The sequence below is a fragment of the Zeugodacus cucurbitae genome, chromosome 2 (genome assembly GCF_028554725.1).
Source record: "Zeugodacus cucurbitae isolate PBARC_wt_2022May chromosome 2, idZeuCucr1.2, whole genome shotgun sequence".
Classification (NCBI taxonomy): Eukaryota; Metazoa; Arthropoda; class Insecta; order Diptera; family Tephritidae; genus Zeugodacus; species Zeugodacus cucurbitae.
The window spans coordinates 78,148,353-78,436,710 of NC_071667.1; the positions used below are offsets into that span (position 1 = coordinate 78,148,353).

General features: G+C 36.8%; 7 protein-coding genes across 12 annotated transcripts; 2 read left to right on the top strand and 5 right to left on the bottom strand.

Annotated features, from left to right (window-relative positions):
- The first annotated feature begins 6,183 nt into the window (after nucleotides 1-6,183).
- LOC128922477 (uncharacterized) lies at nucleotides 6,184-13,644 on the top strand. Its single transcript, XM_054233053.1, has 5 exons — nucleotides 6,184-6,728; nucleotides 9,977-10,051; nucleotides 10,229-10,459; nucleotides 12,776-12,867; nucleotides 13,513-13,644. The coding sequence occupies exons 1-5, from the start codon at nucleotides 6,449-6,451 to the stop codon at nucleotides 13,642-13,644; spliced, it is 810 nt and encodes a 269-aa protein (XP_054089028.1). The 5' UTR covers nucleotides 6,184-6,448.
- Nucleotides 12,738-97,231, top strand: LOC105213298 (dynein axonemal heavy chain 10). The gene is made up of 68 exons (XM_011186010.3): nucleotides 12,738-12,867; nucleotides 13,513-13,636; nucleotides 14,559-14,665; nucleotides 15,828-16,012; nucleotides 17,906-18,066; nucleotides 18,452-18,840; nucleotides 18,897-19,008; nucleotides 19,066-19,193; nucleotides 19,256-19,446; nucleotides 20,138-20,732; nucleotides 22,048-22,161; nucleotides 23,425-23,617; nucleotides 23,912-23,958; nucleotides 24,225-24,453; nucleotides 25,984-26,091; nucleotides 26,355-26,527; nucleotides 27,215-27,834; nucleotides 27,897-28,058; nucleotides 28,119-28,227; nucleotides 28,283-28,365; nucleotides 28,522-28,813; nucleotides 29,969-30,127; nucleotides 32,962-33,114; nucleotides 36,506-36,638; nucleotides 36,934-37,019; nucleotides 37,348-37,482; nucleotides 41,302-41,508; nucleotides 41,583-41,797; nucleotides 42,324-42,519; nucleotides 44,595-44,828; nucleotides 46,955-47,063; nucleotides 49,470-49,590; nucleotides 50,149-50,893; nucleotides 51,682-51,870; nucleotides 52,539-52,772; nucleotides 54,940-55,044; nucleotides 55,943-56,101; nucleotides 58,698-58,808; nucleotides 60,965-61,108; nucleotides 62,307-62,447; nucleotides 62,512-62,751; nucleotides 62,861-63,169; nucleotides 63,524-63,616; nucleotides 64,052-64,212; nucleotides 65,683-66,010; nucleotides 69,660-69,848; nucleotides 71,612-71,717; nucleotides 72,253-72,431; nucleotides 72,516-72,693; nucleotides 72,757-72,887; nucleotides 72,959-73,101; nucleotides 73,163-73,367; nucleotides 73,435-73,594; nucleotides 73,647-74,491; nucleotides 74,567-76,027; nucleotides 76,549-76,620; nucleotides 77,573-77,839; nucleotides 79,004-79,205; nucleotides 79,272-79,414; nucleotides 79,473-79,631; nucleotides 79,777-79,954; nucleotides 80,046-80,177; nucleotides 88,724-88,935; nucleotides 94,224-94,364; nucleotides 94,864-94,968; nucleotides 96,030-96,131; nucleotides 96,616-96,762; nucleotides 96,939-97,231. The coding sequence occupies exons 3-68, from the start codon at nucleotides 14,594-14,596 to the stop codon at nucleotides 97,083-97,085; spliced, it is 14,274 nt and encodes a 4,757-aa protein (XP_011184312.3). The 5' UTR covers nucleotides 12,738-12,867; nucleotides 13,513-13,636; nucleotides 14,559-14,593; the 3' UTR covers nucleotides 97,086-97,231.
- A 1,592-nt stretch (nucleotides 97,232-98,823) lies between these two features.
- On the bottom strand, nucleotides 98,824-100,172 carry LOC105213299 (uncharacterized). The gene is made up of 4 exons (XM_011186011.3): nucleotides 99,814-100,172; nucleotides 99,404-99,748; nucleotides 99,231-99,331; nucleotides 98,824-99,170 (listed from the first exon to the last, which is right to left on the bottom strand). Exons 1-4 carry the CDS (start codon nucleotides 99,883-99,885, stop codon nucleotides 98,942-98,944), a joined length of 747 nt encoding a protein of 248 aa, XP_011184313.1. The 5' UTR covers nucleotides 99,886-100,172; the 3' UTR covers nucleotides 98,824-98,941.
- A 2,070-nt stretch (nucleotides 100,173-102,242) lies between these two features.
- LOC105213300 (papilin) lies at nucleotides 102,243-147,403 on the bottom strand. Of its 6 annotated transcripts, XM_054225382.1 has the most exons (21): nucleotides 147,067-147,402; nucleotides 146,893-146,969; nucleotides 114,523-114,583; nucleotides 114,263-114,441; nucleotides 113,774-114,192; nucleotides 113,097-113,706; nucleotides 112,905-113,028; nucleotides 112,656-112,835; nucleotides 108,374-112,526; nucleotides 108,122-108,301; nucleotides 107,534-107,704; nucleotides 106,204-107,318; nucleotides 105,950-106,136; nucleotides 105,680-105,874; nucleotides 105,411-105,581; nucleotides 104,398-104,984; nucleotides 104,140-104,290; nucleotides 103,501-103,956; nucleotides 103,169-103,327; nucleotides 102,986-103,102; nucleotides 102,243-102,916 (listed from the first exon to the last, which is right to left on the bottom strand). In XM_054225382.1, the coding sequence occupies exons 2-21, from the start codon at nucleotides 146,913-146,915 to the stop codon at nucleotides 102,753-102,755; spliced, it is 9,402 nt and encodes a 3,133-aa protein (XP_054081357.1). In that variant the 5' UTR covers nucleotides 146,916-146,969; nucleotides 147,067-147,402; the 3' UTR covers nucleotides 102,243-102,752. The 6 variants fall into 6 exon arrangements, with proteins under 6 accessions (XP_054081357.1, XP_011184317.1, XP_054081358.1 ...); XM_011186015.3 differs by lacking the exon at nucleotides 103,501-103,956 and having other exon boundaries at nucleotides 146,893-147,403; XM_054225383.1 differs by lacking the exon at nucleotides 107,534-107,704 and having other exon boundaries at nucleotides 146,893-147,402.
- An 8,772-nt stretch (nucleotides 147,404-156,175) lies between these two features.
- Nucleotides 156,176-159,357, bottom strand: LOC105213302 (translation initiation factor IF-2, mitochondrial). Its single transcript, XM_011186017.3, has 9 exons — nucleotides 159,279-159,357; nucleotides 158,976-159,153; nucleotides 158,789-158,915; nucleotides 158,201-158,728; nucleotides 158,089-158,138; nucleotides 157,806-158,020; nucleotides 157,543-157,747; nucleotides 156,830-157,487; nucleotides 156,176-156,583 (listed from the first exon to the last, which is right to left on the bottom strand). Exons 1-9 carry the CDS (start codon nucleotides 159,299-159,301, stop codon nucleotides 156,411-156,413), a joined length of 2,157 nt encoding a protein of 718 aa, XP_011184319.1. The 5' UTR covers nucleotides 159,302-159,357; the 3' UTR covers nucleotides 156,176-156,410.
- Nucleotides 159,358-271,461: 112,104 nt separating this feature from the next.
- LOC114804136 (sex-determining region Y protein-like) lies at nucleotides 271,462-275,257 on the bottom strand. Its single transcript, XM_029041033.2, has one exon. The coding sequence runs from the start codon at nucleotides 275,255-275,257 to the stop codon at nucleotides 274,613-274,615; it is 645 nt and encodes a 214-aa protein (XP_028896866.1). The 3' UTR covers nucleotides 271,462-274,612.
- A 39-nt stretch (nucleotides 275,258-275,296) lies between these two features.
- Nucleotides 275,297-278,955, bottom strand: LOC105213303 (protein fork head-like). Its single transcript, XM_011186018.3, has one exon. The coding sequence runs from the start codon at nucleotides 276,800-276,802 to the stop codon at nucleotides 275,297-275,299; it is 1,506 nt and encodes a 501-aa protein (XP_011184320.1). The 5' UTR covers nucleotides 276,803-278,955.
- Nucleotides 278,956-288,358: the final 9,403 nt, after the last annotated feature.

Below are 288,358 nucleotides of genomic sequence, written 5' to 3' on the forward strand. Positions count from 1 at the left end.
TTTAGATCGATTTAATACACGAGGTCAGTTAAAAAAAAAACGGTCGAACATGCCTCTTACGTCCGTTAAGTTTTGTATAAACGGTGTGAAGTTGAATTGGGAGTCGGATATACATATTTGGTATTTGAGACCCGAGAAAGTCCTGACCAGGTTCGAGCAAATTTTTAAACATCAAATATGTCTTCTATCAGTCAGTTACATAATCTAAGAGGAATCAGAATAACGCTACATGGGTTGGAGAATAAATTTTGGTTCAAAACTTCCATTTTCAAAATCTATACTTTGTTTCTGAGATTTGGATTTTTATCTAAAAGTGTTTAGTGTTCACTCCATAAAACACGTTTAAAAAAAAATCGTAAGAAACACTGGAAGCTGGAATTCTGGAAGCGTTATTGAAAGACTCTATAAGGCGAAGTCACACTCATGACAAAGAATCAGTGTCTCTCCTTTAGAAAATATATTTTAGAAACTAATTCATGTAAGACCGAATAATTTTTGTAGTTTCTTTAAAGTCACTATTTTTTCATCAACCTGTATTACCTGCTAGAAATGTTGACCCCTACTTCCCAGCAAAGTGCAACAGCTCTCACGATTCAGACAGTCCACGCAACTCCGCAACGGCGTGCAATTTATACATAGACACGCCCCTTACAATTACCCACGTGCAGCCGCCCACTTTCTTGTGTATTACAACACGGTTACGCCCACACATTTGCACACCGACACAATAGTTGCCGATTTTTATTTGTAGCATGCTACAACATACACATGTGTGTGCCACACGAAAAGCTTCCTTCGCCGATGCCACACGGCAACATCGCAGAAGAGAGGCTACAATTTCACCTTGGAATGTTAACTGCCGCCCAGTTGCATGTAAATACAAAACAATAGCATTACTGCTGCTGCTGCTACACCTTGGGGCTGCCACATTGGCGATTGTTTGTGTTTGAATGCATGACACCCCGGTACTTGACGACGACGGCGGTGGCACAATTGTAGTTGCAGATGTTCCTCAGGTTTTTGCTGCTGATGGCGTGCTCCATGTTGTGGCATTCAAGGCAAGCAAGCAAGCAGTCAGCAGCCATCCAAAGAGCTACTAATGTGCCAGGCCATTAGTTTATGCTACATGTTGCAGCTGGCAGAACTCGACTGCCTGCAACTTACACGCGCACTTAGTTACTCACTTATGAACATATATGTTTGTATGTGGTATATAAATATCTGTGCAATTATATTTCGTATATGTAATTGTACTTGTTGCACGCTATGCGCAACACTCGAGTTGCCACAATGCAACAACTTACATAGAATTACGACAATACCTTCTTGACTGTCGCTGTGCGAACGTGTCGAGCGAAGTGGTAAGGAAAGCTGGCACTACAAGCGCATATAATGAGGCAAGATGTTTCCACTGTATCGAGCAAGTGTTTCTTAGATTTATTACAGTTGAGAGCATATTAGTATGTCGTAAAGAACCATTTACACTTACAACAACACTATTTTGTGCCACATATTATGTAACTACTATAAAGTGTATCGAATTCGACAACATTTGCGGTATAAATAGTCTTACAGGAAAGTACTTCTTCATTTCTTAAATCGGTGCAGGATATAACTTCATCGAAAGTCCGATCAAAATCGCAGCACAAACTGAGTAAATAACGGTAATAGAGAGTATATGAGCTATTCCCACGGCAGTTGAGTCCCTGTCCTCTTTTTTCAATGCAGTGTCGGATTTATTGTAAATACGTGAAATCCGTTTCCATCTAGACGGCAACTTCATAATACCCCCCTCGTTGAAGCCCCTCCTTATTTGCGAAGAATTCGGACAGAAACACACAAGCCTCCTTTGAGTACAACTTTACATGGACAGGAACAGGTGGTAATCACTTGGCGCTTTGTCCGGGTTATATGGTGGATGAGATAAAACCTCCCATCCGAACTCCCGTGGCTTCTGACGAGTCATCAACGAAGTGTGTGGTCTGGCGTTGTCCTGGTGGAACACTACACCCTTCCCGTTGGCCAATTCTGGACGCCGCTTTGTTTCTGGTCGATCGTCCGCTTGAAGCGGTCCAGTTGTTCGCAGTAGATGGTAGAATTGAGCGTCTGGCCATATGGGAGCAGCTCATAGTGGATGATTCTCTTCCAATCCCACCAAACACACAGCAAAACCTTCCTGGCCGTCAATCCCGGCTTGACCACTGTTTGGGACGGTTCACCCCGTTTTCGCTTGATCCATTTTTCGTCGCCAGTCACCATTTGCTTCAAAAATGGGTAGAGTTCGTTCCGTTCCAGCAGCATATCGCAGACGTTGATTCGGTCCAGAAGGTTTTTTTGCGTCAAATCAGCGTATCCAGCTTTCTGCAGATGGTTTAAAATAGTTTGGTGACTAATTCCCATCTCCTGGGCCATGTCACGAATTGCCACATGCCGGTCTAACTCGATGTTTTCACAACCTCCTTTTTTGGAAATACTGAATGATTTATACGGTTATCCACAAATCTTACTAAAAATCTTTTCCTCGAATATTCCATGAAATATTCTTCGAAAGGCAAGATGAGAAAATTATGGAGTGGTAGTCACTCATCATCGAAGGAGAACTTAATTTCCTAATGTGCCACATGTGATGGAAGAAGCAAAGCCATCCAGTAACTAAATGAGGACTAAGGTAGCTGATGCTAACTTTCTCAGAAATCAACAAGTGAGAGTCTCGTTGTTATGTTCAAACGGTATAAAGAGTACTTCTTGCTCTGAATACACATCATTTCATAAATATATTATAAATTCAGGAACAAGCACCTCTCTCACATGTTACCGTAATTTAATTAACTAAAAATATGTACAAAGTCACATTACCATCTTGAATTCACTAATCCTTAATTCAGCGAGCATTTCAAGTACTCAAACCTTGATGGAATTGTTTTAAGTTTTTAAATTTTCCTCACCAACCGAATTACCTAAAAAATATGTCACATGCCTGCAAATACAAATTCATATATACAAACAAACAGTAATCGTCAAACGATAACAATGCACACCGAAGAGAGAAGGCTCCCAAAGCCAAACAAAATGTTGTAGACAAATTCAACGTTGGTTACTCGGGTGATTGGAAATCGCTTTGGTAACGTGTTAAACAAATTCATTATTTGCCTTCCATTTACTTACACCATTGTTTCTGCCACAATGGCAACATTCTCACATGCCGCCTGCCTCAATCAAGCGTGCGAGTCAAAGCGGCTCAGCAGATTGGGGCGCACCAAAAAAAAAAAAACTGTTTTATTTCATTTCGTTGCCTAGTTGCAGGCGCTTATAACAACAACTCCCTATAATAATAACAACAAGTAAAAGCTAACAGTATGCCGGCAATAATAACGCAAGCAAATTCACTAATACCGAAAAAATACATAGACAAAATATTCCACAATTTGGCACACACTGTGGCGCATAGGCAAACGGAAAAATTCAAATTCATAAACACAAACAAATCGAAAAAGCATTGAAGTGGAATGTAAAATCAACAAAAATCAAGAAGAGCAAATAAAAATAAAATTTGGAAAATAAAAACAATACAAGCAGACAATACCACAAGTAAACAAAATGAATTGAGTGAAATAAAAAAAAAAACTAAAAAAATATAAAATAAAATGTTAGATAAACAAGCATAAGTGCAATAAAAAAGTCGCATGCGAGAAAAAAGTGCCGAAGATGTGTTGTGTGATAAAAAGTCACCTAGTATTTTTGAGTTGATCAATTTTGTCTCTAGCATTACATTCGTTGTGAATGAAATAGTAGAAATATTTTGAAAAAAAAAATCTACGGAAGCTAAAATATCGCATGGTATCTGAGAGATATTATTATATTGGTGGTAACGGCGGATGTGTTTTCTAATAAATAAGTAGACGAAGTGTGTTCTTTGCATTTTTTTTCTTTTTCTGGGAGTTACTTGGCAATTTTTTCATGGTATTAAAAAATCCACCAATAACAAAACGAATCTCAAGTACCATAGGTGTGTTCCTGTTAATGAATATAAGCAATGTGAAACTACTTTCTCACATTTTTACGGGTCGAAAAAATATACTGCAATCATTAAAAAAAAACATAAATGATTTGGTGTAAGAACTTCATATTCTTTTCATAATCTCTTGATTCACCGAACTATTTACTTTTAAGAGAGTTTAATGTCACAGCAGTCTCTTAAAAATGTGTTAAGTGTGCTAAATTTCAACAGCTGTCTTATTGCAACACATTGTTGCAAAGTGTTATATTGACTTGTCTTGTTGACTTTCCTAACATCTTTCATCAATTGTTGATGCATTTAAATTTCCTCATCTCTCTCTCATGAATCTCTTAGATTTACTTCTCACTATTCACGCATATGCTTAGATACTTTTTATCCACAAGATGTGGTAAACGGCACGTTTCTACTTCTATGTGAATGCAATGCATGTGAAAATACTTTATATGAGGGGAATCGACAGGACAGAAAAAAAATATAATCAACTAATTCGTTTTGAATTTTCCTAGTTTTATACCTTCATTTTTACTTCATTTTGAGGAAAACCAATAACAAGTTCAAAATATTCATGCGACACCAAATTGAAGAATAGATTTTAAATAAGGTACACGATCATAACGAAGGTTACAAGACAATTTAAGTGTTGCTATTGACCGGTAGTTTACCATAGTTCTACGACATAAAGAATAATCTATATCTATACTACTATTATAAAGAGGAAAGATTTGTATGTATGTTTGTAATGAACAAACTCAAAAACTACTGTGTCGATTACAAACATTTTTTCACCATTGGAAAGCTACATTCACCCCGAGTACAATAGGCTACATTTTTTACAAGAATCTTAACTTTCTGGAAATAGTTCCCAAGTGAGGGTATCAAAAAACTCCGTGATGGAGTAATCTGAAACTAAAAATCGTCTTGCAAGTCATTCTCTTTGCATCGCAATCACGTGCCAAAGAGTCGAGTAAAGAGCGCTCGCAGCTGCTTGCTGAACAAAATTTCAAAACCTCCCAAGTACACGCTTGAGAGTCGAGTTCGGAGCGTGTGCAGCGGCTTGAAGAACAAAATATTAGAAATATATAGAAGCTCGCACTAGAGCGTCGAACTCTGAGCGTTCCCAACGCCTTCTTAATCAGAGATAAAGACATCGGACACCAAAGACTAGAGGTCGTAATCACGTTTTAGCTCATTGCAAATAAAATATTATTTTATGTTCGAATTTTCCTCATTTTACTTTTTTCAAATGAACTCACGCAAGAAAAGGCAAAGTACATACATATGTACGGGAGAGAGTGTGTATAACTATGTAAAAACGTAGCGGTCTGCTAGTATTGAAGAGCGCTAGAAATTCTTAATTGTTATATAGTACATCAACTAAATGGGGGTCTATAGCCTATTTTATTTACCAGCCGTTGATTAATGCCATTCAGGTAACTGTGACCTATACCAATATACCATCAATGAGATATGAGGGAGGGAGGAGCGTTCCCAAAAATATTTTTTCCCTCCACTCTTCTGTACGAGATAAGCTAATATAGATATACGTATATATACGGAGCAAAATCTGAGTATCCCGACATGAAGGTATTTGATTTTCCGTTGCCCGATGCTTCCTAATATTTACTTATTAAAATCCATGAAAAGGCGTAATGTAAGTCCTAGCTGTATATTTATATTATATACTTTTATCAAGATATTTGTCATGATTGATTCACCACTTCTTCACTCTCTATACTTGAGCTCTGCTCTCGTAGTTAACGAAATAGTTGAATTCAATAAAAGAAAGCATAATAGCTTCATTTGCATAGCCGATTGGTATTCTTTCCATATTTAATCATTATAATTTATACTAAATGCATGTTCGATATGCCACTCTCTAAGGTTATAAAAAATAGGTTACATAAAATAGTGATTTGAATACAGAAATAAATCTGAAATAATACCAATAAGAAGAAGGATCTCAATCTAAATTAATTAAGGTATTTTACAAATTTTGTAGCTCAAAGAACCAATGATAAAAAAAATATTATACTTCGAATGTATATAATATCGATTAATTATGGAAATATTGAACATTTAATAAAGAAGTATACTTTTTTCTTCAGCCCCACTTTTCTTCGAATCAGTTCGAATTGGCTTAGCTGTCAATGTGGCAAGCGACAATCGATAGATTTTCAGTTTGATTTAAACTTTTCATTTGCATGTGCTACGATTGTTACTTACACAAAAATAAAAAATAAAAAATAGGAAAAAAAACGACGACAACGTATACTAGCGAGTGCATTGGATTGATTTTATCCTGCTTTCCATTTTCCAGCTGCAACAACTTGCAACACATTTGCACAACTGCAGTCAGAGCTGATCTGAGGATTCCAATTCGATTTGTGCTAAAGCAGACCACAACAACAATAACAACAGACAAGACAACACATGCAATTTAACAACGATAATCCATCACCAGCTATGGAGTCACACTTTGCTCTGGAACTAGATAACCGACTGCTGTGGCTGCGCTACATCATCAGCAATCTGATAGGCGTCTACGATCCCGATAGTGTAACTGCATTGATAGATAATCACTTTGAAGAGTTCACACACTTTCTGAATGACAAATGTCTGCGCAATTCCGATATCAGATTGGTGTTGCTGACTGTGTGGCGCACTTACTATGACAAGATGGTCGAAAAGGAGATCACAGTGCTGGAGGAAGGTGAGTGTGGAGTGTGGTGTGTGGGTATAATACAAATGAAATCATGTGGTGGGTAGATTAACTGTAACTAGAAACGACTGTGAAACACACCGCCGCAAACGAAATGAAATTGGTTGTCTATTGTGAGCTTGTGCGCGCTTAGTCCATTTGTGCCACATGAGCCACGTATGCAAAGTTGGTTGTGGGAACGGTAGCCACCCTGAGTCTTAAGTTCTTGTGGTGGTTGAAAGTTTTGTACGCCATCGTCTTAGTCGACCCATTCCATTTCCTGCTTGCAACAAACAATGCAAGTGCTGCACAAACAGATAGCGCACTATGACCACAATAGAGGTGTTGAGCCGCAGCTCCAGCACGTCGAGCTTCCTTAGTTCACATATATGTATGTGTGTGTTGCACGAATGCTGGTCAGCAGCAGCGGTCGTGTGCATCGCTAAATTTAACACTTGCTGAAATAGACATTTCCCCTTAGGCCTCCACCAGAAGGTGTCTAATGTGGACGTCTGTTGAGGGATTTACGCTGATGAAGCTCAACACTGACCAAACATACAATTTGCATTTGCACACACTCGCTCGTCCGCGCTGCGTTGCAATTGTATGTGCCACATAATGCGACATGGACAGCATGCCGTTGCAAGGCAATATTTGTTGTGTTAGCTGTGTTGTGTAACTCAAATAGAGCAGTAAAGCAGGATGGACACATATTCACCCCGAAGGAGTAGAGCGAACTCTGAGCTAAGTATGATAGACAGCAATGTTGCGGCAGTTAAGCAGTTTGCAGACAGCAGACTCCATGCTTCGGCGTCAAAGTTGACGATAGACTGCAGCTGACGTACAACAACAGGCAACAACAAACGTTGGATAGCTGCCAGCAGCTGGTAGTGGCAAGCGGGCATGCCACAATAATACCTACACTACAGGTGCCACCGCTGACAGTTGTGTCTTGGCCCAGTTTCACTGGCGTACATTTGTTGCAACATGCCACAGGAAGGTAAACTTATCAGACAGAGAGTGCGAGTTTCGCACAGGAACCTTTGTTAAAACACAGCAACTCCAATTATTTACAAGTGTTATTTGCACGTGCAACAATGCGCCAAAGCAACAACGGTGCATAAACTTGCAACTGCAGCGAAATATTCTGCAACTAAATAAGCGGGTACTTGTTGTTGCTGGGAATTGAAAGCGCTTGTCAGGAGCGGTGCTAGGTAGCACGTTTCGTGGCAGTTAAGGAAGGCATTACAACAGCTTAGCAACACATCGTCACTAGTTCAAAGTTATTTGAGTACATCTGGTGTTGTAAGTGTATGTTGCAAGGCGCAGTTCCCCCAAGTGTAGTAGCTACAGCTCAGCAACCATGTGTTCTAGTCGACCGTTCAGTGCTGATTCCACACACACTTTGTTGTGGTATTGTGGTGAACTATAAGTGTTCATCAAAGGTGCTCTATATAAATATAAATACATATATCAACTTATGTGCGCATGCAGCGAGTTCCCAAATAATTGTTAGGTTAGTTTGCAAATTAGTATTCCCGACAAACAATAACAATTAAATTGTATACTAATTATATTGTCCAATTACGTTCAATATAGTGTGACAAAGAGTATATAGTTTGAGGGAAGAACTCGGTTGAGCGTCGTGTTCAATCACAATGCAGTCCATTTTTTTTAACTTTTACTATTATTAATGGTAAACAGTGCGTAGATAGTACATAAAAATGTTATAACCAGTTGCTATTCCATCTCATATATTTATATCAGTTGTTTGTTCGATTCACTATGCTCCAAAGTTTGGTTAAAGAGCTTCAAACAATATTGTTTTTTGGAAATTTTGGAAGAAACCAAACTATTAAAAACAAGTAAGGAAAGGAGAAGTTCGGGTGCAACCGAACATTTTATACTGTCGCAATTTATTGATGTAATTTTATAAAGATAACACATTTCGACCCATATATTCGGCATAAAGTTCAATAGAATAACGAATCATCATACATAGTATATGGGGACTGAAGTAATTCCTGAACCGATTTCACTCGTTTTCATCACCAAGATACAATACATCAAAGACTATACGCTCACTTAAGTTTATATTACCTATAATTAGGTATATGGGATCTAGGGGATGTTATGACCCGATTTTAACCATTTTTGGTTCAGAGACAAACTGTTCAAAATTCCCTCTGAATTACAATAAAATATCTGAGAGAATTACCTATATTTTCGATGAAAAATTAACCTTACTCAGATCATATACAGTATTTGTGCAATGTTTTATTTCGCTATCTTCATTGGTTCCTTATGTATATAAAGTGGAATTCAAAATTGAGTTACATTGGAAGTAGGCGTGCTTGTGAAACGGTCTCGCCCATTTTTTCATCCTTATTGTCAGGGTGTCAGGAAAATATTACTAACCGAATTTCATTGAAATCGGTCGAGTAGTTCCTGAGAAATGGTTTTTGACCCATAAGTGAGCGACGCCACGCCCATTTTACATTTTGTAAAAAAATCTGAGTGCGGCTTCCTTCTGTCATTTCTTCTGTAAAATTTTGTGTTTTTGACCTTTTCCGTTAGTAAGTTAACTCATTTTTAGTAATTTCAGTATAACCTTTGTATGGGAGGTGGCCGTGGTTATAATCAGATTTTTTTTTTAATTTTTGGACTGTATAAGGAAATAGCTAAAAGAAACGTCTACAGTTTGGTATATATAGCTTAATTAGTTTGCAAGATATGTACAAAAATCCCTACTTTTCAAAAAAAAATTGCATCCAAATATGCCCATCCTTAATGCGATCCTTTGTACCAAATTTTACTTTTATATCTTTATTTATGGCTTAGTTATGACATTGTATAGGTTTTGGTTTTCGCCATTTTGTGTGCGTGGCAGTGGTCCGATATCGCCCATTTTCAATACCATTCACCTCAGGGAGCCAAGGAATATGTGTTCCAAGTTTCATTAACATATCTAAATTTTTACTCAAGTTAGCGCTTACACGGACAGACGGACAGACAGACAGACAGACGGACGGACAGACATCAGAATTTCAACTTAACTCGTCATCCTGATCATTATATATATATACCCCATATCTAACTCTTTTATTTCTGGGTGATACAAACAACCGTTATGTGAACAAAACTATAATACTCTGTACAACATGTTGCGAGAGTATAATAATAAATTGAAAATATTTTTGCATATATAATAATTAATCATTTATTAATCTATAATATATATACTATTTTGATTTTTTTAGTAATTGAGCCACCACCACCAAGAATTTCAAAGTTCGAAAAGGCTGGTAAAAAGAAAGGCAAACCGCCACCCAAAGGTGAGTTATTCGAAATGATTTAATACCATTTTTCTCATTTTTCTTAGTTTCTCTGTGTGCCGCCGCCATTATACTCATAAACAAAAATGTGTTATTAATCATATTAATTATAAGGAATTTATACCATTTTATCAGCATAAAAAAAATATATATATTTTTTTTTATATTTTTATGAAGCTGGCAAAGGTAAAGCTGCCAAACATGCGGCAGCGCCGTCAGCGCCGTCAGCACCATCAGCACAACCCACGACGGACGAAGAATCACCCGGCGAGACAGGTGGCATCACCGATACCGATGGTGGCACAAGTGTAGCGCCAACTACAACAACAGAGGGTGGTCAGACTACAGAATTTGAAGGCGAAAGTCCCGATGAAGGCGTACAAAGCGCTGTCAGCTCGGTTAGAACCGGTAAGCTATTTTTAATATAACCAACGTGGTTATGTTACTGAGGAACTATAGATCATGAAATTTTTAAATATTTCCTTAAATAATAAAAATACATATAATTACAACACTAAAAACAAGCTTAAATTTACATAACAAACATATAACATTTTTCCCTATCCTCTTTGCCATGACAAACAGCCAGCGATGATGAAGATGACGATGGTAATTATGAGAAAACTTTTACAGCGCTGATTCTTAACTATTCATCTTTGCATAATGCTGCTTCTTCTTCTACTTTATTTTTTTTTCGTTGTAATTTTCACTATTTTCGCACTTTTGTTTTACTGTTAGTTTTGCATTTCTAAATCTTATCTTTTTCTCTCCCTCGCTTTTGCACTTTTGCTTTTCTTCCTGCTTTGATTCGTTGAATTATTGCCGACTTTGTCCTTGTTGCACATTGCGCCGTGGTTGCATCCAATTTGTGGTTGGCGAAAATGAAATGGACATTGCCGTTAGTTAATCTTGATGTTGCCACTATGTGGCAGCGCATTCTTGCCACAACTAATTGCCGCTAAGTGCGCCTTGGCGGGTGTTTCGGTTGCAACGTTGCAGCATCATCATCTAAAAGCGTTGCATTTTACTTGGCGAAACACCTCGCACAATGCAGTGGTGATGCTGCCAAAAATTACGCAGCCTTTCGATTTGTGCGGCTTGGCCTTGACGAGACGAGGTGAGGTGAGGCGAAGGTGTGCTTTGAAGTCGCGTGAAGGCGAATGCCGTAGCTCAGCTCAGCAGTCAAAAGTAGTTTATGCAGCACATTCAAACTTGCAACGTTGTAAATTACTAACATTGCTTGCCAAAGTTGTGGCATACCGCCACAGCCGCCGCCGCCACCGACGGTGAAGGATGCAACTTTTTGGTATGCCTGCTGTGTGTGCGTACGTATGTCTATGGCTGTGTGTGTGTGTGCGTGTGTTCGAGAACTTTGCTCGCTAAAGTGATGATTATTTCGCCTTACAGCGTCAGTGCGCGTGAACGTCACAATTGTCAGAATCTTTAGCAATTTACGAAGCTCTCACTTCACACACACTTGCATACATACATATATACACGCTGCATGCAACGCCATGTGCTGCATAAATTCAAGTGACGTCTATCTAAATGGTAATCACACATCCGCTTTCAGCTCTGCACCGTCGTCTAGCAAGCGTTGCCGATTATGCAACATGATTGAGTTGATTTTCATATATGTTAATATTGAATGCTTCTTCTTCCCGAACTATCTGCCGACGTCGCTGTCATGACAATGTTTTCATATTGCATTCAATCTGCTTTCATCAAGTTTTAGTTACAAGCTTCACTCATACTTTTATACCCAGGTGTAGTATAAAATCAAGGGTATTATGGGTTGATTCACTTAACGGTAAATGGTATTAGAACGATTGTTATTGAATGAGATTCATTTATATTTGAGTTTAAAATCGTTTTATTCAGGCGTGCCTTGGTCTCAGGATCTCTAGATCACTATAATTTAGCAATCGCTAGATCTTTAATTTTAACTTGGACCAATACAAAATTTCGCTCCTGAATCCCCTTAAACATAATAAGACTCTTCATTTCTTGGATAACATCAAGAAATAATCCGAGAAGAAGCGAAAAAATTAAGCTAAAAATGTATTATAACGGAAATGATGATTTAGCGGTACAATAATACACACATTGAGTATAACGGTAACATAATTTTCCTCAAGTATATCTCTTCTAAGAAACCTAATTTGAATTACAATTAATTTTCGATCACCAAAACTTAATATTAACTATTACCATTTAGAAAACATTCCGTCCCACCCGAAGTGAGTCCTACCCTACTTCTTTTTATTTAGCTTGCGATTTGGCAAATTTTTCCATTTCAACTTTTTCCATCTCGGAAGCCCTTTTGATTTTCATATTCCTGTTCATTTTCATTTAAAGTGGCTAGCTTGGCTTCACAGCGCCGGCCAACTGCTGCAAGTTGCCACACAAAACTTGCAACAAAGCCATTTGCACAGTGTTCACTTAATTCGAAACTACAATAGCAATGACCAAAGTACACACAGCGCACACTCGAGCCGCCTAAAGCTACAGCTGTCACAAAGCTTTTCTCTTTTCTCTGCATTCAGCTTTTATTACTTTCTATCTCCGATTACTGTGGCTTCGGTGTCGGCTCGATTCTCTTTGCTGTGGCATGTAAGTGCATAAATTAATAATTTTATGCTTTTCTAATTTTTCCATACCAATCTCTGCACTACGTCCATCAAACCAACGAATTTGATGAAAACCCAACAACAACAATCACAGAAACCGCCAGCAAAAAAGGTGGCAAGAAGAAGCGACGCAGCACACGCCGAAGAACGACACAGAAGCCAACAATCAGATATGTGGAAGTGAAGGTGAGTCAATTTGTGTATAACATAATATATATTCCTGTATTTTTGAGTGTATGTTTTGCTACCAGTTTGCTATTTGTGCATTACCTTCAAACTGCTAATATGCTCTTCTGCGTTGATTTCCAATTCTTTTGCATGCAAATTCGATACCTCAGTGTTTAACTTTGGCAACCCATTGCTAGTTCAGTGTTTCTTCTGGCACTTTTTTGTTGGAATTTCCCCATAAAGTTATGCAAATATGCACAAATCATTTGCAACTATAAGTTCGATCTCGAATGTTGGTGCGTTAATATTTGTGAATATGCCTAGAAGTGTTAAAGAAGTTCATTTGGATTTACTTACTCAAAGTATTTTCAAGGCTAATGTGAGAGTTGTTGATGTAAGATTAATGGTCAAGTTTGTTTTTAATAATGAGTTAATGTGAAGTATCGGGAGAAACTATTTTAATTTCAATGTAAGTGATATATACATTATCATCGGTTACATGGTTCATAAATCTACAAATACCTGCAAATACCTCCCATATCAGTACATAAAGCAGGCAGGAAGAACATTTATTGAGGTGCTCAAAAAAGCTCTTACTTTGTAAAAGCTCATTAAGCTTAAGCTCGTAACATATTTTACCACTTATCTATTTTCTTTTTACAGAAAACAGTACAGGAGTACGTAAAGACTCCACGTGTCCACTGCCACTTTGGTGATATTGACTCTAGCAATCTTGATCCGAACATTAAATACGTATATGTACTGCGTAAAGATCCATATGGCATACGTAAGTAAAACTTTATGAAATAAATAATACTCCACATACTCATTTTCTGGTAATATAATGGCCTTTATAAGGTTTTGTGCTATAAGAGATCAAATTAGGGGTCCTAGTCAAAATCTGAAAGAGTCTCTCCGAACTATTCGATACCAGACTTGGTTTTAGATAGGGTGGTTCTGATGCTGGAAAAAGTGATATTATGTGAAGGGCTTTGTCTAGTTCGAAATCAGCATAAATGCCACCAACAATCGAAGTTTGGAGATGAAGGGCAGAACATTTGCCAAAACATGCTCTTGATGAATAAACCATTTGCTCTCTAAGTTCTTCGTAATTCTTTTATACGGCGCAGAAACATGGATGAAGACGAACCGCGGTGAGAGAACTGTTTTCCCCCAAGAACTTTATACTGAAGATGGAACCATGAACTGTATGAGCTCTACGGCGACGTGAATACAGTTATGCACATACAAATACCAAAGAAGCTTATTTTATCTATCTTTGATACCAACCTCCTCAGAGTGCTAAGAAATATTTGTACTAAGGTTTGTTGAAACTTATCTTACACGATCGGACGGACAGACAGTCGGTATTCAATTCTTCTCGATACTCAGAAGAGTACTTTTAAGTCATTGTAGGCATCACTAATATATGTAGGTCAGAAGTCAAAAGACAGGGATGAGAAATATAGAATCTAACCCACGTATTCCTTCAAAAACAGAGATATACATATGTACGAAAATAAGTTTCACCTGATTTAATATGCTTTATGGACACGTGTTTATAATCGTTTAATATTAATGCAATTATTAACTCTATGCATCGCACACTTATTGCTTTCGGTTCATCACGAATGCGAACGCTCATATCATTCATATTTGATTACCACTCAACTGCTGTTGACCTTCAACAAATGTTCACTCATTCACAGGTAGTTTCTACAATCGCGCTGAATGCTTTGCGGAGATGCCGAAATACTTTATTGTTGGCACCATAAATGGTGCTGTGATTAATTCGTTGCAGAGTGATTTGAATTTGGTAAGTTTCGTTATAATTGATTGGCCAATCGAACACACATACTCGCTAACACACATGTATGCGGGGCACTAACAATGCAATGATGAATTGTACACAAATTGTCGAAAGATAATCGAAAATGCGCACAATGAGAATAAAGTGAGAAGCAATCAGTGAAATATAACGCTGATTTTGAGACGACTGGACTTTGCGGGTAACGGTAGCGCTGTGTGTGCTTCGGAAGAAAGTAAAGTAACGAAACGCTGGGGTAAATAGAATGAAGAATAATGGAAAAAAGGTATTGACGAGCGCTACTAAAATTAATCTATGCAATTTTAATTTCCAGCATTACCGTTCTCCCTTCCTCACCGCCAAAAGGTGCTGAGCTGCCAGTCAGGGTTTGGCGCACACCGACACAACCATTTACCGTTAACCATTTTGCATTCGCTCACTGACTCTCACTGGCATTTTCTGCGCGCATATTCAGTTTTCAATTAATCAAAGCTGTGCTTACCACCGCTCAGCTCGATTATTTCGAAACGTAATGAAGTGGCGAATTGTAATTAATTCCATAGTAACACAGCCATCTATCAAATTCTCCACCACTCGACTCCAATCCGGCGCGATTTTCCGCAAGACTGCGTCGGGGGCGCGCGGTCGCTCAGTCTTTCGATGTATTACGGTTTTTTTCGGTCTCTTCGCGTTGCCCCCTCAATGTGACATATTGGCTTTGCATAGGAAAATAGAAATTTTGCGCCGTCATTGCGCCAATTTCGTGCGGTTATTAGACTTTTTGTTGGGTAACGAACCTTTGTTAACCCGTCGCCGGTTGCCGCCCGCAGTCTGCTGCCTTCAAAGCGTCTTACGGCTGACACGCGCTGCGTGAGCTTTTGCGCCGCCATTATTGGCCTTTTGCTGCGCTTCGTTGGAAAATAAATTAAAATTCTCCTCAAATTGCCCGACACAGTCGGCGGCCATAAGTCAACTCGTCGCAAAATTATCGAAGCAAATCAATTAGAAATTAAAATATTGTAAGCTGCGGTCGCGGCGCAGCCAAACCCCAAGTCAACGCCACACACACACACAGTGAACCCTTTCATGAGCTTAGAGCTTATGTGCGCGCACTCTGCTGCTATTTAACACTCACTATTATTATTGTTGTTGCTGTTGTTTTTGTTTGCAGGTTGGCCGCAAAGCTATTCAATTTCAATTTCGCGAACCGAAATTCGATGACAAGCAAACGAATGCCGATGAGAATATATGCGCGGGTCCCGGTGCCGGTTCGGGTGAAGTCAAAGAGACAGGACCCGGTTTGCTGGAGTTGTCAAAGCCCTCGGAATTCCGTTTGCGCGCACTTAAACAGAAAAAGTATGTATTAGTAGCGAAAACACGAGAACAGTAGCAGCGTTGGCAGTCGACAACTTTAGTGTTCGTCGCGTTGATTGCCACCCGCTTACGACGCACCGCTTGTCGCTTTTATTGGCTACATTCTTTTCATTTAAACATTGTTTTTGTTATCATGCTTGCTTTCTTCCTTTTTTATGTATTCTTTGTGAGTCTTTTTTTTAATCACAGTCGGGCATTGTGTATTTCTTACACCCCCTCAAACGGCAGCTTCACATCGTTCAGCGCTCAGACGGCGTTCGCCTGCCATTTTTTCCGGTTTGTTTATTTCCTTTCTGAAATCCATTGGTATTTTACATTTACCCTTTTCGCACATAAATTACGGTGCATCCGATAAGGATTTCCCTTTGTTCTGTATTTTTAATCGTATTTTTTCCGCTAACCCACACCTTTAGCCACTAACTGGTTACAGTTGTAACGGTGTTTATTTTTGCTGTTTGTACTTTTGTTGGGGTAGATTAATAATTTGTTGACTTTAAGTGTTTAAATACATAAGAAGTCAAAATGTCCGTTCAAGCTTTAAATTTGACAGAGACCTTAAAGCAAATAATGCATGACGAGAGTTAATAAGTGTGTTCTTTAATTGTTTGTTGAATCTTGAAGATGGGTTTTTCTCACTTTTCTTCAATACGTTCTTATATGGGGACAACTTAATGAAACATGACGACAATAAATCAGATTTCAGACAACTATAAGAACTCTCTAGGATCACTATTTGGCTCATGAATTTCATTCTTGTGAGAACTTGTGATCCATTATATCACGATTACAATAACTCAGGACCCGAGTTACTTCAGGGTTCCAACCGAACCGCTGTGAAATTGTTGTCAAAAAGGTTCATATAAACATCCGTAACAGTCAAAGAGCAGAACAAGGTAGAACAAGGCCAATTATGTATAAAATTTAACTCAGTTACTTAAACTTCAATACTTATTTGCCTTTAACAACAAGCATTTTTCAAACTTTCGGGTCAAATAATGTCCCATTTAAAAGCAAGCCAGGCAATTTAAATTAGATTACAGGTTCTGAAAAGGGGTTCTTTGAGCGTTTTACCTTTATATATTTTTACGCAAGGACCTTAACTCAACACTTTACTAAGTATTCCAACTTAACAAGTCTACCTAGAGACTAAAATTATAATCTTTATTTGAAAATATCGCTTTATGAACCTGTCTGGGATATGTTTTATATAACCTATGATTCAAAACACATTTCTCTGATTTATTCATTTTTAGAAAATATGCTCTAATGTTCTGAATCTAATAAGTTGCAAAACTAAATTTCATTTACCAAGGGTTTTTCGAAACCTATACTCTGAGAGCTTGATATCTACGAACCAAAAAAAACACATAATAACCCTTTCAGCCACACCCACTAAAAACAAACCGAGCGCTTTTCGCCTTTTATCATACATTGGGCAAAAATGTTGATTGCATTTTTCCTCCAACTTCCGCTCACCACACCGCACACCGCTTGGTCAAACGGTTGATTGTTGTTGCGTGTTGTTGCCTTTCGCTTATCTGTAGATTTTCATTACATCCAACTTAATTTTCATTCATTTCTTTTTGTTTCATTAAACAAATTCTTCATTTGCCATTTTGCTTTTCAACCCTTTCCGCTCGAACAACGTTTTTTTTACTCACGCTGGTTAATTTCGCTTATTTATTTTGCTGCTGTATTCGCTTTGTAAGCCAATGTAGCAAATCCGCTTTTCTGCGGTGACTTTAAACCTTTTCGGCCGCTTGACGGTTTCAACAATAATTATTATTATTGAATTGTTTCATGAAATCTCAATGCGGAAATCTAACAAAACAACAATAAAAATCAAAATGAAAATCACAAAAACCCGCCTCACAGAAAACTGGAGAAGCTCAAAAAGGTGTCTTTAATAAAAGGAAAAGGCAAAAAGAGCGTGGACGGCCAAGGCGACGCACCTGATGATGAAGATGAGGATGAGGAGGAAGAGGTGGCCGCGAAGCCCGACGATGTTGGCTCTACTTCATCCTCCGAACAAATGGGTAGGTGTTGAATAAAACAAAAACTATTGAGTAGGTGGTGACTGCCGAGTTGCGGTAACTAATTAAAGCGGTAATACTACGAAATACCGTAAACTGCTATTTGCGCGCGGCTGCTAACACTAAGGGACACCAATGTGTAGCATTTTCGCTGCGCTTAGTCCCCAGGGTTACAATGTCAACAAGTCAAGCTGTCATCAGCGTTGTCAGCACACCCTGATTTGGGTTGTTTAATATGCGTTTGATGTGCTGCTGCTGATGGTGGTTTGCAGCCAGCCTTCAGTAGTCCATCGCTATCTGCCCACCAATCTGGCAACCGCCTTCAACTCATTCGCATGCCTAACCTGCGGGATTTTACTCATTTCAATTATACACTTTTAATTATCAGAGGAACCCGAGAAACCCAAACTGACGATTGCCGAACGCTGGGAACAATTATTGCGCGAGACGAACGAGGCAATCGAACGGCAACGCCTCGAGGAGGAAAGCGCTGTGGAGAAGCTACCGCCGTACCAGGAAAATCTACTCAAAGAGCTGAATGAGTTCGAGGGCGAAGTGGAATGGACCACGAAGCACTGTATGCGCGCATTTGATTTGCCCACCAGCTATGCAGCGCCGGGGCAAGAGGATGTCGAATTTGAGGAGTCGAAAGTAAAGATACCAGTGGATGCAAAGAAACTTGATTTGATACCAACATACTCGCTGGAAATATTGGAGGATATCGTGCACGGTTGGATCTATTTTCTGCAGGGTCGTATCAAAGCATTGAAGGATATGGTAAGCAGAGTTTTATATAGGTATGAATTTTATAGTAAAATATGAACTGCTACCAGCAACTGGATGAGTTCACACCAATGGCCGCATACCGCATCTGGCATCATGGTGAAATCGAGCTGTACACCGCTTTAGAACAATTGAAGTCGGAGTTTGTGTTAACAGTTTTGGGTGCGTCTAATGTCAAATTTAAAGAATTATATTCAAATATATATTTATTGAACTCAGATATACTGCGAAATGCCGATTCGCCCATGATCAAACGTTGGGATGATTTCATGAATGTCTTGCAGGAGCACTACCACCTCTCCAAAGAGAATTCAGATTATATTTCCACCATCACCGATTACTTAGAGGTAAAGAATCTTTAGTCGGTATATACACATTTATTACTCGATCATTCTCTTTTCTTACACAGAAAATTCGGGACTACGAAAGCTTCAAGATGACAACGCTACTCATACCCAACGTAATGGTGGGCCTACGCCACATCTGGACCATGTCCAGCTACTACTGCCGCGACGACAAAATGCAAGTTCTGCTCTGCCAAATCTCCAATGTCTTCATACAGAAAGTCAAGCGCATCATCTGCTTTGAACACATTTTCAGGTAAGTTCTGATGGCAACGTGGAGCGCTTATGCCAAGCGTAAAAATTAAATTTAACTTCAAGCAGCTGAGCATATTGCCAAACCATCGGAATGTCGTAGAGAGCTAAATGCTTGTGCTCCTCGTTATAGCTGTAGTAGAGTAGAGTATATAGCTGGCACTGCACATGACAACTGTCAGAGGCGATTTTCCTGTCGATTTACTTTCGAAAATACTTGACTTGTATGTTGTGGTACTTGCACGACGAGTGCTTCGTGTAGTAGGGATGAGTCCACAAGGCGGATATTGCAAGTGTTGTGTCGACTGCTTCCTCCTGAGCACACAGACAGCTACCTGCCACTTGCCGGCAGCTGACGGTTGCAACGCGCGCGTTTCCTGTTGAAAAAATTTAACCAAACACTTGGCGAAATGCAATTTCGGCGCTGCTGCTGTCGTGTCGCATGCAAATACCACTTCGGTTGAGATTCCTGTAAAAATACGATTGTATTTGGTCTTCTGCTTTTCCTATTCTGCTTCACCATTCTTATTTCCGTTTGAGTGGTAGCAACATTTGAATAGCTTCTTCACTTTTGTGACAGTATTCTTTTACAAGCCTTAAGTACTACAAAATCTCAGTGTACCAAATCTATTCTAACTGTATATTTTTCAATTTCTCCCACATCGCTCATAACCCTTACACCTTTCTCATTTCAGCCGCTCTGCGAAATACACCTACGAGACCGCCACAAATTGCGCCAATTTGTTGCGCTGCTGGAAGAGCGCCTATCTCGCCAGCCGTTCGTACATCGAAAGCTCTGGTGTCGGCTCACGTTGGGAGTTCGACCGTCAGACGCTATTCTCCGAGGTCGATCATATATGTCACATAAGTCAAGATATCGCTTATATTGGACGCGTTTTTATACAGTATGAGAATCTCTTCGGCCATCGTCTCAAGGCGCTCATTACCGATCCATCCATTGTGGATGATTTGATGAAGAAAGTCTATCGTCTGCTGGATGATATGCTTTCTAGTGTTGACTATGATATTTTCCGGCCAGGCAACTATGAGAATTGGGAACATACACTGGAAACATTCAATCGTCGGCTGGAAGGTGTGGAGTCCGACGCAAAAGCCGTTATTGAGCGTAGCATCAATACCTTGCGTTCTTCAGATATGGGTCTGGAGCTAATTAAGACAATCAAGGAAATAGACACACGTGATGAGCTCGCCGAATTTATTTCGACAAAACATGAAAATATTTTGCGTTTCTTTCAAACTGAAATCAACTCGGTGGAGTTTACATATGCGGTAAATATGCGTGTGTTTTATTTACGTACGTGACATATGCATACTTATTTTAGTTGAGCTTCAGATTACGACAACTCGGAACCCATGTTAGATCGGTGTTTTAACCAATCTCAAATGAAATTATGTGGTCAAAAAGTTTCAAACATATAAATAATCGTATTTTTATAAATCGTGAGGATGACTCATGGCCATGCCATAATTTAGCGTTAGCCCTCTCACAAGGCTATAGATCATTATTCTACATTATTGAGCACAATTTTATATTTAACTAGCCGACCGCTCCGGCTTCGCACAACAAACATTTCAAATGTTATAAATTTTTATACACGCTCCCATACATATGTATGTTCTTCCCGTTTCTTGCAAGGGTTCATTTAAAAAAGTAAAATTAAGAAAATTCAAACATGAAATTATATTTTATTTGTAATGAGCTAAATCTTGATTACAACCTTTAGTCTTTGGTGTCTGATAAATATAGCGGAATAAAACTTTACACCAATATCAATAACGATTACAGGAAACGGAGGTCTCATAAATTAATCGTATATGATACAAACCGAAGTCTTCTATGAATAGGAAACATTTATGTTAAGCCCTGAAGCTGACGCTGCTTCCGAAGGTTTCCTGTTCAATTTCCACATCCGTCATTTTGACGTCCGCTCTATATCGAACATCCGTTTCCGGTAAAATATTTCCGGTTGCTACATTTACGGTTCCGGCACATCATTCCCGCATCTGGTTCCATCGGTTATCCCATATCTTGTTTCAGTTGGCTCATTCCGTTTGCGGATGCCCCATTTCCAGTTTCAGTAACCAATATTCAGCCACCCCATTTCCGGTTCCGGCAATATCGTTATCCATATGCGTTTCCGGATGCCCAATTTCCGGTTCCGGCAATATCATATCCGGTTACTCCATGAGGTCAATAATCCCACCCTGATCACGTGATGACATTTCAAGATCACGTGATATTTTTTTACAGGTCAATGACTCCGCACAGATCACGTGATGTCAATTGAAGGTCACGTGACATTTTTATTTACATTTTTGAGTCAGGTCAATGACCCCACACTGTTCACGTGAGGTCATTTCAAGGTTCCGTGATATTTTTGTTTACAGGTCATTGACAACACCCAGATCACGTGATGTCACATCAAGGTTTCACTAGCAGTCATCTCAACCCGATTCTTAAAAAAAAATATAGAAACCCATTTTTTTTTTAATTTGCTTAAATTTAAATGCAGAGCCATATATTTGTATTTGTATATATATTCATATTTTTATCACTTAATATACTGTGTGTTATGCTTTGCAGAAAAATCGCAAAAATCCACCCATCGGTAAGCATCAACCATTCCGGATCGGCTGCATTCAGTGGGCGCGTCTGTTGACCAATAAACTAAAAGTCTCCGTGTTGGCATTCAAAAGGGTAAACGTTCAATTATTGCTCGTGGGCATTTACATGCAGTGTGAACAATACTAGTTGTTGCTATTTGTGTTGTTATTGCTTTTGTTTTTTGCTTCTTTTTTATGTTGCATGTTTTGTATTGTATTTTGTTTTTGTGGCAGTCGCCTTTGGTGTTTCTGCTAACATAGTCTGTATGTGTTTGGCATTGGAGAGTGTACTATATATGAATGCGCCTTATATGTGTGAGTGTGATATGTAAGTTTGTATGGGTGTGTGCTTGTTATACGAGTTTGTGTGCATGTGCGCATTCAATGCTGCAGCGCACACAGTTTATTGTTGTATTTGATGCTTTTATCACTGTTTTTTAGCTTTTCATTTATTTTTTTTTTTTCATTCTACTAGCGCTTTGTTGTTGTTCTTATTTTTTGTTTAATTGAAATTTCAATTTCAGTTTGCTTACACCCGTTTTTTTTGTTGCCGCCGCTGCTGCTGCTGGTCGCTTGTTGTTATGTAGCGCAAACGTTTCTTGTTTACCGCTAGAGTACGCGTAGCACTAGTATGTTGTTGTAGTAGCACTAGCTGGCATTCGATAGTGTTTTTGTTGCTATTGCATTGCTGTTGATTCCACTTAAAATTCCTGCCATTGCTGGCCCCGCATCCACATCCACACAGCCTTCCTTTATTGTTTTCCTTAGCTGCATTTAATCTTGTTTTGTTCGCCATTTCTTTTTCATTTTTTTTATTTATTTATTTAGTATGTGTGTGTGTGTGTTTTTGTTTTGTTGTTTATTTGTGCTGTGCTCACATCAGCGCCAACATTGCCACGATTTGTTGTTGCATTTATTTTATACACTTTAATGCTTCGGTTATTTATTGCCGACAATTTGTATTTGCTGTACTTTTGTACTTTGCAAATTGCTTCGGCGCGCTCCTTTGATGTTTTATGTTTTTCGAAATCGCATTATTATTTTATTTTACCGTTATTTTTTTGTTATTTTTGTATTTTTGGTGCATGCTTACAACAGCTGCCGCTGTATTTTTTGGCTGTTGTTCGCGGCATTGCCAAGCGTGTGCACTTTTTAATATCCGTTTTCGTTGCCAAGTGCAAAGAAATTAAAATTGTTGCCGTTATTGTTGTTATTATTGTTGTTGCAGTTTTGTTTAACACACCGTTATTTATTTGTAGGCCTCTCTGCTCAGCATTTCTTCATGTGTTACTACGTATTGTTGTTGTGTTTCTTCATTTCTTATATCTTCTTCTTCTTGCGCTTATTCGTTCTCTAGATGGCCGATGAGCCCAATTTGAAAAACAGTTATGTCAAACGCAGCGCTTTTAAGCAATATTTTGAGCTGGTCAATAAAATGTATTTGTTCGAGAAGGAAATGTTTGACAGGTATTCCGCGAAAGGCACTTATATGGTCAATGCGGTCTTTCGCCAGAATATTTTATGCATTCGAATTTGCAATCCCAAGATTTGTAAGTAAAAACAATATATGCTATACTTGCGGATCTAATACTGGATCAGCTTGTTTAGTTATGTAAAGCATTATATGATTAAGATACTGCTTTTATCAATAAAAACATAGAACACCGATCGTACAGCAATGCTTATATTTGTTATTTGAGGTTAGGTTTGTCTACGTTTTTTAGCATTATAACATTTTTGTATATATTCAATGTTGAAATATCACGACTTAAGTCATTATCAATTGCTTAATGATTCTTCTCTATTTCAAAATAAAATATGATATTTTGTCTACTTTCTTTCAGTGGAGTATCTCTCGGAGTCTCAGGAAACGCTACGTTCAGTGCGCAGAGTAAGTATAAAGAGAAGTGTATATCAACACTACACTCCCATTTTAAACTATGCCAATGTATGTACATATAAAAAGAACTTAACGTTAAGATTTTAAGACAATATATTAAAACTGTTAGAAACTGCTAAAAGCTTTCGCAAGCCAATCAGCTATTTTGCAGTTAGACTACAGAATGATAGCATAAATTGTAGAACAGCCAAAACTATGAGGGTCATCATACATATATAAACATTGTATGTTTCTTCTTATATATTTTCTTATTTCAGAAAACTGAAGATAACGAAGGCCAGCAATTGCAGCAATCAGAGAATACTGACCCGGGTTTCGTACGCAAAATTACCAAATTTACCATATTCGCAACGCTCGTACAATGGTTGATGTGTCGCCCGCGTAAGGAGGATATACACATACAAAAAGCGAGAGCTTTTATAAAAGCAGTTAAACCAAAGAAAAATCCTAGTGAAAAGGATAAAAACTGTTTGAAAATGTGTGAATGTGAGTATTTTGGCTGCTGATTAAACTAGAAATTAACTTTTCAAAAAGCTGGGACGCTTCTAAGTTCCTCCTTATTGTCGTTTCTTCCGGTCTATAGGAATAAGCATATGTAGTTAAATACATCTGACAGATATTTAACTTCCTTCGGGACTTGAGCAAGTCATATTCACCTCTTGAGGTCTTGTCTACCTTCAGTAAGCATAATGTTCAGCTCTTTTTATATTAAATGTCACCAACTCATCTTATGAAAAATATATGCAATACCCGAGCTCTAAAATCTGATATAAATAAGAAATTATTATTGCTAATAGTGCCAAAAAAGAATATATAAATATTAAATCACACTTTTATATATATCACTGTGACTATAAGAGCTAAAACAACTCTATTATTATTTTTATTATCTCGCATTGCTACACAAATTTGCAATCGAGTGCTCCCATGAAGCATAAATCCGTGAAGCACCTGAAGTACCACATAAATCACTTCACCACAAATATAACTAAAAATTGCCAAGTTGATGATGGACGAATAGCAGAATTTTTCAATAAACTCACTATTAACCACCATAGTGAGTGTGACACGGCGTATGAGTTATCTGTGAATACTAAATTCTCACTCAAAACAAAAAAAAATCGCATTTATTTTATTTGCACTTCTTCAGCGCCTTAATGTAGGCAATCATTTTTGGTACTTATCGCGATTGCACAACGTTTCGTTGCAGTGCGGGAAGGGTGACAGCGTTAAAGCGTCAAGCAAAGTCCAAGCGGCGATAAAGCGACGTAATGAAAATTGTGCTTCAATTACACTATGGACACTGAAAGCAGTACTTGAATGAGCCACTCGTTTCAGCTGCTCAAGCTTTAGCGTTTACATATTTTAAAAAGTGCGGGCGAAAAAAACAGCAAGCAAGTCATTTAATACTCGACAAAAGATGTGTCCTTCAACGTGAATTCAATTTGATTATAAAGCGCTACTGTAGTTGTTGCTGTTGTTGTTAGTGAGGCTTTTAAAATCTGAATTTGTGAGATTATTTGATTTTTATAAAGGAAAACTTAAGAAAGCCCGACTATAAAAGAATTGATGCTAATCGCAAATCGTGTGTTCTGCTGCTTCAGCCGCACAGCCACACCCAGCAGCCACACCCTCACTCTTCAATTAATAACCTCAGCCAGCCAGTCAAGCATATTGAATATCCGCAAATAGCTGCGTTGCGTACCATTACCCCAACAATTTTTTAAAAGTAAATTTGACACTGGCGCCGAGTTCAAAGCGTTATGCTTAGCTCTAGCTAAAGATGTAGACACGCAGCGTCTCATGGCATAAATGCTTCACTGCTTTTATTAGCCGCATCAAATGTTGCGCGTGGGGTAATTTCGTTAGCGCATATTAGCGTAGATTACTTTTCGTTTTGACTAAGTGAAAAATATATATTCTAATATAGCTATATAGCTATATATACATATGCAGATTAGGGCCTACTCTTATTATGGCTGAATAATATCACTAACTCTCTACTACCCTCCTCAGTGCTTATACGCGCCGAAATGCAGGATGGTTTGCCCACATGGCGTGAGTTGGTTGGCGATCGCATACTAATTGAATTCGATTTGCAATTTCGTGTGAATCTAACACGTGGTAAGTTCTTAAGCGTAATTTAAATTGAATGAAGTATTATTTGTTGAAATGGTAAGAGGCATGCAAGTTATATAAGTAGATATTTATATTGAATATATTACAATTAATTAAAAGGAATTCTAAAACACGAAGCTTACTTATCAAGGAAATCCGTAATATAAAATTCAGCGTTGCCAGCTGTTTTCCAAAATATTTAAGTTGTTTACATATTGAATTCTTAAATAATCAATATTAAAAATAAAATAAATTCTGCTCCATAACAGAAATTTTCGAGATCATGTTCGAAGGTCAGCAATTTGAACATTTCGGCTATTTGTTACCTAATGCACTACGCACTGCCATTATGAAGAAGGAGATGCTTTTTAATGACTACGAGGCCGTGGCCAGTTTCACGGATAGATACAATGCTCTCATTGATAGTTTGGTGTTGTCGGAGGTAAGGTAGAAGTAACTGATCAATACGACAAAGTCACACAGAAATATATACATATATGATTAAAATCTGAGAGTGATTCACTTAACGAAGTTCCAAACACGTGTAACACGAATTAGGTTAATCATTTGAAAAGACTCTTAAACTTCCCAGGAATTTTGCTAAAGTTTAGACCAAGCTTCATCTTGCATTATCCTCATACAATTAACTAATATAATTATATGAAGATCTTAACTGAGGGTTAAAAACTACAGACCAAATTTACTTTTACGCAATGAACTTTGGAGGAACATAAAATTTAGAAATCGAAACCCAAGAAATCGGGCTTCGCTAATCCCTTTCAATCTACAATTTAATACGTCACGAACTTCATCCAATCGCGTCTCTACAATTTTGGATGTAGATGAATAGATCGATGGTCGGATAATATTGCACTCATTGACTGTTGCAGTGAGCATGGCGATATGGATTAATCCGATCACTTTCTTATCAGTTTTCTTACATTATTCGCCTGTTATCGACTGTTTTCAGCACAAGAAGTTCGCTCGTATTTCACTTTTCCCTGCCTCCTGCTTCTGCTTCTTATCTTTTAGCACATTAATACCAAATTGGGGAACCACTCATTGATCCATCTGACTTAACAATAAGTTCGTTGTAATAACGACAACTCTTTTTTCATTACCTAAATAGGTTAATTTCTTACGCGATCATCTCTACGAAACCGAGATAGTCATACAAACCGGCATCGGTCGCTACACATGGCAGTCATTCAATATTCTGAAATTCTGCGACTCAGTCAACACGCTCATACGCAAACTCATCTCGATTGTGTCGCAAATCAATTTCATACGTTTGGATATTAAAAGTCGCATCGATCGCATCAAACAATTCAATCTCTTCGATATACACGATCGTACCGGTTTGGATCGTGTGGCGAAAGCACCCGATGTACAATTCACACACGAATCCAGTTCAGTCGAAGCACAACAAACCTCTAGTGATGGTACCGATACGGAGAAAGCGCCTAAAATTCCATCAGTGAAAATTATACAATTGAAAGAAGAGGAAGCCGAGCTGACACAACAGGAAAAAGAATGCGGCAAGGATATGTATCATTTCCAAGGTTATTTCGAGAAGCTGGAACAATCGCGCAACGAAAAATGTTCGCACATGAAACGGCTGTACAACTCCATCGGACCGGTGCTGGTGAAGCTCGAGAGTCTTGTATTGGGTACGTTTACGGGGCGCTCGGAGAAGATGCGTGGTTATTACACCTATTGGGAGCAAATGACGTATCAGTGTATTTTGGAGTGAGTATACTCAACTATTAATGTAGTCTTCGCTTTATAATTTATTGCTTTTTTGATTGTAGCAACGCTTACCAAAATCTTAAATGCTACATCGAGCGTTTGCTCAGTAACGTGCCGATGTTTGAAGTGAATGCCGTCATGCTGATGTCCGAGATCGTACTGGAGCCGACGGCTTCGGAAATGCAGAATATAATGCTGCAAGCGGCCAAGGATTATCTCGATCGGTGAGCATAAAATAATTATATAAATAAAGAGTGATGTTAAGAGTCTTCAACATTATAAAGCATTCACATCTACACACGCTGGATGGATGGCACATGCTTGCCTTGTCCGCCGATTAACGATGAATACGGCGACAAGTACATATTTACATTCTATGAGGACGTGATTAAGGTGAGTTAAACTTTCTTCGTTTTGGTTGCAACAATAAATAAATTTCTCATCAAAGGTTCGTGACATCAGCCATTTGGTAGTGCGGGTACAAGAGGTCTCCACGGCTTTGGTATACGAATGCAAGACTATTATAGCCAAGTAAATATGGTTGACTTATATGATATTTAAATTGCAAATCCCTCATAATCCTCTATCTCTCTTTTTCTCTTTATCCCTCTCTCGCTCATTATCTTCCATTCTCTCTTCCTCTCTTCCTCCCTTTTTCTCTCTCTCTCTCTTCCTCTCATTTTACAGATTCAAACAGTACTTTTATTTGTGGGCCTTCGATAAGCATGCCATTGCTGAGAAATTTATTAATCGTGGCATGCCGCTGGTCATACTCGATGAGAAATTTACATTCTTCGCCAATATCATAGAGGAGATCCAGCTGATGCCACCCTATTGGAATACCAAAAGCATACGCATAAATCTGAAGAAGCTAATGGACAGCATCTCTCAGCATGCCCAGCAATGGCGCACAATACTGGGAGAGTTGTTGGCCAAGCGGACAGCGCAGAATATTCTTAAGTTGCGTAATGAAATCAAAGTAAGTTCGAGAGAATTTTCCTATTGGGTCTTGTAGTGTACTGCAAGTAATGACCAACTGGCAATGCTTGGCGTAGACTTTTTACTTTATGGTTGTGGTAAATGAGTCATAAAAGTCAGTTGTGTTACTTATGTATGGAAAAATTTCTTAAGTTTGTAGCCTAATACATAGCTGTTGGCTATACGTAGATACCAAAAAACTAATATCGAAGTGATGTGTCGAGAGTATTGAAGTACTTTTTAGAGGGACTTTAGAGTATGCAAAATGTTTGCGACTGCATTTTAGCACCTAATTTTGTTTGAATATTAGCTGTTAGTGAATCTTTCATTGCTTTATAGATTTTAGATTGTCTAATGAGAGAAGAAACATTGAGCTTTATAATATAGAATATTTTGCATATTTATAAGTTTAGATCAACGTTCTTCGTGTTTATTCAATAAAAATTTGGCTCGTTGCCATTGTTGTTGTTGTTGTAGGGACATTCTTCGAATAATTTTAAGTCATGCCGCCGAGTTGAGACTAGTATTGTGCCATAAAATATTTTCAGAGTTAACCGCTCTTGGATAAAAATCTAAACTTAAGTTTTTCTGGCCCTTATAGTAATAGAGTAGCATCTTATTACCAATTATATTTATTTTAGGACTTAAATATGTTATATAGTCGACTACCGAGCTCAATCTACTTTTTCTAAATTTTTTTTTAAATTCATTATAAAATAATTTTTTCTCAAAGAAGAGTAAAAATTACCATAAATATCAACCCAAGCTAATTGATTTCATGTTGACTTATGTAGATTTAGTAATTGACTAGACTAAAGCTACATATCATCGATATATGTTACGAATATTATCATCGATTTTGAAAGAATTTTTGATGAAACCATGTAACCAGCAGGTTAGAAGGCAATATTTTTACCCTTAAAGTCCTGGCACTAACCCTTACACTCCAATTCACCTTTAAAATTTTATTTGCAATTTAATTATAGATCTTAAAATCAGTTGTGAAAACTATGCTCTCAACTATTTGTATACCAAAATTATCAAATAACTCAAGTTTTATTCCTCACTAACGATTTCATTACCGTCCATATGGTTATAATTTATTTAGCATTATTTAAAGAACTAAATTAAAATTTCGAAATCTCTCAACTTACAGGAGCTACGCTTTAACTTGGATATGACCACAAAAGAATTGGCGGACTTCAAGCTGGTTATGCAGACCATCTCCACCATACAAACTAAAACGCTAACCTACGAGCAGCGCATACACGAGTTGCAGGAAACATATACGGTGCTGGCCGAGCATAATATCAAGGTAAGAAACCTAATTTTAATGATTTTTTTAATTTTTGACTATTAATTATATTTCATTAGTATCTTAGAAATAATTCAAAATTGCTCGCTACCATGTGACCCACTTCTGTTTCGGCGACCATAACCCGCTAGCACTAAAGCTACCGCTGACCGCTTTGACCAAAATATTCGGCGACAATTTAAAAGCATACTCAAAAGACTCTCTCTATAAACTGTGGAAATATTATTTAAGTGACCTCACAAACCAAGCGCATTTGCGTTGAGATTTCATATTTCGTCACATGCGAGTTAGAGCTCTAACACGCACACACACAAATACACTTCCGTGTGCTGTGAGTCTCTGGCTTTTTTAGGCAAAAGCTCAGTTACACGACGCTGTTGACCGAAAGCATTTGAATTTAAGTAAAATGAAAATTTATGCAAGTCCACATGTGTGCCAACAAACGCGCCCACATGCCGGCAAACACATACGCACGCACGCACACACCCTCATACAGGCGTTTATAGTTGGCGTTTGTAGTTGGCGCTGCAACATACATGTATGTGTACGCCCACCACTAACTGTTCACTGCAGGCTGGCTGGAGTTTGACTCAACTAAACTACAAAAGCTTCGCTTTATTTATACATGCAAATGCTTAGAGAGATCTGTGTGTGTCTGTGTGTGTGTGCTTGTGATTCCACTTTGGCAGTGGCTGGCAAAATGATGTGGTAGTCACCCGCCTGGACGAACGACAACAATAACTGGCTGCCGTAATACAATTCCTTATGTTTTTTTTGCTGTATTTTTGGTATATTCAAATAAGGATTTTTCGAAAATCCTTTCGAAAGTCGCTCCAGTATTTGCACTGCAGACAGCGCCAGTATGTTGAAGCAGCAGCAGCAACTAGAAATTTCCCAAACGACTGACCACTGAGCAGTGGCTACCTTAAATATACAAACACATACATACACATGTCTATATATATATACATATATATATATATACATATATACATCAGTGTATGTGAACACATGCAAATTCTTACAAATACTAAATTTGGCTTGCTTCGCATGCACTTCAACCCTTTCCACCCCCAAAAATCAATGTTGTATTCACCACCACCCGCGCTGCATGAACAAATTTCTATGTAAATTTCAATACCTTTGCAAAAGCTTTTCCACACCCATTCATTCATTTACTATTGGTCTTTGGCCAAACTAAAGCTTTGCATGCACTGGCTCCTAATGGCAGGTGGCACACATATATCCTCAGCTCCAGCTTCAGTTTAGCGTTCAGCAGACGGAATTAACTAGCATTTTATAGAAATTAATGTACAAAGCAGCGCATAAACTCACCGAAAGTACTGTTGGCCAATGCACAAACGGGCCAAAATGTTTGCATTTTTTCGATGAAAATCCCAAAAATTTATTAGAATTTACAACACGATATGTTAGTGCTTGTATTTAGAATGCTTGCGAATGTTTTTGTTATTGAAAATAGCTGAGTTTAGTATTTACTTTGAGTTTATTAGTTAGTGCAAGTATTTGATGCTTGCAATTATTAAGTAACATTGAGATTGGAGGTTTTCGTAGATTCGTGAAAAAATCAAAATTTTGTTGATTGTTTTTCGAATTGATCCAAATGTGTTATATTATTTCGTAAATTTATTTAATTTAGTTCATTATAGTTTTAAAGGTTCAACGGTTAGCTCATTATTGCTTCTTGCTATCGGTCTTTTTGGATTCATTTAGAACCATAAAGTAGTGCGGGTAAAATTGTAAAAACTTAATAATAAAAAAAATAATGTCCAATAGAACACAAGCAGCAATGCTATAAATGCAATCCTTGATAAAATCTAGGATCAATTTCACCCGTTTTAATCCAAAAGTTGTCCTCAGCAAGCCTCAGAAGCCTCATATTTCTGTAAAGGTAGGAATCCTTACTGAAAACTGTTCATAGGGCTCACATGACGTGAGACTAAAAATCCTGAAGGATGCAAGTTGCCAATGTTGTATAGAGGAAGACAAGATTGAAACATCAAACCATTTTCTCCTTCGCTGTCCAGCTTTCGCGAGATTAAGGCTCTATTTATAATAGGAGGTGCCAGCATAATAAAATATGGAGATTTTAGCTGTTTAACATAACCTAACCCAAAAATAGCCAATTTTGTTCTCATTAGGCAAAGGTCTCTTCTTTCCACACTTACTCGACAAAACGGACTAATTCAAAAGTTTCAAAAAAGGCCTTCTCCCCTGGCTTAGTCAAAATAAATTATTTTCTCCAATAGGTATTAAAAGAACTACAACTACTGACGTTATTGATCATATTGACAAACTGTAAAATATTAATTTGAAAAAAAAAACTATAAAACATCCCTCAACTATTATAATTTAGATATTCTCCCAAAAGTAAGATAAGCTATTTTCGTGATGAGAAACCAAAATATACATACGAATGTATCTACTATTAAGTCAAATATGAATATTGACTCCCAGCTTTGCATCAGCTTTCACTTATTTTCTGCAACAAAAGTTAAATACTTGAATTTCTTTTAAATATATATATATATATATATATATATATATACAACTTCAATTTATTTTCTTTCCATACCCTCAAACTACCTGCAACAACTCGGCTCCCTTCGCACTTACCACAATTATGGAATATTTACGCCAATGTTACCCACATGGTGCTCAAACGAAATACCTAAAATTCAACGTTCGCCAACCAACAACCACCACGAACCACCGTTATAAATATTTTATTACAACATGCTGCTTATTATTATTGCTGGTGTGGTTGTTGCTGTTGTTATTGCTGCTACCGTTATTGTGGTTTAAAATATACATAGTTCAACTTTGACGACTTGCTGATGGCCCATCACCTGGAGAAACGTTGGAATCGTCTCTTCCGCTCATCGCTCTTCCGTTTGGATAAGGTGCAACCAATTAAGCAGAAATTCGCCGATATGACGGCCGTGGAAATCTCATCATTCTGGGAAGAGGTAAGATTACCAGTGTGTGCGCTGTGTGCAATTATTTTTATGATTTTATGATTACCTAAAGATATCAGTGTATCGTATTTGGGATTATACATACTGCATTTAAATATTTTCATGACCATATTTTTTTTTCTCCCAGAAACGTAAAATTGGAGAAATCACATATAATAATTACTTCAGGTACCATTCACGCCTTATAGCTAAATTCCGATCGAAATTGAAAATTTAAAATATATATTATAATATCTTAATACTCAGATCAATCTCTATATTATATTTCAGTAGAAGTTGGGGAGTCTCCATCTGAGTCTCCATAATATCAAAACTCTCAGCTTATTAAAACTTGGAAAATATCGAATCGATCGAGCAACTCCTTTAAATAAAATACTTTCTGCAAGTAGAGAGAGAAGAAGAGAGAGAAAGAGATATCACTTTAGTCTAAACAATAAGAGACAAGCGGACAGAGCATAAACAAGAGAGTAGAGTGAGAGAAACGACAAAAGTTAAAAACCTAAAATAGAAGGTGATATATTTAGACAACTATCTTATAAAAAGTACACCTGGCTTGCGCAATCCATCCTTTTTGTGGACTGAAGTAGCAAATATATATTATACACCAGCCTTCACTTCCAAATGTCAATCGTTTAACAGTTCTTCTTATATGATTATATGGAACAATCATCAGTATATCGGCGTTGCATTATCTTCTCCCCATCTACTTATCATGCACTTCTTCTTGTGCTCACTCGTTGGCTTTCACATTTCCATTCATTTCATTCTTCTTAAGTTTTTTTTTTTTCATTCTTGAATTTTTGTTATTCCATTATTGCTTCCGCTTTCAATGCGAATTTAATTGGATTTTCTCTAGCGCTGCCATTTTAACGAATATCTACGAATATCCAATGAGCGTCTCTGCGTGCCATATGACATAACTACAAGCATACCGTAGGTATTTATTTGGATATATACGCACACAAAATGTGGCGTCATGCCACCCACAGTCGGCTGTCAGACGTGCTGCCCAACCAAGTCAGGCGCGCTCAACTCTTGCGGCTGCCTGCTGCTGTCACTATTATTGTCTATTATATAACAGTAAGCACTTCATGGCGCGCAACTACAATAGTACGGATTACACCCCTCTCTTTCTTCTCTCCAACTCATGCCATATGCACCAGGCACGTCTCCGGCACTGCAAGCGCGCCTTCGCCTCAGCAGCCGAACACATTTGCTCATCGCTTGCCGCTTGCATCCTGTCGCTCTCATTTGCTCAGCATCCGTCTATCGACAACGCTGTCTTGTGTCGTTGCTGTCAGCTCTACAAATGTTTATGTGTGTGTGTGTGGGTGTTTGTGTGCGTTCCCGTTCATTGGTATTATGCGTTTTACGTTTTCACTTCGCCACTTTTGTCTGCCGGCATGCATTTTATGTGCTTCATTCGTTTCATTTGCGCATCCGGCCGTCGCTTCACTCTGCTTCTCGCTCCGCTTCCTATCTTCTCTCCCTTCTTCTCCTTCATCGGCTGCGTAGCGTAGAAACCATGAGGCTTGCGCTAACAAACCAAGAAAACGAATTAAATTGAAGTGTTTATTATGCGAATTAAAAGCGACAATAAGCCGTTGGCTGTTGCCAGTTGCCTGTTGTTGTTACTGTTTCTATTGCCATTACCGTTGTTATGGCTTCTTTTATTGTTGCTGTTGCTGGTCGTGTGTTGGTGGCATTGGCGGAAATGGCCAACTTCGCTTTTTGTCATCGGCATAAAATTTAGATTTTACTGTTGCAAAGACAGACTCATAAGTAAATGTTTGATCAGCAATGAATGTGTGCGGTGCTCACAAATTGTAGGTGACAATGGTGCTTTTAAAAAATTTGTAATGTTACACAAATTATTTATAGGAATTAAATACGATTTTCTAACATTTCACAGGTTTCAAGTATCGGGGTCCAAAGTTCGAGAACTTAGCAGTTGTCCCATTCTCAAAATGTTGTAGCAGCTATTCCAAATTATAGGAGTATTCAACAAATAGGCAAGGTCGTAGTCCGTATTTATTTTCAAGGTCTTCCCAGTTACATAGACGTGCCTATTGAAACAAGGATTTCATTTGTTAGCGTATTCCATAAAACCATGCAAAGTCCGGGGAAAGCTGGAATTATGCCAAAAATCATTTCTGCGCGCCTCATAACAACTCTTCAAGTGGGATTCCGTGATAATTAAAAGTCGTTCTGAGAACGACTTATGGAACTTCTTAAAAAATATGTCTAAAAGAAATAAGCCCTGAGGATTCTGGAATTTTGAAAATTCCAGCTGTCAAGATTAGAAACAATAACCTACAAATATAATATAAGAATAGAATTGAAGAATATCGTTCAAAAGTGTTTTCGACGATTTCATTCTTGCAGACATCCTCTTGAAGTGGAACTACCTTTCAGGAATATCATGAGGTTATTTTTACAACAATACGAACAAGACCATAGTAAGAAAACTTCAGACGCGGATAGTTTTAGAGAACACAATTCGCAGCGACATCAATAAGACCTTTTTAGAGTCTCTCTCTTGGAAACAAACAAGTACTTATTGTACAAAAAGAACTCAAGTTTCCTTACGAAAGAAGACTCTCCATGTTATACTAAATGCCCATTTGTATGACCAATTTAACCTACTCATCTAACACCCTTCTTCCTACGTTCGACTCGTTTCGTAGGCCTCCCATCAGATTACCTCGATAACAATTAATTTTTCATTTTCCAAACATGGTCTAGATAACGGATACAACTATAAAAACTAACTTTTTATATGATAATTTAAGACTTTAACTCAATATAGATCTACCCGAAACCTTAGTGTCGTATCTTAAAGGAGGACATTGTCCACTGGACAAATTGAAATAGTTTTTTACTCTCCTACTCATGATTATTTTTGGTTTTTAATATCAGAACTCGTGTAATTCGGTGGAATTTGTTTTATTTACTTTTTTAATTTACATTCTTCTAACTACTGATTATGATAATTCAAGTAAACGTTAATTTGTATTCCAAACACACATCTTTTGTTTTAACCACTCTTAGTTCCGTTTCCCTTCCCAAACAAAACCATAAAACCTTTGTAATACCACTTCAAACTCTGCTGATTACACAGCTACCTGCGCAAATTAGTCCAACTTACAACAAAAACGCAGAGCAAAGCAAATAATAGTCTCACACAATTTGACCTACTACAATTATTTGCTTTGCCGCAGCTCATTTTAGACTCTGGACTCTTTCACTAAACCGCTCATTTACCAAATCCAACACTACCCAACTCCACTCCACACTCCCCTGCACTCAATTGAGAGCTGCATTAATTTGCATTTACGCGCATATTTGACCGTTCATTCATTTCGTATCCCCTCACCACTAGCTGGAGGAGTTCATCAGAGACTTTGAGGAGAATGGGCCCGGCTCGGTCGGACCCGACTTGGACAAAGGCAGCAAGTTGATGGACTTTTACGGTGCCAAATTGAATAAATACGAAGAGCGGCGCATTGAATTGTGTAAGTACCAGAGAAAAACTCGCGGATTTTGTAATTTTGGTACAGTTTGTTTGTGTTCACTGTTAATTTCGCACAACTAACTGTTTACTTTTGCAAATTCAGCAAACTCGCGGAGGCGCGATATTCTTCGTGTACCATGCGCCTCAGCGGTCTTTGCTTTGCATTAGTTATTATTGTATTAACAAAGTTTTTCTTTTCTCTCTTTAACCAATCAACCAACGCCGATGATTATATTGGACAATTGACCCGCACTCTCAACTACTTCCACCGCTTTTCATCGCATGCGCTCATACAGCCAATGCGGAGAAACTTTTCGACATGCCGATGGCCGATTACAATGACTTCTCAAGAATCAAGACCGACTACGACGGCATGATATTGGTAAGTCCACAGCGCATCATTCAAATATCATCAATCTCTATTAACGCACACAGCTCATCAGTCCGCAACGACAAGCAGCGTCGCTTAGCGCCCAAACCAATAACCTTCGTGTGCCTTCAAATCCAATCGTCAGGCAAACAATTTAATTTTTTAATTAATTTGCATTGTGCCACTTTGCTGGCCCCGAAGGTGCCCGCGTGATTGGTTGCTGTGAATAGTTTTACACAATAGTTTGCTTAATTTTTTATTAACTTTATAGTTTTACGAACTTTTATTAACTCGCCGCCGCTCTCTCGGTGCATTTTACTATTCTTACGCCTATACACAGGTCTACAAACTGTACAAAGCCTACAAGACCGGCCGAGAAGTTTGGTCGAAGACACTATGGGCCGATTTAGATCCACAAATACTCACGGATGGCATCGAAAGTTACATGAAAGAGTTTCGCAAACTACCAAAACAGGTATGTATGTATGTGTTTACAGTATGCGGAGAGCAAGTCAATTTCTGCTTGAGTGTTGAAAGTTTCCTAATTAGTTTGCTTGAATGGTTTCCACTGGCGGAATTAGTTAGAGTTTAATTGTATGGGTGTATACAGGGTTTAACATTTTGTTGAATTAGAATTAAGTTAAAGGAGTTTGGAATGATTTTAAAATAACTTCGGTAAAATTTAAAGTCAATAATATCAACACTCTCGCTCAGTAATACCGAATAATATATAGTTTGGCTTTATATGTCTCACTACAAGAAGGTTTGGATCGCTATTTTAGATACTCTTATCGAATTTCGACAGAACTGTGGTTAAAATAATAATGAAATGGTTACATTTTTCTCCAACATTACTCCTTTCTAAAAAAATATATAGTTCCTGTAAAGATCCCCCATCTTTAAATACACTTTAAAGACAATTCTGGTTTCTGTATAACCCAGAAGCAAGAAAAGCGGAGGTTCTCGAGTATTTTCGTCCGATGCCGCAAAGTGTCTACAGTTTGATGCTATTCACCCGAATGATGGCACGCTTCATTGTGATCATAGTTCCCAAGCATCTAGCTTATATGATCAGATCGGAGGCTTGTTCTAAACTTTGAAAGTTTCCTGAAAAGATTCCAACCTGTACTGAAAATGTTTTCATAGAGTAGAAATCGGCATTTATCCCCTTCCTACAATAAAATACTTAAGTTTCTGATTAAAGGAAAATCTGTCTCTAGCTGTCTTCTCTGCAGATATTATTTCTCAACATCACAAAATGCCTCACCCTCTATAAGTTGTTTCAATGGCCCATTCCGCCGCTTGATTGTTTCATTCTTGTGTCTTCATCTACAATGTGGACGCGTAATTTTGTTTTCAACAAGCGCCACACTGCTCTGTCTCTTGATTTTGCTTTTGCAGGTGTTGTGTGCCGTTGTTGTTGCAATTTTGCCAAAAATAAAGAAACTCTCGCTCCCCAGCTCAAGCTGCAGCAGCAGCGCTGGCGATGGCAGCTCTACGCAGTGACACAATTTCCACTTTCTTTCTGCTGATTATGACAAATTGATTTATTTACTTTCCTAACAAGTTTTATGGCACTTTACTAGCAGTTTCCGCTTGAACTTTCCGCACTTTGTTGTACGACGGAAATATTTTTTAATTGCACAAGCCAAACAAATTCCGAAGTCATAAAATTTCTATTATGCATAAATTTCAGCAAGTCGAAAGTTTTTTTTTTATTTTGCGTTTTTCTATTTTTTGTTGCTGCTTTCTTGCCGTTTTTCTTCTGCGTGTGATATGAGTAGTTTAGACTTTGGATTTTGCCACATGACTGACTTTCGAGGCGAGTGAGATAGTAGAGATATACTCGTACTTCAGATAATGTTTGTTCATTTTGGTGTGACATTATTCATTTTAAGGTGGAGTGTATGTTCTTTTGAAGTGAACTTTTATATATGTAAACTAGTTCCGATGTTAAGTGTTCCTTAGTGAAAACAATAGTCGGACTGTTTGTCTAGAGACGTTTAGATCGATTTTTCTGGAGCCTACAACTATTATAAGATTCCATTCTTCGATTTTCGAACTACCATCGGTTTTCGAAATGGAAAAATTAAACCATCGGGATCGACTGGTCGGTTTCAACGGGCTTGACGTTGGAAGGTGGTTCCATACCAGTTTCTGGGTGTCCGTTTTGTCCATACGAGGTTTATACCAACTTATAATTGTCCATTTTATTCCACAGTACACAGGTCAGGGCCACAGTCGATAGAAAAATACTTCAGTTTGTCTCAACCCTCAACAATTAATCAGATTTAAACGCGGCAGAAGTCCCCAGTATAGTTGTCAACTAATAGCCTTTGCCACGAAAATCTAATATAATATTTTCCTTTTTAATTGGAAGGCACTATCCATATCCATATCTGCAGATCTCTTAGCTAATTGTTATGCATTGAATTTCACGCCGATATGTCACTTGTAAATAAACAAGCATACTCATGTGCACTAACATGCCTATTCTATATGCTGGTAAATGTAATTAAAGCACTTCGGCAATACCATACACTAAACATATCCTAGTTGTTGCACACAATCAATGCCATCCGCAAACCGTTGGAATTGCATGTTGTTTGCACAGCCGCTAAGGTCGAGCCCATACAGCTGTTGCCAGTCGCAATGCAATACTTACCGGAACCCTTACCCTGCTCATCGCACGCCTAACGGCCGGCAATGTATGCTTGTGGTTGGTGAGCTTAGCATTGTCAGCGTGAATTATGACAACTCTGACCAAGCACCAGCATGAACGCATCCACACATGTGCCATGGATATATGTATATGCAGTCCTAGGCGCGAGGCGTAATCGAACTCCCCACAGCGAGTTGTTTTCAAAATTTCATAGAACTCGTGGGCGCAATAAATCGCATTTCGAGCGCTGCAGCGACGCTTCCAAAAATACCAACATCAATGTTGGGGTCAACGCACCACTACGAGGGGTAAGCGGCAGGACCGCGACGCCAAAAATGTTAATTTAGGCATACAATTGCCTAATACCGGCCACTGAGCGGTGGGTATGGTTGGCGCTCATTGCATATGTTGGTAATCATATGAAAGTCCCACGGCGGCCGGCACTCATAATGGCACTGCCGATAGTTGTTGTTGTTGGTCCACATAGAACAGCAACAACAAAGACCTTAGAGCCAATAACAAATAGCAATGGCAAACCGCAACATGTCAAACATTGCAAATGTGGCGGTCAGCAGTTCGCGCCTGAGCAGCCGCTCGTCCGAGCCGGGTCCAACTGCTGTTGTCGCAGCTGCCCTTTTGTTATTGCCGATATTTTGATTATTTTAATTTCGTTCAAATTGATTTGCATTTTAGTTGCGGTTGATTTGTGTGGATGCAAGTGAAATTGAGTTGGGGCTGTCCAACTAGCTGACTTCGATGCATAAAGTCCGCATCATTGCATTAGCTACAACGCTCCAGCGTTGATCGTTGGTGGATAAGCGTAGTTGGTGTGTGTGTGTGTGCGCGGTGAAGTGTAAGGCGTGAGCCGCTTGTCAGCTGCCAGCGATAAGCACTGCGTTGTTGATTATTTATTGGCAGGCAGTGGCCTAATTTAGTCAGGCTAATAACGAGTCCATCCGCTCTGCGCTCTGGGCTGATGCGTTGTGTGCGCGCTGAGCAATTTGTGATTGACCATTTCGAGATTGGTTTGGCATAATTGAAATATGCATTTGGACAATTGCGCGTGCTGATAGAAAATTACACCACATAAATTTCGGAAAGGGTTCAACAAATTCATGTATGTGGATTATTGCTGGCATGCAAGTTTCGAAGGGATACAATAAAACTTTGGTTTAGTATTTTAAATTAAAACCAATTTTGTATTTAAAATTGTCGAGAGACAATTTTGTATTTAAAAAAACTACGAGAAAATTAGTTGGTATCATTGGGAATCCAAAATCAGATTTCTGCTCTTTGGAGAGTTCCTTTATTATAAGTAATCTGGGGCAACATATTTGAAATATCAAATATTTTCGAGGTTTGGAATTGGGATCTTCTCTTCCCAATTAATGGATCTTAAGACTACAAGAGAAAACGACAACGATTTGATGTAGCTCTTGACTATATTTGAGCTAAATTCTGAGACTAACTCCAAGGCGAGAAACTATCTGTCTTCTGACTCAGCTACAGGGTTAGCGAAAGAGCTCAGACGACTTTTAAGGATTTGCGAATAGAAGTGAAGAGCTATTTTCAGACAGATTTTAAACTCTATAATCAATAAACAAAACTCACATAACCTTTCAACTCAACCAGGTACGCATGTTACCCTCTGGCATGATGCTCGAATTGAGCATGAAACAATTCAAGAATACTGTACCGTTAATGGTCAGTCTTAAGAACGAGGCCTTACGCGAACGCCATTGGAATCAGTTGATGGAGAAGACGGGTCAGTACTTCGATATGGCACCGGCACGTTTCACGCTCGAAAATATGTTCGCAATGAAGCTGCATGAGTATCAGGTATGTTTAAAACCTGACAGTGAAGATTAAGTAATTTTCAAATTATTATTTTTTTTTGTAAATCTATTTTCTAGGAAATCGCTGAACAAATTCTCAACAACGCCATTAAAGAGTTAGCTATTGAGCGTGGCGTTAAAGCCGTCGAAGATACCTGGGCCACCATGGCATTTAAAGTGCATAGGCATTACAAAGGTACCGAAGATCGCGGCTACACACTGGGCTCAGTGGAGGAAATTATCGTAACACTGGAGGACAACGCCATGAACTTGCAATCGATGGGCGCATCACAGTGAGTGGAAGCGAAGGTTTTTGGGAGAGTAATCCATTTCGATATGTATCTGTTTCTCTCTTGATATATTATTTTGCTAACTCTCTTGCTCTCAAATTCCAACCTTAAAGCACTTATTAGGTTTATGCATAGCTATTTATATGTTAAGCGAGTCTTCATAACTTCCAGCATTATTTAGTTTACTTGTTTGATTTGCTTCATTTTCCTACATTCCCTTGGTTCTCACCTCGTTATTGTTTGCTGTGACGTAAACTAGCTCCTCGTATCAGTTTCATATGAGTTTATAAATATTTATATATGTACATCTAACAATATATCCAGTTAACCGCAAGCGTTGTCATGCCATCCATGTGACAAAGAAGAAGAAAGAAGAAGAATTCATGTGGCATTATTTTCCTGTTTATTAGTTAAGATATCAAATCAATAGCGCTGAGTTGTTGCAACACACTTTGCCTCCATTTCATACTTTCCCACGACCCAAGTAGTCCTGCTCACATTCCACCATTTCATTGTATCACATTGACAGGTTCATCGGTCCATTTCTGGAGACTGTCAATAAGTGGGAGCGCCTGTTGTCCTTGATCGGTGAAATCATCGACGAGTGGCAGGTGGTGCAGCGCAAGTGGCTCTACCTGGAGGGCATTTTTATTGGTGGCGATATACGTGCACAGTTGCCAGATGAAGCGAAGAAATTCGATGACATTGACAAAGCATACCGCAGGGTAAGTACAACAACACAAACACACACACTTATATATATTTGTATAGCGGTATTTGTACTTGAAAGAGTAGAGCTGCTGAGTTTGAAGCTTTTCACTATGGAGATTTGTGGAATTGGCAGTATTTCGCCACAACATGAACTTGTTCGCTTAAGCATATATGTGTGTAGGTGTGTGCGTATGTTGCATGTGTTATTCCTGCGCAATTCGTGTGTCGACAATGTGGCGTCTTGCTACTTAACGGTAAATTTAATACGCACGCAAAACATCATCGTGACACACAATGGCGCATGAAAGTGTAGTCGAGCATGCTTAGGGGCTAATATGGTTAGGCGAGTACACATACATATACATTTATACAATGTATATATGTAGTTTAGTTAGATGTATGTGTGCGTATGTCCATATTATTTTAGGGTGAAGTTACATATTACTACTGTGTTGACATCTGACCGTGATAAGGTTAACCAAGTTACTAACAACGGCGTCTTGGGCAAACACACGCACACGTCTATAATTTCATCTACAGATCGACACATACATTTGTACATCTGTACTTTTGATTACGTATTGTCAGTTTTAAGCAAACTTATTATTAAGCGTGTGGCACTCAAGCAAAAAGGTGATCGGAGGTGGTTCAAAACTTGTAAATTTATCAAAAAACCGATCGAGATGCTAATTAATTCTCAAAAAATGAACATCCGTTATGGTGGAAAACACGAAGTAAACCATTTGTGAGATTCAACGACACCAGCCGAAGTAACTTTTTGACTGAAAAACGCCAGGGAGGTTAACATTTACTCGGATAGCAGAAGGGCAATGCTGACCATGTGCTCGCTGACTTTTCGCACAAAGCTAGTCAAAGGGAGCTTTAACTCACCATCAAGCTACTTTAGTATCAGACTCGTTTGGGTTCGAGACCGTAGCGGTATCGCTGGGAACTGCAGAGAACGATGAGCTTACCCGTAAGAGCACCCTAGGTACAATCTCATCAGATTGGAAACAAGTTGGTGCCCGAATATCGTCCTATCTTGGAGATGGATCAGTGGTTTTCGAATGTACACGGTAGGTGGTGGCTAACGTGCAGTTTAACTGCGAGATCATACTGGCATAGGGTGGATCGCTGGAGAGATATTTGCTCTTAGTAAAGTTCAGCTTGTCGTAATGGTCCAGTAAGGACGGACATTGTCCAATAATTTACATGCCGTGAGTCCAAATATCTTGTCGTATGCAAATTGCTGAATTTATGAAATATGATGAGATTGAAGCATCTAGACACTTTTTTAGGATTGTGGACTGCGGCTGAAATATCTTGGGAGAACGAACATCGGCAAACCAAACCAAACTGTCCCGAATACATATTAGTTGCCACAACAACTTTGTCAGATGAAAGCTCATACATTTATTCTATAATTACACAGCCTCGTTCGAAGCTCAGCTCGGTACAGTTATATTCGGCTTTATATAATCCGTTCAGTCTGAAAATGGAATTTCGGGTGCTTGAAGAAACCAAGTTCACTAAGTATTCCGGTTTGGCCCAACTATTTCAGTATTATTTATAAGAACTGGCAACCCTAATAGAGCTCCTGATTTTCCCTACTCAACTCTCGCCACATTTAAGATGAAAGGAATTTCGACCGCTTCGCTCGATTGTGAAACTATTGATGACGTGCTTGACGTCAACAAATACAACAAGAACAACAACACACAGAGTCACAACTGTCACAATAACTTCAACTGAAATCTTCATACTCATATATTAACCTGCTGCCAAGTACAGCAGTATCGTATACGAATATTTGGTATTACATTCCGTTTGTTTGTCGACTTTGCTTACTTGCCACTTACTTTTGCCACATTTGCAACATTTGCCACAATCACTGCACATTTATGTGATTTATTTACTTTGATTTCATTTCGTACACTTGTTATGTCGCGCGCACTCGATCCCTCTCTCCTCTTGTCTTCAACATAATACTTCGAAAGCTTCATATACACACACACGCTCCAGTATTCTTATTCATGCTTCTATGCTTTTCAACAGCACATTGCCTGTGTTTCTATATTTCATTTTGCAGATTATGGTCGATTGTGCCAAGAATCCGTTGGTGGTGCCACTTTGTTCGGTGCCTGGCCGTTTGCCCGAAATTCAAGGACTCGGCGTCGGTTTGGAGAACTGTCAGAAGTCATTAAACGAGTATTTGGAATCGAAAAGACGCATATTTCCGCGCTTTTACTTCATTTCCACGGATGAGTTGCTTTCGATTTTGGGCAGCAGCGATCCATCGGCTGTGCAAAATCACATAATCAAGGTATGAAAATGTGTGAATGCTAGCTAACATGTAGTTAAATTTGTGTTGAACGAGTAGAAAAAATTTAAAAAATTTAATGAGAAATAACGGATTTTGGCAGAAAACGGTTAAAAGGTTAAATCGTTGAACAGAAAGTCTCTAATACTTTATCTTTGGGTTCGGGTTTAAAGCTATCTTCTTGGAGCTTACGAAGCTTTATATAAAAAATTAGCCGTTTTAGGGCAGTCCCTCTAAAGTACATATATATATAGTAAGTCCTTAGGGAAATTTTTTGTAATATTTTCAGATTTTTTTCTTTTCTGACCGAAATCAACATTAATACGCTGGAAGCATATGTCACAAACATATTAGTGTCACGATGTCGACATGTTCCCACACTTATTACAATTTCTTATTGTATACACCCAACAGAGAAATGCATCAGTACAGAACTGGTTCCATTCTAGATCACTTGATATTTGTAAAAAATAGTAAAAATCACACAAAAGATGAAGAACACTGAACTAATCAAAATAAGAGACGAGTGATATGTTACTAAGATTTTTGGTTCCTGAAAAGGCTATTACAATAAGCTTTTCTATTGACAATTGCCAATACCTATTGTCACTTCGGCAAAACGAAAGGGAATATTTACACAACTTTCTCTAGCAATAGAGATTCTGAGGGAATACTGTCCGATTGGTAGCTATGTGTTGAAGCTTACCTTCCTATTTCAGGTGGGATTGAATAATTTCAAACTTCTTTCGGATTATCCAGTTGTTGAGTAACTTTAATTGAAGCATCTTGACACTGGCTTCTTCATCAACCGGATCATGGAACTATCAGATAATAATAATTATCTAATATATTATTATGGCGGACACAATGTAAAAATAAATGTATATGGTGACGTCAAATTCGTAATCCGAGACCCCGAAAACCTCTTACTAACAAGCGAATCCATTGAATTTTTCAAAAAGCGTCTGCTATATTGGATGTGCTATTTTAAATTTTGCAAAAACTGACACCGCAATCGAAATCCATGACCCCCAAGTACCAAGTTTCTATGGATATCTGATTCGGATGCAGAGGTTACAAAAACATAAGATAGACATAGTAAGACCCCCAGGCCAGAACAACATTTTTTTGTGTGGAGGACCTACAACTAAGCTAACCGAATTGTGATTTTAAATTAGTTTTTAGACATTTTTCACACGACGTCTACAGCTGTGAGGACTCAAACTATTCAGAAAGGACTACAAATAGACCAAGTAGACCCAAAAGCTTCAGACGAAGTGGGCAAACATTTTATAAAGGGTTATTTTATTCGAACCGAGGGTTTTCTGTCTAAAATAATTTAGCAATTTTTATGGAATCGTGGAACCGATATAGGACCGGTTGTCAGAAAATAAAATACTGTATTGCTTGTATAAAAAACAGTCAGTCAGTTGACTAGTTGCGCTTGTAGTTCAAGTGTGATAATTGTAAGGTACTTCATAACTATTTTATTTTTATGCAAGGTTATATACAATACATATACGAATTTACCCAACGCCTATACGAGTATATGTATGTAGATGGCGTCATAAAAGTTAATGCGTCTGTTTATGAACTTGTATGCGTTGATATGTTGGTCATTTGTGTTTGTGGCATAATGCAGCCACATGTTGACGTTAATGTTGCCTATTTATGCAACGACACAGCTACAAAAATACATTTATATATTTACTGATTTTTATATTTTCATATTACTTGATTTTGCTTATTAATATTTTTTCACTTTTAGTGAATTTTGCGTCGTGACACACGTCGTTGTCCCCGGCTCATTTACTGCCTTGCCTTTTTTGTACGTCATAACGCAAATTTATTTAATATGATATCAACGGACAATAAATTCGAATTTACTTTGGTTATTAAGTTTTTATATTTCTGAAACTGATTTACTGCATACTTCATGTGCGCTACTTAATTCGTTATTTTATTATTACAATTTGGTGTTGTTGTTGCTGTTGTTTTATTCGCTTCTTTCTTTTTCTGCCACTGCTGTCTCACACTCAATTTGTGTTTTATTTCTTTTTTTCATTTCTTTCTTTTTATGCCATTTTCTGCTGCTGCTGCTGTTGCTCATTCACTCGAGCGCCACACAGATGTACGACAACATTAAGTCACTGCGCTTCTCCAAGGACAACTCGGATCAGCCCATCGTCACTGCAATGATATCCAGCGAGGGTGAGGTTATGGAATTTCGCCACAGCGGTAAGTATAGAACGTGCTCAGTGCAATTGTTCGCCAATGCTCGAGCCACACTTAATTACCAGCGACTGCTCAGACTATGTCGTAGATTTCTCAAGCACCACTACATTAAATTATATAATAATGGCAATGGCGGAGAGCATAGAGCGCTAAGCGTGGAGACGGCACATAAAAATCAAAATCAAAATAAAATATAAAAATGAAAAAAGTAACGGTAGTAATAATATAATTTTACGCAAGCGAAGCAATAACCGAAGTAATCACACGCACACATACACAAATATACTTTCGGTTGAACAATTACATTTGCCAGTGGCCAACACCGCCAGCGTCAGTGTTCCATATCCAATTGCCGAATGCTTGATTGTCCACAGCCAGCGCTCGCTCGCTTGCTACGCTTTGTCGTTCTTTATTTCGTTTTTCTTTCAATAAGCTCGCCAATACAAGCGATTTGCTTCGATTGACTCGGTCATTTCCGCGCGCATTCTTCTTACTTACCGTTATACATCGAGCCATACGTATTTATGCGATTTTCCGTCGCTTTTCTTGATTTGCTTGCACAGCAACAGCGAGCGTGCGGTCACATGGACAGACGGACGCAGGAAAAGTAGATTGGCGAAATTAAATTGAAGTTTTTATGTGAATAAACTTCTGAAATTTCTTTTTATATTATTTTATTACTTTTAATTAATTGTGGCAACGATGCGAATGTCCTTTGATGGCAACTTCACTTTGGCCATTGATAATGGGGGGTGTTGAGGACAGTGATTCCGAAGGCCAAATCTGACTATTAAAAATAGAAATATTTTTTTATTATTTTTAAGTAAAATATTTTAAAAACTTATTAAAGAACTTTAATATGACTATAGGTGATCCTGGACAATGCAATATTCCAAATTATTAGCGGTACCTCTCAATACTAAATTTCTTCACTGTCCTAATCGTAGCTGTTTCAAAACTTCTCGATTAAAAAATGCCATAAATATTTAGTAAAATGTAGCCTTGCTAAATTCTTAGGTAGAAATGGTTTTGGCATTTTATTATTCCAAAATCCTCTTCTCCTAATTCCTATCTATATTCACCGAAATTGTTATCTCAAGAACATCAAAAATATACCTCATGAGAACCAGTTTTTTCGTAGAATGATGAAGAATTGACAACGTATCTTCTGCTATTTAAATTTATCTTAATGGAAATATTACTAAAATAGATTCTATCTGGGGCCAGTGATATTCAATCGAAACACTAGGGTTCTGACCTCAGTATGGCTTCAAAAATGTGAAGATGGTAAGACATTATTAGTACATTACGTATTTGTTAAGATAACTTTCATAATAGATATGGGAACTGTCAATTTCAAAATCAAGCATCGTTATTTTGAAAATCGTAAAATATGCATAATCTTGAGAACCATTTGGAACCTTAGGTCCTCCTTTTCAGTCTTATTTATCAGTACATCCGTGGGTGGTTTTGGCCGAGAACATAAAACTTCGCTAGTTGCCTCTATTCTTTACGCCAGTTATACATCCCAAGTGCAACCTACACTTGGTCCTTCCATTGAATGTGTGAACGTGCTTGGTTCCGTTGTGTCGAATCTAAGGAACTCTTTGCTGGAATATCGTCTTCCATACGTACGACATAAATCAGCCAGCGCATTCGTTGGAGTTTTATGTGATCAACAATATCATTGGCGCCGTAGAGCTCATTCAGTTCATGGTTCCAACTTCTTCGGTACACCTCGCTAAGGCAGATGGCTCCAAAGATCTTGTGGAGAACAGTTCACTCGAATGCTCGTCTGCTTAATTCAAATTTTTTAATTAATTTATGACCCATATGTTGAAAGTAACACGGAAAGTTCAAGTCTCCCTCAAATTCAATGAAATGTGATTCCTATAATTGAATGAACTCCTACTTTCATATTTCAAATAAAGAAATTTCGCATTCAAAACACTGTGCGTTCACCCCACTCCGGCACCCTCAATGCAAATTACGCAACGAATACAAAATAATGAAAATTTCACATCTTTTCTTTATAAAATCAGCGTCGCCACTGACCGCTGCTAAATGCCATATATACACTGACAGTCCTCGCGCTCCCCCGCCCCCTCAACCACTTGAGTATTTCAATTTCTTTTTCGATTTCTCGAGATGATTATCGGCACCGCTGCTGCTTATTACACGCTTTCGTTTTAATGTTGCCATTTCTGTGTGTGTGTATATTTTTATGAACCTCGCTCTCACAGCAACTCCCACAAACTGCACGCACAGTTATCCTCATGAAATACGCCGTTGTTATTATTTATGATTTTGTAATATTGTGGTTACTGACATTGTCTCGAATGCTGCTGCTGCGCAAAATTTCACTCCTTCCCCTAACCGCACACTCGATTTTTTTTTCGTATTTTACAGTGCGCGCCAAGGGTCGCGTGGAGAACTGGATGTGCGACGTGCTGGACGAGATGCGACGCTCGAATCGTTTCATCACCAAGCGTGCCATCTATGACTTTGGCACTGATCTGGAAATAACAAGGTAAGTTGTCGGGTCGAACACATTGGGTCACTTAACGCTTGGAGTGCTGAGCGGCGATTGCGGTGGTTAAGGTTTATTGGCTGGCGGGGTTGAAGAGTGCTTAGCAGACACAAAAGTATTTTATTACGCTGTCCAATTGAGCATGACATAACTGCAGGAGTGCGCGTTTGCCGCCGTCTCTTGTCACAGTTGTTGGTCTGTTGTGGAGCTGCGTTGCTGCAAAGACTGTCGTCATTCCCTTTGGGTTGCGCACCGCCTGCAACATTTTATTGCCAACAATGAATAATTTTGTCGTTTTCTGGGATTTACATTTTATTACCAGCGATTATGCTGAGAGTATATAATACCGTACTGTACTATCCCGCGAAATCATGCTTCAGCCAACCGCAGCGATGCTTTCTTTTGTCACAACGCAAATACTTATGTGTATGTGCGTGTGTCACTTGACGCTACTTGTAAGCTCTTTCACATTTTTACGACGCCTTTATTTCAATTGCACCCCATTTACTTATGCATTTGTCATTTTTTCGCCACTTACTTCTCCCACCTCCTGCACAGACCCGATTGGATGATGAACTACCAAGGCATGGTGGGTTTGGCGGCTTCGCTTGTCTGGTGGACCGCCGAGGTCGAGGAGGCTTTCGATCAGGCCACCAATCATCACAACATGCGCGCCATGAAAGATTTCCTCGAAAAGCAGAATCATCAAATCGAAGAGCTGGTGATTAAGGTGCGTTCGAATTTGACGCGCAACGATCGTTTAAAGTTCAAAACCATCACAACAATCGATGTGCATGCACGTGATATCATCGAAGCTTTTGTCCGTGACAATATTTTGGATGCAAGCGAATTCAGTTGGGAGAGCCAATTGCGTTTCTATTGGCTGAAGTTGTACGATAATCTCTATGTCATCCAGTGTTCGGGTAAATTCGAGTATGGTTATGAATATATGGGCTTGAATGGTCGGCTGGTCATCACACCGTTAACGGATCGCATCTATTTGACTATCACACAAGCACTGCTTATGAATTTGGGCGGTGCTCCGGCCGGTCCCGCTGGTACGGGTAAAACGGAGACCACCAAAGATTTGGCCAAAGCCATGGCGCTACTCTGTGTGGTCACCAATTGTGGTGAGGGTATGGATTTTCGCGCGGTCGGCACTATTTTGTCGGGACTAGCTCAATGCGGTGCTTGGGGTTGTTTTGACGAATTCAATCGTATCGACATCTCGGTGTTGAGTGTGATTTCTACACAGCTGCAGACTATAAGAAATGGTTTGATAAGGAAGTTGGATCGCATAATTGTAAGTTATTTTTTAGACTATTAATATTTGTAGCTCTTCTTAATAAATTAGTATTCTTCATAATGATAATAGTGATCATTCTATAAAAAATTAAGTGCAGCTTATATTTAAGGTAGAAAGGGAGTCGTTGCCTACATCTAGGCTAACGCATATAAATAATATAAACGTACACAGATTTCTAAATCTTTTTAATATTTTTCTCACTCAAAGTCTATCAAATTAGACTAAAAGAAGAATGTCAGATATATGAAAATATTGCACAGGGAAACGTTTACTAATAATAATGTGTGGCCTACATTTAGGGTCACAAATAATATGCGCGCTATCGAAGTCAAAGAAAGGGTAATGATATGATGGAGCAAAGCTGATCAATTTTATAGAATGAATTACCTATTTTTTTTGTTAAATACTTCCTTTCCTCTTTCTTAACCTTTTATTGGTGATGGTTTTCTATCGAGTTTACTAGAGACTAGTCCATAGAGTGACTATTTTTCAACTAGAAGATGATAAAAAGACTTTATTGAGAGTGAGTTCATACGAGGAAAACTCTGAAGGAAAGATTGAAATTTTTTTAAAACATTATTTTTTTTACATTTTTAAAGGGCATGAGTTCAAATGTAAAAATATTTTTTATTTTCATTTCGCACTCAGTTAACCTAGAGATAGACTCTCATAACTAAATATTAATCTAATTATTATTTAACTTCAAACTCTATCACATCATGTAACATGTGACAAATGTACCATTCAAGTCAAGTCACACTTTAACACTCTCAATTATTTCACAGTTCGAAGGTGGTGACATAAAACTCGACCGCAAGGTTGGAGTCTTTGTTACTATGAACCCTGGCTATGCCGGTCGTACGGAGTTACCGGAATCGGTTAAAGCACTCTTCCGGCCAGTGACCTGCATTAAACCGGATTTGGAGTTAATCTGTTTAATATCCTTATTCTCGGATGGATTTTTAACGGCTAAGGTAAGTACCTGACTCACTTGAGATTATTGACATTTAAATTTTAAAACTCCAAACAAAGCACAGGCACTTGCGTACTTAAAGTTAACCTATACACAGCTGTAAGTACCGTTATTTGTGTTGTGGTGCCTAACAAAATGTGCGCCTTATTAACCTTTAACCACTTATAGTTGCCAATGTCAGCATTTGTTGTTATAACAGCTTGTTTTTGCTGGTTGCAAGTATATATTCAAAGCAGCAGTATGTTTCGCTTTATGCGCCCACAATGTCTCCATATGCTCAAGTCATAATATCATCATAACAATAATGCGATTATTAAGTTACCAAAATGCTGCGCAAACACTTCTGACAGCGAGAGTGGCGTCAGGAGAGGCGCGGAATGTGAAAGAGGCAACGGCAGTGTGGCAAATTGCAACCAGGAACCACCATTGTTTACGCAATAAAAGCTGATTTTACGCACACGAACACACACAACTCGCAAAATAACAAACTTACCAGCCTCTTCCCATCCCTCCTACACCACATTTCTTCTCCTTAAATCCGCAGTACAACACACTCTCTCACTCGCATCTCATCATCGCAACACTTTCACCACAAAACATTCTAATAACGCACTTTCGCTTCTTTTTGCACGAAGATTTTAATAATAATAACGGTAATTATTTTTAAAGGTACTTGCCAAGAAGATGACAGTACTCTACAAACTGGCTGAGGAGCAACTCTCCAAGCAATGCCATTACGATTGGGGTCTGCGTTCACTGAATTCGGTGCTGCGTATGGCAGGTGTGATGAAGCGCGCATCGGAGGATCTACCCGAGGCTGTTGTGCTGATGCGTGTACTGCGTGACATGAACTTTCCGAAATTCGTCTTTGAGGATGTGCCATTGTTTTTGGGACTTATTAAGGTAAGTAAATGTATTTACATTTACCGTTGTGTATTAAACTGCCGCAAGCGCGTGTTGTCAACACGCAAAGCAAATTCATATTCAGCCTAAATGTATACATCCATATACCTACATATGTGAATGCCCTTAACTCTGTGTGTTGGTATCTTCAAAAACAATTTGAATTCCAGTTAGATATATTGCGAGCGAAGTGGGCACACGTGCAACGCATACAACGGAATTCCGTTACTGTAGCCTTGAACCGTTGAATGACAGCTTTATGCGGCAACAATGTATTTCATAGAAAAGTAGGCTTATCGAATTACTCGCATATACTCTACTTCTTGGAAGTAAGCACAAATATTCAAATATATTACTTAGTATATGTCGCAATAACTGTGCCGCAACAGCTTTAACTATATACATAAACCTCTTTTGATAACATATTTAACGGCGTTCAGGCAAATATCTAAATATGTACATATGTACATTATATTCATATCACGAAAAATCTGATACAGATTTGCTTTGCCGTGAACTTCAAGTGTATCCCATTCCGTACCATACTATTGAGAATTGTGTTGCTATAGTTAAAATTTAAATACATACCTATATTTAGCGGAAAACTAAAAATAATCATATGCACGAATAGCTACCACTAATTTTACTTCCTGCTTTACCCAGCAGGAAATAATTTACTATAGTCTCTAAGAAAACTCTTGTCACATAAATTAGATTTAGAATCAGACTAGGCAGAGTTGTATTAGAATTTCCTTTGAAATTAAGTCAAGAAATTTGGAACACTTTGACTCACGTGACTATAAAAAATTTCATAAAACATTGTGTCACTAAATCTCTAAAATTGTAAACAAACTTGACCACGCGTGTTCTTTCAAAATATATACGAACTCGACTTCAGGTGACTTTTAAACATGTATACCAATATAACCTCACTTAACCTCTAAAACTGTTAAAAAAATTGACCCCACCTTACTCCTCAAAAAGGAAGACGAACTTGCTCTCGCGTGATTCTTCAAAATGTCTACAAACTTGACCTCACGTAACCTCTAAAATTATATACCTACTAGCTTGACACAAATTTCACCTCATCTCTTAAACTCTAAAGCTGTAAACAAACTTTACCTCACGTGACCCCTCAAAATGTATACAAACTTGATTTCATGTTAGTCACCAAAATGTAAACAATCCTGACCTCTCTGAATATGAGAACGAACGTCTTATAAGCAATATATGTGCATGTATCTGCCATCACCTCAACTATTTTCTAATGGTCTACAATAATACCAGAGTTATCAAACTATGAACATTATCCCTATCTGAAACGTGCACTGTTTCCACCGCAGTTGAATGTCATTAAAGACATTGAAGTTTTCTTAGTCAGATATTTGGCGAAACTTCTGGTTTTTGTTTAATATGTAATTGCTAAAATTTTAATGATTTTTGGTATTTGTTTCAAGATGCTATCGTGCACATATGAGGCTTATTATTGTAGATTAAAAGTTGTGGAGCACAAATGCTGCTAATAATAGCGTTAAAGTAAATTTAATATTAAATTTTTAATTACTTTAACTTTAGTTGCTTTTGTGGAAGTAACAAGTGTGAATAGTTACAGTTTTACTTCACATTATCATTAGACTGGGAACGATACGGAGTTCTTTTACCATTTCAAGGTTTAATGCTAGACAGCTTCAACTTCAAAGTTCTTCTGTGCATGAGTGAAACCCAAAAAATCTTATTCCAGAAGCCTTACCTTCTCCCAACAAGGTCCATATTTTCCTATTTGTATATTACCTCACCGGACACGATTCCGGAAACACTTGCTGTGATACAAAAATTTTACCGAGTTAAAATTTTCGGGGTTGTCTGAAAGAAGATCTATGGTTAAGTAAGTAATTGAGTAAGTAATCATTTCGCACTGGTTCTTATGAAAAATTTACTAATCCATTCCCAAAAAGTTGGTATAGTTTTTAGAGTCTTTGATTGGAGACAGACTTTAGGACTCCAATAAAATTTACATCTATAAAAAATCTATATTTGTGTTTTCGAGAAATAAGACTAACTGTATTACGGCAGATCTCCAAAAAATAGTGGATATCGGATCGGTTTATTTTTTTAATAAGTATACAAGTCCTGAAAAGTAATTGTTGTCAATTTAATATCATTCCAGGACTTATTCCCAGGCATTGACTGCCCACGCATTGGTTACCCTGATTTCAATGCGGCCGTTCGACACACGCTCGTCACCGATGGCTACGTACTACTCGCAGACCAGGTAAGTTGAAGCTCAAAACTGTCATTCATAGCTCATCAACGCCCCAACTGAGTAAAAAACTTGAAATCGCTTCAAAATTTTATCACCTCCGTTCATAATTTGCGACAACACTTACCACCCCACTTCACTATCACTTCTGAAGTTCTTTGTTATGTCAACTGCTTGACACTTCAGCAGCTACTCAAAAACACTGCTCTCAAAACCGCTGAAAGCTTTCTTTTGAGTCGCTCCTGGGGCATTCGCTCAAATGCCTGTCCGCCAAGAATTTTAAGTGGAACACCACAACTTAGCGTTATGTCAGCCGGTCTGTGGCGTCGGACAAGTGGTCGCTTTTGATAATTTGTGTGTAGTGCGAAAAGTAACGGGCAGCAAACGTGAAGCGCCGTCGGTATCTAAGTCAAGCGAAGCGGAGACAAAGCGTGCGCCGTAGTTGAGCGCGAAAGAGCGCCGGTCTTATTGTGTCAGTGAAGTGCTTTTGTTTCGACTTTGTATCTGTATCTTCCGGCATTCCAGTTGCTGTCCGCTTTGAGCATAACGCCATTGAAACATAACGGTTAACTGACACATTGACACGTTGCATTAAGCGCGCTGCCACAACGTGGAATGTTGCAAAGCATTTTCGTCATGATTTTTTTTTTTGTGTTTTTGTTGGGAGGAAATCTCTTTTAATGCAAAAATATTTTCTCATCTACATTTTTTGATTTCTCTATTTTTCACAACCACTTTCGAAAATGCCGACGCACAAAACCGACCGACCGCCGCCGCCGCCGCCATCACTTATCGTCAACGTCCATTTGCAACTCAACAACTCGTCAACTCATCAACTGGTCAACTGTTGGCTGAAATGGATGACTCTGAACCCACTGCATTTTAATGGTTTTCACCCCACAACCCGCAGGAGGATAAAGTGGTGCAAATGTACGAGACCATGATGACCCGACACTCGACTATGATTGTTGGACCAACAGGTGGTGGCAAGACTGTCGTCATAAATACACTAATTAAAGCACAATGCCACATGGGTCTGCCCACCAAGTGCACCGTACTTAACCCGAAGGTGAGTTTACCGTTATTTGCTTACTTACTTAGTCGTAGCTACTCGTCGAATGAAGCATTGCTGCAACGTCGAACAATTAAAACAAAGGCAACAGCAACAACAAAAAAGCATTAACAAAATATTCAACTTGATAAAAGTCATCAAAACACAAAAACAACAAGCATAAATGCGCAACAACAACAAAAACGTGTAAGATAGTAAAGATTTACAGTAGCTTGTTGTTACTAGCTGGCAACTGTTTTCTGGCTTCAATGGCTTTTGTGCCTTGTGCTTTTGATCTCACAGCCCAACCGGCCAACTGACCGAGGGTACACCGTACACAAACCCACGAACCAACCTACCAACCAACCAGCCAACGGTCAGCCAACCTTGACTCAACACTACTGTTACGTGGCTTGTTGTTGCGGGCCCCTTGCAAGCAGCATGGCCTTTGTCAGTTGTCCGGTTGGCTTCCGTTTATGCTCGCTCAAATTAACGCCATCCTCCGCTTTGACCCCTACGACACACTCATATTCGGAATGCAGTTGCTGCAGTCTTTTGTTTTTTCTTTTTTGGTGCCGTCGCATGGCGCCGGACGGTGGCTTGTAAAGGTGGTTCCGGTTATTAGCCGAGGATTTTGTAATTTGCGTAATTGCATTTGCAACCTTCACACGCGTTCAACAATTGTGCAGCGTTTTATTTTTCCTTTTTTTTATTATTTCATATCATCCTTAATTACTAAGACCCATTATGGACAATGAATTGAAATCACATTGCTTTCAAGTGCACGACTAAGCGAATACATATGTACCGTTCAATTCGAAATTGCAAAGTGGAATGCGAAAATGCGAATACAATAGAAAATCATAGTGAGGAAAGTAGTATGGAGTCCTTGTGAGTTTCTTTTTAGATAATTGTGAATTAATTGGAACACTATTGAATGACGATTTGAAAAGAATTGGATAATTAACAAATAATAGTAACTGATGGGTATGTGAAGGTTAGGTAATAGAGGTGAGGTAAGATTTATTCTCAAACTGTCGGATTTTTGATGAGGGTGCCTAGATTTCATCTATAATTAGAGCTTTTCGAATCTGGATTCTTAAAATTTTTCGAGATAAATCATCTTCTCCGAACGGTTGTCGGGTTTAATAAGATCTATTTTTATTTCAGAAATATTATGGAAGATATGAGACTTTTTTGATTATTTTTTACTCTGAACGCCGTAATTGAATAACCGATCATCTGTGCGTTTCTGGTATTATAGCATACTAGATGATTTTATAAATATTGTAAGGAAAGGTTCTGCGACCCACCACATTTGTTTCGTCCGGAGATTGTTAAAAAACTGTTCTTAACAATCGAGGAAGCCTCGAAAGAATACATCGGCTCTTCGAAACATTTCGACGAATCTTTCATTAAGGAGCAGGTATTATCTATATATAAATCCATCTAAAAATATATATAAAATCTATATTTAATCTATGTTTAAGTACGTATTCCCACCGTAGATGATATAATAAATATTGTAGGGTGTGGTTCTGGGATCCACTATATTTTTATAAGGATTTAGAATGAACTATGACTACCTTGCTAGAGTTTCTTCCAAAGACTAATTAATTAGATGTTCCTAACTATCGAAAAAGCCATCAGTTGCTCTTCAACTCCCAATTAATCTTGCATTTAGAGTCGCTTAATGTAAGCATATACCCTGCTTTTCACATTAAACAGTCCCAAATAAATTTTTTTGCATTTATATGCATAATAAATTCGATTTCGTTCGGTTTCGATACGGCATATTTCAATTATTCATCTTTTTAATGCAACGCTGCTTTTTCAACGGTATTTTTCGTCAATTCTATGCTATTAAGCGCGCCAGAGTCAGCGTCATCGCCGACTATTCAATAAACATCCTACTTCAATATCGTTATTAATACAACAACGCTTATTGTTGTTGTTGATTTTTGCTGATATTGCTGACGCTTTACTTTTGTTGTTGTTGTCAATTTGTGCATAAAATATTTTGATGCATATGTATGTTCGTAATAAAATTGCATAAATTTCGGGCTTGGAAGTACAGATAACTAGTGAGACCTGTAGGAAATAAACGCTTGAGAAAATAACCCTAGAATAAGTATATTAAGTATATACTAAATATTATTACAAAACTGGTTTGACTAACTCTGATTAGGAGTCTGAGTGCCGTATAAGGATAGTGTATGTAATGTTAAGATCGATATATTGAAATTGAGGTTTATTCTTGGTGATGGAACGACCCGAATAATCGACGTAATTAGGTTTAATTTTTTTTATTTTTTCAATATTCTTATCAGATGTTCATCGATAATTATTTTCAAACATAAATATTTGACTAGTCTGACACCAAAGAATTTTCCTACAGGGCACTTATAAACCACATCACGGTCATATTTATGTAATAATGCAAAAAACCCTGTATATGCGTGGCATTGCAGCAGCATGCTGATTTGTGAACATTTTTCGATAATATCGTTTTGGTTTTTATTGCTGTTGTTGTTGCTTTTATTTTTACCAACGATTTTATCAATATTTCGTTTACCTTAATTTTGATGCGAACAATTTTTATTATTTATTGCAGGCCTGTTCGGTAATCGAATTATATGGTTACCTCGACATGGATACACGCGATTGGATTGATGGATTATTTTCGAATATATTTCGTGAGATGAATAGGCCGACCGAGCGAGAGGTAAAGTGTATTGCTAGACAATATAAATGTTCACGCAGAGTCGGTGCGTGTATGTATTTACATATGTATTCGGTGTATATACATATAAATGTATGTCTGTGCAAATGTGGGTTGAGAACATTTAACGCATTTTTATAACACCATAAAATATATATAGACACTCATATTTGGAATGTAATTGCCATTTTTAAGAGTTGAACAGTGCGAATGATTTGTGGAACAGTGAGCACTTTTGTGGTTTAAACTGTCGCTGGAGATTGCAGAATTCCTAATATCGTGTTTTAGTATGTTATTTATGTTCTCTAAGGAACCTTGAGAGGAAATTTTGATTCAATTAAAATCGACTCAAATCGCTTGTCTGCAGTTTAACACTTTAGAATGATACACTTTCGGGCTTATGTACATAAACCAGAGTTGTTTAGTCCAACACGTCCAAAAAAATTTTACAAATAAATTTATTATTTTTTATACAAATATGCAGGATAACCTAAAATGTAAGTGAGTTCTTTAATGACCTTTACAGAACTAATACAGTAGGCGCAGCCTAATATGCTCTTGCAATGTCTAATTCTAATGTCAAATTCGGTGCACAATAGTGACATGACTCTCTCTCTATCGAAAATGGACCAATCTCATCAGTTTATTTGACTTTACAAAATATAACTCCACCACTGAGAGAGAGAGAGAGAGCATTCAAACAAATGATTAAATGTCAAAATGACCACAATGTCAAACCAGAGACGAATCGGCTGTCATTTCATTTGAATAATATCATTCATCTTGTCTGCCAAAACCATACACTGTACGCCAAAGCAATGCCAATTGTGATTACATTCATAAAAGTGTGTGTCAGCTACTCTCCAACACTATTTGTCGTTTTTACCGTTGCATTTAAATTTTAACTGGCAATTTCGGCACACGACATCAGTGTGGACAGAGGAGGTGCAAATTTGATTGGCACATTTCGACTTAAAATTGATTGACGCGCATTTTTGATTGTGCAATTTGATGTGGCATTTTTACTGCCACAAAATAAATTTAATAAAATGAAAAATAATTAAAATTATTGCTTGCATATTAAATTGAATAAGCGCTCATATACACTAACATAAACAACAAGGTGGCAACCCTTTATGTTGCAAGTTGTATACCTTGAACGCTGACCGCACTCATCGCCTTGAACAGTATTCACTGTGCAAAGCTCCATCGCAGCAAAGATTTTGTGTCAATGTCAACTGCTGTGGCACCGCTGCGGCGCTGGCTTTGACGCGCTAACCCACCGGGCTTGCCACATCTTTAAGAAACAGTCGCTTTGCCACTTTGGTGCTTGTTTGTGCGCTGAAGCAAGCAGGCACACACAAAAAGCAGCAACAACAAAAGCTTTGTAGAAATATTTATAAAGAATTGTGCACAAATCTCCAAGACGCGTCGAAGTCAAGAGCATTTCGATGTTGCATCAACAAACAAGCACCTGCACTCCAACGCCACAACGCCGCGCTGGTTTTTCTGCGCTGTCAAAGTTGATAGGTGAGCGTAATATAAGCGAGTGGAAGCCACCCGCATATGACTCTGACACTAACGTGCCACATGCTTAGGTTTGTGCGCAACACACAGTGCCACAGTGGCCACATAATCAGCCAAGTGGAAATCACACACTTGCGAGGCGCGCTAATAAATCCTGAGGCAACGCACAGCTGCTGACAGCGCGGAACAATAGACCAAAGCGACGCGCTGTTCAGGTTAAAAGAGGGAGCTGGAGAGCGTGTGAAAACAAAAATGTCACATATGATTGCAATGTCAATCACAGCAGGCGTTAGGTGATGCACTGCTTGCGGCGCCTCATAGCCAATCCAACAGCAACCATTAGATAGCATTGCCACCCCCTTCAACACGCCTAATTTCCGCTTGCACGAGGTCGCTGTTTTTCAATCGCGCCTCGCCACATCACCGTCGATGCTGTAATACCCATGTGCTACATGCAACATCGACAACAGCGGTTACATGGCATGTGCCAAAGTGGCAAGTGGCATATGGCAAGTTGCAAGTGGCAAATGACAAACTAATACAATCAGCCTAATGCATGCATCCGCCGCGCTGCAACCACTACATATTTCCTCATCTAACTGTGCCTCTAACCCACTTTCTTTAATCGACAGGAACGCCGTTATGTCTGCTTTGATGGTGACGTCGACGCGCTATGGATCGAGAACATGAACTCCGTTATGGATGATAATAAGCTGTTGACATTAGCGAATGGTGAACGCATCAGATTGGAAAGCTACTGCGCGCTGCTCTTCGAGGTAAGTACCAACACACACACATTTATATGCACTTTGAAGGCCGCCCAGCCGTTGGCTGTGTGCGAAGGGCGTTTGTGGCATTCAATGACAAGCAGTAGCAGGTGAAATAACTATGTACTTATCCTAGCGCGCTGGCAATTTTCAAAAACGATTGTCAGTGCAACATGCCACACCAGTCGCTACTCGCATTCAACAATACATACATACATTGCTTGGAGGATGTAAAAGGCTTTTATGTGAACCCAATGATAAATGGCGTTGTAATGAGTAGTTGCTATTCACTTAGTGGTGTTGTACACGTGTATATCTACTTTGGTACAGTAGTGCGCAGATAAACTGTTCGCAGTTTCCCATCGAGAGTTAGTTCGAAGAAGACAGAATGATTCTCAACATAAATGTTCCTTTATTTAACTCCTTAGAAGATCCTTAATATCCTTCATCAGCCAGTTATCAAGCTTGAAGACCACCTGATCATGATCTCAGTTCATTGGAGGAAACTTTTTGATTTATAGGCACGATAACCCTCGACGCAATTAAAATCAGAGCGCTCCAATTGATTCTTCATGTCCAAAGTCCGTTCTATGTTGAAACTCCACGTAAAAATAAGTCTTTCTAAAATAAATCTTACGAAGTCGTCGAAACTTTATCTTTATAAGGTTAAATATTTCAAGTCCTTAAGCTGTAACTATCTCCAGCTTAGAAATTAAGAAAAGTGAAAACCACAGTTTATTAACCGTTTATTTGATGAGAGTCGATCTGTCGTTTTCTCTCGTTCATCCTCAGACCTACATATCTATCGTTTATTCTATCTAGAGAAGGATATAATTGATCTTACTAGGTCTTATCGTTGGTATAAAGTATTAGTAAAGTAGAAAACTGTTTACAAAATTATTACCGAGCCCTTTAGTTCCATTGTTTTTTAACAATAGATTTTCAATAAATCTGCAGACAGGATAAAATATTTTACTGGTTTTTCCAAATTCCTATTGAAGTAGTAGGGTTTCTAAATTCCTTTTAGTATGAAGGCAATAATATCTGTCTCATGCAAATATATCTATTCTCAATATATAAGACGCTACTTGCCAAAACCAAATAAAAAACCCTTCTAACTTGTAGCCGAGCAATACTGTGAATGACATATTTAGACATACATACGAATATAGGCTTTCAATATTTCAACATATTGCATTTTTCATAGGTCGGCAACTTATGGTACGCCTCGCCTGCCACTGTTTCACGTGCCGGCATGGTCTATGTGGATCCGAAAAATTTGCGTTACGCGCCATATTGGCAGCGCTGGATATTGACACGGCCCGAAGGCGAAAACGCGATATTAAGTGTAATTTAACAACTTCTTATAGAATTTTAATTAAATTATTTACTGTTTGCTTTAAACTTTGAAGGACTTTTACGAGAAAATAGTCGTACAAGCGATCGCTTTCATTTTGGAGGGTATAGATGGCACGTCACAGGGCAATCCACTGAAAATGGTCATACCACAAACCGAACTGAATTTGGTCGTACAATTATGTAACATGTACGATGCTTTACTGCCTGTCTACACCAATGTGGATGATATAACTATGGAGTCGCCAGAGGCTATTATTTACGATCAGGACTCAATTGAGTGTGGATTTTTACAGGTGAGGTTCTTCGTTAAAACATTGAAATATGGTGTAAGCTTATGCTACTAATATAATTAATCTTTTGTCGAGACTTTTTATTAATATTTTATCTGAATTCATATGGTAGTGTGTCTATAATTCACTGGGCGCCACTTTGATTGAAAGAGATAAGCCTATATTCGACGAATTCTTGAAACGCATAGCTGGCTTCCCCACCGTCGCAGACGCGCCAGATAAACCAGCTTCGGGCGGTCAACTGCCGAATAGCAAGCCGACACTTTACGAGTACTTCTACAGTCGTGAGAAAGGTTGCTGGATCGCCTGGGAATGGGTTGTGCCGCAATATGTGCATGATCCGGAAATGAAGTTCAGTGAGATTCTCGTGCCGACTGTGGACAGCACCAGAACCAATAAAACGTTGGCGCTGATGAGTGAGGTGGGTACTAATGGTGTTCTAGAAAATATGTCTCACGTTAAAAATTATTTTTTCTTAAAAAAATCAATGTAAAAGTATGGGGACCCTGATATTATAATCTTACATTTTTTATAGCTTTTACCAATCTCCTAGTAAAAATAAAAGTTGTACTTAATAACTGTACTATCTGCGTGTTGCGAGTAGACTCAGCGAGTACATATGTCATACCAAACCAAACCAACAACAGCTCTTCACATGCTCCGCAAACAACTTTATTAATATTTACCTTTTTGTTGTTTGTTGCATGTGCGCCGATTATTGCTGCTGCTTGCCCCTCTGCTGCTGGACAATGATGCCACCGACACAAATGTTTAGATCAAGCGACCAGTGCTGCTAGTCGGCGAAGCGGGCACATCAAAGACAGCCATGATTTCACAGTATTTACGTAATCTAAATCCGGACTCGAATGTGAGTGATGACGGCACCGCTGTGGCACATACAAATGCAGCTTTGCACACGTACACAGCACACAGTCATGCAATTGTAGTGGCACAAAATCCATTGCAACCATTTTGTGTTTGCTCTGTGCACTTTATTAAATACGTTGGCTGCTGCGCCGGCCACTATACATATATTGCCACATACTCATATTGCATGTTGCAACAACAACAACAACAACACGAATATATAGTACTGGTATTGGCAACAAATTTGTAAAACCCGATGATGCTGGTACCTATCTACTCGTTAGTTAGTAGTGCTGTTGGTAGGCTTGTATTTTGTTGTTGTTGTTGTAATGTCTGTTATTTGGTATTTGCGCTGTGACTCTTTCAGCTTGTTTGTGTTTAGACACAGCAGAGAAGCACAGCGGCTTCCATTTGATGTTCTTTGACTTTTTTCCAGATCATATTGAATATTAATTTTTCATCGAGAACTTCATCTATGGATGTGCAACGCACGCTCGAGGCAGCTGTGGAAAAACGTACAAAGGACACATTTGGTCCACCAATAGGCAAGAAGATTGCATGCTTTGTAGATGACATGAATATGCCACAAGTTGATGAGTAAGTCTAAATGAAATTCTCATTTTAACCAACGCAATACCTAGCTGCAACAACAATAACAAGTAGCAAACACCCTATGCTATTGAATTCAGATTTAGTCTCGATGACGTTGCATTTTTAGCCAACGGCCGTAAGCCAACACTCATTTATGTGGCATGCAACACGGTCCACATACATACATACTTGCATAAGGTCCATATGGTCTATATCTACATATTAATACACATAACGGTTGTTGTGACATGTCTGTGGTATTTATTATTAAAAAGGCCCATTACATGCACGCAAAGTCGTTGTTGTTGTTTTTGTATACTAAAAATTTCAATAACATTTGTTGTTGCAAGCAGTATGTTGCTTTTTGAGTAGCAATCACCAGCAGCAATAGAAGTCAGCGCTAAATGTGCGAAGGTTTGGGGTTTTGGGCTGCGGAAAATGGCCACTGAAATTTAATTAAGCATAAAAATTTGCTGAGGACGTAGAAATTTGTGGCAGATATTTTTGCGGAATATGGAAAATTTACGGTTACTCTCATATTCACTTTCATAAATATTACAATCAAACTTACAAAGATTCAGAAAATACAATGAGAAGAGAGGAGGAGAGCTTTCGATTAAAGCCATATTGAAATAACAGGATTATGGGAAAAGTGTGAGGGCAAATAAAGTTCAGCCACAATACTTACAAGAAATTATAAGAGCTAATTGAGTCACAGTCAAAATAAAGTCCATATCCCTACCAATTGCATGGTGTAAGATGACGCTTGGTCGCAGATTGTTAAATTTCAACCGGCTTGAGTCCGCACTCTTAAACTTAAAATTACAACTCATGGGATCCCCTTTAGTCTTGACTTAATCAATGATCGTACGGGATCTACTACCGAACTTAAATAACGGATCACAAAGCGCAACGGCAGATCAATTTTTCCCTGCTTTATAAAGAAGCTCCAGCTTTATATGTATATTAAAGATCACGTGAAAACACTCAGATTTTTAAGAAAGAACCGAAGAACCGAAGTCAAAAAACTAGATGAGAGAACGACTGAAAACGAATTTCTTTAGAGTTACTGTCGCATACATATTTATTTTAAATCCGCCTAATCGAAAGGCAGGTCTCTAGAGTTAGACTTCGAACCATTTCATATAAATTTAACAGAATTCGCAGAAATCGCCAGGCATGTCTCTCTAGTTAGAACCATTCCCTTTCAATTTTTCAGAATCGAAATCCAATTTCCGATTGTTGTTGTTCTTGTAATGGCATAAAACATACCCCAAATAATTTTAAAGAGTGCTGGAATTTGACAGTCTTTGGCTAGATAAAAATCCGGTACCTTTCTGGTTACGTAGTGCCGACTGTGGTGGGAACAGAGGAGGGATCCTCTCTCTTCCTTCGCTGCCTCGAGTCATATCAAACAATAATCTTTAGCTATGTCTCTTACTATTTTTTTCGTAATTTTACTAATTTCACCCACAGTTATGGCACACAACAACCGATTGCATTGATGAAACTACTCTTCGAACGCGGTGGCATGTATGATCGTGGCAAGGATTTGAATTGGAAAAAATTCAAAGATCTCACATTCTACGCCGCTATGGGTTGCGCCGGCGGTGGACGCAACGAAGTGGATCCACGTTTTATATCCATGTTCGCTGTCTTCAATATAGTATTCCCGAACGATGAATCGTTGCAACAAATCTACGTGTCGATATTCAAGGGGCATCTGCAGCATAGCAGTGCCTTCAAAGAGGAGGTCATACAGATGGCGGATTATGTGGTTAGCATGACTCTGAGACTCTTTAAGGTTGGTGCTTGAACCATTATATTAATTTATATATGTATGCACATATAAATTTCAAGTTAATTTTAATTTTTATGGCTCTCTTCATCGTCTGTGCAAATGCCGTTGCAATGCAAATTGCTTTAAACCAAAGTATGGTACATATTTGTTTTAACAACCCTGCATACTGTGTAAACAAAAATGTTTTTACCGATTTTTTACATTTGTTGTTGTTATTGTTATACGATTTTTTTGCAGTGCTTTCTCTGCGATTTTGCATTGTTGTAGTGTAAACTGCCACATTACATGCAAGAATTTATTGTAATCGATTTACATATGCAAATAACGGACAATTTTTCATAAGCGCCAATCGCCGTCAACGCAGCCCCACACCTCTCAATACAGACCTATGTATGCGTACATTGTATTACTCGCTTCGAAGGCTTATGGTGGAAATAGCATTTCTCGCACTTCGCCTGCTGCCAAATGGTTTATGCACAATGGAAATTATTCAATAAATGCCGAAGGATGAAGTGTATGTATTCCGAGAATCGTTCGGTTGACAAAGGGTTCGCATTAGGGTGGTTCGGAAAGAAATTAAATTGAAGATTTTTGCGATATCTCTCTTTTTATGGATAATATCTTGGTCTCTTTCAACAAAACTTGGTTTTAGTGTCTCACTAAGGCTTTTCAAATACATCTCAAGGGTCACAATAAGATTATTGAGCAATTTTTTGACATATGTCAAGAATTTCTGTCACTTTTAAAGTTTCTACATATACAATTTGCTGCCAGTTACTTAAGGCATTCTGAGTTTTTGCTTTGGAGCAGTTGATCTTAACCTCCATCGATTGGGATCAGAGTTAAAAGATTTTTTTTTGAAAATTCTCCTACACAGACGTCTGAACCACCTTAATCCACCTAAGTATATGCAAAATGTGCATGTGGGCGCCGGCGATTGAGTGGAATGCTGCTGTTTACGCACATATTTGCCTGATTTGCTACGTGGGAGTCCTTAGGTGTGCCGATCGCTGTTGTCCCGCATTGCCTTTTATGTACTTGAAATAAATGTGCGGTCCAGTGCAGTTTGTCGTTGCTTGAGTGCAGACGATAAGGTTGGCGAGATGGAGTAAGCTTTGTGTCTGTGTCTGTGTATGTGCGAATGCGAGTGTGTGGATTGCCACTTGTAATGTTGGCAATCTTTGAATGTCGATCTGCAGTTTGTGCCAATCAAAACACAACGTACAAACAAACAACAATGCGTGCCTTGCTTGGCAATCCGACGTTTGTTTGTTTATGTTGATGAGAATGCCATTGGAACGCTTGCTCTTTTGCATGTGTGTGCTTGTGTTCACAGCAATTTATGTGTGTGTGCGTATGAGTAAATCATGAGATTTGCAGGGAAATGAGGGAACAACAGGCTGTAGATCCTCTAAAGTCCTATGGGGTAGTCATCATTTTGTCCTATATCATGTTTGGATTGATCAATATATCTTCGAAATATCCTGAAGTATGAAGGGAGTATGTTCACATATTTTACACGTCGTCTTTTGTGGAAAACTCATCACCTAAGTTGATTTTAAGCAAAGCTCAATTTCGGAACCTTTCCTTATACCAATGTTTCTATCTAACTTATCGACTTTCTTTAACTTGAGAAAAATCCAATATTATATTTCAGTCTTCTTCACCCTATATTTATTTCTCTTCAAAGTTCAACTGAAAAAATTTATTGAAAAAAAACCCTAACTTTATCCGTTTGAAAGCATTTTTTGGACTTTAGACCACTCATATGTCTTAGAGCAGACAATAATTGAATGTTTGTTTAAGATTTATATTTGCTTTCTATTACTAAGATTTTCTCTTAATGCAATGTCGCGTTGCAACTCTCCGAGTCTTTCTTTTCCTCCATCACTGGATAACTATATCTGAAGTTACAAACGAGAGAATGCACTCCGTCTATTCGCGAAATTTATAGATGACTGACTTTCCACCGCTCCACTTCCTCACTGCTGCAACGCTGGCAGTCGACAGTGAAAAGAAAAGCACTAGTTTCAGTACTCACATACTTTAGTCGCGCTTCGAGCGACAGTGTGAGCGCGCGGCATTGCAAGGAGCGCAGCACATTGGAATTGCATTAGTTTATGGTAGTTCTAACAATTGTTGACATTAAAATATTATCGCATTTCATTGCGTTGTAAATGTATAAAAAATACCGTTGTCCTACCGCGACATTGGGGACACACGATTACTTCGGCAGCTGGGATTTCCTCTTCGTTGGCGAGTGTAAGCGATGGCAGACAGTGCTGCTCGTACACAGCACACAAGGATAATCTAAGATTACAAAAAATAATTGCTTTGCCGCCGATTTAACCTACTCAATTACATTTTTGCTTTCGCCGTAAATAATTTAAATGGTGCTAAAGCTCTTTTAAATTGTGGAAATTGTACGAATCTCAAAAAGCTTACAGTGGAAACAGCTTTAAAAATCCTGTTAAATTCCGTAAAGGCTCTATTAATATAAGAATTTTCTTTATATGTAACATGTATAAGGACTTCTCCCAAGAAAATGCGAGACAGAAGATCATCTAAAGCTATTGAGTAAAGATAGAATTATCCTCTAAACAAGATATTTTGTTCTCTAGAATATTGATTGAAACTAGCCATTGGACCTTAGATGCACCAAAACTCGAAAGCAAGAAATCAACACCCTCCACTTTTTTTCTCAACAGCAGCTCAATCAGATTTGGGTAGCATCTTTCCAAGCTGTCTTATACTAACCGAACCATGGCAACTTGTTTACTCAAAGTGAGATGAGTAAATCTCCACCAAACGTCTTCAGTCCATAAATAATCAATATTTCAATTTAAGCTTTCAATGATATACTATATAATCAATTTGTAATGCATTCTCCCTCCTTCTATTGGAAACCCCTTTGAAGCATATATAGAGATACCTACCTCCATTTGAAGCCTTGACTCGATTGCACTTGCAAACTGCCTAGTGAAATGAATTATTTGAATGACAAGAACGTAACTCATAGAATTTCGCACTGTAACCTTACAACCACACTCTACACCTTGTCCACGCTCTGCGGCCATAGAACTCAAGATGCGCCAGTAGAAATATGTAGATAACGCTGATGATAGCATTGAGTGCAGTATACTGAATGCTAAGTGGGCATACATGCCTGCCCCAAACCAATTTCCACCGACATACTGCGCCACGACGCGACGAGCGCTACATGCAGTCTCTCAGTTGCAAGCGACCCCATCCAACGGTTGCCTGGCACCACAGGCGTACCGCACCCAACTCTTAGAGCTTATTGGAAACTGCGATAATTTTGATTTGTATGCCATTTAATGTTCGAAGACAAATTTAATTTACCGCAAACGTAAATGCGAGGCAACGAAGCGTTGAATGGGCCGTTGCCGCTGCTATTTGGCACTAAATAAATCTATGCAACAGCACTTTTTTTGCACTCTCAGCTCAGTTATAGTCTAATGTATGTGATGGGTTTTGCATAACTTTTATGCTTGAACTCCGCACATAAGGGCATATATTCATGCCTGCTTACATTGGCCTCTTTATATATCCTTTCCCATAAAAATATATTTACACATATATAAAAAGTTCCTAACTAACGGTAATTGAAAATTTCCATTTTTACTTTCAGGTTGTCGTCGTCGACCTGCCACCAACGCCATCGAAATTTCATTACATCTTTAATTTGAAGGATCTGTCGCGCATTTTCGCCGGCATGCTATTGATCCATTCGAACTACTTCACCAATCTACGTGACTTGATACGCGTTTGGCGTAATGAATTTACAAGAATTATTTGCGATCGATTAATTTCGGAAAATGTTAGTACTTTGAAGTTCTGGTAAACAACAACAAATACACGCACCAACCAATACATAGACATATGCATAAGAACCTGGGTACACCGTTCACGGCAAACACTCAATTATAAAGTGCTGCAGATGACAGAAAGTACAGTATGCGAGAATAGTATACGGACAAATTGTTATTAATTTCTCCGGTTTTAAATATTTTTTTATTCTCTGAAAGACATGATTTGAACTAAAAGTTCTGTTTAATATATTTTATTTATGAAAATTTTTTTCTCGGGTCTTTTAGAGACTTTCTAGAAAAATGGTCTAAAATGTATCATACTCAGGGGAGTTTAAATATGTATGCCAAAAATAAGCGCAGGATCTTGATTTATATACCAAAAAATAGTAATCCTCAAGGTCTCGTTATCAGCACATCCGCTAGTTACAGTTAGAGTTTAGGCAACTATTTTCTTACGGAGATTATGTCACCCTGTCAAATGTTGACAATATTTTTATTTGTTCGTTATAACTAAATGAAGAAAACAAATAGCTATAAAAATGAAGTATATACGAGAAGCTTACTGCATAATTTTTTAAGGGTTGCCACCTGCTTTAATTATCTAATTGAACTAAATTGTTAACATGAAATATTTAATATAAATTGGGTATCTAACATAAGAGATTCGGATTTCAATACAGAAATATAACGAGTGTGGGTTGCCACCTATTTAAAATTTTAAATTAAATAAATTGATGAAAACTCAATGTTAGAAATTACAAATTACAACTCGAAATATGCTTGAAAAATCTTAAGAATAAATTTTTTTTCAAAGGTTGCCATCTAACTAAAATTAAAATTGAATATATGAATATTACAATACGGCTACTACTTGAAAAATGCTTGAAAAGTATTTAAAAGATATGATAATTTGTTAGAGCTTATTATCTAGTGTTTCTCCAAGGTTGTCACCTATCCAAAATTAAATTTAATATTCGAATGATAATATTATCAAGTAAATTAAACTTAAAAATACATCCTCATACTTTTACGAACACCAGTTATTCGTAACCAAATAACAAACCTTACCGTTATTGTACATATTGAAGACATTATTGAAGCTTTGGCAGCTTACGTTTGATTGATGTGTCGTTGCTGCTAAATTGACTGCAATTTAAAAATTTGAATTCGATTTGAATACGAACGCTTAAACAAATAAAGACACTAATAAAAGCACACAAAACGACGTGGCACGCACTTAACGCCCCGCGCCCACACAGCCACACGCACACACACATCACAGTCGCGCAGCGCTTATCCCAAATCAAAACCTATAAATATACGCATATCAATATGTAAGTACAAATTACAAATAGACACGAGCCGAGTATAAAGTAAATACACGCAACGCCAACCACCACTGTCTCGTGCAAATGTACCGAGCCCCCCAGGAGAAAGGTGGAGCGAATTTCGCTTGAACGACAGCACAGATTGATTGGCATCAGTTGTCTTTGTTCGTCAGAACGCCCAGCGCGTAAGGGAGGGGCAGCGGTGTAGTCAAATAAAACCATTTAACGTTAAGTGTTGAATAGCGACGTGTACCGTTAGACAACGTACGAGGCAATGCGCACCTACGCAATCAATTACGACCACACACACACTCTTCCGCACACACTTTGTGAATGCAAAATTCACACACAATTTCTGTTCATGTAAACACCATTCGGCACTTTTTCTTCGCCAGCCACCTTGCTAATACCAACGTTTCATTTACCGTTACCGTTACTTGTAGGATGTCATCTTAATGAAAAAGCACATTGAACGTGAAGTTGACGAAACGTTCCCGGTGGGATTCGAGGAAGAACACGGATTCATAGACCCGGATGCGGTGGCTCAAGGTAAGTGGGAATTTTGGAGGGAAATTTGTGGGGGTATCTCAGGAGACTATTTCACATTAACGGTTGTTTTGTTTTGATTTCAAATTCAAACAGCTATATTTTGATTTATTATTTCATATGATATAGTCAATACTCTTCTTTATTAGATGTATTCTTTAAAGAGAGAGTTATATTATTTAATCGGAGCGGTTACATCAGTCTTAGATAATCTTTAGCATCAAAAGTTAAAAATTTGAAGATGAGAACCCAATGTCAACAATAATTACAATACAAGTTCTGTCCCTGAGACCAACCGAATTCAAAAATGCCCTAATTAAAAACAAAGTTTCTTTCAATGTATGCCATGTGTTGGAAGATACCGTTAAAGTTAGATAGATAAACAGATATCTAGTTATCCAGAAAACATTATCTGATACCTCTTTCTAGATATTCGTATGTTCTTTTCCATTATACGAGTCTTCTTCGAAAAATTTCTTTCATTTTCATTAGTTAACAGTATATTTACCGTATATAATAATATTTATCTCTTTTATAGAACAAGCAGATCTATTGGCTATGAATCCCGATGAAGAACCAGTGATTGTAACATTCCATGATTTTGTCTTCCGAGATCCATTACTTTACGGAGATTTTCGTAACGCGATGAATGAATCAGAGCCACGTTTCTATGAGGATCTCGTAGACTATCATGCCGTACATGCACTTTTCGAAGAGGTATAATCAACACTACATTCTACAGGAGCCGCTGGTCCTTAAGTATTTTTCGTTTCATAACTGTCCTAATATTTTCGTCCACAGATACTCGAAGAATATCAAGAACGCAGAGGTAAAATGAAACTAGTGCTTTTCGAAGATTGTCTGGAGCATTTGACGCGTATACAGCGCACCTTACGCATGCATCGCGGACATGTAATGATAATTGGCGTTGGTGGTAGCGGCAAAAAGAGCATTACACGTCTGGCGTCATTCGCAGCCGGTAAACATATTACAGTCAACTTTAAATGTTACAGTATTTTATTCTTTTGTTTTATTTTCCCAGAATGTGAGGTTTTTGAAATAACAGTGGCACGTGGTTACAATGAGACATCTTTCCGTGACGATCTCAAGCGGCTCTATACCATGGTGGGTGCGGAACGTAAAAAAACTGTATTCCTCTTTAACGCCGCGCAGGTTAGTTTACATGCCTCGAGAGAAGAGAAGAGAAAAGATAACTTACTTAGCTTCGTATACCATTTACGTAGATAGTCGAAGAAGGCTTCCTGGAGCTGATTAACAATATACTAACTGTGGGTCAAGTGCCAGCACTCTTTGCCGACGACGAAAAGGATGCCATAGTAACATCGTGTCGCACAGCTGCTGAAGAGGCTGGGTACTCGGCTTCCAAGTAGGTGTCTTGTTCCTTAAAAAGTTGGAAATAAATTTTAAATTTATTCATATAAATTCAGGGACTCCGTCTGGTTGTACTTCCTACGTACGTGCGCTGAGAATCTGCATGTCTCTTTATGTATGTCGCCATCCGGCGATGCTCTACGTAACAGATGTAGAAGCTTCCCCGGTCTAATCGGCAGCACATATATAGATTGGGTTTTCCCTTGGCCGCAACAAGCTTTATCGGCAGTGGCGCAACTTTTCCTCTCAGAACATAAAATGGTATGGATTACTTTTACTAATTCTATAATTCTCATTTTCATTATCCTACCACTGCCCCCACTCTCAGATACCGGCCGAACATCGTGATGCTATAATTGAACACGTCGTTCATGTACATACAACCATACAAATGTATTCCCGCGAGTATTTGATCAAGTTGAGACGTAACAATTATGTCACACCCAAGCATTATCTGGACTTCATCAACACCTACTTGCGTCTGCTAGGTAAGATTTTGCGCATATCAGCCCAAAAATATCTAAACGTCTCGACCTTCAGAGGAACGCAGCAGCTTTATACGAATGCAACGCAACCGACTTAAGGAGGGCATACAGAAGATTGATGACGCGGCTAAGCAAATTGACGAGTTGCGTATCATTGTTACCGAACAGAAAGCTAATGTGGCCAAGGCGTCGGAGGAGTGCGAAGCTATGTTAGTTGACATTGAGGAGTCCACACAGAAGGCTAATGTCAAAAAAGCCGAGGCATCGGAAAAGTCTATAGAAGTAGAGATCAAAGGTAAACAAATTGCGATCGAGAAAGAAGATGCTGAGGAAGCGCTTGCCGAAGCTATGCCAGCTTTGGAGGAAGCACGTCGTGCACTAGCCGATCTTGATAAGGCACAAATTACCGAAATCCGTTCGTTTGCAACGCCACCACCGCAAGTGCAAGTCGTTTGTGAATGCGTCGCTATATTGAAGGGCGTCAAAGAAATCAATTGGAAGTCTGCGAAGGGTATGATGGCCGATGTGAGCTTTTTGAAAAGCTTAATGGAAATGGACTGTGAAGCGTTGACCGGCAAGCAAATAAACGCTTGTCGTGCTCATATGAAAAACTCAAACTTGGATGATATGGAGAAGATTTCCGTAGCCGGTGCTGGACTCTTAAAATTTGTACGCGCTGTAATTGCTTTCTACGAGGTATACCGTGAGGTGAAGCCCAAAAAGGAACGTGTAGATTTCTTGGTGCAAGAACAAGAGATACAAATCAAGTTGCTAAATCATCTCAATCATGAAATTGCCAAGTTGGAGGAACAACTCGATCAGTTAAATCATCGTTACGCTGAGTCGATGAAGCAGATGAAAGCGCTGACTGAAATGATGCGGCAGGCCGAGCGTAGATTGGTAAGCATGAAGTGACAGAAGTGTCATAGTAGTTCAATGATGCAGTAATTTTATCTAATATTTGCTCATCCGTAGATTGCTTCGAATAAGTTGATAAGCGGTCTTAGCTCCGAGCGCAGTCGCTGGGCGGAGGATATGGAAAACTTCCGCAAGCAAAAAATTAACATGATTGGCCAATGTTTATTGTGTGCCTCGTTTCTTGCCTACACAGGCGCTTTTTCATGGGATTTCCGCACCGCAATGGTGTTTGATGATTGGCTAAAAGACGTGCAGAATCGTTTAATTCCGGTGCCCTCACCATTTCGTATCGGTGAAAGTCTCACCACGGATGTTGAAGTTTCCACATGGAACTCGGAAGGCCTACCGCCGGATGAGCTGTCGGTACAGAATGGTATATTGACCACACGCGCATCACGTTTCCCACTCTGTATAGATCCACAACTACAAGCCTTGCACTGGATTCGAAAGCGTGAGACGAGAAATAATCTAAAAGCACTATCTTTCAGCGATTCCGATTTCTTGAAGCAACTCGAAATGTCACTAATGTATGGCTATCCCGTGCTTTTCGAAGATGTCGATGACTACATAGACCCCGTTATCGATAATGTGCTCAGCAAAGATGTGCAAATAGTCAGTGGCCGGAAATTCATTGTGCTCGGCGACAAAGAAGTAGACTTCGATCCGAATTTCCGTTTATATTTAACTACGAAATTTGCTAATCCTAAATTCGATCCAGCCGTATTCGCCAAAGCTATGGTTATCAACTACACCGTCACACAGGTTGGCCTGGAGGATCAGCTACTGAGTGTTGTGGTGCGTTCCGAACGTCCAGATTTAGAACAACAGCGTGAATCGCTCATTGCGCAAACGAGTGAGAACAAGCAGCTGTTGCAGCAACTTGAGGATTCCTTACTGCGCGAACTGGCCACATCCACGGGCAATATGCTCGATAATGTCGAATTGATCGAAACTCTCGAAAATACCAAAACTAAAGCGGCAGCCGTCTCCGAACAGCTACAATTGTCGGCGGAGACAAGCAAAGATATCGAGAAGCTACGAAATGGCTATCGGCCAGTTGCTGTACGTGGCGCCGTGCTCTTCTTCGCACTCTCCGATATGTCCACCGTGAATAGCATGTATCAGTATGCATTGGCTGCTTACCTAGATGTGTTCGGCTTTTCACTACGCAAATCGGTACCCGATACAGTGCTTGCTAAACGTCTCAACAATATCATTAAGACACTGACTGAAAATGTCTATTGCTATGGCTGTACGGGCTTTTTCGAGCGACACAAGCTGCTCTTCTCCTTCCAGATAGCCACGAAACTAGCAAAAAGTGACGGAAGTCTATCGCAGGCTGAGTTGGATTTCTTCATCAAAGGTGCAATAACACTGACGAAGAGTGACCGCGCCTGCCCTGTGAAGTGGTTAACCGAGAAGGGCTGGGAGGATTTGTTAAAATTGGCAAACGATTTCCCCGTACAATTCGCCACATTGCCGGACAGTTTAGGACGATTTTCACAGGAATGGAAGGAGGTAATATCGAAGGGGTTAAGTGATTATATGGAGAAGAAAGACAGACTCATAAAGCATCTATCGGTTTAATTTTTTTAATAGTGATCTACAAAGTACTTCTGTATTTCCTCTATAGTATATTTCTGTTTATAAGTCTATACATTTCATTATTTGACTCTAGAGGAAACCGTCCACGTCCTCTTCCTGAAGTCAGGCAACACCGAGCGGTATTATCTAAAGACTGTTAAACCAAATGTCTGCACTGATTCATAACCTTAAAAAGACCTTATTCAAATGACGGTTTCCCAAAAGTAGAAAACATTTCAGCTTATCTTCTACTTCACTTGAAATTTCAATAAGCAGTTACCTTTGATGTATTTTTTAAGCTGACTCTTTTTACTATCTCCACTCTATGCACACATTTACCGACCGGAAATCACTTTCATCTTTGAAACCCCACCTCAATTTCCTCTTCACTTATCGCTTTCGCATTCGATACATTTTTGCAACAACATGAAAAACCAACAACCAATCATATGCAGTGGTTCGATTTGGAGAATCCGGAAGAAGTAGCGTGTCCGGGCGAGTACAATGTTAAATGCAATGCATTCGAGGTAAGTACGCAAGGTTGTGGAATATGAGCATAATTTTACGAATTCATTGATATATGTATATTATATTACTATCATTGACTATTCAAGAAAGAAAATTCGGAAAAATATTTATTTGAAAAGTAGGTTCAAATAGAGCAAAAATACCCAACATTAAATAAATGTTTTCTCTGACCCATGATCTGCATAATTTTTAAATAATTTTACGATTCTACAGTGGTACATAATCTAACCCCAATCAAACGAATACGAAATATAGGTAGAACCTACCTATATATATGTTTTCTGGCTCTCTTAAAGCCTAAATTACATAGTAGATAATATTTTAACCATTACTTGGTCTTTATGGTTTCTGAAGAGTCTCATTAAAAATCAGTTCAACAAAGACCATGTCTCATAACTCGAGAACGACTCGACCGATTTTGATAAAGTCTGCTTTGTCTAATTTGTCTCTAAACGGTACGAAATTCACAGACTCTGCTAGATAGTTTTAGTAAAAGTTGGATTAGAATCTATAAACCGTAAATCCACTTTCTCAAAGTTATGTAATAGCTAGATCTCTTAAAGACGGATTACATCATCATTGAACATCTTTGAGACATGAAATTGAAGATTGAACGTTGTTGTTCGAAAAGAAAGTAAAAAATAGATTTCTCTATATATATCGGTATATACATCTTTTAAGTGCATAAAATAGTATTAATATTGCTTTGAGTAGATTTGCCCTTGATCAACTTAGTAACTCAAGACTCTTCAATACCACAGTCTCGTGAGAATATCATTGAACGATTTACATTCAAATAACCAGCTCATTCTTTAGACAAATACACCTGCATTTCATAACAGAATTTTTTCCACTTTTTTCTAATTTGCTTCAACTTCTATTTCCATCTCACTATGACTCATGTGCTTTCACACATCCCGTCTTTGATGGTTCTCCTACTGACCTGCGTAGAAATTAATGTTTTTACGTTGTTTCCGTGTCGATCGAATTTTCCGTGCAATAAATGAATACATCGTGGACACCATGGATGAGTACTACATCACGCCGCCAGTGATTAGTTTCGCCAACATCTACGAGCAGACCAACTGTAATATGCCCGTTTGCTTCATACTCAGCGCCGGCTCGGATCCCACGAATGATTTAATGAAATTGGCAGACCTTGTCGGTGTGGGGATGGGCAATTTTTGTCACATCTCATTGGGACAGGGCCAAGAGAAGGTGAGTAGGCTAACAAATATACGCTCGTGCACACGTGCATGTTCCTGTTTATGTTCGTATGTTTGTGTGGACAATGTTACTCGTAGTTATTTACGAGCGTGTCCGGAGAATGAAGTAAACAACGACAGTGACGAAAATAACTTGCGCTACGCTCCGCCGATATTGTGTCAATGCTCATTGTTGCGCCCAACAAAAGGAGCTCCAGTTTACTATCATGCCAATGCCTCGCGATACTGAGATGTGGACTTAAACCGACATAATACAGAAAGACGGCACTTGACGAAATAAATACAACACGCCTTGATGGGACGGGGAAATAATAAATAAAAAGGCGGAAAAGTGCAAATAAGGAAGTACAAGACAAGGGTGGGATGGGGGAATAATGTAAAAGTGTAGTTGGCATGAAATCATATAAAATTGTTGCTAAGTTGGCAGTTCAGCAAGAAATATTATTATTTTTACATTTGACCAAGCATTGTGCCCGTTGGTCGACCGTATGTAACCCCTCCCCATATACTCATATTGTTGACCCATGAAATTGACTTCCTTTATTTGCACGTGCCTTTGCTGACTTCGATAGCAAATAGTTGGCACAAGCACGTGCCCAATTAAATTTGTCGTTGGCGCATAAACAACACATTATTTTAATACCGTAATTTAGGTGATCCATATAACGGTGATATGTTGGTATGGACTTTGTTGGACGAAGTTGAAATGTGTGCGCGCATGTGACAGGATTTTAATTCGACAGTTCGAGACACTTATTTGTTTTAATTTATTTGTTCGCCGTTTGACACGTACTCGCATTAATTCTTGGTAAAATTAAACAGACTTGTGGAAAGTCTGAGGTGTTTGATATTAAGTTAAGTTCCGTACCACATTCCCTCACACTAAAGTATTCGAATCGGTTGTTTCAACGACTTTAAGAACCGAACTAAATATTGAGCGATGAAATTTTAAAATCCCAACAGTTTTTGATCCATATCCAGATGTGGGATCCTCAGATTGACGGATTTCCAAATGAGATTCTCCGTAAGTCCTCACCTTGGAAACCAATTGGATAATTTTTGCGACCTCTCAAGTCGCTTATGCTTTGCGTCTAGAAAAATTTACTTTTTTTCGGTTCTCTCATTCTCTCATAAATACTAATTCTCTCATTTGTAGAACGCCATGAATTTACTAGACAAATCCATACGCCAAGGCTTCTGGTTGATGCTACAAAATGGTCACTTACTCATCACTTTTGTGCGTTCTTTGGAGAAGTATCTTGAGAAGATCGAAGCACCACATCCAGATTTTCGTTTGTGGATAACAACCGATCCTACACCCACCTTTCCTATTGGTATATTACAAAAATCACTGAAAGGTAATTCCAACCACTAGTGAAAAAGATGTGGGAAGTATAGATCTATTTCTTCACTTAAAATTTTAGTTGTCACCGAACCACCGAATGGCTTAAAGCTGAACTTACGCTCCACATTCTTCAAAGTGCGTCAAGAACGTTTGGAGGCATGCTCGCATTCGGCATTCCGTCCCCTCGTATACGTCTTGGCCTTTTTCCACGCCGTCGTGCAGGTGAGTGTGGACACGGAATAAATATTTTTCTTTTCTTACAATCACATCTCCTTCATAGGAGCGTCGCAAATATGACAAATTGGGTTGGAACATTTGCTATGACTTCAATGAGTCTGATTTTGATGTCTGTCTAGAGATTCTCACTACATATCTTAATCGAGTAGATGAAGAGACGGGTAAAGTGCCATGGAATAGTTTGAAGTACTTAATTGGTGAGGTAAGTGTATGCTAATAATTTCCCGAATCAACAATAGAAAATAATTTCCCCCATAAAAACCGTTCAATTCTCATGATTACCTTACGACCAAAAACTTCAACTTCAACTTTACTCTCCATCTACTCCCTCTTTATTATGTATGTAGGTCATGTATGGTGGACGTGTTATCGATGACTTTGATCGGCGCATCACGCGCATTTATATGGATGAATATATGGGCGATTTCCTCTTCGACACCTTCAATCCATTTCATTTCTATCACGATGAGAATGTCGACTACTGCATACCAGATGATGAGGTGGTGTTGAAGGAGGATTTCATAGGTGAGTCGAAGAAGGAGATAACAGATACCAATCAACAAATATATATATACGTTATATTTATACATATCTCTTTCTTTGCTCATATTCGCAGCACATATTGATAAGTTGCCGCTCGTCAACAAACCGGATGTGTTCGGTTTGCATCCAAATGCGGAAATTGGTTATTATACGCAGGCGACACGCGGCATCTGGAGTCATTTGATCGAATTGCAACCGCAGACAGGTGAGTAATGATGGGAAAAAATTCTATTTGATTTGCACTTTTTCTTGCACTTTTTCATGCACAATGATGGCACAGTTGGTTTTAAAGTGGTTTCTTTTACAGTAGTGAGTGATATTTGCATTTGTATAACTTTTTAGTTACACAGGAGGTTAACAATTCAGATTTATAATATCTTTTGGGGAATATTTAAATCGATGATTTAAGAAAAATGATATGTCGGTACTGTCTAGATTATACTGTATTTATATGTATTATTTACAAAAATTGTTGTTTTTTCTCTTACTAGCTCCATCACCTTCGATTCGCCATTTCTCTCTTCTCTATTTTTGAGCCCTGTTTTTCTGTCAAAAAGGAAGCTGAATTTCGTATTAGCGATGCGGATATCACATTAAAGTGGCATAATAACTATCTTCAATGCTACCAAATTTTACACTAGTTTTAACAGTAAGAATATCTCAAATGACAAGTTATTGTCAGAAATGTTTAGAAAATATGGGTCGGCTTTAGTATAGTATCCCCCGATTTCAGGGATGAAATGGATATGGTTGGAATGAGGACGATCTCCAGAATACGAGATTTGCCTCAGGAGACTTATAGTTTTCGAGATATTCGCATTTTTAGTTGTAAATTTCACAAATTTTATGTGGCGATCGGGGGATACTATACTAAAGTTTCCCCGAAAATATAACGCATTGCCTCTGCTTGAAACAAAAAAGTTTAGACAACATGTGAGGCTAGGGTTGTAAGAATATCTCAAATGACAAGTTATTGTCAGAAATGTTTAGAAAATATAACGCATTGCCTCTGCTCGAAACAAAAAAGTTTAGACGACATGTTAGGCTAGTGTTGTACCAGTAGTACTGCCAGTTTGTTTGAACGACTGGTATAATATGTTCAATTGGCTTTAAGCTTTTAGACACCAATGAATTGAAGAAAATGTTATCTGTTCCCTCAACAGTATTGTCTACATAAGTAGAAAAGACCAAGATTTATTACTAGGTAAAGACTATCAAAATCAATTGAACAAAGATTTTAGTTGTTGCAACAATAACAATAAGTTGTAATCTCAAAAAATACAATAGATTCTGTAATAGAAATGGTTTTAAGAGAATGAATGCTGCTATGAAGGCTCACAAAGCCTGAGAATTTTAGCATAACAGATAATGTCTGTAGATCTTTAAATCTTCAATATTCTTATTATGTCGTCAAGCGATTATTTCGAATCTAGTGAAGGAACATAATTATAGTTTTAACTACAAATAAAAGTTTATTTGACGGTATTACTCTTCTTTAAATGTAAATCTTGTACGAATTATAGTTTAAAACAAATCTGACTTGAGTACATATTAATGAAGTACATTTATAAAATTTAAATTTGCGAAAAATATTTTTAATAAATACATATTACCACATATGCGATTAATATGTTGTGTTCTTTTTCTTAAAACAACTTTTTTATCCTGTTATATTTTTTCAACAAAAGATGTTTAATTTTAGCACAGGTTGGGAACCCCTGATTTAAGTTATTCGTGTTTTATAATAATTATTATTTTTTATTAAATACGTTTTTAGTAAAATTTTAATTTAAAAAATATGGCAGCATTTTAATTATATAATTTAAATAATCAAAAAAAATTAATGATTTAAAAATTTTCAAAATAAATGTTTTCCCATCACCAGAGGGTACTGCCGGCCATTAGCATGGCAAATCCCTAACCATATAGTATAATCCGCTTGTTACCACTCTCAATGCGAAGCTTTTTACCAATTTGTGTACAAAGCGATTTTTTTCTACATATGTACACAAGCGAGCGACCTGCTAAATACGCCAAGCCACGCGCTACATTTCGGTTTCATTTTGTGCGCCGGCATAGCAGCGAGTTCCATTTAATTCACAATTTAATTTAATTGAATTAATTAGTTGCGGTTTTACAATTAACTTTATTGCCTTTGTCGCTAACTGCACAGCTGCACATGCACAGACACAACTACACATACGAGAAATAGCGATGTACTAAATACATGCACATATATTATATGCTAGTTAAATTTTATTGAAACACACACACACACACACACACACACACACATGCATGTATTTAAACAGTATGTAGTATTTTACTAATTATGCAATGGTCGGTCCACCGCTGTCGAAACCGAGACCGAACAAATTAAGAACTGCATGCAAATACTCCGCGCACACGGAGAGAGAGAGAGAGCAAAACGTTTGATTACTGCTCGATAATATTAAATGAATGTATTGCACAATAAATGCTAGCTATCTATAGATATTTGTGTAGTGAGTGAGTGTACATTTATTGTAATAACTGTAACTATTAAAATTTGCTATTTCATTTAATACTTTCGTGCTGTTTGATCATTTCCCTTCCACTTGCCACCCTCCACTCATTTTTTTCGATATCATTTTCATGCTGCATGCTGCAGTGACTGTATGGACCTCGGAAGCGGCGAGCGCGCTTGGTAACGTATCAATACACTATTACAATTACAACTACAACTACAATTACAACTACAACTACTAATATTTATAAGCATACAAATTGCCAAAAAAAGTATATATTTCTTTCATTGCAGTTAGTTGAAATTCATATTTTTACACAAATTAGTGCGTGATTTCAACATTTAAATATTTTAATTGCAAAATATGCATTTTTCGTGAATTTCCCTTATCCTTGATGCATTTTACATTTGGCAGCGGATAAAATACGCAAATGAGAGTTTATTGCATTACCACATGGTGCCAGTAATTGAAGCAAGTTTTGAGGAAGAATTTGAAAATAGAAGAATTCAAATGAAAATAGTTTGAAAAGGTTATGAATATAGCTCCAAAAAATGGTCGTGTAACTAAAAAAGTCGTGCTATAAATTAAATTATTTTGAAAACAATTGAGTTTAGGTGAAACATATTCTGAAAGAATATCCATATCCATTGATGCATAGTTCGAGTTGAAGATTTGAAATTTGTTGTTCACAAGTTGGAAGCTTGGAAGAAATAATTATATTCTGTACAACTTGTAAGTTGAGTATTGAAGATGGCCAAAATCGAACCACTGCCACGCCCGCAGATCTGTTTTAACTGACAACCTATAAAGACATAACTTAAGTTATGAAAGTATAATTTGGTACACGTTAGAAGGACATATTTGGATTTTTTTTTTTGGAAAAGTGGGCGTGGCTTCCTAAATATGTTGTGTACATATCCCACTACTACTGCTATATAAACCAAACACCGTGGACTCATTCAATTAGACACCCCATCAAACAGTAGGAAAATGGATGATATCGGATTATAACCCTATCTTTCATACAAAGAATGAAAAATACAAAAAGTGCATTAACCCACTAAGAAAAATCACCAGAAGCCCTAAGTAAAGGTGGTACAGCATGGCTTCATTCAAATTACTATAAAAAAATGGATAATGGGTGTGCCGCCTACTATGATCGTTCAAAAACTATCAGAACGAAGGATGTTTTTACATTACTTTTCAGATTTCAATATTTTCGTTTTTCCTTAGCTATATCCTATTTTCCTAGCTATATCCATATACAATCGAAATATTTTTGGTTTATTGATTTTATATGAACCAATCATGAGTTATGATGTTCACTGCAAGAGCTTTTTTTGGACACTTCATGGGAGATAAGGTGCCAACGGCAGAGTTTTCGGAAATTTTAAATAAAAATTTCACAAAATACTGTTTAAACATGTATCTTTGATACACTGAATTGTTGAAATGAAATATATAATTGTATATATTAAAAAACATTTTAAATATACCCCCGTTTTCAGCCTCTAAAACCTACCTAACCGCTTAAGCCCACCTTATTATATATTATGAGAATCATAAACGCTGTTGCAATATCTATAAAGTCCACGTTTCATTACTATTTTCCTACTCCGTTTTAAAAATACATATGTACGGTTACCAGATATATATTCCTTAAATTATTGTCCAATTGATATTCCATGTTTTAATCAAAAAAACAGCATTGCATTGTCACATAATTCAATTTATTACAGTTTGATTGAGTTATCTGGCAGCCTCCAACGAAATTGTGGTCACGACTGCACATACGAACAGCATTTAATAATATTTGCAATATGCCATATTGCATGAAAAATGCGGCAAAAAGAAATTTAGCTAAAAAATTCACACGCCCTGGTGTCACGCTGCTGACTTGCCAACAGTTTTTCAGGATTAAATGACTGATATATAACGGGTTAAAACGATTTCAGAAAAAAATAAAGGGTTACTATGTAACTGTAAACCAAAAAAGAATTAAAAAAGAGAGAGTTGTAAACGAAAAACACCTGAAATTGAATTGAATTGGTATGCAAATGAAGGCAATGCGTGAATATGCGTGAGAGTATGAAATATGCAAAAATTGCAGCTGTCACATGAAAAACAAAAACAAAAATAAAAAAATTAAATTTTAGTGTGAATGCATACATTTTAGACAGATTGCACCGAAATTGTTAACAATTGTTATTTTTTTTTTATTATTATCAATATTTTTCAAATCAAATTAGCTGCCAACAATAAAATTTGTTGTTTTTTTCATGGAAATTTTGAAAATTGCATTCGCAAAATATAATTCCATTCTGCATTACGAATCTCAATTGTCCACCTTAATTGCGCGCCATGTTGATTACGAAATCATAAAGTTTGTTTAATTCCATAATTGCACATTCATATGGCATGCAACAACGCGCACACACATATGCTAACGCAAACACGCAATCTGTTGTAGAATTTTGCGTATATTTTCGCGAAATAGAATATTAAAAATTATTTGCAAACTCCATAACCCACTTCAATTTACACCTTCAACCAAAAGCCTGCACACACTTCACCTGCGCCACAACCATAATTAGTTCGCTACAAAATGCGGATTAAAAGTAAATTACCAGGTATTAAAGCAGCAAAATCGCTGCTTGGCTTGGCTCGGGCGGCTGTAGCGCAGCGTAATCCCACCTAACGCCGCGGTGCTTTAGTGTGTTTTTTGGTGAATTTTGCATGTGTGAAAATTTAAACTGTTCAACCACAATGAAATGGTCATGGCAACGGCGACCGTGCAACAAGCAACCTGCAACCAGCGGGCATACCGCAAAGCGTTGCGGTGTGGAGTAAACACACACGCAAGTACTCATATGTAAAGGATACAGCACTGCAAATACGTATTTAAGAGTACTCATCAAAATACGTTCTCTCTCTGGTGAAGTGTATGTGTACTCAAAATTTCTACTAATTAGCTGTTGATTCGCAAAGTGATCAATAGAGAAATTTTGATGTGATATGAACTATTTTAGCACTAGTTCCCATCTAACCACATTATGACAGGCGCTCCAGTTGAGTGGAAAATAGTGGTGAATTTTCGGAGTGACTAAAACTTATATGATAGAGCGCTACTGATCTTATGATCGTTCCCTCCGTAGTTTTTTATTTAATTGAAAAATCATCTATGTTTAAACTGAGAGAACTTTTTGAAGACGTCTAAGCTAAGTCAATTGTAAGTTTTCACCTCGTCATCTCGCACTTGTCAGTAGACTACCAATTTTTAAATTATTGATGATCTATGAGCCTTTAGCTAAACCGAATCATTATCAAATTCGTTAGCAGTTATTTTAAAGAATTTTAAAATTGAAAACCTCAATGCTAACGACGGTTTCTAGTCCATATTGGTATATATCGCTAACAAACTTAGTTGAGAGGTTATCTAAATATACCAAGATAATGAAGGATAGTTCAAGTTAGAAAAAAGTGCTTAACCCCAGTGTATCGAAGATAATTATGCCATTATGCCTGGATTTCTTTCGAATATCTGATAGATTTACCAATATTTTCTTAAAAAATTAGTCACAGGAACTGAGGTCCCCATGTTCGGTATCTGGGGCCTTGGAAAGTTATCGGACCATAACATTTTTATTATTTTATCATCGATTTTTATACTGGCATAATAAAAATTCACCTTTGTTCCGATATCTTCAATGGTGCTTAATTTTTTTATATTTTAAGGGAGCGAATCAGATGGACTTCAAAATACTGGTATATGGGAAGTAGGCGTGGTTGACAAAAAATAAAAGAAACTATTTATTTGGATTTAAATCTGCTGTCGTATACGAAATTAAATTTGAGAATAATCCCTAATGTTAACGTAAGTTCCATTAGGTGTGTAAAAGCGAACGTATCTGCGGATTTTAATAAAGTGGGAAAATAATAATATCAGTCGATGATTTAATTTTTGGTTTTGGAAACGTACAGCGCTTGGTTGATGTGTATCTCCCTCTATAGCGACCGTAAAAACATCGTTTAAGTCGTAAGTTTCGCCGTGGTCTTATGTTGTGGTTACCAGTGGTCTTAGCCTGGGTTCCCTTTTTTACAAAAGCGAAGATTTCTATCGACCGAAAAATATTATCATTTGTAATCTAAATCGACCGCCTGGAGAAGGTAAAACACCCATACCATAACCACAACAACGCAACAGCTTACACTTGGAGACCTCTAGAATACATATATTTTAGAGGCGTTCATGAAGTCGAAGCATCGGTATGTCCAGTGTAAGGAATTAAAATGAGAGACACTTGATATTTATATCATCATTCTCTAAATATTTCGTCGTTCCTTTGTAGGCCGTACAGTTCGAAATAAAATATTCAATTTTTAGTTCAGATTCCTTAAACATAAAATCAATATAATTCATATAATTCTTTCTACTCTGACTCTATGTTTCTCTTCTCTGATTCTATGACTCTCATTTTTTACTCAGAACTTGCTAAGTCTTTTAAGAATTTTATATTTATTAATGAAAGTTGGCTGTTTCACATCATTGGATACAGTGAAACCCATAAATATGAACCCATTTATTTACAAATATTTTTCCCGCAAACAACTGTCGAATTGTGTACAGCAATTATTATTGTTGTTGTTATTTACATTTTGGTACAGTGCAAACTTCCAATTTTAATTATGTTCTCACATTCATAAATGCCTATGAACCAGGCCAAGCATTACCAGTAAATTACAAAAACATTATACACTGACAGGTAGACATGAAACTCAAAAACAACAACGAAGTAAATAATCACTAAATATTGTAGGCAGTTAATGGCCAGCTTGTTTAAATTTGTGTATTTGTGTGCGAATTGATTTTTGCATTTCATAAAATTCTACAAATTTGCAACGCATTACCGGCGTAAAGTGTAACAATTTCAGAGTGTGGCAAAGTGCATAATTTAATTTCAGATGTTCAGGTGTCAGCGTGTGGGCGTGTGCGTGAGGGCCACGTAAAATTGACATTTACACTTGATATTTGGAATTGAAATGATTTTTCAAACAATTTGTGTTTTATTTTAGCTGAAGTTTGGGTGCATATATGTAAAAGTACTCACTAAATAACTGTTATATTTGTTTTATTAATCCATTTCGAATTTGTGAAATCACTTAAATCAAAAACAGTTCACTCTTTTTTTCAAAATCAAAGTTACAAATTCCGTTTAACCCACATTTTTGAGCATTAAAAGTCAATAATTTCTGTATTTTCAATTTGTTGGAAGATTATTTAGCTTAATTAAAGCTTTTCATATAGTAAACTAATTTAAAGTTCTAGCAGCAGTTAAGGGAATATAAAAAATAATAAAGATGAGTAAGGTTTACATTTTACATTCTTGAGACCTACTTTTATTCGTAACTTTTGTATACCGTTTTCCATCCATATTTCTAAATTTGCTTTTTCTCGTTCTATCGGGTATACCTCTCATATGTAGTAAGCTCTCAGATTATGTGTATAACCATACATAAATGAATATTAATTTCTATTAATCCACTATTGATCCACATTGTATATTCATAGTTCATCATTAGTTTCTACGAAAATCGATATCAGCATTTTACAGTCAAAATATGTCCATTATTTACAATTCTAATTCCAATGGATTTGCATCGATTAAGGGAAACATATTCAGCAATATTAAATATGCACGTATTATATTAGATAGATAAATTTCAATCAGAAAATAAATATTTAATGTTTAAAGAGGAGTCACCACTCAAATTTAGTAACAAAAATATTTGGATTATTTTTGCATAAATTTATTTTACCGTCCCATTAAACTCACTTTAAATTTTAAATCAGTACTCACTTTATAATAATGTAAGTAATTTAAGTAATTAAAGTAGTAATCAATAAATTTTCAAAGGCTAGGCCAACAGTGTTTATAGCCTTTTCGGACAGGAGTTAATTGTTAATCAATTAACTGGCCGTTGCTCGATTAAAGCACTGATTGAGATCGATTTACCATACAAAAGAAAAATCTTATTTCAATACATTAATTTTTAATCGAATACTAATCGAGCTAACTGCTGATCGTTAATCGAATTTATTGTATTAGGATTATATAAAATTCCAATTTTTAACCATTTAAAATTCTATAAATATTGTTTTACTCACATTCAAATTCTTTAATCTTTTCTTTAACAATACAACTACTACAACTACAATCAACCCTAAAACTGACGAAAACCACAGGCGATGCAACTGGCGGCATCAGTCGCGACGACTTCATCGATAGCGTCGCTTCCGGCATATTGGAGAAGTTGCCGGTGGCCTTCGAGGTGTGGCGCGTCAAGAAGCAAGTGCAAATGAACATTACCCCAACGGGTGTGGTGCTGCTGCAAGAACTGGAACGCTTCAATTTGCTTGTGATACGCATTAAGAAAACGCTCGAGTTGCTGCGTAAGGTGAGTTGGCATGCTAATACAACAACACAATGGTTCTTCTTAGAAGAAAACTCATATAATTCAATTGACATAGACGACGGCATGCTTGATTTGTTCGGGGATTGCACGCAAGCGAGCGTAATTTAGATGAAAAGTTTGCCAGCGAAATGCGTTAAGTGGCATTAATTTTAATAATGTCGTCAAGCGCTCCCAAAAAATAATGTGTCTAATGTGTCGCCAAGTATGTAGGTACATATGTACATGTGTAGTATTCTCGTTTGTGTGTATGTGTGTGAGTGTAGGTGTAGCTGGAGAAGCACACAAAATTGAAAAGCCATATAAGTAAAAGGAATGTTTTAATTAAACTTTTCAAATTAAACCCGAATTGACACTGTGGAAGAAGTGGCTTTGAAAACGGTACGAAGCCAGCAAAAGTATAGAATTTAAATGAAATAGAGAGGCAAAAGAGAGCAGGAAACAATAATAATCCGAAGTAAATACTGTTAGTGAGTAGTATCAGTGAAATGCTAAAATTTCTCAAAGTAGCGGAAGTTATTTATGCTATTTTCTGTGGCAGTTTTGGGTATGTCTAGACGGTCCGTATAGGTTTAAATGTTATTTATAAATATAAGATTATTTCATTTTTTTTTTTGCAATTTCAAAGCAATTATTTTGTAAAGAGAAAACAGAGTTAGGTCAGCGTTTTACCAATGATTTGTATGCATTTTTTATATTACAAAAAAATTTTTAATTTATTAAAAATTTTAGAATATTTTAAACATATGTATACTTAAGTATTTATTAAAATTTTTTTATAGAGATCCTTTGAAAAACACGTCAGAGGTCAAAACAAAATACATAAGATACATACATTGTCTTTTTTTCAAATTTTTGCAAAAAAAAAGTTATGATAAGATTAAATTTATATAGAATGCCAAGTAAATAAGTTTTCCAGTAAGTGCCAATTTGAAATTTTGCAAACTTGTGTACGCAACTTGAAAAACGTCGTTCGCGCCTGAAGGAGCTACTCACTTCAATGGCTTATAAATATTTAACTTTTCGGATTTTTTTTAATTTTGTTTATTTTTAGTCACGTTTTTCAATAATTTTATTAACAATTTTTGAAATATAAAATTTAACTACATTCCCCTTAAGGCATGTTCAACTGATGCCAAATAGTGTTTTTTTTTGGTATTTTGATTGTTTAAAAAATAACTGTAATTTTCATTTTTTTTTGTAATTAATTGGTGTGTATTCCTTCAAATAGTCCCCATTCGATGTTATGAACTTATGCCAACGCTTCTTCAAATTGTCGAAACACTTCTCAAGTTTTTTTGACTTAGCCTTTGGCTTTTTCAGCGATTTCTCCTATGTTTGTAAACGACGGTCCCGTAAAGTCTCTTTATTTTTCGGAAATAACAAAAAGTCACACGGAGTCATGTCTGGCGAATATAGAGGCTGGGTGATCGTTATAGTATTGTTTTTGGCCGAGAATTCCCGGACAAACAACGTAGTGCGAACCTTAGAGGCTGATACAAAAAAGTAAGCAATGAATACAGCTGAACATAATGTCACACTTCAGGGCCATGTATTTCAACATAAATTAAAAATTTGTCATAATTGGATTCTCCAAGCTTTTAAATTTACAATTCCCGTTATATTTTGAACACACTACATATATGTATAAATAAATTTGCGAGAGAGGTATCTTAACGAAGAACTTCTTTAATAAACCTAATTTCTAAAAACCGGAGCAATCTCCATAGCAAACATCATACCATAATGGATTTCAATCATACTTCCAATTAAAAATATAATTATGAACTATGGTTGGTACCTTGTCTAATTTGAGTCTGTCAGAGCATGCGAAAGCTCAAATCATGCCATGAAAACTCAAAAAATTAAAATACAAAATATCAATACCAACCTAGTATTTATAGAGTAATCTGAAATGTATCCATTTATTATTTTGAAGGACAGCCTATATTTATTATATATTTCTCTAACTATTAGCGTTTGTTTATTATTTCAATATTCAAATTAATACTCAAACCACTAAACATTTAAACGAAGTACACAACTTAAAAAATATATAATATCTTTATTTTTTCTCTTCATTAAATTTTTCTTATATTTTTTTTTTTTTTGCACACCATAACGACATGTAACAACTCAGTGTAGCAATCAATTCTTCAAGACAAACACATAAAACATACAGATATTACAAATAAATTATTTCCTTTAAGAACGAACTGAGTAACGATTGTTGTATACATACAATACAAACAATATTTATAACTACCACTCATGTACATTTGTACATATATAAATAAAACGACAAATTGTTCAATAATTTTTCTTGCTTTCCGCCCATTTCACTTATTTCGACGACGACGACACAGTGGCCCCGCTGCCGCCGAGTATCACGAAGAAAGAAGAACGCGTGTCGGTTTTAAGAAATTTATTATGCTTGCGATATGACAGCAGGCGATAACTCGCTTGCTATGCTTTATTAATGTGTGTGCGTTTGAGTGTATCAATATGTGTGTTGGCGTGTGTGTTTTGCGTTTTCTATACACACACCGAACTGCCTGCCACATGTTACTACATCTATGCACCCTTTCCAAGCAAGTATATAAATGAAACAAACAACCAAAAAAGATTAGCGAAGCGAGAAAAAAATTGGCAACTGGAAAAAAAATGTGTGTCTACAAAAGAAACACAGCGTAGAGATAACGAGAACTAAGCGAAAAGAATCGATTTCCTGTTATTCAATGTACTCTGCCATACACCCACCCACGCACTCGTTGATGTTCATCAAAAGCACAGTGGCACCGCAAGCATGCTACCAAACCACTGACAGATGGTTTTCGATTGTAAAATATTGAAATTTTTACAAATTTCGACATACACATCACACATGTTGTTGTTATTGTAGTGGTTGTTGTTTGGTATGTGTGTGTGGTATTTTTTTACAAGGAAATGCGTAACGCACAAAAAAACTTGTGCCACAAAAGCGGTGGGAGGTGCATTTGCAACTGTGGTGTTTTCGTAGAAGTGACAAGAATTTTCTCATAAAAGCCTTTTCTGCATATCTTTGCTTATTTACTGTCTTTCGATAGACTCTTATTCGGTTGTAGCGTAGTCTTTTCATTTCCTTATTGATATTTTTGTTAAATGCCAGTGCGTATGAGTAATATTGCCTGTGATGTGCTTGCTGTTGGTTTAGTGCGCTGAGTTGTCAACTATTTGCTTCATATCGAGAATTTTAATTCAAATTTCAAAAGTGCAATTAATACTGCAAGTTGAACATTTTCTAATTCGAATCGAATTTCTTTTGAAATAGTCTCTTTAGAGCGTCAAATATGGATTTCATATAATTTTTATGAATCTTCCGAATCCGAGCTCATTCCTTGAATCCGAGTTTGGTTCTTACAACATAAAATGTGTCGAAATATACTACTCAGCATACATATGTAGACTTGTGTGTAATTTTTAAGCTTTCTTTTTTTGATTTTTTTTGCACTTCGCTTGGCTGTCGTTGCGTATTTGGAATTTTCCAGCGAAAATTGCTCAAACAATAACACGATATGACATATACACGCAGCGAAAAACAATATATGAATGCATATGTCTGTACGCATATATGTATGTATGCTTAGTTCACCATAAACGATCGGCAAATTGAATTTTCTAACACAAACAATGCATTTGCTTCTGCCACTGACAAAATGTTTTTCGCTGAAAAAATAAAAAAAAAAGCTCTGAATATGAATCAGCACTCAGATTACATACATATATCTATATATATGCACCCTGTATGAATTAAAACCCAGCATATTGCTTGATTATTTCAGAATTTTAAGAATTTCGTAAAATTCAAAAGAGTTCATGCAATCCTGAAGGTAGGCTACGTATTCTAAATAAAGGATTAAAGACTGACCCGTTCGAAGTCGGCTCAGCACTAGCAGATAGCACTATTTGTCGATTATCTTCAAAGCGAATACTAAGAATAGGTGTAGAAGATCAACTATGTAAGCTTATAAAGGGTACTTTTTTAGACTTTTTAGAAGTGATTTTCAAGTAGAAATAAAGCGAATATATTTTAATGTTATGGCCAAAAACACAGCTTTATTATAAAGATTATTGATTAAGATTATTATATTATTGATTGGCATTATATTTTAAAAATAATTTCAAGCAAGTAACTGTCGCGGCTGGCTCAAATAAATTCCAGCCCAGAGGACCAATTTTCGACCACTTTTTGTAACAATTTGGGCCGTATGACCGAAATAAAAGGTGTTCCAGAGTAATTCAGTTTATTATTAAAAGGCAAATCAAAGAGCTTTTAAAAAGTCAATTAAAAACAACTCTCTATAACTTTACGAGATCTCTCAATCTTATTATATAAAAAGACCTTCATAAACCTATAGATACCTCCTGAGGGTTGTTCCATTTTAAAGTTGATTCTTCGATTTTTTACGTTATCTATTTTATTTGATAAGCTGGTCCATTATTTTATTAGGTCTACAACTTTGCTTCCGCCGTTTTCCAATAGATGTCTTCAGGGTCGAGCACTGGTCGAATAAATCGTTTTATATCGATCTTGGACATTTGTGTCAACATTAACACAACAAAATATTTGTAGAGATCCGTTTGCATCCCAAGCTTATTCTCAATTGAAAATGTCACTTTTTGAGCCGAATTCTCGCCACTTGCGGGAAAATTTGCTTTTCTTTTTTAATTCCAAGAAAAGTGCGGCTGAGGCTCATCGACATTTGTAACATCGATATTTGTAACCGTTTTTATACAAAAAATGCCTTAAATTTACAAAAAAAAACGGCGGAAGCAAAGTTGTAGACCTAATATATAAAAGTCAGTATATTAATTCCCCAATGTGTGTTTAAACTCCAGTCTCCGTACGCCTTGAAACCTTAAAAGGAGATCTGTGCAATATAATTTTATGAAACAAACACTTAAATCGACACTTCCAATATTAAACCAATGGAAAACTGCACCATAACCGTACAGAAATAAAAAGAAAAATATTCGAGAAAACTTAATTACCTACAGCTTATAGTCTCGCAAACCACGAGCACACAATTTATGAAGCAATTTAATTTCATAGTCAAGCAAATGCATACACACTCACCAACAAGCCAAAATACAACAAGAAATGTGGCATTACGCTACGGACACGCAGTAGCTGGACGATATTCGCTGGAATATTTCGAGTTGCGAAATAAAATTATTGACGAGCATATTTTTATTATTTGCGAAAATCACATTTGCATTTGCATTTTTTATAGGCCATCGCCGGCGAAATCGGCATGGACAATGTCCTGGACAATATCGCCAACTCGCTGTTCAATGGACTGTTGCCAAACGATTGGCGCAAACTGGCGCCGGCCACATGCAAACAACTCGGCGGCTGGATGGAACATTTGCAGGTGAGCAACGAACGCAGGAGACACGCATATACAAACAAACATAAAATATATTTATTATTTATTTTATACTTTATTTTGCCTCCATCGCTTGAGGCAGTTGAGGCTGGCTGCTGAGACTAAACGGTGTTGTGCTGCTGATTGTTGCTGATAGACAGCTTGAACGGCAAGCAAACTGCATACAAACCACCTCAGATAGGAGGTGTTGTTGTTTGTTTTCCTGTGCCATGACCACATCCGTTCGTTATTTGTACCGTTAACGCCCGAAAACTGGCAACAGTCGCTCATTAATCATTACTAGTGGTAATGGTAAATGGCTTTGCCATCAATATGCGGTCGGCCAAGCTCACCTATCAATCACAATCGCTCAGCACCGTTAAGTGGCTCAACGGCTGGCTTACGGGTTCAAAACAACAAAGACCAGCCCAACCGATAGAGTTTATTAATAATTTCTCTTTGCTTTCCGCCTCCGCCACTATTCGTTTTACTTTTTCTTCCGCAGAATCGCTCTACACAATTCAAGTATTGGGCCATGTCAGGTGAACCGTTAGTGATTTGGTTGTCTGGTCTACATATACCGCAGAGCTATCTAACCGCATTAGTACAGGTGAGTAATGGTGTGCTGAAAATCGGCAAAAAGAGCAATAACTTAGTGGGGCGTCGTGGTCGTGAGTTAAGCAAACAATGTGTTAATGGAGGAGGTGGAGAAATTCGGGAGAGAAAACAGAAATCTATAACGATGACTAATGCTTATTTAATACATTATATAATCGGCTAATCAGTAAGAAAATTGAAAATATGAAAGTGATTCATAGTGGGCGGAATTTTTAGTGTAATTTAAGGGTATTACAGTATTTTTGGTCTAGAGTAGAGTTTCGAAAGAGAGTGAGTAGAATCATGCGTTGCTAAAGTTTTACAGTTATCTAAGTGAAACGGTTTCGGATATCAGAATTAGTTACTAGCAGTGTATAGACCAATTATTCTTACTATTTTCCAACTTCCCATATGTTATGTGTCTGAGAGAATCCGAGAGATATCTTATATGTTAACATGCTTGAGTAAAAGGCAACGATAACGCGCTTATTCTAATATTGTCCTGAATCTATTAAGAGACCTAAGAAATAATACATCTATCAAATATAGAGCAATAAACCGACTGCAAATGGTCTCGATATCTAATGTTACAAATAAGCGATATGGATCTCTAGCTTAGACACCGCCTGGTTGCTATTTTTGGAGTTCTTTGGTATACAAGAAAACCTCAGATGATGTTCGAGGCAATGTGGCATTTATGCCACAATCAGTCATTTCGAAAGTTGCTAAATGTTTACAGACCTAACAGATGGCGCGCTTGGCGCAGAATGTTGCAAAATGGTCATACCGGCTTCCCATAGAAGAAACTTAGTAATTGTATGTTTGTATTTATTCAAACTTAATTTATTTTTCATTATCAGGCAATTTCATTATCAGTTTTCTTTAAAAGAAAATATTTAAATATTTTTCTTATTCACATATGCCCACTTATGTAGGCTGATACCAATTAAATATGTCTCTTAGTAATTTCATAAACTTATTTAACAGCAAATACATGTAATTCATGTAATATTTCCTACATTAATTACATCATTTCATTTATTTGTTCTTTTTGCCACCATCCCACCACCGTAGATGGCATGTCGCAAAAACGGTTGGCCACTAGACAGATCTACGCTATACACCTGTGTTACCAGCTATCTGGATCCGGATGATGTTGAAGAGCGACCGCCAACGGTAAGTACGGCCGACAAAAGCCGAGAAATCCAGCTGAAAAAAGCAACAATTTTTTGAACAACTGTCGTGACACGCGAATGTGTCGTCGCATGTTTGGGAGCCCAGCTCAGTGACCGCAGCATGCCAACCAAGCCTCGTAAAAGCTTCACTGATTTCCATATCACACGCGCACATCCATACATACACACACAGAAAAGCACACTGGCGCCTGAACGCCACTAATTTCGCAATTAAAAATTCTGTTTGCATTTCAAATGCGAGTGTGACCCAACTGACCCAACACACACACACCTTCCCATATACTATATATCTGCTTTATTTATTTACTTTTCCACGAATTGACATTTTCTCTTCTTTTTTGGCTTCAACTCTTTGAACGTTTTACGCTAAATGCCGGCGTCACCGCATTCACCGCCACATTGATGGCTCAAACCACGAATGCTACAACTACAACAATGCTGTGGATGACCGTATGTGTGTATAGGGCTGTTATATTCAAGGTCTCTTTCTGGAGGGTGCACGTTGGGATATGGATATTATGCAATTGGCTCGTTCGCATCCTAAAATTTTGGTGGAAGATTTGCCAATACTGTCGGTGGTACCGATCGAGGTACACCGTCTGAAGTTGCAGGTGAGTTTCGACATTATTTGAAATCAATTATAGTTTTACCATCTATGATCATTCTTTCTTCAACCCCTTCTGATATTTACACTGAGAGTTAAGTTAATTCCCGATCAATTTTAAGAAAAATCCACTAGCTTGTTTTTGTTTTAATTTGTGTCCTTATCCACCTCTTATTCAAACAGAATACATTCCGTTCTCCAGTATACACTACATCACTACGTCGTAATGCAATGGGTGTTGGACTCGTTTTCGAAGCTGATCTGGCCACCACAGAGGATATCAGTCACTGGGTACTACAAGGTGTTTGCCTCACGCTCAACCGAGACTGAAGATATTTTATTTTTATTTCATTTGTTGTAACTTTCTTTCAAATATTTATTATAATTATGGTTCGATGTTCACCACGACATTTATTACTTGCTCTTGCTCTATTAAATAAATACTCATGAGACTGATTTCGAATGAAAATAATAATATTCAATATTAGAAAGACAACGTGTTTGTTTTCTATAAATATTTTCAGATAATTATGAATTTTTTCCATCAGATGACTACTTGGTCCTTACTTAACATGAAACTGTATATAATGTTAAGGAGAGCTCCATAAAAAGATTATCGATTTAGCAGATTTAGCAGATTTAGCAGATTTAGCAAAAAAACTAATCTAAATATTTTCCCCGTAAAAACCGAACGTGAAGTCTTTCTCCTAATGTTTGAATAAATCTCGCCAAAATATTTAAAATTTAGACATATCCATTGGAGTACATGCAGTCAAACAACAAAAATAAAATAGATCATAGGTTATGCAACGTAATTGATTACTTCTCAATGTGGTAATTGACTTCATAGGTGTTGTGAATTAATTAGTTTTTTTTTCAGTAAATAAGCTATATTTCGAAATTCAAATATAAAAAAGTCGAACTTCGAAAACGAAAAAATTTTTATTATTCATGACAAGATCTCTCGTAAAAACTTACAAATAACGAAAAATCAAACTTCGAATATCGAAAAAAGTTAATTTCGAAAAAATTCGAACTTAATTATAAATCGAATTATCGAGAGAATTATGATTACAGTATACTCTCGAAAAGTAAATTCTCAGAAAGAAAATAATCGCGGAAAAGTTAATCACATTTAAGATTACACATGCACCTCGAAAAAGTAAATTTTTTAATTTACTTTTCAGAGAGTGTGATAAAAAATTCGAAACGAAGCAAGCAGCGTTTTTTACGATGTTGCAAAAACACTTACTCTCTTGTTTATCGCGTATTTTTAGTAAATAAACTCTCCTACTTGATCCACTGGTTTAAAAATGAAAACGATGCAAATCAGGTGTCAGACTTTTTGAATTGTCGTACAAAAATGGTCAGAAAATATATTGCAAAAGAAAAAAAACAAAAGAATATTCAAGATTTTTTCTCTTCATAGTAAATACATATGTATGTATGTAAATGTAAATATGTTTTTCATGTAAATCCATATGTTTTATTGAAGCAAATAAATAAATGAATTTTTTAAGTTTAAAAATGCATTTAATATTATAAAAACAGATAATTTATGTATATATTTGGAAAAGTAAATTACCCAAAATACCAATCGATTTACTTTTCGAGAGTATACTGTACTTTTAATTCAGGATCCAAAGTATCTTTTGATTAAATCTCAGGGTAGAGACGTTCAAGATTTCGAGCTAATTTTACCTATCATACAAATATCTGATATTTCCAAGATCTTTTGGAGATCTTTCAACACCATTATTTGGTTTTATTCAACTAAGCCATTATGCTCAAGATAGGTGTAATTCGTTATTAATCGATTCGATCGAAAAACTTTACTTAGAGAAACATATTTGTGGCATCATTAAAACCTGACTCAATAGGGTTACCATTGTATACATTCAATATTTCTAAAAAGAAGTATAGTATATTAAACCGTCTTATTCCTTTACCAAGTCTAGTTCTTAAAATTCAAGAATTCCGAACGTAAGGTTGTATATTACTACGCGAAATTTCCACGGATATAATTTTAAATTTTCATTCACTATATAACGACCGATAAATAACTAAATTTTCTCCACACTCATTTCGCACGTTTCATGTATATTTTTCGTAAGTTAGTGTATACAATTTGGCTACAACTTGATTCTTTATTGCATTGTTCCGTTTAGCTCAACTGCTCAACGCAGTTAGCTTCTTCTATTCCCACAACCGAAGCAAATCTTCAAATTCTCCAAGAAATTCGTCTTTCTCAACGGTGGCAACAATTCGAGGTTTTGCGAACCGCTATCGTCCGAGTCCAAGTCGGATTCTATAGTCATCTCCTGTATGCTGAAAGTGTCGCTAAGTTCCGTTTTGCGCTGTCGCTGAGCATTTTTCAGTTTAGCTGGGAAGAAGGAAATCTCCTCTGGTTCATCGCTGTAATTTAGAGAGTGTTTAATTTCTTGTTACGTTTAATACATTTTGCTGTAGACAAACCTGCTATCGGACTTATAATCTACAAGTGGTTTCTGCTCCGAATCGCCTGGTATGGGCAATCGGCTAATGGGTATGAGATTAGCGGATTGCGATTTTCGTATCTAAAAACAATTGAAAGTAATGGAAAATCGATTTCAGTTTATCACTCAATATTGCAATATTGCTTCATTAACCTGCTCCTGCTGCTGCTGGTGTTGGCTAAAGTTGCGTCTCGCACGCTCCACTTTGAGCTCCAGCTTGCGCTGCAGTATGCGACAGGTGTTCGGTGCCGGTTGATTGCTGGTCGCTGTGGAATCATCTTCGCTGTCGCCAGCTGTTAACGCTGCTGACGTTGCTGCTTTTGTGACAGTCGTTTTATGCGTCGTGGCTTCCGGCACGACTGCATTTGCATTACTGCCCATCGTTGGACCGCTGCTACCACGGAAGACGACCTCCAAGTCCGCCATATGGCTAACTGCAGACGCATCATAGACCTCAGTCATTGTGTTTATTGGTGTTGTTATTTTTTCCATTCTTGGCTGTAAGCAACAGTAATTCAATGCGTATTGTTTTAATGTACAAGAGTGTATACCGCAAAACTTACCACTGTTGAATCCTCATAATTGTTCGACTGCTTATCCTCACTATCGATACCGCTATCCTCCATGATAGGCATTTCTGGCCGTCACCTCAGACGTATCGCTAAATTAGTTTGCTAAATTTGATATGCCTTTGTTTGATTGCAATTTTCTCTTACTACTTCTATGACTACATCGAGGCTAAATTTGACAAAGTGCCAATGCAACGGCGCTATGCGCATGTCCGTATCGTTATCGCCAACAGCTGTACGGTTAATTGCAAAAAGTGGTTAGCTAGTGGGATTATTGATTTTTTCAAACAGCCAGCATTGCCATAACAAGATTTTCGTGTAATATAATTTTTTTATCACAATGAACTTTTTTTTACTTTTTTCATAAATTATTTTATTTTGATATTTCTGGTCTACTCAGAATTCAAATTATGCTTTATTGTATCTAATATTTTTGATGAGATATTTTTTAAATATAATTTTATTTTTTTTTTTTTTTTGGAAATTTTGATTTCGACCTCTAACACCAACCGGCATATACATATGTAATTTGTCCGAAAAATTAAATCTAATCTTCAAAAAACTTGCAAGTTTTCGCATGATGCTCATATTTTTGTTTTTTAAGTAATTTCAAGATATTAATTTCAATTTCGAAATTCGAACAATGAAAAAATTCGAACTTCGAATAACTATGAAACTAGTTTTTTTAAATTTGATCTTCGAAAAAACAGAAAAATTACTTTATTACTTACGACTCAATCTTCTAAGAAAGTATTCAAAATTCGAACTTCGAAAAATGGAAAGATTACAATTTTAACTAAAAATCGAACTCTCGGAAAAATTTAATTTGGTTCAATAACCAGAAAAAAGTTATTTTACCATACAGTGTTATGAATCGAATATACTTTATATTCGTTAAAAATAAATGGGAGCTGAATCGGAAAAAAATGATCATATAAATCCTATAATATAGCTTGGGACAAATTGACAAAGCTGAGCAAAGTAATTTGTCAGATACCACAGTACAATTAGGAGGTCATATATCCTTTTCGAAATACTATTTTGTAAATCACTCCTAATCTCTTCTGAAACCTATATACTGAGCCAACGTCCAGCCGTAGCAGAGAGACGGTTTGATGTGGTTTGTGGGCTGGTGATGCCGGTGAGAACGTAACCATCAATGGTGACATGATGATTTACCGACTATTTGATGCCTGAAATTGAAGCTCGTGATCTCGACGACATTTGGTTTCAACAAGACGGCGCCACTTCCCACACATCACGTCAATCAATGAATTTACATGGAAATGGAAACACTTCGGTGAGTAGATAATTTCACATTTTGGGCCGGTCAATTGGCCACCAAGATCGTGTGATATTTCATCGTTGGACTTTTTCCTGTTGGGATATACAAAGTCTAAAGTCTATGCGGACAATCCCGTCTCGAATCAGACCTTGGAGCAAAACATTAAGTGTGTCATTCACCGTTACCAGTCGAAATGCTCGAACGAGTCATTGAAAATTGGACCCAACGTGAAAGACATAGCCGCGGCCACCATTCTTAAATAATAAATATTACCCATTTTCTGTGTTTTTTATTTTTCAGTAGAGAACGTCGAAATGAATCACCCTTTATAATATTCTTTAATGGGAAATCGTAATAAATATATGTGAGATTCCCAAACTAATTTATTGGATCGGGTATCAAAATTGAGAGTTATGATTCCGTATCTTCTCTTCGTCAAAAAATATCAAATACTTCTCAGGACCTCAGACTGATTTTCAAGCGAACCAAGGACAAGAAGTGATGAAAATATTGATGAGTCGTATCTTACCTCTCGACGTTGTTGTTGTTATTTTTAAATTGCTACCTATCGTCCATATTTGTTTAATTTTTGCAATTTTTTGCCTCACAACCAAATACATCTACAACCAATTACCATTTATTCCCCAACCCTAACGGCAATGTAATGAAACACGATTTTCTTTTATTTCATTCTCTTTTACATCATTAGTTTATTTACAAAATGTTTTATTAACTTTCATGGTTGACTTCTCAAAAATCAATGCACAAATCTCTACAATAATAATAATAATAAAACGTAAGTAAGGCACTTTGCAATTACAAAAATTAAATCGTTTAAATTAATATTTATGGCAAATGGGTTGAAAGCATACAACAAATTACTATGCAATCACCCATTTGTTCGTTTTGCTTTTCACATGCTCTTTCTGAGTATTAGTACATTGGTTTATGTGTGCGGTTGTGCGTATGTAAGTCTGTGAGGCTGTGAGCGACGATTCTTTTCACATATGTAGGCTCACTGGCGTCACAAATGATCCTCAGCTGGCACAATAAATAGGAACAAATTAAAAACTAACTTTATACTTTATAATTACATACATATGTATATGTATATTTGTAAAAGCTATTTTCTTGTTACATATGTAATATTCATATTGTTATCTTGTTGTTGTTTGTGTGTGCATGTAGATGTGTATGTATGTGTGCATGCTTTTTAAAGAAAGAAATATTTGAGTTTTATGCACTGTTAGCTTGCAGTTGCTGAGTGGAGCGTGTAGAGAGTGTAGAGTAGCTGAGTACCTGCAGCTCGTCTGAGCCGAGCTGAGTTAGCTTTTTTTGTAGAGTTTTATAAGAGCGTGTGTGTGTGTATTTACTTATGTATGTGTTTGGAGAGTGTGGCGTGTAATTTATATATATTTTTTATTTTTATTTTTAAATTTATTTTACATCAGCAAATACTAATTACTAAATTCGTGCGTCGATTATACAATAATAGTACTGTTATTTTCATTATTACTTATATAATTTTTTTTTTGGTTTTTGGAATTTTTATTTCTTATTTATTTTTGCTTTGAGCTTACGCACTGTATCAAAAAACGGCAGCTTTCATAGATGGCGCGCTTATTAAAACGCCTCAGCAACAAATCGTCTATAAAGCATTTGGATGCGAGTACGCGATTTGGCCAGCGAGCGTACAGGAACGACAACAGAACTGCGCGTAGTACTGATGACGACAGTAATGACCGTTAACGATCAATTTACAGTTGGCGAAATATGGATTATCAATACAATCGGGATGTATCGGTATTGTAGCTATAGGAAGCAGGTAAAAATATAATTTTTTTAATTTTTTTTAAACAACACTAACGGTCTGCCACTTACACTCAATGATAACTTTCTCTTCGCTCGTGTTGTAGCTGTTGGAATTGCGTGCCGTACAACCATACATGCCGGTATCCTCGGACGTGGCATTGTGTACCACCAAAGTGTGTGGCTCAGCTATGAACGAAAAAAAAATAGATTTTCTACTTCGTCTAAGAGCTCTCGTGAAAACATTGTACTTACATGTGATTTGTATGCGCTCATTCGCCAACAATGGTATCGAGTCCTTCGTCCAAGTCACACTCGGCGCTGGTATGCCTTGTACCGCGCACTTCATTGCGATCGAGGCGCCTGGCGTGTAGGTGTTTCTAGCATCCAGTGTGAGAACAGCCTGTGCGCTTACTGTAGAAGTTATAGCGAAAAGAAAGTATTATTACAAAGCATAAACTACAAAACGAACTGAAAACCACATGCAATAACACATACTCCCATACAACTAACAACAAACGGTGACTCATCACCCCGGTACCACCTAAATTTAAACAGCGCTCACACATGCATTCTTGGGTACTTACTCAGTTGTGGTCGGCGCGGTGGTTCGATATAAACTGGTGGCGGCGGTTGTGCGGGACGCTGTGGTCGATATGGATATGACGGACGTTTAGTGGTCGGCGCACGCGCGGGATCGATTATATATTGTAGATATGGTGCTTCAGCATTGGTGACGGCACGCGCCGGTCCCACAGCTTTGAGCACAACTTTCATTGAGGTTGGACGTCCGAAACCGTTCCACGCTTCGCAAGTGTACGGACCCAGATCGGTTAACTGTATGGAGCGGAACATCAACGAATAATCGCGTGTCAATTCGAAACGATCGCTTAGCAAGCCCAACCGTCTACGTTCACGCCACCAGCTTACGTGCGGCGCTGGATAACCACCGGCTGGACAACGCACCTGCGCCGGTCGATTTAAGCTCACAATTTGTGTTGCGTTCTTTTCGCCAAAGATATAGGCGGGCACGTCTTGTGGCTCTACACATTTTATGTTAGCATACAGCAAGCAAAATTCAAAAAGTTTTGTTTTTGTTTTGGCATTTGTTAGGCAAAGTAAGACAAGCATTAGCATTGATCAACATGCGAAATATTAAAAGAAACAGTACATGCACAATATTAATACAACCGACACCATATTAGGAAAGTAGAAGTATCACATACCTGTTACAGCCAATTGCACCTCACGACTCACTGGATCGCCCAGTCCGTTAGAGGCGACACAAACATACGAGCCACTGTCAGTCTGATGCACTTGTACAATTGTCAGATCTCCGGTAGCGGTCAACAGATAACGTCCGTGGTTGGAGTCAATCTGCGAATGGTAACATTAGCATAAATATTTAGCCATATATTGCCAGATATTTTAGGAATCCCAGGTCCCTTCCAAAGTTATTTAAAATGCTCAACCACAAAACTTACCAACACATTACGGCGTGACCAAGTAATATTCGGTGGCGGACTGCCAGTAGCGAAACAACGCAATACAGCGACTCCACCTTCAGCCGCTTGCACATCGACCTCTTGCGGTTTCTTGGGCTCCAGCACCACCGGTGACTCACCCGGATAGATGACAGCCGGAGCGGCTGTAACCGGCGGACGTGGACGTGACGTAGGCTGCGTCGGACGAACACATACAAAACCGCAGCCATTACTACAGCACTTGTTGTCTTCGCGACAGTCGGCATCAGTATAGCACTCACGACTGCAATTGTCGCCCTCCGGTTGGCTGAGACGTGGACACTCACCTGGCTTGTTAGTCTCACGACAGACTGGCGCAAATTGTCTGGAAGCATCATTCGACACATCGACCGCGCATTGTTGACCCTCGGCACAACTGTAATTCTCACAAGGATTCTCGCAAATGCAACGTGTGCAATCGCTATTTTCAACAGGTACGCGACGAATGCCGAAGGGACAACGCTGCGCGCGACACTCGTTCTCAAATGTCTCACATTCGTTGGGTAACACTTCGTTTTCTTGCGCGTCCGGTGCTGGAATTTCGGTTGCTACACGAGAAAAAACGTACAAATAATTAGTGGGTTTCGAAAATGAGCAGTTAAAAATGAAGTTCAACAATATTCCTATTGATATTGATATAAAGGCAGTGTGAAAAATCCATTACCACGTGCAAACAAAGTAATACAATGACATGAGAGTGCATTCAAACTACAGATACCGTATAATTAAACAAGTTAATCTAGTATAGCTTAGACTAAACATTCCACAGAAAAGACTTTCTACAAATAAAATAATTAGCAAAAGTGCAAAAGTTCAACTGATGTGTGAAAGAATGGGTGAGTGGAACTGAAGTGTATTTTGTGCGAAGAGTATAATGAATCGGTGCAAAGTGCTTGAATAGTGGTAGGTGCGTAGTGGTTTCAATATGTCAAAACATGAGCGAGTTTGACATGTGTGGTGGCGAGTTCGCTTACTTGAACAGTAGTCATAGCAAGCTTCGTATGAGCGGAAATTATTTTGATTGCCAGCGCAACCAGAATAAATGAAAGGCATGCAGTTGCCGCGCTCGTCATCATAGTAGTAACGGCGCACTTGCGCTGTTGTGTCATTACATCTTCCGATTTGTGCTGGCAGCTTGCAAATATCTACTCAAAAAGTATTCAAATACGAAAACAAAAAAAATTAGCAATGAAAATGCAAATAATTCGCTACGTTATGAGTCGTTGCAACCGGTGTTGTTTACCTTTGGGCGCTAATGTCTTCGGCTCTTGACCTAAAATGCAAACCGATTCGCACTCGGAGCGTTGAGTGAACCGATTGCCAGTACCCTCGCAACCGCCATAGCTGAAGGGTTCGCAAGTACGTGTCGCCTTATTATAATAGAAGCGTGCCTCCCACTGATAGCATGGACCAGCATCGACTGGCTCATTGCACACATCTGGCAGACAGCGAAATTGGCATAAATTTTGCAACTAACAAGTGGTTATCTAATTAGTTTATGTTCCCTACTTACCGACTCCCTTGAATTCGCCACATTGACGATTACACTGCTCCTTCGACTCGAAACGATTGCCATTACCGCCACAACCAGAGTAGGTGAAGGCCGTACATTCCATGTTGTCACTATTGTAGAACCAAGCGACAGTGCCGTTGTCACAATCACCAGCCTCCACGGGTTGATCGCACACTGAGTAAGCCTCCTTACATGCAAATAGTTGATAATCATTTCATTAAAAAGTGAAAGTAACAAAATATTTGTTTACTTACGGGCGCTGTTGGTTCCGGTTGTTGCGGCACCTCATTACCACACCATACCAGACACTCACGCTCCGTAAGGAAGTTGTTGCGATTGCCGCGACAACCGGTGAACTCAAATTCGTGGCAACGCTTATTGCGTTCGTCATAATACCAACGAATAAGCCGCTCCGTACATCTACCAGGCAATGGTGGCAATGAACATGTGGGATACACGTCGAAGCATCGCTCCTGGCACTCGTCTTCGGTATTAAAGTTATTCTCATTTCCACCACAACCACCATACAAGAACTCATCACACAGACCATCGGCATGATTGTAATACCAACGTGTCTCATTGGTCTCTGCGCAACTACCATAACTTGGTGACAATGTACAACCATTGTCATCAGTACTTTCCGGTACGGGTGCTGGTACAGGCGCAGGCGCAGGCGCTGGTGCGGGTGCTGGTGCATCTTCTCCAAAACGTAGACCAACATCAATTAACGGCGTTACACAACGATCATTGCACGCCTCTTCGGTTTCGAAACGATTTTCATTGCCGCCACAGCCGCCATAATAGAATTGTTTACAACGTGCCTCAACGTTGTCATAAGTCCACTTAATCGCATAGGAGTCACAATCTCCTTGATCGGTATTCAAATTACATACATCTGTGCTTTCAACTGGTGGCACAACCGCTGCAGGAGCGGCAGCAGGTGGCTCAGTACCACACAATTGATTACACTCGTCCTTCGTATTAAAACGATTCGCATTGCCGCCACAGCCGCCATAGTAGAAGTTACGGCATTCCTGTGCCTCTCTATCGTAGTACCATTGTAATACGAAAGCTCTGCAATCACCCTGATCTCTGTCGAGCTGGCAAGATTCTCTCGTGCTGGCTGCTGGTGCGGTTTGTGGCGCTGGTGCTGGCTCTGGCTGTGGTGCGGGTTCAGGTTCTGGTTCTGGTTCCGGTTTCTTTTCGCAGCGTTGCAAACAAGCTTCTTCTGTGGCGAATTTGTTGTCATTGCCACCGCATCCGCCATAGTAGAACTGGCGACAGCGCTCCTCTTTGGTGTCGTAATACCACATGGAAGTGTAATCGGTACAGGCGCCAACCTCGGCCGGTATTTCGCAAACATCCTTGACTATTTAAGTGCGCAAATGAGTAGAATAATTTAAAAAAAATATTAGTATACTTAAGAAGTCATCCACAATTGTGGTGGGGACATGGGTAAAAACACCATCTTCTTGACACAACATTGAAAGCGACGGTTGACACAAATAATATGTGCGCATGTGTGTGTGTGTGTTGTGTTCGTGTTTATATTTCAAATAATTTAAACCAAAAAGATAGTCTTACCAACTTCCTTGGGACAATGATCCTCGCAGGATTCCTGTGTGGGGAAATTGTTTTTGTTGCCGCCACAGCCTGTGTAGTAGAAGGGCATGCACTTCTTGTCCACATCCGAATAATGCCAACGCGCGTGTTGTTCACTGCAATCACCGGTTTGCTTAGGAAGCGAGCAATAGTCTAATACGACAACAGGCCGTGTGTGTGTGTGGTTGATTTATCGAGTGTATTGTTGTGTGAGTTTGTGTAGTGTAGACATAACCATACATGGGTTGGCGGTTTGGAAGTAGCATATGCATTGGTTTAGATATGATATGAGCAAGAGGAAAATTAAGCAAGCAGCAAACGAACATGCAACATAGTGAGTATAAGAAATAAGAAATAAGCATACCGTTACACCACAAATAAAATTAAAATAAATAAAATCAATTTAAAACTAAGCGGTCCCACACCAGTTATCACAGGCAGGTGCAGTCAGGCCTTAAACATGCGCATAAAGCTAAAACACATAGCATAGCAGCGCATAGCACTGCACTTACATAAAGTCGAAAAGTATTCGCTATAAATACGAAAATAACTTAGAAACTGAGTTCAAACCTTTGTGCACGCCTGGTTGACGGCAGTGGTAGTTGCACGCGTGCTCGGTTGGGTAGTTGTTCTTGTTGCCCTTGCAGCCGCCATAGGTGAATGGACGGCACACGTCCGTCTGATTGTCGTAGAACCAGCGTTCAAAGTTGCCCTCACAGGGTCCAGCCTCCACGGGTTGTTCGCAAGGCGCTGTAAATATATAAGCATATATAAACGTATAATAGAACCGTCCGATTAAACACCAAACACCCCCCCACTTACGCGTCGTCTCATCAATGGCGCAGAGTGCTTGACATTCGGCCAAACTGTCGAATCGATTTGAGGTGCCATAACAGCCACCATAGTTGAATTCTTCACAACGATTGCGCTCGGTGTCGAAATACCATTTCTTATTGTAGCCAGTGCAGGGTCCGGAACTCTTTGGCAAGAAGCAAGCTTCTTTGCCGACATACTCTTGACACGTAGACTTACAGTCCGCTTCGGTTTCGAATCTGTTATCGTTACCCTCACAACCGCCATACCAGAAGCGTGCGCATGCGCCATACGATGTGTCGAAGAAGTATTTAATGCTGAAGTTACCGCATGGACCGGTTGCCTTCGATAGACCGCATGCCTTTTGTGGTGGTTCTTGAACTGAGGCGCAACCTTTGAATTTGTCATCTTCCGCCGCTGTGACACCATCTGGGCAACAGCCATATTTGCTCTCCAGGCAAGTACAACCCTCACCGTCTGGCCCCTTGGCTGGTGTAACTCCATCGGGACAGCATTTGAACTCAGTTTGTACACAGGCGCAGCCGTAGTGATGTGGTCCTTGTGCAATTGTAATACCATCGGGACAACAACCGAATTGTAGTGTGTGGCAAGCGCATCCCTCAAATTTAGGTCCATTAGCCGGTGTAAGCTTATCTGGGCAACAACCATATGTTGAATTTTCGCAAGCACAACCTTCTTTATTTGGTCCACGTGCCGCTGTTGTTTGATCATCACAACAACCATATGGTGTATACTTGCAATCGCAGTCCTCAAAGTTAGGTCCGCGTGCGGCGTTAATATTATCTGGACAACAACCGTAGTCCGTATTGAGACAGCAACCTTCACCAAGTGGTCCATGTGCAGGTGTCTGGTTGTCGGGGCAGCAACCGTATGGTTCGCGTGTGCAAGGCGCACAGCCGCCGTAATCAGGGCCAGTGGCAAAAATGATACCATCAGGGCAACAGCCATATTCTGACTCTCCACATAATCTGACAGCATCTGGTGCTGCTGATTCGCATCCCTCAAAGTTTTTACCTTTAGCTTCGGTAGTGCCATCAGGACAGCAACCAAATTCACCGAAGGCACACGATTTAACCACATTACTTTCAGTTGTGCTTTCCGGAGTTTCCGTGCTTTCAGGAGTTTCTGTGCATTCTGGTGTTTCGGTACTTTCTGGTGTTTCAGTGGTTTCCGGTGTTTCAGTGCTTTCTGTCGATATTGTGCTCTCTGGTGTGTCGGTTGTTTCTCCTGATCCTTCTGTAACCAATTCAACGGTAGTCGTTGGTGGTGCCGTTGTAGTTTCAGGACATCCTTCAGAATCCTCTCCCTCTGCAGGTGTGAAATTGTCAGGACAACATCCAAATAGCGTTTCTGCACACTGTGATTGAGGACAGCCCTCGTTGTGTTCACCTTCAGCAGGTGAGACACCGTCTGAACAGCAGCCAAATTTAGTCTCCGCGCACGTTTTAACAATCGCGCAACCCTCATCAAATGGTCCCTTGGCAGGCGTCTTTTTATCAGGGCAGCATCCATAAGTTGCTTTTTTACAATCCTTCTTGGCTTTGCATTTCTTCTGCTTGGGAGCTTTTGTGACAAGTGCTTCGAATGTATTAGGTGTGCTCTCTTCATCTTCTTCTGTCGTAGACCAAATGTCAACCGTAGAGCTCTCAAAGGTGGAATCAGTAGCTCCACTTTCTGTTGTCTCAGTGCTTTCAGCTGGTCCACTTTCTGTGGTTTCTGCACTTTGCGTTGATACACTTTCGGTTGTCTCTGATACCCCAAGAGTAGAAGAGGATTCCGTGCTTTTACCCGCTTCTGTACTTGAAGTGGATCCTGCAGTAGTACTAATGTCTGAAGTTGACTCCACTGATACACCTTCAGTGGTGGATTCGGTTGATCCACCAGTGGTGCTCTCTTCTGTCGAACCTGATACCGTTGATTCTGAAATATCTGTAGATCCCGAAATATCGGTAGTTTCACTTTCAGTACTTCCCTTTTCGGTACTGCCTGTTGAGACGCTGCTGTCAGCAGTAGAGGAGGAATCATCAGCGCTCGTGGAGACACTGCTGTCAGCTGTAGTCTCCGATATGCCCGAATCAGTAGTTGTGTCTGATATTTCTGTTGTATCCGAAGAATCTGATGATGTGGTATCTTCGGAGCTAATAGAAGTTTCAGAGGATTCAGTTGTAACTTCTGAAGCTGTTACGGTGGAATCCGTTTTATCTATTTCAGTAGTATCGGTGCTATCCGATGAACCTCTCGTTGAGTCTGTAGTGAGTGAAGAACCTGTTGAAGTTTCAGCAGACACTGAGGTCTCAGTTGAGACACTGGCTCCAGTAACCGTGGAATCACTAGAAACAACACCAGTAGTACTAGTGGAATCGGAAGAGCTTCCAGTTGATTCTGTCGATAATGGGGATCCAGTAGTAATATCAACTGAAACAGTCGATTTTGAAGAGTCACTTGAAGACGCTGTTGATTGTGTAGAATCTGTCGTGTAAGACTCGGTAGATAATGAGGATTCAGTAGAAATTTCAGAGGTTGATTCAGTTGACTCAGTGGACGATGAAACTGTTGATTCGGTTGTATCAGTAGATGTGGAATCAGTAGATTCTGTTGATTCGGTTGAGTCCGTTGTGTAAGATTCTGTAGATAATGAAGATTCTGTGGCATCACTCGTTGAAATTGAAGATTTGTCTGAAGTACCAGATGTCGACTCAGTAGAACCAGAAGTCTCAGTTGTTTCCGCAGAAACAGTGGAATCACTTGACGCAGAAGATCCTGTAACATCTGTAGATCCACTTGAAGTAGTTTGATCAGTGGCTTCCGAAGCTGTTGATTGGGTTGACTCAGGTGATGCTGAGGATTCAGTAGAGTCAGACTCTTCAGTCGTTTCAGAACTATCCGTAGAACCAGTTTCAGTTGTCTCTGTAGACAGTGAAGCATCGGTGGATGCTGATTCAGAAGTTGAAGGTGAAACTGATGATTCAGTAGATACGGATGATTCAGATACAGATGTGGTTCCGGAAGACGAAGAGGATGCTCCCACAGTTGTCTCTGCGGATTTCGTCGATTTAGACACATCTGTTGTTTCGGAAAATGAAGTAGACGCAGTGATGTCGACCGTTGCTCCCTCAGTTGTCTCTGAGGATTTCGTAGATTCAGTAGATACAGAGATTTCGGAAGATGAAGAAGACCCAGTGGTGTCGACTGATGTTCCCGCAGTTGTATCCGTTGCATCTGAAGGTTTTGTAGATTCAGTGGAGATGGACGACTCAGTGGAAAGAGAAGATTCGGTTTCAGATTCGGTGGTGTCGACAGATTCAGTAATATCTGAGACTCCAACCGTACTAATAAATTCATCTCCACTGCCCTCGCTAACAAGCGTAGTATCCTCTATAATATCCGTTTTCTCACCGGAACCCTCTACTGTAGTAAATGGAATGTCTGTTGAAGCAATATCGCTTGTTTCCTCGGTATATGGCGAATCACTGAACATTAGTTCATCAGTCAAAAGGGATAATGGTGCAACTGTTTCTTTGTCCAATTCAATGCCCTCTGCTAATTTCAGATCCTCCTTAGAAACGAGCTCATCCTCTTCATCTTCTTCACAATCATCTTCTTCTGCGTCTTCAGTAATCGGTGATTTAGCGCTATCAACTGGAATAAGTTCATCCTTCGTGCACGCTTGTGTATTGCATTTTTCAGAAAGAGACTCAATTTTCGATTCATCACAGTTGAGCGACTTCGTGCCATTAGATAAACAGAAAACTTCTCTTGTACGTTCTCCACCACCACATGGCTTACTACAAGGCGCCCAAGGTCCAGTAAACCATTGACCAGGACATTCTTTTTCTTCTCCTTCACATTCTTGCTCCGACTCCGGTTTCGCAGAAGCATCACATTTCGACTCTTCGGCTGGCTTAATACTTTTACCATCGAATTCTCCGCACATCACTATGCGGGATTGAACACCCTTCCCACATGCCGCAGAGCATTTACTCCACTCCGAGGTGAACCATTTCGGTGCACACTTAGACGATGTGCATGGGCGTGAAAGTGCTGGTACTTCGGGTGCACAGAATTCTTCTGGATATATCTTACCAGATTTCGAAGCACAAATAGCGGTGCGTGTTTCGGTCTTTTGTCCACATTCATCACACTGGAAGCAAGAAAGTTATTATAAATAAATATATGAAAAATTATGTTCCACAATTGTCAACGGCCTCATTAGCCCTCAGCTCATTTTACAACTAAATTTCCGTATTTTACTACTGCAGTCACTACTTACCCCACTCCATTCGGATATAATCCAATCCACACCCTCACAAGGAGTCAACATACACTCTTTTTCCGTTGAAGGCTTCTCCTCTACGCATTCTTCTTCAGGAAGTACACGCTTACGTCCATTCTCCTCAATATAACACGTCACCTTTCGTTTCTGTTTGCCTTCTCCACATAATTTGTCGCACTACAATTAAAAGTGTAAAAAAACTAGTGATAGAATAAATATTCTTCCTAAGTGATTCGCATAACTTACTGGAGCCCAAGGACCCAAGTGATATTTCGGGCAATTTTTCACATCTCGATTACACTCTTGCTGTGTGGCTGGCTTATTGCCAACATTCTCCAAACACACAGCGTCTTCCTCGTTGGTATGTGTTCTACAAAAGAAGTTAGAAATTTAAATAATCCAACTTACAAACTTTTGAAATCGTCTATAACGAATTACCCATTCGGCGAAATGCGCTCACAGGTGACAGTTCTATTTTGCACGCCATCAGCTCCGCAGCCTTTCGAACATTTACCCCACTCACCCTCGATCCAACTGGGCGCACACGGTTCTTCATTACATGTCTGCTCTTCGGGTAGCTTAGCGTTGGCATCACACAAATTGGGATCGACTTCTTCGAGAGTCATGCGATTTGTGCAGATTACGTTACGCGTTTGGGTACCACCACCACATGGCGCGCTACACGGCTCAAATTCCGTATGTGTCCATGAGTACTCTACCGGTGTTGACTTACTTAACGATTCCGGTATGCTGTACTCATAAGTTAGACTCAAATTTTTGTCCTGCACCAACATCATAATGGTGATGGCCTCCGTTGTGGGTCCACTGCAAGTCAACTGATCGGGTGCGGCAAAGCCAGCTGGTTTTCTTTGGTAGATCCACCAACAACCCGCATAAAACATAGGACGTGGGAAATCGATGCGGAAATTGCCGTTCAAATAATAGTGACCAGTTCCGTTGCGGCAGGCTAAGTAATTGCTGGAGGGCGCCGTCTCCTGTACACGTATATTCGTGGCACCACTGGGAATGAGTATGATATCATTGTAACCTAAAAACAAGAACAGCGGAAACTAGTAAAGACATACGCTATTTCAACAACCTAGAAAGCAACTAACCGACTGGATAGTTATTGGCAGTAAAGGTGTCCGAAATAGTGCGGCACGTGCTGCCATCTCCACCACATTTGCGGCACTTATCCTCCTTGGCATCGGAGCCGAGCATCATATCGCAACCGACCGGCTGGCACACACCGTCCACACACACATCAAGATCGCGGTCATTACACCTGGTGCCATCGATGACTTTCGCCTTCTGACGATAGTAGAACCGTTCACCCACCGGCATACAATTCAACTCGCACGGATTGGGCGCATTTGTGTATGGCACCCAGTCATAGGTGACGCCGTCGAAAGGTACGCGATTGAAGCGCGCACACTGCTGTGACCTAAAGTCGGGCTCATCTTCGGGGCAATCTTGTGTGTTGCAGGAGAAGTACTTGCGATTGCCACCCGTGCAGATCGGTGCACCGTTGCGTCTGTTTTGGCAGAGGTCAGGTGAAAAATAAATTTAATTGCTTGCCATTCTTTGTGTAGGCTTTAACTTACGCTATTCTTCGGCATTCGCGCGTTTGAAATGACACACCGCCTCCGCATGTGCGTGAACACTCTGATGGTGAACTCCAGTCAGTCCATTCGGCGGGATCGTCACCCTCACCGCCCGACACTATATAACTCGCTGGTAGGTACATATTAGCGCCATATTGTCTTTTATGTCGCGTTCCATACTAAAGTATTAAAGATTAGTGATTGATTTGCATGCAATTTTATTTCTCATATCGAGGAGGTGATCAAATGTATTAACTTACGAATCTGGAGTATGATGATTGAACACAGTAGAGTACGATGAATAATATCAAGGCCGTTGAACTGTAAGTAAACAAAAGAGTAAAGAATTGAGCTAAGGACAATTTATTTAAAAATATTAATATTTATATTTATAATAATGAAATTTTGAATTTTTTTAAATATAATATTTTTATTAATTTTCGAAGATTCAACTTTGACCCCTGTAGCATCTATCATCTTAGCTTGAATGGAAAATATTAGAAACCATTGAAAAAAATTCAATTGAATTTCTAGTCTTTCAGTAACTTGCATTAAAAATCTTATGAACCAATTTCGAAATTCGAACAACGAAAAAATTGTACTTCGTAAAAATTCGAACTTCGAAAAATTTATAAATTACGCTAATTTGCATACATAAATTAAAAAGCTATTAATCAATTTCGAAATTCGAACAACGAAAAATACAAACTTAAAAAAAAACGAAATTCGAAACGTGAAGAAATTACTTTGGAACAAATGATTAAAAAAAACTTTAAAGTGTAACAAGAAGTAATTTTAAAGATAATATTTAGCTAGAGATGAGCCGAAAATCAATTTACTAAGCAAACAAAAGCATTCCTGGGCTCACATTGTTTTCTCATTATCGACTCTTAAAAGCTTAGATATGTAGATATGAGTGTCTACGTTTGTATTTAAACTCATAGTCATGTGAAAAATAATAGAATACATAGTTGAAATTTTGACTGAATGGAGAAGAAGGCATTCCAAAATTAAAAATTTAAAAGCAAATCAATATGTAGGTTTTTACAATCACTAAAGCTAATATATGCCTCTTCTCGTTCGCGTTCATTACTTATCTATATGTGGCAACAGCGCTTAGCTTGAGAAAACATAGCGGGCTTACAACAACAGTAAACAAATGATTTAGTAAATTTATTTATCTGCACACACACATCAAATGCATAAATCTACATACATACATATGTACATATTTAGTGGACAAGCGCTGTCATTCGATGCCAGGGCCACGCAAAGTAAATAAAACAAAAAAATTAAATAAATAAATACGCCAGCAAAAAAATCTGAGCTAACTAATTTGAGAGAAGACCCACATCAGTACATTTATAAAGAGTGGAGAGACAGAGAAATTGTTTTGTATGTCAACAAGTTGCACTTTCATTGCATGCCACAACCGCAAATGCCGCAACAACCACTATCACTGACATTGCCACCAAACCAAGCAAAGCAACGGTCGACAAGTGCATATCCCGAAGACTCGGGTATGTGGCATGTAGTTAATTAATTTTTATGGCTTCGCACGCTTCATAAACAGCACAAAAGACAAACAAATAAATCAAAACGAATTGCAGGGCAAAAAGTAATCTCTTTTTTTTTTGCAAAGATATGAGTTGCCGTTGACCAGCCGCTTGTAAGCGCTACTTCGGTTGTCTTTGGTGGCGATCATAAACGTTAAGCCTGGGGCTACCATGAAGCTGTTGAATGTATATTTTTTTGTATATATGTATATATAGTTAGGTACTTTGTGGATCTCTCAAGGCTGTGAGTCATTTTTGATCCCTGACTTACAGTTTGTTGCATTTACATTCCGTCATACTATGTGAATATTTGTTTTGATCTTCCTTATTTATACTCAGTGATCTTATAAATCAACTAATAAACAGTTCCGCATAACTAGATTAGTATTTCTTCGAACTGTCTAACTTAAAGCACATTTTGTGAACCCCTTATAATATCACTATAGTCAATGAGTTACCTATTTTTAAGATTATTAAGGAAATAAAGATTCACAACAAACAATTTTTTTCAATATAAACACATCTATTCCTGAATATAGTATATAAATGCAAGTGAATAGCTGCATTAAATGCCGAAAAAAATAATTTGCGAAAATTTAGATCACTGCATAACTCAGGGCGCACTGCTTCCTGCGCGCAATTCGATCAGCGACCGCAGACCGCCGACCGCTTTCAACGCCATATGCATGCCGCAGCAATGCCAACGAACTTAGAAGACAATTTTTGCAAATTAAAATGTAGAAAAAATTAAAAAAAAAAACAAAAACAAATTTATTATGGCGCAGACAGCACGACGCCTTGGCATGCAGACATACAGACAAACAAGCGCACAGACATACATATAAGACACGACACACCTCAAGCCATTGCATATGAAAATAAGTATATACATATATATATGATGTGCGATTATGGTTGCTTGCCACAAATGTACCGCTATACGCAACTTACTTGCTGACGCGCACATCAAATATGTAGCACAAACGAATATATGCAATACAAACAACAAAGCATTGCAGCAATGCGCATATTTTAATATATTTTTTTTTATTTTAATTTTTTTTCCACTTCTGCCCATTTTTATTACAATTTTATTGCTTCTGCATATATTTAAGTGACTTTTGTTTTTCGCCACTGCTGTGCTTATTTCTTGGCTTTGTTGGTCTATTGCCAATTTAATTTCGTTCGCTGCATGTTCCGCACGCTACAAATCGTCGCAAATGTCGAATCAAAATCAGTAGAATCTAAACCGAAATAATAAGTTACACTTCGTCGCCTCGTGTAAGGCGTACGCATGCCAACGGCAGCGGGCGGTCTACTGCAATTCCGGGTGCCAAGTCACATATGACTCTGCTGCTTACTGCAAGTGTTTTGAGGTTATGTCGCTGCAGTTCCTGTAAATGTTGTGTTGTGTCTTGTTGTCATCTCGCCAGAACACTTGCTGTCAGCCTGGTGACAGCTTAACAGCCAAGTGTTTAGTAATTGACAAAAGTAATCGTATTTACTTTGACACATTTTCGGGTTTTAGGGGTGGGTTGAAACTAAAAAATCATATTTGAATGTATTTCAACCCTTTTGAATACATATAGCGCAGTTTGAATCATTCGAAGAGTTCTATAATATCATCGTTCACTACAAATATCTCACTCCCAAAAAACTGATGTTTGTTCGAAAACTGATTACCAAATCTAGTCGAAACTCCTCATCAACTCTTCTCTTCTTCTATGCTAGCATGACTCTGAGCATTATTATTTTCCAACTGCGTGTAACTTACGAGCGCACTGTTTTGCCAAAATCAACTTAAACTTATTATCGGCAAACCACATTACCTTGTCGACATAGTTTTAAACAGCAACAACATCAAAGAGAAATTGCCTGTGCAACGCTCTTCGTACGGCGCCAACCGAACTTCCCGACTTCCGCGCAACGTGATTTAGGTGTTTGCTTACAAGGCAACAATCAATTTTTCGCAACATTTGCACCAGCTCGCATCTTTTATTGTTATTATCTTTATATACATATATTTTCCCCCTTTGTACTCACAAACACACACTAATACATATTTTCTTAAGGAAATCTCTAACAATGTCTGCTGTTGTTGTTGTTTTGCTGCCCTTCTTCCCTTTTCAATTTAGCAGACACAGTCGAAGGCTCATAAATTAATGTCCTCGGAGTTTTTTATTTGCCGCTGAGTTGGCGCAAAAAGCGAAGCGAGCGAACAGAAATGCGCGCTTCAATAATATTGAAGGCGACTTATACTATATAGAGAGTCTTCCATACATATATGTATGTTTGTACGCGACTAAAAAAGTCACATTAAAAACACCGAAATCACCCAGGGAATATTAAATAGCAGAAGAATTAAGCGCAGAAGACAGCGCATAAAAAATATCTGTCTGTGTATTTATGAGCTTTCTTTTTGGAAGATCTACACGCATCCGGTACTACGTTATGCGCGGCAATATGTTTTGGTAAACGGATGAATTAAGTTAAAAGTTTTGGAATTTTACTGACAAATCAGTTGCAATGAAGAATTCGAAACATGTACTAGAGACCTTAGAAATCTTTAAACAAACTCTCTTTACCTCTTGATAGAAAGGAGCATCATATGAGAACTCATAAGATCTAAGACATTCCAATTGGTTTGAAGCTCCTACTCATCTGAGTTAGCTAAGGGCGGTTGTTCGAAACTCAATAGAGAACTATTTATGATCGTATCTATAGTCTTTTATATCAGAGATATATTCTCTCTAAGCGTACACCCTTTATTGTTTGAACTTCGAAAGTAAAATATCAAATCTGATATTTTTGAAGTTATACTTTATGCAATCTCTGTATACATCTCTCAATCCAAGTTCCGTGAGCTTCTTATTATTGTTAAAGACCGTAACTAGAATCCACAAGATTACATTATCCATGGATATTAGCTTTCAATGCTTCCAAAGCTTATACATCAAACTTTATCAAATAACTTCACCAAGAATAGGTAAATATGGTTATAGTGAGAGATCTTGCTGGTCAAATTCGTTAATCTAACATTTGAAATTAAGCTAAAAGCAAAGTTTTTTCCTCTCTCTGGACTTAGAACTCCATTTAATTATGGTTGGTCGTGCCAATTATTTACCAAATTACTATGTAAAGACTTCTAAACTCAATTGGAGATTCCTTACCCATCAAACTGTTCTGAGATATAATTCAATATTCTTCGAGTTTTCGAAGCTGGTTCGGGTTAATGAGATCTACGCAAGAAATATCGACAAATCTTTGGACAAAAACAATGTTGAGTAAACTCTTCTTGATCTAGAGAAGAATAACGGTTCATATTTGAATAAATACATATTCACTCTAGTGAATTATCTTTAAAATCTAAGAGCAAATAGAGCATAACTCATAAGTTAGTCTAGACTGAATTCTGCAATAAAAAACCATGCGAGATATAAATCATAAATAAATTAAAAAAATTAATTAATAAACAACAAAAACACATTTTTTTGTTGTTCTTTTTCCAGCAAAAACACCAACAAACACACCTCCTTGTTGTGGACCCATTTGGCCCCACTGGGGAACCATACGACCATAGCCTAGAGCAGCATTTAACACATTTTAGGCGACAAGCAGTCAACTGTTGCCGACACTATTTATCAAATTTAATTTGCAACATGCTGCAAATTGCGCGGGGCATGCGCTCAAGGCAAATGCCACAACAGCGCTCAACAGCAAAACAGTGAAGCCAGCGGCAACATTAATATTCAAATAATTTGAGTGTTTTTTCATATCATGCGAAGCATGCAATTGCAATGAAGCAAAGAAGGCGCAAATGCAAAGATCAGAAACAACAACAGCAACAACGGTAATGCGATAAGAATATGCAGCGTTTGTTCTGAGTGTTGTTACCACCGGCAACATGACCGCTGAGGAGCGGCAAGCAACACTGTGCTTGTTATTTTTGTTGCACCTTTGCTCGCTGTTTTTGTTTTTTATTCTTCTTCATTTTTTTGCTGTTGTTATATTTTTTATGCCGCCGCCGCCTCGTGGCCAACACCTACTTAATTTTGTCAAGTGACACTTTATTGCCAACAATGGCAACAACAGTCAGCCCGGCAGCCAGCTACAACAATAAGCAGTTCTACAGTAGCCCCAGCGACTCAACAACAACAATAATAGTACGCAACAACAACTGCCGCATTTTGGTAGCACACAGGTATAACAAAAGCACTATTGTTGTGACACAATGGCGCGTTGAAGTGTTCGCCTGTTGCATGCCACTGTGCTGCATTGCCACGCCACGCTTTGTTGTCGGCGCACAGCTTCGGGCAACATGTCTACACGGCGTCTTTAATGGCGAAATTGCTGGCGAAAAAACGGTGTGATCCCTTGCCGTGGGCCTAACACCGCAACAGCAGCGGCACTTTGATCATACAACAACAACAGCAAGTAGCGAGGATGGCGAAAAATTGTTTGGCTTAAAATATGTTACCCACACATATATTCATATACATGGTATATACAAATGTAGAATACCCACTTAGTTGCATTTGTAATTACTTGAAGCGTAATAAATCAAAAATATGTAAAACAAGAAAAGATTGATGTTATTTGAAATAAAATAACTGTTGTTAAAGTAAGTGGAAGATTTTAATAATTTTTGGAAGCATGTCGACATTCGAGATATTTGTGAAAGAAGTATCTTTGTGGAACAGTTAAAGTCAAATACAAAACAGTTTCGAGGTTCACTGTAACAGTCTCCTTTGAACTTCACGAAACTTGCCATACAACAATAATGTCAGAAATCGAGATCACGTAAGTTTCTCTCCTTTCGCTTTTTGAAAAACATGGTACATGCAAATACATAACCCTGTAACGTCACACCCGAAAAGAAGAGAACTCTGGATGTACAAATACTGTGGAGATTTGACAGTTCATAGTAGAAGTTCGCTTAAGACGTAGCATGGCAAACTTGTCATTACAATTCTTAATAAAATCTTGATAAATATGGGAAAACTAAAGCTTGTTAGTGTAAAATTCAATTCAAGGTTCTCTGGAAATAAATCAAGATCGGTTTTCAAAATATCCAGAACATTCATGAATCGATTTTATTATCAACTACGTTTTTGGATCTTTCAAGTTCTGATCGATTTGTCGCTAAAACTATATGTTGGAAACTACGTTCCTGTTGGCAGCTATAAATTTGAAAAAGTTAAGAACTTTTTTATCTCAGAGCCAACATAAATGCCACCAACAATCGAATCCTGGAGATCAAGCGCAGAATATCCTTTGCCCACAAGTGCTACTTTAGGATCGATAGGCAATTGAGAATCATATCGGTCATTCGATGAACAAAAATTACACTCTATACGTCTCTCATCATTCCGGTCTCGAGGACAACCCGAGAAGAGAAGGTACTTGGAGCATTCGAGAGAATTCTCCGTAAGATCTTTGGGGCCTTCCTCGTGAGCGAGGAGTACGAAGATATTTTTGAAATGTCATGAAGATGACAGGCGTATCTTCGATCAACAAAAATGAGACATTTTACAAAATATTTTCTTGCTTTATGGGATCATTCGTTACACTTATGATGATAAAAGATAAAAGAGTTCGATTAAGCAGTAAAAAACAAATCAGACTCGGTTCGGAGCGTTATTCACTAATTCTTGAGTATCAGGATTTTATATTGAATAATCAATTACCATACTGACTGCAGTAAAAGCATTTTGTAAATACCCAACTACGTGGGTGAGGAAAAGTTATAATTTGGTTCGCAACCATAATCCCAACTTGACCGAAGCAACTTTATTAATCCATAAGCTATACCAAATTCGCAAAAATATCGTCATAAGGAACCTTTGAGGAAGTATTGCGACACAACAACTATCTGCAATGGAGTTCTCAGATAATTAAGAAATTTTATGATCGCTGATTCGCTTATTTGTCTTCACAGAGACACAAAAATTTCGTTCCCACATATGTAAATACGCACCCAGGCACTTTTATGGATAGTTGGTATTTACGAGCGCGCCTGAGGAGTTCTAAATTATAAGCAAGTTGCAAGATTTTGCTGATGTTTTTGCATGCACTTCGCAAGTAGTTGTAAAATGCCATAAAAATGAATTGACTAGTGTAAAGTTGGTGGCAACAAACGTCAATCACTAAAGCAATATGACGTCAGCCAAATGCTGATTACAACTTGCTGTTGTTGTTTTCGCATTTGCTTGTGTGGCGGCAAGTTAAACGTTTTTAAAAGCAGTTCAGAGGGCTAAGACAGCAATTCCACATTTGTATATACATATGTATGTGCAACAAAGCCAAACAAACAAATGCCATAAAATTCCAGAAATTACACCAAAAACAACAACAACATACGCATATATTTGCAAACGCGGTCACAAAGTCAACTCAGACATATGTTTGTTGCAACATATACAGAGCATTCCATCAGCAGCGGCAATGCTCATATTACCAGAGCAGCAGTGAACAGCAGGCAACTTCCAACATTAAAAGCAACAACAACGCGTGCAATAAAATGCAAACTTTCGCAAGAAAACAAGAGAAAATCGCACAGCACAAGATGCGATAATAAATTTTATTTTTACTACACAGATGCATGTGTATATGTGGCAAGTAAGCGGCAAGAACTCCACGCAAACACACACACACATACGCTGATGTCTCTTCATCAACATAAGCCAAGCGCTGCTGGCGCGCACTGCTTGCTGCAGGGAGCGCCGCGACGCGTTCCTGAAATAGCAAAATCGTGGACGCGACAAATGAATTGGCAAACACAGGGTGCTGCTGGGCGCAATGCGAAAGTGAATGCGATTACATAGCGCACATAATCTCATTTGTCTGTATGTATGAGTGTGCAACAGAAATTTAGTAATGTTGCATATAAAGCAATATCAAAGTTGTTTAGTAACTGCAGCGCGACGCGCAAACCCAATTTTGTGTCTGTTTTAGGATGCGATTCAATTGCGCGTATAAATAGGATAGCCAGGGATGTGCGTGCGTGCGCCGCGCTGTAATGAAACACCAGCAATGACAGCGAACTGCTAAAGCAATGCCACAATCAAGCGAACGCTTCTCGCAGCATGTCCAAGCAGTGCAATGTGATGCATTGTACTCCGCCGCGCGGCAGATGTGGAGTACGCGGTAGAAGGGTAAGGCGCACGCGGCTAGTTGGCTGACAAACAGCCTGGTAGTCAGGATGCTTGCTTATAATTTATGAGTAGCTGCACGCGTGGAGCCTATCAGCAACAAAAGCAAACACACATCACACATACGCGCGCACTCATACATTCCTATATGAGGCCGCGCCGCGCCGCCCGTTGGAATATGAGTATCAGCGCCACGCCTGCATATGAACACATGCAAAACTAAGCGTCGAAGAAGATCTCCTACACAACTGCGCTCCAATGCAAGCAATGTGGCCAACACACCAACTATTGCATTGATAATGCAACAAATACGTTTTCTAGCACTCAATTTTGCCGCTACATGCGGCAGAGGGGCTTCTACGAACGCATAAAAGCGCTGCGCGTTTTATTGCTTTATTGTGGCGCGCATACACTCACAATAGCACATGCTGGAGCGCATGCATAAATGTAAATGCAATTGTGAATGCAATTGCCACAGCGCATATGCCACACATTAAGGGCTCCGCTAGATATGAAACAAGTGGCATGGGAAAGTGCGCGTTGCACATCAACTTTCGAACTCGAATTATGGTAGCTATCTGCAACACCACATTTTTCGTTTGTTTTTGTGTTCCTGACTAATGCGGTTGCATGCAACTTGCAAGTGGTAATCGACTTACGGGGCTTTATAGACGCGCTGCACTTTGCCACCGGCAGTTGATTAGTAAAGTAAATAAACATTTCGAGAAGCTGCAAGCAAGCGCTCCACTTTCTGTTCAATCAGGTGGCACTCGTGTTTTTGGACTTGGCGCCCCACACACCCCTCTAATAATTTGACTGCGATTGTTTGCTTATTTGTATACATACAAGTACATATGTTTGCTGGTAAGTAGTGCGTGTCTACTTGTGGCATATATATTCTAAAATGATTTTGTTGTTGACTCCTCTTTTCGAATATTTTTTTCTTTGTTGGTGAATTTTAAATTTAGCTCATTTATCTGTTTCTAAAAGCATTGCTGGAAATACATGCATTTACTATATGTACTTATGTGTGCCACAGCTGCAACATGTCGATGCCTCACTTAACGCTAAGTGTGGCAAATGGACCCATTAATGCTCCAAAGTAAGTACCGTCGACTAAATTTGTTTTAATTGCCGCGCCGGGAAGTAGGGTACTACCATTAAATAGTACTTTTGCGGCAGCTAAATTAGCGAGTGAAATATATAGAGAGCGAGGGAGAATGAGACGGAGAGCAAGGAAATATCCAGATGTAAGAGCGTGTGTTTTGAAGTTGGTGTCATAAAATAGTTGCGTCTGACATTCTTACATATAAAATAGTTTTAAATTTTAATGTTTTTTATAAATGTATGGAGGAGTGTATGCCTATAACCCAATTGGTGAATTAAATTTAGAATTAGATTGAATATAGAAAGAATCATAACCTAAAAATATGATAATATTTTGATAACCTCAGCGGCATTTCTAGATCTTCGAATATGATCAGTAGATGTTCTCACAAACCATTAGCCCTTATTATTTCACGCTTTACCATTCAAATAAAAATTCTATATGCGCTCTGGAACATTAATCCCTTTTGTGGTGTAACGTATACCTACTATTTTCTTAGATATCCTCGATGTCTTTGGTTATTTGAACCTCTGAAGCGATTACCCTAAATTCACGAAGAAATTTTGAAAGACCCGATGAGTAGATTATCAGATTCATAGTACTCATAGAGCAAGGTTCGTTGCCGATTTATGTTTGATAGAGTTTGTGAGTTCTGACGAAGTTCTGAGGGATCAATAACCTTTCTTCGTCATGAAGAATGTCTTTTAAAAACGTAACGAAAACATCTAATTGTCAACATTGGAAAAAATTTGAATCCTTAAAACATCTTGACGAATATTCTATCTGACAATTTCGATTTATTCTTAGTAGAATAAGTTTCGTTGCTGGAGATGTTCAAGATCATCCTGAATATTTTGAAAATATTTACTTTACATTTTCCAATAAATTAATCCTATTGTAATATGGATAGTATAAAAATCAAAAACATAGACATTAAGCCATAAACCTTAATTAAATAGACTTCTTCTTCCAGAAGAGCCTTATAAAATGTATTTGAAATAATTACCCATATAATTGGCAAATACTTGAAGAATGAGCACTTAGTATTTACACCAAAATTTCCGTTATAAAATAAATCAATTCTTCATTCTCTGCACTTTTATTTAATGACAGAAGTAAACAAAATTTTCCACACCAAAGCAACAAACGGCATTAATTTCCAGAAAAGCATTTCGATGGGCTACTAAAAGTGTCTGCTCACCGAGGTGTACAAACAACGATCAAAAGCAGTGCAAATTTATGGCTCATTTTAATTAATTAAGACATGGCTAACATATGGATAGCATAAGCAGGCATATAGGGAGTGCAACAGCAACAACAACAACAATTACAGCAACAAAAAGGTAAAGCTGGCGGAAAATTGTTTTGCATTAAAGAAATATAATTTTTGAATTGTTTAAGTTAATTTAGAATACCTAAGCAGGAAGCTAGCAGGTGGCAATAGACGGAGAAAGGCAATAATTAGAGAGAAATTTGCAATAAAAATGCGATATTTGCGCACGTAAATGAGCAAGCTAAATCGTATGTGGCGTATAAACGAGCAATCAAGCGTTAGTTGTGACAGGGAACTGTGAAGCATAATTAACGGTAAACCGGCAAAAGGATGTACACACGTAGACATTGAGTCCTTACCATCGACGCTTCGTCTCTACATTTGTACTTGTATTTGATTGTCACTGCAGGCTGGTGGCCCACCAATATATGCCACACAATTGTGGCAAGTTGGTGTAAAGGAGTAAATAGAGTTGTACACCAACACACACGCATACATATGTATATGCAATTAAAAGCTGCCAACTAACCGTATGCATTGAGCAGACAGACGGCATTAATATAGACAAGTTAACCATAATGTTGAATGGCACGAGCAAATGCCTAACGGTGGTAGTGGTGGTGTTGATGGTGGCTGCGCAGCGCAGACCTTGGCTAACTACTTGGCTTTGTTAGCTGCTGCTGCTAATGGCAGTGTGCGTGTGTGAGTGTGCGCGTCAACGGAAGTAAATGTTGGCATTGTTGAAAATATTAATTGCATTTGCATAACGTTGCACACTTGTTAGGCAGCAGCAAATATGTGCACTTACACTCGCACACACACATACACATATGCAAATGTATATAAACTAACTGTTGCATGCCGTCGCCTCCATTTTGTCGCTGGCTGATGAGCATGTGCCTAAGCAAACATCCTGTCAAAAGCACAGTCGCATTCGCACTTATCAATTTCAAAATTAATTAAACTAAATTGAAGAACTAAAATACACAGACAGCTTACAATGAAAACACATGTACAAACACATATACACACACATTTATAAGTATGAATATGAATATGGCATGCGAGTGCATACAAAGTGAATAATCAGTAGGCAAATGCAAATGTTTAACTAAAGGTGCAACACAAAGATCGGTGTCGGTGTGTGTATGTGTGACAGCTACGCTTCTGTTGCATATACTAATTCCGTTATGGCATAATGTGCAATTTGTTCTTTTTGTGAATACATATGTATTATATGTGGCGAAACATTTCAGAAAGCTTAACTTAAATACACCTCTTCATTAATTTGCAAGCTCGCATTTCTAATGAATTTCTCTCAAACTGGTGTGGCAGTATTCTAAATTTGTTTTTGTTAGACAAAAAATGTACCGTTATGTAATGTTGCACCTACAAATATGCTTCAATACTTTTCGTACCGAGTAGTGTGCTTCATTTACAGTTCTTCCTTATACATTCTAGTTTCTAGGTGGTTTTCTCCCTTTTTCTACTTTCATACTGAACCGACAGCAACGAATGAGGTGTTGTTTTAAAGCTATTGAGCAGTGTTATATGACAATCACAAAAATAAAGAATATTATGTTTGTTTTAATAAAAAAAATATATACATACAAAAAATATTTTTTTTTATTTAATTTGAGTGGTTTTCTCCCTTTTTCTCCTTTCATGGGGAACCGAAATTAATAAATGAGGTAGTCTTTTAAAGCTAGTGATCGGTGCTATGTGATAATTGCAGTAATAATGAATATACATTTTTCTTTCGTAAGACAAAAAAATTATTTATTTTATAATTAAAAAAAAATAATTATATTGTTTTAGTTAATCAATGATACTAATTTCTGTCGAAGATAGATTTATGGACAAAAATTAATTTTTATCTTTTTTTTTGCAAAAAAAATTTTAGCATTTGTGTATTTAATTACGATTTGTTCGAATTTTCTATTGATAACAACTGCATTTTTACAATAATTAACCGCTTAATATTACTTTAGCAATATTTTTCGATACATTTTTAGGTACAAGTAAAAAACAGTTTTGATTCTAGATCGATCTAAACTTCTTGCAGCAATTTTGAGATTCTAACTTTAATTTAAACTGATTTCATTTAACTTACTTTCAAATATTACACAAATCTTAACAATTTTCTTGCGTTTTTTGCCGCAAATTTTTTTCCATCTCCCAAGAAAATATTTATTTTTCGTTAAAAATGTGGCTTTGCAAATCCGACAGCTGTAACAAATAAGAAAAAGGCCTAGAATTTAAATTTTCGCAGCTTACTGATACACCATAGCTCCATGTTGCATGCAACAGCATACAAATTCGCACTTGCTGCACATTCGCTGTTACATTACATAATGCTAACAAGTTGCAGGCAAAATAGTTGAGCTTGCAGCAACCCACACAAACTTTTTACTTGCCTACACACGCAAACAAGTGAGCGTAAACCCGGCATTTAGGCCTACTGCCCCATATTGTTGCACTTAGAGCTCAGGCATACATACATACAACTATATGAACATTCATAGATATGCAAATTGTATATGCTCATACAGATTAGCTCCGCCAATTTGCTGTAATTTGCTGTTTTTGTGCTGTTCGGTTGATTTGTTGCACACGTTGCAAGGCCATTTTGCTACCACACTATTAGCACCTCTAATTTGTTGTTACCACAAAGCCAACAAAAATGCTTGCAACAACTAACAACACAAAGAGCATGCATTTTGTGTATTGTTTGACTAACAAAGGGACGTTGCATGCAAAGGTACAGCGCGCATTGTGCCACACCAGTATCGTCGCTGAGCGTTTGCAAAGCGCAGAATTCTACGAAAAAGCGCCGAACGCATAAAGTGCTTTTATGTGCATAATTTCTTTTGTTTGTTTGTTGTTGTTATTGCTTTTGCTGATTTTTGTTAATTCTAGCACTGTGCTGCTTATTGTTGTTTTGCCACTTGAAATATTGCAATAAACTCAGTGTCTGTGTGTTGTTTTTGTTGTAGCTTTTGCCAATTTGCTTCTCTTTTGGCCTTTATCTTATTCTTCTTCTTTTTTAGCACACATGTGTTCGCGAAATTCCAGCACATTTTCAAGATTCTATTTTATTAATGTTACTTTTCTTTAAACTATTTTATGTTGAGATAAATGTTTTTCCTTTCAAAAGTTTATGTTTCAACAGTTTCATTGTTTATTTGCTCATTCAACGCATTTTCGCTTTAACTATTTATTATTTTAATATGTTCGTGCGAAGACTTCTGAAAAGTGTGTGTTGGTGTGTAAACATAATGTTTTCTGCTGTTTTTGCGAAAATTAAAGAAATGCATAAACATTTTGGAAAGTTCTTAGATTTTAATTTATTTGGAAAATATTGAAGTTTGATTGAATAATATCGCAGCGAAATTTCTCCAGAATCATTAATCAGGAAAATGCAATAACTTAGATATAATGATCTAATGTTTGTGTAAGAAACTCCTTTGGCATTAGCTTTATTCAATCCCCAGCATTATCTTCTCGCTATCTTTAAGGGGTTATATAGATTTTAATGATTACTTTAATTGTCTTATTAAATTCTATAACTTTTAATATAAAAAAGATTGTTTTAAAATTTCCCCTCGTTCCGAGTTTTAGTTTTGGAGATAGATAGAGATAGTCAAAACTGTGTTTTCAAAATCAACATTAATGTTTCTAGAGAACTACTCAACCGTTCTTGATGAAATTTTAGACAAATCTTCAAGAAACGTTAGTAAAACGTTACTTTGGGAAAGACCCGTAAAGCATATGGAAATGTCCAGTGATAGTATGTTGGTTTGAACAGTCCGTAGACATTGTTTGATTCGTTACTCTCCAACATTTGGAAACAAATACGAATAATGTTACAGTTCTAGCAAAAGTGGGATAGAATTTGTGCATAATTCCTAATCCTTTCTCAAAGCAAAGGAACTTTCGGCACTCGTCTGTATATATTTTCTATAAAACGCATTCCTCTGTTCCAGATTCCTTAAAAATTCAAAATGTCAGGACGCTCCAGCAGTGTTTTTTTGTTTTTAAAAATAAAAAATATCTCCAAAAAAGTACTATTTCCTTAAAAATTTTGTGAAAATAATCTATACTACTATTATAAAGAGGAAAGATTTGTATGTATGTTTGTGTTGAATAAACTCGATAACTACTGTGCCGATTTCAAAAATTCTTTCACCATTGAAAAGCTACATTCACCCCGAGTAATATAGGCCAAATTTATTGCTAGAATATCAAATTTCTGCAAATAGTTCCCAGGTGAGTGTATCGAAAAGATTTCGTGATGTAGAATCTTAATCTTAAACTGAAAGTCGTATTGCAACTCTCTTCGCATGGCAATCGCTTGCCAGAGAGTCGAGTAACGAGTGCTCGCAGCTGCTTGCTGAACAAAATTTCAAAACCTGCCAAGTACGCGCTTGAGAGTCGAGTACGGAGCGTGTGCAGCGGTTTGAAGAACAAAATATTAGAAATATACAAGCTTGCACTCTGGGCGTCGAACTCTGAGCGTTCCCAACGCCTTCATAATCAGAGAGAAATACAACGGACACTAAAGACTAGAGGTCGTAATCAAGTTCTAGTTCATTACAAATAAAATATAATTTCATGTTCGAATTTTCCTCATTTTACTTTTTTTATATATAAGTGTATAAAAACTTATAACTTTTGAAATGTTTGTTTAAACCCGTGCTTTGAAACTAAAGATTCCAAACCAACAACTTGAAAAATTAAATAATTATTTTTAGAAAAGTTTCTTAGTCACTACTTGTATTCGCGTCAGCAACAAATTTCCGCACATAATTAATAGTGATCAATGCTGGAGATTTAAATTAGCAAACTACATCATTATATTTATATTGCCGAAATTGTTGGCCTTTTTCCGCCAGAAGGTAATAATTAGACTACCAATGGGGCTAGAGGAATGGAGAAGCAGCTTTGTTGAGTTCGAAGACACATACTTATCTATATACATACATATATACAATATATAAACTACACATGTCTAGTCTGCTAATAAACTATTTTAAAATATACAAAAGTGTTTAAGCATCTAAGAACATATGCTTAGGTTCATATACACACTTTTCTATTTCCAGCCAAAAACAAAGAGATGCCAACGCTTTTACCTAAATTTATGTCCATTTTTTATGTTGCAAATTCCAAACTATTCGCTCGTGTACAAGCTTGTACTTTTTCCGTTATTTGCTGCTCGCAAATATAGACATTTTTTATAACCAACAACAAAAAGTGCTGGCCCACCCATCGCTCCAGCAATCGCCTGCTGAATTTACGCACTTGTAGCGGCAAATATTCGCAGCTATTAAATTTGTTTGTTGTGCTAAATTTGGCTGCTAAGGTCATGCGGCTTGCTTTTTATAAAAATAATAAAGTGTTCTATAAAACTAACGTTAAGTTAGTTAAGCACTATTTTTTGCGAATTTTTTGCAAAGATTTTGAGTGAAAAATCACCTTCACCATAGGTGAGGTGGTGGGAGCTCATACAACAAAAAAAAAAAGATAAGTAGAAATGACATAATAGTTTTAATTAAATTTACCGCTATTTTTGTTTATGCATATTTTAATCATATATTTTATGAAAATTACTACTTCCTTTGGCCATTTTCACTTGCGAATTCTACTTTATAGTTTCCTACTTGCAACACAGCTAGCAGATAGATAGAATTATAATGAGAACTGCCAATTACTTTGTTGTTTTCAATTGTCTACTAGTTGAAGGCGACATGCCACCGAACTACTGTTCGAAAGTAGGTGGTTCCAGCCTGTCATTTTGATTTATGACATAATTTGCCAATAACAGTTACTCGACGTCTTCTTCTTTCCTTTACATGTTGCACCTGGTTGTTGCAACGATACAACCAATCATTACTTCAGTAGGCTAACAACTATATTATGACTAAGTATTTGTTCTAGTAACTGTAACTGTTTAATTTATTGATCGCTGGAGAGTTCAGTAAAACAAGGTTAGTAGATTTTACACATTTACAGTATTATTAACCCTTGGATGGGTCATAAAAATAATATACTTTTTTCAAAACAATTTTATTTAAGCATGGACTGAATTTGAGTGGACCAATTATTATCGAGCTTTTCATATAGGATAAAATAATTTATATAAAGTCAAGGTAAATTCAGAAAATCTATTTATGGTCCGTTTTGGCGCATATTAAAGATTCATATTCTCAAGGGTAAAAACTAATTATTCCGCTAGGTGGCGCTAAAATCAGTTTATTAAAAAATCATGTTTATTAACCACTTTGAATATTATTTAAAATGTAATATTTGAAAAGATATTGAACCTCCAAATGTATCATTTCGGAATGCAAAAGAAAGGAAAATGGGCGCAGAATGTCTACTTAAAACTAAAGATTGGTTCAACAACATTAATGGATGCAGTGTGATCCAACCGAGGTTCTATATTGAAACAAGACTCGCTGTTAAGATACAGAATTCGGTTGATACATCGTCTTTTTTCGTACATAAATTGTATTACTTAACTGCTAAATTTAACTGCCAAATTTAACAAGGGTTAAACTCTCCAGCGCTACCTTCACGAAATTAAATGAACAAAAAAGATATTTGTAAACCACTATTTACCGAGAAACCATTTAAGCTTTCAAACATACAAAAATGCATTGTTGTTTGCCTTCTCGTGCAGTTAACAGTCCAGTTCATCATTCTTAAACTTAAAAAAAAAGAAGAAGAAAATCACAAAACAATGCAACCAACAGTTAACCGGTTTCTTTTGCGAACCTTTTTTCCGTCAAGTAAATCGCGCTCACGTGCAACACAAGCTACAGGTCGGCGCGGCGCCAATGCCAATGACGCATGGCTCCGCTGCTGTCGGCTTGACCGCCTCAAATGCAAGCATCATCAACTGACTGAGGCAACCTTAAAGGTTAAAAACCTCTTCAGCGGTTTCATTATACGTTAAATATAATGGATTTTTTTTGTTATTTATTCATTTTTTTTGCGCATCTCCATTCTTTTTTGCACGCCACCACTATTTCATCACTTTTAAACGCTTAACTTTGATATGAAGTGCAACAGCAGGACAAAGGAGTCTTTATATGTATGTGTATATTTGGTATGCTGAAGAATATCTTCTCTTGCGGTTTTCGTATCTTTTGACTTGGCCCGCGGCGCAGGTTTCGCTTTCGCAACCATAGCCTGACACTTTTGAGTTTTGTCCGCGTTCACGCATGCAATTATCAAAATCGGTGCACGTAAGACTACTTATACTACTTATATGTTCGTGAATGGCGGGTAATGACGAAGGTGATTTTTTTCTTTTTCTTCGCGAAATGTTTTCAGAAAAAAATATTATTGAATCTTTTATGTTTCTTCTGACATTCAATTTCGATTTTATCATGGAGGGTAGACCAGAAATTGCATATAATTTTCGACAAAGGTCAAAAGGTCATTAAGGTCACTTGAAGAGTGACGCAATTCTCCAACTGTAGCATCAAAAATTATTTTATTTGGTCTAGGTTATATCATATTTAGTATATATGACTATCATATGTGTTTCCTTTAGTAGTACACCCATCATCCAACTGAACCCCTGGCGCAGGGTAGATGCTTTGCCAAAACTAATCAAAGCATAATAAATTCTAATATCACGTTATCGATTTAATTAAGCGCATAACATTTGTTTTATGTTTTGCCGATATGCGAAATTCATGTTGCATGCCACATGTACAAATTTAACATACTTACAACAACAATTCTAAACTAACACGCACACATTTGAGCCGGTGAAACAGCTAGTGGTTAGAAATTTCAACCGCATCTCGCATATACTTATGTATGAGGCATGCAGCAGGCTAGTGGCAGCGCGGCAGCAAGCGGAAGTGAATGCGGAAAGATGTGTTTCATCAGCAACACATCAGAACGTCAAGCATGGGAAACGATTGTTAGCGTATGCTGTGATGTATACTCTAAGGCTTCTAGATAATTTTAAGTGAAATCAGGTGGAATTTATAGTAACAACAACAACAACATAATGAGAGCGCTAGATGAAGGCGGGCTATGAAGGAGAAGATGGCTGATGGGTGCAGGAAATCGGAATAAATTATATATATATGTACATGGAAGTGTTCATGTACTAATGAATAATTTACAAATCATTTTTAGCGTTTGCCTTTAAAAGGTCCTTCCCACATGGCGAGCGCTTTGCGCCTTGCTGCAAACACAAATTGATCAATGAACCACGTTATGCCTCAAATGCTTTGCACAAAGTGTGACGACGACGCGACACACAACAACATACTTACATGAGACATTTCTGTGGGGCTGTGAGTGAAAAGCAATTGATGCCGCTGTGCATCCCAGCAAGATATCATAACCAACTCGGCGACAAGTCATCCGCACAGCAGCAGAAGTTAATTAACGAAAATTCCTGTTTGATATGGCACTAACAGTGAAATTATTCAAGCGACGGCAGCAGATTATATACACACAACGTACATCTTCATTTAACGGCTCATAAGCAAATATGAGGCCTGTCTTGTGGGAGTGAAATGTATGTGGCAGCAACTGTGATGAGTAGGAGCAACAAATGTTCGGCGGCTAACCGTTTCTCACATTTATCGGTTCATTTGTGTGACGGCCTATTTGACTGTCTGTCTGTTCTGAGACGTAACAAAAAATCTTAAGTTCAATGAACAGGCAACACTCAACTGAGAATCACTGAGCTGTAATCGCGTCTCAGCAGCGGCATTGCCACACATGCGTCACATGCAGCATGCGTGAAGCAGCCTCACTTTGTGTGGATTCAACACAGCAATCATCGCTGGCAGCGTCCATGGCCTTAGTCTGCCGCTCACAACGCGTAACGTTTGAACTTGAAACATGGACGCAATTGAAATTGATCCGCAGCTAAATGAAGAGCACACACTCAACACTTTACGGGCAGGACAACAACAAATAGTGCGCTTGTCGACTGGTGAACTTCGCTAAGCGCTAGATGTGTGTCTTCGTGTCTTCAATTGAGTTGCGTTGCGGCGGCTTAATTTGTTGCATCATTACCGAAGTGACAAATGTCGACAGCAAAGATAAATGTTTGAAATTAGAAGGGAGCCCATGGAAGGCAGTATACAAGACGCAGCAAAGCGAACTCTTTCATAGAAATTTGTGCATATATAGCTCTTAATTCACGCGCATATTTGCAGATCAACGGCAAGAAGTTGTAATTGTGTCTATGGTAGCATTAAAGCAATTGTAGTGATGGATAAAATAGTTTCGCAGAAAAAATGCGAATAATTAAAATTCATTTTATAATCAGTGCCCAAGTATTGGTGTTGTGTTTGTTTATTAAGTTTTCTATAATTTTTTGTTGTAGTGTTTCGCAGCAACTATTCGATCATTTAATCATTTGTTTGGATAACTATTTAAGAATGATCACGCCAGTTAGCTGAGTATCATTTTTTTTAATATTTTATATACATACCCTGTAGGAAAAAAAACCATAAAAAATATGAATATCGGCAAATTTGAATTTTTTCATCGATTTTAAGATAGAATTCAACTCTGTTCAAATATTTCGTTATAGAAACGACTAAACAGTCATAATGATTGTTTAAAAAAATTTAGTTTTTGAAAAAAATCAATAAAAGTGAGGCGGAATAAATAAAGTTTTCGGATTCTAAAACCAAAATTAAATATACTAATAATAAGGTTAACCTAACCTAATATACCTTAACGAATATATAGCATTCAACGTAACAAATATCTATTGTTGCTAAATGATGATGATTATGTTGAGTTTTTTGTGGACTGGTCTGGTGAATACATCTTCGAAATAATTAATGCTAATCTTGCCTGTAGGTTAATAGCACTGAATAATTTTTACGAAAAATTGAAATCGGTTTCAATCTTATGAAATCCGGTACGAAAGAATTTTTCAGTTACTTACCTTAACTGAGATATCAATCAAATTCTTCTAAATTCAAAATTTCGTGTTTTGTTTGACTAAGTATCAAGTCAAAGAGTATTACCATGGTCTTGATATAGGTTCCATAGACATATACTTTTTTCCAAAATTTTTTTCATATATTTTTTTAAAAATGAGTTATAGTCATATTTCACGCTATTCTGCATAAGGCTTGGTCATGCTACGGATCTCAAGTGAAACTGTTTCGTAGCAGAACAGGAGTGAACAAAAATATACAGCCAATTATATCGTACCAAACAAGGTTCTTGAGTAATTACTGAATAGGTTTAATAGCTTTCGATAATTGACATTGAATTTGATGGTAATTTAACAGAACAGAAAAAATGGAAAGCAATAGCGGAAAGCGATATATGTATGGTACTATGGTCCCTTGTTCTATACTCATATTCCATTCACCATTTTAACTATTGAACCTATCTGGTATACAGAGAAGATAAGCACCTAATTTTGGAAAAATTTGTATAAATAGTACATGATTGAGATGAATTACCGTGTTAGTGTTACTTTATCATTAATATGTCATGTCATTATCACCTCATTTTTCAAAAATTCATTTTTATGCTGATCTCTACATCAATTCTCTTCAAAGAAAAAAAATAAATCTCTAGTAAATATATGTATGCAATTACTCATATAGATCATTTAGTTACATAGTTGTATGTATGCACACGATATAACGATATAGTACAGAGATATCTCAATCGGCATCAGTTATGAAGCATACGGTAATTTAAAAAAAAAAAAATTTCAAAAAAATTTAAAAAGATTTATTTACTCCAACGACCCTTCTCTGACCTAATAAATTACAAAAAAATCTAGATTTTCAAAATTCTCTTAGAGCATTGACTCATTAATGTATTACTAAGGTGTTTTCCATCAATCAGTGAGCACATTTCGTATAAACTATAAATACAAAAAAATCTATATATTTGTAGGTGTGTGATGTTTTGAATGTCCATGACTCCTGAAAGCTTCTTGGAACAATTATTTCTCAAAATGTTTGCAATAAATTCTAGTAATACTTAGAAAAATCACACTCGTGCCTAGAACTCGACCCAGTCCAACGTTGCGTCATCAAATGGGCGGGGATGTACACGGTGTTGAAAACATTTTAATCTAAAATCATCCAAAGTATTAGCTCCAAACCACAGAATCATAACCATTTCACATTTTAGTATGGAACGCAGCGGTCAAGTGGCAACACTCAATGATAAACAAATGATTTTAATAATGTAAACAAAGTGAGTGTTGGCAAGTTGGAGTGGAAATCGCACGTGTGCATACAAATTAAAGGTTTTAAATAAATATCATACTCAATACTACTGAATATTTTTTAGAGTTTTTTTTTGTTAAGTGTAAAAACAAAAAATCGTTTAAAATAGTTCAAAGTGTAAAATATAGAACATTACACAAACTTTTGTGCATATTTTAATTATTTTAATTTTTATTACTATTATTATTTTTCTATTGTATTTTCTTTGAAATTCGTGCATCTCATTGATTACTCAACGCACGTAACTCATTTAATTACTTAGGCGCTTAATTTTTGGCTCTCTCAAACATTGATACAATAATTAATTGTGTACGAGGGAATGCTTATGAGCTGAGCGGCATGCGCCAACACACCCGACCCCACTCTTATGATAATATTACTTACACACTTGCCTAAATAAATCCGCCCAACGTCTGAAAGCCAAGTGTTTACTCGCCAAATAAGTAATGCCCTTTCCATATTCGAAAACAAAACACAAGCCAATAAACATAACAGAAAACAGCAACAAAAGTGAAAAATAAATTAAAATAAATAAGCACACATTTAACTATAGTAAGTAAAGCGTTGAAGAAAAAAAAAAAAACGAACAAAAAACCATTTGCCTATGCAAATCACAAATACAGCGTGTGTCCTAATGAAGTTAAGAAACATTTGCAGACATTAAATAAAGAAATAACGGTAAAAAGAAAGACAAATGTTCTGTAATCTCTTACGAGAGGACCCACACTTTTCAGAAGTATTCAGCTCTATAGCTCAAATTATAAAAAAAATAAAGAGAAATCTGACTCTCCACAAGCTTAAAAAGTAAAGAATTATATTTTTATTAAAAAAAAAAATCAAACCTAATGCCACACCCTATACACAAATCCCACAAATCCATTGGTGGCACTGAAGTCGACGCTTTATATCAAACTTCAGACGTGCCTGTCAAAATCTAATGAAAATGAGCCACCAAATATGCCGGGCAGCTGGCAGAAGAACACACAGATGACAACTAGACAAAAACGTGAACTGTTTTTTCTTCCCCAAATTAAATTGTATAGATTGAGCTTAAAGCATATGAAGATTGAAGTTGTCAAGTTTTTTATAGTTATCACTCTGACTGACTCATGAATTATGGTTAAGCATAATAATTAAAATGATTTCATAGCGATATTCGCAATTTTTTTGCACAAACCAAAGAAGGATGTCAAACATTTAATTGTCTTGGGTGTAATAAAGTTGAGCGGCTTGAGTGAGCTTGATGGATGATGGGAATAATTGTGGGATTAGAAAAAGGGGCGGTAACCAATCTAGAATTATGTAAGTATGTCGCTATAAACTTAAAAAATCATTTTTAAATAGCTTATAAGAAGTAACGTAAGAAGAAGAATAATAGTTATTCATAACAAAATTATTTCAGATTTATAGCAAATAGTTTGGTTCAATATTGAAACCGACTTATCCGATAAACTGATATCATAACATTAATGTAGATGACGTCAAAAATATAAATAAGCTTTAAAAAACTGGTCTATTTTAGCAGTAATATCCCTTATGTCGGTAACAGAGGTGTGGTGGTTCCATAAAACTTCGTTTCGAAATCGGATTACAAGTAATATCAGAAAAAGCAGATTCCGTAGTGTATTTTTGATGTTTATAAACTTCAATCTATGAGATCCAGAGCCGGATCAGAAGTTGTAGGTCCGGCAGTGTATTTTTGACCTTTTCTAAACTTTAATCTATGAATTCAGGAGCCGGATCAGAACTTTTAGATCCCTCAACTTGTTCAATAACATTGAGACGCTTATTTTTATGAAGAGTATATGTTCCACAATATGCATATCTATTAAATTCCCATATAAATTTGAAGTTTTCAGAGCAACAACAAAAAAATTACTATAAAAAAATTTTACGAGTTTTTTTAATGAACCTCTCCAATCTGCTCTTTCCACCAAACTTATCAAAACCATAGACTTCTTCGCATATTATATTGAGCGGTAAAAAAGTCAAAATATAAATACTACTAAATGAGTGGTTGAAGAACGCACGAAAGTAGTAAGAAGAAAAAAGAAGCTGAAGTAAGACAAGGAAGTGGCAAGTAATTATAAAAAGCGCGCTGAAAATTAAACAACATAAAGTTAATGACCGACTAGAGCACTTATGAGCATATATCACCTGATCTAAATATACACACATAAACTAACTTCAGCTAAATATAACAACAAGAACGCATAAGAAGTTAATGTGCCACACATGAATATTACAAAATTCGCAAAGTGTCTGGCAACGAAAATGGCAAAGCACAAGAAGAAGAAGAAGAAATGGCTAGCCAACCAAGCAAGACAACCGAAAGCAATACAGTTGATGTTGTTGTTTTTGTTGTTTTCTGACGTATAATATACCACAAATACCGCAGCAGACGTAATTCGCACGTGCATTTCATGCAAATGAGGCAAACGATTGCGAATGTGGCATGCCTACAAGTAAGGACTGGCTACCCAAGGTGCTCGCTGGGTATGTATGTTTGTGGGAGCCAAAAGTCGGATGAGCACTGTGTCAGGCGAACTACAAGAAACAGCAAAAGAAAAGCAAGCATATTTTGCTTGGACGCGTGTCGCACGCATTTTGCAACAGACACATAATCAGATTTATTCACTCGCATACATACAAACAAACATTTGTACATATGTCCACCATATTTATGCACATCAAACCGCTTCCTTATTCCAATATGCCAAACTGCGACAGCCGCCGACGACACATACATTTCTGCATGTAAACAAATAACATTTTGACGTTTTCGCTAGCTTTTGAAGAGCTTGAAAAGGCAGCGCACTTGCTTGTGTTTGTGTGGTGTGTGATCAAATTCGCCAAGCGCTCGCCCACCAATGCCATTGAAGTCACTGCTTCACTTGTGGCGACCGCATCGCAGGCGGTAGCAATATTAGCGTGGCGTTGATGATTTCAAGTGGCATAAACGCGGCCAAAAAGTCACAGACATCACAAAGAAAAGACCCACCAACAGCAACTGCGTGTATATGTGTGTGTGTGTAGCCCCACCAAACGACAACCGACAGTGCCTGGAGTGATGATGAATTTCCTGCTAATGCCATAAATGTGGACGGTGTTCACACATTTATTATGTCGCCGCATTGGGCATTGTCCGCGCCGAGTCCATTGCCGCAAAGCATGTGTATCGTGGCCAAAAAAATTTACATACATTCATGCATACATATGTATGTGCAACAATTCATACATATATGTATGTATGTATGTTTAAGTATGCGTAAGATACGCAGAAAATTTAGAATTTTATGACTTTTACCAAAAATACTCATGTCTCAAACATACACGCATGTCTGCAGTAGTCTTCCCCGTAGTGGTTAATGCGGCTATCATGCGAAAGGGACTAGTTTTTAACTGGTTAAGATTGCACTAGTGGCTGATGATACTATATATAGACTTCAACCAATAATATCAGAAACTGTATCCGAATTTGTGATCCGGAAGTGAAGTTTTTGACATTATATAAACTTTAATCTATGATCTATAAAACGTTCGTAAAACTGTACGTTTTAATTGATGTTCTTCAGAAAAGAATTTAATTATGTAACTTACTTTTTTCTTTGGAACACAGTTAGAACAAAGGAACTCACAGAATTCTTAAGGCTTACGACTAGTTTTATTGCAGATACTTTTTATAAAGAATGTTGATAAAAATAAGAAACATTGGTGAGATTTACTACATTACTCTCAAATATTCCACCATTTTCTAAAAAAAAAATCCGGCAGTTAAAATTAAATTTTTTTTCGTCCACCCTAGCAAAAATTCACATCCGCATTGAAATTTGCAAATTTGAAAATTCGATAGCATTCATAAATTACAGAGAAACTATGGAGAATATAAGATTAGTAAATTTATTTTGTATTGCTTTTTTGAAAATCGACAACTAAGTTCTCCACATGAACTTTTTACCGGACATAAAAGGTTTTTTTGGGTTTTGCTATTTAGTCAGTTTATGAAAATATCCGTACAAGTCGCTGAAGAGTACTGAAATTGGTGATATGCTTGTGAATGCAAATAGCATACGACTTTTAAAATGCTGAAGAACCGGATAATTATATATTCTTATTTCAACTCGTCCATAACCACTTAATTTGGGCCAATTGAAAGCAATATAATCATTATATGACCAGTTCTCGAGTAGATCCGATTTTATAATGACACCCCAGTTCGAAATATTCCAATTGAAACTACAGTTTGGAAATGAACCAGTACTGGTAACATTGAGATCGAACTCAAAACCAGTCTTAGATGAGTTTACATTACTGCTGGGATACTTAAAGAATTCGCATAAAATCCGATAAACAGAATATGAAACTACACTAAAACTATACAGCGAAAGTAAATTGCAAATATCTGAGTTTTTAAAGGCGTTGAACCAAAGTAGAAGAAGTTCTTGATACAAAGAAGCAAAAAAATTTACATAAAAAACCGTTCATTGAGAAAAAGGTAACGACAACGGCTTGAAAACTGTATAAATCAGAGATCTGATGCTGAGAACACTAAATATTAAAAAAAAAAAATTTAAATAAGAATTTCGAAAATGATTTTTCGCAGATTATTACCAACTATCAAATAAAATTGAATGCAGAGTAACTATAAGTTCATGAAACTGAAGAAGAACCATTATTTTGAGGCATCCTAATCAAAATTCTAAAATTATTTCCGCCTTAGGAATTGCTAACCTCATTTTTGACTTATCGAAAACATGTGGAACGGAACTTTTCCAACAGGAGATCCACGATCAACAAGTGTAATAAAAAAAGACAAACAATAATAGAATTCTCCGCTGTGATTGACTTTCTAAATGAGGCGAATCAGCATTTCCGCAATGATTGATTAGCGGCAGCAGCAGCAGCCGAGTTTCGGACTGACCACACGCATGTACCAAAGTTTGCACAAATCTGGCACTGGCAGCTGCAGCGCACTGCAATGTGGTATTCATCGCAGAATTTGAATTTATTAGCTGCAGATTTGTGGCACTTGTCGGATTGACGATGGAGCGTTGCACGCCCATGGAATTAACGGTTGGAGGCCGTGCGCGCTTCCAACGTGTTCTGTTTCAACACAAATGCTGCTGTCTAACTTTGAACTTTTGCGAAATTAAACAACCGCAAGTAGAGCAGAATTTCCAGCGTTTTCACTTTGTGTTTGTTGTTTTTGCCAGCAAATAGTACATCAAAGCGTTTTGATTTGCTTTGATACTCACTGAACCAAAGGAGAATGTCGCCAGCTAGTAGAAGGATTATATATATATGTCTGTAGGTAAATTTTGTCACACGTGTATTTGCATATAGTTGTTGTTGTAAACAGTTGTATATATATATATCAAATAAATAGAAACCTCTTTTTTATCTCCACCCACTAGTACGCACTATATTGGCTACCACCTTCAATGCCTGTGATTAAGCTGTGCGTTTTTCCCGTTAATATAAATATTTACTTGAATATCTCAACTACTGGCAAGGCATTTGATTACTTGAATTCGCCTCACACACCTTGTGCGCACACAATACATCGGTAAAACCACCTTAGTCATTCACACATTTGTTTTTCCAGCAGGATGGAGTGCAACAAAAACAATCAAATCACTGCCAAAAACTGAAATCATTTTATTAGACGGTCTTCACTAAACTATTTAAGTTTATTACGTTATTTCTAAATATTGTGTTTAAGTGTGTTGAAGTACTAACACACATTCTAATTCAAAAAATACCAACACACACCTTGCTGCTTGTGCGGATGTGAATTTTTGCTAGAGTGGACGAAAAAAAATTTAATTTTAACTGCCGGATTTTTTTTTAGAAAATGGTGGAATATTTGAGAGTAATGTAGTAAATCTCACCAATGTTTTCTATATTTATTATGATTATTTCCTGTTACTCAGTCATGAGGGTCATATCTCAGTCAAACGCATTTTTGGGTTATTTTTCGGAATATTTGCTCAATAAGTGACAATAATCAAAGCAGGAGACTAGAATAAGCGGTATTTTCAACAATCTGAAGTCATACTTAAAATTTTCAGCTGAAAAGTTTGTTTATTTCGATTTGATGAACTCGTAATTCTATTTCGACTAATCTTAAGAGTCTTTTACGATACTTTTATCTAAATAAGGTGGACTTGCATTTACCTAAAATTGATAATAATTACCTATAGGAGTATAGTAAGAGAAGTAGTTTGTCTTTTTTACTAAAACTTTTGGAAATTAAAAATTGTCAATATTGTCTTAAAAATGTTTTGTTTTTCATTAAGGTAAAAAATTTTGAAAAAATGTATCAATAATTTTTTTAAATTTTTTTCTGCAACATATTTTAGAAATTCCAATTTAACAATATTTTATAAAAAAAATGTTTTGTTTTACATTGGTTTTAAAAAAAAAAATTAATTACAAAATTTCAAAATTTTCCAAAAAAATCCGACAACCCTAATACGAGTATTAATATATGTAAATATGTACATTGTACACTCACATTACATTGTAAGTAAGTACACAAGTACTTAACACAAACACTTAGTCAGCGTGTGGTGTTTGCCCCCACAGCGTGCTGCCGCAGCTATCCTTGCGTCCGCTCCACTTGTGGCTTTACACATGTGGCAAAGTGTCTACCAATTTTATTCTAAACAAATCAATTTTCCAGCCGTACACAATGCACTTGATCGACTTTCGTTTTCCTAACCACACAGCCGGTCGCATTTACATACGCTCATATACATACATGTGAAGGTATTTGTGTGTGTGTGCGTGCTTGCATTTTCAGGTGCACTCGATGCAATATTTACAAGTTCACTTAACTTAGCACTCACATAAATATAATTTTATCGTATTTATATCGGCTATAATGGCTGGCCATGAGCGCTGCGTGAGCACTTCGCAAATTTAGCGAATCAAAATATCTTTGAATAATCATTTGTTGCAACAAAATTTGATGTAGAAAAAAAAAAACAAAAAAAGAATTGCATGCGTGAATGCTATTAGCTCATCATGCAACAACAACAACTACAACAGCAATGTGCGAGAGCAACATAGAACTGTTTTGTTTTAAAATGGCATTGAATTTCTTAAGTTGCTGCGTGGTGTGTTTGAAGTTTGATACCAAGAAAGCGCAAAATATGTTTGGTTAAATTTGAAAATATTAACGGTTTATCATTGAAGCACGTACAAATTTTATTCAATGTTATTCCAGAACTTTTCCTTTCAATTTCACATGTTAAAAACGCGAGAAAAAATTTATATTTTTGTTGAAATTCCAGTACATCCAACATAAATGTATGTTTTGCAGAACTCACATAAAATCATCAATGATATTTAATTGAAATACTGAAATTCTTAGAATTCAAATGATTAATTATCAAATTCCAGTACATGACGCAGCGATACTAATTCATTATCAAGGCTAAATTATAACATTAACATTAGCCTAACTTTTCTATAAGCGAGCCTCAAACGAACAAACTAAATTTTTAGATAAACGCAGCATGAAATAGACGACTTGCAAACCACAAAAAACCCTTAAAGTGAATTTATCGGTGCTTGAAAATACCCAGAAATTTTTGGTGATTTCTAAGAACCGCAGTCGATTTTTTTTGCAAAAACCCGGAAACATTCTTAAGTTCAGTACTAAATTCAGTGTGACAAAGAAATCTTTAATATATTAAATTGAGAGATTGTTGAGCTCTCTTCTACCGAATTCAAAATTAATTTCCCCATACCTTCCTTTATACTTTATTTTGATAAGTCTGCTCGAATAATCGATCTCTTGAGTTCCAAAGCGTTGTGGGTATAAAAAATAATAATATGTGATCTCGAGACGCTAATATTTTAGTAGTAATGTTAGAAAATGTGATCTCAGAAGTTTCAGCTAACTATTTGCTTAATGGGAAAAAATTTATATCTTTTTGGGCCCAATGATATTCAAGCATAAACATAGGACATGAGACTCTCATATGCCACAAGAAATAGTTTATTCGTAAAACAATACATGAATATTAGTAAATATTGTCAGATCCTACCAAATATTTTTACAAAATACCGCTAAAATATACAATTTTTTCATATTTTTTAAATTCTTTATTAATTTATATCAAAAATTTATAATTTTAATATTACTTATAGTTTTTATTCTGACATAGAATTTTAATTTTTTTATTAGTTTTTAATTCATAAAAAAGTTTTAATTTTAAAATTTTGTTTAATTTTTGTATTAATTTATATTTAATTTTATTTTTCAACTATAATTTATACAAAATACGACTAAAATATAAAATTTGTTCATATTTTTTTTAATTCTTTATTAATTTATATTAATTTATTTTTTTATTTTCAAAAATGAATAATTTAATTATTACTTATAGATTGTTTTACTGCCATGGGATTTTAATTTTTTATTAGTTTTTAATTCATAATAAAAATCTTTTAATTTTTATTTTTTTTATTATATTATTATTTCTACATTTGTATTCTTTATTTATTTTTAATTTTTAAATTTAAATTTTATTTTTAAACAATTTAATATTATTATTCATTTTCCATGAGCATTTATCTAAAAAAAATTAAACAAGCTACACTCAATCCAACCTTCAACCACCAACCAACCACAACGCAAATATTTACAAAATTAACGCCTTAAAAGCACCAAATAGACGAGCAAATATTTAAGCGTAGATCTCAAGCGACTAAAGTGGCCGCAAATTGGAATGTGGCGCGTTAGTGAAAGTGTAATTGTATTGGAAATACATATACATAAGCGCTGGCGGCGGCGACAAATTCAAATCTAAATTCTATTTGCTTTATCGCATTTATGTGACTGACTGTTGTTGTGGTTGTTATTGCCAACGCCGATAATGGATATAAGCAGAGCATTTCAAAGCGTGTGCAATGCAAACTGTGCCACAAGGATAATCAACTCGAGTGACTCAAGCTAAACCGTTGGACAAGCATTGCAGCAATAGAGTAAAGGCAAAGAATACAGTTAGTCGTAATTGAAAGCAGATCTGACGGATGTGGCAGAAATTGATGTAATTCAAATATTTTAATAGCTCAATGTCAGCCATATGCACACACACACACACACACACGAGAAGTGCGCTTAAGCTGCGGCAAAGCTCGAAATGCATGCAAATAAATCTCAGCTCTGCTCTAGTTTGTATGTATGTGTGTGTGTGTATGATTTGCATTTTGCACATATCCTTGCTTTTCCAATAGACACTCACACACATATATAGCTGGTTATTTGTGATCTCTGGCAATCGCCCATCAGCTCAGTTTGCGCATATATGTATACTCCGAAGTGCGTTCACAAACATTTCGAAATTAAATTAAAATCCTTTATTGACATATTAATTTGCACAGCACACAAAGAGATTCAATCAATTGCACACAACAGTCGAATTTCAGCCAGCCCGCACATATTCACGCGTATATGCTGTGTGTGTGTGTGTATTTAGCTGGAAGTCTTTTTAAACACAAACTAAATAAAATTTCGTTTTTTCAAATAGCTAGTCTGTCGCAAGGAGCCGCATGTAAAAATTTTTAAATATTTTTTTTGTTATAAAAAAATTAATTTTGTATTTTATTCTTACTAAGAAGTAAATTAAATTCTTTTTATAAATAATATTTTTGAGTTAGATTTTTATTACTTAATTTTCATTTTTGTTTTTGTAATTTATTATTTTAGTATTATTCAAGTTTTATTCTTACTTAGAATTTTATTTTTAAATATTTTGCAAATTAGTTTTTTTATATATTTTTTTGTACCAAAAAAATTTAATTTTTTTTCTTGCATTTTATTGTGTTTTTATTTAGAATCTTTTTTAAATTGTTTTATATTTTTTTACTAAAATTATATTTTATTATTATTTATTAATTAAAAAAAATTGTTTCTTATTTTTTTAATTATATTTTATTTTACTCTTATTTAATTTCTTTTATTTTTCTTACTTATAAATTAAAAAAAAATTATTTTATTTTTTATAAATTAAAATTTGTTCCTATAAATAAAAAAATGTTTTTATTTTACTTTTTATAATTTTTTTAATATATTTTATATCACACTTATTTTTTGTATTACATTTTATTTTATTCTTATTTAGAATTTATTTTAATTTTTTTATATTTTAAATTAATATTATTTTATTGAATTTTATTTTCGTTTTTTATTCTTACTTATGGATTAAAAAAAAATTGTATTGTTTTACTTTTCATAAATTTAAAATTTCTCATAATTTTTTATTAAATGCTTACCGCAACCGCCTCGACAAATCCATTTTGTCGGCTCTTTTTTAAAGTGCTGAGTCTCCTAAACGTTTTTCCACGCTTGTCTTCACGGTTTTTTTTTTTGTTGAAAAAAAAATAAATTAATTTTAAAATATCTTTAAACTATTGCACATGTGTAAATGTTTTTGACTTTGAACACACAACTTAATTGAGGTTTTTTATTTTCATACAAAATATGTGTTTTTATTTTCAAATAAACCAAAAAATCCAATATTTAACCACACTTCTTCAAAAGGATAACATTATAGCTGATTAGCACTTATATCCTTAAGCGTATGCATGTGAGTAACAGTAATTATATTTTGATGTATATATGTAACGGTATTTAGGCACAAACAGTTTCACAACACAATCCAATCCCAAATATCCTGCTTTTTTGTGGCAAGGACACAGCTTTTCACAAACGGTTCGCGAACGCGAGCGAATAAGGAAGGCACACCCGTTGGACAGGAACGCCAACACGCAACTGATCACACTGACGGCACAAACGATCACAGTTAGTGGGTACGCAGACGGTGTAGCGGTGCGCACGATCAATGGCACAACGCACACAACAACCAACAAACAACAACAACGAACACAAGCATAATCACAACTACAACAAAGCAGCAAAAACATGCCACAATCTCGAACGAAAGCAACAATGAATTGACTTCCAGTGCGAAGCAGACGCCAGCAGCACGATCTGTAGTCAGTATCCAGATCGCATATATATGTATGTACAACAACAACACAAACTCACTTGGATATAGCACATTTATTATGTGTGAGATTGCGCTTCCGCTTTGCTCATGTTATTCTCGTGGCCCGAACACAATCGTCGGCTGTCCAGCATATGCCGCATCCACCCAAACACCCACTAGTGTGGAGCACGATCACATAACTGCACACACACACACACACACACAAGCAAACACATACACATTCATTGAAAAGTTAGCACCGTTCTAGTTACTCTAAGCAGGCGCTGAGGCGTCAGCGTTGAGCGGATATTGATAACACACAGCTCGGAAACACATACTAAAGGCAAATGTGATTGTTTTTATTTTTATTTTTTCAAATCTCTTATCCATTTTGGAAGTCGCCTTGCTGCCAGTGGATATTTGAAATTTTAGCATTGCACGCTTGTTTGTTTATATGTAAGAAGGAAAAATAATTTTTATTTTTTTACTTTTAAAACGTTATCGCTTCGTTTCATAAAGCCTTACAATTACAACAATCACATTACACACATGCAACATTTAGTATATGTTTACATGTAATGACTAACAGACAGTCGCTTGCATTTGCTCCAGTTTCGCTGGTTTGCTTACAAACATCCATCCACAGGCATTGAGTTATTTATAAAAATCTAAGTGACTATGTCACTTTGAAGGCAGCAGCTACGACTACTCTCACTTGCTTTTGAGAATTTTTCGCGCGCTTGCAAATTCTGCTTGCAACTTTTACTGCGGTTACAAAAATAACACAAAAGCGACACACGCATTTACATATTTACAGGCAAAATGAATTTTGCTCAAGTAGACACAAAACTCTGACGACTTTCTGCAGAAGACACACGCGTCTGCCGCACGTTGTAGCATACGTTGTTATGCGCGATCGACCGGCCGGCCGGTTTGTCATATGCACAGTTGTAGCAAAAGCTTTAAATCACTGCTTTCGGCCGCATGTAACATGAAGCACACACACACACACAAAGTCACCGTCATATTTTCCCATCACCTCCAATAGTTGTTGTTAAGTGATGATCCATACCGGCGTACGGCGATCGCACTTGTTTTTTAATTGTTTATTTTGAGAGAGGTGTGCACTCGTATCTCCTACGTGCACATTTGTACACTCTCCGCTCTCACAATAGTGATCAACAAGCTTAGCGATAAATGCTCGTAAGATTGAGCATGCGATTAAGCGATGTGATGTGATATGATGTGGCGTGATGTGATGAGATCTGATGTGATAATATGATGTTTACTGAGCAAAAATCAAATATTACCTGAATTTAAGATTCCAAAATGCGAAAAAAATTAAAAAATAGTAAGAAAGGTCTAATTATTAAAGGTAAAAGAGAGAAAATTGGAAAGTGTGGTGCCAAGGTTGGGACCGTTTTCATTCATATTTATCGCTAAACCACATATATTGCCCGATATATACGGTAACAAGTCAAACGGAAAATCGAAGATCATTATATTAGGGCTAGGCGAATGCGTGGACTGATTTATTTTTAGCAATAAATTAAATCATGAAAGACTTTATATACGAAATATTCGGTTTAAACCAAATCGAATAACAAAGCCTATTACAGAGAAACCTCTCCCAACAGACACCTCCCTTGGGCGGACATTTTTTCAGGCAACAGGTTGAATTTTTAGAATAAATGATTCTCTCTTTAGGCGGACACCTCTCCAAGGTGAATGTCCGTCCGTCCAAGAGAGGTTTCACTGTATATTTAGTATCCGAAAAGTAAGAGGACTATGATAATTTGTGGACCGATTTCAATTCTCAATTTTCCCGACCAAACTATACATATACAACAAAGATTATATGTGCACCTCATTTTGCAAGATATGATCGATTTATACAGTATAAAAATAGAAAACCCTTTTACGTATATGAAGCTAGGGGAAGTATGATTAATCATGATTTATGTGCATGAGACTTTTTGGGTTTCAAAATTTTTTTTTGCAACAAAGTATTGAGAGTCTCCTCATTTCTATACATTATTCGAAGCGTTCGAAAAAAACATCCGAATTTTTCTGAAGAATGGTTGTTACGAAATTGTTCCTAAAAAACGAAAAAAAAATAAACAGAAAATGGATGACTTTTTATTGACTTTCGCTGACAGCAGTTCAAAGACATATTTCCGCTGAGCAAAAACTGAATGAAACTTGAAGAAAAAAAAAACAAAAACACAAATTGACACTGGAAAAGAGTACGTAAGTCTGCAGCAGGATGCTAAAATAAAACTATTTTATGTCTCTGTACTCGCAACAGACCCCTAACGAACATCATGCCACACTTACTCACTCACACGCGAGTGTCTTCCCCCGAGCTGGTGCCATGACAACATGCGACGCGGTGGCGCTGACAACGCGCTGCAGCCGCTAATTATGCACACATGTGTGATGTGACGGTGGCGACGCACAGTTGGAGTCTTGCCTTTCCTCGGAAAAAAGGGCCACCGCCTCGGCAATTAATGTTCAAAATAGGCGCAGTATATCCAAAAAGCAACAACAACAACGAGATGTCAAATTAAAATAACTAAATTATTGCGCTGAGGGCCGGAGGCATTCTTCATGGAAAGTCATAAATGACTCGATTGAATGTGTCAAGTCACAACAACAATTTTTATGGCATGTAAAAGGATTGAAATGTAAAATTCCTTGAAGCGCTGACATACTGCAGGACTTCGTTTGACAGCAAGAAGGCTACCACCGATTTTCAGTGCACATGTGTCGGCCATAGTCGCGGCTGTTCAAACGATTAAATATCAGCTTGTTGAGTACTATAAACATTATATGTACGACAAAAGAGGCCGAAACTGCGCATTGTCCACATGTGTGACTTTATGCACATTTTATTCATTTACCACTTGAGACTTGGACTATATAATATTTGATTCTGAAAATATATATTAACATCAAAAATATTTTGCTGAGTTATTTTTTTTTCTTAATTTTAATCATTCATTTCAAAAACAGAGTTCAAAACCACAAAATTCGGTATCTCAATAAAAAATCCTTAGATGGCATTAAAAATTTAACTAATAAATATTATAAATTCAGTTTTGCGGTTTCTGTATATAAAAATATTTCATTGAGTATAATTGTGAAGAAATATATAGACACTCATTTAAACAAATTTCCATATGCATATGAATGAAACGTGAGTTCCGCTTCCTCTCTAAGCTGCACAGTGCGTTCATTGTGTTAATTTTAATGTGCTTTTAATTAACTAGCAAACAAATGCAAACAAATCCATATGGCACAGCATCGAATTTCCAAATTCATTCATAAAACTTGCGTACTTCACATACACGCTACTTAAATTTAAATTTGTGATTCATTAATGTGCACAACATAAACACAATATTAGACATAACAAATGTTGTTTTAGTTTCATTTATATACCCTTTATGACATAGCAACTGCAATGCCTAAGTAAATACTTACAGTACCGCTGCGATCCAAAGGACATAGGAAGAAAGGTTAGGAAGCTTTATTTTTTACTCCATTTAAAAGAATTTATCAATAATGATTAATTTATTTATGTCGACTAAAAAATGTTTAACCAGTAAAGTAGTTTCGAATATTAAGCAAGCCATTCACAGTCGAATTGGTTCGACGAACTGTTCCTAACTGTCCCGCGATCCGTAAATTAACTTTTCACAAATGATAGAATTTTTCTATTTTCTAAAACAAAACGTCGCCACTAAAAAAGCACAAAATTTGTATATGAACACTGTCACAAACGATGAAAACTCTGTAGTCGAACAAATACCACTGTGGTTGGGCTGCTTTAGTCTCAATCGCGATTTACAATAATTTTTATTAATATTTTTTTTTATTAACAAACCTTCACCGCTTTTTTGCCCTTTTTTCAATGCTTTATAAAAAGTGTTACAGTGATTGGATTTAATTCAAATATGCGCCGTTTCGTTCGATAACTTATTTCCATCTAGACGGCAACTTCATAGTACCCCCGTTCGTAGAAACCCCCTCCTTATTTGCGAAGAACTCGGACAGCCACTTTTCACAAGCCTATTTAAAGTTCAACTTTACACCACCAAGGACGTTCGCCATGGACAGGAACAGGTGGTAATCACTTGGCGTTATGTCTGGGCTATATGGTGTATGCGATAAAACCTCCCATCCGAGCTCCCGTAGCTTCTGACGAGTCATCAACGAAGTGTGTGGTCTGGCGTTGTCCCGGTGGAACACTACACCCTTGCTGTTGGTCAACGCTGACGCTTCTGGTCGATTGCCTGCTTCAAGCGGTCTAGTTGTTCGCAGTAGATGGTAAAATTAAGCGTCTGGCCATATGGGAGCAGCTCATAGTGGATGATCAATCCCACCAAACACACAGCACGACCGTTTTCGCTTGATATTGTCTTATGTGATCCATTTTTCTTCGCCAGTCACCATCCGGTTCAAAAATGGGTCGAGTTCGTTCCGTTTCAGCAGCATATCGCAGGCGTTGATTCGGTCCAGAAGGTTTTTTTTTTGCATCAAATCATGCGGCACCCAAACATCAATCTTTTTTTGTGTATCCAGCCTGCTGCAGATGGTTTAAAATGGTTTGGTGACTAACTCCCATCTCCTGGGCGATGTCACGAGATGCCACATGCCATGATTTGATCGGAATTCGTCGTCATAGGTCTTCCGCCGGCTGGCTCATCCATGGTGTCGTTTTCACCCGTTCTGAATCGTCGAAACCATTCCACCGCAGTTCGAAGTAATAAAGTACCATCCCCCAAAACACCATTAATCTTGAACGAAGGAAAACTTTAAAATAGCGCGAATTTCGGAGTTACTGAACTCCATATTTACACTTCTATAACAGTTGAACGCAATATCCAAACTAATCATTCATAGCGTCGTTTTGTAGGTTATTTCAAGACCTTTCAAAGATGGATAGTATTGCCAGATACAAGCTCTTTAGCGCTTTATACATAGCCGCGAAATTCAAAGGACAAAAAGGCGAATGGGAGATATTTGACATATTAGTTTGGAATAAAATTTATTATATTTCGTGAATAGACACTAGTGAAAGGTAGAAATCCATTTTATGGTGTAAAATCGAGAGACGAACGAAAGTTAAATTGGGTATACGAAAGCTTGGGGGAAGGTATTGACATATTATTAATACTATTAATACTTTAAATACTTACTAATCGATTATAACGTTTATATGTATTACCGAGAGATCCATTGATCGATCACTTGATCACATTATGCCAAGATTATATTTGATAGACAAGGGATATTTGATATAAGGAAGTTTGATATTTTAATACCAGGTTGAGTTTAAAAAACTTTCTCAACTAATCTCCATTAAGCTATTAAGACAAAGTGAGAACAAATTGTGATCTATTTCTGAGCTACCGATATCCTTAGATTGGAAGTCTCCCTGTTGATCGAGTTGATTAGTTAACCATATTTTTTTATATACCATATTTAAACAATACATTTAATGAGAAAAATTATTCCGATCAACAAAAGAAAATCAAACCGGAAATGAATGCAAAACTGACCTAATAAGAAGCGAATAGTAAAATCTCTCACGATTTCATTTATTTCATCATTAGCATTGATTAGTCTGACTTGAGAGAAAATTTTTTTTCGTATCACAAAAATGAATTTCCAAGTAATCAAGAGCAAAAGATCCTGCATGCTTCGTCTACTGCATGGTATGCACAATTTTTTATATACATACATATATGCTGTATAGTAGATAAGAAATGCACTTTTACTAAATGTTCGCTGCCTGTTTCTAGTTTTCGCAATGTCACTAGGGCACTTCCAATGGGTTTTCACGAGGCTCTGCAAATTGCATCTCTGTATGTATGTATGCATGAGTATGCAGCAAATGCGATAAGCCTTCTGCATGCATACACATATTATGTAAGTGTTATTATTGCAATAATGCTAATGATATCGGGTTCCATGGCGCAATGAGCTCTTCCCACTTGATCTCTCTCTGTCTCCCGAATAATGCTGTCATTTGTGAATGGCATATATTTGATGAAAGATTCATTCAGTATTTTAATAATTTCCGCAAATATTTGGTTACAAGCGAAAACGTGCAGACGCTGCAGATATACAAATATATATTATATATATGTATGTATATCTTATCCCGTTATTCATAAAATATGTACGCATAAACACCGTCAAATTTTCGAACTTTGAATTTCATAAACAAAACTCGAGTATATAACGGAATTTAGTATTTCCGGCGGCGGTGATATGTTATCACATAAAGTTCTAAAAATAATTTTCTATAAAAAAATACTTCACTAAGTTCAATGTGTAAAACATAAAAATAAATAAATGGAATGACTTTTATGAATGTTTCAATTATTATTTTTGCCTTTAATACAAAGTATTATGCTTTAGAAATATTTATTATATCTTTAGAGTTTTTTTTTAATTTTTTTTCATATAAATTTTAGACTCAATAAAACAATAATAATGTGAAAAGCGCAATTGTTATCGCCCATAATTTAATAGTGTCGCGAATTCCACAGCTGCGAATTCCATAACTATTTAACCTCCGCCTAGAGGCACACTTTTTGTAGCTTTTGTAGCGGAAGTCCCTTATCGCATAGAAACCATAGAAACTATATTTCAGCAAATGCGCAAAAAATCATAGCGCATTAATATGAATAGTATGCTCGTAATATAAAGCGACCGTGGCTCCACCGGGACTACTCAACTTTTAACCGCATATAGTACATCATTGGTTACGCACGTTTCCGCCAGTCTAAATTTTATCAAAGCTTCGCTTTTACTTTTTTTCCCACAATGTAGTATTTCGAACGCACTATGAAGAGAAGTGAGCATGTGTTCTAAAATTACTTTCACTCGCTGGAATTATGTTTGACCTGGGAACAAAATTTATTCAAAAGCTCAGCGATATTTCTCGAAGGATCACACATTCTTCTACATATCTAAAGATATCCCTTCTTCCAGATAATATCATCTCATTTGTATTAAAAATTTCACAGACAAATTCGACTAAATACTTAGGTGCATAATTCTTTCAATACTACTCGATGTTCGAAAATATTAATAAATCTTTAGAAGACGAGTTCATTTTAAATAAGAATCATCGAATAACCCTAGAAAAAAAACCTTGACCTCAGAGAAATTGGATAGGAGGGTTGACAAAGTATCTTGAGGAATGACCGCCACAAATCGATACTACCAGACACAAATTTTTGTTATGTCGGTTTTAAATAGATCAATATTTAATGAGGTTAGAATTTGAACAAAAATCTTGGAAATTACTGGAACACAACAATTTCTCGTTTGAACTTTGACCTTTGTGATTTTGTTGTTGTAGCTTCAGATAGCAGGGGCAAATAATTTCAATAAATACAGCGAAGTTTTCTACAATATAATCAAATCATAACATATAGTTTTCAGGGTTATGGTCGTTCATGGCCATTCATGGTCGTAAGAACGATATTTTTAAAACAATTTGTGTTATTTCACTTTGTAAAAGAGCTGTAAGTACCATTGAAATGATTCTTAGTTCTTATATTAGATCAAAAATCTATTCCGACTGATTGAGCACTCATCTTTTGTTAAGTCAGCTTAAAAGGTTTTTCCTTCAGGGCTTTGTATTCAAGTTCAGTTGAACTTCCTTAACTCGAACTTCTATAACTCGGACTCTTGAATTGGCAATAGAAGTCAAATTTCCTACAAATTAACTTCCATAACTCGAAGTCTCTCTAACTCGAAATTTTTTGTTGTGGATTATGGTGATTCGAGTTAGGGAAGTTCAACTATACATTGAAAAGCTATTAGAAAGAATCAATCTTGAACAGTATTATAGATTAGAAAAGCAATGGTCATGTTGCCATTTGAATTTCGGGATAACCTTATACACTAATCGATTATTATAATATTAAATAGAATTGGACCTTGTCTACCCTGCTACGTAAAAATATAACTTTCTACAAAATTTGTATAGAATTCTCTTTTCTACATAAATCAGTAAACTTCCGAGAACTACCACATATAATTCCCAGCTTATCTCGGTTCCACATTCCTATTGGATATATGCGTGCCGCATGACAACCACTTTTCGCACTTTTTATACATTTCAAGCCAAACACGCATTTCATAAGTCCCTGCGCCGCAAAAGTGACATGATTACTAATGGACTCACACTAATACAAACTTATAAAAAAAATATATAAAAATGTGTATTTGATACAATGGCGCCTTATCAATAGCCAGTTCCGTTCTGCTCAAAATGCTCCCATTTCATGTGTACCATTCTTATCCTATGTTCATTAATAGCTAACTACAACAACAAACGGGCAAGTAATAGTGTTGAGGTCTTACATACAGACACTGTGTGACATTGAGGCATTGTTTAGTGCGCGCGCTTTTGCCGCATCTAGTTTACAGTTTTTATGAATGAATTTTAGAATACAAAACAGGAAATGTGAATTTTTATATATTCCTATGTGGCTTTGGCGCCGATAACAACTTCAACTTTTAATTTGTACAATTTGGAACTCGTTTTCCATTTGAAAAATAATTTATTTCAGTTTTTATGTTTTTAACATCATAACTTTCATGTAATTACTGGTATCCTTAACAAATTATTAAATTAGGAAAGCTTATAACAATTCATTCTAAAAAAAAAATAGTGTTAACATGGCAGAGTTGGTTGGCATGGTGAGAAATGCGATTCAATCCACTCATACTTTTTCAAAATTTGTCTGCTAACTTCTGGTTTTTGCTACTTCTTTAGAATCCTGGATCCCAATCTGTTTGCTGCTCTTCCATGCGTGTTGTGTAGCATACAATGGTATCACCTGCTTGCGGCACAACTTTTGTATCCTTGAAACGTAAGCCACACTCCACATCCTTTTTAATGGAATCCACTTCATTTTTCAAATGACGCATAGACTCTAAGTGACCTACAAAAAATATTTTTAATAATAATAAAAAATTAATAATAAAAAAATAATAAAAAAAATAATAAAAATAAATAATAAATAAATAAAAATAATAAATTAAATATATTGATTAATTAAAAAATATTTTTAATAAAAATCAAAAAAAAATATTAAAAAAAAAATTATTTTTAATAAAAAAAAATATTTTCAATATTTTACCCAATTATTATTAATAAATTTGTTTGATCCAAAAATTTTCCCGCTTACCCTCATATAAAACCTCATCATCACGTACTAAACGGAATTTGTGTGCCTTCTTCAGCATACCCTTAACACAACGACAACCCGCAACAGGCACTTCTTTGCGTCCCTCGTTGATGAAGAATTGCTGCAACACATTCGCCTCGCCCACCACCTCTTCCACTTCCATTGCTGGAAGTTTAGCGCTAATTTCTTTTTTCAGATCATCTATGAGACGATAGATGACATCGTAACAACGTATTGTCACGTCTTTGGGCGCATTCGGTGGTGCAGGCACTGAAAATCCATAGACGATAGCATTGAATGCTTTCGCCAATTCAATATCACCCTCCGTGACATTTCCTACACCGTAGTGCACAACATCGAGCCGACAACGTTCATTGCTGGTGTAGGTGTCGAAGACATCAAGTAGCGCTTCCAACGAGCCATGCACATCACCTTTGATGATAATACTAACGCGGGGTACATCATCATGCTCGATATTTTCTTTTTCGCGTGGGCCATAACGCATACGGAATTTGCCTGCCAAACGACGGGCATCACGTTCAGCACGGTATTTGGCCAGATGTTCTTCCTCTTTTTTGCGAATTTCATCAACAGACTCTTCGGCTTTGTGATGTTTGGCTTCGTGTTCGCGCCAACGCAACACGGAATGCGCTTTTTTCTATAAAAGTTAAAAGATTAGAAAAATATTTGTATTATGAAATATCTGAACGCACCTCGGTTTCCACTTCAAGTATAATATCACCAGCTAGCGGCAGTTCGCGCCAACCTAAAATTTCGACTGGTGTACCGGGTGGTGCTTGCGTCATAGGCTTGCCGTTATGATCGAAGAGACCACGCACTTTGGCATGCGCCAGGCCGCTCACAAGTACTGCACCTTTCCGCAGAGTGCCGCGTGTAACAATCGCGGTAGAGAGTTTGCTTAAAAGAAAGTTGTCACAACACAACGAACATGCAATGAGTTGTAAATGTAACTTACCCTCTATGTGGATCGGTCTTAGATTCCACGACAACGCCTTCAATTAAACCAGTAGGATCTGCTTTAAGACCCATAATGGTCGCTTGCGTGCTCACAGCCTCCGTTAAGAGTTCTAAGTTAGTGCCTTTTAAAGCTGAAATTGGTATGGCTTGTATGTCACCACCTTGCTCCTCCAGCACCAAACCCATTTGCATTAAATCACGTTTGGTTTTTTCCTAAAACCAAAAAATATTTTTAGTATTTTTAACAACAATAAAAACTACCAAAATTAATTAAAACTCACGATGTCTGCTTCGGGTTTATCGATTTTGTTAATGGCCACAATAATAGGTACTGTTAATGAAAATAAAAAAATATTACTAGTTCTAAACAACAAAAACAATAAAAAGACTTACCATTCTCATTCAAGGCCAACTGAATAACTTCACGCGTTTGCGCCATAACACCATCCTCAGCAGCCACCACGAGCACAATTAAGTCGGTGACATGTGCGCCACGCGCACGCATTGCACTGAATGCAGCATGACCAGGTGTGTCGAGGAACGTCACTTGCTCACCATTACTTAATTTTACTGTGAAAGCACCAATGTGTTGCGTTATGCCACCGGCTTCACCAGCCGCCACAGCAGCACCACGTAATGAATCCAGGAGTGTTGTCTTGCCATGATCGACATGCCCCATAACAGTTACTACTGGCGGACGTGGTTTTAAAAGTTCCGGTGTAGCTGTTGGACGCGGCGACACGTCGTGATGTTTACCCAATTCGGTTGAGTCCTCCAACTCTACTTCTGGTGCAGAAACGATACGTGTCTTCACACCACATTTATTAACGATTTCTTGTATGATTTTGAGATCGTCCAGACGTGCTTGTGGTTCTATGTTGTCTGCACCCTTCACATATAACATCACCTCTTGGATGTCCTCTGCAATCAACAAGCGATTTTAATGGAATATAAATAAAATATGTATTTATCTGTAATTACCTAACGGACGTTGCAGACAATCTGCTAGTTCTTGCACAGAGATATGACGCCAAATATCCACTACACCTTCTAATTTTGCGCCACTTTTCTTCTTTTTCGGCGAATACTCTATTATGCGATCGGATTTCTATTGACAGAGACACATAAATTAGTAATTAAACAATTACCAAAGAAAAATTTGACCAACCTTCTCATCTCCGGTTTTTCGTCGTTTGCACAGCACATCACAGGTGTAAATAGTTCTTCGTGTCACATTATGTATGCCTGCTTTTGTTAGAGTTTTGGCTGTTAAACTAATTAGAAATTGTCGCCCAACAGCCAATCTGATATGCCTCGTGCTGCAGTAGTGGCTGCGCGCTACTGTGCTGTAATGGTAGAATGTTGAAACATTTGAATGAAAGCACGATACACATGAAACGAATTGTGTTTGATGAAATAAATTTATTACTGTTTTAATATATAATAATTTGCATGAAATACAATTTCTTACCACACAAATGAACGAAAAAACATTTTACGTAAAGGCCGAGAACTGTCACATTCCCGGTTTGATTTTTTTCCTTTTTTCGTTTGTTTATCAAATAAATCAGCTGTTTGCTATGTTGCCACGTTGTTTGAAATTATTATATTTTACATTTTCTATTATGTTCTGTGGATAATATTTAAGACTAAATAAAATTATTTGTTAAAAAAATATTTACAAAAAATGGGTCTTAGATGTTTCAATTTTTTTTTAATTCAAATACGCAACCAATTTTTTTTAGTTGAGACGAAATTTTTTGTTATTTTCTTTGCGAAGAAATTTCGTATTTCCAATAACAAGTATGCTGATAATTCATCTGCTTCCACAAATCTTATTGGGAACAAAATAATCCGGAACAGGTATAAAACCTTCATGTATTATCAAATAGAGATAGATTGGCAAATAGTAATAGAATAACAATAGAATAAAATAGAGAGGTACCTAGAGACTTTTTGGTATTGTAGAAGTCAGCTTAATAGTTTTGTTGTTTCTTTCCAAGAGAATACAGTTCAAATAAGGCAAATAACAGTTTCATATTCCAAGACGTCTTATGACATTTCATACTTGTCTTTCATTAATTCAGGTTTCATATAGAAAGAAAGAATCGTCTTATCTTTTAGTTGAATCTTTTACGTGAAGCCTAAATACTAGAAAAAATCTAATTTAAATAAATAAAAGAGAAAATCTGCTTGTTATACCAAATATCTCGACTAATGTGCTTCAGGCGGCATCTACAGCTACCATATCATATTTTATCAAAAATGTCTATTGCGCCCTCTGCGTGTGAATTACAGCTATTAAACGCACGTAGGTATCAACGAACTAAAATTTAGAAAATGAGGTGCATGTCCTAGCTAGGTGTGTGTGTGTGTGTGTTCTCTATTTCAGTATAGTTCTAAACCAAATGAACAGAAAATGGCAAGAGAAATCCCCGCGACGTTGTAATATATATTTTTAGAAAGAAAAGTGAGTAAAGATTTTTTGTTGTTGTTTTTTATTATAAATTATTAACTAAAGTATATCGGCTCAGTGTAAAAATGTCATTAGTGTGCTTTAAAGCCTGGGGTAGGTATTTGCGAATTGCAGATGCAGCTTTTACAAGTTTGGAAAAAGTGTGAAGTGCATTTATTAATTTGTTTATGTGAAATATGCTAATAATATCTGTAAAAAGTGTTAAATTTGTAATTTGTGCAGTAAGTACAATTGGCTTGTGAATGTAGAATTTCAAAAGCACGTAAAGTTGACAACTTCGCCAGAGGCTGTGAGTTTTCAACCAGTAAGATCAAGCTTAGCTGATATATAAGTGACAGTGTATGTATGTATGTATGTATTTATGCACTTGGTTATATTTATATATACATACATATATTCACAACTCAAAACGCTCTGACTTCTATGAGCTGCTTGTAATGAAAAAATGATCTACTCTTCTTCAATCAGTATAGCCTGGTTGTTGTTTTTGTTCTTTACTACCGCTTAATGCCAATTTAAAGCCAGTTATATGCTTAAATGATTGTTCCTTGCTGATAAACAGCAGTCAAACGGCGACTAACGCACGCATCAGCCAGCTAGTCAACTTATCATTCGTGCGCCTGTCGACTTGTCAGGATGCATGCTGCCAGCTTGCCAACAAGTTCGACAAGCGTCAGCGTATCTGTTTGAATTATGATGGAGCGCGCAAATATTCCAGTCGCAAATATTTACCGGGAAAACTAACTGCACACACAAACATTCATATGTATGTACAACAACGCTGGTTGAAGCACGCACTTGCATCTACTACCATACAAATTTATGTTAGCTATATTTCCATGTACATAAATATGTATATATGTATATATGTATATCAACAGTTTCAGTTCTAGACAATCTACCCAGGATTGCACTGAATATGAAGTCCGAAACCTTGTAACTGAAGTTGCATTGGCACGAGTTCGGAACTTTAGCTATGTCTATAATATATCTGTATGCTTGTATCTATGATTGCATGTTGCCTTATAACGGAAATCGGTTGCAAATCATGCAAGAGCTGAGCAGCGTGTATGTACATATATTTATGAGCTAGCTTGGCAAAATTGTCAGTTGCACGCTCCATAATATGTTCCTCTACTGCTGTACAAGGGTATGCACTATACCTAAAGTGGGCGCTGATTGACTTTTATGTCAACGGAAGCTGAAGACACACAACGACATGCCTAGTATACATACATATATATGTATGTATGTACATGCAGAGATTTATTTAACTTACATGTGTAAGTATGCTAGTCCTAAGGAATTTATACCACACAGTAAATCGGAGCATCCGTAGTGTGTCAAAATAAATTTTTCTGGTTGGAAGACATAATTCCACAATCAACAGATCTTGTCATTTCATATAGATCAAGCCAGAAAATGCTTGGAGGAAGGCGAAGAGGAATCATCCAAGCCAAACCATGGTTGAAAGACTTCATTTTAGCGAACCCAGCAAAGTGGCTGGAATCGACATTAGCCGACTTAAGAACTTTGTAATAGAGTTCAGAGTTGTCGAATCATGAGGATCTTGGCGATTCGTTACGGGTATTTAGGTGACACAAAGGACAGACGAAGCTGTCCAAGTGAGACTATCTGCAGTTCCGGCAGTATCTATCCCCTTGATATAACCAACCTAACCTAACTTCGATTAACCCTCAATATTTCATATATCCTAATTTTAAAACCACTCACTTAACCAGTCGTTTATATTGGAGTCGTCCCTGTCTTTACTGATGAGTGGTATATTTATAAATATAACAAAGCTCTCAATCTCATCTGCTTCCCACGTTCAATATTCCGGTAATATGTTGCGCTTGGAATGTTGGAGTAATTTTAGACAGGGTCATAATTTAGACCTAACTTTTAAAAGATCAAAAGGTGTTGTGCATCCCAGTTACGAAGAAATTATAATTATTAAGTAATAACAATTTTTTTAATCGATTTTCGAGCTTATTTGCATTACATTCAATTTGTAAAACATTGGGAGAAGAACTTCCCAACTTCGATCCCTTAATTTTAGGTTAGATCTGATCCAATAAGTTTTTTGAAGTATTAATATGAATTGTTGATAATGTATTTGAAGTTCGTTTAAGTCATTTAAAATTCGTAAAACAAATTTTTATTTCAATGACGTAAACAAAATATATATATATTTCTAAGAACACCCTGTATTATGTAAGTCAAACAGTCTCCATAACATCTGTAGCGCGTAATTTATAGCTGCGTTGCGAATTCCTGTTACTCACCAACACTTTTAAGATGGCGCATGACTTTCAACGCCCACATGAAGACTCCTCACCAACTCACCGGTTATATTTACGGCACCAATAGTATTTCACCCGGATGCCCGCCTGCTTGCTTACTTGCAGCCAAAGCTACTTGAGAAGCCTTTACAGTTATTTGCATTTCATGCATCCTTCCCGAAACACGTACAAGCTACGGCGCTCGCACCACTTTCGACTCCGCTTAGCGGAGAAGAGCGGCACATCGGCGTTGGCAAGTCAAACAGCACACAAATTCGCGGAAGTGCACCGAAACTTTACAATTTATCTAGGAAAATGTAATTAGGATACATTGGCTGCTTGAAAGCGGCGCTCCACCAGCGCATTGCTGCAACACCCGTTCGGTCAACTAACGGGTTGTGAGTGGTAGGTGTTAGTTTGGAGGTTCGTTGTATGGAACGGCGGTCGGTGCGGTGGCGTGGCAATTGCGATTTAATTTAATTCAATTTTCAATCTCAACAAATGCGGCGCCGGCAACATTAATTTCAAATGCGGCAGCGCTCTACCAGCACGGCATAGGGTTACACACCGAGTGAATCATACGCACACACGGTTGGGTGGACGAACGATAAGGCAGATGTGCAAATGCAGTGAGCCATAAATATGTTTGTATGTATGTAACTAAATATGTAAATTTGTCTCTAAAGCGACTTTAGTTGCAAAGGCGGCATGATTTTGTGTCTGCGGTTGCGGCTTTTGCCTTTACCCATATGCGTTTGTCTGCATGTATGTATGTATGTATGTGTGTGCGCCCGAAAATGCACTTACAATGGCGAAAGCCGAAATTAAAGAGACATTTGTGTGCCATACACAACTACTCGCAAGTATGTGCGTGTGTGAAATAATGAATGAACGAGATGCGGGTAATGTCTGACGGCTTCCTGCCCGACGCTGTCTACAGCCATCGTGCGTGTGTATACAGCAAGCAATAAAAGCAGCTTCAGCAGTCAGCAGTCAGCATGCAAGCGAAGCAGCAGAGCGAGTGAGAGCAGATGCGAGCATGAAATCAGTTAGACACACGCACTCACACACAGTCACAGCCAAACACTCACAGTCGTGCAGTGAAGCAGTGAAGTTGAAGTGTAGTTAGCTTGGAAGCGGCACATGAGGAGCAGAGATAGCAAGCAGCCGGCGGCTGGCTGGCAGTGGAAAGTAAGCGACGGTGCGGCGTGACGACAGCACAACGAGGCGGAGCAAAGTAAACAAACATGGCCGAAAATGTTTGTAGCTCATAATCAACAGAGACAGAGATGCCGTGCGCATACACACACAAGCGCACCAGTATGCGCGCACTACGGAGTGCGAGTCGTTGATTTGTGTCTGTGTGTGTGTATGGATTTGTGCGATAGTTTGCTAGCATCCGTCTACATACGTCGCATTTGAGGCCGCCTGAGTCACATTTCATTTGCGTTTTGCCACCGTGATTTTCATTGGCATTGCATTTGTACGCACTTTGTCTACACATCTGCCACTTCCCACTTTTTCGCTTTTTTTCGCGTTGCATTTGCCACCTGAAGGCAATGAATTTGTTTTTTCTTTTATTTTAATGAAGTAAATAACTTGCAATTGAGACACAATTAAAAAGTAACGTAAAAGTTTTGTATGTGTTTACGCGTAACCTTTAATAGCGAGGAGAACTATAAGGACAAAATCACAATTTTTTATTTTTTTCTCAATTGTAGTTTATTTTTATTTTGTGCTTTATTTTGTAGTTTAGGGGTATTCATCATTATCATGTCGCGAAATTCGATTGGGGTGCGCTTAAAGCTGCTGCCTTCAATTTCAATTGATTTTGCTTTTCTTCTGAACAATAAACATGGGCTTTTGTTATAATATTTAATTGTGGCTAAATTATTTCTTTTATTTCTTATTGTTAAGGTGCATATGCTTAATTTTAATTTTATTTTTCGCAATGTTAATTTCTCCAACTTGTTCTTAAAATTAATTGGAATAGAATCATCAGTTAGAGCTACTGAATGAATAATTTGATAAATTCAAAATATTTTTAAAATTTTATATTCACACCAATATACACGAATAAACGTCAGCAAATCAAATATATCAAATACATGGTACCGTGAATGAAGTATTTTTAATGCATACTACTTTAATAGAGTGAAACTTCTTTTCAGACATAATTTCTTTTTTAGTCGTTTGTTTAACTATAAAAATACAGTTTAATTTTTGTTGAAGTGAAAACTTCTTATTTGTTTTAGTGGGATTTAGTGGTAATGAGATTCAATTATTAAAATTGGAAGATTCTTTAAGCAAAAAGATATAACATTGAGAAATCTCGTTAATGAACGAAGGAAATATGAAAATATTATAATTTGTATATTTGACAGATTTTTAACAAAAAAACTCACTTTTTTGGTCAAATTTTCGCATATATTGGCTCAAAAAACAAAGTTTAATAAAAATAAAAAAATCCTTCGTCCATTAACTAGATTATGTTATTTCAAAGACGTGTGCAAATTTGAACAAAATTGCTTCATAACTTTTCAAAATATCGTGTTCACCGACTTAAAAGATTGAGTTTTGAGATAAATGCCTTTTAAGTTTCATATTATAACATACCCGGGCTGATGGGCGGTACTTCCAAAGGGTCTATCTCTTAGAATTTTACTCGGACCGATTTTATATTTTTGGATAATATTTTAAACTTACTGTACTATTTAATCAGAAATTTTTTTTGCAAATTTTGAAACCCACTGAACCCCTCAATATGAATTAAAGAATATGTTGATTTTTACTTATTATGTGTAAAAGTGTTCATACTTGAAATATAACTTTGATATAACATTTATAACAAAATTAGTAAAAAATAAAGACTGACTTTCTAGAATTATGTTCTTTTGAAAGATCTTTCATTACAATTTAGAAAAAAAGAATGGATTTATAAAGCTGTAAATAACTTAAGACGCGGTACTGAGAGTGATTTCTTATCCTACCTTTTTTAAACTTTTATACACAAAACTAAATTCACTGCATAGAAAACTGGAGACAAATAATTTTTGACATTAATCTGATATGTGTTTCTAAAAAAGGATTTTTTCTCTCATAAATTATGCTAAATCAGTATATATGTATGTAGCATAGTACAATACTATTTGAAATCCAGAGAGGGCCACATTTTCTTCTTAATTCAATGGCGTATACATTTTTCTTTTAAAGATCTAACTTTGACTCTTCTATGATATTATAGTATCGCTATATTAACTTGAGCCAAAAATTTTTTACACCGTTGAATTTTAAAGACGAATTGTTTAGTAACTATGTATATGCTGTAATTCATAATAATTATTAAAAAAACTTTTTTCGAACTTCGAAACCAATAATTTAAATTTTGCAGCCGAGGGTTGTACAGCGTTATAGGTCCATTATTTAATTATTAAAACAAAAATATAAAATAGTTTGAAAATTATTATGTAAAGGCCAAATTTGAGAACCTCATTTCATATTTTGTTTTGCAATCCAAACTAAGTCTACGCAACTAAAAATATCTGAAGTTAAATTTTAAGAAGTAAGGAAGGGCTAAGTTCGGGTGTAACCGAACATTTTATACTCTCGCAATTTATTGATGTAATTTTATAAAGATAACACAATTCGACCCATTGGGTATAAAGTTCAATAGAATAACGAAAATCATCATAAATAGTATATCGGAACTGAGGTAATTCCTAAACCGATTTCATTCGTTTTCACCACCAAGATACAATGTATCGAATAATATACGTTCACTTAATTTAATATTACTTATAATTAGGTATATGGGATCTGGGGGAAGTTATGACCCGATTTTTACCATTTCAGGTACAGAGAGAAACTGTTATAAGAAAATAATTCAGAGGGAATGAATTACATTAAAATATCTGAGGGATTTACCTAAGTATATTTTCGTGGAAAAATTACCCTTAGGCACTGAGTTCTTCATGTTCGATATCAGGGGCCTTGAAAAGTCATGGTTCGATTTTGACAATTTTTTCACAAGTGATGCAACAGATCATATGCAGTGTTTGTGTAAAGTTTTATTTCGCTATCTTCATTGGTTCCTAATGTATATATTATAAAGTGAAGGAATAAGATGAAATTCAAAAATTAGTTATATGGGAAGTTGTCGTGGTTGTGAACCAATTTCGTCCATTTTTCACACGCGTCATCGGGGTGTCAAGATAATATTATATACCGAATTTCATTAAAATCTGTCTAGTAGTTCCTGAGATATGATTTGACCCATAAGTGGGCGACGCCAAGCCCATTTTCCATTTTGTAAAAATATCTCAGTGAAGCTTCCTTCTGCCATTTCTTATGTAAAATTTGGTGTTTCTGACGTTTTTCGTTAGTGAGTTAACGCACTTTTAGTAATTTTCAACCAAACCTTTGTATGGGAGGTGGGCGTGGTTATTATCCAATTTCTTTAATTTTTGCACTGTATAAGGAAATGGGGAAAATAAACGACTGCAGAAAGTTTGGTTTATATAGCTTTATTTGTTTGCGAGTTATATACAAAAAACCTATTTGGGGGTGGGGTCACGCTCACTTTTCCAAAATAATTACATCCAAATGTGCATCTCCTTAATGGGATCCTATGTTCCAAATTTCATTTTCATAATTTTATTTATGGCTTAGTTATGACACTGTATAGGTTTTCGGTTTCCGCTATTTTGTGGGTGTGGCAGTAGACCGATTTTGCCCATTTTCGAAAGCAACCTCCTCAGGGTGCCAAGGAACATGTGTTCCAAGTTTCATTAAGATATCTTAATTTTTACTCAAGTTATCGCTTGCACGGACAGACGGACAGACATCCGAATTCAAATCCACTCGTCATCCTGATCATTTATGTATATATAACCCCATATCTAACTCTTATATTTCTTGGTGGCACAAACAACCGTTAGGTGAACAAAACTATTATACTCTGTGCAACAGGTTGCGAGAGTATAAAAATATACCTATACATATAATTTACACAATAAATTATCGAAAACATGGCAAAAATAAATTTATTGAAATTTGTACGGACTTACTGGTGAAATTTTTCACATATGTAAATCATATTCCGAGATGAGTATATCGTAGAATTAGAGATTAAATTTTGTTAGTATGTTTGCGTATATAAAAAGTAATATTGTATACAAATAAAAATTTAATTCTTAAACAAACTTCAATACAGTTAACTTCATTTAAACTCATTTATTACTTTAAACGCTGATGGGGAAATAAAAGACATGAAGAAGTCTACATACAAGTTTTCGTATATGTGTATACATATGGCAGTAAGAAAAGCAAGAAAATACGACGGCACTTCAGCATTATGTACCTTTCAGCGTGCTGCAGCATTTTTAATTGGTAGAAAGTTTTTCAATTATTAATTTACAAAGACACACAACAAGCGAGCATACAAGTACAAAAAACACACGGACGTTTTCCACTCCCCATAATGGGAAAGCGCTCGCTCATATGTATGCACGCATGTACAGTTATAACTACATACATGTACGAGTATGTGTGTTTGCAACGAGGAGTCGACATCTTTTTCAACTTGCGCTGAGGACGTAAATTGTCAGATTCGCAAATGACTGAGTTGCATTGGACCGGGGCGTTTGGCGCTTTCTCTTCTTCATAGACACAGCAATGAAATGTCGGAATTGATGGCTGAAGTGCGTTGTACTCATTAGGAAATTTTAGTCAGACCGGACAGCGCGCCTGTTGAAAGCAATTCACCTATGCATGCATGCAACTGGCACTTAAGTGCTTACGACACGCAAGCTTGATGATTGCCTCGCTGCCGTTATAGTCTATGCAAGTAGTTTGCTAGTTAGCCTTCAGCGCTAGTGTCTTGTGTAGTTAGTCAGGTAGTCAAAGCTTTGTGCGTCATCGCCTCGCAACGTTGGTCACCAAGTAGATTTTGTTGGATATACTAACGTCAAAACGGCAATAGTTTAATTTGCACTAATGTTCGGTCGTACAGGTTCTTTTAGTTTTTTAACGGGAAAAAACTTGAGACTATTAAAAAATTAGCGATTGCTTTCATATAATAATAGTAATTAGTATATTGTACAAGTAATGGTGCATTATATGGTATATAATAACCTATGGTCATAATTTGTTAATTGGTGACGACCAAAGTCGACGTTTTGATCCATGCGGAACTGAATTTAAGTTTTTATTTTTAAATAAATATTCATTTCATTTTGAACTTCGATATTAAGTATAAGTATATTACAGTTAAAAAAGAAAGACTCGAAACATCTGTTTAGAGTTAAAAACTAATTTTCTTTAAGTCGGTGGACACGAATTCGTAGCTATTTTGTTCAAATTTTGCACACATCTTTGAAATAACATTATCTAGTTAATGAACGAAGGATCCTTTTTTATTTGAATTACAAATATTTGAGCCATTATATGGAGATAACATTATTCAAAAAAGGATTTTTTTTCGTTAAAATTCTGTCAAAAGTTCAAATTCCAATATTTCATTTTTTCCTTCGTTCATTAACTAGATTTATCCATGTGTTTATTGGTTTTAGATGAACCAATAATGAATTATGATGTCCACTGCAAGAGCTTTTTTAGGACATGTCATGGGAGATGAGATACCAACGGCTAAGTTTTCGGAATTTGTAAATAAAAATTGTCACAAAATACTGCTAAAATATATACCTTTGATATGCTGAAATGTTTAAATAAAATATATTAATATATGTATGTATATTACTTAATATAAGACGAGAACGTAATGTTAATGCTGTCCCGAGTTATGGCAAATCTTGAGGGTGTAGTTACAAATTATTGACGTATGTTTCAACTATGCCTTGACTTCGGAGTGTTAAAGATATATCCTACATATATACATATATCATATATCATATATTATGAGCTGCTGGTCAAATTCTTTTTCGGCCCTGTACTGTCAACAATTAGACCGTTTGAAGAAAGCTATCGCTCAGAAAGGACGAATTTGGCCAATTGGAGGGGGATAACGTTCTATCAGAATAATGCCAGGCCGCTAAGACTCGCCATAAGCGCAGGGAGCTTGGTTGGAAGATTCTTATCAACCTTATAATCTGGATCTGGTACCATAAGAGAAGCTTGAGAAAATCGACTGTCTCAATTTTTTTTCTATTAGAATGGCATTTTTATGCAATAAAATACATATCTGACCTAAATCGGATAATTCTAACTAATTAAAACTATTAATTTAATGCAAAAATAGTGGACTATATATATAAATCTTAAATCCCAAAAGCGACGCAAAAACATATATCAATAAGCAATAAATCAAAATTATTATTAAACACAATATAGTTTAGATGCTCTAAAAACCTTATTTTTATATAGACCTATAAGAGATTGTAATAGATGTACCGTCACTAGAGGTGGAAATACGAAATGTTAAGCCATGACATACAAAGTTGTTGTAGCCATCAACCAAGCATGTTATTTTTTTAATAGCTTCTGATAAGTGATAAAAAATAGTTAAGCAATTTTGTTGTTCAAACACATGGAATATCTTTTTTAGTATTAGGACTGCAACTTTGCTTCCGCCGTTTTTTTTTTTTTTGGTAAATTTAAAGCTATATTGTATAAAAACGGTTGCAAATGTCGATGAGCCTCAGCCGCACTTTTCTTGGAATTAAAAAAGAAAAGCAAAATTTTCCGCAAATGTCGAGAATTCGGCTCAAAAAGTGACATTTTCAGTTGAGAATAAGTTTGGGATGCAAACAGATCTCTACAAATATTTTGTTGGGTTAATGTTGAAACAAATCTCCAAGATCAATATAAAATTATATATATATAAATTATATAAATTTATATAAAAGTATATTATATATACTAAAATCACTTTAAACTTTGAGTCTCTTATTAGTACCTCATCTATTTGATCTGTATGAATTATCGATCATGTCGGGAATTACATATTCAGAAAACAAAAAATGACATGAAGTGTTTTTTGAATAAATTTTTCAAAATTCCTATGAAGATATAGGGAGTCTAACTTAGCAATACCACAAAATGGCGGTCTTCAATTGTCACTGACAACGCAGAAATCTAATGGTCCATTCTGTAATTTGCGCTATGTTTGCAAATGAGTAGCAATAATTTAAATAAAATAAAAAAAATAAAAATAAAAATCAGCGACAGCAAATGATTCACTATTATGATTATGATGGCCGCAGCATTGTGCGGCACTTTGATGTTCCGGCAATTGTAGAGACATGCACTTGAAAAATCAGGAATCTGTGGACGGCAATAAAGAAGCAAAAACACTACAACAACAAACCGCAACTCCACTCTGTCCAAACCTAAAACATCCTAATTCAATGAAACCCAATGCAATTGAAGCTGTGTCCCATTTCGCTGCACACCTGAACTGAAGAAATGTCCCTGCCACCTACCGCATCGCGCCGCACACATTGAAACATACATATACATATTTATTATATACATGTATACATATAAGTGCTTGATAGTCTGGTCGACCGATTGTTGGCGGCTTTTGTTGCCAACACTTGTGCACTACAAAACGCAGGTAATCATCGCCGCCGTCATCGTCGTTGTCTTGAGAGTTCGGCAATGAAAACAAAATATTGACACAGCGGCGAACATGCAAAGCGGCTGCGACTGCGGCGGACGGCTTGGAAAATCACAGTGTCGACGGCGGTGATGGCGATGGCAATGGAGGAAACTCGCCAACTATTCAAATGTGTCCATATGGATAATGGACACGTTCATGTACAGCTGGTCCGCCAAATCGCGCATGTGTGTCTGTGTGTGCGACTTGGAGTCGTGAACATTACTTTGTTGGTTGTTGGTTGAGCGGCTGGAGCGGCAGGTAATGTTTCAGTTGGAATCACTGTTTACACACATTAGAGTGTCCGTGCTGGTATTGGCACCGAACCAAACCGACCGACAGCGGCATCTCCGTCCGTCGGCCAACATCCGTCGTTTAGTAGTTGTTTGCATATTGTTATTGTTGTTTTTACTTTAAGTCATGCAAGTGGTAAAATTCACCTGTGAAAATTTTAAATTGGAAATGTGAAAATGTGCCCGGCCACTTAAATAAAAAGCAACAACACGCACACACATACATCTACTCATTAGTGTAAATACAGATGCGTGCATGCACTTGTATCTACATACATAGATACATACGTATACTTGTTGTTTATAAGTCTAATAATGTACACGGCCGGCCATTGCTTTTTGTACATTTTGTTGTTTTCTTTTACCTTGCCAAAGTGCATGTCTTGCCTTAAGTATCCACACAAAGTGGTGGAGAGCAGAAGAGGAGAGGGGAAACACGTTGTCATCATTCGTCGGCTACATGCAACGTGCCAAATTCTTTTGACGGCAATGGAAAGTGATTTGTTTGATTTGTGGATGACGAGCTTGAGACCACACAAGACGTTTTTAATGCTACTTCGTGTTACATGAAGAACACAACGCAATGTTTTTTATTCAATTAGGAAGGAAATGTTGCTTTTGTTGTAAATTGCGCGTTGCCTAAAAAGAATTTCATCTGCATTAACATTGTTTCAACTTAGGCTCAATATGAGATTTAGCTGCAATGTCTAAGGAGATATGCCCACATAAAAGGCTAACCTTGATGATTTATTTTGGGAATTGCAATAAATGCAGAGTATTTCTTTCTTTCAGGCCTTGATATACACCAATCTTCGAAATAATTAGTATTTTAAGAGAGGCGTCGCCTAATTAAGAAAAGAAACGTTTTCCAGGAAAACACCTTTAAAGTTTTAACAGATCCAAAGACTTCGACATTACAGCGGATTGGACTGGAGACGATTATATATCATAATTTTACCTTTTGAATAACATTTTTAGGACCCCTCTTGTACTTTAGGAACAGAAAATAGATTTTTGAAAATCATGGACTGTCTAAACTATGGCGGAGACTAAATTTTATATTGTATGAAAGGCGAGTTTGGCAAAGAACCTCACTTAAATTAGTGTGGTTTGAACATTTAGACTAATTGATTAATCAAGGAACTTTATTCTTTACTTTCTTTATATTTTTTTTCCTTTCTGATATATTTATATTACTTTAATCAATATCCAGTAAGATCTTAACCAGTTCACTTTCATTCCGCTTAGAAGACCTTCCGAGTTTTCTTATCATTAAAATATATCGTACTGGTGGGGACTTTGTATCAATTTAGATGGATTGTCGTTCTTGTGGGAGTAAGAATCTTCGAACGGCTGATGCTGTTTTATGAAAATGCATTCGATGATAGCCTTATATAACCTATATTCTCCAATAGAAATTTATGATGTCCTCATATAAGAAGATTGCCCCTTATTAAATTAAAGCAAATGTGTTGATATTTTTTATTTACAGCCATTTTAAACCATATTACTTACTGTGGTTATGGATCCATTTTCATCGTTTTCGATTGATGGGAGGGGATCTTTGACTTCCTCACGTAGAAAATTGGAAGTTTTTCTTGATTTTAATATGTTTCGATTATCTATCATTTAAATTTAAATATGTTTTCTAGACACTCTACCTTTAAGATATCAAATTATTTATTCAAACATCTTTCTATTGATGCCCTTATAATCTGAGCTTAGAATATTATTAATGTTAAAATATTATTTTCTTTATTTTCGTAGGAAAATAATGGATATATTAAGGTTGGCAAATATCTCTCTTCTGCTTTTTTGCTCTTTTTTCTATGCTTTATAAAAAGTGTTACAGTGATTGGATTTAGTTCAAATATGCGCCGTTTCGTACGATAATCTGTTTCCATCTAAACGGCAACTTCATTGTACCCCCCCTCGTAGAACCCCCATACTTATTTGCGAAGAACTCGGACAGCCACTTTTTACAGGCCTCTTATGAGTTCAAATTTACACCACCAAGGGTGTTCGCAATGGACAGGAACAGGTGGTAATCACTTGGCGTTATGCCCGGGCTATATGGTGGATGCGATAAAACCTTCCATCCGAGCTCCCGTAACTTCTAACGAGTCATCAACGAAGTGTGCGGTCTGGCGCTGTCCTGGTGGAACACTACACCCTTCCTGTTGGCCAAGTATGGACGCTTCAGGTCGATCGCCTGCTTCAAGCGGTCCAGTTGCTCGCCATATTGGAGCAGCTCATGGATGATTCCAATTCCAATCCCACCAAACACACAGCAAAACCTTTCTGGCCGTTAATCGCGGCTTGGTCACTATTTGGGAGGATTCACTGGCCTTCGACCACGACCGTTTTCGCTTGATATTGACGTATGTGATCCATTTTTCGTCGTCAGTCACCATTCGCTTCAAAAATGGGTCGAGTTCGTTTCATTTCAGCAGAATATCGCAGGCGTTGATTCGGTCCAGAAGGTTTTTTGCGTCAAATCATGCGGTACCCAAACATCAAGCTTTTTTTATCCAGCCTTCTGCAAATGGTTTAAAATGGTTTGGGGACTAACTCTCATCTCCTGGGCGATGTCACGATATGCCACATGACGGTCTAACTCCATGTTTTCCATGATGTGATCGGTATTCATCGTCACAGGTCTTCCGCCGGCTGGCTTATCCAAGGTGTCGTTTTCATCCGCTCTGAATTGTCGAAACCAATCCTCCGCAATTCGAAATGATAGAGTTCCATCCCCCAAAGCAGCATTAATTCCACGGAACGTTTCTCTTGCGGATTTGCCTTTAACGAAAGAAAACTTTAAAATAGCGTCGTTTTGTAGGTTATGTCAAGACCTCTGTAGCGCTTTATACACAGTCGCGAAATTCAAAAGACAAAAAGGCGGAACGGAGATATTTAACCTAATATGTACTATACGTAGTATCAAAGCATTTGATGTGAAACAAAGAGTCGAAAAAATGCAAGTTCAACTTTTTAATAACAACTTCATGAAATTTTGTAATTATTTTCGTAGCCATTGATATCATCAACACCTCGTGCCCGATCACAACTGTATGTTCTGCTGTCAATGCATTTCCTAATTATATGCAAAGTGGCCTCATTATGTTTTCATACACAGCGCTAGTGCTAATAATTAGAATGACAATAGTTGCACTTAAAGCTTGAGGCCAGCCAACGCTCACCGCGCGACGCTTATTCGCCAGCTCGGTCGCGTATTCTTCTTAATTAAAGTGCTTTGCTGGCACATTTTCGCTATTATGAAAAATTATTATTATTTTTATTATGTACACATACACTTCAGCAAAGCAACAATAATGACGAAAATAATAATACAAAAGCAACAACAATAACAAGAAAATAAACAAAAAGGCTGGCAGGTCCTTCGAATTGGCGGCCACGCTCTCAAACAACCCTCCAGTTAAAATGTAACTCAAGAGGCCGCAGCGTTCGCTTTTGTCCATAAAATATTACCGTGGCTTGAGTAGTTAGTTTGTGGTGCGAGTGTGTGTGCGTGTGCGTGTGCGGCACTTTATTTTGTGCGTTTAATTTTCGCATTTCCGCGCCTTCCTCCCCCCACACGCTTTATGAGTTTATTTCGTTTTTTGATTGACTGCCGCTTTTGTGTTCGTCATCAGCGCGCACAAACAATTTATCTCAATGGCACTTGAGCGTCAAACGTTTGCACAAACAACAACAACGGGCCAGTTCAGCTGAAGCGATTGCGTCCAAAGGTGCATTACACACCCTCCACTGTTGTGGCGATTGTTTAGGTGGGCCGCTGTCATTATTAGTTGTAGCATCGATCGCTTGTGGTTTGGCAGTGTGACCACAATATTTTGCTATTTTGTATTTATAAACATTCGCATATTGTTAGTTTCCGTTGCAGCCTCTTCACCGCTCGTTCAGAGTATTTTGGTGGCTTGTGTTTTGTGCTGTTCTGGTGTTGTCAAGCGTCGCCGCTACTGCCACTTGATCGAGTACCAGACGGCCGTACGCGGTTATTGTGCTCTTTGTGTGCGCTGAATATACATAATTCTTTTATGTTTCTTGTTTTTTTTTGTTCGGTAGACACAGCTCTGCTTTGATTTCTTTATTTGCAGATTGTTACAGTTGATGCGGATAATTGTATTTGACACCTTCGATTATTTAGTTGTGTAAGTAGTGAGTAGTTTTGCTATTGACAGTTTGTCATTCAGTAGTGATAGAGGTTTATTTGCTTTAAAACTTATATTTAATATATTTATTTAACCGTTACATTTTACACAAGAAGCGGGTTCAAGTGATATGCGAAAAACATTTAGTATTCAGATTCTAAATCTCAGACTAAATAATCTCCTACATACCTACATGTGGTGCCAATGTGTATAACATATCAATAATATATATCAGGTCAAGTAAAAAAGAATCCATTATATTCGATAAGAGACTTTTGTAATCTGTATCTTGCTTTCACATGTCATGGCATTAGATATATAGAATTTCGTACTAACCCCATATATAAAAATTTTTCTTCGATAAATACGAAAGCAAATCAAGGGGCTTTGATATATGTAGTTTCATTGTTTTCGTTTTAGTAATTTCAAAGTTAAAGAAGCACCACGCTATGGAAGGCCAATTATATAAAATGTCGATCAAATCATGACATCGTCGAATCTGAAACCATCGAAAGTGACTGGTTAGAGGCTCCGAGAACTTATTTAGGAGGTACTTATACGAATCTGACCGTCAAGTAAGCACTGTTTCGATGGTTTACATGCCATGTAAAGTTGCTCGCTTACGATAACGTCAAGAGATAACGATAACCAGTGGCCAAGCCAAGGTAGACAGTCATGAAGGTATCCAAATGTTTTTGGTGAAATTGGCTGGGAATCCTCATTTATGTACTGATCCCTTGTCCAAACTCTTATTTCGAACCTCTGTTGTCAACAATTGGACCGTCTGAAGGAAGAAATCGGCTAGAACCGAACAGTTATGACAAATAAGAGAGGAATTGTGTTCCATCAGGACAATGCCAGGCCACATAGACCGATAGCCCTGTGAGCTTTTTTAGGATGCATCCAACTTATAGTCCGAATCTGGCACCAAATGATTACTGCCAATATCTGTCAATGCCGAATGATGTTGCTGGTGAAAAACTCGACTCAAAAAAAGGTTGAAGGTGAAAATCGACTGTCTCAGTCTTTTTGTAATAAGATTTCTATAAGACGGCATTATTAAACTACCTTTAAACCTTTCAAATTAATGCCAAAATAGAGACAGCCATTTAAATAATACCAGTATCTCACCAGCTCATTGAATTGAATATGTGTCATATAATGATAAACTCAAGCGAGTACTTAAAGATAACACTTACTTGTATGTGTACTGAGGCCAAAAAGGTCTATAATTAGCTCTGATTGATACTAATTTGAATACGCTAAAAAAATAATTATATATCTACAGATGTACGTCGATCAAAAATCACGAATTATATTTGTGCAATCACTTAACACAAAGAAATGAGAGTACAAAAAAAATATACACAGAAAAAAAGAAATCGCAACAAAAAAAGTAAGTGTGAAATCATGCCCATTCCTTGCTGTGATTTGCCAGCAAATGTGACGGAGTGATGCCGAAGTTTGATTTTAATTTGTTTTCCTTTTGCATTAAGTGTGATTGTTTGAGTACGGCGAGTGTACACAACAACGTCACCAGCCACCAAAAGGCAGAACCACACACACACATATACGGTGAATAAACGGTGAATATATTTGCATGAACGTCAGTCCAGTCGAAGAGCGCGCTGCTGCACTTCCACGTTGCATAGAGGCGGTCCTGACCGGTGGCTGCCGTACAAGCCAATATTCTTCCGAATGCCACGACATCTACATACACTACACTGCCTTATGTACAAACATATATGTACATATGTGTGTGAGTGAAAGCTTCACTCTCCGAGTATACTTATGTACATGTGTATGTATGTTGTTGCATGGGTGGTATGTAAAGCTAGCCTGATTTTGTGTGCTCTTTACAGTTTAATCAAATAATTGCACATGTGCTAACTGTAAACATATTTGTTCGATCCACTTCACAATTCCGGCTAGGATAGCACCGAGCCACAACACAACGCCCCAGCGCCGCCGTGGAGCGCAGTAACCTACGAGGAGAACTGAAGAAGTGCGAAAAATGTTGTATATTTGTAGGCGATCATGACGTGGGCAGCGCACTAAAATCGGCGAGAGAAGCGGACGCTAACGGAAACGACGTATTACTCCAACTCATGAACCGCCACGTACTCAATAGACTTGTATGGAAAGCGTCTGCAAACTCGTCTCAAAATCTGAAAATCTGGCAAGCAAAGTCAACCAAGAGTAACGGAATGTAAAGTGAAGTGAAACGACTTTTCCGCTAACGCAAACGTTAACGTCAACGTCGATTGGCATGCCAAAAATGGTGGCGAAATCAGTAAGAAGGCGAAGAAGCAGGGTGTGAGCGCTTCAACACTGCCTTGTTCTTGTTGTTATTGGCAGTCATAACACACAACAAAAGCAAGAACTCACTGTGAGACTCGCTTTGACGTCCTTATGCACGTATGTACGTACGTAATTACGTATATTACGGTACCGTATAGTTGGTTGGTAGTCGACGGTTCTCGGTTGATGGTTGCTGGTTGACAGCAGTCAGTCAGCAGGAATATTTGCAAATGCAAACGAAACAGGAGAAAGTTCAAATAGACAAACACAAATGAGCGAATAAACAGTGCCGGAGCACGACGGCAGCTCAGCTGAGCTTTGCCTCAGTCGTAGTAAATGCACGACACGCTTTGGCTTGCTTCCTACATGCTGCAGCGCAACGGCGATGTGCCAACACAAAGTTAGGCGAGTAAACAACACGCCAACATTTATGGGTGCGCGGTGTTAGGGTCCTATACAGGGGAGAGGGTTCTGTGCAGCGGAAGTGTTAGTTGAAATTAAAAAACAAAGTTGCTCAGAAGTCCAAAAGGCAACTAAAAGGATTGCTAATATAGATAATTTGTGTAAAAATTGAAAATTTTAAAATTTTTTTCATAAAATATAGATAAGAAAAAAAAGGTTTCGATCAAAGTTGTGCCATCTCGATCTACAAAAACTCCAAGTGGAAACAAAAAATAGTGGGTACAACCATGCAGTCCGACTATTTGCTTGATTTGGGACCAATTACTTGAGGTCGATCGAATGGAAAGTCATGAAACTTTGACAGCAGTCTCGTTGTTGGTGTTCTAAGGGAAGGATATATTTTTTTTTTACTTTTGGTTAACTCTCAGTTAGTTCAAAGACTTTTTATCTCTTGTAGAACTATAGTTTCTTTAATCTATATTATCCAGAAAATTGTGTATCCTTATGGCAAATAAAGTGGTATTTGAAAGTGTGTGGCTATTTATAACATTCTATATATTTTGACGATTTTTGAGGTAAAACAAAAAAATTTGAATTTTGCATCCTTTTTGAAAATATAAATAAAAAAAATCAATTAATACTAAAATATACATAGGTATCGTATTGAAAACTCGAGTAAATGCGAGCGGAGAGTTTGTTACAGTTATTTGATATTTTTGGCAACTCTTCGCTAGCTGCCTAAAACTTGAAACAATTCTTTTGTAGAAAGGTGTCCGCCCGTGAGAAAAATATATTTTAAACATATCGATAAGCTAAATTGAATATTCTTCAGAAATGCTAACAAATCATAAAAAGAATATTATATACGAAATTAGTTAAAACCATGTTTATTCCAGTTCAGATATAATTATTTGAATAAAATATTTCGATTTCTGGAAGCCGAGATTTAAAAAAAAAATATATACTTGAATAATATCTATTAAGCTTCACCCTTCTTCTTCTTCTTGACTGGCGTAGACACCGCTTACGCGGTTATAGCCGAGTCCAAAACAGCACGCCACGCATCTCTCCTTCTGGCAGTTTGGCGCCAATTGGTTATTCCAAGCGAAGCCAGGTCCCTCTCCACCTGGTCCTTCCATCGGAGTGGAGGTCTCTCTCTTCCTCTGCTTCCACCCGCGGGTACTGCATCGAATACTTTCAGAGCTGGAGCACCTTCATCCATTCGAACAACATGTCCTAGTCAGCGTAGCCGCTGTTTTTTTATTCGCTGGACTATGTCTATGTCGTCGAATAACACATACAGCTCATCGTTCCATCGTCTGCGGTATTCGCCGTTGCCAATTCTTAAGGGACCATAAATCTTCCGCAAAACCTTTCTCTCGAAAACTCCTAGTGCCGTCTCATCGGATGTTGACATCGTCCACGCTTCTGCACCATAAAGTAGGACGGGAATGATGAGAGACTTGTAGAGTTTGGTTTTTGTTCGTCGAGAGAGGACTTTACTTTTCAATTGCCTACTTAGTCCATAGTAGCACCTGTTGGCAAGAGTGATTCTGCGTTGGATTTCCAGGCTGACATTGTTATTGCTGTTAATACTGGTTCCCAGGTAGACGAAATTATCTACAACTTCAAAGTTATAACTGTCAACAGTGACGTGGGAGCCAAGACGCGAATGCGCTGACTGTTTGTTTGACGACAGGAGATATTTCGTCTTGTCCTCGTTCACCACCAGACCCATACGCTTCGTTTCCTTATCCAGTCTGGAGAAAGCATAACTAACGGCGCGGGTGTTGTTTCCAATGATATCGATATCATCGGCGTACGCCAGTAGCTGTACACTCTTATAGAAGATTGTACCTTCTCTGTTTAGCTCTGCAGCTCGTATTATTTTCTCCAGCATCAGGTTAAAGAAATCACACGAGAGTGAGTCACCTTGTCTGAAACCTCGTCTGGTATCGAACGGCTCGGAGAGGTCCTTCCCGATCCTGACGGAGCTTTTGGTATTGCTCAACGTCAGCTTACACAGCCGTATTAGTTTTGCGGGGATACCAAATTCAGACATCGCGGCATAAAGGCAGCTCCTTTTCGTGCTGTCGAAAGCAGCTTTAAAGTCGACAAAGAGATGGTGTGTGTCGATCCTATTTTCACGGGTCTAAAGCCACACTGATAAGGTCCAATCAGTTTGTTGACGGTGGGCTTTAGTCTTTCACACAATACGCTCGACAGAACCTTATATGCGATGTTGAGGAGGCTTATCCCACGGTAATTGGCGCAAATTGTGGGGTCTCCCTTTTTGTGTATTGGGCAGAGTACACTGAGATTCCAATCGTCAGGCATGCTTTCTTCCGACCATATTCTGCAAAGAAGCTGATGCAAGCACCTTATCAGCTCTTCGCCGCCGTATTTGAATAGCTCGGCCGGTAATCCATCGGCACCCGCCGCCTTATTGTTCTTCAAGCGGGTAATTGCTATTCAAATTTCTTCACGGTCGGGCAATGGAACATCTGCTCCATCGTCGTCGATTGGGGAATCGGGTTCGCCATCTCCTGGTGTTGTACTTTCACTGCCATTCAGCAGGCTGGAGAAGTGTTCCCTCCACAAACTCAGTATACTCTGGTCATCAATAACTAGATCACCTCTGGGGGTCCTACAGGAGTGTGCTCCGGTCTTGAAATCTTCAGTTAGTCGCCGGATCTTTTCGTAAAATTTTCGAGCAATACCCCTGTCGGCCAGCTTGTCAAGCTCTTCATACTCACGCATTTCGGCCTCTTTTTTTTTTGTCTGCAAATGCGTCTCGCTTCCCTCTTCAGCTCTCGGTATCTTTCCCATCCCGCTCGTGTTGCGGTCAATCGCAACATTGCGAGGTAGGCAGTCTGTTTTCTCTCCACTGCGAGACGACAATCCTCATTATACCAGCTGTTTTTTTGACTTTTCCGAAAACCAATGGTTTCGGTTGCAGCTGTACGTAAGGAGTTTGATATGCCGTCCCACAGCTCCCTTATACCGCTTCACTTCCTAAAATAGCAAATCAGCTACTTTTCTCTTACAGAAAAATAATTAAATTAAATGTAATATAAAACTCTTCTAATCATTTTAAAGCTATAAACTATAGGAACTTCCTCAATAACACCTACAAATTCAACTAATTCACGCATACACACTATTTCCATATTATATATGTATGTATGTGTGTATATGCAAATCTAAAGCCCTACACACATTATGCAAGTGAGTATGTTTGCAATTATGTCTGCATGTATGGCTGAATGTTTGAAGTACTCCTTACTGTCTTTGCATACTCGTACGCTGGCAACGCCACCCGGTCGAGAGCCAACGAGTCGCAAGCAGCGTGTCGCACAACGACAATCGAACAGCCAACAGGAAGGAATGATTTCTTGTGCCAATATTTTTCCAGAGCACACAATTTCGATTTGTCGAGTAGGTACCCGACAAGCGCTCTGCGCGCCGCACACATTCCGGGCCGAGTGTGGCCGGCAAGCGTTCGAAAGCTTTTACACACATATATACACGTTGGCTTGCTTACTCGCTTTCTCTGCTGCGCACACTAATACTGTCTTCACGAGCTTCATGTATATGTGTATGTGTGTATGTTGCATATATTTCGGGGCAATGCATTAACTATGTGCATAAAGTTCGCTTCAACTTTTTTTTTCAACGTCAACTTTCCTGCAGCGTCCTTGATAGCAGCTACTATATACATCGCTTGTGTACATATATATATATATAGTATATATGGACAGACTTTCTAATAAATTTGTGTGCATGACTGCTTACAATCAAACTGACGAACTATCATATATGTATATGTACGTATGAACTGTAGTTGTAAGTGTAGCTGTGAATCATTTCGCCTTTCGCCCGACTACACTTACATTAACAACAATTGCCATTGCAGTTGCGAGCGCCCAACAGTGCGACTAATGATTACAACGCCACTATCCTTACTTCCTTCACTCGTTGGCTGCCATTGCGCTCGTTTACTTGGCGTAGGGTGCGAGATTTTCTAGTCACGTCAACACAAATGTTAGCTCCACACGCCCATTTTTGACTTTTTGAGGCTTTGTGGGCGCTTAGGCGAGTGTATATGCCGCTGCTCTTTCGGGAGCGGGTAGCGTGGAAAGTAGTAAGTAACTAGTAGTAAATTGACTGCTCACTAGGGAATATGTATGCATATAGGAAAATAAATTGTAAAATATTTGACTCTATATAATTTGAAATAACAACGCCAAATTTGAAATAAACAGATATCGAGAGAAGATTTGTTACTATAGATCTCGAGTTGTTGTACGTATATAGACCTCTAGGTTATTTAAAACCATATTATTTGACAAGCACATTTTTCTTTTGATTCTTTCATTGCTATGAATCAGTTTTGTGCTTGAGAGGGAAAAATTAAAAAAAAAACTATATAACTCTTTAAATAAAATTTAATAGATACATATGTATATAATTTGGAGGAATACAATCGAGCTAATATAAAATTAGAAAGAAAGTAAAGTATCGAAGATAAGGAAGATCTGCGAGAGGAACTTTACAGTTGGAGAGGATGCCTTTGTTAGTGTTTTTCGTAAACATGAACGTGAAAATTGTTTCCTTAATTTTTTCGATCTTCAACTTTATTTTATACTAGCAGTCCGCTTCGGCTTCGCACGGGTTTAAACAAACATTTCAAAAGTTATAAGTTTTTACACAGTTTTTTCATATGCAATGAGCTGAAACTTGATTACGACCTCTAGTCTTTGGTGCCCGTTGTCTTTCTCTCTGATTATGATGGCGTTGGAAACGCTCAGAGCTCGACGTCCTAGTGCGAGCTTGTATATTTCTAATATTTTGTTCTTCAAGCCGCCGCACACGGTCCGTACTCGACACTCAAGCGCATACTTGGGAGATTTGAAATTGTGTTCAGCAAGCAGCTGCGAGCTCTCGGTACTCGACTCACTGTCATGCGATTGTAATACGAACAGAATGACTTGCAAGACGATTTTCATTTTCAGATTAAGATTCTCCGTCACGGAGTCTTTTTGATACCCTCACCTGGGAACTATTTCCAGAAAGTTGAGATTCTAGAATTAAATATAGCCTATGTTACTCGTAGTGAATGTAACTTACCAATGGTGAAAGATTTTTTAAAATCGGATTTTTTTAGCGTATATATGGTATATGAAGGTTCGGACACTTCCTAGTCCGATTTCATCACTAAACTAAATTTTATCCAAGAAAATAATCCGTTCATTTAGTATTGTCAAGATATTTCACTTAAACCGATGTCTACAGTATAAAGCCCACCAGATGTTTGAACAACCGAATATTAGGTATATGTGAGTTAAGGAAAGTAATGATTCGATTTAATCCGATATTTTCGCATCGAGGCTCCCCATTATAAGGAATACACATATTCTTTCGAATTTCTAAAAAATATTTTCGGTATTGATATTGAGGGTATTGAAAAGTTATAGTCGACAATGATGCCAAGAAAATATTACGCATCGAATTTGGTTGAAATTAATTGAATAGTTTTTAAACCAAAAGTGGGCGACGCCACGCTTACTCCATAAATTATAAATTTTGTCTTTCATATATTAAACAAAGTCCTGAAGCTTTGTGGAATTTTTCAAATATTTTTCTAATACATATTATATATTTTCCCCTTCTTTTGCCAAATTGGTATAAAATATGTCAATTCAATCTGAAAAAAAATTGTTATTATAGGCCCTTGAAAATAAACCCAAGAACTGCTCTTCCATAAAAAATCTCTACAAGGACACACTATATGTGAACACACAACCCACTTTAACATACAACGCTGGTGCCCCAATCGCTTTAATGGGCTTTCCTCGTGCAACGATTCCGTTTATCACTGTCGTCATCATTTTGCACCATTCACTTGCAAATCAAGTGAAATGTTTGCAAATAGAATTTGTCTGCGCCTGCTCGAGTGCCGCTATTTGTCTATTTGTCTAACTGTCTGTCTTTACTGCACACTTTTTACTGAGCACACGAGCATATTTGTGCATGATCAGTACAAAATGTGAACATAACAGCACAAATATGTACACAGTCACAAACACACACAGAGCGTTGCATACATCAAGGCGTACAAAATGATAAGCTCACATAAGAACACAAACACACTCAAAATGCGACGACGCCATACTAAGTGAGACGGCGGCAAGTTGGTTGCCATCGGAACTACAAATGCAAATGCAAATGGAACTCGTGGAAAGTGTTTGCATGTGCAACTTTGTTTATATAAATTGGTATACATGCATATATGTATGTGTGTGTGTGTGTTTGTATTGAGCGTATGTCATTCACAAATTTAGCGTGTATTTATGTTGCGACATGAAAACATTAATTAGCAAAGTGTGGAAAAAATCATTCACTCAATTGGATCACTTTCAGCGCCATTCTAGAGGCACTGTGCTCGTGTGCTCGGTGCTCTATGTGTTCGAAGCTCTCAATGTTTCAATCTCAAATGCAAACCAATTAAATAAATTTCATTTTATTTTTCACGCTGCCAACGAGTTGGTGTGCTCACAAATGAGTAGAATGATTTTTGCAATAGTAAATAACGAGTGACAGTCGGTTCAAGGGTTTGTCGCCGAGTCGTTGTAGTTGGATGACACTTACGAGTATGTGCAACAGTTTTGGGCAATTTGTGATATGTGACAAAGGTTGAGTATTAAAACAATTTTATTTTACTTTATTTTTAGCTTTGAGAACTTTTCCAAAGCTTTTGAAGAACTTTTTGAGAACATTTCGAAAACTTTTGAAGAACTTTTCGCGAACTTTTTGAGCACTTTTCCTCCAATGACTAACCGCTTCTAATTTCTAATTACAGTGTAATAACAGTAAATTATGCTTACCTTTTTCTCAATTTCATTCAACTCATTGAAGCTTTGCATTACGCGCCTGAGTGCGCGTCATTCATGAAAACCACAAAGTGTCGCCGCACAAATTTGACTCGCACTTAAAATTCAACAAAGCACTCAGACATCGTCAGCGACGTGACGGCAGCAAATTGTTTATTTTTTTGCTTTTGTTTTTATTTTTTTCGTTCCCAGCAGCGCCAATTAGGTAATCTCATTTAAATGTCGCCGCCGCATTTAAGTGGCAAAGGAAGCGACAATTGTCATTCATTGATGAAAAATTTACGGTAATTGTTCGTCGAAAGAGTTGTTGCTCGCCGCTTGTCATTTGAATGGCGGTCGGCGGCTACTGGGCTTTTGTGACAAATGGAAATACCGTTCGTATTTGTAGCATAGCGGATGCTGTGCCACGTGAGCAGTTTACTAAAACAAATTGTTATTTATGCATGCAAATGTCGATGGTACGTGGCTTATTTTAGAATAGGCGCAGTGTCAATACAGATAAGCCTTCTCACAGGTGATTCTTTGGAAGCGAAGATATATTTAAATATTATGAGCATTTTGCGTGAAATATATATTTAATAATATATTTCATTGATGATTTCTAACTTGTAACAAACAAGTTCTAGATCTTCTTTTTTTTACGTTAAGTTTACATTCACGTAACGATGGAATAATAAACAACTAAGGAAGAGCGGGTGTAACCGAACATTTTATTTAATTTTATTAAGATAACTCATAATTTGACCCACATATTCGTCATAAAGTCCAGTACAACATAATTATTATATATTGTATATGAGAGCTCGAGTAATTCCTGGACCGATTTCAATAATTTCCACCATTATCCAACATTAAGATTGTTTTCTAACTTAATACTTTCTATACATAATTAAGACAAATGTTTGAAAAATGTAATACTACCTACTTGGGACCCAGGAGAAGTAATGACTCGAATTTAACCATTTTTGCACAGCGGCACATTATTGGAAGAAAAAGATTATCAATTTCTATATACAATTTCCATTTACACTGAGGTCTTCATGTTCGATATTTTGGGTTTTGAAAAGTTATAGTCCGAATCGAAATTTCATATCTTATCCCGATATTATCCTTGATCCGAATTAAAAGAATTTCAAATTGTGTTACATGGTAAGTAGACGTCCTTTCGTCCATTTTCAGGGTGTTAAAAAAATGTTAAGTACAAATTTTCATTGAAATTGGCCGAGTAGTTCCTGAGATATGGTTTGGATTCAAAGGTGGCACCAGCCAGATTGGTAAATAAAGCTATAATAGCTTTCCAAAACAATGCTTCTAAATAGATGATCTACCTTGCAGTGATTTTCTGTACCAAAATTCACTTTAATGGGTTTCGTGGGTTCAAAAAATCGATTTTTTGTTTTTGACTTATTAATTTCTACAACATCTCAAGAATATTATACTAAATTTTCAAGTCGATCCGAATAATAGTTTCGGAGATACGGCTTTTGGAATGTGTGGGCTCCAAGTCAGGTATTATTGTTACTCAAAACTTTAAACGCGTTTTTCTCGGAACCGTGTTTTCAAAATCGGTTGTCAAATTTTCTCGAAAACTCAACCGATCTTGATGAAATTTTGCACAGGTGTTCGAGATATAATTTACTCGTGCTTGAACGAAAGATTTGATTTTTTTGTTTCAATTACATCTTTTTAAGAAAAAAAAAAAACAAAATGTCAAGCAAATTTGACTGAAATTTTTATTTTTTTGAAAAAATGTTTGCCGAAATTCGAATTTTTTACTTTTTTGTCTTTCCTTCGTTCAAGCACGAGTTTATGGTCTTACCTAAAGCACTTATTTTTGTTTTTCTTTTTAATTCTGGATGATCGTGTCAGGAGTTAAGCTGACAACGCGGACGCACCCTTTTTTCCGAGGGGTCACCGGAAATGACGTCACAATGGAGGAGTTTTAATTATTTTTTTAAATTTCAGAAATTATTCTTTAAATATGTATCTATAAGACAGAAAAAAGTTTGAAATAATTTTTTACATAGAAAAAAATATTGAGAATATGCCATTTTTTACGCGACAAAACCCAATTCCGTTTTTTTCCAAAAATTATTAAAATATTTTATTATTCATGATATATTCTTAACAAATTTCGTGTCTCAGTGAAAGCTCTCACTCATCATTTACATAAATTATCACTTTTAAGTTTTCAATAAATATCTGCCCAATTTAGAAATCTAACTAAAGAGTAACTACACGCCCAGCATTGACTCGCTCAGAGTTAAGAATAAACTGCAAACTATAAGCCCATTTGGATGGAGAATGCATGTCTTGTTCGCTCTTTGTATGGGCTGCTATTTGTCATCTTCAATTGAACGGCCGGATATGTCATTCAATAAATCCCTAAACAATATTTCGCTCATTTGTTGTGCATTTTTATGCATTCACTTATATTTCGTTTGAAGAATATACTCGTAGATCTATATGTATGTATGTATTGTATGTATGTGAGAATGTGAATGTGACACTTTGCTGCCCATTAGGGAATCGTGCCGTTTACATGGCTTTTGTGTTGGCAATTCTTTTTGACTCTTTTATTTTTATGTTTTCAACGGGCTCACAAGAGAACTGGCAATAGACCTTAGTGATCCAGTGTTCAGCAGCTAAATGAGCTCAGCCAGCGAAGATCCATTTCTTTCTTTCTTATCTCTACACTTGTAAGTGGAACACTCACATGTGTATATATATGTGTAGGTGAGTTGGCTTATACTTGGAAGTAATGGCAAAAATACCAGAGAAATTTTGTTAACACAATATGCGGAAGTTATTGGCGTCCGGCTGGACCGGTGTTCTATTTGTGTAAACATTTGTCGTGTGTTTCGACTCATTTTTTCCTTGGACGGCGAATGGTGCAATATAAATTTGTTGGTTTTTTATATTTGTAACGGCAGCAAGAACACTGCTTAATGCGCAGAAAGCAGACAAGATCTTTGGGTCGAAAGGCATTGAGCCCAAGCGACAGCCTGTGCTAACAAACTGCTTGGTCTAGTCTGCTGCTTGTGTCACTGAAATTCTTTCAATGACAATAAAAGTCATTGCCTAATGCTCATTGTCATGCCAACCATGCTGCAGTTGGTGCCACCGTTGTTGTTGTTGTTGTGGGAGTTGTTACAGTGGCTGTGCGCTATAGCTTTTGCTTACGTGCCCGGCTATTTTGCTCGCTTGTTCTGGAACAAAGCAATAGAAACTGTGTAAATAACACATACGGTACTTACATATACAAATACAATAAATATGTGGGTGCTTCAGCAATAGCGGCAAAAGTGATAATGAACATAAAATTAATGGATTTGTACTCGAGCTAAGGCGCTGCAGCAGACACAGCGCGGCAGCGGGAGCGAAGCAGTAGCAGAATTATGATCGGTTTAGTACGTCGAAGTTCGTTTAATCAACAACTGTGCAAATACATGAATGCATGCATATGTGTGACAAAATGGAAAATTTACTCAAACAACAATAACAACAACAACAACACAAGTGATCACTTCAAAGCGTACATTTTTGTCCAAATTCAACATTTCGAAATTCGACATTTCAAATTTTGTCGCTCGCATTAAAATAGACGTAGTTTTTGTTTAATTATGTTATTTATTTGTTTTTGTGTGCTCTATGTTCCATTGCCGTCATTGTGCTGATCTGTTTGTATTAATACTGTTATAATTATTTTTATTGACGTTGTTGTCTTGTAACCTTGTATAAACTACAGCACGCTTAGAATATTTGTACAATAACAGTACAATACCTTCAACAAGTGCTTCAATAACAATAATATTTTCTAAAAAAAAATTGTTTCTATAAAAAATTGGACAAAATGTTTTTTTTGTTGGTTGGTTGAAAAGTGAGATATCAAGACACGAAATGTTTCATTGTATAAAAATAAGTGAAAAAGTAAAAGCAAATAAATTTTGAAATTTTGGTAGCGCAATTGAGTTGTGGACTGAGCTTAGCTTATATGACTTATAAAAAATTTAACTGAAACAAATTTTATTTGTCATTTATACAGTCATGTTTGCTTTGAGCTGTTGAAAACATATTTTCTTAAACATTCAAACACACTTAGATGTATACATAAATGAATATATATAAAAAATGGTACATAAATTAATCAAATATATAACTCACTTTAGTAACTGAACTGCTGTATGATAAATTAACTAAACAATAATTTGTAACAGTACGCTATTAGTGGCAATTAATAACATTTTGATGGCACCTTCATTTAATGAAGACAAAGTAAACTTTATTTGGGTTTGAGTATACAGTAGTTACTCAAGGGAATATGCACGTGTATAAATAATATATATCAACATCAGTACTAAAATGCGCTCAAAATATATATAAAGTTTTTGATCTTCAATTACATAGAGGAGAATCTTGGGTAAGTTTGCACTCAGTCCTTAGGTCTTTGGAAGAGGTCATTAAGTCACACAAGTTTCGAAAAAAGAACTAACTGATGTTCTTCGAATTTTAAACAATGAAATACTCAGTCGTACTGAAAACATATCGTACATAACCATAATTGAATATACGTACATATATATATACCATTTTTTATAGCTTCATTTTAAATTTAAGAGGTTATATGGATTCTACGGCATCAAAAAAGGAAATACAATTTGAAGAAGTGGCGCGATCCAAGGTATCTGGCCTAGTCACTCAAAATTTTAAACGCGTTTTTTCTCAAAACTGTGTTTTCAAAGTCAGTTTTGTCAATTTATCGAGAACTGTCTAACCGATCTTCATGAAATTTGAGACAACTCTTCCAGATGCAATTTACAAGCACTTCGCTTAGGTTTTTTTTTTTCAAATACACATTTTAGTCAGTTTCAGTTTCCGTAAAAACCTATATCAAAAATCCAGTTTTATTCCTTCGTCCAAGTGTTAGTTCAGATGATCCAGCTAGGTGTTATGCTGTCAAGGCGGACGCACTTCTTACCCGAGAGCTCGCCGGAGATAAAGTTTGCAATAAATATTTGATTTGTTATATAAAATATTATTAAAAATGCCTGCTTTTTCTCGGAGGTCACCCTAATTTACCTAGGTTAGGTTAGGTTCAAAAGCTGACACCTGTCCCACTTGACTCGTTAAAGGCGACAACAAATTCGCTTCAATCGATAAAGATATAGCTACCGATATGCTTCAATCTTTGTCTTGCGAACGCTGGACACTAGAGGAGGAAATAACTTGATGTGTTCACCTCGCCTTCCTCCACACAGCGGGATTCCTAGTCTCATCGTATGTATGCCTGGGTATATAAGGCATCCGATAACTTCGTAACTCTCTCCACAATATTTTGGAGTACTTTATTTTGTCGGCAGGATGAAACAAAGAAACTTCCAATAGAGGAACTTTGTACTATTGGTATTACTCAACAGTCTTTTTCCTCGAGCTCCTTTAAAATATTTACCAAAATATTTTTACTTTTCTATATCTATTAAGATTTGATTTAAATACCACTTTATTCCATAACTATGCTTGTAATGGAAGACATAGTAGTATGGGAAAATACTTTAGAGAAGGACTTGATACTTTAGAGGAGGACTTCTATAAATGAGTACGATGATTAAAGATTGAGTTATAGTTCTCATCTAGGAATCATTTTCCTATAAGAGTCTGAAAAATTCTTACGAATTCAACTATTCATACGATTCATGATCTAAATTTTCGACTTTTCTCACAAAATAAATCCATTTTCTTTTAATACAATATTTAATATTAATTAATTATATCAGACTTTTAATCGAGAGAAAATTAAAAAAGGTACATATATACAATTAAAACAAATCCTGTCCCTTGACCCTCACATAAAAGTCATTCATAAATGTGTCCCTGCAACAGAACGCCCCCATTGTCATTGATGCCAGATCATGCTATTCTCCAGCAATTTCTTAGCGTTCACTCAAATTCGCCAGAAATTGTCATTGTTAATTTTTGCGCACAATTAAACTGTCTCACTCTCCCCTCAGCTTCCCCAAAATGCCATAGCTAAATACACCGTAAACTATTTAATACAATTTTTACAACATAATGACAATTATATGAGCTGAATGAATGAATGACGATTGTATGGCGAGTTGGCGTGAAATCACTAAACGCGCCAATTACACCGGCCGCCCGCTGTGACGACGAGCGCACACCAGCAAACCAACAAATCTGCCAGCAACTGGTGAATGACTTTGTGAGGAGCACAGTTGGTCATCTTGTACTGTTACACAATTAATTTATATGGCCTTTTGGTGGCAGCGGCACAGCAGGACCTTCTGATGTTATTGGCAATCTTCAGAGAGTGAGAGAGTGTGCATGTAATTCGATTTGTAAAAGCGGTTTGTTCATTTAACGGCGCACAGCAGGAGTTCCAACAATTTCACAGCAACATTTACCGTCATCACACGGCAAACAATAACTGTGAGACAGGACTAGGACATCATCGCTCGTCGGACAAGGGATGGATGGGTGTTGAAAACACAGAAGATACGGAAGCAGGAAAAAGTGCACGAAAGTAATGTTTCCACGAGCAATAAATGCGAGACAATGTTGTCTAAGGCGTTTGCCATGCAATTCACGAGCGAACGGCCGTGTAACGAGGCGCATGCGCACAGCCGTTTTACTGCTTTTGTATTACCGTTTAATGTATTTAATGTAATGCTGTCATTAGTATCCTTTTTGACATTTGTAAGACTATTGTGTGCGTAAAATTTGTTATGGTTTTGTAATCATGAAAATGCCTGGCTCACTTCCTTGCACTTCCTTATCTGTTTCTCTTTACTTCAGTGTTGTTTTGTATAATTCGGTTACTTTTTACATGCGTACGAAGGCGTTTGTCAGCAGCTTACAATAGCTGCTTGTGACATACATATATACAATACATATAAAGACCCTACAGTGGCAGTAGTTGTTAAATAAAGGCGGCTGCGTAAATATTTGTAAATTGTTGAGGTGCATCAAAGCATCAATGCATTTTTCATATTGATTGTTTGTATTTCTATTGAAATAAGAATAATATTTATTGAATTTGCTAGTGTGTTTTTAACTTAACTGCTGAGTCAGTTTTGTTGATGCGAGAGTGTGTAGCGGAATCTGTTTTGATTTCCTTCAATTTGATTGCTTTTATACGGATATTATAATTTGATTTTGAAAAAATTTATGAAGTCAAAATTTTTCTAAAATATATACAAAATAAAGATAGAATAGAGACTCAATCAGAATTTCGTCTAATTTGGTTTGAGGATTCTAATTTATATATGGTATAAATTGATAACATATTCTTTCATATTTCGTTCGTTGATTAATCTAAGTTGTTAATTACATACAATAGATTTTATATGATATACTAATATTAATATAAGCGTTTGGGTGATAGTGGTTTATTTGTAAATTAAGAATTGTCAAGTCGTTCCGAATATAATTTAAGAAGACAACTTTTTTTAATCTAGTACAATAGTTTTTTTCGTAATATATCGCTTTAATAATCTATATCGCTCGTTGCGTTTACTTTATGTTGTACGAAGTCAGAAATATAAGATTTCGTACGACATACTTGATTCAAGATAGTTTGAACACGCGTAAAAGATGGATAACAGAAGATGGAGCGACAGAAAATGTGATTCGAGTTTTTTGACCCTGATAAAGAACATTCAAACAAATCCCAATTTGGTTTCATCGATTTCGTTCTGGTAATTTTGATGTCAGAGATGCACCACTCTCGAAAACATCGATAAATTGGTAAGTATGCAAAAAGAACCATATGGAACCATTTAAATAAGGCTGGATACAAAGAGAAGCAGGATGTCTGAATACCGCACCAGCTAACGCGAACCGAATTTCTGGCTGCCAACCACGCGCTGAATTGGAAAAACAATCGAAACATTTCTGAAGCGCTTAGAGATCGGTCGTGATTCAATCGTGGGAGCCGGTGCAAATGATGCCCAAATCAGAATTCAGGTCAGGAAGGTCTTGCTATATGCTTGGTGGGGTTGGGAGAGAACCGTCTACTATAAACTGATCTCTTACAGAGAAACGGCCCCCTTTGACCATATTGATAGTGAATCGATGGAAGCTCAGGAAGTTTGATTGGAAGGTTCTTATGCATTCATTCTGTTCCAGTTTTTTGCCAATAATCCCATTCTAACTATGTTTAATAAAACCTTTAATTTAATACAAAATAAAAATATATTTTTTTATTACACCTTTTATAAATTCACTAATACATATATGTATATACAATGGAACTTCTCTAACTCGAATCACTATAATCCACAAAAAAACTTCGAGTCAGAGAGACTTCGAGTTACAGAATTTTCATTTAAACACAGTTTTATTTATTTACTTCACATAAAGTTTTATGGACATACTCTAAAGCATGTATTCTGTAATTTTGTTTGTTGCAGTTTGCTATTGTTTGGCTCTTGACGTATGTATCCCATGCCTTTGTTACATGATTTATGCCATCCATAAGTGTAATATCATATTGTTTGTTCACCTCCATACGAAATAGAGTGACTTTAAAAAAAATAGTAAAATTTTACATTTTGTTTTATGCCCTGGTCCAAAAGTTCGATTTATGGAAGGAAAATAGTATGAAATTTGACTTCTATTAACAATTTATGAGTTATGGAGAACTTCGAGTTATGAAAGTTCCACTGTATTTACTTATTATTTTATATTCAAAAGTCTTTAGTGTAAAATATTCTGATAATATTTTTGAAGACATATCCACTAGATCACCTGAAATTCAATGATAAATATATATATATATATTATCTTACAAAAAGTTGTATTTTATAACAAAATTTACATTAAGCTTCTGGTCGAATTTAGCATTTTCCACGCTTAAATACATATGTACATATGTATGTGTGTGTGTTTGTATTAGTTGGTTATTCTTGCATAAACATTACAGTGTTTGCATTGAATTTAATGTTGACTTTAAATGTGGCGCAACCTGTGCTTACCACACCCACATAATAACAGCTATTTGTAGATATGTACCGCAGTGTACATGCGTGTGTGTGCCACATAATGCTAACAACAACGATAGTGAATAGCAACAACAAGTGCGGGTTTGCAATTGGCAATGAAGCGGAACAACTGTAATTCCAGCGGCGACAACAACTGCAACACCAAGCGGCAAACACACAACAACAACAACAGCAGCGGTGGCAGTAGCGGCAGCGACAGTTGGCTATAAATAAATTATTAAAAATTTATTTCATGGATTTTATTGGCATAACATGGTGTACTTGTACAATATTTATGTAATTAAATTTTAAAATTATCACAAATACGCGGCACCAAGGCAAACATAAACACAAACATCAGCGGTCGCAGCCGCAGCCGCAGCAGCGTTCGCGACCAGTGCAAATGTGCACAAACAAAGTTGTACAAACAGGCGCACACACAAACGCAAACACATGCATACATCTACGAATGTATGTCTCTCTATGAATATTCATATGTGGGCAAAACACACACACTCCACATGTATGTTGGTATGTTTATATGTGTGTCATGTGAAACCGCACCCGCAAGCCTCGCTGCGCCACACCGCTGGCCTTGTCGCTTAACGCATTTTGAAGCGTTGCGGTTGGCTCATTCGCGAATTGGCTTGACTGGCTCGTCATTCGACTGACCGCGCAACCGTTCAGCCGTAATGGCCATTAAGTTGCCTCAATGCAATCGCACAATAAAATTAATAAATAAAATGCAACTGCTGCTGCCGTCGCTGCCGCTGCTCAATTGGATTGCGCGCCGAGTGAGTAATGCGACTTTGATTTGCGCTTTTAACGCGCTTTATGACAAACTTTCCGCCTTTGCTTAACAAATGCTTAAATTGAATGCGACAAAAAATAAAAAAACATTCACGCATTAATGCATTCGTTTATTTAATCACATGGACATTTTATATGTGTATGTATGTAAATCTCCAGCTTACACGGTAGAAAAAATTAACTTCTCGAGCTAGTAGTTTCGGTGAGCAAGCTTGATATGAGATGTAGTATATAGTCTTAGCTTTTTAGAGCTCATGCCCCTTTGTCTACCTGCATTCTAGCGCGGTTCACGATCAACACCTGCTCGACTTCTAGATCCTTTTGGATAAGGTTCACCGAACTACTTACACTCAACAAGGTTCAGCTCGCTTCAATGATGGGAGTCCTTACTGAACACTGTTCAATGGCCTTACATGCAGAGAAGTTAAAGGTAATGTCAATGGTACATGGAGGAAGACGAGGGTGAAATATCTATCATATTTTCTCCTTCACTATCTAGCTTTGCCTGACTGATGCTGAAACATCTCGGTAGCACTAGTTTCGGTGAACTAAATGAATTGGGGCGACTCAAAACGCTCTGTTCACTTTTGAAAATATGTGGTATTCATATTAAATGAGCTTAGGCATCATTACAGCTGATCATTTTAATTGTCCTAGTGGAATCCATACTCTCTAATTTCTTCGATACTAGAGAGAATGACTCAAATTGTTACTATTTCCTACTAAAGCTTATAACTAGAAGATCTAATTTAATATTAGACACAAACAATCAAGCAAAAAGTTGGTACTTTTGCACATCACCTAATCTAACCCAATCTCTTCAAGGAACAAACCCAATCGCTAAAGGAGCCAACGAACTAACGAGCTCATATAAGTAATATTCTCTGTACTAGGAACCAACACTCCGATAGACTGACGCCATCTTGCGATTTAAGGGCATTCACGATGTAGATACTTTGGTGTCTCCGCTGCAAAATCACAGAACTGATAGTATTCTGTATTGTCCCCATTTTATGACATGTTAACTATAGTGGCCAGTATACATTGTTTGAAATATTTTAGGTTGTACCCCAAAAATAGCTTTGCTTGGTGAAGTCCATGTCTGCAACCAATGAAGATTTCTACTCTGATTTTCTTCTCGAAGGATTGATGGACCTACTACGAAAAAAAACTGGTTGTTTTTGTCGTTGTAGCGGCATAAAACATTCTGCTTGACCGGATATAAATCTGAGTCCGTTCCGGTTATTTAGTCCCTAATAACGGTGAGTCCTATCGGTTTGTTTTCCATTGCTACCTTAGGTAATGGTCCACTCAATACCTTTATGCACAGAAACCCGTGCTAGAAGTCCACAATTCATCTTGGCTATTGTACCTTTTAAAACTGCCCATGAGTACTGCAGTACCAATAAAGTTTCATCCCACATGAAACGAAATGTGTAGAAGTCGATGTGGACACCAAAGTTGTGGCTAAAATTTTTTCCGAAGATCAAGCTTACTTTGCAGGAGTAGCGTCAGAAATCGATTTGGGCTATGTAGAGAAATGTGCTGAACCAATTAAAGCTCATTCCAACCGAGTTGTGGAACAAGCGTATCCGAATTTGCTTGTAAAATATTTTAACTCAAAAGTATATTAAATTAAAGACACTAGTTTGGATCTTTGGGGTTATTCAAATCGTCAAAGAGCTTAATTAATGTAGAAACAATTCTTAAGGTACAAAATTTTGAATTACAGAATAAGTCTGAATCGATCCGATTTCTCCCACTGCATGCATTAAATGAAAAAGTGTTAGCACACACAGCTGCTACCATTCACCGCCGCCGCTGCTGCTGCTGCTGACGCTGTCACCAATGTTATAGTTGCAAATACATCAAACTAATGAATTTAATAATTCAACAAGAGACGCATTAATTGCATTTTTGTGTTTTTAACTACACTTTTTTTTGCTTGTTGTTGCATTGCTGTTGTTGCCACAGCTTATTAAATTAATTTAATTATTATTGCCGTTTAAGAGTTTTTTTCGCAATTTAATTTATTTGCTGCATGCAATCAAGTACGAAAATCAGTTGAAAATCGCTCGAAATCAATACACCTGCTTTAACAGTACAACAAAAACAAAATAACTGTAAAAAATGGCTGCGCTGGCTTTGCAGTATTTTGCTGAAGCGAAGCATTAAATTAAAGTGAAGTGTTTGCGATGGCACAGAAAATGGTGGCGCCCTAACGGCACACACACACTTAGAAAGCATTTACAATATATGTGCTGGCTTAGAACGAGACATGCATTCGGGGCATGCAACTACTTAAGCCGACCGCTTTATTGTGTTGCAATGTCCTGCACACAGAGTCGAGCAACCTCTAAGGAGGCCATAAGTAAACACAGCTTGCCAGTGGCAGACGCATATTGTAGCAGCATCCTTCCTTCAGCAGCGGTAGCAGCAACTAGGCGTACAGCAACAACAACATACGCGTACGTGCACACTCCATGTAAGTGGCATGCAACAATGCACAGCAGCAACATCATTTCCGTGCCGCGACCAAGTCAAGATGCTCGCAGCCAGCTAGCTATAAGATGGGAAATGCGAAAGCAAGAAATCGGAGATTGTTTCAAAAGTAAAGAAAGCCGGGAAAAGTCTTCGCAGCAGAAAGATTGTGGATAAAAGTAAAAAGTAAAGGCAGCTAAGCAAACAAAACTCATCTACAATAGTAGGGATGCAGGGATGCTGGGAGACAGCTGAGGCGTTCCATAGCGGTGGTAACTTACGTGTGCTACGTGGCGCTACTGTGTAGAGATGTCGACGTGTAGGGGTGTGCGTCTTCATTTCAGGCATCGGTCGCTTCTTCGGTGGCTACACGACGACGGCTGTGTTTGCGCTTTGGCTTTGAGCAGGGCGTGTTGATTATTGCAGTGCCTTCTTGCAAGGCAACGCATTGCAGTAGTTGCATAATGACCAGCACAATATATGCAGCTACACATTTATAAGAACTTTTGAATGTAATATATATATGGCAACATATTTGCGTTGGTATACGTTGTAATATGCGAAAACTTAGAGATGATCTAGACGTCTTAGATATATTTTAAATAACTTATTTGAAAAAAATTAATAACATTAAAGAATTATTCTGACCTACGCTTTTTTATAAATTCATTTTTTTAAGGATTCTACATTTATCCTAAGAAATGTTAGATTGATTCATTCTTTCAATTGCAAGATTCTTCACTAGTTTCGTGATCCATATATCCGTACACATACACATTGGTTACATGGTTTGAACTAAACCATTTAAAAATTCATATTAAAAAATAATTGAAAAAGGACCTATTTTAGGATGAAACCCATGTATCCCCTCCTGTGTGATACAATTTACAATCCTTAAGGAGACTTCCTAGGATCATCATTACCAACATTTGGCTTTACAACTCTTTAGGAGCTGAACAATACGCCTCCAATTCACTCTATCTTTTGCTGTATCTATCCTATTTTCCAGTCCGAATTCCTTCGTACCTTCGTTTAGTTCGTCCATCCATTTAATCTTGTTCTGCCTTTTGTTTTGCCGTTGAATGCTTTCGAGTTCAATACTTTCTTTTGGGCTCTTTTTGGAATAAAACTTTTAAGTTCTGAGGGAGTGTAAGTCTCACGGATTCTTGATTAATAATTAGTCACTAGTATCTCGAATACCGAAACGCTTTCAGGTAAATCTTGCAAGCTCTATTTTGTATTTTAAAGTTTTTCCCCTTTTCGAGCATGTCAAAAAACAACAACAACATTAATACTTGTTTAAAATGTATATAACCAATATGAAAGTGCAATACTTCCTCACATTTAAGTAGTATTGCAATCGAGATCACATATCCTGCGGCTACAATAAACCTGTCAATTGTGCGGCAACAACAACAAAAACAACAAAATCAACTGAAATTGCAATATGTCTTAAAATGGCACTAAAACCGCCCATGCAAGCGGCTAAACAGGATTTCTACGACTTAAAAACAAAGTCATATTGAAAAGCGTATACGCAACAACAAAAACAAAGCACTGTGTTACACAAGGCTTAAAACCCCAAACATCCCACACAGCTATGTTAAGCTAAGCGGCCAACCAGCGAAGCGGGCACTCAACGGCATGCGCTATTGTTTCTTCAACTGACTGCCGCTGGCAATGCAACCCTGCTGCAGCTTTTTCCGTGCTTCTTTGCCAGTGAGCCATAGAGTCAAGCCAAATCCTCAAGCAGTTCTAGTATCCGCTTGCGCTACCATAACGCAATTTAAAGCGGCCACTATGAAAACACAGCAACAGCAATACAGAACGACAAGTGCGCGCAAATAGCTCGCGGCTGACAGCAGTTCAAGCGGCGGTAGCATTTCATTTCGCTAAGCGACTTTTGCGCTGCCGCACCATTTGCCAGCTCTCTGCCACTCGGTCAGCCCTTCTGGGCTTCTGCACTTCAAATGCGACTACTTAAATTAGGGTTAGAGAAAAATTTAAATCCGAAATATCAGAAGTCAGCGCATGAAGCGAGAAAATGCACCAGCTGTTGTGATACAAGTAAATAAACCAACCGGCTCGCAATATTCCGCTACATTGCGTACATACAGACAGACAGACATATGTGTGCATTACTCTTGTGCTTAGTAGCTGAATGCTGTTGAGGGGAATCTTAACGAGAGCGCCGTTGGCAAAGTTTCTTTTAAAATTAAAGCAATACTGCTTATAATGCTGAGATTAAAAAATCCTGAGTTGAATATATGCAATTTGAGGGAGGAGTGTGCTCACATTGACATTTGGCAAATAAAGATAAATGCAACACGAGAGATTAGCTGGCGGTTTATTCGATTAATTTAAGTACGATATTATAAAATCAGCAGTTTCTTTATTGTAATGAACCCTTAAAAATTCTATGCAGTTTTGTAATGCCGCTAGGGTTTCAGAATCTCTGGTGAAAGGCATGGAGCTATGTAATATCAGGTGTAGTCAACGAAGTTTTTGTGACTAATTCTTTAGTATTGTTGTTGTAATTTTTTGGCAACTTAAATCGGTCTCTGCGTGGTCCTTTGAAACCTATCTATATCTTATACAATATTCTGAGTGCAAGACGAAATATCTAGAAGTTTTCGGGAGATAGGTTTTACCGAAGATTTATGGTCCTCAGAACTTTGGCAACGGCGAATATCGTAGACGATGGAACGATGAGCTGTACCAATTATACGACGACATTGACATAGTTCAGCGAATAAAAAGACAGCGGCTATGTTTCCTAGGTCATATTGTCCGAATGGACGAAGGTACTCCAGCTTTGAAAGTGTTCGATGCAGTACCACCCGATTGAAGAAGAGGAATATGAACACCTTTTATCCATTGGAAAGATCAAAAATATATGTTATTAATTTCATATTATAGATAATGTCCGATAGTACTACTTCCATTCCATTGATTGTTTATCTAAGCTTTATGAGATATTGAATACTTAGTTCTCGAAATTCTTCTCGAGTTTTCATTGATTCTGTGATATTAATCAATTTAAATGGGTTAGAGCTTACCGATTTCAGTTACGAGAGAGACTTCTCCATCGAGTTCTTTCGGAATTTAATGAGTTAGTTGGTTATTTAGGCTAGGAATAATGTTTCTTACTGTTAAAGCCTGTATTATATTTACCTTTCAAAGGTTCCTTTTGCAATTCGTCGAATTTTTGGTTATCTATTAAACAGTTCTAGTCAAGAACCCTCATTAGAAATATTTTTTGTTGAATGGCCACCCATTTTATTAGAGTATTGTTACTATTATTCCTATACACCACTTGACTTTGTCGCTTTCTTCTTCTTTGGATTACATCATTGTTCGGTACACTGGAAGAGATCATAGGAATATTTAGATTGTACTATTTGGGAAATAAACAGTTTTGTCAATTGGACACTAAAAGTTTTTGGACTTTCTCACGGGTAATACCATTATTTAGCTACATTATGGAAGTTAAGTAACTATCCTTGATGTAGCTGCCAAATAGTGCTTAGTAGTGATGATGTGAATATTTATATAATATATAATATTTAAATCACTAAAATATTACAAAATTTACATATTTCCATAGTAAAAAATTTAATATATATATATGTATATATTATTATCAACACACCTATTAAGTCTTAGTCTGATAGTTTCCACCTCAAGCTCCCTGCATCACTATTGTTTTCTAAACTGCTATATTCTTTTGTCCATTCCCACATTTACGTTCACGGGTTCACTGACTCCTGCATTTCACGCGTTTTCATTATAGTACGACAGAGAAGCGCGTAATTAAGAGGCCGTGACTTTCAATTGTGGTCGCGCTACGGACCTTTTGTGTTTCCTTTCACAGTTTTTGCCTTTGAAGCGTAACTTTTTGTTGCACCGACTACGCAAGGCTGCAAATTAAGTTTATCCAAACTACAGTGGTGCGTTGCAATTTTTTTTTTGGGCATTTGATTCGCGCGTTTATTCGCATTGCGTTGATTGCAATTTCTCGCCGTTTGTTGTTTACACGCAAAGCTTTTTGCCATTCAGTACATTCATTGCACGTTGCCATTGCTTATTGTTACCATGCAGCGTTGCCACACTCTTGCTATTTTGATATGGGTGTGTATGTGTGGATTTATGTAAACGCGACTGCGTGCGTATGCGTGGGTACACGAGCATAAAACAAAGCATCCATTCGTTGAGCTAAATTGAATTTGAAATGGCAGCTTGTTGGCGCCATGTTGTCAATTAAGAGTGCCAATAGAAATCGTAAAGTCAGTGTTGCAATGCAATGACGAGTGCTGTTTGTAAGGTGTTAAATTTATTTGCTTTTTGTGTTGTAAAGGCATATGGGCTTATATCTAATTTAAGAAGAGAAATGATTCTCGTAATTTCGTTTGAAATAGTAAATAAAATAAATGAAAATAAAACAAACAACCGCTATGTGGACACAACTATAATACCCTCATAGCATACAAATGTTAATTAAAAAATTTAAGCTTTGAGAGTGTCTCGAAAAACAATGTCCAGTTATACTTTTGTCGAAATGCAATAAATATTTTATTCCATATAAATTGTAGATACTCTTTTATATACATACATACATACATCTGTACATCATGTGCCACAATCCATTCGTCCTTGAATTCACAATAAAGTTAATGAAATTTCCGAGTAAAATTTGTCACATTTGAATGTTTACACCGAAATTACTATAAAGCTGTATATATGTATATGAATACTGTGACTCTGGGAACACACTGTATTTATATGCACAGGTATGTACGTCACCTCTTCTTTGTGCGCAATCACTTTATGGGTACATATTTGCTTACCGTAGCTTTGTATGTAGCAACATGTCCGTCTTTATTGTATTGCGCAAACACACATAAAAACATACATGATATACATATATATGTATGTAAATGCATTTGTAGACAACGTGTGCCATTTGCCTGTATGCAATAAATATTTACTTAACTTTCCCAAACTCTCCGAGATGGAGTTAATAAAAAAGAGCTTTACAAAAGCTCCGTATTCCTTTGGTAGCTCATCCTTCTTGTTTTCTTTCTATGACATTGCGCTTTAATTGCCATCGTATTTTCGTTTTTATTGTTGTAGTTAAATGGACATTTCGGCTGCATTTTCTCCTTTTAATACCAAGTTTTTATTTTCAAAGCTTCTGTTCTTTCTTGCATTTAAGGCTGTTTTTCAACGAAATATTTATTTAATTTTTTTTTTTTGGCTTTCTTTTACTTGTTGCTCTTTGGTATTTGCAATGTGTCCTTCTTTACTAGAACAAATTGTATTAAGTATATTGGGGAAAAGGTTTATACTAGAGAACTAGTTTTTCTTGCAATTTTAATAAGATAAATCATACGTTCATCCACTCGGATATATATAAGATCTACTAAAATAACATGGGGCATTTATGGGCATTGGAATAATACGTCGACCGATTTCACCTTTATTTTCGCCACCATAGTTTAGTATATCCAATATTACTCTCCCATAACTTTGCTAGTATATCTTACATATTGAGCGATATAGAGGGTTATACCCTCCTGAAGTTTCAAAATCAATATATTAGGTATAAGGAGGTTATATTATATACACGATTATCAAAAAAAGTAAATCTTTGAATTTTATTGAGATTTCTCAGAGAATTACTAATAGTTTCGGTAAAAATTTAAACCCATGCACTGAGGTTATAATTTTGGATGCCTTAATGTAATGGTATTTATTTTTAAAAAGAACTGTTTAAATGTAAATTGTTAAAAATTACTTCAAAATTAAGTTGTCACACAAAAATCTGTAAGAAAATATTTGTGTTTTAGTGTGTGTGTTCAGCAATGTTTATAAAATTAATATTTAGCGCGTTGTAATCGCCATTGTCACAGCGCCTTTGGTGCAATTGCACTAGAATCAACAACGGCAAATAGCTTCAGTCAACTGGAATGGCAACATGGCGTTGGGCGGATGAGCGCACCCAGGTGTGAAAATGTTGTTGCCCGCCACACGACACTCGTCACCCGGTCGTGATTCGCCAGCCAGCCAACGCTGGGTGAACAACAACAGCAAGCAAATGCAAATGATACATTGGGCGGGAAGTGGCGCGTCGTGTTTACATATTTAGTTGTTTATTTGTTTGTTTGTTTGTGTATACGAACTTATGCAATTATGTACTTGCATAAATACACAGATACATATATATACTACAAGTGTGTATACATATAAACATATATATGTATGTGAGAGCGTGTGCTTGTTGTTGCTTTGAGCTGCTGCTGTTGTGTTGTTGTTATTATTGTTTATATGCATAGTTTAATATTTTATAATTAAAAAGCTAACACCAACTAACACCGCGCTAGGTGTGTACGCGCAAACAATAAATAAACAAAATCCTTTTCAAATATTGACCATTCGCATATAGTGAAAGCCAAAGTGTTGACTGCAAAATAAAAGCAAAAAAAGCACATACAAAATACAAAATAAAACAAAATTTAGCATATATTAAAAAAGTCAACCAAAAAATTGACCTAACATCATCAAGCGCGTCGCGAAAATACTTTAAATAAATATATATATATATATACATATATATACAAAATTACAAAAACGAAAAAATGAAAAACAAATTTAATTTGGGTTAGTTGCCGAATTGCCGCTCCTAAATTTGACTTAGTTAAACCATACGGGAATTGCAGTGTGTAAATATTTTCACTAGCTTACTTTTATATGCGCACACACGTGGCATTTCGCTGAAAGCTGTGTGTATTGTGTAAACTTGCGCTGTGGCATTAACGAATTATGTCTGTTGGTTGCACAAACTGCTGTTCATAAATCATGAGTACATTGTAGATATGCTATAATTAATACAATACACATTAAGGGTATTCCCCTAAGCGCGTTAATTATTGTAAATATTAATATGTTATAGTTGTTCGATAACGTGGTAACCCTTTTAATTTCGCATGCATTTTAGTTAGCTTTCTCATTGGGAAATTTCTAATTTATTTATTAAATTGAGTAAAACTATTAGTAATTATGTAATTTAATAGTATAATTAACCCTCATAATCAAATAATAAAGACGATAGACTATTTTTCTCAAGTACCCAAGTACTGACAGGTGATTTAATGGCATCCCCACCTCGGTCAGTATTGTAATATCACGTTCAAATACACTAATTTATTCATGGTTATTTTCAATGGCATATTTTTTTAATGAAGCAATTAACTAATGGCGTAATTAATAAAGCAATAATTTAGTAACGTAATTAACTAATGAAGCAATTAACAATTGAAACATTCAATAATTACACTATAAACTAATAGCGCAATTAGTAATTTATTGACAACAAATTTAATTTATCTCTAATAGTTTTCAATTGACCATACATTGAAGCAATTAACTAATGCCGCAATTAATTTATAAATTAATAATTTAATGACGCCATTAACTAATGACAATAAATGTAATTTACCTCTAATTGATTTAAATTGACCATATATTGAAGCAATTAACTAATTGCACAATTAGTACTTAATTGTCAATAAATATATGTATGTATATAAAAGCTCCGGAAAAAGATTTGAAAGAAATTTTAAAATCTTTTCTTGTTGCCAAAGTTGAATTGCTTAAGCTAAATTGAGCATTAAATTAAAAAGACTTAAGTCACCCATCTATGTTTATTTATTTTTTTCCAGAAGTGTTGAAACAGTATATATTGGATACTAATGAATAAGTATACAACAATCTAAAGTCCAGTAAAAAGAAATCCATTACATGGCGTTACTTATCTTAACCGCATCTTACAACGTCCAAAGCGTAAAGTGCGAAAACTTTCCTAAAACCTATAATTTCTTTGAGATTCCAAGATTTCAGCTTCTTTCCATAGCGGTGGACTCTTATGCTTTGACACACCAACACTTAAACGGTATACTCTTCAATACACAAGCTTATGATATGTGTAAGCAAAGTAAGATTTCCTCACAGCCAAATGCCAACAATAACAAACACCTGTGCACATATTTTAACAAATGTGGATGCGTGTGTCTGCTGTCCGTGGATTGAGGATTTTACTGGCAAATTGCTATGAGCAAATCCATCATAAATTTAAGCTCTCCTCGATGACAATCATACATCATCCGTTGGCAAACAAATTCTAAATCTCTTATAATATCCTTTTGTCCACCATGCTTCTGTGATTTTCAACATTTTATTACAATTTTTTATTTCATTTTCATATTTGTGGAAAAGGGATCACTTTGCTGTTTAACACACATAAACATATATACATTTTATACGTACATGCATATGCTGTAATGTGCGTTGTAAATGTGAGTGGAATATATAACATACACATAAATATATACTTGTATAGACAGGCGTTTTATAAAAGTTTCCATGAATTTCACAAAGGTTTTTTGTCCATCAACAGGCTTTTATTACACTCATGCAAATACACTTGCATTATATATTGTTAATATGTATGAATATGTGTGTTGGCAGACGCCGGTGCCAGTGTTGCCACTTTGAAAAGATTTTTCGTAATTTGTAGCATTTTAATGACGTAAGCTTGTTTCAAAAATTAAATTTGAGACAATTAAAAAATATATGTAAAAAGTAGTAGAATATGATTTTTTACGTAGATCTATAAGTTATGGTGTTCCTAAAATTCTTTGAGAGTAATTTGGGTATTAGGTAAAAAAAAAAGTTGCAATTTGCACATAATTATTTTCAATGACGCAATTAACTAAATGCACAATTAACTAATGAAGCAATTAGTATATCATTGACAATATAAATATGTAAAAAAAATCAGGAAAGTTTTTTTGTAAACATAAAAAGGGTGTTTAGCGATTTTTTATTGTATTTTCTCGCTAAAATATCTCTAGAACATTGCCATGAAATTTCACGTGTATCCGAGCAATAGTTTTGGAGATATAGCCTGAAGAAGGGTAGGGCTGTCACTGAAAAGTTTAAACGCGTTCTTCTCAAAACTGTGTATTCAATGTCGGAAAGAACAGTCAAAGAAGATTTCTCGAGAATTGCTCAACCGAGCTTAATGAAATTTTAGACAAGTCTTCGAGATATTATTTACAGTGACTTGGACGAAGGATTTTTTCAATTAGGTATTTAAAAAGAAAAAAACCAAGAGATTTCAGACTATTTAAAAAAAAATCGCTAAATGCTAAAAATCAAATTTTGTTTTTTCTTCATCCTAGTTATAGTTTGAAATCTTAAGAAAAAATACTTTTATCGAAGTGTAAAAATAATTGAAAAGAGTCCTAAATGTTGTGTTTGGATAATTTTGAGTGATATAATTTGGTATTTTGTGGCAACTCTGACTTGCTTGCCAAATTTTTTCTCAATATTTCGCTCTATCCAGTTTTTAAGCGCGTTTATTTGTTTGATAGAAACTCAGAATTACAAATTCAATTTAAAATTGTCATGTTTTGTTGAAAATTAAATTTCTTGGAAACCATGAAAAAGGTTATGAAAAAATTTCTTGGATACATATGTAGATGTGAAATATTATAAAATTCCATAGACAAATTTAATATAGAGTATAATACTTGCCACCGTGAGACTACTATATACATAGATAATGAACTATTAAATATTCGTCATTATTTGTGAATCAAGGGTGTTCGAAGAGTTGAATTAATTAGTTATCCCTCTTAAAAAACTGAAACTAATTTTTTTTATTAATAAAAAATTTTCTAAGCGGTTTTTTGGCCAACAACAACGTTAATTTCTTCATTTCAATTCAAGTGAGTAATTAATAATTGAAATTGTTATGGTGTAAGCCCTTACTTTCTTATCTCTAAGACAGTCCATCGAATGTCCAGGTTTTCAGGACCAGGTTTCTGTTCGATTCGCCACATTACAGTTTTCGATATTGGAATTCGAAGTCAGTTAATTTAGTTCTATCATCATTTTATCTATTTTGTTGTTGTTTCATTCAACTTTATTTTCCTTTAATAACATAAAAAGCAATCGGTCACTTTTACTCTTTTTTCATTTCATTTTAGGTTACTTTCGAGGATATTGTAATCTAGGGGCTTAGGAGTTGCATAAACAAAAGTGTCAAACCCCTAAACATCACGTTCGGTGTTAATTGGATTTGTAAAATAAAGGCAACTAATACGAAAAATCGAAAATATATAGAAAATTTCACGTAACACGGTCGCCAACACATCAGCGTGTATGCGCGTGTGCGTGTGCTTGGACAGATAACCACACCGTGCATTAGCCACGGTTTAACTCGAAAGAAATTTGATTGATCTGAAGTGTACACAGCGCAGTTGGCTTCTTCTTCTACAATTTTTCACCACTTTACATTTATGTACAACGTTTGTATCCACCATTTTACTTAGCAGCAATATTCCTTGCTTTGTTGTTTTTCATATGTACCTACCCTTCTACGGTTGTTTTTTAATAAAAATCGTATTGCTTCCTGTGCGTCGCACACACACCTCAGAGCGTTTGCATATTTTTCACTTTTTTGCTTGCGTTTCTCCGAACGTGGGGATATTTTCATATTTATAAGATAATTGAAAGCGGGTATTGCCAAATTAAGGTTGTTGTTGTGTAAACAACCAGCAGCTATGAATGTATATGTATGTGTGTCTTTGTTTGTATACCCTTGTAGGTGTGTGTATACGTACTTGCAAGTAGTATATGTATGTCGGAAATATATATACATATATAATATATATGTAATATTACTGGACAGAAAAACACTAAAGTGGCGGACGTACCATTTGCCTTTAACTGCATCCGATCGTTCGTCTATCCACCCTCTGGCTCAGAAGCAAACCGAGTGTGCTTGAATCGAATACGCTTACATACACAGGAGACTTCGAAAAAGTTCGAACACCCTGTAGGAAAAATTAAAATGAATATCATTAAAAACTTGTTGTGCACCTAACCGTTGTTTCTAACACCTAAAACTAATCGAGAGGAATATAGAGTTACAAAAATTTTAAAATACTCGAAACCGTACTATAACTTTTCAAAGCCCGAAAAATCGAAGGTGGGGATTTCCATGCCTGTGGCTAATTTTTTTAACGAATGTATCTGTAAATATTTGATATATGCTAAAGATAATGTTATTTGCCTTAAAATAAAGAGCCTCTATGCCAAAAATTAGTAAAATTAAGTACTTACTTCCTAGCTCCCATATATCACATATTTCAAACTTCCGATAGGCTTTATACCTTATATATATATATATATATATTTGGCGTAGGAACCGCTTTAAGCGATTATAGCCGAATGCACCAGAGCGCGCCACTCATTCCTCCTTTTTGCTTTTTGGCGCCAACTGGAAACACCAAGTCACTTTGCACTTGGTCTTTCCACCGGAGTGGAGGTCGTCCTCTTCCGCGGTCGTCCTCTCATCGGATGTTGTCATCGTCCACGCTTCAGCGCCATACATCAGGACGGGAATAATGAGCGACTTATAGAGTTTGATTTTGGTTCGTCGAGAGAGGATTTTACTTTTCAATTGCCTACTCAGTCCAAAGTAGCACCTGTTGGCAAGAGTGATTCTGCGTTGGATTTCAAGGCTGACATTGTTGGTGTTGTTAATGCTGGTTCCCAGATAAACGAAATTATCTACGACTTCGAAGTTATGACTGTCAACAGTGACGTGGTAGCCATGACGCGAGTGCGCTGACTGTTTGTTTGATGACAGGAGATATTTCGTCTTGTCCTCATTCACCACCAGACCCATACGCTTCGCTTCTTTATCTAGTCTGGAAAACGCAGAACAAACGGCGCGGTTGTTGCTTCCGATGATATCAATATCATCGGCATACGCCAGGAGCTGTACACTCTTGTAGAAGATTGTACCCTCTCTATTTAGCTCTGCAGCTCGTATTATTTTTTCCAGCAATAGATTGAAGAAGTCGCACGATAGTGAGTCACCCTGTCTGAAGCCTCGTTTGGTATCGAACGGCTCGGAGAGGTCCTTCCCGATCCTGACGGAGCTTTTGGTGTTGCTCAACGTCAGCTTACATAGCCGTATTAGTTTTGCAGGGATACCAAATTCAGACATCGCGGCATAAAGGCAGCTCCTTTTCGTGCTATCGAAGGCAGCTTTAAAATCGATAAAAAGATGGTGAGTATCGATTCTTCTCTCTCGGGTCTTTTCCAAGATTGGGCGCATGGTGAATATCTGGTCCATTGTGGATTTTCCAGGTCTAAAGCCACACTGATAAGGTCCAATCAGTTCGTTGACGGTGGGCTTTAGTCTTTCACACAATACGCTCGACAAAACCTTATATGCGATATTGAGGAGACTTATACCACGGTAGTTGGCGCAGATTGTGGGGTCTCCCTTCTTATGGATTGGGCAGAGTACACTAAGATTCCAATCGTCAGGCATGCTTTCTTCCGACCATATTCTACAAAGAAGCTGATGCATGCACCTTATCAGTTCTTCGCCGCCGTATTTGAATAGCTCGGCCGGTAATCCATCGGCCCCCGCCGCTTTGTTGTTCTTCAAGCGGGTAATTGCTATTCGAATTTCTTCATGGTCGGGTAATGGAACATCTATTCCATCGTCATCGATTGGGGAATCGGGTTCGCCATCTCCTGGTGTTGTACTTTCACTGCCATCGAGCAGGTCGGAGAAGTGTTCCCTCCATAATACCTTTACCTTACATATCGGTTATTATGTGAGATGATTTTATATAATGTTAGATATATTTTAGCTTAACCCTTCCTTACTTGTAAGTTTTTATCGTTACCCACTATTGGCTTATCGTCTTAACCAAAAAAAAAAATGTCTGATTTGAGACCTACTTACATTTTGTCGACAACTTTAGGGTCGTATTGAAATTTAACGCCTCATATATTTGTGTATAATTTTAACCCTATATTGCCCATCTATTTGAATTTTATAAAAAAAAGTACTATTAGTTACATTCTTCCCTGAAGATGTCTATATAATACTATATTCTGACAATTGTTTAAGTGAAATGTATTCGTATTAATATAAAGTATTACGTGTTCATCGACGATTTTGAGATCAGTCCTGATTTTAAACAAGTTCCTGGTTCATGGGACTCAATTTGTTCTGATAATGAGGTTTCGTTCCTTCTTGGTCACTGATTTTCTGTTTCGTATTAGGATCCCTAATATATATATTTGTGATATGCGGGTAATGCGCTGAATAATTCTGAATTCCAGATATCAGTGTTCCAGAATCTGATCGGATTTCTCAATTCTCTGAACGATTTTTAGTAATTGATTCAGAAAATCTGTACACCTAATCTTCACGTTCAAATAATATTAACCTAAGTGATGAGGACATTTATTTTTCACACATAATTACATCTGTATTCATGTTTTCCAGTTACTCTTCGACCAACTATCACTTCATCATCCTGATGTTTTTCTATATTTCTAACGTTCTTGTCCAATATACGATACGAGATAAAAATCTCTCTAACGGATTCATCATAAGTTTTACAACTGTTTTATAGCAATTCTCTTCAATTCATAACCTATAAACTTCCTACAGGACCACCATATATCAGCACATATTTCGGGTGTGTGCGTACTCCCCGCTATAGACGAAGAAAACGGTCGAGGAACGATATTGGGGGCGGTGTCAGACGACGCACGGTGGACATTGATGATGGCGACGCCGCCAAGCATATCCTTTGTGTACACAATAATGTTGTGTCTGTATGTGTATAAATATGTAAGTGTGTGTGTATTGAGGATGAGCTTTTTATTGTTTTTTCGACGCATGCACACGCGTTTGAAAGTGTGTTACTTGGACGGACGGACGGACGAGTCGAGTAGTTCGCTGTGACTACGTGCTGGCGCATGCTTGCCTCCTCTGCACTTCTCTCTGTGTATGCGCGTGTATGTGTGGGTGTGTGCTACTGTGTTTGTATAGCGCATGTAGTTCATTTCATTTTCATGCTGAAATTGCACGGATTTTATTAAATTGCATTCACTACAAGCATAGTTGTTTTTCAATTTGGCATCGTACATTCGTTCCATTCGCCATGTGCCTGCAGCGGTGATTTTATTTCGCTACATTTTGTTTATTCCATTTTATATTACAAGTATATTTGATGTTGTTGTCGGCGCCATCATATTGGCCGTGCAAGCCAATTCTCCCAGTTGGTTCTTTAGTACGCTTTGTTTTAGCTAAAATGTGATTTGCAACTTAAATTGTATGTGGAAATTAGTGGAGAGTTTCCCCTACGAATAATGTCTATTGCGTTGCTGCTATCTTCCATAAAACTAAATTCACTTTGGGGCTTCTCATATGGAGCTTGTAGCTTATGTTAGCTGACCCGTACATTAAGTTTTGTTTGTTACAACATTTTCATTCATTATTTAGTATTAAAAGTTTACTACTTTTATTATTGCTATTTTATGTAGACTTTTTATGTTAGTAATAAATATTATTCTGAATTTATTTGGACAAATTTAGGGTGAAGTAACGTGGTCATATTCTTATATAAAATAATACAAAAAATATTCCAAATTACTTACTTTAATTTTTTTTAAATAATTTCCATTTGTAATAGTTTGTAAACCATCAGAATATCCAGCCTCTTTAAGGAATTTATCACATAAATGATATATAGCACGTTCCTCGAAGCAAATATTTAAGTTGAGAAAATATAAATTAGTCAAAAGATGTAAAATCTGAGAAAAATGTCAAACTTAAAGTAACGATCATTTACAACCCTTATCTACTTGTCTTGACATATCCTTAATTCGAACACAATTTATTCATCGCTCTGCTATCGTTAACAAAAGCTGTCTTCGATTCGCCAAACGTTGGGGAGTAGCCAATCGAACAAACTCCCAGATGTTCAAACTGCCAGTGCTTACGGTACAACCTTTCCTGGTGGAGAAATAGATAGCAGCAGAACATGCCGAATGAGTTAATGGTCTTATTTTACTAACAGTGTGTTCAAAAACGTTTTTAGAAAAAAAAATCGTTCATTCGTCTAAATTAATGTCGTCGGCTCATTCGATGCCTAATACTTATGCTGGCGCGTCTTCTCGGTGTTGAAATACTTCTCAAACACGATTTTTGGGAGAACCTTTTAAGGTTCTCTTTATTTTCGGAAATTGTAAAAAGTCGCACAGAGTCATATGTCGCGAATATAAAGACTGGAGCGCCTTTATAGTATTGTTTTTGGTCAAGAATTCACAAAGAAGCAACGAAGTGTGATTAAAAAAAAAACGAAAATAATCGGTTGAAATAGGCAAAGTTAGCGTTGAATAGATCTCAAAATTTGATCGTACTTCAGGGACATGTATGTATATCAACATAAGAAAAAAATTGTCACTTTGACTCACCAAACCCATGAAATTATCAACTGTTCAATTTCCGTTATTTTTTGAACACACCACGCAGACACAATAAATGCTAGGCGAATTTACTAATGGAACGATTTGGCTTATATTCGAGGTATATATTTATAAGAGTGCTCCGTTTCAAAATGTATTAGTATTATTGGTATAGCATAAGAATGCTAAAATTCTTAATCACTTAAAATTGGCATCCAGTCTAGAGCTCAATCATAAAAATTTAACAAGTACACCCTTAATTTCACACAAATTACAACTATTTACTACTAATCCTCTAAATAACTTTCAGTGCACACATATGTATTTACATACATCCACACGAACATCATATTTATTTGATCACTAGTGTACATAACATGCGACACAATTTCAATTAGCAGCTGCTGCACTAGCAAATAACAAATAAAATTACTACTTGCAAGAAAAAAACCATAATTAAACGAGTAAATACGAAGCAAGCGCAGCAAAAAAGCTCAAAAATGCGAAAAGCGTTTCAAGGCGGTGCGCAGGTGGGGCATTTAGCAAGTGTTGTGCGCACGCGATCGAAACTTGACCCCGCCGGTATGTCGCATAGCGGGTAGCGGTATCAATGATAACCGCTTAGTTAAGTGCAGCCTCAACAAAACTATTTGTGATGATGACAACGGAAAGCGGCGGCGGCACCTTGTGGCCACTCCAAAGCCAAACCGAACACCGTGTGGATGTGGATATACAGTCAGTCTATCGATCGGTAATAGTGTGCTGATGTACATGTAGTCGATGTCGGACACTCTCATAAGTGGTTTGCATTGTGTTTTATTTGCATTTGTAAATATTTGCCAATCTGTTCTGCGCCTGAATGCTTTGGTGCATCAGCAAGTTGTTGTGAAATGCATACAAAACACGCGCATTCGCAGTCGCATTCATATACGCGTACTCGCACGCATCCTCGCACTTAATAGCACTCTCGGTTATTTGTGATGCGCGATGATGCAAGCACGCATGCGCACCGAAGGAATTTCTATATTCATACCGATATGGTTATTATAATGCGGTTGTAGTCATATATGTATAGGTGGTGAGTTTTCACTACTAACACTATATAGCTTATATAAGATTAGAGTATATGTGATTAAAAAATAGTATATGTGTGTTGTAAAATGTGAAGGTCCCAATGGTGCTAATACGTTTTCTCGCATTATTATCGCTGAAAGTCGTGACTTTTTTGCTGACGCAAATGTCATTTATAGTAGTGTGCGCACAACAGCTAGCAAATTAGATAGTCTACAAATAGATTGCCGATCAACGAATTTAACTCGGTTGGAGATATTTTCATTAATACTAGAGTAGTAGTGTGGAGTTATATGTATTTTGTATTTTGAATTTTCAGTGATTTTTTTGCTATTAAATCATGCTATTTTACAAAAGTAATAATATGGCATTATTATACAATGACTTGAAGTCACGAAAATTGGGAAAAAATATAATTTCCAAAAATATAGTTGTTTGTGTTGACCGAGTTCCAAAAATGGTCCTTGGTGTGACAATAATAAGACCTTGGAGATGAATCTAAAATCAATCGGATAATAAAAATTAGTTTGATAAATAGATAATCCTGGGTCTGAACGAAGCTTTTTTGTTTTTTTTTTTTCAAAAACTAACAAAATGGTGGTCTCAGGAATTTTTTTCTATACATATTTTCGGGAAAATTGGTCTTAAAAAATCGAAACTTTTGAAGAACAAAAAAAGCTCCAATCAGGATTATTATGTACTCTAAAAGCTGTGTAAATTTCATTAAAATCTACTGTGCGGTTTAGGATTACAGTTCTCACCAGTTCAAAAAATATAGCTTTGAGAAAACGTATTTAAAATTTATTATTTTTGGAGTGCCCGAGAGCTCTTTGCTATTTGTCGAATAACTCGAAAAGTAATTATCGGATCAACTTCAAATATTCCACTTAACGAAAATGCAAAAACCAAAAATTTGATTTTTTGAAAATCCTACATACCCCTAACCCCTTAAAGGGTTAAAGAGGTTTCGACCGAGAACAATTTTAGGATTTTTGACAGATTTTAATAGTTGCAATAAAAAAAACATTTGTCAAAATCCTTGTAAATTAGATCTCGAATACCTGTCATCATCGGTTGAGTAGATCTCGAGAAATATTGAGAACCCACTTTGAATACACAGTTTAAACTTTAAAGTTTTGAATGACAAAACCAGCTAATCTGGAGCGCGCAACTTTTTCAGTCAGAGATGTGGAGTTTAATAAGAATCCATCGAATTCGCGGTATGGACTTTCATACTAGAATGGGAGCCTTCGGTGAATGATACCGAAATATATCGTTATTTCGTATTAAGGGCTATGTTAAGCAATGTTTCGCTTTGTTTTCCCAGATATTTAAATATTTAAATTTAAATATTTTCAAGCGAAAGTGTTCGCATTTCAAAAGTACCAAATAGGTTAAATTTTAATTAAGATGGGCTAACTGACACACAGACAGACATCAATCATTGCGATAATTTCTATATTTGTAAATAGTAATCATACAACTATCTATGTGGTTTATTGCTATTATAAACAACCGTTATGTTTAATATTATCAGCTATTACAAAGCGATTAACGTTTTCAATCCATATTTCGACAGCACAGCCTCACCGTAACAATAATCATGGCGACAGCTGGCCTCGTTCAACTTAACATACAAACGCACGTAAGTATATATTATATGATAACTGCAGCGCCATGATCACGATTCCTTTGTTTCTTTTCGTTTCATTTAAATACACAGCACAGCACGCCTTAGTGGCTTATCGCGTTTTCGTTTACGCCGCTTTGGATTGGTCTTTAATTTTTTCGACAAATAAAAATCGATTACGTTGAAATTTTCGTTAACCAAAAATAAAACGTGAAATGCGTGTCTGTATGTGTGTGGATACATGTGTTAGAGTATACGAGACGTAGCGCACAACTGCTTGAGCGCTTTCTACAGGCGCATAACTGTATATGTGTGGATGCTTATTTATTTGCTAAGTTAGGCCCAGCGGTACATAACCCAAAACGTCGTGAGCCTCTAAATAGACACCTGACGCACACAATAGTTGGTGTTTCGTTTTAAACCACACTTTTTTTGGATTTTCCGCGCTTAAAATTTATTTCGAGATCGCTTGTCCATGTTTTTATGTATGTATTCTTGTTGTTGTTTGTAGGTTTTGGTTTCAATTTAAATACATGTAGGTACTGTTTGCATAACTTTTTGACGGTTATTTTAACGATGTGAGCACAAAAAATTCACTTTAAGTCGCCAACAACACACAACAACACACTACAATCAAGCGGCGACAGCAACAGTGCAGCAATTTAGTGTTATTACACGTACTGAGCAACAACAATAAACTGTTGTATGTGTAGGTGCAAAAGAGCCCCTTGCTGTCACAGCTTTCATGTATGAATATATGTATGTGTACATATATTACGATCATATACCATATCGCTAAGTTACTGTATTCACGTTCCAGTGATAATGAGATGAGCGCCTTATTCATTTTATTTCGCTTTCTTAATTTTCTCTTTTTTCTTCACTTTTTTTGCTTTTCCTGTCTGAAATTAACAAGGCGAAGTTACATTTTTGGGCTAATTATGTGCTAAATAGTCATCATCGTCGCTTTCGTATATAAGTACTTTCATTTATTGGGTACACAAAGACACGGTAATGGATGTGACTTCAGTGAGTTGTGCTTTTATGCATGTGCATATGTACATATATGCCGTAGCCAAGTGTTTTAAGTTTCTGACTAGTTTTCGGTGGTTTACGGGTTCAAACTAAAAACATAAAATTCGATTTCGAAAATAAACTTTTTGTAAATATATTTAATTCTATTATAGTTACTGGAAAAGCAAAAATATGACACGTCCTAATTTGACCTCTTGTACATAACATCTCTCATATAAGCTTGATCAAAAATTGCTGTACACTATTGAAATAAGTGGAAAAAGTGAATGATTATGATATTAACTTAATTAGAAACTTACAAACCATTATTCATTATAATATTACCAGTAAGTTAATTTTCGAAATTCGAAATAAAAAATTGCACTTTGGAGACTAACTTATTTCCTATCCCGATAATATAGCAACTCTATTTTTAGATTTTTCTATGCACAATGAATCAATCAATAATGCGGTACAACACTCAAATAATGTCGAAATTGTGCTAATTGTAATTATTTTCTTAATTCTTTATCTGCAGAATACTGAATATATATATAAATTTGAGTATCAACAACCCTTTTTATTAATAAAAATAAAGCTAAATTTCGCTTTATACAGTTTCGAAAAATGGAAAACATATTTTTTATTATATTACACAAACAAAATCCATTTTTCCGTCTAATGTAACTCGTTAGAGTAAATCAAATTTTTTAAGAAGCATTATTGTCGTATAATAGCTAATGACCTCGAATATTTTCTAAAAATGTATAAACCTTAATTTTCATTTCAACATCATTTCATAAAAACATCAATATTATTCCGATTTATAAAAAAAAATTAATAATTTATTGTGATTTTATATAGTGCACCTGCTACTTAATTAAACACAATTATCAATTGGCCAACAATTTATTTTTACACAAACATCTTGAGACATTCAGGCAACCGAAAAATTATCATTTCCTTAACCGCATACCAATCTATGTACGTCGCCCTCACTTATAAAGTGCGCCTTCTGATATTATTGCAGTTATTGTCATCAAAATTATAAAATCTTATTAATTATTATCTCACTGTGTTTACTTCGTGACTATTGCTTCATCTGTACATTTGCGCATTTTCTTATCTATATGATATAAGGAATTTATAACAATGAATCATTGCACACATATAAGTATACTTATAAAAGGGTAAAGATAATAATTGTTGACTTATGCACGTAGGCACATCGTACCTCCAAGGGTATATAAAAATAAGTTGTTGAAAGAGTGTATTATATAACTATCTTTTTTTATTTGAAAAACTACATTTTTTCATTTCGAAATTTATTATCGAATTTTCGAAATTCATGTTCGAAAAATTTAGTATTAAAAACTAAAGAATAAAACTTTTCTTGAAATTCTAATTAGAATATTTAAAAAATTATTGAATTTATTTTAAACACATTTTGAGTTCATGAAAATTTGAAATGAAAAATCTTTTGTACTTATTCTTTCTTCTATATTTCCGTGAATCTTCACTCACTCATAATTTAATTAATTTAATTTTTTTTCTTCGAAATTAGCACTTAAACACTTTGAAGTGCAAAGAAAAGTAATTTCGCCCAACCTCTTTGAAATCCTAAGCTTCACCACAACAACGCCCGGTTGTGCCTGAGAGTTGTGGTTGCACATGGTGAATCATTAATTTAATCTAAAACTTGATGTTTAGTACATAGCACACGGCTAACGCCTGCTCCCTTCGCCGCACACAGGCATCGGACTTTGGCATTGCGAATGAAACTGCATTCGCCCGCACTTTATTGCAGCACCAAAGGCATCAAGCAGACCAACCAACCAGCCGACCGACCAACCGGTAGCACCACCACTCGCTCGTTCGCATTGTGCAAATATTTTATGCAAATGCCAGCACCAGCATCCTCGTTGTCAGCAACAAAGCAGCGCTCGTCCCCTCCACCCTTCACCGGCACTTGTGTGTGCGTTCATTTATCGTATCTACATTTTCGTTGGTGTTCCATTTACACTGAAATGAAATTAATTTGTGTTTATAATATGAAACTGGCAGGACGCATGCCTGCACCTCAACTTACCGTATACATATGTACATATATGCAAGTGTGAGCGATGTGTGTGTGGTAGGCGTACGATGCGGCAGTGCATGCATAGGTGCACAAAATTTCCATTATCCATTATCATTTGGCAAATGCTTGCCAACGGAGTGCGGAAGCTTCGCAAGCGTCCAGCATTTCCGCAATACATTTGGTCAGTTGAATTGCATAAGTATGCAGTCATTATAATCATCATAGTTAGTAGCCAGGTGCAATGTTATTTAAAGTGACTAGTAGTACCCTAATGGAAAGCTTTAGCTTTGCTAACTCACCAAGTTCTTGGTATAGGCCTTGACTAGACTGGCTGCCTTAGCAAACTGGTGAAATGTTCTCTTAAGCGAATGCTTGAGTTTTATGTGAAATATTAAAAAAATCATTATTCATTGGGTTAAAGAAGGGTTCAAAAAATTGATTCTTCCTTGTGATATAATAAAATTTTACTAAATTTCTAAAATTTCAAGTCGATTCGAGTAATATTATTGGATAAGCAGTTTGAAGACGTTGAGCGCTCCAGAGTAAGTTTCGAAGTCGCTCAAGAATTCAACGTGTTCAAAGTCGGTTGTCAAGATTAATCGAGAACTACTCAACAGATCTTGATGAAATTTTAGATAGGTCTTGGAGATACAATTTATAAGGACTTTAAAGTGCTAAATTCGGGTTATACTCTTGCAATTTATTTATTAAAGTTTTTTGAGATAATAGTTAAATAAATTGAGTAACAGAGGTATATAGAATATATGAGAGTTGGAGTAATTCCAAGACCTATCTCACTAGTTTTCGCTATCAAGCTATCCAAAGTTATACATTTACTTAATTTTGTTAAGATATATCACATATTAACTGATATAGACGGTATAAGGCCCACTGGAAATTTGAAAAAATAACATTAGGTTTATGGGAACTAGGGAGTTTTTACAAATTTATGGTATAGAGTTGAATTTCTTTTAAATTTCTGAGAGGTTCACTGATATGATCGGTAAAAAATATTATCCATTGGCACTGAGGTCTTCATGTTCGGAGTCCGGGACTTTGAAAAGTTATAGTCCGATTTGAACGAAGTTTAGATCAGCGATTAGCGAGAAGTATTTTAACAAAGTTTTATTCTGATATTATCATTGGTTCTTGATTTATATATTGAAAAGTTAACAAATCATATGGAATTTAAAATTGCGCTATATCAAAAGTAGGCGTGGTTTTTGTCTATTTCGCCCATTTGTCATCCGTTTCATTTGGGTATTAAGAAATTATTTGTTAGTTATGTATGCAAGAAATTCGTGTTAAAAGTCTCGGCTAGACTGGCTGTTACTGGCAAAACTACCACACAGAGGTAGTGTGAGTTTTTATTTTGTTGCTAACTGGGACCATATTGGACTGCACATACTATTCCAACCAACTAACTAACTAGGAAAAAAATATATTTTCAACAACAATTTGCAATTTAGTCAACACAAGACACATTATAATTTGTTGGTTTTCCACTTAAGCCAGCAGTGAGCAAAATTAGCAAATTTACACGCACCAAGCGGCAACTCGCGTCCTCCAACAGTCCGCAGCCTTCCACAAATTCACTTCGTACGCACTTTTGTTGCTCGCCGCCATTTCGAATTCGCATTCCGGTATTTTGGGGCAGTACCAGCAAACAACAAGCAAAGCTTGCGCCATGAACAACTGCCATCACCAACTGGTCGGTTGTCTTCTCTGCCTGCTACAGTGGGTGTGTGTGGTGGCACAATGGTGGTGCTTGACCGCTGCGTTAAATATAATTGCGGTGCGGCAATTGGATGCCGTTATTTTACTAGTTGAAACACACATAGTCACATACAAACACCTATTCAAACTATGCCGAAAACTTGCAACGTTTATGAGTTGCAACATGCTGCAATAACGAAATTTTTCGAAAAAAAAACAAAAATTTTGCGTCGCGCTGCAAAGATTTGGTCGCTTTTAGCAAATATAATATGCATATGCAGCGACTGTCGCACCTCAAATTCACTGTATGAATGAGAAAAAAAGCAATGAAAATCGCAAAAATGCAGCATTGCGACTCGCAGTGCATCCAAAACAAAAAAATTGCTGGAATTTCATATTTGACAAGCTTTTTGGGTGCGATTTTGACCGTTTGGCAGTCAGCGTCGACTTGTTGTTGTCAACTATTTGCGATTTTATAGCGCAATCAATCAATCAAACAATCAATCAATGAGTCCATCAATCAGAGCGTAAGTCAAACATTGACTCTCGATCTGAGGCAGCGCAATTTAAATTGGCGTGCTGGTGCCGTTACCGTTGCCATATTTACCTGCCTGCCATTGCCAGCGGAGCACAAAATTCGCACAACACTCAGCGCCTCCAAACGGCGACAGGGGCTCAATGCAAACTCTGCTGTATGCCCGGCTTATCTAGGGGATTTTTTTGGCGTCATTGAAGTATGAAATCATCACTTAACGAGCGAGGCGAAAAAATGTTGCTCATTTGTCAACTAAAATCACTAAGAATGTCGCAGTAGTAGTAGTTTTGAGAAAGTAGTTGGCGGTATTCCCGGTTTCAGATTGCAGGATATTGAAAATAGTGGAAATAAATTTTTTTGTGACGAAACCTTTCTATGTGTGATACTGATAATGTCGGCGATGATCGTTATTAGTCGTACATCTTCGTGAGGTTCGTCCCTTTAGGAAGCAATATCTGAAGAGGGACATAATGAATTTAGCAGTACCAATGGCTTTAAATCTATAATTTGAACATATGATGGACCTATGGATGGTCATACATTTAGGTAAAAAAGCTTTAGTTAAAAGTTTAAATAACTGATATTAAAATGTGTAGTACCCCTTTCGTGTTTCCAAATGTTTGAGAACACCTTTTCCGAGAGACCGCTCATCGTCCTTAACTTTATCCCAACCTTGGAGGTTCTTATAAATTTTTAGCCACTATCAACTCTATTTAAAGCTTTTTCGATAACAAGAAATCAATCTTGAGAGACGACTTGACTTTTGAAATGTTGTTCAGAAATAGGGAAACCTGGGAGAATCCCATTTTTCCTGAAACTTTAACATGGAGTATTGTTCATCGAAATATATATTTGGATAAAAATATTAATTTTTTTGCAGCTTTTCAATTATTGAACTTGTATAAACATATATCATCTGCTGAACATTTGCGACAAAACGCGAAATTGACAAAAATATTTGCAGTGCCCACTTTTTCCTCCACTTCCTAAACCCCCAGGAAATTTGCTGTACGGATTTTTTGGGTGTGTCAGCTCAAGTCGCAACGCCAAAAAATGGGAGGACCACATGTTCGCTGGTGTTAACGGTCACGCGTTATGTCGACAACCAAAACGACAAAAATAGCCAGCAACAAAACAGAGTGTCGCCCCGACCGCTCCCGATCTCAATCAGGCGATTGCACGCTGTTTGGCCATTAAAGCTTCATATTTGTCTTCTGAATAATTCAAATTACTAATATTGATTCCAGCAAAATAAAATCGAACGTTGCCAACGTAGTGCGACAGTAGTGGCCAGTCGCGTGGCGCGAAGGGTGGTGCTGTGGCGTGCTGGATCAGCGTAGTACCGTTGTAAGGTGTGGATATACACATATAAAGTATGTAAATGCCTTGAAATGCCAACTGAAATTACTTCACCGCTGGGCGAGGTTAATGGAGTGGGAAGTTGTTGTTGCTACTGTTGTTGTGGTCGTTGTTGTTATTGCGTTGCGTTGTGTTGTTGATCGAGTAGTTGCTGGTAGTGCGTTATTTCAGTAATCAACGAATGTTGACCACACGACTTATTCGTCGTATTGCATTGTAACAGCCTTGATTACATGCAATGGAATGCTGTTGACAAGCTGATGAGGGTGGACGCTGAATGGTGGTGGGCGGTGTGGTGTACTGATGCACGTCTACGATATGCATAGTTGTAACAAGGCGTTGCAGCACACCTGCGAAAATGGATGGAGCAAAAAAACACTTGCTGAAGTATTGGCAAATAGGCAGTGGCAGTGAGTTACATATACATACATTGGTGTTGACCAATACCAGTGGTTGTTGTTGCATTTGTTGATATATACATATATATATATATATTCTATCGACACTATAAATAAGAATATTGTCAAGTGTGTGAAAAGTGTGAAAAGTGTCCACCTCTAACTAGTGCATATAATATTGTCCGTAAAGAATTATCCATACCTCGAGGTACAAACATCTTTAATTATTCAATCTTGAAGTATCCACTATACTTTTATATTGGTCTCACCCTTTTTATTATATTGTATAGCGCTTGCAGAAGCTGGAACTTTTCAATTTGTGACTAGCAACCAGAAGAATCCGAATTCAAACCATTCAAAGGACAAATGTCATCCGATGAACGTCTATCGAATATCTTGATCGAATCTGACTTGAAGAAACCCCTACATTCGCTTTTTCCATTTATATAATAACTAGAAGACACACATCAGAAATAGGTGAAGAATCTCAGGTAAATATTCAGTCAATGGGCAGAGGTTACAAATCTAGTTAAGTATTAGTAACATTTTCATATATATGATATATTTCGACTTTTCATGAAAGAATATTTTGAAACTTATTTTCAAGTTCATTCTTTATTAAATTTTCGTAATTTTTTAATAAGTAAGATAAGTACACTCCTAAATCTGAAAGTCGAGGAAAAGTCTTTGACGTAGTGAAACGAACATTCAATTGGTATAAATGAGATAGACTGGTATAAGAGAGAATAACAAAGGGTTATACCACTTGTGACCCTTTGTTCCCCCGTGGAACCATAGATACTATATATACCAATTTTTTTGATGCCAAGGTTTCTATTATATACAGAGGTAGTCAAAATTATTTACACATCGGACGTTTTTTTACAAGTTTCACAGAAAAAGCTTTCGCTTGTTGTTGTTGTTGTCGCAGGGTAACAAAATGCAATGTTGTTGTAAACCTTGATATATTCCTGAGCGAATGAAGTTGGTTTGGCTAGAATAGCTAGAAATATGGCGGAGAAATACGCAAATGAACTAAAGACTCGCAGTAGTCAAAAGTATTTACACACATTTTTTTTGCGTCAAAAGTATTTACACACCGCGATTTAGCCTTTATCCATGGATCTGGTTTAAGCAAGAGTAGTGATTGGCTTCTATTGCATTCATAACTAACTAACAAATACTTAAGATATAAAATTTGGTAAATAAAATGCCAAGACCAGTGGAATTAAGGACTATAACTAGATTGGAGACTGTTACTAAGTTTAAGACTCGGGTTTCGGATTCGGAGTTAGTTAAAATTTATAGAATTTAATGGAATACTGTTTATAATGTTGTTAAAAAGAAGGACACGAACAATTGCAAGGATACTTTAAAGAGAACTGGGCGGAAACCTGTGATAACTCCAAGATAATGTAGAAGATTAGTAGGAACTGTCATACAAAATTTCCCAATTAGTCCTGTTAATATTGCAGCATCATCGAATCAGCATATTGCATGAACAGTCAATGATGCTACACTGCTCAGAACCTTAAAAAAGTTAACATAAATGCCTACGTTGTACATAAAGTTGACCACTTCCGAAACCAAAAAAGCTTTATTTCCGAAACAAAAAAAGCGATATGCCTCTCATTTTGCCTTAAAATGCATCCTAAAGCCTGTCGTGGTCAGATAAGGCTGAATTTTAGTTCCAGGGCTTCTTTAGTAAACGCGTTATGCATTTACCACGTGAGAAGAAGAATAATGCAGTTTAGACGCTAAATAGAGTCGGGAGTGACATTTTTTGATTTTTTGATTATTTGGGGAAATTTTCCTTACTTCTTTTTGGAGATTTGGTACTAATTTAGGGACCCTAAATCATTCGGATATATCAGAATTCACATGACCATGCCATTGTAGTGGTCCGTCGGCCTTTTCCAACTATTGACTACATTTTACAACAGGATAATGCTCCATTTCATAAAGGATCTTTACCCACAAAAGTTTTAAATGAAGCAAATCATGTCGACCTCCGCACAGCCCTGACCAAAACTTTAATCAAAATGTTTGGCCTTTCGTTAAACATCAGAGGACAATTGATATAATAACCGATAACACCGAAATTACCGACATTTGGTCTAAATTAACTGTAAACTTAGCGCACAATTTTGTTGAATCAATTCGGACCATAAAGCAGGCCGGTATTGATGCTAATGGTAATGTAACCAATTATGAATTTATCGCCTTAGAATAGGAATTTATACTGAACATTAAAATTTTGTCGTTATCATTAAATAAGAACAGGATAATAGAGTTGAAGTTGTGTGTAAATACTTTTGACTACTCCGAGTCTTCAGTTCATTTGCTTATTTCTCCGCCATATTTCTAGCTATTCTTGCCAAACCGACGTCATTCGCTCGGGAATAGATCAAGGTTTACAACAACATAGCATTTTGTTACCCTGCGACAACAACAACAACAAGCGAAAGATTTTTGTGTGAAACTTGTAAAAAAACGTCCGATGTGTAAATAATTTTGACTACCGCTGTAGTTTTCTGAGTGGCTTTATAGTTATCCCCATATCTAAAATTTTGATAAGAGGGAAAATCTCAAAAAAAAAAAATCTCAGAGAAGTGGAGATTCGAGTTAAGATTCGACAACAACTGTGAGAACTCAGTTGCATTTTTAATGCGATTCCACCACATTTTACTAAGATTTCCGCTTAGTTCATATTTAGTGCTTTGCCGACAAAGGGATGCTTTTATGAGTCCTATATAGTCGTCAAAAATTCACATTGTCTGAAGAATCTTCCATTATCACAATTTTAAAAACTCGCAATCATTTTCAGAATTTCTATTACAAATATTATTATCAGCATACCATTAACTATATAGGTTAATACCGCGATATATTAATTAGTAATCTGTATTTTTGCCTTTGTTCATCTCTCAAAGTGTTCTCGGCCATTCGCATCGTTTGTTGTTTTGCGCTGCGCTTATCAGTGTCTGTCAAGTATATGCGCGCCATTTTGTTGCTCTTGTCATATCAGAAATGAAATACGTGTTCATTTCTTCTTTACGTCGACACACAGGAAAAATAAAATTTCCGAGTTTCCAATGTGCACACGGCTACCGATTTCACTTGTAATCATAATCAGCGTCATATACGAGTATGTAATAACGCTGCAGACATGCTACGATGCGGCGTCTCACAGTGGCCCCGACAGTTGTTTTGTTTGCTCATCTCATACGCTGTACTGACATACTACGAAGTGTAGAAAATGCGTTGAAGCCACAACAGACATATGAGCATTTGGACATATGGAGTACTTGAAGCGATAGCGACGCGTCGCTGGTCTGTCCCTACCTTATCGCTTGCACTATGGAATTTGCTGACATTATTTGCGCTTGCCGTGAAAGATGACAATGCTATCGCTGCTATGTAGCTTATCAGACATGCAGGACACCGTGCTGCATATTACATACAACTCAGTGTCTCATTCAGAACTCTGTGATTCCCAACTGTCCAAAACTCTCTATATATTTTCTGATGCATGTTGTTTTTGTTGTTTTTTCGAGTGTAAGAATACACATAAGTGTTCTTTATTTTTTTTTTGTTTTATAATATCGTCGTCGTTTACTGTTGCTGATCTCTCATTATTTGCATTTCTGCTTACCGATAAGATTAGATAAATTAAATCTGAAGACGTCGTCTTCCTGTACAGTCAGTAAACTGTCTCCTTGGTTATTTATTTACGAGTGTATACTTAATTATTAATATGTGTTTGTATGCGGTGGCATGCACCTTTGGCCTCGAACGTTTTTCCGCAAGCTCTCCTACCAGTTATACAGCCGACTTTTCGATCGACCGACCCCGTACGTGGCACTGTTCGTCGTTCGTTCATTATTATTACGAGTATATCAAAGGCAGCACATTCTCGTTTTATCAGTACTTCTTAAAGATAAGGACCTCATATATGAACCGGTATATAATCAGTAATAATGAGCATGTTGTATATTATTTTTTATGATTCCTGTGGAGTTGCACACTGCTGTAGTGTCATTCAATTCCAGGAAAATAAATCATAAACTTATTCATGATTGCCACTACGCGTGCATTTGTTCTCGTTTGTTGGTGTATATATTTTCTTTTTTATTTATATACTATAAAGGCTTACTCATAAATTCATAACCTTTTTTCCTTACAATTCTGCATGCAAACATAATAAAGACTAAGGATTGATAAAGCCTACGAAGTCTTTCTTAGAAATATTGCGGTTGAAGAAAGAGTTTCTTAAGTGTAAAGTAATGTTTCTTATAGACTTCCATATCGTAATGGTGGTCAAAAATATATATCAAAGGAGCCTCGATGTGAACTAAAAATTGAAAATTTATTATCGACTTATTTTACTTCTTTGATGATTTCTGGACTTTAAATGCGTCATATAGTATTTGCTTTCAACTAGAAAAGCTTAAATTGAGGAAATATTAAATACTATAAGGGTTTAAAGTTGCTGTTTGTTTTAAATGCGCAAATACTTGATCTCTGAAAAATTTATTGATATTTATTTTCATATTTTAATTTCAATAAATTTACAGTGGATGTAGCAATTCCATTAGTAATGTAAGTCCACAAAAGTGGTTCTTGATTTTGAAGCTGAAACATATTAAATTATCATTTATTTAATTAAACTGTATGAAAAAGTTTTTAAAAAACGTCATTTGACAGAAAATATCAAATCTATATAGACCTTACTTTTTCCAATTATTACCTACACCTAAAGCACTAGATCACTATTAAAAAAATTAGTATTTCCCGCGCTAAATCCAACTTGTATCCACTATTTAATAACTTCTAGTCAAATTTCAGAGCATTGCATGAAAAATATGTTCTCCAGTTGGGCTTCTATTGGGAAGCTATTCAGGAGATTTACATACATAAAGGCGATTTTCCAACTCTTCAATAACATTTTTGTAAAACGATTAATTTTTTGATCCAAAATTGGATTCAATCACCATGATTTTATACCAACAAGCACTTTCTTCAAGTTCTGAGAACAGTAAAAAGTCATTGATTTCAAATTGTTAGGATATTAACGAATCGAAGGAATTAAAAATCTATTTCATACGACTAATAGCGTTTTTAGACAGGAGCTAATTGATCAATTAACCGGCCTCTGCTCGATTAAAACGCTTTTTAAAATCGATTCACCATACAAAATAAAATCTACATTTAATTTCAACTGAATTTTAATCGACTTGAAAATCAAATGCAACTCTGCGAAAAAGATGATATACATACGTTCTTTGTCTGTGATTGGCTGAATTTTTTGATAAAAAAGCTACGGTAGATGTCGCTGCTAAATAATATTAATCAGCTGATTAAAATGACCAACTTCTAATGAAAAGCAAAAACAAAAATGTATAACAGCTGATCAGTTATCGAGTAGGCGGCAGTATAAAAGGCAAAAAAAGGGTTTCTTAATAAAAAAGTTAATTGATCAATTAATATGGCTGTCTAAAAACGCTATAAGCCAGTTTTCATTTCATCAAAAAATAATCAGCTATTTCTGTCAACCTCATTTTATATTACATTTTTTTTCCAGTTACTCATGCAAGATACAGACAAACTCGGCACCACCTTGACGACCTTTCCAATGAAAATTCGACCAAGATTTGAAAACTAGAATATTCGCACGCTTTTAGCATCGTCGCGACTACACAACATCATCAGGAAAAGCAAAGGATATAAGATCAGCATCGTTTATCTATCTGAAACCAGGTGACCAGAGTTTGGCTGAGGGTATACAAAATTTAATTTTGAGATCATCAAATATCTTCTTGTTTTTTTTTTTTGGTCTTGAAGAAGCTCATTTGGACTCCCATTGAATTCAAGTACTTACATATGTCATGAAGCTACTTTTTCACAAGTTTTCATTAAAAATAATCTTTCTTTATTACATGAAATTCCCTATTTATCAAAATTTTATAAAGGACCAAAATTCCCCTCATTCAAAATGTTTTATCTCAATCCAACTGTTCAACAACTGAGCCCCCTCATAGAAGCGTTAAAGCCGTTGAGGTTGACTGGTAATATAAAAGAAATATGTATTGCTTACATTTTCTTACTTCCTCACCGCTGTGGGATCTATATCCTGCCAACATCAGTCGAATAGCAATCTTTGATTTAGCTTCAATTTGTTCGTCTAAAATGCATCAGTTTGTTATTTCATCTAATATTTTGTTTTTTGAAGTTTATTCAATACATACAGCGATTTAGCACTAATCAATCTAATACTTAATGCTAAAAGCTCATTTCGATAAGACAGACAATTTAAATAAAATTTAAAAACAATTTAAATATAAAATATGTCAAATCCAAAGTAAATATTTTCCAACAATTATTTTATTTTTGCAAATGAAGCGATAGAAAATGAAAAATTTAATTTAATAATTTTGAAATGTTATTTTTGTTGTTCTGCATTTCTATTGTTTATTTTTTATATTTAAACGATCAGTTAATTATCAAACAATCCACTTGCGATGATGTCCAAACAAATCAAGCAAAGCGCTATCCATTTACCACCGCTCTCACCACCACCTCTCGCCGCGCAGCTTAAGCACATCTCGACCACTGGCAACCAACCTCACCATAGACGGTCGGACTAGACCAGACCGGTGTTTCACATACTAGTGTACTCAACGATTAATCGCATTGCAAACAATATGAACACTCCATTCAAATGCTTGATGTGTACTTTATATCCATACAGACATACACCGGCATACGTACATACAGACATATTTGATTTGGCTTATGCTATGTTGATTTGTTTCTTGCCATGCCATGCCAATGCAATGTTATGGTTAGATTGTTTAGTTTTCGTTTTTACTTTGTTTTTGCTGTTGTTGCTGTTGTTGTCTTTGCCTTTTCGGTGACTATTAACAACTCACCTTACTAAGCAGAAAATGCTTACGTAAATAGTAAATAAAAATGCAAAATACAAAAAAAATAACAACAACAAATATATATGTATATGAGTATTTGTTTGTAATGCGTCAACATCAACGTCAGCGGTGCGACAGCGACAAAGTAACAACAGCAATCGCAGCCAACAACAACAACACCAACAACATGTGTGTGTAAGAGGGAAAAATATCAGCCAATTTTAGCCGAATCCAATCTCAAAATATTAGCAACGCGCAAATATAACCAAACATTTCCCGGGTATTAAGTCATGAATTATCCATTTACGCTCTTTGTTTGTTTGCTTGTTTGTAGCGAGCAAACATTCACAGAACAGAACAACAACAACAACGCAAGCAATAACAAGCGATGCCAGCAGTAACAAAAATCAGAGTAAGCACAGCACTTACGACCAGCACCACTACCTACCAACGAGCATCCAGCACAGCAACAACAACAACAACACCAAAAGATTAAACAAAAAAATAAGTGAAACCTAACAACAACTACAGCAACAGAGAAACGTCAACAGGAAAGTATGGCAACGACTCTAAACGGAGCATGAAGAAAGGAAACGGAGCACAAATGTTGCAACACATGCGATCCAAACATAGAAGGATGGAGCTGCACACAGACATGTCTCGGCTGGTTAAAGCATCAGTACTGGGTTGTACACTTTTATGCTTGTACTCTTGATGAGTCTGCTACTTGGATGTAGTAGTTGTAACTCGTATCGGCCGTTGGCATCGCTTCGTATGTGGTTATTGTAGTGGTGTTGATATGGTAATGATGGCGTTGATGGATTCTTAGAATCGGTCGGTGTTTTACACGCGTACATGAAATATACATTAAGTACTCGTATGTGGGATTTCCAAGCGGAAGTTGGACTTGTGTGCGCTTCAAGCCGATTCGGACTGTGTCGCGGCAGATTCCATTGTGCGCCATTGCCATCTTCGTGAAAACAAAATTCAAAACCTAACCTAAAAACGTGTGAGATTCACACATTCTAATGTCAACTGAGACATTTTTTCAAATAAATCGTGCGCAATTTTTTGTTGCAGGCAAATAACAATACTTAGGTGTACTATGTATTTTAGCGATTTTCTCTTGAAATCACCAATGCTAACGTGGAGGTGTTTGCAACATTACCTCATTCGAAAGTGTGTCGTAGAATATTTAAATTTTGTTACTGCTATATTTTTCAATAGAAATAAAGACAGATATAAACTATTTAATTGTTAATCATTTGTTAGATTTCCTTTATATCAATAATGTTGAGACACTTTGGCTCAAACTAACAAGGAAGCACTTCACCATTGAAAATAGTAAGATCGAATAGAAAATACTTTGATTTTCGGTTACACACGTTTCATAAGTCATGCTTTCACATTTCATGAAGAAGAAATCTTATTCGTAAATTAGCAGAAAGTGTATCTGAGTTGATTTAAAAAAATCGTATACTTGTCGGTCACAAAATGAGCGCACAAAATATTTTAGAATCAGTTATCTATCCATTAATCAGAAAGTAGATGACTTTATTTTATCAAGATTTAGGACAGGTGCTCGTTCTATCAAACGCAGTAGGAGGTTGATGTTTATTGTTATGGAACGATCGAGTTCAGCGAGTAAACACTCAGTGCCCTGGAGCGGTTAGCAACAGATAAGCTGCTTTTGATGCTTTTATATTTTATAATTCCTTTAGATATATTAATTATCCTTTTGAGTCTGGAATTAGTGGTAACAAATACCGAGTCTCGATCACTGCCCCTTCGTATTCAGTGTAATGTATTAGTTCTATCGCAAACCCACAGTCTTGCCCACAGTAGCATGGGGACATGTAGGAGCACCACTATTTTGGTTAACTACTGGTGTGCAGGCCTCGGCTTCGCTGGAGTCAGTCACTAGCAGTTGCGCAGTCATCAGACCCTTCTGACGTATAGTGAATCGCAGAGGGTCTACGGAGCTCTTCGCTCATAGCAAAGTTCATCTCTCCGTAAATGAAGGGGTTCTAACTGGCCATTGTCCTATCGAAATCCACGCTGTTAGGCAAAAAATGTTAACAGGAGCTACCTTTGAAAGGTGAACGCGATGGAATCATCTCATCACAATCTTCTGGAATGTTCTATCTTTGCGAGATAAATAATTAGATTTCTTGGATCACACTTTTTTGAATAATCGCGCGAACTATCGGGCATAGACGTGAAAAAGCTCTGCAAATTAGTAATAAATTCAGGGTGCTTTGTCGAATCGAATAATAAAATTATTTTTATACTCTCGCAACAAAGTTGCTAAGAGAGTATAATAGTTTTTTCACCTAACGGTTGTTTGTAACTGTAATAAAACTAATCGATTTAGGCATGGAGTTATATATATGTATATATACGAAAGTGATCAGATTGCCGAGTAGATTTGAAATCCGGATGTCTGTCTATCCGTCTGTGCAAGCGATAACTTGAGTCAAAATTGAGATATCTTGATGAAACTTGGTGCTCATATTCCTTGGCACCATAAGAAGGTTGCTTTCGAAACCTGGGGTCAAAAACCATATCACCGAAACTGCCCGAGTAATTTGAATAAAAGTCGGTTTATAATATTTTCTTGACATTCCAATGATACGTTGTGAAAAAAGGTCAAATAGGTTCACAACCTCGCCTACTTCCTATATACCAGAACTTTGAAGTCCATCTGAATTATAATATATACAGTAAGCACTAGTTAAGAAATTTTGAAGAAATTCAAAGGAAATATTTTTCTTCTAATAACATGTCTCCTTGCCAAAAATGGGTGATATCTGGTTATAACTTCACCTAGCTCTCATACACCTAATATAAGAGTTTCCAACTCTCAAAGGACTTTATACCACATATGTGACGAATATGTGTATAAAATTTTTATACTCTCGCAACAAAGTTGCTAAGAGAGTATTATAGTTTTGTTCACATAACAGTTGTTTGTAACACCCAAAACTAAACGAGTTAGATATAGAGTTATATATACCAAAGTGATCAGGGTGAAAAGTGGAGTTCAAATCCGAATGTCTGTCTGTCCGTCCGTCTGTCCGTCCGTCCGTCTGTGCAAGCTGTAACTTGAGTAAAAATTAAGATAAGATTATTTCTTGGCACCATAGGAAGGTTGCTTTCGAAAATGAGCAAAATCGGACCACTGCCACGCTCACAAAATGGCGAAAACTGAAAACACATAAAGTGCCATAACTAAGCCATAAATAAAGCTATGGAAATAAAATTTGGTATGAAGGATCACACTATGAAGGGGCATATTTGGATGTAATTTTTTTGGGGAAGTGGGCGTGGCCCCGCCCCCAAATAGGTTTTTTGTACATATCTCGGAAACCAATAGAGCTATCTAAACCAAACTTTCTGCAGTCGTTTTTTTTAGCCATTTCTTAATACAGTCCAAAAATGAAAGAAATCGGATAATAACCACGCCCACCTCCCATACAAAGGTTCGGTTGAAAAGTACTAAAAGTGGGTTAACTCACCAACGAATAACGTCAGAAACACTAAATTTCACATAAGAATTGGCAGATGGAAGCTGCACTCAGATTTTTTTACAAAATGGAAAATGGGCGTGGCGTCGCCCACTTATGGGTCAAAAACCATATCTCAGGAACTACTCGACCGATTTCAATGAAACTTGGTTTGTGATAGTTTCCTTACATCCCAATGATATGTTGTGAAAATAGGCCAAATCGCTTCACAACCACGCCTACTTCCTATATACCAGAACTTTGAAGACAATCGGAATCGTTTACTTTACAATATATAAAGTAAGTACTAGTGAAGAAATCGGAGCAGAACTTTGCACAAATACTATGTTAATAGTGTAGCAGCCCCATTCTGAAAATCGCCGAAATCGGACCATAGGTTTTTAAGCCCATATATCGAACACGAGGACCTCGGTGCTTCTAACCTAATATTATGGTTTCCAACTTTCAATGGACTTTATACGATATATATGACGAATATGTGGGTCAAATTGTGTATTATATAATATAAATAAAGTTAAATAAATAAATTGCGAGAGTATAAAATGTTCGGTTACACCCGAACTTAGCCCTTCCTTACTTGTTTTTATTTTATTTGTAAAAATAGTCAATATTATTCTTGCTATCAAAATTATTTTCAAACATTGTCTATTTAGAAAGTCATATTTTCACGGAATACACACACCCACATGCGCACCATTTGCAGTTAGCAAATTATACGCTTTCGCTTTGCAAATACATGCTCATATTATTTGTATATTTCATGTTGCTGCCAATTGAATTCATACACTTTCCCTGCTTCCCATCAAATTTGCATAACTATTTGCGTCTGAAACTCTGCGTGTGTATGTGTGTCTATGTGCCTGTGAGATTTTCCAACGCTTCACTCAGGCTGCCTGCCACCTTCTCTTGTGTACACTGTTGTATTTTCCTATCAGCGACACTTTTGCACTTTCGATTTCCACCTTAGCACTGTCAACAACGGAGCTGATCCTCCGTTACTGCTTTCGCATGGAAATTGTTTGGTCAACACAGTGACGACGGCAGCAGCAGCAGCACCGGCAACTTGTACGACCGCACGTCAGATGCAAATCTTCCTGCTATGCTAATTCCTCGAATGATTTTTAAGTGAACACACAAACACATACGCAGAGTGTGGCACACGAGCAGCCAGTTCTTACATTCTAGCCAATTTTGTGGGAGCATGTCGAGGCGGTTGGCAGCAAAGCTGTCGGTAAACAGCGTTAACGGCATGTAACGGCAGTGACGGAAGCAGGTGTAGTGGGCGGCATACATAGTTATGTTGGTTGCGATTGCAACACCACCCACCACATTTCTTCGTTTTTTGGTACAAGTGCCCTGGTGCTCGGTGCTCTCGATGAAATCAGTTTCGGTGTCGACAGGCAGGCAGCACGCGCTGCCTTCGTCATCGAAGTCATTCTACATGTTTATCTAAATGTTTCGTTTGCCAAACGCAAATACAAATCAACCACTTCCCGACGTGGCTCCCAATTTCCCCTCATTGATTACTCAATCACTACCAACAAACACACATTCAGCACACTCACACAGGCAAGCAAACACATTTATGTACTACTTACCGCCAGTTGGAGAAACGCAAGTCATTGCGTTTTGATAAAAGTCAATCCTAATGTGTACTTGCCAACTTTGGCCCCCCGCTGCTGCTAAAAACCTACATGTAAATATGTACTTTTGCATTTACGTACATATACGAGTATATAAATATAAAGGAGCACAAAAGTATGAATGAGTACATTGAGTGGCATGAAAAGTCACACTAACAATATTTAACTGAAAAATATTTATTATTTACCAATTTGTTTGCACGACTAATAACAATAATCACAATCAAAAGAACAAAATAATAAAAAAAGCACACACGGACACACACACACCAGCAAACATAAACAAGCGCAACATGCGAGTGTTCCTAGCAAACACTCATTGGCATACATACAGTCGCTTACTATTTATATTCCTATATAGATATAGAGATGTATATACACATGTATTTAAACATTCTTAAACAAACGAGCATTTGTTGGAATTTATTCGAAATGGCGAAGTGTGGCAATAAATCACCATCTAGTATGCATGAGCATTTGCAATTACTCTAGGTGAGTGTGAACAATTGAAGTAATTTTTTTCGAAATTTGTGTATTTTCGCACCCATGACTCCTATTTTAATTATTAATTTTTTATTAAATATTAGATCATAAAAGTTCGAAAACACCTCTTTCTTTTTTAGAGAAGCTAATTTCAATATTAACATCCTATGTTACTATGTCCACAAAAAATTCAGTCTTATAAAATTTATGAACCGGGCTCTCAAATTAACTTCTTCTGTATCGTCGAAAAACTTCAAAGCGCGAATTCTGGACCACCTCGCCTTCCTCCATACAGGTTTAGCAGTTTGCTCCGTACAATTAAATAATGATTGAAAGATATTAATGCATTTTATTCTGTTAAATAAGTACCCGGGAATTCTCATTTCAAATGAATAAAAATATTTAACAAAGAGTTAGTGTGAAATTTTGTGTTTCAAACGAAATTTCTTGTGATAAAACGTTGGAAATGTTGAAAAAAACATTTGGTGATTTAAACATGTCGAAAACTCAAGTTTACGATTTGTATAAAAGGTTGACTTGTTCCTAATGACGCTATAAAGAAACTAAATGACACATAGCAATAAAAATTGACAGAATAGTGTCTGACAGTGGCACAACTGTGGGAAAAAAAATTTTGAAATATTCTCAGCGGCAAAATTTTAAAAGAGAATTTTCGGGTATTTATTTGACTAAATATATCAAGACAAAAAAAATAAAAATTGCTATGGAAGCACATTTCCATCTCTTTTTGAGATCAATAAAATAATCCCATTAAAGGAAGTCCGCTTCCATGACAGTCGGATCTACATAAGCTAAACGGACCCGAATTTTTAACAGTCCAAGGACTAGCAACTTGATAGCTTCTTCGAAATTATTTGGTGAATTTTTTCTGCCACCTCAAAAACAACAGCAATATAGGCCTCTTGATCCTTTTTTGGTTGGATCCCTGCGAAAATTTGCAACTTTATTGCAGTTGATTTCTAATTTTACTTTCCGGCCGAAACATATACATATGCATATTTTACATCGAATCAGACAGCCGTACCTTATCAGACCTTCAAGACTGCTGCTGCAATTATTATTCTACCCTAATCAAATAATCTTGGGACCCGGTTTATATATTTAATTTCAAGGTTTCTATAGTCGGTGAGTTATCTTACACACAAATTTTCGTTAAAAAAAAGTGTTGGACAATCTTCTCAATACCAAGAATCACAAATGATGGACCCCAAACATAACAAATATGTGACCAGCAAACATCGAGTTCCAGAAAGCTACTAAAAAAGCTATGCTTATTCGTCCTCCAAACTTTGTCTTTTCATTAAGGCTTTCACGATTTCTAGACTATTGTTCAAATTCCAATTCGATCCACGTAATTATTCCGCTCCAGGGTTACTTTACAGTCACTCAAAACTTTAAACACGTTTTTCTCAAAACCATTTTATCAAAGTCGATAGTCAAGATTTCTCAAGAACTACTCCAACGATCTTGATGACATTTTAGACAAGTCTTCGAGATAAGCAGTAAACCTAAACTAATGTTTTCCTATTAAACAGGGTGTCTTCTAAACATAGTCGTCATAATAACAACATAAATCTTAGATCTGAAAGCGTTCTGATATAAGACATTTCATAAAAAAAAATATTTTTCATATCTTCAACCCGAGTCCATTGTCACATTTCCACAAAAAAATCATAATTTAAGAACTTCCGTATATACTTATTCATACTTATATACATATTCGAGTAAATATTATTGCACACACACTTGTACAGAGCATTTATTTACCTCAATGAAATCGAAGTAAATTTGCTGTATAAAGCGATTATTTGTGTGTCATTGTTCTTAAGTTCTATTTGCACTTTTATTTTCTGTTGCTACTCGCTTGACTTTATCCAACGACGCCCATGCAAGCCATTTGTTGACACTTGCATGCATACGAGCACATGCAGTTTATATAGTTTGCCTATCAACATGCGAATGTGTACTTATGTACATAAGAATATGTATGTATAGTATGTATGTCACTTTGTGTCGGCGGATATCCTGCTGCGGCGTGGAGAAGCTGTAAACAAATGCTCATACAAGATGAGTGAATGTATTCATCGCCGCTGATAACAAGCGAGCATGCCTTTGCCAATAAATTTTTCAAGGATTCGCTATATTTGTTGTTTTTGTTATTTGATTTCATATTATTTTTATTAGTATTTGCCATTTTTCTCACCAGCAGCAACCGACTCTGTTAAATGACGCTACCTCTCCACCTCCAGCAGCACTTCGAGCTCCACTGGCACTTAACGCCATCACTTTTGCTCCAGTTTCGTTGCCACCCAACCAAATTGGCTCCTTTGCCTTGCGTTGGCTCGACTGCTCGATAGCGCTCCACTTGTGTGCCACTGTACGGTGTTTGGGGGTAAGGGTGCAGCGTACGCCTCTCTGCTAGATAAGTGCTCGAATAAACATAAATAATAAATGACATTTACTAAATAAAAATATTTGCGTTCGCATAATATTTGAGCAGTAAACGCTGCCTGCTTTTTGCTTCTGCCAACGCCGTGCCATTGCCGTGTCTCCGATTGTGACTGTGCCGTCTGCCGTGTGCCGTTTCCCGTGTCTTTTGGTTTTGCTGTTTTGTTGCCAATAGAGCGTTCATTGCAAGTCAGTCAAGTCGGCGGCGGCTCTGCTTATATTGTTTTTGTTGTTGTGACGGTGAAATGCTGCTACTTCGTACTATTGTTGACGTTCCTCCTACTAGTATCACGGCGTTTTGTTTTCCTTTTGTATTTTTTTTCTGTTCTGGCTGTTTACCTTGAGTTCACTGTGTTACTTTATTCAGCGGCGCATAGTTGCCCCTTTGTACGCCGTTTTTTGACGCGATTTCATTGAGAAGTTAATTGGTTACTTTTACTTTCTACGCGAACAAGTTGATTGTGTGCAAGAATCGACGGCACAAGGATTGTGTACTCTTCAAGGACACTTTTGTATAAATTTTTAATTTGAACATGAAGTTTGTGGGAATGAAATAATTAAGAATTCAATTTAGTGTCTACATAGGCTTGGCGGAAGAGATTAAAAATTACTTCATTCAGAATGATTGAATAATAAAATGATTTCAGTATGGATTCTCTTAGGGTTAACCATTTATTTATTGATAGGAGAAATTGTTTGGACTTTATAATTGATGTTATTTTGCCGTTCAGTCAGTAAACTTTTGAAACCAGTTGTATTTTATATATTATAATCTCCATAAAGCTTAAATTAATTTTTATCCTTGAATACAAGTTGCTTTTTAAGCAAAGAAAGCGGATTATTAATTTAGAATATACATTTTAAGCCTCAAGGAGCGAGGAGGAGTCTAAACTAGACTTGTATTTAAAGGACGAATCTTATAAAATACATGAGCAGAAGATTTTCTCGGAAACTATTTTTTTGTGGTGGCCCGAATTTGACAAGATCCATTATTGCCAGAGTCCTTTTTCGGATAGATGTTTTGTTTTCACTGAATGGGCGGACCAGAAGAATAGGAAGATGAATATATGGGTAAATCTAGAACTCTATCTTGTTACATCTCACAATGGTATATGTCAAAAAAGAATCGAAAGTGTTCACCGTTTTATCTTGATTCTCAGATAGAAGACACTTATTCCTCGAGAGATCCTGTTGAATCATATAAACTCTACGCAGTAATCATTCTTCCGATCTTTGTAATCCGAAAAAAAATTTGAGTCTCGGTTTGTGGAGTACTTAACTGTCCTACTGGTATTTGAGAACTAAAATTTAATTAAAGTATCCGAAAAACCTCTAAAATTGTCTTCGAGATTATAAATAAATATGGTTTTCAAAACACACATGAGCATGACCTCAAGCTAGTCGTAATAATTTATGAGGAAGAGTTTATGAAGTGTCACCAAGTTGACTGTCACAAATATTTTATTAAAAGTCACTTTTATCATAAAACTTATACGAAATAGTCTTAGTTTCTCATTAATATTGTTAATAAAGGAACAGTGTACCAACACAATGAAACCCTTGTCCCTCATTTGGAATTTCGTTATGTAGATGGGTCGCTACTTAGTACTTAGCTAAGCTCCACTACACCCATATGTTATGTATACGACATTAGACTTAATCCCACCATTGATCGATTGTGTTTTAGAGCTTAACTGTTCTTGAACGGGACACTAAATCACAGTAGTACTTTTTAATTTTGATATCGAAAATTTATTAAAAGCGAAACCAAGTACTTGTACCTCATACATAAATACTAGAAACTGAACGCTGCGGGACACACTAATAAAGATGGATCTTATAAATTCGACATAAGCACATAAGTACCTGTAAAGCCTGGAGTTGTGAATGATAGAAGGGGTTGGGTGACTGCCAAATCAGAAAAAGCAAAAAATATTACGCGCACTAAAGCCATGCTGGATAAAATGCCGGAAACACACATTTCTAAGGTAAACAGAGAGGCGCATTCATAACCCAACTAACTGGCTGGCTGACTGGCAAAACATCCATCCTCTACTACAGATGTCAATCAAGCCGCGCGACTCAGGACAGACGCAGTGGTTGTAGCAGCGGCAGCGGCGTTCTCAAGTGCCCAAAGCTTGGCGAAGCGGCGCGGCGCGTTGTAGTGCAGCAATGACGGGCGCGTTTGAGCTTCAAATGCTGACAGATGTTGTATTGTTGTATTTTGCTTAGCGGCACATGCAAATACCAACAACTGCAACAGCAACAACAATCTTGTTGGAAATAACTATGTAAAGCGTAGTTACAACAATGTTAGCGACTTAACACAATCATAACCGCGCTGGCCGGTGGAGTTGGAAGTGGTGGCGGCGATGACGACAGCACGCGTTGAAGGTAAGCGCGTCGCGGCAGGTGTGTGTTGTGCGCTCAAGTGCTTGAGTGCAGTGGCATTGTTAAACAGAGTTGCTGTAAAAACTGCTCGGTTGGAGTACTCAGGCAATCGCTTATTAGGGTGATCGATGAGTTAAGTCAAGGTAGAGACTGTTTGCGGTTTTTGTCCGGTTCTAATATGACTTATGACCGAATTCGGATAAGTTTCTATCTTCGAATGATTAAAGACTTCCTCCTCTTTGGTGGGGATCCGAATATGCTAGAATCTATTAATGCTATTCTTTTTTTCGTGCCGGAAATTCTTTGAAAATTAAGTTCTGCTTTAACTGAATGGATGGATTTGCAGGATACTAAGATGCTGGGGATTCAGGGAAATAATCTCATCGAATTTCTGTTTGGCCTTTCTAGAATGACTTGACCTCCTGGTGTTTAAGATCTCGAATAAATATTTTTCTAAATGGGAGGATAGCTTAGACTCGGTCCCAGAGTTCAATTTCCAACAATTAAAAATAACATGTTTTAAATTTGAAAATATGAACGCCAATCCGGATTACCCTAGCCTGTGCAAGGTGAATGCGGGTGTAGGCAGGACAATGGCGGTTCTTAACGATTGTTGGGTGCGTGCTGGCTGACAAGTCGTGGCTCAAACGCCGAAAAGGCAAATGTGAACAGGAGGTCAATGACGCAGAGCGACTACTGGTAGTGACAAGTAATGCTATATGACGAATGGAATGCGCTGCAAACTCACGACTGAGATGCCTTGGCAAGCACACGGACGAGGAGCGGCACGGAGAGTGGGTGTAACGCTGACAAGGTGACTTGTTAAGTGGTCAGTCGGGCATTTGGTGATTGCGTGTACACGTCAAAAGAACAAAAACTTGCTTCATAAAAAGATAGAAACTGCACATATGTGTTAACAAGTATTTGTGCCAATCAATTGGCACGCAATGAATGTGGCTGGCGTTTAACCCCAATTGGCGTTAGGTTCCACATTTTATTAAATTCAACTTATTTTTTTGATGTTGTTGTTACAGTATGTCAATTGAATTATCTACATTGCTGTTAAATCATTGTTTAGCATTTTAAGCGCACATTATCATGAAAACATGAGTAAGACCTCCTTTAACCACCACTAACGATTTCCTCACCCCCACCTACGCATTGCGCAACTTGCCCTGCGGCTCACTCAATGTAACAGACATCATAGGAAAACACCAAAAATAACTGACAACTAAATTAAACCATTTGTCATGGCTTATTTTCACATATGCTTCCATTTGGCACGCCCATTGAACACTATCATCACCCCACACCACAACACACCGCAGCACTGCCGCCGCACACATACATATATATACAAACACCCGCATTGTGCTTATTAGCAATAAACGCTTGTGCATTTTTGTTGTTGTTTGTGGGTGACAATTGGCGTCAAGGATATTGACTGACGTCTTTGCGTTGAGCTGCAGCGGCGACGACGACCTTTTTCCTTGCTTCCACTCGCAAGCATCAAGCATCAGGAATAACAACAAGCATAATAGCGACAATAATCCAACGAAAACAAAACCACCCATCAACAGCATGTACAACACCCGCACCCCGCGCCTTCTGCAACTCACACCCACCAACACAATTGGCTTGGTTTAGCGGCGTGTTGATCCTTTTCGGTCCTTTCGAAACGCTTTGTTTTCACTGTTACTGTTATTTTTGATACTGTGTTCATAGTTGTTTTTGTTGCTGTTGCTGCTCCGTGCAACTTTAATTGTGCACCAAATTCAATTCATTTCAATTATGTTTCACTTGCAAACATACACACCACAATGCTGATGTCGCTTCGCCCCTCGCTGCCGTACTCACCGTATTCACCGGTGACGGTGTAAATTGTTGGACGGATTTATTGTTTATATTTTATTGTGTTTTTATTCGGCTAAAGTGCTAATGCATTGTTGTTGTTTTTAGATTATTGTGCCAAGTGGTGTAGCAAATTGTGCCCGTGTGGAACGCACAGTGGGCGGAGAGTGAAGAAAATGGCGGCATACTTAGAAAGTGAAGGGAATTGTGGAGCAGAAATTATTGCTTTGTGTCATAGAAATTAATAATTCTATGCCTGAATAGAGAATAAAGGTTCATAAGAAGAATTTAATTATTACATAATAGAAAAATCCACAAAATTCAATGATATTAAGTTTTTTACACAGAGTAATGAAAAATAAAATATAATAACGAATTAAAAGCAGCAATAATCTAAATATGAAAATAAAAAAACTATTGAAAAATCAAACCATTTAACATGTGCTTAATAACCTCAAGAGTTACAATATATTGTATTGTGTACTTAAATTAAAAAGTTCCCAAAATTTTTCAGAAAGTTTTCTTAAAATATTTTTGCTGTTTTCCAAAAAGAATAATAAGGTATATGGGCGTGCCAAATAAGGTATAGACTTTCACATTATTTCCTTTTGATATCCAGATTTAATCATATTTAAAATAACATATGAAGGGCGTACATGAGTTTCGTCCAAGGAAAAACGACATTAAAGATAAATATTTAATGACTATTTACAACCGAATCTTGAGTGCCTTTAAAATTTTGAGGGACAGTTCAGCTTCTTTAAAGCTCGTCTTCAGACTGTATCTTGAAAACTGGATACATTTTAGATGGTTTATGATTTGATAAGTCGTTTGCCGTGGAACTTATACCTTTTGAGTTCTATTTCCATAAAATTTTCTTTCGATTTATTACTTATTAATTTTTACAATATCTCAAGAATATGATCCTAAATTTTCAAGTCGATCCGAATAATAGTTTCGGAGATACAGCCTTTGGATGGGGTGCGCTCAAAATGCGTTTTTCTCGGAACCGTGTTTTTAAAGTCGGTTGTCAAATTTTCTCGAAAACTACTCAATGGATCCTGATGAAATTTTGCACAGGTGTTCAAGATGATATAAGATAGACGAAGGCTTTTTTCAATTACAATTATTAAAAAAAATGTCAAGCAAATATAACCGACATTTTTAGTTTTTAGAAAAATGTCTGCAAAATTCCAATTTTTACTTTTTTATCTTTCCTTCGCTCAAGCATGAGTTTATGGTCCTAACTAAAGCACTTATTTGTGTTTTTTTGCATTTTAGATGATCCTGTCAGGAGTTATGTTGACAACGCGGACGCACTTTTTTCCGAGTGGTCAGCGAATATGACGTCACAATGGAGGAGTTTTAATTTTTGTTTTGAAATTTCAGAAATTAATCTTTAAATATGTATCTATAAGACAGAAAAAAGTTTGAATTAAATAAATAATTTTTACATAGATAAAAAAATTGAATAATTGGAAAACATTTACAGTTTTATGATTTTTCAGTAACATAAAAGATTAAAATTGTATCTATGCAAGACAAAAAGAGTAATAGTTTAATTGAAGACGATGAGCTTAAGCGAAAATATTAAATGTGAATTTTTAAATAAAATAAAAATTTCCAGCTACACACCGAATTGCTCAACTGTTCCTCCGCATTGAGTTTTGATACCCTTATACAACAATTCGCCTGTCACTTTCGCTTAGCCGAAACCAAGTCTACACAACCCCTTTGCGGTCTTGTAGGATATTAAAACCCGTCACGGAGCAAAGCAGTAAACGTTTATAAAGCATACGTCAAGGCGGATGCAGCCAAGCGCAAGCAAACAAGAATTTCCACAATAAAAACGTCAAATCACAATGGACCAGCGTGTATATGTATATTCATGTTGACGGTTAGTCAGTTAGGGTGTTGAACTGTATGCCGCACATTGTGAGGGTAATAAAATAATTGCGACAATAAGCATTTCATTATTATTAGTAGTTGGACGGAATTAAAGCATGCCAGGCCGATAGATGCAGGGGTGGCGTGAGCGCACCCTCAACACTATGTTGAACTGCCTACTGCTACATAGCGCATAAAGGTTTAGTTGGTTGTTGCTTGCTCAATGCAAATCCACTCGCTACAATTTATAGATTTTTATTTGTCGTTAATAGTTTGCTAGTTGTCAGTGCTTTGATTTTTATGACGCCAACACACAATTGCCAGCCCGGCCTCAACGCGAACAACAACAAATGTTCTAATAAGCGGTGCAATGCGATGCTCTGCAGTGGGTGTTATGCGGGTACACTTATACACACACACACACACAGAGGTCGGTGGTGTAGTGTGGAGTTGAAGCGCGCATTGAGCTGATCTTGATTTGATTAGATGCCGTGTTTGCCTTAATGCAATCAGCAATCAAAGAAAGAGCAATTTGCACCGCGTTGCCAACGCAATTCCCTAGTTGTTTGTGTGTGTGCGATGTCCGTGCTGTTGCGGTTTGTTGCTGTTGCGCCTTGATTGTGTTGTGATTGTTGTAGTGTTTTGTGTTGGCGGATTATGAAAATGTGCATTTGAACGGAAAATTCCCATGGATTGTGATTTTTTATAGCCGCTTTTGCACTTCGCCAGCAAAGTGCCTGGGTCTACAGCGAAAAACTGTGGTAGTGAAGACAGGGACGTTTCATCAAGTGAATTGTGACATTTGGTTGACGTTTTGTACGCCGCTCTTTTATTAGCGTTAAGCTGATTAATATTCATTAAATAAACGTTCCGAATGCTGAATGTGGATTAGCTGCCAAAAAAACATGTTAATATATTTGTTGTTGCTTCTATTACTCTTCCACTTTAGTACTTACTTCTCTTTAATACTTCATTTATAATTTTTATTTGTATATATTCTAGTGCAGTTGTACCCACTCCTCTTTGCTCAAACAACTTGTAACATTCTTCTTCCTCCGCATTTTAATCACTTTTCGTTAATTTGCCGTACTTCTTCAAATCTTTACTTGCTTCTTCAAGGAAGTCTGCTTCAAAAGGTTGCACACGATTGGTTTGATTATAATTAAATGTGCAAATACTGCATAAATTTTGTATGCTTGACTGCTTTGTACTTTCTTTTCAGCGGAATTCTTTTACATTATAAAGAAATTCAGTGCTTTTTCATTTGCACTTTTGCTTCTGATTTTTCCTTTCCGTAATCATGTACTAATTGCGGTACTCGTTAAGGAACGCACGGAATCGATAATTGCGATTGCATCATTAGTTTTGCATTAACTCAAGCATTTCTCACTTCAAAGAAGTATTTTACGATTGCTTAATGAAGTTTTTCGTTGACTTAAGTAATGGTGAGCAAATCAGACTGAAGGAAAAACTTTTTTGGATGTTTCTTAGTGTGAAATATGGTAGATATTTCGGGAGGTTGTTTGTATTTAAATATAAAATTATTTGTAAATATAATAAAAATATTTATTTGTGAGATCTAATGAGCTTAGAAAATACTTTTTGTATTAGACTTTTACTTTTTTCTTTACTTTTTCATTAGAGGTTTCTCAAAACCTTAAAATAGTGCTTGACGATAAAAGTATATTCCAAGAAAAATGTTTATGATGGTTTGAAGTTAATAAAATTCACAGTATCACGAATATTTCACAAGATCACCCAGCTATATCTCTCCCTAAATTTTTCAACAAGCAGATAAACGTGACCTGAATGGAATAATGACCACACATGCCGACTATTGAATTTTAAAATAAATGACTTAAGAACTCTGGTCGGAGTGCTAACAGTTCAATCGCTTATTGAAAGATATGTCAGTAGACTGAGAATATCTTATAACGGTTACTATAGAAGCTGCCAATAAGTAGAAGAAGAATAGACTTTAGAACATTTTCGATACTAATTTATTGCTTTATATAGGAAAATAATCGCAATTATCGATAGCGGTTTCTTAACAATGTCTCGGAAGTTTCTCATATACAAATTTACGAATTGGTAAACTTTGTCAATACCACAGCGTGATTTAGGGGCATGATAGTGTGAGAGGATTCCAGTCTCGGTGGTTGCAGTGTACTGACCCATTTCCAGAGATTTAGACTTCGGATCAAACTATTCTCTTGTTAGAGTCTTCTGACTACTCGTGAATTGACGTCGATATTCGTGATTTGTCTGCTTTGGTGATTTCTCAATTCAGTATTTATTCTTTCTTAGACAAATTGAGCTTCCTCAATGCAGTCATCCGATGTGATATTTATTGTTAGGAAGAGACTTCAAATATTTCAAAAGCGCTGTATGTGGAGCCGAAAGACATGTGCACTTCTTCTTTGTTGATCGTTTGCATTACATCCCATTAGCCTCGATATCTTAACAAATAATGAAGCGACCGAAGGAACGGAAAATGGCGAAGGAAAAGAATTCAGAAAAGTTCATTAGCAAATGCTTGATGATCATAGCCAGGATCAAACCAAAAGTTATTTAATGAAACCAATATAGCTCTCGTACTCAGTAATATCTTTGCCATCTTGTTGTTGTTATTTTTTTATAGTGAAAGAAAGCGTTCCGAAAAAAATTTTGGCATTTTTCGGGTTCTTAGATGCATCCAAATCCGGGTCCGTTCTGATTAGGTGGACTTGACTGCCATGTCAAACATATCTCAAAATATATTATAATTATACTCGTTTGAGTGTATCAAAAAACATATTACCTATAAGTAAGCAGGTAATAATTTTGCATATGATACCTCTTACAACGTATGTATGTATATACCACTTCTACTATTCAAGCACATGTGCTCATGCCAGTATGAAATTCTATTGCCTGCGGTCAAAAATTTGCCAGTTGCCGATTGCCACTTTGCTTGCTGCATACAAACATTTCGCTTTCATCTGTGCAGAAACTCCGAAACTCCGTTTGTTGCAACTTGCAGCATATCGCCGGCCATTGTTAACGGCTTTGTTATTGTTATTGCATGGTTTTTCACTAAAATGTTTACCTTCAAAATCCGACAAAACAATACATCAATTAGCAGCCAAATCGGAAAGAATTACAAACTATAATGAAAACAGGATAATCTAATATTTCCGACTGCAAGTCAAAAAGATTTAAGCAAGCGGAATTCCCGCAAACACTAAGCAATTGCCATGAAGATACTCAATAAGTCTGTACTTAAGGTGCTAGCATACATATGTAGAATGGTGCAGTGATTCATTCATGACTCTCTCGTGTCAAGATGAGTGTGTCGAGGATGTCTAAAGGTATGCTGCTCACCTTCACCTTTTGGGCTGAGTAAAGGTAAGCAATGCGAAATGTAAAAAAGGCAGCCGCTATTGTTGTTGGAAGATTGGCAAATGGTTGTCTGTCGGTTGAGGATCAATTGAGCATAAATGGGTAGATCAAAATAATTGGATTAGGAATTGAGAAGAGATGAATATAAATGTGAGGAGTGCCGATTCTCTTTTATTTTTTATATTGTTGTTTTTGTGTTTTGATGAATACAACTCTTTAACCGTGGCAGATAGATCAAGTTTATTGGATTAATTAATTTGTTTCAAGAAAGTAAAACTGAATACAGACATGTACTATAAATTGATATAAAATGTAAGACAAAAATTGAAAACATCATTAGCGTCTTTAAAAGATGGATTAAACTGAAGACAAAATTTAAAAACTTATCGGAGAACATTTATAACGATTTTCTTTCCGAGAATGCTTTCAATATGTTTTATGCGTTCCTAGCCGATCTACGAAATTTATAACAACTGTCTTACTTTCAGCAAACATGCGAATCGAACAAACTTGTATAAATATAACTGAATAATTAGTAGTTATACTAGTTATTATTCTTCGATTTGCCAAGTGCTGAAGGGTATCGCATTTACCGAAAACTGGTATAAACATAATGGTATAATTACTTAGAAGTTGTCTTCTATTCGTCAAGCCTTGAAGAGCTTTCAATATTTTTTATTTTGTATGCGTTCCCAACCGATCTACAAAATTTATAATATCTGTCTTCTAAACAGTATTCTGTGGACAAACTGGTATAAATATACTGATATAATTAGTATATATATAATATAAGTAACTAGCCTTCGATTCGCCAATGCCCGATGTTAAGGAGCGCATTGACCGAAAACTGGTATAAACATACTGGTATAATTATTTGGAGAAACGGTAGTAAAAAGCAAATTGGCATACATTTGAATTAGGTAGCAATAAACTATTTCCATTAAAATAAAAATTGACGAATTTGTTAATGCTTACGCATGTAACTTTGTTGACAAAAATACTATCAAACCCACATATAACCCACTGATTACATTAAATAAGATCCAACCCTATAACATATGGCAAAAATATTATAAATTCACAACTCAATTGTTGTTGTTGTTGATTTCTAATTATTTTATATTTATTGTTTTGAATGACAACTTATATAAACTTAAATTGCATGCACGAAGTAATTGAGCGTGAGAACGCGTGAATGAAACTCACTCACTCAATCATTTGTTTATTTACATATTGATATTTTTAATTGAAACGTGCGAATGGAATGCTGATGACAAGTGGCTGTTGGAAATTGGCGACACATCAGCACTTACATACGTACACACACTCTCACACATACTCATGAGTACATATTCAAAACACATGGCGAGTCAAATGCACTATTGACGACAAAGTTATTTCAAGTTTGTGCGGCAGGATATTCAAGGACTGCCAAACCTTTGGGGTACTCCAATCGAAACATCATTACAAAGTGCTTTCGTACACAAACTAATGTGTATTTATAAATTATATATGTATCTAGCAATCCTATGCAGCACTGCTACCCCGCTCACTCTCTTACTTATGTACTTGCTATTTGTTGTATTTATTATTGCTTTGCTATTTGCTTAGGAAAACTTTTATTGCTATTGCTTGGCGTATGCTCATTCATGCCGTTGTTCATACGTTCCACGTTCGTTCGCTGTCAATTTTCGTCAATTTGCTTTCGCAACTTGTGTATGTTTATCTGTCTCTCAGTCTCGCTGGCAAAACGTGCTGTTGGGTGTCCTTCGGGCGCGTCAGCAACGCGTCGTTCACATTGGCCGACAGCAAATAGCTAAAGAAAATACCAATGACATTTCGTTAGACAACAAAAACAACAACAATTTAGGTGCTGATGTCACTTCCAACACGTACGCGTACTAGCAACGTCCGCCACAATCTCCGGTCCTGCGGATGACACGATTTCATATAGGAACAACGCGATGTGGTGCACTGTGGTTATAAAAGGTTAAGAAAAGTGATATTTTTTTTAATTTTTACTAAAACTTCGAGAGCTAAGGGACTTTTTATTAATTTTCCTTCTATAACCTCTTCTTATTACTCCAGAGTAGTGATTATTATTTCTTTAAAGAAGTCCGGGTACCGTTAAAGACAAGTGAAGACTCGTAAAGCGGAAGTTACCATCATCTAGACCATGTTAGACGATCCCGGTAATCTGAGCATTGATAAAAGTAATCCTTTCTTAATGTTCTTAAATTTTAAATTTTTGACACATATCAGTCCACCGTTCAACACACTCAGCAACCGCATTGCGCGGCATCGCACCGTGTCGTAGCCACGTTCACAACTAGCCGCCCCATGTGTTCCTAAGCCAAACATTTGCGTTCTCTCGCGACAAGTGCGCCCGGATGCTACGGCTACAGACTGAGCTGTTGCCTGCGTCCAAGTGATTGCCGACGCCTTACAAACGCGACTTCTATGAACTGCGAACGAGCGAACGAGGCTGAGAAGTCTGAGTGGCAGGACAATATTAGAGAATTTGGGGCATTGGGCTAAAATGCGATTTCTGTGTCAATTGTCATTTTTGTTTACCCGGCTGATGGACTGGATGCAACGCTTACCATTAGATGGAGTCGCATAGCTATATATACATATCTACACAGCTCGCTTAATATGTTTCTCTGTTGTTTTGCATTATTGCGAATGCGACTTGAAGGCAGCACCCAAAGCGCCGCTACTTGTTCAAGCCACTTCAGCGCACACTCGAGCGCCAATGCATACTTGGAAGCACGGCAGGGTCCATCAGTTGGTGTACCGTTATCGCAGCGCAGAAGGATTTGCGTAAATTTAAAGACAGTCAGTTGTTCCCCAGTACCAATGCCTGTCAGCGCTCATATGGAAATACACGTATGTTGTTGTTAGAAGTCATTCGCCTCTCTGTACTCGCCGCTCACCGTTTGTTCGTGTTGTCCATTGTGCTGTGCAAATACCATTTCCGAAATTGAAAGACAAACTTTCGAGACTTGCGAGGCAAGCAAATAGCAAATACTCGTACATGGCGTTGCTAAATTCCCCATCTGTAGAAGCCATGTGGAATGTGAGTCTCACATGTCATCACTTGTACATATGTATAGTTGTATGTTTGTGTACGGCATGTAAACGAAGCTGTAAAATTTGTTTAATTCGCTGATTTGTTGATTTGCTTCGCCTAATCGTACGAACACACATCAACCCAAAAACAACAATGGTACTGAGAACGGTTTATGACGAGTTGAAATTATCACAAAATTATCTTGTAGTACTCACGCCTTCAGATATCTTGAATGCATACATACATATATACTAGTAGGACTTGTGTTCGCCGAAAGTTGAATGCCTTTCAATAAAAGCGATAGTTGCAGTTTCCTTGGATATTATATAGTTTGATGTCGAACAGGAAGTGTACAGAAATTAACCAGTCCTCATATACTATGTATAATGACTTTCGTTATTCCAGTAGACTTTATGTTGAATATATGGATCACATTTTGTGTTATCTTAATACAATTAGGTAAATAAATTGAGTATAAAATAAATAAGAGTATAAAATGTGCGCCCGAACATAGCCCTTCCTTACTTGTTTTTTTAAATAACTTTCATATCTCGTGATTTCTCTTAAGAGAATCCTTATCCTCTAATCCTTATTTTAAATTAAATAGTATATTTTTGATTTATTTATAGGCTTTATTATCGTCTAGTAATCTAGTTTGTAATAGATGGCTTTAGTAATCTGTATCTTGTCCTTAGAAAGTAAAAATCTCGTAAAACACATTCTCAGACAGTTTTGTGATTATTTGGTTCATGGTGATTATTTGGTTTTAAGGTTAAATATTTATCATGCTCTCGAAGGCCAATTGTCAGTAAAATTATGGAAATCATTGAGTCCTACCGACCAAGAAGAAGTTCGATGTATGGCTACCGCACTAGTTGATAACAAAAAATCTCAAAAATGACGTTTTCATCTTCGAATTGCAACAAAATAGATCTATTTCTGAAGCGGAGGATTACTTGTGAGGAAAAGTGGGTAACTATCACTGTTGACAGTCATAACTTCGAAGTCGTAGATAATCATCGCTTATCAATCCCGTCCTGATTTATGGTGCAGAAACGTGGACGATGTCAACATCAGATGAGACTCCTAGTTCGGGAGGAAATTTTTGCGCAAGATTTATGGTCCTCAGTACATGGGCAACGGCGAATACCGCAGATGATGGAACGATGGGCTGTACGAGTTATACGACGACGTTGATATAGTTCAGCGAATAAAAAGCGGCCCAGCGGTTACGCTTGCTAGGTCATGTTGGACGAATGGACGAAAACACTCCAGCTTTGAATGTGTTCGATGCAATACCCGCCGGAGGAAGCCGAGGAAGGGAAAGGCATCCACTCAGGTGGAGAGCGATCCGGTTACACTTGGGATCTCCAACTGGCGCCGAACTGCGAGAAAAAGAGTGGAGTGGCGTGCTATCATCGATGCGCTTATAACCGGCTAAACGGCAGGATTGAAAGTCAGGAAAGTTTTCCTATATGTTTTTAGGGAGTTACTCCCCTACAGGCAACCTCTTAATTCTGTTATATCGTGTCAATCATTGAATCATTTGAAGGAAGATATCGTCCAGAATATATCAGCTTTGGCCAAGAGAAAAGGAATTGTATTTCATAAGTACATATAAAGACCACACTTTAATCGTCAGCATCTCAGGAAGCTTGATTGGTGCGATAAGCTTATGAATGGTTCACTGTTAATTTAAAAAGAACTTTGAGAATGATTATAAATATTATTTTAAGTATTTAATGACGTATTAAGTCAACGCATTTTATTAGCATAGAAATTTCATCAATCAGTTAATTATTGTGCAAATATTTTCGCAGAAAGCTCCACACTCAACTACGCAGAAACAGCAAATATATGCACATATTTTCGATTTTATTTTTTCTAATTTAGCTAAATACGGCCTCGACCATGACCACATCCACAGCACTTTAGGCAGGAGTGGCACACATATTTCATTTAGCTTAACATTTAATACAACATTTTGTAGCTGCACAAACAAAAAAACAACAACAATGTTAATAGAACACAAGAGATATACAGTAGTGTTGTTGTTGTTATTGCTGTTGTTAAATGTAATAGATTTACACATTAATATTGAATTAGGATAAAATGGTTAAAAACATTAAAATGCCACTCGTGCGCTTCAATCGAAAATACTCCTTAACAAATATAAATAGATGCAAACACAAACACAGGCACACATGCACACATGCGCAGAGGAGTACATATGTATATACACAATATATATACATGCGTATGTATGAGCGTAATATGCTGTTTATTGTGTATTTAATCGTGTTTAAATTTCCAATTCGTTTTCATTACAACTTTGCACTAAAGCCAGTCACTACCAACCAACCATTTCATATCCACACACAAACTTGCACATTCACAGATTACCTTCTCATCTTACCCGCCATTCATCTCCGCCAAATGCCCGCCTACCAAACTGTAACTTTTTGTTGATTATTTAAATGGCTGCTCTGTTTAGTCGTTCGGTTTGCTGATGACTTGTTTGACTGGTTGGTTGGCTCGGTTGGTTAACTGATCTGTTGATGTATTAATTTCGGTCTATTGTGCAAATATGTTTAGCTATTTCGCCACACCAAATTGCATGAATTAAATTAAATGAATTTCTTTAAAGTGTAGCGGGGTGCTGCGCAGGGTGCAGAGTCCGTTGCGGAAACATAAAAATCATTTTAGTTGCGTTATTTTAATTATTTTGAGCTTGAATGGTGTGCTTAATTGGTTTTTAATGTTTTTTCGAGTTGAGTGCGCGTTTTAAAATCGCCATTTTGTCGCCATTTTTGATTGAATTCGATTGTGTTTTAGTATTGCTCGGGTGCGGGAAAGCGTTAATACACATGTGCTCGTGGAAATGTGTATATGTGTGTGTGCGTGACGTTGCAAATGTAGTTATGTGTTATTTTTGGCACCTTTTGTTAGCTTATCGATAATGTTTTGTATGTTTTTAGTGTTTAAATAATGCATTAAATGGTTATATTATAAACAAAGCAGGTTTTCACTTATTTGTATACATAGGTAAATCACAGATTATAGTCAGCAGTGTAGATAGTGTTATGAAATACTAACAGTATTGGCTGAGAGTCTATAAATGTTAGGGAAGATGAGCTCAAAGTAATTTAGAAGTTACTTAATTTTTTTGTCAAAAAATCCAAATGTTTATATATATATGAATCAATAATAGCGCGCGATACCACTTTTATCTCGCAATTTGGCGCCAATTAAAAATGCCAAGTCACTCTCCGCCTGATCTTGAGATGAGGTCTTCCTCTTCTTCAGCTTCCATCGGCTACCCGCCTGCATCAAACACTTTCAAAGCTCGAGTGCTTTTATCCATTCGGACAACATGACCTAGCCTATGCAGCCGCTCATACATCTCATCGTTCTATCGTCTGCGATATTTGTAGTTGCCAATATTCAATGGTCCATAAATCTTCCGTAAAACCTGTGCCGCCTCATCGGTTATCGAGATCGTCCAAGCTTCTGTATCATAAATGAGGACGGTAATATTGATAGACTTGTTGAGTGTGGTTTTGGTTCGTTTTGGATTGGATATTACTTTTCACTTGCCTAGTCAAACCAAATTCTATTGAAATTCTTATTACATATATTCGATCTTTGAATGTAGTATGGATGAATATTTAGCCAGATTAAAGTGAAGTAGAGCTAAAATAGTGGAATAAGGCAAACAAACCAGAGTAGATGAGGTTAATGTGTAATATGTTGGAGAAATAGTTCAAGAAATAACAGCTAGTCTAATAGCCTAGATTAATAAGGCGGTCAAGGAATTAACTAAGCACGAAGAAAACAAATTTCGCAAATAGAACTATCAATATTTGACCATTATAACTGAAATTGTGACCCGATTTGTTGAAAATTATTCAAATTTTGACAGGAGTTAAAAAGTAAGACAAGGTGTTATAGATGTTTTTACCACTTATCAACAACTTCTAACGGAACGCAAAAGGAAAACAAATTCTTGACAAAATGGTAGAAAATTTTTAAGAAATATATGTTTGGTTTAATTTTTATTAAAAAAACATAACTATTAAATTTGAAAGCTTACTTATTTACTATCAACTTCCTCTAACTCCATTATTAACATTTTAAGATTAATATAATTTTTCTATATCTATATTGTACATATTTAATGGATTTAGAATTAGGTTGATATACATTTTCCTGGTGTATTATTACTTCGGATATATTATTATTGTTATATTATTACATTTATAACCAAACAGTTTAAGCAGTTAATGTTCCGAATCGAGTTTATTCGATATATTTAATTAATTTCATCTACAGTAACTAATAAAGTAGAGCTTTTTCAAAAATTTCATTAAAATACCAATAATTTAAGCTGTACAAATCAATACTGAAAAGCATAATTCCGACCGGAATCTAACATAGTATGCCCAAACTTACCACAACCCTTTAAAAACTATATATCACGGAAAAAAAATTTACAATTGATACCTTTAGACGCTTGAATAAGCTTACACAGTAAGGACATATGTTATATATTTTATATACGGGATAATTTGGATATTAATGCCAAGCCTTCAACCTACAGATGGATATGTAATTTCATCCAATCGAATGTTAGGCTGCGATAAAGGCGTGTTTGTGCGTATTTTGCTGGCATTAGGCCACATGTGCTTGTACGTCAGTTTTAGTGTACGCCAATCGATAAGGCGACAAAAGACATCATCAAGCACATCAGTCACTGTCACACCCTTTCAATTTGCCAAAAACTCCCCAATGATCACTTCACCCACCAACTACAACACCGCTGATAGCCACCATCACGAACCACGCGCGTAGCTTAGCCAGGCTGGTCGTTGATGCATGCCACCAATACAATTATATATATATAATATATATATATATATATGCAGAGAAGTCTTTCAGCTCCACCAGGTTGCCTTTGCGCCCTTCCGCCAATATTCTCAACCCCACCCTCCTCGCTGGTGGAATGTCGAACGTGATTAATGCGTTTGTCAAAGTATCTACGAGGATAGCGATGTGCTGATACGTTGATGATGACACGCCACAAGCAACAACAACCACTACAAATGACGGTTGTTGTTCGATGTGGGGAGAGTGCGGGTGCTAAAGAAGAAATATGATTAAATTAAATTTATTCAATGCTGTCATATTCGAACTCTTTTCATTTTGTTCTTTTCGCATTAGACAAAAGCAAACAATAAATGTTGTGTATCTTCGAGACACTCATATACATTTATAAAAGAGCTCATCAAAAAACAACAAGAGCGCTATTACCGTTAAACTAGTCACGAGTCGCCTGCCGAGTGGGTGTGCGAAGAAGCGTGTGGGAACTGATAAACGTCATGATACCCTTTGTTCGCCACTTTAAGATAATTTCCCGAAAATCCTTGCACTCGCTCATTGCTCAGCTTTAGTACAATTTGTAGTGTTTTGATTGTGCACTTGCAGCAATCCGCCACCCCCGCCCATATTGTTATGCCATGATGCTGCTGCGTGACACATGCGTCGGTCACGTGTCTGCATTTTAACACAACACAAATAACCGTAAGGTTCTGCAGATTAAATTCCGGATTTAGCAGCCACTTCACAGCGGTGCAAAGTTTTGGTCGTAGCTGAAATAATCAGCAGGGATTTGGATGTAATTACTTGCAACTTGCCACAAAGACCATTGCCATTGCCGCAACCGTATAATGCCAAGGAACAAATTGCCAATGCTTGAGGTGAGTGAAATCTTCGGATTGCATGTATTCTCCGAAGGATTGTTTGGGGCAATGAGACACCCGGTAGGAAATTGAATTGACTTTACGGATCGGAAGAAGAATCTCTACGAAGGAAAAGTGGGCTTCGCAAAACCCACAAACCTTTTTTTCGTTACCGAATTCGTCCTTGTCCTTGTCAGGAACATCTCATCAACTTCAACAAGTGGAGGCTTTTGAAAGAATGTCTGTCCTCACTATCAGTGGCGTCACAAAAATGCAAGGCTGATGAGCTTGTTGGACTAGTTACGTCAGTCTCTCCTATAGTGGAATGGGAACAAGTAGAAGCACCACTATTCACTTGAAATTTACTACTGGATGGATGGGTCTCAGCTGAACTGAGCAAGCACTGGACAGTCAATAACACTTTTGGATATTAACTCTCGCATTAGCGGATATAGAAGTAAAATACCTCTGCAGATTTGTGGTATATGTGTGGCATTTGTGTTTCCTCTGGGAACAGCCAAAGCTATCTTCCTCTACTCACCTTAAAATTTCCATTTGGGGTATTGATTTATGGAAATTTTTGACTCGAATTTGCAATAAATTTAAATCCAGCTAAGCTACTTTATACAACAACAAAATCAAAAAATAAACTATTATCAGCAGCAAAATTACGCAGGATGAGCAACAACTACATGCACCGTTGCATAGACGACCGACGATGTGTCCTTTTGTCACATCAAATACTAGTACATTCACCCGCTAACTTTGTTGCTGTCTATGTATGCATGTGTGTATGTGCATGTCGATCCCGATCCTACAAGGTCGGGTTGGACGGTGTGTTGTTCAATTTTAATCCAAAACTGCCACCAAGAGTCACGCATAAAAGGACAGCAGCGCTTAGAATGGAGAGCCACAGCCGCAGCGCAGCAGTGTCATTGCTACGTTTGGTTTGGCTCCGTGTTGATAGAGCACATCTCTCATGCGTCCTTCAAAGCCACACATACACAACACATACATATCTGTGGCATGGCACGGCACGACATGCAATCACGCACACATGCATCGGACTCATCAATAATTTTATGGCAGTTAGCTGCCTGAGCATAACCAAACCACAGCTAGTACAACAACAACACACTGACTAACGCATAATGGAGGAGACCAATGGACCCATTACGCGTGGCAATGTGGCAATAAAACGGCGTAGCGGTCCTCAACATCAGTTTGTCCGCTGTTGGCGCGTGCAGATGGCGGGCTACAAGTTATATAAACCGTTATTTTGCAAGTACTCGAATATCAGCAATGTGACGCACAGCACAACCCTCGGCCATTGTCGCCGCCGCCGCTGGTCCACTTGGAACTGCTGGCCAGGCAATGCGCATTTGACTTAATGCGCTTGGCAGCAGCAACAGCAACAACAACGCTTGCCACATCACGCTCCAGCCATCAAACGTTGGCGACAAGTGAGTATCGCTGTCAATGTGACAAGCACGATAGCAGCAGCAGCAACAACAACAAGGCTGACATCCACGTCAATGCAGAATGACAGCCGCAATGGCGACAGCAACAACAACAACGCCAACAGCAGCAGTGCGCTGTAGCGCTGGCTGGCTGTTGGTCAGAGATAACGAGAATTTATATCCAAGTCATCATTTTAATTATCCCATTCGTTGTTTCGGTCCGTCGCTCGGTCGGTCGTTGCCACTACACCTCCACCACCACCACTAAGCAAGGCGGCAGCCGCCAACTGCTGAAAGCGAAACAGTTCGCAACGTTCGTTACCCTCTCTCCGCTGCGTTCATTTACTCATTTAGCGCAGGGTAATGTATTTGGTCTTCACACATACAAATACAACAACATGAAAATGGGTACCTCTGCGAGCGCATATTATTTAGAAATGGGCGGGGGAAAATCAGGCATACAGCACACGGAGACGCGCGCACACGGTTCCCACTTTTCCTCATTAAAATATAATATGTATTTTTTAATTTAACTGAAATGTTTACACAAAAATTTTTCCTTGGCACAAAGTAGCCTCCGCCGCCACCGCCGCTGCTACCGTTTTGCTTTGCTACCCGAGTAGCGAGCGCTTCTGCACCGCGCAAGTTAAACTGAAGGAAGTTACACACACACACGCAAATAACTAAAAAGGCAGGAAGGATTCATCTCGCTCGCTGATGTTAATATCCTTTTCGCCCCACAAATGCTTCGCTCGCTCCCTGCTGGTGTTATATGTGTTTGTGTATCTGTTCGCAAATCCTTTTTCCCCAACCTCAATGCCTCGGTTACTTGTTGTTGGCAATTTCATCCGCCTTTCTGCCTCCACAACAACAACAATTCCACTAACGTTTGCCGTTTGGCGTTTTCGTTTTTGTGCTTTCCTGTTTCCGGAAGCGTTCATGAGCAAGTTTCCGCTTTCATAACCGAATTTTAATTAACTTTCGAAAACCTAATTACAAAGTATTATTATTATAATGAAATGCTCTGTGCGCCGCAACGCCCGCACGCTGCTTATTTGCCCACCAGCGTCATCCACTTCGGCTGCTTGTCTGCCTGCACCGCCAGCCCAGTCACCAACTCAGCAAACGTATAGGCCAACCAGCGCACGGGCTCAACCTTTTTATAAAGGCAGTTGAATATTATGCATAACAACAACAACAATGTTTTTGTACCCTATCTGGGTTCTATGCCCCGGCGTTATGGTTGGCGCTGCTGTGTCTTCCACTGTTTTGCCTACCTTCCGGATTCGTACATCTTTTACTGTGGAGTGAAGAGTGAGACTTCCACTAGCTGTAAAGCGCCATAAACACTTTGCTTTTGTATATGAGCCCCGTTTTTTTGTTATGTTGTTGCGAGGTTATATAAAATTAACTTTAATGATTACCCAATAAGCGTTAGTCATAGTATTAATTATAAATTCATGGAAGATGGGCGTGACGTCGACTACTTTTGGGTCAAAAACCAATCTCAGGAACTCGACCAATAACGTAATAAATGCACTTCATTTCCATTTTTTAAGTTTAAAAATTTATAATTAAAACTATAGATCTTCTGGAAATATAGATTAAGGGGAGTAAATGCTTATATTGGACAATATATTCCTAAAAGTAGCTTTTTTTGCTCTTTATTCAGTGCTTTATAAAAAGTGTTACAGTGATCGGATTTAGTTCAAATATGCGCCGCTTCGTTCGATAATCTGTTCCCATCTAGACGGCAACTTCATAATACCCCCCTCGTGGGAGCCCCTTCCTTATTTGCGAAGAACTTGGACAGCCACTATTCACAAGCCTCTTTTGAGTTCAACTTTACACCACCAAGGGCGTTCGCCATGGACAGGAACAGGTGGTAATCACTTGGCGCTATGTCCGGGCTATATGGTGGATGCGATAAAGCTTCCCATCCGAGCTTCCGTAGCTTCTGACGATTATCAACGAAGTGTGTGGTCTGGAGTTGTCCTGGTTAAACACTACACCCTTCCTGTTGGCCAATTCTGGACGCTTCTGGTCGATCGCTTGCTTCAAGCGGTCCAGTTGTTCGCAGTAGAGAGTAAAATGAAGCGTCTGGCCATATGGGAGCAGCTCATATTGGATGATTCCCTTCCAATCCCACCAAACACACAGCAAAACCTTCCTGGTCTTCAATCCCGGCTTAGCCACTGTTCGGGACGATTCACCGGCCTTCGACCACGATCGTTTTCGCTTGATACGTACGTATCCATGGATATCATCGTCGTTTTCACCCGCTCGGAATCGTCGAAACCATTCCTCCGCAGTTCGAAGTGATAGAGTACGATCCTCCAAAACACCATTAATCTCACTGAACGTTTCTCTAGCGGATTTGCCTTTAACGAAGGAAAGAAAGAAAGCGTTAGTGAACTCCATGTTTACACGTCTATAACTGTTGAACGCAGTATTCAAACTAATCATGCAGAACCTCGTTTTGTAGGTTATGTCAAGACCCTTCAAAGATGTATAGTATTGCCAGATACGAGCTCTGTAGCGCTTTATACATAGACAAAAAGGCGGAAGGGAGATATTTGCCAACTTAATATCATAGGTGCCCTATTTTTTAATATTTCGTTACTGAAGAGTTGAAGTATTCTGAACTCGAAAGAGTACAGCTCTACGAGAAACTGCAAAGCTCTTGAGAAGATTTAGGCTTTTTTGCGGAAGATTTGTGGTTCTTTGAGCATTAACAGCGTCGAATGCCTCAAACGATGGTATGATGAGCTATACGACGACATTGACATTGTTCAGTGAATAAAAAGACAGCGGTAAACTGTGGGTCATGTCGTCTCAATGGACTCCAACTTTGAAAGTATTCGATGCAGTACCCGCCGGTGTAAGCAGAGGAGGAGCAATGCCCCTCCTCCGTTTGAAAGACCAGGTGGAGAGCGAGCTGATTTCACATGGTATTTCAAATTACATCGCGTTTTTGGTGTGTGTCTTATTCATTTTCTATACAGAATGCTCCTCTACGAAAAAGTCCTCAGCTCATCAACCAAACTTCCAAGAAATATTAAGTAAACTGTGAGTACAGGATGTTTAGATCCAGGTGCGCTTGGTACTTAGTACTCATTGAAAAGAGCCCTTTATGAGTCACAAACTCAATTCAAATAACATCATATTATTCCACAAAAAAAGTACGATATAAATATATTGTTGACCAACATTATCTAACAACTTATTTGCTTTTCTTGGAATTAACTGCGATAAACGCTTTATGTACAATACCGACAAAGATTTTATAAGAACGCTCACAAGATTATCTTCATAAAAATGCATAACTATAAATATTCGTAAGTATATCGTTTACAATGGAGTAAGATGAGGCATTAACCAATTATAAAGCCGTAATAAATATGGGACCTTTTTCTAAGGTATTAGTTCCAGCAAATGTTCGCTGTGTTTCGGCGTTTCGGCAAGCAAGAATTCATATTTAGTGCATAAACACACTTACATAAAGTATGAAGCTTTTGCATTGCCATTAGTCGGGTTAAAATTAAATATTCCATTAGAAAATTACTACAAGATTGTGCCCTAGCTCAACTTAGTTCCCCTTTAGTCGGGCGTATGCATTATGTATGTGTGCAGGCAGGCTGACACGGGTGCTGAACGCTAGAACTAAACCTCCCAGTCCGTGCTGCTAAGCGCAATAGCTTTTGCGTGGTAGTAATTGGCTCTTTATGTGACTGCTGCAGCAACAATAAATGCAGAAATCGAAAAAAAGCCAGCTACACACACATCCACTTAGCATAGAAGCCCTCTCAGGCGTGTACTCCACCTTTTTGCCTTCATTTTGTGCTTCACATCATACTCATTTAAATATATAGAGAAAAGTCAGTTTAAAAATTTACGTTTCCTCCTAACTCAACTCGAATGTGCCTTACACCTCAGCTTATAAGCGTCGTGGGTGTGTACTATATTATTGCTGGATCTCCTTCTCCGACAACTGAGTAGCGCTTCACTGACATGAAAATGTTGGAAATGCGTTGATTTGATTGTTGAAATTTTAATTTCTCTCTTCGCTTCTATCAACAATGTAACGAGACGAGTAAGTTGCCAGATAGTTAAGTCTAACTAAAACTCTTGTCAGCAGCCTTGAAGTTCCGTTTACATGTTTCTGTGGATGTGTGATATATATTCACGTGCATGCCAAAAAGATTAAAAAAAATCAAAGTTTCAGAAAAAACTTGAATTTTTGTTATTAAAAATTCCATGCATTTAAAAATTTCTTACAATTTGTAAAAGCAACAAAATATTATATTTCAAATTGAATAAAATCTCTTTTTCTAAGTAAGGTGGACATCATATCTAGCCATGCCACTCGGTTTGTGTATGGAATACTTAAATTTAAATTAAATAAATACCTTCAAGAAAATACCGAAGACTGTTAAGTAAGTTATTGTTAAACTAGAATCGGCAGAATGAACTCCATTTTACTGCGATAAATTAATGTTCCCTAAGTTTGATAGAACTTAGCACTAGACAGTTCTCTTTTAAATATTTAGGGTTTATACTAAAAAGTATTGTAACCTTATTGTGAACTTTCAAATTTGAAGAAGAAAAAATCAAAAAATGTATATTTCATTCAAAACTAAGTTTTTATATCCAGGTGTGTAAAATAAATTTTTTTATAAAATATGTGCAGATGATTATTGGGATAAGGAGTGCATTGTCATAATTTCTTCCTTACACAGTTCCAGGAAGCAAATCAATGTGTTCTATGAGTTGACATGGTTATATCCCAATTTCGTAAATTTTGTAACTGTACGAAGAAGACTAAGATGTTGTGAAATTCGGTTCAAACCGTTTAAATAGGCTCAAAATAGTCAACAGCTTGGTTGGGCTTCATCACATACACAAAATTTTGCTCAAGTTAACGCTAGATGAACGGACAGTATTTCGGAAATCATTATATTAAATCAGATGCACACTTTTATAGAGGGAAATTTAATAATTAATAATAATTTAAAAAAAAAAACTTAAAAAAAATACGAGTTTCCAAATAAGAAGCTATTTCTACTTTAATAGTGACATCATGATATTTCTGTAATGACTTTTACAAGATTATGGAGTGTTTTCCATTAGGTGAAAGAAACAAATATTTTTTCATTCTTCTACATTAATGTTGCTCTTTTTTTTCGGAAATAGGAAAAAGTCACACGTAGTCATGTGCCAAATATGGAGGCTGAAGGAATGGCCAAGAATTCACTTACAAGCAACGAAGTGTGAGCTTTTAACCAACGAAGAAAGGAATCGCCAAGCTCATAAAAACACGTCTAACCCTAGGGCTGCTACCACAAAGAAAGCAGATAATACAGCTGAAAATTGTATAGTACTATACTATAGGGGCATATACATATATCAACATAATACAAACAATTTTTAACAATTGTTGGAGCGTCCAATTCACATGCAATTTTATATTTTACAATTCCCGTTATTTTTTGAACACACCCGTATACAGTAAAACTAGTATTCTTAACTTTCCTCATAATTTTTTATCCAATATTGTTTAGTATAAATACATCTTAAATCATCAAATCTAATTTTTCTAGATTTTTTCGCTACTGATCGTGCAGTCCTAAACTCAGCCAGGTAGACAAATGTATGTATCTTAAGTTCTCTCTACCGGAAACCTAAATTTTTCATCTGTGGTGTTCATACATTAATTTCAAAGTGGAGTTAATACATTAAATCATCGGCATAAAAATTCGATCTGGAATCAATCCCCAAAAGCTTAGACTTATTTCTGACGATCTAGTTACACGAAGTAAACATGTTTGTGACGTGTTAAGAAATTCTTAAAAGATGCGCTTATATTGTCTATATATATGTATGTGTTACTTAACCATATAATAAATGAAACTTAGAGAAACTTAAGAATCCTTTTGGTTAAATCCTAACGAAATGGTTAATTACTTTGATCTATCTATTTCATGAAAATCGTTTTTTTAACTGTTGAAACAACTAGATTTTTAATAAGAATGTGAATTTTTACTTCTGTTTCTTGATTAAGAATTTATGGAGAGCTATTCACCACCTTATACGAAATCGGTATTCGAGAATTAATTCACATATACATCACCAACACTATATATTTACTTCCGTCCGCCATTGTATCGAAACCGAAATTAAGCGCAATAACTTTTAATTTCCACCAGTTATTATTATTATTTTTTTGAGTGAAACAAAAAAAGTAACGGTACAAATATGCAATTAAACAAATTTTGTTTGCACATATTTTGCTTAAAATTGTCGTACAACGGAATGTGCTTGAAAATGCTTGCATTTGTGGAATGCGCTATAAAAATCATTATCTCTCCACATCATACACAAACACATGTGCGCTTAATTGTGTGTGAGTGCACGTGTGAGTGTGTGTGTGTACATAAATTAGTGTTGAGCCGTCATTAGCATTTGCATGTCTCTCGGCCATTTCATATATGGATTTACTAATGATAATATCACCTCTAATTGCCAGAAGTCGGGCATATTGATAGTTATCATTTCATAGCTGCTTAAAGAGTTTGAAAAATCGCCACATGCACACGAACTATTTCTAAATTAGTGATTGTTTGTGTGCGTTGCTGCACACGTAATGAAGGTGGTAATGGCAAATGTAGGTCAATTAGTCAAGAAAGGCAATGAATGAAAATTTATTTGAGTTAGACAAACACCTACATACATATGTATCTATATGCCGAATCATTACTGTCGTAGTAGTAAATATGTAAATATCTACTATTTACAATATATTACGGAAATAGTTTGTTGAAGAAAACTGCGGTAGTTGAACTTGATGATGATGAAACTTAATTAAACCACGCAGCGTTATAAGCTGCAATTCAACTTTAATTTCACAAATCAATTTAATTAAAGTGACAATGTAAAAATTATTTGCTACTTCAAACATATGTATATACTTATGTGCGAGTGTGTACATAGGCACACGCACAAAATTCGAATTTTCGACAAAGGCATACGCGCCGCTCGCTCTCAACTATCTATTAAGTATCTAGTAATTATTTATTTATTTACCAACAAGCACAAGCTCGCCCCAACAAGGCAGTATCCTTGTGTATGTACCTTTATTTATGTACTCAAACATATCTCTTCATGTTCGGCAAACAGGCAAGCAAGCATACAGCCAGTCTGTCGGTAAGTCTATGTCGTTTTTTTTTCAATAAAAAGACATGGCGCAAAGATGGCAGAGCGCATGCCTGCAATTGTCGCTTATAGATACTACAATTCCTTGGTAAATACACTTATGTATCTATGTGTGTACATGTGTATGTGTGTGCGTATGCATTGCACACCACCAACCCCCATTTAGCGCTTGTACCCCCAAAACGGTCTGATCCTTTGCTGATGCCGCTGTCGCTGTGTAGGCCCATAAGTCGCAAAGGAAATTCACAATGGCTGGCTGGCTGACTACAACGACGGCGCTCAATAGCTAACACATATACATTCAAAACACACGTATTTGTATGAAGAAATACAGACAAGTTTTGGATTTTCCGTATCGCCATCAGCTTTAAAGGTGTTGCTTTAATATTTTCAATGTTTCAAGGCAAATAAAAATTGAACTTGCTTTGCGACAACTGTTTATTTAAACTTGTTGTAATATGATGACACAACTGTATACATTTTCAGTTTTTACATAAACATAGCAGTAAGTGTTCAATGACAAGCCTTGTAATATGACTAGGCAAGGTTTAATACAGAATTTTTGATGGTAAAGCATTTTAAAGTAAAAGTATTTAAATTTTTTCCTCTTCAGAACCAATATATACATATATATTTTTAAATACAGTGGAATCGGTATCGCTTCATCAAACATTTTTTACTCACTTTTCTTATCTCCTACCAAACCTTTAATATCAAAAAAAAAAACAGTAACTGTTATGAAATTTATCGTAAATATCGAATATTTTGTATGCTTTGAGTTTAGAAGTAATTGGTTTAATTCCACCTAATGGTTTTAAGTTTTTTTAATATGTATTTTTAGAAGTACATATATCTCATAAATACAAATACTACAAATTTTTTATAAAAAATGTATACTAAAATTCCTATTAATTACTCATTACAAACATCCCTATTTAATTAATTTTATTTAAAAAAATATTTATGAAAGAGGGATCACCTATGAAGAATATTAGTATTTGGTCTATCTGAGCTTTGTTCGATCAACCAATGTATATCATGAATTGCATTGATTTAAAAAGAAGAGCGAAATTTACTATTAAAAGGAAAAAGTCCATGTAAAATCGATAGTGTTTCTTTTATATATTGAAAGGTTATAATACCATATATTTGTTAAAACTTTGACACAGTTTTATTGAATCTTTCTAGAATACAAAAGTATTTATTTTTTATTTTTTTCCATTCACAATCTCTTCACAATAAAACTATAGAATTTGAAAAATATCTAAAATTGAATATAACATAAGCCTTTGCAAAAATTTAAGAATTTAGGGATATATTCTGTCAAATAAGTACCCGGAAATTCTCATTTTAAATTTTCCCGCAGAGAATATTTCAATTTTTTTCCCCAGGTTGGCACAACTGTCAGCCACTATTCTGTCAATTTATATTGCTATGTGTCATTTAGTTTATTTACGGTGTCATTAGGCATTTTTGAAATATTCTCAACGGGCAAATTTAAAATGAGTATTTCCGGGTACTTATATGACAGAATAAATTTTTTTTTGACAATTTCAACCCCAAATAAGCATTATGTCATCTCCATAACCTGAAATTTTAGGTTTATGCTTTCGATAGTAATGTAGAGAAAGACCTAACCAAATTTCTGGCAAATCGGTTAATAACTTTTTTAGTTAGCAGATTTTAAAATTACAGTTTCGAAATAATCTGGTTTAAAATTATTCACTCTTTATAATACGCACTTTGACCCCTCCTTTATATTAGCTATAACTTCGTCAATATTTAAGTTCTTTCTCGTCAGTACATGTCCAACATACTCTGTACTCTAATCGTCAACAATCCCCATACAATATTTCTTTTTTAAACACCCTCCCCATATATAAATGAAACTAATAAATAATAAAATTCTAAATTGTTGCATTTTCGAATATAAATTTTTTGGCTTACCTCAGTCAAGTCGAAGGAAGGGCATACCGAAGGTTGACGAGTTATGCTTGTCGCCATTTTAATTTTTTTGGAATACTCCTTTTTGCCATGGCTTTTGGTTATTCGATAAATTCGACTGACACGGCTACCGCAAGGTTTATATTTTCATATACATATGTATGTATATAGACACAAGCAATCAGAAACTTCGCAAAACTACCCTGCGGGAAAATCTATTTGCTGCGAACTAGTGAGCTTCTTATTGATCAACGTTAACAATGATGACATTTCATCTCTTTCTATGCAAATATTAGCGTATTTCATTGCAACTCTTAACAACTATACTCAAGATTTTATCATAACAATTTGATTATTTCCCTCAGGGTATCTACTGAGATTTACAAATATTGGAATGTAAGCATGTAACTGGCTGTACATATATACATACATATTTATGCAGGCTTAAGCGACTCGTCTGTATTTGTTATGCACACACTGTATGCCTACAAATACAGTCTTCCATACTACCAACCTTATATGTATGTATGTTTTTGTGGGTACATCATATACGCAAATATTGTCCTGGAGAATCTAAAATGTCGCACTGCCGGCTGACTCTGTTGCTTCCACTTTGAACAACATTTGCATTCCTTCACTACGGTTTTTGGCGTGCGTATCAAGCTTTTACGAAAATGGCAAATATTTGTAACTGAGACATTAATTTTACGCTTACAAAACTCTTAAGGTAGGCATGAAAGGCATGAAAGCATATATTTAAAAGCTTTTTGAATGCAGTTATAAAGGAATTCACTTATAAGTAAAGTATAACTACATAGTATTTTGTTCGTTTGACATAAACAAATATATTATTTAATTTTAATAAACTTAGCAAAGGTCATATACCCTGTCTATATTGCAAAACTGCTATCGAATTATGTTTCTCCAAATAATCTATAACTGACTCATCCATCTCACTTAGCAATCACTAATTCAACGATATTTTAGCTCAACTCTAAATATACATATATATATATATATATGTATAAAGTACTTTTAAAATTGTTGTGGTATCCAGTATCTAGGGACCACCTTTCTACTAACTTCCCTCTACAAGTACTAGGCGCCCCGCATTTATTAATATTACCCCGGCATGTTTGTTTGTGTTGTTGTGCGCTCAACCTCAAGAGGTTTTTAGTTGTTATTATTAATTAAAAGTACAACAGCTTATTAAATAAAATTATTAGTTTCACTTATCGGCCATCGATGGTGGCATTATGATCTGCAGCTGGTATTATCGCTTGCATATACTATCGTCTAGGACCCAGGTAATTGGTTGTGCTTCTCAGCGCTGATAGGTATGAGCGCCGTTGACGTATATACACACAAACACCGTTACTACTCGCACACTCATAAAAATGTCTTTTCAATAATAAACATGTTCATATAAATTCCGCTCTTCGGAGGTCGCACGCTTATCAGTCAGCGTTTTCATTTTCGATGCATGTGAATGATAGCATTCGAACGCATGCAGTCATAATATGTATGTATATTTTAATCTTTTTACAATTCGCTGGAATAGAGTGCATACACTCGGCAGGCACTCGCTCGTTTGATAGGCTGTATTTTTCCTATGTCATTTCACTTATTTTCAATTTTTGTTTGCGTTAATTTCTATTGAATAAGCTATTCGCGGCGATAAGCGGTAAAGTGCAACTACTTGTGATACATATATATATATATATATATTTATAAATGTATGTGTCATAGGCGTATTTGCAATTGTCAATGCATCAACTTGGCAGTCGATCACCGAAAAAGCCCAACAATCGGTGACAACTTGAATAATTTCATTTGAATTCATACATTCGTTTAGAAAGGAGATAGTATAGTGATATTGAAAATAATAATAACAACAAGTAAGGAAGGGCTAAGTTCGGGTGTAACCGAACATTTTATACTCTCGCAATTTATTTATTTAACTTAATTAATATTATTAAATACACAATTTGACCCACATATTCGTCATATATATTGTATAAAGTCCATTGAAAGTTGGAAACCATAATATTAGGTTAGAAGCACCGAGGTCCTCGTATTCGATATATGGGGCCTTAAAAACCTATGGTCCGATTTCGGCGATTTTTAGAATGGGGCTGCCACACTATTAACATAGTATTTGTGCAAAGTTCTGCACCGATATCTTTTCTATCTAGTGCTTACTTTATATATTGTAAAGTAAACGATGCAGATCGTCTTCAAAGTTCTGGTATATAGGAAGTAGGCGTGGTTGTGAATCGATTTGGCCTATTTTCACAACATATCATTGTAAGGAAACTATTACAAACCAAGTTTCATTGAAATCGGTCGAGTAGTTCCTGAGATATGGTTTTTGACCCATAAGTGGGCGACGCCACGCCCATTTTCCATTTTGTAAAAAAATCTGAGTGCAGCTTTCATCTGCCATTTCTTATGTAAAATTTGGTGTTTCTGACGTTTTTCGTTAGTGAGTTAACCCACTTTTAATAATTTTCAACCTAACTTTTGTATGGGAGGTGGGCGTGGTTATGATCCGATTTCTTTCATTTTTGGACTGTATTAAGAAATGGCTAAAAAAAACGACTGCAGAAAGTTTGGTTTATATAGCTCTATTGGTTTGCGAGATATGTACAAAAAACTTAGTAGGGGGCGGGGCCACGCCCACTTCCCCAAAAAACTTACATCCAAATATGCCCCTTCATAGTGCGATCCTTCGTACCAAATTTTATTTCCATAGCTTTATTTATGGCTTAGTTATGGCACTTTATGTGTTTTCGGTTTTCGCCATTTTGTGGGCGTGGCAGTGGTTCTATCTTGCTCATTTTCGAAAGCAACCTTCCTATGGTGCCAAGAAGTAAGTGTGCCAAGTTTCATCAAGATAACTTAATTTTTACTCAAGTTACAGCTTGCACAGACGGACGGACGGACGGACGGACAGACAGACAGACATTCGGATTTGAACTCCACTCTTCACCCTGATCACTTTGGTATATATAACCCTATATCTAACTCGTTTAGTTTTGGGTGTTACAAACAACCGTTAGGTGAACAAAACTATAATACTCTCTTTAGCAACATTTGTTGCGAGAGTATAAAAATTGTTAAAATTATAAATTTAAAATAATTATAATAAAAAATAATGATTTTTCATACATTTTTTTATAAATATATATTTTTTAACATATAAATATTAATTAATTAATTAATTTGTTTGCTATATTTTTAATACTTTTTATAATAATTTATATATTTAATATATTTTATTCCTTTCAATATTCCATTTTCGATTTCTCAAACCCCCCTCTGACTACATTTCAACTCCACCACTGCTTGTCATTGCAGAAACTGCATTCACTCTTACTCGTTGTAGGCTCCACTAGTTGATTGCAATTTATTATTACTTCGCTGTTTTTTGTTTTTTTTTTATCAACAATCATTCAAACTCGATAAGATACCGTCAAACTCATCAATATTATTTATTTGTTTTCATTTCTCTTTCACAATGTATATTATATGTAGCATTGAAATGAAAGCATGTAACGTAAAATCAATTGTTAGAGGTCAGTTGTATTTCAAACTATTTTTTTTTTGTTATTGCACACATAAATGCACACGCATGTGATAACGGATATAGCCGATGCACGGAAATTATTTATTAGTTTAAATCCAATAATTGACCCCCAATGGTTTATGATAACACCATTATTTTATAAACAGAAATTATTTTTAGTGCATGGAGAGTGTGTAGGTGCAAGTAGAGCAGCATTTTCAGACTTAAGTGCTTTGGAGAATGTACGCTTTATTGCAGTTTTTGAACTCATTTTTGTTAAGAGAATGGTGTACAGGCATTATAGTTTATTGCTTCGCGGTATATATATAAGTCACACGGATTGTTTATGTTAAATATTTTTTGGAACAAACCAACAATTTTTGTCTCAACCTTTGTTAAAAGAAGTAAATGGGAATATATTTTAGTATACTCCTTTTTTATGAGATAAATATTTTCTTTTTATTGAAGTCAAAAAACACTTCTTTCAATATTATTTGATCATCTTTACTATGTCTGCACACGATGGTCTTCAAATATTATTCTAAATATTTTCTAAAAGAAATTTTTTTCTTATCTTATTTTAAAAGAACGATCCAAAGAATGCTCTGCCAATCTTTCAATAAAAATCGACACCTAAAAATTACGAAAATATTTAAAAAAATCGACAGAAATGTCTCCATTTCATTATTTTGTTAAAAATTCATATCTGCCGCCATTTGCAATGCAAATTCCGCTATAAACTGATTCAGCCAATAGAAAGCCGGTATGCAGCGCTACAATTCAAACGAAGTAAGAGGAAGAGCGAAAGCAATATTAATCTCATTATTATTTTGTTAAATGTAAGAAATTGCATTACAACAAACCAAAAAAAAATATTCGAATTATGTGAAGACACTAGAAACAAGCAGAAGAAAATACAGCTTTGAAACAAGATTTCCAAAAAATTGTACAGTTTTTTTCGGGTCTTACGACAACATTTTACAACAAAAAATAACCTTTAAAAACGTTTTCAGCGTAGTCTAAATAATCTGAGGCCCTATGTTCCAACCTGGGAACTACGGGAATATGTATATAGTATGTATATACATGATCTGATACAGGATCTTCATTCCTCTGAAATTGAGATATCAACCACCAAGTCCATTAACTGCTTTTAAATAAGAAAACATTTTTTTGTATTTCAAACATTAAAATAAGATTTTTATTAAATTTTAACTAGTTTTAGAGTTAATCATTACCATTACTTATAGCTTGCCATTTGTTTTGTTTTTGTTTTCGTTTTGTGTTTTCTGCACAGCTGCTATTATTTGAATATATTTAGTTACGATTAGGTATATCGGACATAGTACACTATATTATAGGTTTACATATTTTTAATATTTATCTCTTACTTAACTATGACACATGACTAGCATGTGCGTTGTGTTTTTGCTTTATACAAATAGAAAATAGAAAATAAAATAGAAAAACATTACACGCCAATCACAACGTACGGGGCGTAGCTAAGCGTACGACGCCGCAGCTTCCTCTGTTCCTCTATTACGCTACTGTATACAGCATTAACAATTCAAATTTGCTTTATGCATATTATTTTATGTAGTCTTTTTTGTATTTTCTCTAAATTTCTTTGTCTTTTTACACAATTTTTATTTAACAATTCTTTTTTTTGTTTTTCTTTTTGCTTACATAAGTTTTATTTTTTCTGTTGTGCTTATATATATTGTGTTTAATGTTACTTGTATATATATAATTGTTAAGGTAACCTAACGGATTAACCGACATCATTCGTTCATAGTTTTTATTGCATTTAGCTAAGCTTTCGTGAAAAAATGTTTCAATTTATTTGCAATAATTTTTACATACATACATACAGTTTATTTTTTATTATTTAAGTTGATGCACTTTCATTTGTTTTATTTTTTGTTTTGGTTTTTGCTATTGTTTTTTATTTTAATTTAATTCGTGTGTTTTTGCAATTTAATGATTTTAATTATATTTTAGTGGCATTCGTAAAACTTCGTTGCTCTTTAGCTGCAGTTTTTATTTTGTTTATAATTTATTTCTTCGGATTTTGTAATTTATTTTATACAAAGTAATAAGAAGTCAGCTGGAAATTCATGGTTCTTGCATTTTTGTGCTAATTTCAATTATTGTAGGCATTTGTGGATTTTTTTATATACATATACATACATTAGGCATGTCCTTGTCCATTGTTAAAAAAAACTTATAATTATATTTAAAAAAATTTATGAAAACAAAGTTGTGAGAACACTCATCGTGTTGTTGTTATTTTTATAAAATTTTAAATATATCCAAAATTGTAAAATTTTGTTGTTGTTATTTTCATAATATGTTTTTAATATAACCAGAACTCGTTTTATTGTTGATTAAAAATTTAAATAAAAAAAAATAAATTAAATAAAACTTATAATTTTATTTAATCAAAATTTATAAAACACTAATTATTGTAGTTGTTCTTATTTTTTATATATTTTTTCAATTATCAAAATAATAATTGTTGTTTTTGTTGCCCTTGTTTTTTATAATTTGTAAAAATTATCAAAACACCTACTGTTGTTTTTTTTTTAACTTTTAAAATTAAACCTAACTAAATTTTCAAACTCTCGGCAGAAAATCCGCTGAAATTTATTTTCAATTAATTTTTTGGAATTCACAATAAATCTGAGTCCTCTTTTGTACTGAGATTGTCAAAAATCAAAGAAAGAAAACAAATTTATATATTTTATTTTTGCATTTATATATTTGTAAATTAAAGTAAGTAACAGAAATACATTATATTAAATTGTGAACATCCCTAATGTATGTACATATATGCCAGTTCTATTCCAATTAAACAATTATTAAAATTTTATAGAAAAGCGCATCACACTAAAAATAAAAATTAAATACTAAATCATTAAAATAATTTTAGTTATACATTTGCTGAAGATTCTTAATTTTTTTTTTTTTGGTTTTTGATCATTTCAATTCGAATTTGGTTAGCGTTGTACGGCTAGCGTACACACGCATTTTCCACATAATTATATAAAAACTATTTTTTTTATTTTTTCATCAAATTTACAACAATTGCACTTGCATTGCGTTAACGCGTACATAACAACAAAGTGTTTGGCGCATAACGGGACTAAATACTAAATGGAAATAATAATAATTTTTATAATAATAATAAAAGAAAGTTAACTTAAATACAAAATAAGCATAAAATATTTGAATGAAATTATATATTTGTGATTATATAAACTAAAAAAAAATAAAATATTTGCATAATTAAATATACAGCGCTTAAAAAGTAAATATTTTGTATAAAAAAATATTATTGTTAATTTTATAATTTTTTTCATATTTTTGCTTGCTACCGCTAAATATGTCTTCATTTACATATACATACATACACAAATGTGCGTGTGTTTACATAATGTACATGGCACCGAAGTTGTGTCAAATGGATAACCGGCCAGGGTTTATTTGTGAACTTTGCTCAAAAGACGCACTTAAAGCTAATGGACACAAAATTAAAAAAATAAAAAGCATAAATGCCTTAGCGCGTTTAAATAAAAAATGAACAACTTTTTGTTTTTGTTGTAATCAATATATCAAATATTGTTTTTTGTGGGGGTTTGTGCAATTTTTATGAATCGATCATAATTTGAAATTATTATTCTTACTTAAATTGGAAAACATTTTCGCTTACAAAACTACATCACTTTTGATTGCTGCTTACAATGAAGAAGAAGAAATCCAGCTGCATATTACATACATGCATACAAATAAAAGTACAGCACACACATATATATTATATGTAAATACATATGCTTAAATTGTACATATCTACAAGCACAGCACTGTCAACAGTAGCCAAAAGCTAAACTCAATGAGTTGCTGCAGTTAGTATATATATAATTAAGGCGTATAAGCAGACAGTTGTATGCAACAAAATCAAAAAGAAAAAGTTAAAAAAGAATAAAGACTATACCTAAGACTACATACATATTTACAACATCTTCTCGTGGAAAGTTATGTGCATTGAACCATTCATTTGTGTATTCGCGAGCAACATCTTCACCGCGCGCTTGTCCGCTAACGCATGCGCAGAAAAGCGCGCCAAAAATAGCAACCAACCACGCACTCAACGCCTTTATATACAGCGCTCCACTATACCGCGCGTAATCCATGTACCAACAAGCAATCCTCGACGGCCTAATGGCTCACGTACGCACGCCTTTCGCCAACTGTACGCTAATTGCTGCGGCAGTCGCCTACCGAATCGCACACACACATGTCGCAGACGAACCGCCCGGCAACAAAGCACCGCTTTGTCAACGCACACAGCCATTTAGTGTTGGCAACACTACAGCAGATTCTGTAGCGCTGCCGCGCCATTTAGCGCCAGTCCATGGTTCCAGTTGCGGTACGAGGCGGCCGCCGCGTATTGTTGGTAATTGTTGTACAACTGCTGATGTTGTTGTTGCGCTGCTTGCTGCAACTGCAATTGTTGCTCTTCATTCAGATCGGTTGTGATATTCGATGCGTCATCCTGCAGTTCCGGTGGCGTCAACTGACTTTGCAGCAATTGTTGTTGATGCGCGCTCAACTTGTGTGCGGCGCTGGTAGCACTGCTGGCTGCGCTGTGTTGTTGCTGTTGTTGTTGGTAGTGTTGTTGCATGGACTTAAGGTAGGCCTTGCGTTGTTGTTGTTGCATCAGTTGATGCGCCGCATGCGGATGCGTTAATTGCTGATGATGCGGGTGGCTGGCGCTATGATGATGATGGTGATGATGTGGATGATGTTGCTCCAGGTGTATATCATGTGTATTCCCATTGTTGGTGCTGGTGCCGCTGCCGGCGCTGCTACTGCCAATATTACCGCCAATATTGCTGCTGCTGTTGTGCAGCGTATTGAGACCGGCAGCCGCTGCTGCAGCCGCGGCGGCACTACCAAAGATGCTGCTGCTGCCACTGGCGGCGGCGGCGTTTACGTTCACATTGCGCAGCATCTGGTCAGCACGCCCTTAAGCCAATGGGTACTGGTGATGTCACAAGCTAGTCGTGCCGGCTGGCGCATGGTAACCGAGACTCTGATAGTACGAATCCTGTCCTAAGGCCGCGTGTGTATTCGTCAATGGGCTGAGCGCATTATAACCGGGATACTGACTCATATCGTACATCTTGATGTCCGCTTTCGATTCGGGTAGTAGTCGATTGATGGAGAACGGATGGCTGGATGGCGTATAACCGGATGGTTCTTGCTTCAGATGATGCATGGAGGGGTGATAATCACTGATCAACGATGGATGGCATCTATTCACCATGGCCGACAATTCTTCATGCTGCAGCTGATGATGTTGCTGATGGTGATGGCTGGGTGCATGTTGTGCCGCCTGTTGACCCAAACACAATTCCGCATTTGCTTGCATCATGGCCAGTTGATCGCGACTGACTGCGCTGCTGAGTACACTGCCTGGGCCACCCACTGCAGCGCCGGTAACGTCTTTGCTGTGATGATGCTGCTGATGGGCGTCCAGTCGGCTGTGATGGTGGTGTAAATGATGTGAATCTTCGTGATCCTTCTTGCCGGGACTTGTTGCTTCGAGGCTGCTATGTGACGGGCTCTTATGTAGCTGACGTAGCGCCTCCTTCTTCTCGTCCTTGAAACGTTTCTGACGGCGCAGATAACAGCCATTCTCAAACATATTACCCGAGTCGGGGTGCAGCGTCCAGAAGGAACCTTTGCCTGGCTTGTCCGGTGTGCGCGGTATCTTCACGAAGCAATCGTTGAAAGACAACGAATGACGTATAGAGTTCTGCCAACGCTGTTGGTTCTGACGATAGAAGGGAAAGAGATCCATGATGAACTGATAGATTTCCGATAGCGTGAGCATACGTGTAGGATTATTCTGTATCGCCATTGTGATTAACGAGATGTATGAGTATGGCGGTTTGGCGTGTGTGTAACTCCGCCGGTATGTGGTTGGTTTATCTATGCGTGCGCGATTGAGTGAGTTCGGTGAACCGGTGTCCAGCTCACGTGCGCTAGCTGCTGCCGCCATAGACGAGTAGCCGCCCATAGCTGCCATTGTGGACATACCACCACCCATACAATTGCCCATATTACCCAATGGCGAACCCATAGAGGCGTAACTCATCGAACTCGGTGTCATGCAATTACCAGCCATGGAGTTCATAGCGGCTGCGGCACCCATGCTACCGCTCATGCTGGCCACAGCTGCGGCGGATTCCAGCGCGCCAAAGGCGGCAGTCTGTGGTGACACCGAAGACATGCCACCGACGGGCATGGCCATCGAATTCATAGCGGTATATGCGCTACGTGCCAGTGGACTCATGGTGCCGCCATTACTGGTCGGATGATTTGGATGTGGATTTGCAGGATTACCACCGCCGCCGCCACCACTACCTCCTCCACCGCCACCATTCGCGCCACCACCGGCGCTACTCGAACCACCACCACTACCAGCACCGACGCTGCTGCTCATGCTCACCGGAGGCCCGTTGCTTGGCGCCTCCGAGTAGAGCTTTTGCATGATGTCGATCGTCGTCTGGTGGGGCGATCCCTTCAGGAAACTGTTCAATAATTGCGCCGTTATGTTGGCGGCTGTTCACTGTTCGCACGTACAAAAAATACAATTTAAACAAATTTCCGACGGAAATGAACGACGCGGCGTACACTTTTTCACACGCGATCTAAGCTTTTTGCTATAATTCAATTATGCGTAAGCTTCCTTAAGTGGTGTGTATTTGAAAAATACAGTTTACCGTTTCAAATGTTTTTGGTTATTTTTTTAGTTTGTTATTTTTGCTTTTGTATGTATCGAGACGCAATCGCATGTTTCATCCGTGCTCACTTGTCTGCGTGTTTTGACGTGGGATTTCGCACTCGTTGGATGGTGAGTTGTTGCAGCGCGCATGCACCGGGTTAGTAGCTGGTGTCGGAACTTCAATTCAACAATTTTGTCAATTTTTATTTAAGTTAAAGACTTGAAAATCAATTGCCTTCAACACTTGCTTTCACACACACACTTCTTTATTCCAAGATTCTTCACTTCAATTTTTTAAATTTTCTTAAGCTTAAGCTTGCTTAGCCACCTTAACACCTTTAAGTCTTTTTATTTACTGTTACGTATCTTTTCTTATTACTTATATTATGTATTTATTTTTAAATTTTTTTTTCTGCTTGCGTTTACGCGTTCTTCACAGTTCGTTAGTGAAAATAATGTTCTTTCGAATTTCGTTTATTCGTTACTCTATGACGACACTAGAAATTACTTCGCTTCGCCACACAATCGTTTATTCGATTGGGTTTAATTGCAATTTGTGCGTATGAACGTGTCGTACCGTCCGCCGCGTTAGCCGTACACTACAGTTATAGACAATGCAACTAGCAAACAAAGACTCCAAAAATCGTTGTAGAAAATATTGTAAAGCCAAAGCCAAAACGCTTCCAACTCTTGACTCACAAGCGTTTCACAATGCAGTTCACACAGTTCGGTTTTATCGGTTGTGTCCGTTTCTACTATTTTCGGCAGCTGTGCGCGCTCGAGTACTCTTTGGCTTGAACTCTTGAATGTGACTGTTTGCAGAGGGGAATGCCTGCTTACTATTTGGCTTACTAACAAAAATATTAAGCGACGACGACGCACAGCAGCGGCAGCAGCATGAACAGAGCACCAGAGCCACACTATACACCACATATCCAATACGAGCGGCAACACCAGCTACACCTATAGTAAGGCCACTCTTGTGTACATAATTGTAGGTATAACTGTGTGCGCGAGTGTATTGGTGTGTGCTTCGGTGGTGGCTAAAATGCCGCTGTGCGCTCGCTCAGCCTCGTTTGCGACTCGTTTCTTGGCATTGGTTTTGTACCATGTGCGCGTGTATGTGTGCGACCGACCACTTTATTCGAGTTGAGCGTCCCACCCTATCTCGTTCGTACACTCACACGCAATGATGATGAGTGCTGCTACAATCAAATTGGCATTTATGTACGTGCAAGCGAGACAACTACTGTCTGTCGTTAGCGTCGCCTCAAGTGGCTCTCTTGCGTACACATAGCGTTGTGCAGACGCAAATAGACAAAGCACTAACACCAAACGCCAAAAGAAGCGCTGTGGCCGTCATACACCTTACACGCAAACAGAGCGCACGCGCATTGGCTACTAGTTGTTGTTGCTGCATGCGGGCATTTTATCCAACTGGTCGCTCGGTCGGTTGCATAGTTGACCGGTATTGTTGTTGTAGCGCACAACGCGGCTTGAAATGCAATTTGTAACTGTGGCTCAACGGTTGCCAAGACGACGTGGGTGGAGCCACAATGGCGGGCACGCCCACAGCAGTAGCGAAAATTGACAGCGGCAGCAATCATACCAACACAAACACAACAACGCAATTCTCTTTTCACTTCAATTATCGTACTCTCTGACAGTTTGACGTTTTCCATTGCGACTCGCTGCGCGTCAACTATTGAGACCCCATCAACATCGGTGGGCAGTTGAACGCACCTTCCGTGTGGTGCAGATCCATACTTTTTGTCTCTTTACCAGCCTGCACTTGGACACACCGCAACTGTGAAATGCTTATGGATTGCTTCTACTGTCATTTATCGTCGTCTTTGCCGGTTTCTCCAACTGCGGTACCTTCTAAATGCTTCCGCCGCAGCCGTGGCAATCGATATTTTCGTGCTCTCCCAGCACCGTTCGCACCTTTCTACCATTACACACCCTGAATTTGTTTTTTTTTTTGGGACGTTTTCACCTTTCGATATTCGAACGCTGACTTTGATTTCGATAACGCTGTCATAGTTGCCGCTGCGTCTTCGTAACGTTTCATTAGCACAACGCTTGTCGATGCGTTGTTGATAGCTGCAAAGCGCTGCTGCTATTTGCATAGTGCAGAGAAGAGAAACGCGTCGCCATATTCCAGGAGGAGGCGATGAGGCGCGCTATAAAGGCGGCTTGCTAATATTTTTTGGGCAGGCAACTTACAGCGGACGCCAACAACGTCAGCAACGCTGTCAGCATGTAGTAGCAGCAGCAAAAATAACAACAACAACGCCAATTTGACAATAAAACAAACGCGTTTGATTTGAATTGAAAATTGTATGAGACACTTTTGTTGCTGGCATCGTATCCGCCGCCTTCGCCGAGCCTTCGCCATTACAGCAGCTGTTTTTACTGTATTTCAATTGCGTTGCTCTCCTTCTTCTTGCCACTGTGCTGTTGTGTTTTCATCACTGCCACTGCTGATATTCTATATACACATATACATATATTTTTTTAGTGAATTTTTAATGCAATCGCCTTGTGTTCAAATTTTCGAACTTGGAATGTGCGCATTTTTGAGGTTAAGGTGGCTTCGCCAATGTCACAATCGTTGGCATAAGAACAAATGTCGTGGCGCGTATAACGCAGCAACATACAACTCAGCTGTGTCACGGCTTGTCGCGTCTCGTCTTTGCTGACACCAAATCGTTTGGTGCAGCATAAAGTGTCGCTAGAACGTTTTCAACAACGCGTTCGCTTATTAGCTTCACCGTCAATTGCAATTGCTGCTAAATTGAACGTTGCTACCTTATTGTTGCTGTTGTTGTTGCTGAATAGTTATAATTAGTGTGTTTGTGTGTGTCTTTTGGTGGTGGATTTAAGTTTTGTTCAAGGAATTTTGTCGAATTATGAAGCAATTAAATTGATAACAAATACAAAATGCAAGCGGAGACTTATAGATGGACTTACATACAGTGGTGTTCAACTTGTGTTGTAGTGAAAGTGTATAAGAATTGGACGTTTGTTAAAATGGCTCAATTTTTTATATTTTTTTTCGTTGATTAGTTTTTAAATTTCACTTTTTGCTTCATTTTCATTTTAAAAAAATTTATAATATTCCACTTTTAAAACAGAATCCAAATAAATTTATGAATATTAATGGAAAACTTAACTATTTTTCATTTTATTTATAACAAAAATATTCAAAATAGAAAAGACTTCCCAGTTTTATTTAGTTCCAAAACTTTCAAAATTCGAAATGCATAGATTTTGTATATTTATAAAACCCTAAAGTGAAAGCGTTCAAAATATAATATTTTTCGTTTCAGCAATTTCAAAAATAACTCGTCCTTTAATTCCAAGCTCTAGAAAAATTGTATTGAAAGCTCATCGGAACTTGACAGACAATATTAAACCTGGGATAGTCCTCGAACTGTGTGTGATATCACCGATCTTTGGTAACCTTTGCCATTTTAAAGATATTCTTCCAAAAAAGTTTGATACAAAACTATATGGCTTATGAATACTAGGTAAAATGAGTGAGTGCAATGCGAGGGTCGATAATAAAAGACGTAGAAGTGAATCAGGTGGAGTAACCAAGAAGAAAAAAAGAGGCTGGAGACAACGGCCGGGAGTCGTTATTACGTTACGTCAGGTCCTTGTAAAGCTTATTAAAGGAATAGGAGAATACTATATAAATGCATCTTTCGGGTTTGTTAGAAACTTTGCCAGACTTTTCCTCAACGATCTCATCTGACAAATATAGGAACCTACAAGTTTTAAGGTGACTACGATTAGAGGATGGATTTTCATTAAAGGTTTTTTCCATTATTGTAATATCTATAGTGGTTCATCTTTGCATGCCGAACAGGAAAAGCAAATATGTACATAAAATATTCGATGTCAGCTGAATATATTAAATCCATCTTCATAAAATAAATCGAAGTGATATAAAGGGTGTATAAAAGGCCGTTTGATTTACTATATTTTCAAGCCTTTGTCACAAATTATAGGTAGTATATGAATAGAACTGCGAAGGAGAGAGAGAAGTGGCGCACTATCGTCGATTCAGCTATAACCGGCTAAACGGCTGCAACGCCAATCACATGTATACATATGAATAGTTTCCGAAATTCATGTAAGCAATAAAAAAACCCACATAGATATTTCTAAAATTAAAATGAAACATTTTCAAAATTAAGCAGAATGCGATCTGTAGCAGGTACATCACGCAAACATACATACACATAAGTACATATGTGTACTAATTTTCGCTATTCTACAATAAATCTCTTAGTCGCAGTGCAACGAAAGGGTTAAATCTTGTAAAAAGAAAGTCTGTTGCAAACCACATACTTATATGTATCATCTAAGTGGCCTAGTGTTTACTTAATGCATAAATAGCAAACCCATGCACTGTGACCTTCAGAAATTTAGCATGACCAAAGCAAATTACTTGTACTTCTGTGCACGTGTGTATGAGTATGAGCATGCTTAATGGTTACAAAAAGGTGTCAAGGCACTTATAGATAACACAAATATAGACCATAATCCATTTATGACCATACAATAATGTGGTAAAAATTTAGTCTACAAAAGATAAATAAACTGTTTTGTACTACGCTTATTTTGTGGCTCATAATTGCGATTGCATCAATGAGCAACTAACAGCATCCCTGGTGATCTAGGTAGTCACATGCGAAAGTGTGCGGGAAATACCGAGCATTTCGAAACATTTGCGAAAAGAAGAGAAACAAATGTACAAAGGTTTCAGAATGGAGTAGTATAAGCGCAATTTATACTACAAAGGCCACAAATAAGTAGCTAGTTTAGTAAAAAGAAGAGAATATAAAGGAGCGTAATGGTACTTTAATTGCTTTTATGTTCCGAAAATATAAATATTTGCATATTTCGAATATAGAGCATACGATTTGTAATGTTTGCTTTTGTGAATAGTGAGTTCCACATATTAGATTAGACCCATTATTATATCAAGGATATATAATTTTATACAAAATGGTCTCCTAGATAGTTTCAACTTCGATAGGTTAAGAACCTCGAGTGAAGCTTAGTTTATATTATATAATTATTCTTTTACTTTAGCAAATCGTTTGCGTGGGATTATGAGAAACATATGTTTCTTACATGAATAAAGTAGACAGAAGTTCATAAGTCGTGCTTACTCAAGATCAATTTGACTCAATATCGAAACAATTATGCAATTTTTTGCATTGCCGAAATATCGGATTAAAGTGTGCTTGTAAAATGCGCACGATTTTAAAGAAAAATAATTTTTATCAAGATTGGATTTTAGTTTTCAAAATAGTTGTCGTCAAGGGTGGTCAACCGATTATAGTGATCTTCCAACTTTTTACCATTTTTTTATAATTAGTCCTTTACTTCGGAACAGACCTCAGTGTCCCAGATTGTTACTAAATTTTTAATAAATTTCTTTCTAATGAGTATTCTCTTGAAGTCTAAGAACAGTGGATGTACAGTAGTTTTCCGAAATAACAAATATTCGTTTTAAAGAAAACCGCTTATAACGAACAAGCAAATTTGTTACATTGAGTTCCTTAAAAAACGAACATCGGGGATTTGTAAGTACTTGGTTTAACGAACAACATGAAGAAGACGTACATATGAAGAAAAAAGAGAAAAAAAGTAAATAACATCGAAATATAATTTAAAAAAATTCAACAGAAATGTCCAAATTGAAAAAATGTACAATTTTATAAAAAAGCTTAAAATTATTGGCAGAATTGGTCCATTTTGGAAGAGTTTAACTGATTTGAATTGTTTTGTTATGGTTACTCATTTTTTAACAAATAATTAATAAAATAATTTATTAAACTGCAATTTACGGATATTTAACTGATTTTTATTGAAAAACATACCTCTAAGTGAGTACTCGAATTAACGAAAAATTCGATGTAACGAACAGACCTGACAATTAATGTGTTCGTTATTTCGGAAAACTACTGTATTAGCAATTTGAGACAAAATATGGAATATTTGTTCAGTTGAGATAGGAAGACATGTTTTTTATGAAACATCACTATCTTTTTCGTAAGTTTTCTCTTTCAATCGTTCGAAAAATACCGTATAAGAGTCACTACAGATTGTTTTCCCCATTTTTGGATATTCGAAGAATCAATTTTATTATAAGTCCGAAAATCTTTACGGAAATTAAATTATTTTGTCTGAGCATAGTTTTTTTATGAATCATATCCATACATAGTTTTTTTTTTTAATTTACAATTAATTAACATGCGGAATGTAGTAAAAGGTTATACATTTATTTAATCAGAACTTATCTCATTCATTTTGCTATAGCTCAAGAACCAATGCAGTCAATTAAGAAACATTCTTATTATGAATTTTAATATAAATATACAGATATGCCTTTGTATTTAGTATTCAATGGATGTAATTTATTGCATAATATTAAGAAACCTTTTAATATTATGAAACGACTAGTGCTTAAGGTTGGAAGTACGAGTGCATATACTATAGAAAACTTATGTACGACCTTTTCAAGTAACACTTTAGTGAGGAAAATGTAAACAATTATTTAATAAAAATATTGCTAATTTTTCCACATTCTCTAACTGACACTTACATCGCTACTAATTAAAAAGCGCAACAAATATATTTAGCTTTAAACTTAACAAAGCATTATGAACAAATTAAATGCAAATTAAGTGGACTACTTGAGAAACTAGATAAAGCAAAACGAAAAACACCAACAAATAATAATATTTGTGACATTATGATGTGACGATTTTCGATTATGAGGTTAGTTAGTGCTATATAGTACACATACTTAAGTAATTTAATGCATTTGCTCTACGCAACGTCATGAATTTCTAATTAGTTAGTGTTATTTATGCCATAACCCCTTTGTTGTTCGTGCTCATCATTTTCAATTGTTGATTGTTTCAATTATTTGATTTGCTATTGAGTTGAAAGTTTTCATATAGACTCATATTTATATATGTATGTATTTGGCTATTTACTCATTTCTATTTGAACAATTTATTTATATGCGCATCTCTGGGAGCCTAAGTACAGCGCCAAGTGATTCTAAATAAATTTTCACTTTTTTCACATTTGGAATATATTTGAATCTTAAAATTCGCTGCGCGCTTCTGCCAAGTGTAAAGTAGGTACTCATATATTACTATATATATGTAAGTGTGTGTGTGTCATGTATGCATTGTTATTGCACAGAAAATTGTTTTGTTTATTTGAGACATTAGTACGCTCGCTGATTGAGGAAAAAATAACTCAAATATCACCAGTTCAGTAATTAAATAATCTCTAATGAGTGTCGATAATTAATTTAGTAGCAACTACACACACACTTCACATGCATACATATCTACTTATTTACCTCATTGTAACTAGTGTTTTGGGATTGATTAATCTGTGTGTGTTGTTTTGTTAGAGGTGTTCGGTTGCCAATAAAATATGTATTTTAATTTATGTGAAAATATTGAACAAATAATAAACAAATGATTTAGTAAAATAAACAACAACAACAACAAGAGAAGCAGTAATGGATAGAGTGACGTTCATATGTATATAAATTTATGTATGTATATTTAGATATGCATCTACATCAGTTTGATGGCCAAAAACCCAACCGGCATCAATGAAATTTTTGATTTTACTACAAAATTTTTGTTATATTTGCGCGTGTGTTGGAAGGAGATGCGGAAGCGGGATTGTTTTGCAACCTTTTTACTTTGGAATTGTAAAGGTTTTATGAGCGCGCCTGCGCAATTTAAAGCACGATTTTTAATATAAGTGTAAAATGTAGTATATGTATGTATATTGAAAACCTAAATAAATATAAAAATTAATATAAAAAAATAAAAAAGAATTTGTTATTATAATTTTATTTTTATTAATTTTATATTAAAAAAAACATTTAATGCAAAAATTTAGAAATAATACTTGTTAAAATCAATTAATGTAGACTTTTGCATTTTTGTGAATTATGTAAAATGAAAATAACGAACGCAATTATAACTAATTGTGGGCATCGACCAGAAGAAAAGCCACATTTTCAATAATTTTTTTTAATGCAAAAAATGAAATATTTGATTCAAACTTTTTATAGCCTTCGAAAAACATATTTATTGAGGGATTGCTAATTGAAAATCTAATATTAACAAAATTTAATAATGAAATCTAATATTAACAACTCTACGATTGTGCCGTTGACAACAATAAATAAAATTTCGCTGTATTTTTTAAGTAGTTGTTTTTGAAAAAACAAATTCTTCGTTCAAGTTCTAGGAAATTTTGTATCAAAGATCTGTCAAAAACTTCATAAAAATCGGTTGAGTAGCTCTCAATATCTTGACAACCGACTGTTTAAACACATCTTGGTTAAGCCATGAGATAATATATAATATATGCTTTATATTGCTATAATAAAATTTTTTAAGTAAGCTTATATCGGGTTCATGACATATATATTAACTTCCGCTTTGTCTAACCTTAATGGCTTAACGCCGTCGGTGAATTAGAGCTAAATTTTTCTATCATATTTTTTAATGTATTATTCAGAAGCCAATTCAATATCATCCAATAGATACATACATATATCTTTGAGTTATTAGTATTCTCTAAGGTCCTATAAATATATGCTTTTTCATATAATTATTGTTTTTATAGTATTCCATTATTTTTATTAAAAATATGAAATTTGCAAACAATTAAAAAAATTATATGTACGATATGGAGTCACATAAAATCTTCCAAAATGTGTCTTAATCAAACTCTGTCTTAATATTCAATTATTTGAAAAATTATCTTTCAATGAAGTAGCATTTTTCTTATGTGAAACAAATTACCAATATTATAAATTTGGAAAATTTTTATACAATTTTTCTATGTGATAATGTTAGGCATTCTTTATTTATTAACTACGTCACTCTTATACAGAAAAATCGATAAAAAATACTTCCACATATATATTATTATTTTATTTATTTATGTGTCTGCTAGACATCTCGCGTCAAATAAATTGGGATATTGAAAGAGAAAAGAACAAGTAGCTTAAGACAGCAAAACTAACAGTTTATGCCAACAAACAATAATGATCCACTTGAGCAGGCTTAAAAAAGTCATTTAAGTATATTAGGAAGGTACACATATTGATTTGTCTATGCACATAAACAAAGGCGAACGCACACACATACAAACTTGTATCAATATAAATACAAACAGACAGATTTACAAGTGAAATAAAAAAGTTCATCTCACCAAATCAAAATTAATGAATGAACTGAAGGAAGCAAAATATTTATTTAACTATTTATTAAATTATTAAGCTTTGTGTATTTCAACAAAAACAAAAACAAAACACGAAGAGTTTACATATATACATACAAATGTAGTACATAAATATATATAACATAGATAATAAAAAACCAAAAAATACTGGAATTAACACAGAAGAGTCGAACTTAGCCAACACCGAGGCTTTCGAAAGCATGGAAACTGAGCAGAAATGTGGAAAGTGAGTAGAAGTGCGAGGAAAGTGGAAAATGAAAACCTTAATGGACGTCGGCAGCATATTGTTGATGGAGGAGCGTGAGCTAGAGCGACTGCGCTGAAGATGTCTACGAATACGTTGCAGACACACAAGCTGTCTAACGATGAGCCGAATGACAGTCAACATACATATTTACATACTCGTATATAAAATATATAGCATGTCTTTTTTGTTGCTGGGAAAAGAGAGTTTGTGGTGTAAACTTAAGGTTTTTGACCGCAAACAAAAAGTAAAAAACAAAGCAAAGGAAAGGAATTGTGTGCGCTCTTTTACGAGACACTGCTGGCATTCGGCGGTAAACCACACGATTGAAGCAACGAAGCGAAATTGCAAACGAAATCGAGTTTTAAAATACTAGATAGTACATTTTGGTATTGTTAAAGGAAAGGACAGTTACAAATACATACTTATAATATAAAAATATATTTAATGTAGGAACTTGATTTTGCGCTTTTGAATTTTGTTTTTGCTTTAATATGTCAAATTTTAGACACAAACTGGTAGTCCTGTTAGACATACGGACATTGAAATATTCTTCCAAAAAGAGCTTTTAAATCACATTTCACTCGTAATGATTTGTAGTTTGCAGGTTATAATAGAATATAAATTTCAAGTCGATTCGAGTAATACAATAATACAGTCTGAAGAAATTTCTTAAAACATTAAAGGCGTTTTCTCTCAAAACTAAGTATGTCTCCAAAGTCGGTGGTCAAGATTTATCAGGAACTACTAAACCGTTCTTGATGCAATTTTAGACAAGCAATATGAATACAAATACTTGGTCGATGAATTGCACTACAACTATTTAAAAATTCAGTATTTTTTCGTAAAAACCTTGCCAAAAATCTAATTTTCATTTTTGTCTTTCGCCCAAGCTCTAGTTTAAAACCTTCACGAAACACATATTTTTTTCTCTTTAGATAATCCAGCTAAGAGTTATGCTGTCATCGCGGACGAACCTTTTTTCCCGAGGACTGAAATGACGTCACAATGGCAGCGTTTTTAATATTTTTCTAAAAGATTTTCAGCAATTCCTTATTAAATGTGTATATTAAAGACAATAAAAAATAGTAAATTTTTTCCCGAACGATACACATGTAACCCCTTTAAATTAGGCTTGCTCAATACCTTATAGATTTAAAGACAATTTGAAAAAGTTATAATTGATTACATTTTTCATCCAAGATTTCAAAACTATCATCCCCCGAGCTTTGAGTTAAGGTCTCCCAAATTAGCTGCCTACTAATAGGTGCTTAATAATTTGATTTATTAGTGTGTGGGTGGAAATTTTAATTCGGAAGTGTTAATACTGGCGGTCTACTTATATGTATAAGAAGGCATAAATGGATTTCGAAACGAAATTACTGTTTCCAAACTTTAAGAAGAGTTTGCATAGAAGTTTAATGTAAATAAATATTATATACATATAGTACTTTAATGAAAGACTACTGTAGCGCCGCCAAAAGAAATTACATTGATGTTGCCGCACGGATTTTAGAGTGCTACAGAGACTTAAGAACGGTTTAATATAGTTTTTAATGCATGCTTGCTTGGTTAAGAATATGTGAGCGCATTTGAATTCAAATGGTTTTTCGGCAAAATAGATAATTTAATTAATTTGTTTACTTAAATGTCGTTCTAGAAGGCAAATAAATACGTACATAAATACATGAGTACATGAGTATATGTGTAAGACAAATATTTGCATTAATATTAATATTAAGCATTCAATAATTTATTACACGAAT

Bases quoted from the DNA above. Each gene is read 5' to 3' on its own strand.
- LOC128922477 (XM_054233053.1), top strand. From the start codon at position 6,449: ATGCAATTTAACAACGATAATCCATCACCAGCTATGGAGTCACACTTT. The intron at 10,052-10,228 runs GTGAGTTATTCG...ATTTTTATGAAG, and splicing joins AGGCAAACCGCCACCCAAAG to CTGGCAAAGGTAAAGCTGCC. The intron at 10,460-12,775 runs GTAAGCTATTTT...CAACAATCACAG, and splicing joins TGTCAGCTCGGTTAGAACCG to AAACCGCCAGCAAAAAAGGT.
- LOC105213298 (XM_011186010.3), top strand. From the start codon at position 14,594: ATGCCGAAATACTTTATTGTTGGCACCATAAATGGTGCTGTGATTAAT. The intron at 23,618-23,911 runs GTAAGTAAAAAC...ACTTTCTTTCAG, and splicing joins AATTTGCAATCCCAAGATTT to TGGAGTATCTCTCGGAGTCT. The intron at 37,483-41,301 runs GTATGTATGTAT...CAACTCAACCAG, and splicing joins TTCGCAAACTACCAAAACAG to GTACGCATGTTACCCTCTGG.
- LOC105213299 (XM_011186011.3), bottom strand. From the start codon at position 99,885: ATGCCTATCATGGAGGATAGCGGTATCGATAGTGAGGATAAGCAGTCG. The intron at 99,749-99,813 runs GTAAGTTTTGCG...TGTTGCTTACAG, and splicing joins ATTATGAGGATTCAACAGTG to CCAAGAATGGAAAAAATAAC. The intron at 99,171-99,230 runs GTTTGTCTACAG...TCTAAATTACAG, and splicing joins GATTATAAGTCCGATAGCAG to CGATGAACCAGAGGAGATTT.
- LOC105213300 (XM_054225382.1), bottom strand. From the start codon at position 146,915: ATGGATTTGTCGAGGCGGTTGCG. The intron at 114,442-114,522 runs GTAAGTTAATAC...TTAATACTTTAG, and splicing joins AATCATCATACTCCAGATTC to TATGGAACGCGACATAAAAG. The intron at 103,103-103,168 runs GTAAGTACAATG...TTTCGTTCATAG, and splicing joins TGAGCGCATACAAATCACAT to CTGAGCCACACACTTTGGTG.
- LOC105213302 (XM_011186017.3), bottom strand. From the start codon at position 159,301: ATGTTTTTTCGTTCATTTGTGTG. The intron at 159,154-159,278 runs GTAAGAAATTGT...CTACCATTACAG, and splicing joins TTTTTTCGTTCATTTGTGTG to CACAGTAGCGCGCAGCCACT. The intron at 157,488-157,542 runs GTGCGTTCAGAT...TAACTTTTATAG, and splicing joins TACTTGAAGTGGAAACCGAG to AAAAAAGCGCATTCCGTGTT.
- LOC114804136 (XM_029041033.2), bottom strand. From the start codon at position 275,257: ATGCTGCGCAATGTGAACGTAAACGCCGCCGCCGCCAGTGGCAGCAGC.
- LOC105213303 (XM_011186018.3), bottom strand. From the start codon at position 276,802: ATGCAAAAGCTCTACTCGGAGGCGCCAAGCAACGGGCCTCCGGTGAGC.